This window comes from Ambystoma mexicanum, chromosome 9, assembly GCF_040938575.1.
Source record: "Ambystoma mexicanum isolate Mex_15411 chromosome 9, UKY_AmexF1_1, whole genome shotgun sequence".
Taxonomy (NCBI): domain Eukaryota; kingdom Metazoa; phylum Chordata; class Amphibia; order Caudata; family Ambystomatidae; genus Ambystoma; species Ambystoma mexicanum.
In genome coordinates this window covers 931,845,130-932,088,922 of record NC_090931.1, presented here as the reverse complement: position 1 = coordinate 932,088,922, position 243,793 = coordinate 931,845,130, and the positions used below count along the sequence as shown (strand labels likewise).

At 45.6% G+C, this 243,793-nt stretch overlaps 1 long non-coding RNA gene across 1 annotated transcript; it reads left to right on the top strand.

Moving 5' to 3' along the window:
- The first annotated feature begins 2,671 nt into the window (after positions 1 to 2,671).
- On the top strand, positions 2,672 to 143,194 carry LOC138489760 (uncharacterized). Its single transcript, XR_011274887.1, has 5 exons — positions 2,672 to 3,279; positions 90,736 to 90,831; positions 142,224 to 142,352; positions 142,474 to 142,559; positions 142,719 to 143,194. It is a non-coding gene; the product is annotated as an uncharacterized lncRNA (long non-coding RNA).
- Positions 143,195 to 243,793: the final 100,599 nt, after the last annotated feature.

Below are 243,793 nucleotides of genomic sequence, written 5' to 3'. Positions count from 1 at the left end.
CACTTTTGAAACAGTCACATAGATATCTACTGGGTCCTCTGGATGTTGGAAGCACTGACAAAATACTTGACTCGCTAGCAATGCATTTGTTTTGGCTCTCATTGTTATTTATGCAAAGCAGTGTCATGCAAATCCCACATTCCCTTATTGAGTCATTTACTTTGAGTATGTTGTTGAACTGTATGCAGCTCCCTAGGTGATTTAAATTATGCCATTTGTTACAATCTTAAATTACAGCAAAAATAACATATTGCATTACATTATTAAAAAGGTGAAAAGTGTCCTATCTGGCATATTCTAGCATATATAAAATGGGCACTTATGTTTACGACTGTACCCATAGCTTTAACATTAAGTTATGATAATATAATGTGCTCCTGTCCTTATGAGCTAAACTGGCCATGTTGGATGTGTTATTAGTAATATGAGCTTGGCCTAGCAGAAAACGGAGTCATCAAGAGAATGATGTATCAGCAAAAGGGCGAATGGAGAAAGAGACAACCGCAGAATGAGGGAAGAGCCGTTGTGATTAATGGCATAAAGCCGAGGGGAGCGCAAGCCCGCCACCCCGGGACAGGACCAAAGAAAATGGGACCGGATCCACAAAAGTAGGCACAACTCAGCCATGATCTGCTTTGAGGCAGAAAGTTAGGCGACACTGGGTCATTGTATACATGACATATACACTATTCGAAATGTCCGGGTCCTTTTCATAAATATATATTGCAACCCGAATAAATATTCTATGGCATAACTTCCGAAATACATGTTTTACCCGAAAAGCCTTAAATATATCTCACCACCATCTGCTCCGGGTACGACACACTCCACCTCCCACTTCCTTATAATGATAGAGTAAGGCACCCTCCTAAGTGGCATGCGCCACCCCTCGATCGCATCACACACTATCCATAGTCACAGCCTTCTATAACGGCACAATATTTCATAAATAGTATCCTTCACATGCCAGAAACAGCTCCATCTAAACTCTCCTGGGCCAAAGCATGGGGTATTATATATGGTCAAACAGTCACCACACATCTCACTCCCCCATATCACCAGGTACAAGAACCAGATGGCGCTAGAAGAGGAGAGGCCCACATAATCAGCACAAGGGAGCTCATAAATCTCTCATCCATCTCACAGCCTCCTCTGGGTTCTCTGTATATTTGGTACCATTTGTCAGGAACAATTTTAGAATGGCCGGTTTAACCAGGGCAGTTTTCAAATGTATCTCTTGCCAATTTCTTTGCCTCATAAAAAGCCTTCCACTATTTCACCAAATCTTTTGGGAAGTCTGGAAATATGGCAATTTGTTACTTGTTGTAATGAACTCAGCCCTTCTCTCTTGCAGCCTTCAGTAATATTTCTTTTGCACTTATTTTTGTAAAAACCATCAGAATTTGTCTGGGCTTTGTATTATTGGGTTTACCAACCCTGAAGGCATAGCCTAAGTCCCCAGGTTGCAAAGTATCCTGACCATAAACTCCAGTCAGCACTTGTAGTAAGGTGCCTTCCAATGGTTTATGTCCAGAAGCATTTTCATGAAGGCCCACCAGTCTCAGATTCTGCATCCTGGCTCTTAAATCTAATGCCAAGTTTTTACATTTCACATCAGCCAGCTTTTTTCTTAAATCATTGTATACCCTGTAACTACCAGCCATTTCTGATGTCAACCCTGCAGACTCCTTCTCTACCTGGCTGACTCTTCCTTCCAGATTAGAGACTTTTAGATTATGGTCAGCCAAAGAGGACTTCATCTCACCTACGTTCCGGGCTACCTTCAGCAATAGGGAGTAAATATCTTTAGGACTAGGTGCCTCCTCCATGTCAGCCTTTGATTGTTTGGGGGCAGGATTTTCCAGGGTTTCAACCTACTTTTAAGTGTTCATGGAAGTTGATATCTTTTCAATATCAGAAATCAGGGGAGACAGGAGCTCCAAGCTGAAACTGCTGCCTGCTCAGCCAACATTCCGGAATTTTGTCTTCTGAGGGACCATTGCTTCCAATACTAAAAAGCTGTCATGCTTTTGACGTTTTTGGCACTTCTTTTGTCTCTGTTGTTTTCTAGTTAAATGTATTGTAGATGCTTCACTAGCATCCTCACAATATTCAACCTGCACAGATCTTGCTTCCTCTTGCCTAAGGACCAAGATGGATTCATTTGCCTGGGGGGAGGTTGGGCTCTGTGCTTGCATTTCAGTCACTGCAATTAAGTCACCCAGTTCTTTGTCTGCATCCTCTAAGACAGGCTGGGGGGGGAGACATTTGTGTGACTTCATCAAGTATTTTCCCACTCAGTCGTAGTTGGACTTTCACTCCGAACCTGTTAGGAATCCGGGTAATGACATCCACACGCGCAGGTGCCTGCCTGCTGAGCATCCCATACAATCACATTCTACCATGTATGGCTCCATTAACAGGTATAAACATCTTCTTTTGGGGAGACACTCGCCATTCCTGCATAAATACAGGTTACTATGGCGACCAGTGACGCCTGTGAGGAGACACCGTGCACCTGGAAGCGCTCTGTCAGCTGTTCGTTCTGTCGCTCTGAGGCACGTTCGGAAGTTTACTTAACTCTGCCTCGAACAGCTGATGGGCGCTTCTGATTGAAGTTGCTATCTTTGGAACCGTGTTGCCTTCGTGTCTGTTTTCCTGCTCCCTGGTCCTTGCTTCACGCGTTTAGCCCCTCTGTCTGTTTTTTGTTTCTGGTCCTACGTTCTGCTTCCTTTTTGATCTACTGGTTTCCTCCTCTGACTCAGAAATCTTCACGGACTCGATTGTGTTTTTATGTTGGAATTGTCCTTGCCTTCACGCTGCCCGACTCAGAATGCCTCATAGACCTTGCCTTTGCCTTATGTTTTGTCCTTATATTGCCTACACGCTGCCTGACTCGGAAAGCCTCATAGACTTTTCTTTGGCTCTACGTTTTGTCCTTCTACTGCCTGCACATTGATGAACCCGGAACGTTTATAGGAGTGTTTTTTGCCTAATGTTTGGTGTTGGATCAGAACTTGTTTGCCTTTCGCCTGAAATCTGCAAAACTGTTTATGTACAATCCTAACATCAAGATTTTGGAACAGCTCTCAGCACCCGGACTAGAGACGCTTTGCTGTTGGTGCTTTAGGTGTCCTCATGCCGTCGGGGTAAGAGTGGAACTTTTTCTGGGATTACTGGGATTTACTAGGCGTCCTCGTGCCGTTGAGTTAGTCCTGGACTCCTTCTACTCTACGGAACACCGCCCGGACTATTGAAGCTCTCAGACTGGGATTTCCGGTAAGAACTGGTCCTTATATTATATATACTGGTTGGGCTTTATTCCTTTTTTCCATTTTAGTGCATAACACTTCTGTATATCTGTCATAGAATCCAGTACTGGGATCCTGGGGACATACCATCACGCCATCTGATTGACCGACTACCGTAAACAAGACTCATTTCAGATGGGACTTGTTCGTTTGGTGGGCCTGGGGTTTACAGTACACTGTTTTCAAGTTACTGATTATACCTATTTTACTCATTACATCCGGTGAATCCTGGGCGTGTCACCTCTTCTGACTGCTAGACCTCTCTGTCTGTTTTATTTAAACAGCAGTGAGTTAGAACAGTAGGAAGAATTCTTCTACTACTGTACACGGTTCCGGGCTCTCCTTCTGAGAAGCACACTTGGCCGGTATCAGGTAATATTATCCCCATATATATGGTCGCCGTAAATAATATCGCCGGGAAAAGGTCACAGCAATATTATATGGGTGACCATATATATGGGGACAGGGGCAAAAAAAAAAAAAAAAGTTTGGGGGTTGCAGGGGTGTCCCCCGCATGTTCTATGCAATAATGTCGCTACAAAAAACGGCAATTTTCCGGCGATATTTTTGCATGGCGAGATTTTTGTGGCGACATTATTACATGGAACCACTTGGCCTTGGGTTGTGACAGAACCGTAGTGCTGAAAGTTGAGCTTACATTTCATTTTGGTAGACTATCATATCAGATAACGAATTTGCCACACATGAGTCCTCTCCAGCTAGGCACATATTAGGGGAAGTGGACAGTGGTTATGTGCCACTGGTATTAGAGAGGAGTGCAGGCACCTCTTGTAGAACTTCTGGAGCGTGGGTGACGAGTCAATGATTTTTGCTGTATCAGTCGTAGCCGTTCCTGGGAATGTTTCAGTTCCAAGAGTGTAGCGTAATGTGTAGCATAACACGAGCAGCACATTATTATTATCAACAGCTGCAAATGAAGGATCCATAGTGTTCTCAGGGCCCTGTCTCTGCACCGTACTCATGGTGCCAATATGTCATATTTCCTTATGGTGTACGGTAGTTTCCACTGGAAAAAAAAGGACGTGATTGTGCCTGCCCCCCTCCCGCCTTTTTACTGTTGCGAGCAGTTGAGAACTAGTCACCTGTGAGTTTGTCTTGTGAGTTTTCGAGCGAGTAGCAGAGGCGGCCTGGCCTTTTTTTATAAGGGGTATTTTTCCATAGGCTATAAATATTAGCTCTACTTCTTAATGTTTCCGGCATTATCTAACCGCTCTCGGAGTTAATTATGGTGCAAGTAGTTGAAGAGTTAATTTCCAAGCTGAGTCACACTCTAAGATTGAGGTAATTAATATGTTAGGCTAAAACATTCAGTCAGCTGCTGATTTTATTGAATCAGTTAACGCGAATGTGCAGTATAATTCTCTGCTGTTTTAATTACCAGTGGCTTTAAATCCGCATCAAGTTGTTCAAGTGCTGAATAAGGAGCTTTCACCTGAGCTCACAATGCTTGTTAGCTTTGTTCCAAAAAGGGGGGTGCGGGGGAGGGCAAGAGATCAGGCTCTTTTTTGACATAGTGCTAACAGTGCTTTAGTTTTTACCGGTGTGGGTTCCGGATGTTTTCTTGGTACCCATGGGGAATGCACCTCATCAGTTGCTGGTTACGTTGCAGAAGATAAATCCACCGTCGGCCAGCACAATATTAGCTGACCTTCATCATGGGAACACTGGGAACACTCCAACAGCCCTCCGCATCACTCCGCTTGAGCAAAGCAGTTTTGACAGGGGGGCTCCTCCTTACAATATAAAGAAAAGGCAGATTGGCACTTTCTGGTGAAAAGAACACTGGGAACACTGCGACAGCACTCCGGCAATTATATACAATCCAAAACAAGGTGACATAATACCCCTATAATAAATCAGTTAGTGGAGTAATTTTTTGCTTGCAGGAATGTATAGTGATAAATGCACTCCTGTACTGACATGCTATTTTTATATATTTATGTGCGTGATCTGGGGAATTAATTGAAACAGGAAAATTCACACAAAGCCACTTAGAAATGCGTTAAAGAACATATGCTGGCACCTCTGACACAGGGTTGAGTACTCTTATGACAAAAATCACCCCGAGCGACCCACAGAATGTGTCAAATTATCACTTTCTCGCACCAGTGATAGTGTTAAGTATGCACCAAAGTGGAGTGCCATTGTAAATAATATCATAGAATTTCTCTAACACTTATGGGGCCTTTGGAATCATGACATAAGAACAGCTAAATCGGGCTGGCTTATCACACCCAAAGCAATTGAGAGCCACTAATTGAGCATCTTCACTATAGTTCTACACTGGCCTATCACACTCCAGATCAATAAATCACCTGAGATCAAAAATAGATACAATCCAGGAGACCATCAACATAGCCCAGGCAAATACAACCATGACTGCCGGACCACAGACACTGGGCGAAATGCAGATTACACTAAAACTCACCTGCCTAGAGCCAATCACAGAAGAAATCTTCGCCAAACTGATCAAGGACACAAACCTTGCAGGATCCCCAAAGGACCCTTGCTCCAATGACATCTTCAAAGGAATTGTCAACCACAGAACCCCGGTGACACACCCCCGGAACCTAATGAATCTATCGCAGGAGGATAGCTCAGGGGCAACGCACTCCCCTCGGAAGCAAGACGACACGGAGCAACACAGATTCGATCCCGGGTCCGCGCTAAGAAACCTCCGGGTATTAAGCGCGTTATAAAAAACCTATCATAATATCCCTCAAAAGAGGAATCATATCGTCCTCCTTCAAATCAGTATACATTAAACCACTGATAAAAAAGGAATAAGAAAGCGCAGAAGACCCGAGCAACTACAGACCGATATCCAACCTGCCCTACCCAGCAAAGATCCTGGAGAACCACTTGTACAAAATCCTTCTTAAACACATCGAAACAAAGGAAATACTCGACCGGTCACAAGTTGGCATCAGACCAATGAGAGGAATAGAATCAGCACTCCTCTCGATATAGGATGGCCTGAAAATAAACACAGACGACGATGCCAAATCGGCCCTCATACTATTGGACATATCAGCAGCATTTGACACAATCAGCCATGCAACACTAATAAAAAGATGGATGGAATGTGGCATGCAGGAATCCGCACTAAAGTGGCTTACCTCATTCCTTACAAACCGAACTGAAAGAACATACCTTCATCTCAAACACCAAAAATATATCCTGCGGAGTCCCACAGGGATCCAGCCTCTCCCCACTGCTCTTCAACATCTACATGTGCCCACTGATAAAAATCATTCCAACCCACGGATCTATCGCCTACAACTATGCAGACAACACACAACTGATTCTGAAAACTAGCAGAACCCGGGAACAAAATAACAGCTTCAATAACTGCCTCACAGACATCTACAAGTGGATGGCAATGAACAACCTTAAACTAAACCCGGCAACAATTGAAATAATGCTCTCTCCCGCAGGATTCGACAGGGGGAACCCACAACTGGACTGGCCGACCAGCATTGGGAACGCAACCAGAGACTACCAATGTAGTAAATAACCTAGGAATACTCATGGACAATGAAACGCAATCACCCAAAAATCCTTCTTCCTCCTACAACTGCTCAGAAGATTACTCCCCTACCTTTCCTTCCCGCAGAATCCTCACAATCATATCCTTGATACTCACAGGAATTGACTACGCAAACAGCCTTTACCTAGTAATGCTGAAAAGACTCACCAAGAACCTCCAAAGGGTGCAAAATACTGCAGCCAGGATCCTACTAAGACTAAATAGAAGAGACCACATCATTCCAGCACTGAAAAGCCTACACTTGTTACCAGTAAAAAAGTGCACCAAATTCAAAGTACTCTGCACGCCCACAAAACCGTGCACAGACAAGGAGCCAAATTCCTCCAAGACAAGATTAGCCGATATTGCCAAGGAAGGGACCTTAGATCCAGCAAGGACCTACAAATAGAGGCAAACACTATGAAAAAATAAAATTTGCAGAACAGCGTTCTCACATCTAATTGCTAACATGTGGAACACCGTGACCAAAGAAATTAGAAGCACAGAAGACCAAATCACCTTCAGGAAACTGCTCAAAACCTGGCTATTCAACTGACAATAATAACCTCGAAAAACACTGGCAACAACACCACAGACAAACAAATAGAGTGGAGTCGAGACGGGCCAAAAAAACCTCAACCAAGAACCAGGCAAGATACTGTCAAGTGAGAACCAAAGAGCGGCGCCAGAGGCTCCAACAAACCGACCGATTTACTAACCATTCTCCCATTCCTGCTGCTCCAACATAACTGACGCCATACCAGACCGTGGGCTAGCCACACTGCACATACACAAACCACAAATCAATTCTATGTTCACACCCAGCATCTGAAAATGCTGAAACACACCTGTAGTGAACCACTCACATAGTCCATAAAACCATCAACAACGCAATTACACACCGGATAATCTTACAGCTACGGCCACCCATGACTCTGGATCCCTTATGGACACTATCTAAGCAGTGAGCACAACCAAACCCACCACAACCCCACTCAACACACTAAAACCAACACAAAACACTATCACACACCCGAGGCACAGAATCCTACCCATACGGTTACAACACAGGCATTCCGCACAAACTCCCACATGCAGAACAACACTCACGGATGCCAGTTACTCCTGGTTCTGAACCTATCCTCTCACCCTATCCTCACTAACCTCCTCACACCCCTCTCTTGCAGAGCCATGCAAGCGCCTGGAGATTACCCCAGGGTGGTATGCGGTATAAATCAACATAACATAACATAACATTCCTCGGGCAGAAAGACAGGGCTCCCTTATGAGAGCTGGGCCCCCTGTCAGTACTAACACAAACACCCGATACACAACATAATATAAAGCAACGGCAGTAAAGGGCATGTATTTATACATTTAACCCACTGACCATATGAACAATATGCTTCAACACAACAGGGGTTTGCTTAAGGCACTGCGCATCTGTGGCTCAATGAACATAAAACCAACCCTTCATCTCCTACATTCTGATAATCACACTGTTTGTCAGCTAGGAAAAATCAGTAAAAATCCCTCATAATCGATGCCAAAAGCTCACCAGGGGCTAGGCGCAGTCTACTATAGGGACTTTTCACTTTTTGAAGGTCCATACTGCTTGTATCAGAGAGCCATACAAACAGGTTCAATTACATCTGCTGTTGTATGTTTTTTGGCTCCCTCCTTACATCAAGGAGTAGGGATCTCATGCAGGTTAGGAATAAAAGCACCCAGTCCAATGACAGTTTCTGGGCCCCTTACCTTTACTGTGAGAGGGGATCTTGTAGAGATGTCGAGTAATAACACAGCATATGAAAATAGTAAAGTTTCACAATTTGTTTTTGAAATTTGCAATACAAGGGCTTGGGTTGAATGATTGCCTATTACTAGGGATATTTTCTAGAAAGAAGTTAAGGATAGTCAAAAATGGTGAAGTAAACAGCATGTGAGCTGGTTATGAAGTACTCTTTAGGTTCAAATTTCAAATACCCCCTCTCCACACACACACACAAATACACACAAACAGACTTACCTGCTCCCTTCGCCCGCAACTTCTGTCTGCCGGGCCGCTCATTGGAATAGCCTAACTATACCGGTGAGCGCTCGTGTGCAGCATGGGGTTGAGATCAACTGTCTTTGGCAATCAGTCTTTTTTGCCCATCATCTATTGATCCCTATTTCTCAGCACCCATGTGAATCCCCTGTTTCCCGGCCCTTACCCAAGCCAGGGAGCATCCAATCCTGGCCAGGGTGAGGGACAGTTCCCATGAAAACCACAGCCTACCCCCCCAGTCCGCTGGGTATAGAGCGACACTGCGCCTGCTAAATAAAATTTCTAAGAACAGGAGATATGCCACACCCTGAGTTCCATGATCACTAAGCGACACAGACACCAGAGTGAATTGTATAGGGATCCCAACTGGGACCCCTCTTTATTGAATATAAACACTAATTCCTTTTCCCTTTTCCCTAGGGGTTCCCTGGCATGAGCTCCTAATGACTGGGGACCCACTATGCCAGCTCCACCTGCCTTGGAGGGATCTCAGGGACCCTTAGAGTGAAACTGGTGCAACAGACCTGTTAACTAAACAAAGGTATCCATATAGAATATGAGTCCAGAGGATGCCCTTCGTGGGGATCACATATTGCTAGGTGGCCTTAGGCAGTCCTCCACACATTATTCCACTACCTCACGCCAGAGTACCTCCCTTCTACCCCCTTCGTTAACTAATGGCCATATATACATCCTACCCCTACTTAACTTTTCCACCTACTTAACATACCCCCTAATACTTACTTCAACTCTATACTTCCCCTACTTAACATTTAATCTACTTAACCTGTACATAATTATACATATATGAATACACATACATATATACATTGACTCACAATATATGTACAACATAACATTCTACGTCACAGTGGGGTGATCTCTGCATTCAGTCACCCCTTCATTGAGGCTGTCCAGGGGACGCTGGCTCTGTGCAGGCTGATGCAGGGCTGGTCCTGTTGATCCTGGTGCTTGGCCCCTGTTCCCCACAGGTGATGTCTGGGGCCCTGGCCTCTCTTCTGTCTTCAAGGGTGCCCCGTCCACCACATGGGGGCACCCACACTCACTGCGCAACCTGTGCTGTTTTTCTAGACCCGGGCGGCCCTCTATTCGAGTGCGGGTCCACCCACGCTTCACCACCGCGCGGCCATTCTTTAACTTCAGGATGCCATTTTGAATTTGGGCAGCTTCCCCATTGTCATGGGGATGCCACTACGCTCACCAGCACTCCTGGTGCCTATTTTGGGTTGGGTGGCGTCCCCATGACAATGCGAATGCCACCATGCCCACCGCCGCGGTCCGCATGCTCGCCTGTTCTTCAGAACCACCCCCTCTGCAATGCATGGTGAGATGCAGGCGTGGGCCGCCTACCTTCACCCGGACTGCTCTGCTGGGTGGCCTAGGACTTTCTTCAACTGGGCCGCTCAACGGAGCAGCCTGGGATTTTCTCCACAACTCCTCCCTCTTCACAGGACATTTGTTCACCACTTTACTGCTCCCTCGCTTCACCTCCCGTGTTGTGCCTGGCATACGCAGCCCAAGAGGACTTCATTGAAGGTCCAGCCTCGCTGGCCATGAGACCGGCCTTTGGGGCACATCTGGGCAGCCTGGTCTGTGCTACCCCCCACATGCAGACCAGGCCGGGCTGTTCTTTGTGGGCCCAGGCAGCCCCGGACACGTTGCATGGGCCCTGAATATCACTGGATCCGTCCTGTCCGGCCCCTGGGCGGGCCGACAGGTGCCATAGCCATGAGGTGGCCAAGCTGCCTCTGTCATAACAATTCGGGCCCTTTGGTTTAGCCTCTATGGGAGGCTTTCCACATGCTGCCTGGTGCTATTTGATGGATGTAGGCCCTGGGGCAGGCGCTCGAGGCATCGACACCCCACCCCTCGTAAGTCTCTTGTTCTTCTTTTCTTTCTGTCCCATCCACTGTCATTCCCAACTGTCTTTTCTTTTTTAATCTCCTGGATTCTTCTTCTCTCCCCTGCCCAATCCATTCTTGGGCAGGGGACTTATTTTCTATAGTTTCTTTTTCTCTCCTTTAACTCTCCATCCAGCCCCATGGTGGGCTGGATAGTTTAGTCTGAACACAAACACACACAAGACACATCTAAATAAATAGGCACACTACATACACATTTAATAAAACCTTTATTGCCCTAGTGTCTGTGTCTTTATTTCTAGGTATTCCCTCAGAGGACATGTTTGTAGCCGCACTAGCTGGGCCCATGGGGCCACGGGCTACCCCTGGGTTTTTCAGATGGTCCAGTGGTCCCCAATAGATTTTGTGTTTCTTTCCATGTAAAATGGAGAAAGAGGGTGTCTTTCTCGCACATGAAAAGCGCATATAACTCAAGAGATCATGGTCTTATTTCAAAAGTAGGCCATTGAAGGGATTTTTCGCATCGATAGGAGCTTCTTGGCAGTAAGGAAGAGAGAGAAGGGCTTCAGGACAATCATAAATCTGAGGGAAAGGAACAAGTTTGTGGTATTTCGCCACTTCAAGAAGGAGACGATTGCCTTGTTGAGGGGCATGTTAAGACCAGGAGATTGGTTGGTGATATTGGACCTCAATGATGCTTTCAGTGCCCATGCATCCTCCACACAGGCACTTCCTCTGGTTTCAGTGGGAGGAGGTATTTTTTCAGTTAATTTCCCTTCCAATTAACCTAGCCCCCTGGTACTTTACAAAGTTTCTCAAGCTGATTGTTTCCTTTGTCAGACCCAGGGGTATCAGATTATTAATCTACGTGCACACTATCTTTATTGTTATAGGAGCAAACGCCTCTGGCAGATAACCCTAAGACTCCAATGTCCCTGGGGTTTGTGATGAATTGGCATAAATCAGATCTGATTCCATCCTAGAGAATGCAGCTTCTGAGGTTGATGACCAACTGTAGTTGGGTCATCTGGCACAAAAGTTGTGATTTATATAGATGGAGCTTAAATGTGAGATTTAGCAACCCTTAGTTTCGCTTGGAGCTTTGGTCAGGGTGATTAGCCTTCTTTCATCCTTCATTCACTCTATATTTCCAGCCTCTCTCCATTACAGGGTTCTCCTACACCTACATATTCAGGCCCTTCAAGGAGGTTTTAACTATATAGGTTGGGTCCTAGTTTCCACAGAGGCAAGAGAAGAATTAAACAGGTAGGTCCAGCACATGGATGCCTACAATGGATGGGTGAATTTCACTTCTTCCCCATCTCTTCAGTTAGAGTCCGGCACATGCCTAACAAAGATGCAGTGCCAGATATATGCTTGCCAGGTCTTCTGTAATAAGGTGCTTTGCCGGAAGATGCTCTCACTGTATAGTCAAGTTACTAATGTAAAACAGAATGGTGGTACGATGTGTCATCAATCTTGGAGGGACTTGCTTGCAATCCCTAAAGGACGTATCACTATAGTTCTGGAAGTTTTGCCTCTGTTATCGCATGAAGGTCAAGGTAGAATATTAGTGTACTGGCACTCCTGCTAGTGTTCAGATGCACACAATGGGAAACCTCACAGGTCTCTAATCTTGAGAATACAATACCTGTGCCGTCCCTCTCTCTTGGACGTCTGTCATGATCACTGCTTCCAAGGAGTCAGGACCAGCCCAACGTCCTTGGAAGCAGGCCCCTAACCTTAATCCTAGGCACCAGCCGGTCCCCACTGGGACCTTTTGGACCTTGTCCTGGCGCCGGTGGCGCCAGGCTCATCAATGCCATCGGTCCCGGCACTGGAAGCGCCGGGCTCATAATCTATATGAAGATGCTTGGGTGGACTTACCTGCAGCAGACCATGCTGCTTACTTACCAGCTGCATAGGAATCCTCAGTAAGCCGGAACTACTTTCTTACCTGGGTGGGGCAAGCTCCACTCCCTGGATACAACACTGGAACTCTTCTGGAACAGGAACTCTTTTCTTACCTAGGCGGGGCCGTGGAGGAAGACGCCTCAGCACTCCAAGGCTATTTAAACCACACCCGATTGATGAAACGTGCTTCGCGTTATTCTGCATCTGCAGCAGAACGCTCACCGAGTCTGTTCCAGCTTTTCTTCTATCCGGGCCCGAACCTGCAAGAACAATACTTACCATTCCTGCATCCAGTCTTCAGCAGAACCTACAAGAACAATACTTACCATCCCCGCATCCAGTCTTCAGCAGCACCTGCAAAATAAGAAACTACAGGTTAGCACGGCAACCTTCATACGAAGCGCATTACTCACCTGATCCATCGGCAGCAACCATTTCATCACGCTGCATCTCCGCCTGTGAAAACAAAGGCATAGTTATTTCTTACCGGCACTCTGGGTCTCCAACGCTCCAATCCGGACCTGAAAGACAAAAGGAGAGACATTAGACAGGTATTTACTTACGCCCATCGCGCTCGCCATAATAGGACGCCTGCAAATACTCCGGCGTTTTCCAGCATCTCTTCAGCACGAACCCGCAGCTGCAAGAGAAAAGAAACAGTTAGAGCGCTTGCATTTACTCACGCATTTCCAAGCGCGTCATTCTCATTCCAAGGCTCTGGCTCCAGCTTCGGCTCCCTTCACACCATCTTCTGTCTCCAGAGCCCTGCAAAACAAATAGGAGAAAACATTATACCAAACCCTGATCTACATAAAAGTGCCCTCGCACCTAAAGACGTTAAGGACAAAAGGTGTCCGGAAACTCACCGCTCGTGCAGTTAACGGCGGCAGCGATCCTCTGATGTTAAGAGGCCTACGTTTTACCCAGTGAAGGAACTGGCAACGGCACCCTGCACCAGACGCAGATGGAGAGCCCAGCATTCACCTATCTAAGGTGAGCACGTTGACCTGGGGGATTCTACGGGGAAGCTGGGAATAGAGAGAGAGAGAGAGAGAGAGGGAGAGACACTCAACTGCCCAGATCATTAACCCCCATATTCTCTCACCTGCAGAAATTTCACCCTTCGAGTTCGACACACAGTGCGAAGAGGCTCAGCCCCAGAAGCCAACCAAGTCCTGCACATCACCTTTCGAGTCGCAGACACCTTCCTGCCTAGACCAGCGCCTCCGTGGGAATCAGGTGAGCGTTACAGAACGCGAAGCCCACCGCAAAACTCCTACCCAGGCGCAATGGAAACCTCGGACACTGATCATTTGGCCCAATTGCTTGGGGAATTAAGAGCAGAAGTACATGCAGCTCGTCAGGAAACAAACTCACTAAGAAGAGAGCTGATAATATCCAAGGAGCGAACAGAGGATCTCGCTAGGCAATTGCTACAAACGCAGGCAGGACAGACACCTTTGCCCGCTCCAGGAGGAAGTTATCCTTCAGCATCCTCAAATCCTGTGCAAATCAATCTACCTGGTAATGTGCCCTTGGCTCCGCCCGAACGCTTTTCCGGTGACCCAAAGAAGTTTGCAGTGTTTATTAACCAGTGCCGCCTACACTTTTTATGTCGACCAGCTGCCTTCCCAACAGATCAGACCAAGGTGGCTTTCGTACTTTCTTATCTCAGTGGCAGTGCCGCAGATTGGTCGATCCCTTTAGTCACTCAGGATGATCCGGTTCTTCATGATTTCCAGGCCTTCCAGTCCAGTATGGAGAAACTGTTCGCAAGACATGCACAAGGGCAGGCCTTGGACAATGAACTCCTTTCATTACGGCAGGGTAATCAAGAACTCTTGACTTATATTGCTTCATTCAACAGACTTATAGTGGAAACCCAATGGCCTGAGGATAAAAGAATAACTCTTTTCTACAGAGGCCTGCGTGGAGAGCTCAAGGATGTGTTAGCTCAAGTTGTGAATCCTCCACAAGAATGCTCAGACTATATTGACTTAGTTGTTCAATTAGACCACAGATTACAGAACAGGAAGGCTGATCGTTCCAAATTTGACACCCGAGTGTTTTCTAAACCACAGACCTCTACTAGGGGAGCTGACACCGTGGAACCCATGCAAATAGGGGGCATGAAAGGACCTTTAACCCAAAAGGAGCGGGAAAGAAGAAGACAGCTGCAATTATGCCTCTATTGTGGAAACTCAGGGCACTTTCTTCGAGACTGTCCAGTGAAACCAGCTAAGAAGGCTGTAGGAGCCGCAGATACCAGTGCCACAAGTTCTGAACAGGGAAACGACCTAGCCCGACAAGTGTAGAGGTCCTCTTTCCGAGCGTTAAAATCTGTCCCGTGACCTCGCATTTCGTGGTGCCTATGGTCCTCATTAGCCCTGAACGTCCGGATCGTTTGCATGCAATTGAAGCTTACATCGACAGCGGCGCAATCGGTAATTATGTGGATCGTGAAATGGCATCAAGGATGAATCTACCTCTTGTCCCTAAGGCAGTAAAAGACGTCATTACTACAGTGGATGGCACGGAGATAGCCTCCGGACCTGTAACGCACGCCACCCAAGAAGTGACGTTAGTGAGCCAAGATGGACACCGGGAAAAAATCGTGTTCGATGTGATCAAGGCCCCTCAGTTCCAGATCATTCTGGGAATTCCTTGGTTAGAGAAGCACAATCCTCGGATCGATTGGCGAGCAAAGACGGTTCAGTTTCCAGAATGTTTGACCACTTGTTATTCTCGGCCTGATGTCTCATTGGCGGCAATCTCTTCTGAGGTTCCCAAATTACCTCCCGAATACCAGGAATTCCAAGACGTCTTTCGGAAGGACCAAGCTAACACCCTGCCTCCTCATAGGTCTTACGACTGTCAAATAGATCTGATACCCGGAACAACTCCTCCTTGCAGTAGGATTTATGCCCTCACCGAGCCAGAGAATCTTCACCTCAGACAATATCTGGACCAATACCTAGCTAACAGGTTTATTCGTCCTTCAAAATCTCCAGCTTCCTCGGCTTTGTTCTTCGTTCCGAAAAAGGAAGGAGACCTTAGGACTTGTATAGATTACCGCGCCCTGAATCAGATCACCATTAAAAACAGATACCCGTTACCTTTGATCGCTGAACTCCTGGACCAAGTCAAAGACGCATGTATATATACAAAGTTGGATCTCAGAGGAGCCTACCATTTGGTACGAATAAAGGAGGGCGATGAATGGAAGACGGCCTTCCGCACCAAGTATGGGCTATTTGAGTATCAAGTTATGCCCTTTGGACTTTGTAACGCTCCGGCCGCCTTCCAGTATTTTATGAACGATGTCCTTAGAGAACTCATCGATGTGTGTGTTGTTGTCTACATTGATGACATCCTCGTCTATTCATCATCTGAAGAGGAACATCAGAAACATGTTAAAGAAGTCCTCGAGAGATTACGTCAACATAACCTTTTTGCTAAGCTTGAAAAATGCGTTTTCAACGTAACTGAAGTTGAGTTCCTGGGATTCATATTGTCACCTAACGGAGTCCATATGGATTCGAAAAAAGTCGATGCGATCATCAAGTGGCCTTCACCAACCTCTGTAAAAGGAGTTCAAAGCATGTTAGGTTTCGCTAACTTTTACCGTAGATTCATTCCTGAATTCTCTCGAATTGTCCAACCCATCACCGCTCTGTTAAAGAAGAACAAACGTTTTGAGTGGTCTACCGAGGCAGAACAAGCCTTTCAGGACTTAAAAGTTAAATTCATTTCTGCACCTGTTCTAAAACATCCTCGTCCAGAACTCCCCTACATCGTGGAAACGGATGCTTCTAGTCTAGCTATGGGGGCAGTTTTATCACAAAGAGATCCGGTCACACACCAATTACATCCTGTAGCCTTTTGGTCTCGCAAATTCTCGGCTCCCGAGATCAACTATTCAATTACAGACAAGGAACTTTTAGCTATCAGATCGGCCTTTAAAGCCTGGCGGCATTATCTTTTGGGAGCCAGACACACAGTCACCGTAATGACAGATCACCGCAACTTACAATATCTAAAGACGGCCAAGGCTCAGTCTTCCAGGCAACTTCGCTGGGCTCTGTTTTTGGCTGAGTTTGACTTTATAATTACTTATCGACCAGGCAGTAAAAACGGAAAAGCAGATGCCCTCTCCCGGATGGGAATAGATGAACACTTGACCAATCCAGAACCAATACCCATAATCCCAGAACAAAGGATTTTGGGCTTGGTCAGCGCTCAATCCTTTGAAGACATCAAGACTACAGTCAAATCAATCCTAACTCCGGCCGAATTACAGGACTGGCAATTAAAGGGAAAATAATTCTCTGTGGATCAAGACCTTCCATATTTCCGAGGACGATTGTACTTGCCCAGTGAGAAAATACAAGAACAAGTGATCTCCTGTTATCACGACCCACTAATGGAGGGTCACCCTGGCATTACCAAAACCATGGAAAAGGTCAAAAGACATTTCTGGTGGCCATCATGGAAGAAGGATATTAGAGACTTCGTAATCTTCTGCGGTGTATGTGCCCAAAATAAAAGTCAGAAGGAGAAACCAGCCGGCCTCTTACATCCACTAGACATCCCTCCCTGTCCATGGCATACCATGTACATTGATTTCATCACGGACTTACCTCCATGCTCAGGGTATAATACAATTTTAGTAGTCGTGGATCTATTCTCCAAGATGGCTCACTTCATTCCCCTGAAAGGCCTACCTACAGCTTCAGTATTGGCCCGAGAATTCTTAGAAAACATCGTTCGGCTACACGGTTTTCCCTCGGTTTTGGTCTCCGATAGGGGAAGTCAATTCATCTCCCACTTTTGGCGAAGTTGCTGACGTTTAGCCCAAATTGATGTGAGACTTTCAACTAGTCACCATCCCCAAACTGATGGACAAACCGAGAGGACAAATCAAACTCTAGAGCAATATCTACGTTGCATGCTCCAACAAACTGAAAACCCTTGGAAGGACATTCTTTGGATCGCAGAGTACGCTTATAACAATTCGACTCATTCGGGAACCGGGAAGACTCCCTTCTTCCTATTATATGGACACCATCCTAGGACCTCGAACCTGGATCCTCCCCAAGAATTCGAAGCACCTGCTGTGGATCACTTGCACTCTGAGATCACTCGTGCTTTTAAGGAAGCCACTGCCCATCTGCAAAGAGCTAAAGCTCAATTCAAGAAAGGAGCAGATCAACACCGTAAAGAGGCCCCTCACTACGCAGTAGGAGATCTGGTCTGGTTATCCACTAAGCACCTGCCTCTAAAAGGACGCCCCCCCCTTCATTCCGAGATACCTTGGACCCTATCTCATCTCTGCTATAATTAATCCGGTAGCTGTCAAATTGGAATTACCTTCGCATATGAAAATACATCCAGTATTCCATGTCTCCTTACTAAAACCAGTACAACCAGAAACCCGATTGACCGAACTCCCAGAACCTGTTTTAGTAGATGGAGAACTCGAATTCGAAGTAAAGAACATCCTAGATTCCAAAATCTCCAAATCTAAATTATATTATCTGGTTGATTGGAAAGGATACGGCCCCCAGGAAAGGTCTTGGGAACCCTCAGAATATGTCCATGCACCTCGTCTGGTCAAGAAATTCCATCTGAATCACCCCGACAAACCAAAACCCCCGGAGAAGACACGCTTGGGAGGGGCCCTGAGGGGGGGTACTGTCATGATCACTGCTTCCAAGGAGTCAGGACCAGCCCAACGTCCTTGGAAGCAGGCCCCTAACCTTAATCCTAGGCACCAGCCGGTCCCCACTGGGACCTTTTGGACCTTGTCCTGGCGCCGTTGGCGCCAGGCTCATCAATGCCATCGGTCCCGGCACTGGAAGCGCCGGGCTCATAATCTATATGAAGATGCTTGGGTGGACTTACCTGCAGCAGACCATGCTGCTTACTTACCAGCTGCATAGGAATCCTCAGTAAGCCGGAACTACTTTCTTACCTGGGTGGGGCAAGCTCCACTCCCTGGATACAACACTGGAACTCTTCTGGAACAGGAACTCTTTTCTTACCTAGGCGGGGCCGTGGAGGAAGACGCCTCAGCACTCCAAGGCTATTTAAACCACACCCGATTGATGAAACGTGCTTCGCGTTATTCTGCATCTGCAGCAGAACGCTCACCGAGTCTGTTCCAGCTTTTCTTCTATCCGGGCCCGAACCTGCAAGAACAATACTTACCATTCCTGCATCCAGTCTTCAGCAGAACCTGCAAGAACAATACTTACCATCCCCGCATCCAGTCTTCAGCAGCACCTGCAAAATAAGAAACTACAGGTTAGCACGGCAACCTTCATACGAAGCGCATTACTCACTTGATCCATCGGCAGCGACCATTTCATCACGCTGCATCTCCGCCTGTGAAAACAAAGGCATAGTTATTTCTTACCGGCACTCTGGGTCTCCAACGCTGCAATCCGGACCTGAAAGACAAAAGGAGAGACATTAGACAGGTATTTACTTACGCCCATCGCGCTCGCCATAATAGGACGCCTGCAAATACTCCGGCGTTTTCCAGCATCTCTTCAGCACGAACCCGCAGCTGCAAGAGAAAAGAAACAGTTAGAGCGCTTGCATTTACTCACGCATTTCCAAGCGCGTCATTCTCATTCCAAGGCTCTGGCTCCAGCTTCGGCTCCCTTCACACCATCTTCTGTCTCCAGAGCCCTGCAAAACAAATAGGAGAAAACATTATACCAAACCCTGATCTACATAAAAGTGCCCTCGCACCTAAAGACGTTAAGGACAAAAGGTGTCCGGAAACTCACCGCTCGTGCAGTTAACGGCGGCAGCGATCCTCTGATGTTAAGAGGCCTACGTTTTACCCAGTGAAGGAACTGGCAACGGCACCCTGCACCAGACGCAGATGGAGAGCCCAGCATTCACCTATCTAAGGTGAGCACGTTGACCTGGGGGATTCTACGGGGAAGCTGGGAATAGAGAGAGAGAGGGAGAGACACTCAACTGCCCAGATCATTAACCCCCATATTCTCTCACCTGCAGAAATTTCACCCTTCGTGTTCGACACACAGTGCGAAGAGGCTCAGCCCCAGAAGCCAACCGAGTCCTGCACATCACCTTTCGAGTCGCAGACACCTTCCTGCCTAGACCAGCGTCTCTGTGGGAATCAGGTGAGCGTTACAACGTCTTTCCATGTCATATCAAATCCCAACTTCTGTTTTCGTTCACTTGGGGACCAGATCTGTTTGCCAGAGTGATGCATGCTTTTTTCCAACTTTGGGGGCAAGGGTTGGTAGCACTGCATTGGCTGGCAGAGGCCTTTTGTCCAGTGGACCTGCAACTGAGCGTAGCAGAGCCAATACTGTTCCTCATTTTCAAGAACCTCCTGGTGGTTCCTTTCCAGAAACCCAATTCATTGGTTCTAGATGTCACTCTTCACCAATGGCTGTGGGGGATATATGGTTTCAGCAGAGGCTTCTAGACTCACCCACCTTACTGGGGCTCACAGCATCATCCATGTTCATGGCTCCACGCGGAATGCCTGGAGGGATTGGTGCAGAGAAAGGAACCGCTATCCCTTTCTATCAGAGATGTGATAGGTGGTGCATTGTTTGGCATTGAAGACTGCTTTGTGTTCTCATCGCACTGTGAGCACTTATAGATGCGCTATTTCCACTAAGCACAGTGTGAAAGAGGTCTTGCCATTGTGGGTCGACATTATTTGGTGTGCAGATTATTGAACGGTATTCAGATTGCAAATCCACCTCAGATCTAGGTAAGCTGCATTGTGGGTTGTTAGTGGGTTATTGACTCTATTCATAGACTGGCCCAGTAGCAGTGGCCTTTCTGCCAGCTAAACTTGTCATGCTCATGTGACTGGTGTCCTTCCGAAGGGTACGGACATTAAGGGCTTGGACATGGACATTTCAGGCAGGTCTTTCTCACATGAGGGGAAGTCCTTTATGTTGCCCCGCAGGACTAAAAGGTGATCTCACTGTATTGTGCTTTCTTCCGTACCGAATGCCCCCACATTGTGCGTAGTACATTGCCTCCACCTATATGAGTCTTTCACGTGACCAAATTGTGCTATCCTGGGAAAATCACAGTGTCTTTAGAGGCTTGTTTTACCAAAACTTTCAAAATCCTGATCTCCTACATGGGATCTAGTTGAATATGTGCAATAGCGAAATCCCCACTCACATCCTTGCACAATTTATTACATTGTAAAATTGTTGCATGGGCAATGATGGCACTGACCAGAAAAAGGGCCAAAAACTAACTAAAAGGTGTCAAAGGTTCACTCAATGGCAACGTCACTTCTATGGCATGGTCCACCACTAACGTATTTGTGACCAATGATGCACTTGTACTACTGTACTGGTACTATTATATGCTTATAGAAAGACACATTCGCTAGTCTTCGCTAGCCCAGTTAGTTTGGTTTGTACACACCGCAATGCTTATAGAGACAGGCCTGGTTTCTGTCCACACCAGTATTGATTTCTTTTTTCTTACTTATAGCTGCATGGTCACTGCCAGATCTTTTATATGTCGCTTCATAGTGCTGTACAAATAGGTGGAAAAAGATTTCTGCACCCATCTATTACTGCGCCACAGTGTTCAAGTATCAAAACAAAAACAATTTTTCTTAGTTCATCATATATTTATTGGTGGCCCATATAGATGACACGTGTTTCAGCACCCTAAATGTGCCTTTTTCATATCTGGGCATTAAAGATTGTTTGATATACTTGAAAATCTGGTTTCTTGCTTCACGTGGCGGGTTCTGTTGAGAGGCAGAACCCGACGCGTGAAGCAAGAAACCAGATTTTAGGGTGCCGAAACACGTGTCATCTATATGGGCCACCAAAAATAAATATATGATGAACTAAGAAAATTGTTTTTGTTTTGATTCTTGAACTCCACTGTGGCGCAGTAATAGATGGGTGCGCAAATATTTTTCCACTTTTAACAAACGAATGGGGGAACTCTGTGTTTTCGTTTCCTGCACGCACCATTGCGACACTGTAATACTGTTATGTTGCACCAAGTCGCGGAGGTCCAAGAGTGACTGTACAAAACGTTCCCCGAGCTTGACTGTACAAATAGGTGTTATTATCCAACTTCATGGTACTCAGTGTATGGAACTCAGAAGGACAAAGGCCTGAGTCGATCCTGCTAGGATTCAGACCTGTGACGCAAAGGCTGAACACTGGTGTCTTGGATGAGAACTTAACTCACTGAGATATTGTACTACTGGTGTCACATACAAATGCACTAATTTGCATGTGAATAGGAAGCACACCGGTTTGTAGTGCAAACATTTAAAATAGTAATTGGGGGTCATTACGACCCTGGCGAAGCTGTGCTGGTAAATACCGGAACAGCGGCCACCGGAGTCATGAAATTACTGGCACCCGGCAATGGGGTCTTACCGGGTCATTACAGCCCCAACAGTCCCGGTAAATCCCCATTGCCGGGTGCCTGTAATTATTACTCCCCATTCCCATTTGAGTCCCATTGGAATAAATGGGGATGGGGAGGACGGATGCACCGGCACCATTCATGAATGGTGCCGGTGGATCCATCGAGTTCTGCGGGTGGATGCCATTCCTGGTGGGCTGAAGGGCACCTGCTTGCAGAACTCGTAGTTTTCCGGTCCGGAAACAATGGTACCGGCAACCTTACCAGTACCGTTGTTTCTGGACCGGCAAACACGCAATGAGGCCCATTGACATATATGAATTGGATTCAATTTCAGGGATCAGAAGGAAGCAAGGTGATTAAGGTAGGTCCAGGGTATGGATGGCACCCAGTGAGCTGGAGGGACTTTTGGCTGCCAAGTAGCTAGAAATATATATTTTGCCCTGCAACTTTAACTTCACCACGAGATTCAAACAATGCCACATTTTCCATCATGCATAGTAGCCACGTAATTGACAGGCAGCGTGTACAATGGGTCCCTATGGGGTCCGATTGCTTTATGCTATAGCATAAAGCAGGCTGACTCCATACGGATCTCCAGCATTTGTGAAGGTATGAAAATTCATGCCGGCGCAAATGCTGGAGCCTTTGTATGGCGGAGAGGAAGGAAGGCAGTGGAAATGCAAGTTGCGTTCTGCCCCTCCTCTCGGCCACAGAGATGATTGAATATGTGGCGATGCATCATTGGAAGGCGTTAAAGCCTTACTCTAGGCTCTTATGTCTTTCATTGAGGTTACACCGAATAGGAACATGCGCTCCACTGTCATTTGTTGATCATACAATTTCACATAGTTTAAAAAGACTTAGACATGTGATTAAGAGGTATATTTATGGGCCAACAGAAATGTAATATCACGTGTCACACTAGACCTTTTTAGCCCAATCTGCCTGTGATCCATGATGATTATATCATCTGCATAGGACCTAATGGGTAGATGTTATGTACTTACCACTTAGGAGGAAGGTTCCTGCAGTTTTTTAAAACATCTGGAAGGTCGGCCATATACAGATGAAAATGTGAGGTGGCCAGAATGCAACAGTGTTCGCTGTTAGTTTGTATAAGTCTGGTAAATTGGCCCATAGCCTCCAGACGAACGCAAATGGCTGTGTCCGAGTGGAGCTGGCATAGCATGTTAAGTAAGCCTTTATCATTGCCCCAGTTTTGATATGTAGACCATAGCTTGGATCTATTCACGCTGTCAAAAGCTGGACTATAATCAACATGTATTACATACAAAGACAGCCACCTTTCCCCCTTCGCTCGGCTGGCAAGAGTCTGCAAGATCAATATGTCATGTACAGTCCAGCAGTGAATGCGGAAGCCCATTTGGCTAACATGCAAAATGTCCATATCTCGTGCCCATTCTTTAAGGGGCATCAGCAGAATGGCAGCAAAAACCCTGCTGGAAATGTCTGACATGGCCAAAATCCTATAATTTGCAGTGTTTTCTTTGAGACCAGTTTTAAAAACCGGAATCCGCAAGGAATGTTTCCAGGATAGAGGAATTCAATTTGAGGCTACAATGTAGACATAGAAATCATATAAAATGTTAGCTCAGGTACTAGGATCGTCTTTGGCGATCATGTTAGTGAGACAATCCGGTCCCAGAGCACCGGATTTCTTAAGGGCCTTTATCAATAGTTCAATGTCTTCAACATCATAGCTGCCAATATCATATCTTTCCTTCAGACCCTTGAACGGGCAATCATTAATAGTGTAGTAATCTTCAATAATGTAAGTCACCCATTTGTCGCCTGGGACGCTATTTATCAAGACAGAATTAAGTCTGTCTGAGTTCCCATTCACTAGTGCCCAGAACATTTTGGAGTCCTTAGTGGCTAAGATTCCAAACATTCGTCTGACACTTTGTATTTCTATCTGACAACTTATGTTCTATACACCAGTTCTTATAATGATTTTTAAATAATCAAATTTTCATATCCTTTCCTTCCGATGTTATTAATTTATTTTTAGTTACTTTGCGTATAACCCCATCTAAGGTGACGTTTCCTTTGCTGAATTAACACGTCATATGTGTCACATCTTAACTTATATGTCCTGTATGGGGTTTGTTTCCCCCAGTTATTTACCATCCATTCAATTCCTCCAAAGACTGGGGCTCAGTCTATGTCCATTAGAACAAGCCTGTATCAGATTGCATTTTAACAAACTAATGTTTCCGATTTGACCAGTAAAGGCGAGATTGCCTTGTTTTTTGACTGTCAATGTGCCTTTCATGCAAGTCTCTGCAATCGTCACCAGGGTACAATGGGTCTGGTGTTTTATCATGATTGCTTAGGTATGTATCATTGACAATCATTTGCACCACACATGCTTATTTAGAAACACCCACAAACATATAATCAAAGGTGGCTTGCTTAGAGCCCATGTGCCATGTAGGGAGATGGGCTGTGTCCCCATTAGCGCGTCCATTTATCATAACCATACCCTAGCCTGCCATGAAGTCAATTAGCAGGGTTTTTCGACTATACAATTTCAATTTCACAAACTAGTGAAACAGTATGGCCCCTTAGTTCCTCACCCTGCCACCTTCCACCCCAGCACCGTCATGGGCCTCTGCCACCGATGGTTACAGCTCATCTAACTGTGTGCATAATTTCCCTCTCCTGCCGCTACCCACCTGCTCCATCTGTTTTTTTGTCTCATTTGGCAGGGAAGCAGATGTGCCCTTGGCACATTAAGATATAAGGCAGACTGGATCCGGTGTTTCACAAAGGTTTGTATGCAGAGATATGTCTTTTCCCAGTAACCGATCAAATTAAACAAGGGTGTGGGAGCCCCTTTACTGAGAACGAACATGGGCCGAATACCCTGTTCTTTGGGATTTCTCCCACTCAGGAGGGTCTACAACCACGTTTTAGCTCACTGCACCCTTCACAGAGGAGAAAGATCAATTTGCATATCAGTCTGGTGCCACCCACAAGGGGGGCAGTCCAGCACCGAAATGCTAGGACCACTTGCTCACTGTACCTTAGTCAGGCCTAGTGCTTTTTAAAGGAAGTGCCACCCATGCACACGCATGGAGGTTCTAAAGGGCCTTCTCCACCTTTGGTGGATAATCGCAGTGCAACTATCCAGATGTGCAAGCCATTTTCCGCTCCAGCTGAAAAATTATGAGTATCCGGCAGAGCGGACTGCAAGGACAGACACGGAGGAGACCTGGGTCTGCTCAGTTCAGCCTCAACAAAATTAGCCCCATTGGGCCTCATTACAAGTTTGGTAGCCTGGAATTAACGTTCCGGTAATTCAGTTTAGCAGCATGTTTCCGGTCCACCAAACTACCAGCTTGCCGGTGGGGATCCCTGATTTACCTCCAGCCAAGAGTTGGAGTTAAATCAGGCACCCCACCAGCAAAAAACAGCCGGTATTACCGGCACCGGTAATACCAGCAATCCCCCACATTGAGTCCTATGGGAATCCATGTAAAGGGGATTCACCGGTATTCCTGCCACCTGTAATATGCCAGTAATTCCGGCATCTCAGGTGGTGTGAATGGTAATAAAGTTTGCCGGTATTCCATCAGAATTACCTGCAGGATACCGGCAAACTCATAATTAGCCCAGTGTACTAGGGGGCTCAGTTTCCAGGTGCCAGTATAATACAGCAAAGGCTGTGATGCCACATTAATTTCAGCTCTGGTCTTGCTGTTGCCCTTCTCAATACTCTGCATGTATCTGGGTAGGACTGTTTGAGAGCAGCCTCGGCCCCTGGGCAATGCGTAACACTGTGTACCGAGACCGGCAACCACAAGTAACGTTTTTTAGAATCGCTATCAAATGTAAAAGATTGTACACTGCCGCTGTACTTGCATTATGAAAAACACTCCAAAAAGCAACTAGGAATAGTCTGCAGGGAACCTAAGATCTCGTAAAGTGTGGGGGTGGTGCCATTTTGTACTTCCATGGGAAAACTCTGCACGACAGCCCAGTCATTTGAGGGTGGACTGCATATTGTTTTGCAACATGATTGCCACAAGGTTAGCTTTCAGCAGATATGACTCAGCCATGCATGTTTCGAAGCCAAGCACCTGATTGGAGAGGGGGTAGACTCTGCACAACGCTCTTTGTAAACATAATATAATTGTATTACCACTAAGATAAAGGAGGACAGGGGCATTAACATCTGGATTGACAGGAAAAGTGCTGTCTTTTGTTAACCTATTCAAATCAAATTGTTGAGAAACTGGTTTGAGGTGGAAACTGAGTCAAGGAAATGTGAACATTAATCACGTTTTCAACAAATTGACACAATACTGACATGAAAGCATGCCTTTAATAAATAGCAAACTTCTCCTTTAATTTGTCATCAGTGTGCATACAGAGTAGGAGGAATTGTGGCACTCCCTGTCGTATAAAAGGACCATGGAATGTAAAGGTGTTGCATCTCAGGTGCAACCTCTTATATTTGTATTTTTGTAACTACACTGGGCAAAAAGAATGTCTGTTCAAATGGCCTCCCCTTTCACGTTTGCCTTGTGGCTTGTTCTCAGGGTTTCTGCATTGTATCCCACTCTTCCAAATGTAAATGTCTCTTTATGATAATCTCTTTAGTTAAGACCGGTGGGTCTGATTCCTGAGTTCTTCTAACTCTCTAAAACTGTTCATATATTTTGCCCTCCAAATTATAGGATCCTTATCATTATTTAGCCTTATACCAGCTTTCAAACCTCTTTCTAGTAGTTCCAGGGTTCACTGATTTTATGGAGTTTGAGACTTCCCCAGTCTTGGGATCTACGTATTGTATTCTTTCTGTCTTTGTTTATTCCGCGGGACACTCTTAATTCACACCATATATTAGTACTCTTCCTGGTGTGGCCTCCCCACTCATCTTCATTTACCTCACATTCGTTCTTATTCTTGAATAGTTCCTTAGATATCTCAGTATCTTGAGTTTCTCTTCCATGATCACCCCTACGCCAATTATCTTATCTGCTGTCTATTGCGAGCCCTCCTGGCGGCCTCCTGCCCCTACAGCATACCCCAGCAATTGTGTTAATCGGGGTTGATCTTGCGGGACTCAGCACTCGCTCCGGTTTCGCATTCGGCTTTCTGGTTCCTTCCACTCTGGTTACTCACTCGCCTCTCACTCGTTGTCCTTCTTGCTTGCCGCATTCAATGCACAGCGGCAGCTGGGAGGTTACACGGCTCACTGTGCTCCTAGTCTCAGTGTAGTTGTGTGGGCGCCTGGCTCACGGCACGTCTCTGGTCATGCCACCTCTCTGGACGGTGTGTTCCAGCTGGTCCTGACGACAGTTTTCTTGGTGTCCGTTTCCTCAGCCGGCCAGCATCTCCAATGGCTCTCCTCCGCTTCTCGGAGTGTTGCGGGTTCCGTGACCCTGCTTGGCTCTACCTTTGCAAGATGCTCAAATGCAAGGAGGCTTCCCCAGCGTACCCTTCTCTCTCCTACCCTCAGGCCTCCTCGTCTCACTTTCCTACCAACTTATTCTTGAGGAGGTATTTCCTTCTCCTTTCCACGGCTTGCTTGAATCAACATTGTTTACAGCCAAACAGAAGGAAGACACAGTTATGAGTTTGCTGGTGTGGTAAAAAATGGTGGTAATGCAGTGGCAACAGAGTTACCACTGCACTACTGCCGCATTACCACACCGCTGGACTGCAGGTTTGGAGGTAAGGCACAGGACATATATCCAGCAGAAAATGGGCAAATTTGCGGTATTAGCTCCAGTGGTAATACCGCTGGTGGAAATACTGTCAAAATCTCCATGGAGTCTTATGGACTCTAATTAATGAGGACTAATGTTGCCGACCACCACTTGTGATCCAATGGTAATACTGCCAGTGGTAATACCTCCAGGCCAAGTGATGGTTGCTATTTGGTATTACCACTGAGATAACAGCAAACTGGTAATGCGGCTGATTGTTTTTAACATGAAGCAGCCCCACGTCTGCATATACAGTGGGCCTCATTACAACCATGGCGGTCCAGGAACTACGGTACTGGTAAGCATGCCGGTACTGTAGTTCCCGGACTGCTATACTACATGCTCTGCTCGCGGGTGCCGTTTCCCCTGCCAGGTTCTTCCTGGCGGGTGTAACGGCACCCGTGAGCAGAGCACGTCGGATGCACCGGCACAACTCTGAATGTGCCGGTGCATCCGACGTCCCCATCCTCATACAGCCCTACGGGGTAGAATGGGGATCCGGACGCCCTGTTCTTGCCCATTCACCGGTGCCAGAAAAAATGCAACTCCGGCGGCAGTCGTGCCGTTTTTAACGGCACGGCTACCACCAGAGTTGTAATGAGGCCCTCTTTCAAAGGAAGTTCCCCTTGGGAATGGGAGTCCTTGTCCCCTAAGGGTAAGTCACCCCCAGTGCAGTCCCGCTAGCACAGCCACCTAGGGAGGGTCTTGCGGAGCAGGCCCACCTCCCTAGCCACACAAGGGGTGGCTTCCCCTTGGTGAGAAGGGACGAATCCTCCTGATTTGTCACATAGGGCATTACCACTAAGTCCCTGCTAGTGACTCATGGAGATCTGACTAGTGGATGGGTGCTTTGATTGGCTGTCAGAAGAGTATGCAAGTTCAAGGTGACTGATTATATGTGGTGATGTGCATTATGGGTCAGTGTGGTGGATTATGGAAGATGTATGCAGGAGGGTGGCCAGTCCCCCAGGAGGGATACGGCTATCTTCCATTGAGGTGGAGTGTGATACGTACCAGTGAGCAATGGTTGATATCTATTTGTGATGAAGGAAAATGCAGATCATAACTGCCGATCGACTGGAATCCAACTCTGCACGCTCGGTACTGTCTAGTTGTCTCCTCACCTGACTCATCAATGCCCCAACCTACCCATCATGGGGTGATAGTTCATCCATGGTGTGGACTAGGTCAGTCAAGATACAGAAGGGAAGAGCCAGGTCTTGAGCGCCTTCTGGGAGGCGAGGAGATCCTCTATTTCCTTTGCACCCGGGGAGCAGGTGTAAGTGGATCTAGGTCACCTGGCCTAAGCCCCGCCCACCTGGTACCTTCCTGGTTGCTGCTCTTTTTCACCACTTAGCAAACCCGCCCACCTAGTGCCTTCCTGCTTGCCGCTCTTTACCCTACTTAAGGAGCCCTCCAGCTTCTTTTCCTTTGCAGCTGGGGAGCAGGTGCAAGTGGATCTAAGTCACCTGGCCTAAGCACCACTCACCTTCTTAGCCCTGACTCTTCCTTCCTGCTCTTAACTCTTAGATCAAGGGCGTCTCTCGACCGGGCGTCCAAAACGAAGGGCAGTCAAAGAAAAGGGAAATTCCTGTTTGGACCAGGAGGACCAGGAGGATCCAGGACCCGACCCCCTGTTAAAACAGCAGGTAAGCATGCACCAACATGTGTTTACACCCTCTGTCCCCACAGGCCATCCCCACCCTCTCTGGTCCCCTCGTGTTGTTCCATTGTGCCCCCCCCCTTCCCGCACACAGGAGTCTGTCCTGCTTCATTCTGGTTTCACCATCACCGTCTTGTGGCCAATGCTGGATTTTTCTTTTATGGACTTCATTGATTCACAGTGTGTTACCCTTTCTCAACTCTCATGCTGGACTTCCTTTGCATCTTATACTCATGGTGACCCTGAATCATGCTGTTCCCATCTTCATCTTGTATCCTGGCTTGCAACATTATGTGTTACTACTGACTTCTGCAGTTGTATTCGCTCTCCCCTCTTGCTTCTCTGCTCTTTTTGACTGCTTACTCTCTGTTCTCTCCTCCCCTCTCCCTTTTCCTATCTCCTCCCCTTACTTTCTTCTACGCACTTACTCTATCAGAATTGTCCTCGACCTAGTATGATAGCAACCTCGTCTGTCGCTCCCCCGCGCCGTTTCTGTCCCCCCCCCGCAGCACTATCTGAAACGTTGTCAGGCCTAGTACGATAGTCACTTGTTTTGTTCCTCCCCTCCCTTTCTGTACCCCTCTCCCTCACCTTTTGTTTTTCTCTGGCTCTACCAGAACTGTCGTCAGGCCTAGTACGGTAGTCGCCTGTCTGTTTTCATTTCCTTCCCACTCTCCCCCTCCCTTCCTTATCTATGCCTTAGCTCTTGCACTATCTGAAATGTTGTCAGGCCGAGTACGATAGTTAATTTCACATCCTTACTGTTCATGGCATGTAAGAATGTCATTGTATTTTCCCTTGTTCCCTCCCTTGCCTTGAAGTGCTTTGAAACACATTGTGTATAGGCGCTATATAAATAAACTATCATATCATATATCATATCATATCATATCATGTGCAGCGGATGCTTAAAGGGGTAAAGCTCTATGTAGTGGGAACTTGGACAGTGAAGGAGGATCCCCATATTCTGGTTGATTTGAAGGTTGGGATGACGAGGAGAGCTGTTGGGCCTGTAGAGTGTGAGCTTGCACCTTGGATATTCTTGGCCTGTGTTGTGCAGAGCATGGTGGAGGATGCACATAGCCATGAGGTGGACCATTGCCCGATCGGTAGCCAGTGAAGGGCACAGAGGGTGGGTGTGATGTGATCTCTGGGGCCAAGCGCAAGAAGGAGCCTTGCTGCAGTGTTTTGGACCCATATGAGTTTTCTAAGATAAGATGATGGAGCACTCAGGTATTGGGTGTTAGCATAGTCCAGGCGTGAGAGGACAATGGCCGTAATTGCACCGACTCTGTGTGGGAAGGTCAGGTAGGGGAAGATGCGACAGAGAATGCATAGTTGTAGATAGCAGGATTTTGACACTGAGTTGATGTGATCTGATAGTGTCAGATCTGAGTCCATGCTGCATCCAAGTTTCTTTACTGTGTTGGCGGTAGAGGGGGGGTGGGCCTAATGAGGGCGGTCAAGGGGTGAGTTGGAGGAAGAGGTAAGTCTTCCTGCAGATTATGATTTCTGTTTTCATGGGGTTGAGAAGGAGGGGGTTAGTCATCATCCAGTGGTTGATTTCTGTGAGGCAAGAAGCGAGGTTGGGGGCAATGTTGGATGGGATCTTGAAGAGGATTTGGGTGTCATCTGCGTAGTTGTAGTAAGACAGGCCGTGTGAGTGGATGATAGTGGTGAGAGGGCTCAGGTATAGGTTAAAGAGCAGAGGTGAGACAGAGGTGTCCTGTGGCACTCCATTAGTGACAGGGCGCTGAGTCACGGAGAAGGGAGGTATCTGTATTATTTGGTATCTGTTGGAGAGGAAGTCGGAGATCCACTTCAATGCTGCATCACTGATGCTGATGGAGTGGATTCTGTCCATGAGGGTGTGGTGGTCAATGGTGTTATAGGCCATTGAGAGGTCGAGAAAGATTAGTGCGGCACAGTCTTCTGGGTCTGAGGTTCTTTTTTAGATCATCCCAGATGGAGACTAGGCATGATTCAGTTCCTTGCAGGCGTCTGAAGCTAGATTGGGCGGGGTCGATGAGGAGATTAGTTTCTGTTAAAAGGCATAGCTGGGTGTAGGCTGTTGGGTCATTTTGTTTGGCTATGAAACGGTAGTTTGAGAGATCTATAGTTGGCGGGTAGGAGGGGGTCAAGATATTTCTTTTTAGTAGGGGCTTGATGTGGGATGTCTTGAAATCTTCTAGCAAAGTGCCTGAGGTGAGAGATGTGTTAAGGATAGATCTTGCAACGCTGCCAGTGCAGGCTGAGGAAAGGAATTTGTTTAGAGGAAAAGGAGGGCTGGGATCTCTTCTCTAGGGGATCCTGAGGGATGACTTCCAGCTAGTAGCATTTTGACTTGGGTGGGAGATAGGCGAGAAGGAAGAGAAGAATAGTGGGTGGGCGGCTGCCAGGACCCTGAGCCTGGATGTGGATGGAAGGGACTGGGGCAGGAGCTACGCTATTTTAAAACCAATCATGAGGTTTCTTTCCAGGGCTATGTTGTGAAAGTGGTTAGAGAGAGAGTCACAGAGTGTTTGGGTATGGGGTGGGGATGGGGAGGTGCAAAGTGGGGCCTTGAATTCTGAGATGATCAAATGGAGTTCCCTGCATTGGCGATTCTATTCCAGTAGAAGGATTTTTTGGCCTTACACATTTCTGCCCTGAAGGGTTTGGTCTGCTGAGTCAAAGATGTTCTGTTATGTGGTGATGGGTCTGCTTGCCATCTGCGTTCCAGGATGTGGTTTTGGGTTTTGAGAAATTTGAGAGATGGGGTAAACCTTGTCTGCTGGAGAAGGGTCTGATAGGGCTAAGAGTTTCAAAGAGCCAATGGTTAAATTGGCTGATGGAGAGCTGCCCCGAATGGAGTAGGAAGGAGGATAGGAAAGCAAGCAGGGAATCAGCCAAAACTGGGGTTCGTTTTGACCTTGTTCCAAAGAGGGGAACAACAGTTGGGTCCTGGGGTAGTCAGCGAGGATGGAGGGTCTACAGTCGAGAGGGTGAAGAATATGGCTGCATGGTCCATTCAGATTAGTAGGCGAGGTGGGAGCATGGAGATCAATTCAGAAGAGCTGAGGATTCAAGGCATAAAATAAGCAGTGTCGTGCAGCAATTTGCTATGCAATTCTGTAGGTTTTCCAAATAAATTGGCACTTGTGTAGCAAAGCTGGCTTTTTAAGTTACACCGTTCAATGAAAGCACAGCTCGCCCTGCATTTCTCTTGCCTACCGGGCTCTCTCCACCCTCCTTTTCTCTGTTCACTGCAGGTCCAAAGGGGCTAATAGAGAGAGTGCAGCAGTAATCCTCTCCTCCACTCTTATGTGCCAATGGCCTGTGTGGGGGTGAAATGCTTTAAATTTCTTTGTTTTTCAAATAATTGCAAACCAAAAGTTATTGTGATAATACTTTTATGAAGCTAACTGTATACTCTCTGCCAAAGACCAGTATGTGTTAATAATGTTTTTTAACAGTCATGCAATTCCATTTCTATAATGTGTTGCATAATGCATAATTACAGAATTGCTACTGTAAAACACTGCATTTTACAGTAAAGTGTAGGTTAGGTTATCTACATTTCAGTGTCAACTGTTTTTCATTTTGTTGGGGAAGATGCATCATGTTGAAGAGTGGACACTTTGAAAATGGGTCAAAAATGTGAAAACGCCCAGATGTTTGTGATGGACAACTTAGTTCTGTAACCTGCTAGTTGCATACATCTTGCAACAGGTGCTCAACCCGCCGGATGATCCCATACTCTTTGACATTCTATCTTTTCACCCTGTTGCTTTATAACAGCTATGCTGAAAGTGAAATACCCGCAAACTCCAATATTCCATCTAGTGTACCTAGTTCTCTGTTTGCTAGGCCATACAATTTGCTTAATCTCTTACTTTCTATTCTCTAACATAATGAAAAAAGCTAACTAGATGTTTACGCAAACAGGTGATCAATAGTTCTATCCAGTCTGCACATCTATAGATCTGCTGCATTACCATGCACTGTAGTTATCCTCCAGAACTCTCTTTGCTTTATGATTGCATTATACATTGGCACCTGCGGGAGTGAGCTAGCCAAACTATTTTCAGATACCTCTTATCATATCTATTTGTGTCATTCATGCAGCTAACCTTTTATATTTTACAGACACTCATCCAGAGCTCGTAAAGCATTTTTGCCCACTCGCATAGTCGAGTAGATTTTAAGAAAGGCCGGTACCATTTGTAGGGGATGTTTGAAAGTGTTTTGTTTATTGTTTTTTACTACATGAAAAATATTAGTACATCATTTCTAATCAAATGAGTTTGTTTGCTAACAAGAACATTGTAATGAGCAAACTGCTAATCAATTTTGAAAACAAATGTATACCTTGAGATTGCATCTAAGATGTGGCCTTCACAGTCTGCGGTGGCTGATACTAATTGTGTCGGGTGAAGGGATTCCAGGTTGTCTAGGAAGGGCGGTGTCATGGGGTTATGTTTGACATCGAACCATGTATTGAAACCCCTAGCAAGGTGATGGTGGGGTGAGAAACCAGGATGGCAGCTAATGAGTCGCTGAGGTTTACAGCAAAATGTCTGTTGAAACTCTGTGTGTGTGTAGGGGTAAGGAGAAATTTCACTAGGAAGGATTCACCATCTGAGTTGCAGGCGTGTTCCTCTGAGTGTGAAATGGAGAGACGGTACTTGTAGTGGATAGCAAATCCTGCCAGCCCTGCTCTTATTTACGATAAGGGTGTAGCCTGGAGGGAAAGCCTCTTGTGCAATGGTACGGAAGTCCTGGCAGAACCAGGCTTCTCTGATGAAGAGGATGTCAGGGCCTCCAGAGGATATTAATTTGTAGATATTGTGGTGGTTTTTTGCAACAGATCTGGCGCTGATTCGGATGCGTGTTAGTCCGTTACTATGTTGGGTGCTTGATGCAAGGAGAGGAGGGTTATGGGGAAACTGGGGGGGGTGGTGGCAGTCACTAGGTAGGGGTTATAAAGGTGGTGTGGGTGAGAGGGATGGGGAGGGCTGGATTTGAGATCCATATGGGTGGGGGGCATGGGTGACTGGGTGTTGTTGTGAAGGAGTGTTTGAGGGGGCAGGGTGGAGTAGTGGCTGGTAGTTTTTGGGTGATCCTAATGTCTGTGTTCCAGGGGAGTGGCCGGGGAAGCTGTGTGTATTGATGGTGCATAAGTAAATGCACTGACCAATCCAGAAGTAAAGAAATGACATGCACTCTTTATTATCAGTTTAGCAGTGGTTTCAGGTGGAGCTATCAGTTAAAGTATAGCCAATGAAAAGCCTAACCCATGTAGTGTCCATATGTATACAATTCCTTTAACCAATCTTCGTACCTCGTAGGTTTTAATAACCAATATTGTGACGTGACGTTAATGATTTCGTACTTTCTGTTTTTAAACCATTGTCATGCTCGACAAGGAAGAGAGCTCTGAGGATTTGTTACTTTTGGCTATCCCTGTTTTATATCACTGATAATAAAACAGGCCTTTTTCATTTACTTTGACTCTTCCGTTTATTGGGTCTGGGATTTCCCGGCATACCTGGTCTGCTTAAGGGCTTGGCTTTCCCACCCTTCGATTACAGTCTTTACTAAAAACACACACAATACCAAATACACTAACCACTCATCCCTTCAAGGGAAAACACACAGTAAATACAGACTGACTATAGACCTTTTGGCAGGCTTGTAAACTGGTAATCTTACTGCAGAAAGGAATATAGTCAATTGATTTAAAAAGGGAGCACAAACTCAATTATTCTTTTTTTATATTGGTTTTCTGTGAATTACATGTAAAATATGTACATAGTATTACTCCAACACAGTCATGTCAAAAGGCAAGGGAAAATGTATAACAACAGAAACAATTCAAATAGGAATACAGCATAAACACCTATCCTCTCCTATCTATAATAGAAAATTCCTTTTTCTCTCATTTATATTATTAAATAGTAATTTATTGCGAAGAGTAGTCGATCCACAAGGGAGACAAGACAAATCAAATACAAACTAGAAAACAATAGGTAAGTAAGGAAGGGATAATGGAATGAATCCAAGACAATAAGCCGGAACCATAAACTGACTACAACGTGACCAACACATGCAGTAATTAGGCATATAAATCATTGAAGGAGTCCCAAATTAATTGATATTCATCGAACAACTATTTTTTTTACTTAACAAACTTTGGGCCTGATCACGGGTCTGGTGGTATCCGGGATGCCGCCAAGGCAAATAGCGTTACTGCTACTCGGTCTGGCGCTATTAGCGCCGGCTCATGAGTAGTGGGGTAACAGTTATTGCTGATTCGCCATTGGGTCCATTGCGGTAATAGCACAGCTCTGGAGATAAATGTGGCCATACTTGGAATTAGGCAGACCCTTAAATGCGGCAGTAATACCATTACCGCCGCATTTAAAGGATACACCCAACCTGTGATCAGGCCTTTTGTCCCTGTCTGATAATGTTAACAAATATCGAACAAGAGGTAGACCAGTGGAACGGGATGACAACAATTGTTCAAAATGTATCCACTTTAATCACTATTCAAATAGAAAAAATGATTGTTATGTAAAGTTTTCTAAAACAACAATTAGTTCATTTCATCAACATCTCTCAGGCATTCATACTCAAACCCATACTTCCTCATTCGCACATTTGTGTATATAAAACCAATTTGGCATCTACTACACTGTGTGTTCATAATATTCCACAGAGATTTCCATATATTGTTGTCGTGTGTTAATGACCCAGTTCTTAGTGTCAGGTGTCGTATCTGATCGGAATTTTATTTTCAGATCATTCCTATATTCGTCGACACGTGTTTCAGTCCACAAGCAGAGATACATGTCTCTCTTCTTTACAAAGACCTTCTTCAGGACGTAGGGCAGGAAATAGTTAGTCCGCCCTTATGGAATGGTATAGGCCAATCTTCAAATCTAAAAAAATACATAAAACATCCATCAGGATATGTTGTCATCCTTATTTCTTGTTAATAGTGACTGAAATTGTCACATGTGTAATGGCTTAATAAACACATAAAACGTACTCACCCCCATTTTCAACTCAAGGGAAAGCGAGTAGGTAAGCAGAATCAATCCTCCACTGACATCCAGGACCTAATGAGGAGCCTGTGGGTATACAGAGAAAATTGGTTCTCCGTTTGTTCATATAAAATCATAAAACATGAGTCACCCATCTAAGAGTCACCCAATATATAAAATACACTTACATTCTCCTTTTCATAGAGACATATAGTATTCTTCTTAAACAACACTCATGTATAGGTTTGACAGCCTCAGGCTCCATGATCTAAGGGAACAACAATAGTATACCAATATGTCTCACTACCATTGCTTTGCCGAATTTGTCACATCATGCGCCTGCACTATACAAAAGGGCTTACCCTCAGCACGTTGCTGTGTCTGAGTAAACAGACAATGATGTAATCCAGCCACTTGAATCAACGGATGCCTAAAAAACACATACTAGGGGATCAGCTGCCACAGAAATGAACCACTCCCAGCTGCCATAGAAATAGACCACCCCACACGTATGCTTATAAACGATCCCATTACAAGGGCAGAATGCCACAGTGCCAACAATGCTGCTTTAGTTTAATAAATGCATCCACTCGGGACTCTCTGTAAAAATGTGCCAATACTGTGACACATACTCGTGCAAAGGCTGCCACGCGTTTAAAAACATGTATCTCTCAAACCTCATTCGAGCCGCATGATTTCCTGCCTGGGCACCACCTTTATCCCATTTGTTTGTGCAATGTTTATCCCCTATCACCCCGTATCATATGCATGATACAGGCATACAAAACAACAGATGTTATGTTTTCAAACGGCCCCACTACAAGGGCAGAATGCCACAGTGCCAACAATGCTGCTTTAGTTTAATAAATGCATCCACTCGGGACTCTCTATCAACTTGTGCCAATACTGTGACACATACTCGTGCAAAGACTGCCACGCGTTTAAAAACTTGTATCGAGTGGATGCATTTATTAAACTAAAGCAGCATTGTTGGCACTGTGGCATTCTGCCTTTGTAATGGGATCGTTTATAAGTATATGTGTGGGGTGGTCCATTTCTATGGCAGCTGATCCCCTTGTATGTGTTTTTTAGGCACCCGTTGATTCAAGGGGCTGGATTACATCACTGTCTGTTTACTCGGACACAGCAACGTGCTGAGGGTAAGCCCTTTTGTATAGTGCAGGCGCATGCTGTGACAAATTCGGCAAAGCAATGGTAGTGAGACACATTGGTATACCATTGTTGTTCCCTTAGATCGTGGAGCCTGAGGCTGTAGAACCTATACATGAGTGTTGTTTAAGAAGAATACTATATGTCTCTATGAAATGGAGAATGTAAGTGTATTTTATAAATTGGTTAACTCTTAGATGGGTGACTTATTTTATGATTTTATATGAACAAACAGGGAACTAATTTTCTCTGTATACCCACAGGCGCCTCATTAGGTCCTGGATGTTAGTGGAGGATTGATTCTGCCTACCTACTCGCTTTCCCTTGAGTTAAAAATGGGGGTGAGTAGGTCTTATGTGTTTATTAAGCCATTACACATGTGACAATTTCAGTCACCGTTAACATGAAATAGGGATGACAACATATCCTGATGGATGTTTTATGTATTTTTTTAGAGTTGAAGATTGGCCTATAACATTCCATAAGGGCGGACTAACTATTTCCTGCCCTACGTCCTGAAGAAGGTCTTTGTAAAGAAGAGAGACATTTATATCTGCTTGTGGACCGAAACACGTGGCGACGAATATAGGAATGATCTGAAAATAAAATTCAGATCAGATACGACACCTGACACTAAGAACTGGGTCATTAACACACAACAACAATGTATGGAAATCTCTGTGGAATATTATGAACACACAGTGTAGTAGATGCCAAATTGGTTTTATATACACAAATGTGCGAATGAGGAAGTATGGGTTTGAGTATGAATGCCTGAGAGATGTTGATGAAATGAACTAATTGTTGTTTTAGAAAACTTTACATAACAATGGTTTTTTCTATTTGAATATTGATTAAAGTGGATACATTTTGAACACTTGTTGTCATCCCGTTCCACTGGTTTACCTCTTGTTCTATATTTGTGTACGCTACCTGAAGGACCGTGGACATAATTACAGGTACACCCCTTTATTTATAAATCTGATAATGTTAACATACATTGGATCCAATCTTCATGCTGAGGCTTCTCACTACTTTTCCATTTCTTATCTGTTGTTTCGCTACTAATAGAGCTTTATATATCCAAATGTTAATTCCAGTGGAAAATTTCTGAAAGGTCCAATATACAAAGCGACGGGGTATGCAGCAATGCAGATTGTATAATCAACTCCATTTGAGAAATGAACTTCACCCCAGTACTGGCAGATCGTAACACAATTCCAGAGCATATGTGTATTTGAACCAAGCTCTTTCTTACACAACAAGCAAATATCTGACTGTAGAAATGGACACATTTTCTTTTTCGATGGGGGCCAGTACAGGCAATGGATGATGATTCTCTGTTGGGTGCAGCGTAAATCCATGTCCAATTTAAATGTTCTCATATTTTTTACATATTTTCAACCAGTTAAACTCAGAGATTGTCTCTCATCTCAAATTCCCAAATGCTCCGCTCAGACCTATCCATAGGTGATTCAGGAGCAACAGAGATTTGTCTGCATATTACTGTTGCCGAGAGGACATTTCTGCGATAAGGAGTATAGTTTATGTGGGTCATGGATTCTAGCATTCAAAGAAGATAGAATGGATGTGATTATTCCCTGCAATTCATTGAATATTGATATTTCCCCAGCACGCAATTTGCACTGAAAGCGTAGAAAGCCAAAGTCTACAATGAGTTCCCATTAAGGATGTGTTTCGTTTCCATATTCCAGCATTTTGCCAAGAGCGCCACTGCAACATTTTATTGTTGAATGTAATTGCTGCATTTCTCCATATGCTGACTCTCTAGATAGAACGTGTTTTGCATCAGTACCTTGGTTTCCATATTTCCACTCCGTTAATACATGGCTTACTGTAGGCAGGGATTTCTCTATTTGAAGATTACTGTTCATTTTTAGGAGGCAATCTAATGGTTTGACCAAAAATTAGTCTTTTCCTATATTCCATAGAAGTGTTTTCCAAAACTACATTAATCCAGTGAGAAAGGTTACGCAGAGAGAAGGCAGCATGATATTTTCTTATGTCACGGAAGCCAAATCCTTCCTCATACGGAGATTGCAGAAGAAAAGACAATGGAATTTTTGGGCGAGATCCATTTCCCCACAAAAAACCATTGAACACTTTCCGTTTTTCTTTAAGTAGCTTCTTTGAGAGAGGTAGTGGTAGCATGTTAAACAGATATAATATTTTGGGCAACAGAGTCATCTTAATAGTACCAATCTTTCTCCATATTGTAAGATTACTTTCCGACCACCTCTTACATTCAGAAGTCCTCTCTCTGAGTTTAATGTGGACATTACATTGCAGGAAGTCCTTAGTATCTCTTGATACATAGACACCTAAGTATGTAAATCCATCTTTGGCCAAATGAAATTCACAACTAGGAATACAACTTCTGAAACACGTTTGGGTAATTGAGAAGATTTCCATCTTTGTATCATTCACTTTGAAGTTTGAGATTTTTCCAAACCTAAGAAAGATGTCCATTAAGTTGGTGAAGGAATCCTCTGGGTTCGAGAGGAATAGTAGGAAATCATCTGCATATAATAAGACTTTAGATATATACTTGCTGCACTTAATCCCCTGTATATTTTCATTTAGCCTAATTGCCATTGCCAAAAGTTCAATAAAGATGTTAAAAAGAAGAGGAGATAATGGACATCCCCCGAGTTCAGCTAGTAGACCTTGAGCTTAGCTAGCAAATTGGAAATGCCCCCAACTGAACTGAAAATTTAAGATTCAGCTACATATGGCTTCAAACATCGAGAAGGGGCCTTTTTGATTTCCAACATTCACATTGTGTTGATTGTTTAGAGAAACAGTTTCCCTTTTTTCATATGTTCTTGTCAAATGTGTATAAATAATTGTATTTTTGTTTTTCATATGCTCTTTTCAAATGCATATAAATAATTGTATTTTGTTTTATATGAAAAATTGTGTACATTAATATGGACACCCATCTGTTCCATTTGTGTACAGATTGTGCTTACTTTGGAATTTACTTTTAGTCAATTGTGCTTGGTAACTTATAGACCTCGCTTGTGAGCAATAATAACAAAAAAATAATAAAAAAGCTACTTTTGTGTAAATTCTTAAACAGAAGTAGGATATGGTTGATTTGAAAGACTTATCCCAATAAAGATTTAGGTGGACACATAAAGTTATAAAAATCATACCTAGGAACTATTTCAGATAGTTTGTGCCATACTCTTGGCATTGAGGAGACTACTATAAATAGAATTTATATGTATGTCTAGTGAACCTGTCAGGACACTGTTTTGTTTCGGGTTTCTCATTGAGGCATTCAGAAATCCTTCTGAAGGAAGCAGAAGGGAAACATTACACTGATCTGTGTGAGGGGTCAGCAATGCACGGCGGACAACTGTTTGATGATTGTTCAAAACAGGCCATTTTTATTATAGAACAAATAAAGTCAAAATGCCTCACTATCCCTACTCTGCTGAGGATTCCCCCACCTAACCAAAGCTAAAGAGAAACACTCTAACACAGGATGTCTGGCCCTCACAGTAAGCAACACAGACACAAAGAAAATATATGGAAATGTAAATAACATAAACAACATTCACAGTTTCTTGATAACCCAGGATTAAAAGTGAATTCTGCTCCAATGTTCAAGCAAAGAAAGAAATATGGAAATCCTTGTAGGTAGGACAGTCTCAAATCAGTTCCTGATGTTTCAATGTCTAAGTTGTGTGTTATTGCGTTATTGCACGCCGCAGAGTACACAGCTTCTGAAATTAACTAAGAGTCACTTTCCGACTCATTTCTATCCAGCGTTGTGTTGGCTGCAAGATCTGCAACAAATGAACTGTGCATATCCATTTATCCCGATAACTCAGTGTTGATTGTATCTTAGCAACACGTGCATAAAGTGAATCTAAGATGGCCAACTGATTTACTCCAGTGACCAGGAACCTTTTCAGTTCGAGCCCCACAACCTGATTGGTAGCCAGATCCACCATTAGTGAATCGGGAAGACCGGCAGGTGTAAGCCGGCCCCCCAATGAAGGCACCATAAAAAAGGCTCCTGTTCGAACCTGTCGGAGCCCTGAGGCAGCCCAAAACAGCCCTGCATTCCTCACGCAATACAACCTTTGCCATGCGCTAACCAACATCATCTACCCGGTAAAACCTTGTTTAAAAAATCATCTTGCAGAAGCAACTGGACTATCACCGGTTCCAGTTCACTCTGAGCCACTAAGACTATTCCTCCCTGGCGTCCACCTAAGAATCCATTGTACTCTCACCCAGAACGACCTTCTGCCTCCCCAACTTTACCCTCATCTATTCTTATCTGCAGCCCGCCCGCCATTAGAAGGATGCTGTCCACGTTCACATGTATGACGACTACTGCAAAACCCCTAGCAGGTCTAATTATGGCCACCCATTGCTAAATTGGTGTCAAGCTGTTTGTGAACTCTTTTCCCGTGTACTGATTGTGCTTTGTTCCCTCCTCTACACAGACAACGCTACTGCATGCCTTTGGCACCTTCTCTTTTTATTGTCAAATGCACTGCAGATGTTTTAGCATATTGCCTATATGACATGTACTTTTACTACTCACCCCACTTATGCAATGCATTGTCTCCCCTTTAAGCTTGACCACCTGCTTAGCCACGCCCATATTTACCACTGTGCTAAGTGCTATCAAGATGCCGCTTGTACCACATTATACCCAATGTCAATAGCACCCTACTGCAGTCCCACCCACCGCGAACATGACAGCTATTTACTTGGTTCCTAGATCACCCCCTCAAACATTTCACTATGAAGTTGTTTTAGTAGATCTCACCCCCCTACCCACCACTAGGTCCTCCCTAACCCGCTCACCCACTCCGGCTAACAGCACCTTTTTGCTTCCTAAACAAAAGACTATGGGGGTCATTCCGAGCTAGGAGGTAAGTACCGGTAAATTCCGGCATGGCGGAAAGTACGACACCGCCCTGGCGTTAGACCGCTATTTGCGGCCCATTCCGACCTTGCGGACGCACGCTTTCCGCCATGCCGGAAAAGTTCTGAGCGGCATGCCGCTAAACGACCCGCAAACCCCACTACCGGCATGCCGCGACACATAAATAACTACACCGCCGTGGAAGCAGCAGCATCTGAAAAAAACAGAACCGGAAATTTCGTCATCGCACAGGAACGGGAAGGAGCACGCCGGCCATCTTTAAAAACACAATCCATTGCAATCCTCATCAGCAGGACCCTTGGGAGCAAACTGAAGTGGGGAAAAGGATCACACAACTAGGAAGAATGCCAAAAGCCCCAAAGAAGACTGCGGACCAGCTCCGCAAGCACAAATTCAGCCCTGAAGAACCGCAGGCCATGGTGGACTACCTGGCAGAGCATGCTGATGTTGTGTTCAGCCCTGACATGAGCAGAGAATCCATCATCCGGAAAAAAACATCTGGGCTCAAATCGGCCAGAGGGTGAGCGCTGTAGGCACCACCCCCCACACCCCCAGGGACTGTCGCAAGCGGTGGAATGATCTGCGGGTGCGGGGCCTCCTCTCCGCAAACCGGAGTCAGGCTATGCAGACCGGAGGGGGCCCAAGTTCCCCTGTCAGACTTGAGCCTTGGGAGGAGACATGTGCCGCATTGATTGGTACCGAATCCATTGAGGGCGTCGGCGACATGGAGTGTGGGGCAACGTCGTCTGCCGAAGGAGGTGAGTGTCCGAAGTCTACACTGCCAATGGCCATTGCATGATTAAAACTCCCCCAACGGCCATCAAAGGCACCTTCTCATGTTGCCTTCCCCCCAATCCAACTCTACCCCCCCATTGAACTAATGCAGAGCCAACTGGCACGCAATCAAGGGCCAAGTGCAAGTACATAACCACATCAACCATAGTGCATTAACTTGCACATCACATCATGCACACTGTGCAGCCGGTTTGGCAGTGTGCCAGCCAGACTGCACATTACCAGGCCATGGTGAGTCACTCCGAAACCTGGGTACATGTCATACTCATGCACATGTACCACTGCTGTTGCTACATCCAAAAGACCACAAAGCCCAATTGACAGAAATGTGAATGCAGCCATGTATGCAATTAGGACATCATACAATCACTCATGTTGGCCCTCTTTTCTACCCCCACAGGCACTGATCATGACAGCGGTGAGCCACAGTCCATCCGCCCAACCACCTCCATGGGCAGTGGCAGGGTCCGGCGCATTCCTGCACCGAAGAGAACACCTACCCCGGCTCCGGAAAGGCCAGTGGGGGCCGCACCACCCCAATCCCTCCCAGCATCGGCGCCTGCCACAGTGCCCACCCCAACCTCGGCACAGTCCAGCATTTCGGGGGAGGTAGCAGCTACAGGCCCCGTGGAGAATGTGGACAGCCCTCCATCCATCTGTGGGGCGTCCGAGGATGAGTTCTCTCCGACAGTCCACACCCCGGAGCCCTGCAATGTCACGCTGGCCTCATGCAGTGACTCTAGAGATCCACAAACACCTGCCCGTAGTCCTCCTACCGACACGCAGGGGCACGAAGATCGTGGGCCAAGTCCACCAGTACAGTCCTCGCCAGAGCACACAGGGCCAAGTCGATTGAGCGATGGATTACCATAATTACGCTGATCAAATCAATGAGTTCATTGAGGACAACCACCAGGCCACGGTGGAATGGCACAATGAAATCAGGGAAATGCGCCAGTCACTCACTGACAGCACCAACAGGTTGTGTGAGACAGTCACTGACAGCACAAACCTTTTGTGTCACGTCCTAGGACGCATAGCCAATGCCCTTGAGGCTGCCCAATCAAATCCGCAGCATCAGCAGGAGGAAACGCCCTCATCCAGTGGAGCCACTCCAGCAAGCCCACCAAGACGCACTCTGCATTCCATGCGGCGCAGGGACATGCCTCCCCCGGGCCCCGGGAGCAAGAATCAATAGTCAATGCTGCCACATGTGGCCTTCACGTACTACATGGGACTGGGGGGGATATGGGGGGCTGAGGGTTTGTTGTGGAGTTGGGGGGGAGGGGGGTGGGGGGGTTTGCTGTGGAGTTGGGGGGAAGGGGGTGGTGGGGGTTTGTTGTGGAGTTGGGGGGGAGGGGGGTGAGGAGTGAGGGTTTGTGGTGGAGTTGGGGGGAGGGGGGTGGCTGGAGGGAATGTTCACACTCATCCTTTATTTTCAATACACTATTGGTGTTGCAAAGTTTAACCGTTGTGGACATTCCTCATTGAGCATGTGTATTATGACATCTGACAGTGCATGGTCTACAAGTATACACACACCCAGTGCCCTGTGTGCCCATGTAATGCCACCCTCTGCTGACTTGTGTTCCGGTTATTATGTCCAATCATTGTTTGGCACACGACATGTCCCTCAAGTGCACCGCATCCATGATGCCATCTTGCCACTTCCTCCTCCTCCTTCACTCCATCTTCATGTGCTGCTAGCAGTCCCATGTCAGGGGACAGAGACGCAATCCAAGGGATGCACTATTTGTTCAGCTTTACACATGACATGGGGATCTTGGACACCACATAGCAGTAGAAGGGTCCCCCACCACTCCAGCTTCGCCAACTCATATGTGCCTTACGCAAGCCAGGTGACTGATTCATCTCCACACATGCACGGGTATGGCCGGTGTTTAAGTGCTCCCTGGGCCTGTTCTGTGGGTTACTGACAGGGGTCATGTACCATGGTGTCAAGGGACAGCCACCAACACCTGCATGTCTAGCCAATTGAGGTAAGTGTTTGAACTGTCATGGTGGAGAACTGAACTTGGCTGACATAGCAGCGTGTAACTGATGGCCATACGCACATGTCCATGGATGCATTTCGCCCATTCATGGACACATTATGTGTCCAGTTCAATGAAATGCTGTAGGGGGGTGCGTCTACAAGATGGTCCATGAACAATGGCACAGACATCTCGTGGTACATGCTTCGTTGATGCATGCAGCAGTCCTGATGTTATATCCATGTAGTGCTGTCTACTGTGTGAATCCGTAGTTGGGTGTGTTGGATGTAGTCAGTGGCTCGTAATCTTCATACTGCTCTGATCCATACTATGGTGAATTCCAACACTCCTATGGGTGTGCCAAACCGATGACGTGGTGTGGTATCCCTGCTGCTCTCAGTTCAATCCACTCCCAGGGATGAGTCTCTGGTGTGGTGCCATGCTGGGGGCAGCCACATTGTGCATATGCAGTGTGTCTCCCTATATGCCCTTACGGTTGTGGTGGCCGCCAATGAGTGGTGCATGTGTTGTGGGATTTGGCCTTGTCGGATGTTGGAAATGTTGTGTTTTGTGTGTGCCTTACTCCATCGATGTGGGAATCTGTACTGATGTGCCGTTGCACTGGTTCTGTGGTGGGTGGTTGGTGGGGTGAACATTGTGCACTGGCTTCATCATTTCGACCCAGTTTGTTCATGCAGGCACCAATGCACTGGCATGACACAGTCAGACGACTCACCAGGCAGCCAGGCACGTCATCCTGCATGTTGCCCCATGCAGCACGGTAGCATGGTGATCAGCTGACCCATTGAGTCATGAGTTGTTCCTTGATGTCGGGCCCACCCATGTGTGATGTTCGTGGTAGCGTTGCATTCCATCTGCACGTAGAAGGAGTGGTATTGCTTGCAGTTGCTAACCGCCACTTGCATGCCATGCTGGTCCACCTACGACACGTGGGTGCTGTCAGGGGCACCCATGTCATTTGGCGTGCCTGCCAATGCATGGGGGCCAACTTTAGTGTTGTATATCTCCTGGGTAGTCCGTGTTAGGGATTTGTAGGCCCTTGTGTGCTTGGGGAGGTGGACCAGCACTTGTTTATGTGTCCGTGTAATGGACGGTTGTGACATGCCATGCATGGGCCCCACTGTGTGCTGGTAGGTGCCTGTGGCATGGGTGTGGGGCACAGGCAACACCTTCAGTTGTGCCAGGATGGCAGTGTGTATTTGTATGCTGCTCGCTTATCTCGTTATTTCTCGGCCCAATTATAGTGGTGATGGTGTCACAGTCAAGCTGGTAGGGGATGTGTATCTGCTCAGGGGTTTCCTTGAGGGACTGGACATGCTGCGAGGGAATGGGGGCTGCTGGGGTGGTGACGGAGGCTGCACTGGTGCTGCATGCTGGGCCTGTCTCCCCCTCCTTCTCCCCCTGTGTCTCCTCAATGGGGGAGGCCTGGTGTTGTAGGTGTAGTTATTGTGGTTGTGCCCTTGCTGGCACTATTGGTATCATCTTGGTGTGGGAGTGGGTGTGGTGTGTGGGTGTGTTCCTTTTCTGCTGTGTCAGACTCCAATGCCTCAACCTGTGCTGATTGTGTGCACCTGTGGCTCTGGGAACCACTGCTCAGGGTTCTTTACTCCTTCTCTGAGATGCCTGTATGTACTCCATGCCGGTAAGGTACTTTACGGGCTTAAGGAGGCCGTTATTTACGTGTGCTCCTTACTTGTGATCAGCTCCGGTTTACGCCATGCCGCTAATTTTGGCATGGTGGGGCGCGCGCGACCCAAGACCGAAAATTATGGCATTGTAGTTTACGGTGCCGTAATTAGCGGTCTGAGAGGTCAGAATAGCCTGTAGCGGTAAACGATGCCGGTAAATCATTACCGGCATGGTTTTTCCCTTACCTCCTAGCTCAGAATGACCCCCTATATCTATACAGACCACCACACCTCTCATGTGTCCTTTACAACAACAAGACACCGGTCAGTGTAGGACGGTGTCTACTAGCCCAGCACACTGCACGCCCAGCCCGACAGTGAGCACATTGTGTTCTATAGACTGCTATTAATAACAGTAGTCCGTGCTCTATTTGAATTAGCCAATGCAGCACCATCCTTAATCCTAATACTCAGCGCCATCAAAAAGCCCTCATTCTAACAAAGACAAGTACCATACAGAATACTCGCCTAGTAGTAGGATCCCCTATACCATTAAGCCTGAACCTCCACTTTGCACAAATGGTGCCTTTACCATGATAGGAAACGGCCTGGCCAAACTCTGGTGTTATAGACACCACCCTGTGCCCTGCCCCACCCACTTTCTACCAAAAATCTCCCCTTTCCGTGGCCTAAGCACAGAGCTTCACAAGATCAATCACAGCCAACTCATGTACAGTTCAGCTGCCAAACCTTCAATCCTACCTTACGAGAATGCCCTCTCAAAGCGCCCCACAATGCAGCCCTGCAGTATCACCCCCAGTATTGGAGCCACACGCAGAGCACGCCTCAGTTTGAGATTGCTATTAGCCCCTATTACTGCCACGCGCCCCATTCAAGGAACCGTGAGGCTATCAAGACTTGCCTCTCGAACCAGTGCCTGCCATCTCCATAGTCGCCCTCCTAGGCAGCCATACCACCCATATAGCTGGTCCGATAGCACAGCGAGTAGAGCGCTCGCTTTGACATCTGTGCAGGGCCTGCTGACGCAGGTTCGAATCCCGCTAAGGCCAAACTCAGCCTTCCATCCTTCCGTGGTAGATAAATGAGCACCACACACCGTGGATAACAATAAACAGCGCTCAGATGCATGAGGGTTTATAGTGCTATATAAATGCTAAATTATTCTTATTATTATTATGAGCAGAGGCCCATCCCCAGCAAACATGCAAAAAACAAGACCTCGGATGTGACCACACCACAACATGGCACCGCAACTACACAATACAATCATCCCAAACTGACCACTCATGCTACAGCACCCACTTTCCCCCAGCCAGAGCCCTCACCAAAACTCAAAGGTGCTCTCCTCAACAAACGATCTTTAGGAGCCCACGCAATTGAGAAACACATGACCTCATCTTAGACCAACAGCTAGACTTCCGAGCGGTGACTGAAACCTGGCTTCATGAAGCATCTGGCCGACTACTATCACTGGGCCTCCCCCCCGACTTCATTATACTTAGGGCTGACCATCTTAACTCAATGGGAGGTGGGGTAGCTATCATTGCCGAATCCAGCCTTCAGCTCAGACCATGCCCTCTAGACACCATAGATGGCTACGAATTGCTCCTTCTCAAATTAACTACAGATCCCAAAACCACAACTAACATTCTAATCATTTACAGAGCTCCCAACAATGCAAACCATCTGGAATCTGATATCCCACTCCTCATCACACCCTACCTCAAACCCAATACCAAATGCATCATCTTAGGTGACATCAACTTAGGCTTCTACGACAAACTGGACCACAAAGCCAGTGCCCTCCATTCGGCCCTCCTCAAAATGAATTTTACCCAATTAGTCAAGTCTCCCACACATGCAAACGGTAGAATTCTTGTCTGGATGCTGACATTAAATGTTGACGCATCCATTGAATCCAACACGGCACTCAATTGGACAGACCACCACCTAATTTGCTTTAATGTAATGACACAAGGGAAACATATCCCCCCTTCAACTACACCCACTCCTATTGAAATAAGAAATATCTGTAATCTCACAGCAGATATCCTCACCCCTGTCCCAATGGAGGCCCTGCAAACCCACCTCCCCTTTACTACTAACCCCAACTGCCTCAAGACTACTATCAACGCACTAGCACCACTTACAACTAAAACTCCCCGAACAGCCAAACATTCCAATTTCTGGTTCAACGAGAAACTGGTGACACATTGATGCAGAAAAAAGAGCACTGGAACACTTACACAAAAAGACCCAATCCCCCGAATCGGCCTCTTCCTTTCTGGAAGCAAACAAAATCTACAAATCGTCCATCATCAATCACAAAGCCAATGACCTCAACACACACATTAACAATGCTGCCTCCAACTCCAAAGAGCTCTTCTCCATACTTAGAGAATTGGAGCACCCCGTCCCATCTATCACCATTACTTCTAATTCCAGTAAAGTGTGGCGTACCACCATGCTGATTGCGCTACCCTCCAAAATACTCACTCTCCAAGACAAAATTCTAGCCAAAAGAAATCTACTTGCCAAAATCGCACCGCCCCCAGCCCTGGGCAGAGACTGTGAAACCACAGCCACGCATTACAAATTCGCAATGGTCACCCAAGACCAGGTCTTGAACACCATGTCTACACTAAAACCATCAAACTCTAAAGGAGACTGCTTCCCTGCACATTTTGTAAAACTCTGCGCACACACGCTAACACCCATCATCACTAAAATCATCAATGACTTCTTCTGCACCAACTCTTTCCCTGCCAGTATCAAGGAAGCAATGGTAACCCCACTCCTCAGAACCCCACCTGGATCCTAACATACCCACTAATTATCATCCCATAACCACAGTTCCCTTTCTGCTATAAATAATCGATAAAATAGCTTAATCTCAAATACAAAAAACTACCTGGAATGTAGCAATCTACTAGGAACCAGACAAACTGGTTTCTGGCCAAATCACAGCACAGAAACGGCCTTAGAGGACTTTAAAATCCAGATGGACACCATAAGAGATGCTGGCAATATGTGCATACTACGTCTACTAGACCTCTCTGCCGTTTTCGACTTGGTCGACCACGACAAACTGTGCAACACGCTATCTGAAAACTTCCAATTCTCCAATCAAGCCACCCTTTGGGTCAAATCATTTCTGGCAGAACGCACTTCAAGAGTATCCATAGGCAAGGAAGCCACTGACCCAATACAAGTACGTATAGGGGTACCACAAGGGTCATGCCTTTCTCCTACCCTCTATAATGCCTACACAAAATTACTATTTGCTGCCCTTGATGCTATGGGTGTCATCTACACAAATTTCCGGATGACACCCAGATCCTCATCCCCATTACAGGAAACCATGAGCTAGATTCAATCACCATCAACAAGATATATGCCATAATCCAAAACGGGATGGCTACAAACAGTCTTTGTCTTAACAATGAAAAGACAGAGATCCTTGTTGTAGTGTATGTCCGAGTGCTGGTGACATCACTAACTCTGGAATGCTGTGATGTCAGCGTAGTGTAAAGTGCTGTGGTGTTGTGATCTGAACTGGGTTCTAAGAGTTACAGTTGGTGAGTGTAAGCTGGTGCTGTGGGATGTGCCGGTGGCTTCCTCGCAACTATCATACCAATAAACCAACAGGAAACTTACCTGCTGGTCTGGGTGTTGGTTTATGGTACCACGTTATTTCACTGGCAACGAGGATGGGATACTGGTTTTTGTTGGTCCTGAGTTCTGGGCTGCCAGGTGGAGCCCTGCGAATTAGCAGGCACACGGCAAGGGATTGGTGTCCGTGTGGCTGGAGCGGAGTGCAACCGAGATTCCTGTTGCCATGGTTGGGTTCTGGATGGTTGTGGTTGAGCAGGGCACCAGTATGGGGGTCTCGCTGCGCCAGGGACTCCGGTATTGTTGCCGTAGGGCTTTGGCCGCGGTTATGTGAACCCCATGGAGCCGACTGTGGGAATGATGACATTGGCGGACCTTCGGGCAGCGTCCCGACGTAAGGCACTGCCATGCAAAGGGAATATGGAACATGCGTGCTCAGTGCGTGGACATTGGAGCGACGTTAATGTCTCGTCGCCGGAATGGAGTCACAATGGACTGGGCTCCATATGGATTTTGAACTATATTTTAGTCAGCGCATCGAATGTTTTGGACAGCGCATCGAAGACAGGCAGGGAGCTGTCCTCTGCAGTGACTGGATGTAGTGGCATGGAAGATGGTGGACATTTGGACCTCCGGAAGAGGAAGAACAAGAATTGGTTCAAGGTTTCGTGTCCCACTGGTGTATCTGATCTGAGTTTGGGCCAAGAGTTGTGCGGGTGTTTCCGGGTTGTGTCAGGAACCTAGGAGGCATTGGAGTCTTGCGCAAGGAGGACGTTATTGCTGCAACAGGACGTTATGCAGTAGGTGTGAGGGGCCTGTTGCATGGTGTCTCGTGTGCATGTTACATGTTGTGGCCTTATGTGTAGGTCGGCTGTTGGCGTTTGGGCCTGTGTGGTGTGTGTGGTTGTGCCGTGGCCCATGTTCCATTGTGAAATTGTATTTATGCTTTTACTGTTAACGTGATTTTTCTTGCAGGTGGAGCTGATTGGACTCGTGGGTGGGTTGGATTCATGGGTGGCCGGTCTACGTGTCATTGCTGTTGTTTTGGGTTTAAAATTCTATTTTTCCCATGACTGTACTATGTATATGTACTTCGTTTGTTGTATGATCCTTCTTTTTTTCAATAATGTAAGGAGGGAGAAGTGTTGTAGTGTATGTCTGAGTGCTGGTGACATCACTAACTCTGGAATGCTGTGATGTCAGCGTAGTGTATAGTGCTGTGGCGTTGTGATCTGAACTAGGTTCTAAGAGTTACAGTTGGTGAGTGTAAACTGGCACTGTGGGGTGTGCCGGTGGCTTCCTGGCAACTATCATACCAATAAACCTACAGTAAACGTATCCTCTGGTCCGGGTGTTGGTTCACAGTCCTCATCGTTGGCCCCCCTTCTAAACTAAAAACTCTTCACCCTGACTACGCTTCCATCACCATTGAAAGAAAACCCATACCAGTTCTTAACCAGGCCAAAACGCTCGGTGTGTATCTTGGCGCCAATCTAACAATGACCAGACACATTAATGCTCTGTCTTCCTCCACTTCATACACAACTAAACATATTGCTCTTAGTTGTCAATTTCTGACCTCCCAAAACTCTCTCACTCGCGCGTGCCCTCATATTGTCAAAACTAGAATATTGTAACATTCTTCTGCTAGGCACCTCGAATTCAAATCTGGACAAACTCCAACTTTTGCAAAATAAAGCCCTGCGAGCAGCTTTGGGTATAAAAAAGATCTGACCACATCTCCAATACTAGGAGGGAAGCTCACTAGCTTCCCATCAAAGCCAGAATAATCTTGAAAACGCTCTGTGTCAAATGCATCATCAAGAAAGCTCCCATCTATTTCAATAATGCCATCTCCTAAAGCAAAGCTGCTAGAACATTAAGATCCAACTCCAGTACCCAACTATTTGTTCCTCACTTCAAGAGTTCCAGGGCAGGGGGGGAGCAGCTTTCCAATAGCGGCACCCACAATCTGGAACTCTCTCCCCACTCTCACAGGGAAAAAAGCCATCCCATCAGCGCTTTAAGAACTCGATCAAAACATGGCTTGTCAATAAATTTGAATCACTCACCTGTCCCTGCAGCCCCACCTCACATATCGTCACTTACTCATTATATGATGTCACCCATCCTCTGTACCTGAGTCCTGAAAAATGTATACATTGTAATATTTTGTAAAGTATTGGAAATGTAACCTTCTTCCACACTGTAACCAGGAAATGTAACTTTCTTTGTACATATTGTATATCCTGTAATGTATTGGTATTGTAACATTCTTCTACCCTGTAACCAGATAATTAAGCTTTCTGTAGCCTATGCCTGGATACCTCCGGATCTGGGCATATAACAAATGTAATGAATAAATAAAAATAAGTAAAGTTTTGTTAACCAAAGTTTCAACATTAGCAAATCTTTTCTCCTTTGGGAAATGTGGTCTTTCCACTTCCTCAGAATAGCAACAATGGTAGTCCCAGCCACAATGCTTTTGTCATTACTTCCAGCAGAGACTTGCCACAGTTCACAAGAAATGCAACTTCTATCACAGTCAGTGAAACATAGTTCTCAGTTAACAGTTAGAATGTCTTTAGTTACAGAATTAGGATTCACAATAGGTATATTTGTCAGGATGATTTCACAGTGCTGCTACTTCCACTTCAACCACTTCACTTCGACTCAGGTTTACCACGAGAACAGTCTCCTTTGCCTCATCTACCTTGTTTAGGCTGCTGCAATCTTGCATCTACTAACAACCAGATATACTGCCACAGCTTCAGTAAGTTGGTCTTCAAGACAGTATTTGACATGATTCACTCTCAAGTACTTCAACACCTTCAAATAGGCAATTCACTCTTCCTCTGAATATCTCTTTTCAAAAGGGAAGCCTCTTTGCCTTTCTTGTCTGTCTGCCACAATAACAACATAGTTTGCCTTTATGACTCACTACTCTCTTCCTTTCACAGTCTTTGGCAATATAGGTTGTGTCTACTTCAAAATAATTTTTACAAGCAGCCAGTTTCCCTTCCCCAACTTTGCCTTCACCTTTCTGCCAACTGTTGGCCCAAGTAATTACCCAGAAGCCTTGGTGCCACTCTCTTGGCTTCAGGTAATGTTTGCACACTACTATCTTAGGCAGGATTGAACTGTTATTGGGTACACAATAATAGATTGCTTTTTGGCTCCGAGGAAGGTTGGTTTCACTCTTAGTATGAGGAGACTCTAGGCTTGGATAATGTTTGCTCTCCTCTTGAATGGTAGATACACTGTTTAACTGCTTAATTTCTTTTATATGAAAGGTATGCCCGTGTGAAAGGAAAGGATAGATTTCAGGCTTCCTTTGGAAAACACAATTAGGCACATGCGACCACCTCTTGGTGTAGTTTTCAAAGGTTAAAGGGTTGTATAGGAAATGTATGCTGGCGTGAAAATAAAGTATAGAGTTCAGTCTTCCTTTGGGAATCACAATTAATCACACACAGCCACTTCTTGATGTAGTTTTCAAAGGTTAAAGGTTTTAACAACGGTCTCATCAACATTAGGCATTCAGAAATGGCCTTCGCAACATTCAATCTTCTTAGTAAGAGACATGTCACCACTTCTTTATGTAGTTTACAGACTTTTAAGGGTTTAACAATGGGTTTTAGCAGCATGTGCTCTTCATGTGAGTGCTACTTTTTCATTGTTCCTTTATTAAATCTTCAACAAATAACTTCAGCTCACTTTTCACTATACGTGAGTGAAAAGGAAGCTGTATACTGTTGCCGGCAAGGCTCACACAAGATATTAGATATCACTCACCGGCATCTGTAATGTTTGCACTGCAGGTTGCTTGACTTCCACGACTTCTGCCACACCTTCTACTGCTTCTGGATTCACAGAGATGCACACCTTTCCTCGCTGAAGGTGTCTACAGTCTAGCCACACGTTTAAGGATTCCCTCTCACTCCCGAGACCCACAGCTTGATAACAGCTCCTTGCCTCAGTCTCATAGACTTTCTCTGCACGGCAAACACAGCAATCAGCCTCACATGGGGAAAGACAGCTCACCTGCATGTCTTCTGCTGCGCAACCTCTGCACTTCAGAGTTTGTGGGAACAGGACCCCCTCAAAACAAGCAGGTGAAATCTGCTGTCTCCACGTTCCAAAGTCCCCCTGGTTCTCCCACTTCTGCTTGGTTTGCCAGCTTCATCTCTTCTTCTTTCTGCTTCTACTGCTAAAGCTCACACTCATGGGCATAATTTTAGGGGGGAACAAGCGTGTTTGTCCCCACCAACTCTCGTGGCACACCATTTTGTCCCCCTCATTTGGCTGGGGCCCCTTTCCTTTAGCTGTCATGTCCCCCCCAAATTTCCAGCAAGGTTACTCCACTGCAAGCCTTTTCAGCCCACTTCCTCGGCCCAGTAAATGTGGGATTATGGGACTCGAGGTCCCCAACAACAAATGTAGTTCTTTTAACTTATGCTGTTTGGCAAACTGCCATCAAAAGTGTGGGATTAGGGGAACATTACTCAGGGGGGTTTCTATCACACTGCACCCACAGCAGGGTACCTCCCACCCAACCCCACATACCTGTCCGCAGCTTATTGCTCCCTGCTGGATCGGTGGCGCAGCTATCCACGTTGATGCGTTGCTCTGCTACCCGGTGCAGGATCCCGGCACTCACCTGGCTTGGCCATTTCGGAATCACTGTGCATGCGCTGGCTGCGGTATCCTTCATTCGCGCATGTGCAATCTTTAGGACCCTAGGCAATGACGGCTTGCGTTTCAAGCCTCGTTGTGGTGCCGGCTCCACAAGAGCATCAGGAGAGGCACCAGACGTTGTGTTTTAATGTGTGTTTCACTGTGTTTCGCTCCTGGAACTCATTTGTCATAACCTTGCTAGCCTTGAGCCCTGCCTTGCCTTTTGTTAGCTCCTGTCAGGAACGTTGTCTTGCATGGACGTAGCACGTACACCTGCCTTCCATTTGGGTCTTGGCGCCTGGGATATTCACAACGCAGGCATCCGCGACCCGCTGGGGAAAGAGGGTTAGGGTCCGCTCGTTTGGATAGATTGGGGGAGTTAGGTAAACCGGGTTGAGTGGTAGGGAGAGGTTGTGGATAGGGATAGGGGAGTGTAGGAAAATATAACGTTGAACACCCCCTGTAGTTTTCGTGAACTCTGAATGAAGTACTGCCCAGACTTATGCACTCTGGCACTTCCTCGTGCTACAAAATATCACATGACCCAGATGACTCCTCTGGGCTCTGGTGCATTAGACAATACCACACATTGCATAATAGAATTGTCCCAACTATGCTTCCTGACATATAGTGCAATCACAAACATCCAATTCCTCAGTATTTCTCTCTGGTTTTGCAAACAGACATTTCCTGCTGTTTAAATGGTATTCATACATAGGCATTCACAACAACACTGCAAGGTTTAAGCAGTTAGCTTCGTCTCATGAAGAGCTGGATTCTGCCTTGGACCGATCAATGTTCAACGTTCTTTAGTGAGGCCGTGTAGTCGGCGGAGCGCCACTACAAGAAACAAAACATTAATGAGCATTTGTGCTTAGCACCGTTATGCAACAGTAACTTTACAGACTCGACTCCTAGGGCCGGTCTGTGGCATGCAACACTGGAAGTCTAAAAGATTGTTAGAGTTAGTGGTTTCAATCTGTGTCACCCAGTTCAGAACCAACTTTGGTATGGATTAAGGGTTAATGGTGCCAGTGCCCCAGTTCAGCGGCGCAACATTGAAATCCGGCATTAGCATGTGTTAACGTTAAAGGAATGGTTCGGTCAAAAATATGTATTGCCCCTACGGGTCGGCCATGTGTTTTTAAGCCTAAGTCGCTCGATTTCAGAAACATTTCCTATGGACCTTACCCGAGTTTTCATCCATTAAACACACGCGAAAACAGGCATCATGGTGCTGCCATTTTGTGATAATCCTATAATTTCCCCCATCGCCCTGGCTGAACTGCTTTTGCGGCACTAAATCATATCTCCCGCCCCTGAGCCTGTTATCAGCAGACGCGTAAGCACGCCTCGTGTCAACATTCGCTGCGCTTCAGCTAATGATGTGTCGCCATGGAAATGGCAGGACGCCTCTTTCCTCAATAAGTATAAACAGACCGTTTCACAACACACAGCAGCAGATTTTCGATTCCATTCCTCTCTCTGTGTTACTTTGAGTATTCTGTGACTAGTTTCTGTGTTCTGGTCAGCTACCTTCGTTGCTTGTAGCCCGTGTGAACAGATACCAGTACCACCGCTATCAATTATTTTAGTTTGTTTAACACACAATGGCTACAATAATGCCCTACATGTACGAGCCCGAGTATACCGAGGAGGAACTACTGGAAAGGGAAACACGCGTAAACGATGGGTCTTCGGACGGCGGTTGGGAGGACGATTCAACAGCTGAAGAGCCTGGACCGAGTCGCATGGACAGTGTTTCCACCTGGTGCACATGCAATCGGTGCGAGCTAATGCCAACCGAGGACGAGAACTGCTGCTGCTGTGAAAACTTGAGATGCGTGGCCTACATTTCGGAAGGCGAGCCACGACCGCAATGCATCACCGAGCTGCCAGACTTCAGGGCAGCCTGCCTCACACGGTCCGTGTTGAGGATAATGATGGTGCTTATGCACGAACTTCGCGCAACTGTTCGTCCTCGTAATCCGAGTAACGAGTAAGTATACTCTGCTTGTCATGCCACTCCTATTTCATGGTCTTCTACTATATCCAAAATTGCATATACATATCATTGTAACGCACGAAAGTCGTTCAATAGTGTGCAGTGTCTAGATAGCATTTGTCCGAGCAGAATGCCATTAGTTACAAGACTTGTCATTGACAACAAACGTTTATTAAACTTATCTTAGTCATTTAAAAACAATTTGTTTCATTCCTTTTCACAGGTGGTACAGGCTGGTGGCCTATCGTTCCTTTACATGGTGGCTTCACGGGAGGCTTGAACACCGTGTTCGAAGAGTGATACCCGCCTGTGCCGTTCGTGCCATAAGAGAAACGTTCCCGAGTGACAGCGGTCAGTACACGGGATTTTCTCTCGCTCTGCTGCAACCTGAACTGTACAATGTTTAAAGTTTTGTATTTTTGTGTCATCAAAATAAGATACAAAATAAAACACCACATATATTTTAACAACGCTTGTTTCGATTTTTTAAATGAATCAAGTGTGTCTCCATTCAAGGATGGACGTCAGACATCTGTGCTCGGAATGGGTGAAGTTCAGGTCGCTGTGAAGCGGGTGGTCACTATCTAAGCTAATATAATATATTATCAATAATGCACGCACTAACACTTGTTCAAAGTCTTTCAGTCGGTTATGTCTCTATAAAAGTCAGACATATATCTATACTATCAATTAACATTGGATTATACAGGCCTTAGGTCAAGGGTCTTGACCACTATAATACACTGTTTGAAGTGTGGGTCTGTGCTCACAAGAATCTCCGGTATGTGGCATTTGTTATTGATAGGCAACGATATACTGCAGTAGGGGTCTAATGTCAGTTGGGGATCTGCTAGGTGGGCATCATGGCGTGGTCAGTGGTCTGGCACATGAAGAGAATACCTTGCAGGGACACAGGGTCAGAATGGCAGTAAGTTTCCACTGGCGAGGGTGCGTGGGCAAGGACACGTTTGTGGAGATGAACGAGCTGTGTGCTTGGTTCATGCTGGTTCACATGCAGGACCGTGATCTCAGAGGAAGAGTGATGTGTTACATTTATTAGCTGTTGCAAATACCTCTGGAGTTTTCCAGTCAGAGTGGGAACGAGGGTGTGGGCCATGTGCTCTGCGCGCTGTACTATCGCAGTGAGGCCTGGTCACCAAGATGGAGTGGAAAGGGGATACAAAAATGGATGCCCCGCGTCCTGCTCAGTGTTCCCATCTACGCGAATGTCATCCAAAGTTAACATCACATAAGGGCAAGGGGCGAACTCACTACTGGAGGCACTTGGTACGAGTTTCTACTGAGAAGTAAAGGATGAGAGGGGCCTGATGGCCCCTCGCTCCCACACACTTGCCTGCACGCCCCAGGCCCATCCATCCCACCCCTCTCTATCAAAGGCGGTTCTCACCCGGGGATGAGCGCTGGCATGGGGGGCTGTCACGGGCGCAAACGGCCAAGGTGCCAAACAGCATGTACACTTCAAAAGGTTTCAAAAAAGGTAGCAGGCGCTCCTCTCCAGAAAGAACATGGCATGATAACCTGTTCTGAGATGAGAGTTTGCAGCACACGCTTTTTGCTCACTGTACCTTTCACAGATGGGAAATATACATTTGCACATCAGTCTTTGTCCCACCAACATGGGCAGTCCAGCACTGAAATGCTATGGCAATTCCTCTCTGAACAAGAGTACCAAAAGCAACCCCATACACGTGTTTCAGGCTTGTTGGGCCTCATCAGTGAGGTGAAGCTTTGTCTCTCTGAGCACAGTGAGCAGGGAGTCCACGTCTGGTTACCCCCAGGTAACTCAGGGTGACCAACCCCAAGTTCCTTGCAAATATTTCAAAAAAGGTAGCACGCGCTCCTCTCCAGAAAGAACATGGCATGATAACCTGTTCTGAGATGAGAGTTTGCAGCGCACGCTTTTTGCTCACTGTACTTATCACAGATGCGAAATATCCATTTGCATATCAGTCTTTGTCCCACCCACATGGGCAGTCCAGCACCGAAATGCTATGGCAATTCCTCTCTGAACAAGAGTACCAAAAGCAAACCCATACACACGTTTCAGCCTTGTTGGGTCTCATCAGTGAGGTGAAGCTTTGTCTCTCTGAGTACAGTGAGCAGGGAGTCCACGTCTGGTTACCCCCAGGTAACTCAGGGTGACCAAACCCAAGTTCCTTGCAAATATTTTAAAAAAAGGTAGCAGGCGCTCCTCTCCAGAAAGAACATGGCATGATAACCTGTTCTGAGATGAGAGTTTGCAGCATACACTTTTTGCTCACTGTACCTTTCACAGATGGGAAATATCCATTTGCATATCAGTCTTTGTCCCACCCACATGGGCAGTCCAGCACCGAAATGCTTTGGCAATTCCTCTCTGAACAAGAGTACCAAAAGCAACCCCATACACGTGTTTCAGGCTTGTTGGGCCTCATCAGTGAGATGAAGCTTTGTCTCTCTGAGCACAGTGAGCAGGGAGTCCGCGTCTGGTTACCCCCAGGTAACTCAGGGTGACCAACCCCAAGTTCCTTGCAAATATTTCAAAAAAGGTAGCAGGTGCTCCTCTCCAGAAAGAACATGGCATGATAACCTGTTCTGAGATGAGAGTTTGCAGCGCATGCTTTTTGTTCACTGTACCTTTCACAGATGCGAAATATCCATTTGCATATCAGTCTTTGTCCCACCCACATGGGCAGTCCAGCACCGAAATGCTATGGCAATTCCTCTCTGAACAAGAGTACCAAAAGCAACCCCATACACGTGTTTCAGCCTTGTTGGGTCTCATCAGTGAGGTGAAGCTTTGTCTCTCTGAGTACAGTGAGCAGGGAGTCCACGTCTGGTTACCCCCAGGTAACTCAGGGTGACCAACCCCAAGTTCCTTGCAAATATTTCAAAAAAAGGTAGCAGGCGCTCCTCTCCAGAAAGAACATGGCATGATAACCTGTTCTGAGATGAGAGTTTGCAGCACACACTTTTTGCTCACTGTACCTTTCACAGATGGGAAATATCCATTTGCATATCAGTCTTTGTCCCACCCACACGGGCAGTCCAGCACCGAAATGCTATGGCAATTCCTCTCTGAACAAGAGTACCAAAAGCAACCCCATACACGTGTTTCAGGCTTGTTGGGCCTCATCAGTGAGATGAAGCTTTGTCTCTCTGAGCACAGTGAGCAGGGAGTCCACGTCTGGTTACCCCCAGGTAACTCAGGGTGACCAACCCCAAGTTCCTTGCAAATATTTCAAAAAAGGTAGCAGGCGCTCCTCTCCAGAAAGAACATGGCATGATAACCTGTTCTGAGATGAGAGTTTGCAGCACACGCTTTTTGCTCACTGTACCTTTCACAGATGGGAAATATCCATTTGCATATCAGTCTTTGTCCCACATGCCTGCTACCTTTGTTGAATTCTTTGAAGGAACTTGGGGTTGGTCACCCTAGGTTACCTGGGGGCAACCAGACGTGGAATCGCTGCTCACTGTGCTTAGAGAGGCTCAGCTTCACCTCACTGATGATGCCCAACAAGGCTGAAACATGTGTATGGGGTTGCTGGTGGTACTCTTGTTCAGGGAAGAATTGCCATAGCATTTCGGTGCTGGACTGCCCATGTGGGTGGGACAAAGACTGATATGCAAATGGGTATTTCCCATCTGTGAAAGGTACAGTGAGCAAAAAGCAGATGGCTGTGAACTCTCAATGTGGTTTACAACCACTGAACAGGTTGTCATGATTTGTTCTTCCGAGAGAGGGGCGCCTGCTTCTTTTGTTGAATTCTTTGAAGGAACTTGGGGTTGGTCACCCTAGGTTACCTGGGGGCAACCAGACGTGGACTCCCTGCTCACTGTGCTTAGATGGGCTCAGTTTCACCTCACTGATGATGCCAAACAAGGCTGGAACACGTGTATGGGGTTGCTGGTGGTACTCATGTTCAGAGAGGAATTGCCATAGCATTTCGGTGCTGGACTGCACATGTGGGCGGGACAAAGACTGATATGCAAATGGTTATATTTCCCATCTGTGATAGGTACAGTGAGCAAAAAGCAGATGGCTGCGAACTCTCAATGTGGTTTACAACCACTGAACAGGTTATCATGCCTTGTTCTTCCGAGAGAGGGGCGCCTGCTACCTTTGTTGAATTCTTTGAAGGAACTTGGGGTTGGTCACCCTAGGTTACCTGGGGGCAACCAGGTTACCTGGGGGCAACCAGACGTGGACTCCCTGCTCACTGTGCTTAGAGAGGCTCAGCTTCACTTCACTGATGATGCCCAACAAGGCTGAAACACGTGTATGGGGTTGCTGGTGGTACTCTTGTTCAGAGAGGAATTGCCTTAGCATTTCGGTGCTGGACTGCCCATGTGGGCGGGACAAAGACTGATATGCAAATGGTTATATTTACCATCTGTGATAGGTACAGTGAGCAAAAAGCAGATGGCTGCGAACTCTCAATGTGGTTTACAACCACTGAACAGGTTATCATGCCTTGTTCTTCCGAGAGAGGGGCGCCTGCTACCTTTGTTGAATTCTTTGAAGGAACTTGGGGTTGGTCACCCCAGGTTACCTGGGGGCAGCCAGACGTGGACTCCCTGCTCACTGTGCTTAGAGAGGCTCAGTTTCACCTCACTGATGATGCCCAACAAGGCTGAAACACGTGTATGGGGTTGCTGGTGGTACTCTTGTTCAGAGAGGAATTGCCATAGCATTTCGGTGCTGGACTGCCCATGTGGGCGGGACAAAGACTGTTATGCAAATGGATATTTCCCATCTGTGAAAGGTACAGTGAGCAAAAAGCAGATGGCTGCGAACTCTCAATGTGGTTTACAACCACTAAACAGGTTATCATGCCTTGTTCTTCCGAGAGAGGGGCGCCTGCTACCTTTGTTGAACACTTCAAAAGGTATCCCACGCCCAGGGGCCGTCGCTCACATGGCCTACTCAGACCCTTTGTCTCCAGGCAGGCCTCCCCCGAGGCAGGCTGCCCCCCTGCAATCCACATAAGTGTGTCTCAATTCAGCAGTCTTCCTGTGCCTTATCTGCACGCCCCAGGCCCATCCATCCCACCCCACTCTATCAAAGGCGGTTCACACCCGGGGATGAGCGCTGGCATGGGGGGCTGTCATGGGCGCAAACGGCCATGGTGCCAAACAGCATGTACACTTCAAAAGGTATCCCACGCCCAGGGGCCGTCGCTCACATGGCCTACTCAGACCCTTTGTCTCCAGGCAGGCCTCCCCCGAGGCAGGCTGCCCCCCTGCAATCCACATAAGTGTGTCTCAATTCAGCAGTCTTCCTGTGCCTTATCTGCACGCCCCAGGCCCATCCATCCCACCCCACTCTATCAAAGGCGGTTCACACCCGGGGATGAGCGCTGGCATGGGGGGCTGTCATGGGCGCAAACGGCCAAGGTGCCAAACAGCATGTACACTTCAAAAGGTATCCCACGCCCAGGGGCCATCGCTCACATGGCCTACTCAGACCCTGTGTCGCCAGCCAGGCCTCCCCCGAGGCAAGCCGCCCCCCTGCAATCCACATAAGTGTGTCTCCATTCAGCAGTCTTCCTGTGCCTTATCTGCACGCCCCAGGCCCATCCATCCCACCCCCTCTATCAAAGGCGGTTCGCACCCAGGGATGAGCGCTGGCATGGGGGGCTGTCATGGGCGCAAACGGCCAAGGTGCCACACAGCATGTACACTTCAAAAGGTATCCCACGCCCAGGGGCCATCGCTCACATGGCCTACTCAGACCCCGTGTCTCCAGGCAGGACTCCCCCGAGGCAGGCCGCCCCCCTGCAATCCACATAAGTGTGTCTCCATTCAGCAGTCTTTCTGTGCCTTATCTGGACGCCCCAGGCCCTTTCATCCCACCCCCCTCTATCAAAGGCAGTTCGCACCCGGGGATGAGCGCTGGCATGGGGGGCTGTCATGGGCGCAAACGGCCAAGGTGCCAAACAGCATGTACACTTCAAAAGGTATCCCACGCCCAGGGGCCATCGCTCACATGGCCTCCTCAGACCCTGTGTCTCCAGGCAGGCCTCCCCCGAGGCAGGCCGCCCCCCTGCAATAAACATAATACCACGACATACACACATCATTCATTCACAAACACACCCCTGTTTGTAATACTTTATAAACCACTTGATATGTCTCATGAGAACATCTTTGTGCTTTGCAAGTCAACTCCTGAACCTTCTACCTGAGAAGCACTGAGATCTATGCTAATCTGCTAGTCGCCGTGCTATCTGTGACCGCTTCGAGCAAACTCGTCAGTGTGCTACCTATGGCCATCTACCTGTTCTCCTGCAACATACTGCTCGGCCTGCTGAATCCAACTGTTTGTTGGTCAAGGTAAGGCCATGTCCCCTAGTCATATTTCGGTCATTTTTACATTTCAATCTATTTGCTATTACAGTACCCAATAGAGCTATGGTCATTGGTGTCATTGCTGTTGACTTGAGTTCCAATTGTTCTGCTATCAATAGATCTATTTATTTTCATCTGTGTCAATTGTCATCGAATTGCATCCTTTGGGGGTCCAGTCTATAATGTAAGCATGGTTCCTTTTCGTGCAAGACAGAACATCCAAGGGACGAGTCACACGTTCAGAGTTTAGTCACATAATTTAAAAAATGTCTGTAAGTTATGCAAATACTAAGCCGCACATGATGAACTGGTATAGTTCCGCCGACCAAAACAAACCTTGCATTGAGCATGGTATGTTTCATTTACTTTTTATGACATTTTTATTCATCAAGGTTTTATAATAATCTTGATATTTACTTTTCAGAATTTTCAACAATGCCTGCCTGTTCGATTAGCGGTTGTCCTTCGAAGACCCATGCTAAATCTGAAGGCACTACAATGCACGTATTCCCAAAAACTGTTGATCGAATAAGAGAATGGGTCAGACATTGCGGATATCCACTGGATGAGCTGGAAAGTAGAGTCCAACAAGTCTTTGAGGACAAGAGGGGTGATCGATACCGCATCTGCAGCCGGCACTTTCCCTCGAACATGTACACAACATCTTTGGTAACAAAGAAGAATAAATGACACGAAAATTGCTCGCAAACGCTATTCCCACTCTATTCGTCCACAATCCGCCACTGGTGAGTCAAGTGTCCGTTTTTAGCTTTAGGCCTTGCGGTAGTGTGTAGGTAGCCAAATGGATTCATTGATATTTTAGGTGTTGTTTCCAATTTGTAATACTTTCGACATTGATATGAGTGTATAGCTTTTTGAATAATGACATTTATCAATATATTATTTTTAGATTTCATAACCCACAAACGAAATCTATAAATGGGCACAGGGAACTGTGCTATATTGCGCATTACTCAAGTATTCTGTCTCCTTACATGGCAATTTTAAAAGTTGGCTTTTCATTATCAAACAATTTACCTTTACAACTTCTTGACTATCCCTTGAATCTGAAGCAAGAACATTCTACTTCCGTCACATGCTTGCAGTTATCAACCACTTCTAGCTCGTATCAGGTAATCATACTTGGCTATTCCGCTACAGACTTGTTTTATGCATGTCAAGTAAGAGTTTGTATGTATCGTGTGATTATTTTACCAATTGTTGGTTAGTGCTTTCCCATTGATATACACCTTAGTTGTCGTCCCCTGGTGTTTGTTTTCAGTTATAATTAGCGTTATCCATACTAATGCAAGTACTGTCTTTCAGGGAGATGCTGAAGCGTCCACCACATTGACAACAGCCCTAGATGTTCTTCAGCAGCACGAGGTATGGATACTGACAGCTCAATCGACCGTGATCATCAGGACTGGAACACTTGTCGTTTGATTGTTCTACACCATGTTTCATTCGTGGTTAGCCGTTGATATGTACCTGTGCGGTCGACCCCAAGCGTGTGTTGTGTTTTCAATATTGTAATCCTTACTAATGCAAATACTATGTTTCAGGCAGTTGTTGAATCGTCAATCCACGCACTTGATGCAGAGCCTGACATTCAAGTAATTCCGGTGGAAGCGGGACCATGCGGATACGAATCGGCGCAACAGCTTTCGGAAGTGCGCACCACATTGACAACAGCCTTAGATATTCTTCAGCAACACGAGGTATGGATACTGACAGCTCCATCGAGCGTGATCATATAACGTGATTCCATTTGCTATACTTTCTTCCCTATTAACGCAAGTACTGTGTTTCAGGGAGACGATGGAGCTTCCACAACATCCCATTTAGATGATGCAGATGTAAAGAAATCTGAGAAATAAGTCGATTAAATCTGATCATATTTAAATATTCCTTGATTCTTTTAGACAATGCAACATTTGTGGTTATCTCTTTATATGTACCTGTGCCGTCGACCCCAAGTGTGTGTTATGTTTACAATATTGAAAACCATACTAACGCAAGTACTGTGTTTCAGGGAGTTGCTGATGCCTCCTCTTCAATACAATCATTTGTGTCAGTCCATGCAGAGCCAGAGGTATGGATACTGACAGCTCCATTGAACTAGATCATCACAGCTCGAATACTTGTCGTTTGATTGTTCCACACAATGTTTAAATCGTGTTTGGCTATTGAGATGTACATGTGTGTTCGTCCTCACGTGTGTTTTATGCTAACAATATTTTGATACACAGTAATGAAAATACTATGTTTCAGGGAGTCGCTGGAGCCTCATTCCGTGCTGTCTATGCGGATACAGAAAATATAGTCGTTGCAGCGCAAGAGGAAGGGGAGACATGCGGATACGTATCGGAGCAACAGCGTGCAGATGTTGAAGGTCGAGTCAAAAAAGTTGCAAAGAAAAGAAACAAAAATAAGGTTAGTTACAAACAGTTCATAACTTTAGAATTTTTTTTGTGCTGGGGACTATTTTATGTTTTTTTCAAGTCAATTGTACTATACTTTATCTTGTGTTTAAACTGAACATCCCTTTTCCAATCTGTCCTCTAGTTACCCGTGGGTCTACGAACTATACATACACAGACAGTGAAGCGAATGAGAGATGTTGCTTGCCAGACCATTTACACTATGGAGGCTATGGAGGAACTATTAATTCAGACGCGGCGTGTTGAGACTCGGGATGCTCATGTCCAATGTACAGAAAATGAAATGAATGTGTCCGGAGAATCCAGTAAAGTTGTAAAGGACCATTGCTACAGTACGACCGCACCACCGCAACAACATGATACTGGATGTATTGAAGATAGCTCTGAAGTAGTCGCAGATCAATTTACACAATCTACACCCGCCAAAAAATTGCCACCAAAAAAGCTGTCGACATTGTTGTGTTCTCCCATCAATGTTGAAGTAGCAGATGTTGAAATGAGAGAGAATGAACCAGCAGCAGCATTCACTGACGCATCAGAACTTGATAGCAGCAATATTTCTTTCAAATGTGGTGAAATGTCCTCAACGTCACAGGCCAAAACAACTTTGACGCAGGATGACAGTCTAATGAAAGAGGGCAAATACATAGTATTCGACAGTTGTTTGATGGATATTATAAGTATGCTGACATGTGGGCATTCCGTTAGAGGGAAAGTATGTGGGAAGCCATTGATTCATGTGACTCGTCAAAAACAAGGCAGTAACATCACAATACATGCCGCCTGTAGATTACATCATACGTTCTCATGGTCTGCACAACCAATGCTGGGGAAACTGCCAGCAGGCAATCTACTGTGTGCAGCTGCATCACTTTTTAGTGGCTCCAGTTTTAGAAAGTTAAAGTCTTTCTTTCAGTTTGTGGGACTCCATTTAATTTCAAAAACGCAGTACTACAAATACCAACATGATTATCTGTTTCCGGCCATTAGTGATGCTTGGAAAATTGAACAATTGTCTCTAGCAAGCACATTCGAAGTCAAACGATTCAGGCTAGCCGGCGATGAACAGTGCAACAGCCCTGGAATTTTTGCCAAGTACTGCACCTACCACTTTCAGGACATGGATAGTAAGAAAATTGTGATTTCGGTGGTCGTGCAGGTAACACAATGTACATCCTCAGTGGCCATGGAGAAACTAGGATTTATAAAATCAGTGGAATATCTGCAATCAAGGGGAATGCACATCGACCTCATAGCCACGGACAGACACGTTTCAATTGCCAAGACAATGAGAGAGCAGTTCCCACATATTAAACATCAATTTGACGTATGGCATCTTGCTAAATCAATCAATAAGAAAATCTCGGCTGTAGGGAAAAAAAAGGTTTGGAAAGTATTTCAGAGTGGTCCCAGTCTATCAGCAACCATCTTTGGTGGAGCTCCAAAACTTGTGAAGGGTCAGTGGAAATATTACTTGAAAAATGGCGGTCACTGATGCACACTGTACCAACGTGCACCGCTGGTCAGAAAATCCACATTTCCACCAATGTGAACATGGCCCTTTGTCCCCAGTCGAGGCACGGAAGAAGAAGTGGTTGAATCGATCTTCACCAACACACAAAGCCATTGAGAAGATTGTTTTCGATAAAACTCTATCAAGAGATTTGAGGGGACTGACAGAATTCTGTCACATAGGAGGTTTGGAGGTGTTCTACAATATGTGCCTAAAGTACAGGCCAAAGCGCTTGCATTTCAGTATACAGGGCATGAAACATAGGACTCTACTAGCGGTCTTGGCCCATAACGAGAATCTTGGCCGTGAACAATCTAGGACTAAGGGTAATGTAAGGATGCCTCGCTACACTAAGGCCTTTTCAAAAAGAAGTAAGCAATGGGTGATCAAACCAGTCTATGAGGAAATGGAGTTCCACTTTATCAAAAGCCTTATTGTTGCTGTATTAGAGAAGCACAGATATGGAATTTTGAACGTTTCTGTGCAGAGCACTGATCCATTGCCACCCAACATTGCCACTGTGCCATGTCCACCCAAAGGAGAGCTGGTTGTGAAGTACAAATCCTGGTTTAAATAATTGTAATACGATTGTCTTTTTGTAAATAAATGTTATTGTACAGTGTGCATACAAAGTACGCTAACCCTAACCCCTACCTTCACCATCCTGGGTGCCGAACAACCTGGGTGTCATCTTTGAATTCTCTCTCTATTCACCTCATATTGCTGACCTTGTCTATATGTGTATGTATATATTTTTGTTGATGTAACTAATTTTCGCAATCTCTTCTAAATGCTGGGCACTGTTAACCGAGGGGAGGCTTGCGTATTGCAAATAATAAAACAAACAAACAATAAATCTCACTTTCAACTCAACTCCTCGGGTACTTTATACTTTCCCTAACCTTCCCCAAAAAATTAAAAGTCTCAATAGTTATGGTTCTTTAGGGCTTCAAAGCTCGCAGACAACAAGGACAAAATTGGGGGCCTTAGAACGCGCCAAGCGAGCCGTTGCAGATGGGAGAGAAGCCAGTTCACATTTACACATTGAGGTGCACTACATAAATGGATTCGAAACTTCAAGTTCTCACAGATGGCTTTACTACGGGATGTTGCAAAGAAAGAATGTATGCTCATTTCTAGTGAAGGTCAGCAGCTTTGATTTTCAGCTCGCGCCCTGAAGAGGCCCACAACTCGCACTGGCAGTATAAGGTTCTATTGTTTTTTGACCTTGAGAGACAGGGACCATGCCGAAAGAACTTCATTTGAAGGGGGAGTGGGGGGAGCAATAACGAAATAAGAGACGATAAGGCAGAAAATTCTGAAACTAGACCGAGTTTCATGTTAGTTCAGTATACAGAAAATCGTTGTCAAGAGCGCAGTAGGATTTACGGACTGCATTACGCAGAGACACAATGGAAATTGCAAATCTAATGTAAGTAACTCTTTAGACGCTTTTATACCGGAATGAAGAATTAATGAATGGATGCATGAATAACTGAATGAATGAAGAGCTTTGAAAACGTTTGTGGGATCGTCCTTGTAGCGGGCACATGGGCATGCAAGTCCACATTCCACATGCATGTAGACAAAAAGTTGTTTCTCATTGTGTACTAACCTCGATTTATTTAGTTAGTTTTCGCATTGATTTTAGAGCCGGACATACTCCATTGCACTATCCTTGAATGCAAATAGTTTCAGCTCGGCCGTAATAAATAAAATGAATAATATTAATAAAGATCGGCTGGCGAGACTAATTATAAATTTTATGTTTTCATAACAGGTATATCCTTCCCTTTTGCCAGTGCCACCAGTTACAGACACCGGCAGATGGTTTTTTTAACCGCCAGCTGCAGCTTAATGTAAACAACTGCACAATCCTGATGATCTTATGGGACGATCGCAAAGGGCCCATATGCCCTTACGCGGTACTAGCGGCTAGAAGCAACATATCAACCTTTACGCTGGCCTAGTGCCTACTTGATGGAACAGCCTTGTGGTTCAACGTGCGACAAAAGTGCTTCTTTGAACGAAAACCAACACCCTGTGTACCATAAAGGAACAGAGCGTGACTCACGATAAACTTTTAAGGATTTGCGGATAGAGATAAAAGAAAATAAATGACTTTCGGAGTTCATATGGCAATTGCTGAATATTCTATAAACATTTAATGTCAAATAAATGTACTTTACCAAATGTACCGTGTTGCTGTTTGATTTTAAAGTACAGTTTCATATTCCGAATTGTGGCGCGCTGTGTTGTGAGCTGATCTGTGTTGGTTTCCGGGTTCTGTGTGAAGTCCCGTAGAAGACGACTGGGCGCGTTTGCCTACGCAGCACACAAACGTCACGGAGAGAGGCGGGGAATATGAATGTTTTAATAATGTCAGGCTCAGGGGCGGGGGATATGATTTAGTGCCGCAAAAGCAGGTCAGCCAGAGCGATGGGGGAAATGATAGGATTATCACAAAATGGCAGAGCCCTGATGTCTGTTTTCGCATGCGTTTAATGGACGAAAACTCGGGTAAGGTCCATAGGAAATTTTTCTAAAATCGAGCGACTTAGGCTTAAAAACACATGGCCGACCCGTAGGGGCAATAACATTTTTTGACCGAACCATTCCTTTAATGGTGCCGGGGCCCAACCCCAATCCGCGACTTCCAGGACCCAGTGTCGGTGCGGGTTAGTATTCAGTAACTTCCCCACATGCAAGTTTTCCCAGCAGAACGAGTAACGCAAGAGAAATGCACTTATCTCTGATAGGCAGCGGGGCCTGCAGTGTCCGCTGGCGGAGAATGGCCCCACTGTTGGCAGCCTGCAGGAGCCCGCGGAAACACGTCTTCGATGTCGGTAAGTTCGTAGCGCAAGCAGGGAGTCCTGTGGGCTGCGCGCGCATGCACGGTTGGATGGGCATCGTCCCACAGCTTCCCAGAGGCTCGGGGTCGCACGGGGCTTCTGGGAAATGGAGTCCTTTGTCCTTTTCTGTGTTCCTGTTGGCTTTTAAGCCTGTGGAGCCGGTCCCAAGCCTTCTGCCTGCACATATGACATAGAAGGGCCCTGAAATAAAGATGTTTACATCTTTTATGCACTTTGCCACTCCAATCCCCTTCCTTTCTGACAAACTTAGTATTTACCCCAGCTACACGTACAGGATTCTTGACAGCTCCCTTCCTTGTTGGGGCCTTGCCCTTCTACCTTTGTTCTTCTGACTTCCTTTTCTTCCTGCCTTAGTTTCTCCCCTTCCTTTTGCTTCCTTACCTTCCTTCCTGCCAGTGTCTTCTGCCCTGCCTACCTCCTTGCAGTCTTTCACATGCCTATACTGCCTGCTCCTCCTTGCCTGCCTCTGGAAGTCCCAGCCTGTTATCCATCCCTGAGCACCTGGTTGGGACTCTGTCTACCTTTTGGATCAGCGTCTGCTGTCTACTACCACGTGTGAGACCTGAACCTCGGACTGCGTTATAACCTGCCTTTCCAGTCAATGCTTGCACTGTTCCTGCACCACGACTATCTGGGAAGGGCTGCTCTGTGGCATGGGGAGCTGATTCAGGACTACCTAGTCGTATACTGGTGGGTCCTGGGTTGGTGTCCCACATTTCCTAATCTTCTCAAGAAAGCTCGGCGTCAACACTGTGTTCTGCAGGAACATCGGGTACGAAACGCCAGTGAGATGCCCTGCTTAACAGTGTCCCAGTCTTCCCGGTCTGCTACCCCCGCACCCTGTTTGATCCTCCCGCAGTACACCACCCACAGGGTCGGAATCAGGAAGTGTCTGCCTTTCCCTGGCCACATGAAAAGGGTCCAAGACCAGGTTTCTGGGAGGATTCATCACTGATTCATCACAGCTGTCAGAAAGACACAGGGAAGCAGCCCTTAGCGCCAGGCAGAGATTGGATCGATGGCTAACTGAAAAAGTGGAACAAGCCCTGTTCAATGTTAGACAGTCTTATTGGGAGTTTTGGGGAAAAGGTTGCTACCTTGTTGGCCTTTAGACTTAAGAAGATAAACGAAAACAAGAGTATTACATCCACTATCAATGAAGAGGCTGCATTCATGACTAAAAATTCGAACATTGTGGATACCTTCAGGGACTTCTATGAAGTCTTATATAAATCTGAGGATTCGAGCACTGAACTCAGATTTTTTAATATGTGAGGAGTAACGTACGATTTTTCCTCTGATAGTGACCTTCAAAGAAATACAAACATAACATCAACAGATTCCCTAATGTCATGTATACAGTGTATATATTGCTCTTTCATAGTTTCCTTAAAAGCTATGTAAGAGCAAGAATGTATTGAGCCTCCATCTTTGGCGCTGCTAGTAAACACTCGGTAGCCATGCTAATTTTTGCACGGTCTGAAATGACTATGTTCCCTACCGTAGTGGCAACATTTGACAACAACCTTTAAGAAAGTAAAAAGTAATCCATATGCGATGAAGTGTTATGGGAGTTTAAGTAAAAGGTATGTTGCTTGATATTCAGATTCAAGGGTCTCCATGGGTTAATCAATGCCCACATCTGCATCATGTGCCTTGCTACCTTTAGAGCCTTCCCCTCAGTCTGACGTGGACTATCTGGTCACCAATCATGTACACTGTTAGTAACCAGGTTAATGTCCCGTCCTCGGATAATAACGCTCCTTACAATGCTTCTAAAATATTCCCTATTTCTAGGTGGAAGTTACCTTGATCTGTGTTTCTGGCATAGGTATTCACGAGAATTAGGGGTTTTCCATATAGAGTGATTTCCATTGCTACATATCTGCCCTCCCGAGCTATTATCATGTTGCCCCATACCATTCAAGGCATATATTTACCCCTCTAGACCTTTGCTGATAACAGCTAGATGCCTCTACATTATACTTTTTATTTAAAATATAATCTCTATCAGCCTTTAGTAGATGAGTCTCCTGCATGAGAACTATGTCAGCCTTCATCTTCCTTATATGTGTTAGTATATTCCTTCTTTTAACAGAAGTGTTCATCCCTTTGACATTCAAGGATAGAATCTTTAGTCTTGATACAAAGACTTGTTATACTTTAATCTGTGCTTGCACCAGTAGTTCAGTTATCTCGTACATATCACATTCTGTCACAGTTTGGCTTAAGAGGGGACATATATTGGGGTAGCACAAAATAACAATTATTAACATATATAACAGACCCAGTGCTCTATTACTCACCCTTAACAGAAATCTATCTACAAGTAGTATCACATTGAACTCACTCCCAATACGCAATTTAACCAATTCACATTTGTACTCCATACTAGTACTAGTCTGTGAGGAGAAGGCTTGCCACCTCACTATGTCATAGATAGTATATCAGCTATTATAATTATTCTACCATACGAGTTAACTTACCTACCCAATTCTTAACATGAACAATCCCCAAGGTATGAGAGGAAATATAAATATGTATTTGTATACATACATATTTACTTATACAGTCCCGTTAACCATGCCTTAAAGAGGAACAAGGAGAGAGTGGAAAAGCGAGTCTGTCCCTTCTTCTCATTAATCAATCTTATAGGTGAATAGATAAGCCGTACCATTCTAACTTAGATTGAATTACTTCATTTCATATAAATAGATTGCCATCACCACAATAATACAGAAAGCTCTACAGAGCTCTAACAATATCAATAGGTAAACAGTCACCAAACTCTCTGTATATTAATGGATGTGACATGACTCTCATATATTCCTGGGGGAATACTACTTGTTGGCTAAATCCAAAACTAAATTATGTCTGTGTATTAATAATTGACAGGGAACAATACCCGACAATTATTCCATTTACTAGTGATCAAATAGTTCATACAATTCTTTGCCAAAAGGCACCTCTTGGGGCCTGAAGTCTCAATGTTGAATGTTGGAAGGTGTAACGAGGTGGCCTCAATTGCTGCACACATGAGACTAGTAACTCAAGGTGTAGATGTCATTGTTTTAAATGTCTTTGGACAACATAGGGCGTGACATGGTATTTAGCATAGTGCTTGCCAGTAATTTACTTCCACCTCAGAGGCAGCTAGCAGGCCACCTAGGGATGTGGCAGATTTTGCAGCAGAGAATAGTGCTACACCTGACTGAGGGCTTAATGGAAATTGGATAATGTTCTCTGCACTATCGCAAGCAAACCCTCTGATTTTGGGTAACTGACATCTTTACTATTAGAATGTACCAAATCCGATGTATTTATTCATCATTACATAATAACCAATACTCTGAATGCAATATCGACTAAATCCTGGCCAATATGTGTTTCAGAAACTAGTGCTTCTTTGGGGCATTTTCTTTATTGTTATATGAGAATGTTAAGAAAAAACCGAAATGCGAAATTATTTATTTGTGCTTGATAATACATAAAATAAAATGTGTGATCTATTGAATTATTAAATAAAATGATGACCTGTTTGTGGAAAGGTTCTCTGAAATTCAATTGCAATTAATTGGAAGTGTCTTGTTTTTCAAAATCCTGACCACTTGATGTATCTCCAATTTATGTTTCAAGACCACATTCAGGTACAAGTCAGTACCAGCATATAACAAATAAATAAGCATGGATAGTGTAATTGGGTAATGGATGTCAATGTTCTGCATTAAAAATGCTTCAATAGTAATCGGATTATAAAAATAATCTAACCTTGATAATGTGCTCACCCTATCAACTGTTCTTCCGCATGTAAGTCTTCTAATAATCCATTCTTCAATTTGCCTTGTACTCAGATATCCAATTTCTGCGGTAATGTTCGTGTTGTCATTGGTGGTGTTCTGAAAAAGAATCAAGAAGCAGAAATGAGTATAATGCTCCATGTATCTTTCATTCAATATATTACTTAGGCTCTATTCTAATAACTTTGTGATGTCTCCCTTTTTTACAATATGCAGTCTCTGATTAGAGGAGTAATTTTCTTGAATATTTTCATAAGTTTGTGCTGACTACTTTAGACGCCTTCCTGTTGCTCTACGTGTATGATAGCCAAATGCGGCGGACGCCAGTCTGTTAGGCCACCCAGGGCAGTTTCTAGTAAATTTGGTGCCCAGAGCGAAACACTAGGAATGCGCCCCCCCCACACCTCATCCCGCGTGCCATTCCCACCGCAACTCGCGCGCCACTCCCACCGCACCCCACGCACCACTCCCAAACTACACCGTTCAACAACTCCTAACCAAAGTCAAACAGTCCATCACACAAAGAATGAATTGCCATTTGCAACTGTGGGCCACTTTTTCATTGGTGCCCAAGACAATTGTATGCCCCAGTCCCACTTAGGCTGCAGATAATGAGGACTGGGCACAGCAAGAGACCATGAATATGGCACAGGATGCAATATATACAACCAACAAAGAACACAAGATGCTGAAGGGGTTTTAGAGGCAACCGAAGCCAAAAGGGCAATGACAAGGAGACACCTGAACCCAATAAACAATCACTTGAAAATTCTTTGAATGGGAATCAAGTGTATGCTTTGATACAGTAAAGTCTGACTTGTTATGGACCCAGATTATTTAGTTATTCATGCAATGTTTGTCGGGTAACTGTATATTTATTTATGCAATGTTTGTCGGATGCAGGTATCCAACAAACGTTGCATAAATAAATAAATTATCCATGTCCATGTTCCCGACAAACATTGCATAAATAAATAAATAAAACGGAATAAATAAATAAAACGGGTCGGGTCGTGGCTTAAAGAATATTTACTGAGCAACACTGGTCAAAACTATTATCACCATAAGGAAGTAACTCATCACCAGTGCCATGGAAGTGGTTTAAAGTGTAATTGATATAGAGTTTGGCAAAGAAGCAGCATGAAAGAAATAGCGACGCTTTAAACTATTATTTTGTCCATTTTGTGGGCTTGCAGGGACGCACCATGGGCCGTGCGTCCCTGCAAGGCACGCCCACTCCCTACAGCCCACTGCACCTCCCCTCCTATCACGATGCCAGCAAGAAACCATACAGTGATTAATGGCCCACTATTAGCAGTTTCATGCCGGCATTGTGATGGGAGGAGCTGTCCTTACCTGCAGGGGGACCCTCAAGTGTTTTCATTGGTGTGCTTATGCCACCACCATGCCCCCCCCCTCCGCACTAAAGTGGTCAGAGTGAGCCTCTGACTCATGTAATACAGGGCAACGCCAGCACCTGACCTACGGAACTTTTCCCACGGAAATGCGCTGCCCCACAGCCGAAAAACTGGGGAATTTGCTCCCCTCCAGAGGCTCCAGGGACCGGGGCAATTGCGCCCCCCAGGGCTATTGTGCCCCGGGCAGCTGCCTGCCTCGCCCCGGGCAAAGAAACGGGCCTGAGGCCACCAGCACCATTTTGTACATCCATTGTTGTATATACATACTCACAAGCATGTTACATAAAGGCTTAATGGTTACCACCAATCATCGTCATTCTTACTATCTGTAGTATGCTCGCTTTATTTCTGTTAATACTAATATGGGCATAATTATGATTCTAATCACTCTACAACATATTCCATAGGCAGTACGCTGCTGTATATTTAGTTCCACCTAACATCGAATTCACCGGCTTCTAGCCCCTTCTAGCCACGAGGCATGATTGAACATTGGAATTGAAAATTCATTTTAACACGAGGCCTTAATGTAGTGTAATTAAACCTCAGTGCTACTCGGTAGTTTTGGACCTCAGCATGCTTTCCTGATTAATGTCATTTTTTCTCGGACCCTTATTGTTTTAGTGCGTTTCAAGTCAAAGCTGTCAACAGGCATCTTTACAATATAAGACTATCTGGAAGATAACATGAGGAAACTGCTAGACAGTTTGGTTTCGGAACATCTTGGGCTATATGTAACTTGATAGCTGGAAGGTTTCTATGTCTCCTTCCAGCTGTTGGCTGTGGACTGAGCACAGCTGATGTATACATTTATCCACTATATGGATTGCAATGATTAACCCCTCTACTGCTGAGAATTTCTGTCAGGCTATATTATTGGCACTAATTTCCCAGTACCAAGATTATGACACACACCTGCTTTATGCGTTTCCTGCAAATTGCACTCCACGCTTTGTGAAAATGCACGCAGCAGTAAAGGAGTTAAATCACTTACTCCCTGGGCTTGAAGCCAGTTAAGGTGCAACTCACTTACTCCCTGGGCTTGAAGCCAGTTAAGGTGTAACCAATGCCATCACTTTTTAACCACAGAGCATGTGGAGAAAGCGTGTCTGCTTGGCTGAACATGCTTTCTTGCATCAACCACCTTTACTTTCTTTGTACAAATCCGAGAAACGCTGTGAGGATTCTATGTACCACTGCCAACAGTCTATCTATTTATTTCATTTGTAAAGCGCACATACAACCCGTAGGCATTGAGGCGCTGTACGTAGTCCTCTTCGTATCTACTACGTAGGATCAACATATGCGCCTATATCCAGAGCACAGCTCCCCTTCCAAGTACACTACGGGCGTGGCATGTGGCATGTGGTGACTGTGCAAGGGGCATGGCCTTCCACCATGCCTATTGTGCAGCACTCAAACCCAACAGTACTCCTAGATGAGGACCTCTGCAATACCATAGGATGGGTATGTGTGATTACTGTAAATTCGAAATACCGAATCCGAAAATGTCAAATTCTTTTTTCTTTTTGTGTATTTATATGTGGTGGGAGTCTGCAGCAGTCCGTTTTTGTCCTGTGTTGGAAGCCTTTGGTAGTCTGTTACTACCTCTACATACTGTGGAGGAGGAGACTGTACAAAAACCCCTTTGCGCCGCGGAGCGGCCGCAGAGTTGGCTGCTGAGGTGATTGCAGTCTGCAGCAGTCCATTTATGTCCTGTGTTGGAAGCCCTTGGTAGTCTGTTTACTACCTCTACATACTGTGAAGGAGGAGACTGTACAAAAACCCCTTTGTGCCGTGGAGTGGCCGCAGAGTTGGCTGCTGAGGTGATTGCAGTCTGCAGCAGTCCATTTATGTCCTGTGTTGGAAGCCCTTGGTAGTCTGTTTACTACCTCTACATACTGTGAAGGAGGAGACTGTACAAAAACCCCTTTGTGCCGTGGAGTGGCCGCAGAGTTGGCTGCTGAGGAGGTTGCAGTCTGCAGCAGTCCGTTTATGTCCTGTGTTGGAAGCCCTTGGTAGTACGGGCCACAGTGCGCTGAAGGGAGAATGGAGGAAGAGGGGAGACGTCTCCGGAGCCAGCGTTCCCATCGAATAGATTTAGGTATGGTATTAAGGAGCCCTTTGAAAACTCTATCTCAACTGAAAAGGCTCGTATCAACGCCCCCGCTCTCAAGAACTATTATGGAAACAGGTATGAGCACCCCGGACAATGTTAAAGTTAATATATCACCGATTTCATTCCGTAACCTACTTTCTCTCATAACCCCTCCCTCCTCTGGTGCTCCGAACTTTGAAAATTCCCCATTCAGCTCTCTCGCTATACCCCACCCACACAGCACCACAAGTACGGACTTACCAGCTCCCGGTCGAGGTAGTGGAGTCGGTCTGGTGGAGAGTGGGGAGGCTTGGCGGGTTTCTAGCAAGGAGCCGGGAGAACCCATGTCTAAGGACACTCGGCCTGGGCTCGTCCCGGGGGGGAGGGGCGAGATGAACGCCGGAAGTGCTGGCAGATGGCCCGAATGCACCTTCTCTGTGGGGACGGCAGTGTGGCGGAGCCTGGGCCTGCGAGGACAGACATGCAGGCACGGGAAGAGGAGCCCCTCCAGGGGTCAGGTTGCTGCGTGGAAGTGGTGCATCTGTCCGTCTCACCACCTGTGAGGGAGCCCAGGGCCGTGCTCCCGCCCCCACAAGGAGACGTGACAGGCGGGAGCTCGCTTCCAGGATTCGAACTAGAGCTAGACTCAGCTAGATCCTGAGATACTGTCCCAAACAGCCGGGAGAGGGATGGGGGGACTGGGGTTTGCCGAATCCCAACGCTTGACATACGTAGTCCCGTCTATGCTCCACTGGGAGCAAAGGAAGCCGAAATTGACTGCGTAAACACTAATAATGGATCTCGGAAATTACAGGAAGAAACATCTAGTGCTACAATCTGTGCACCCAAAACATTCCAGATTGACATAGAAGTGTATCCAACGATGAACTTGCCTGATCTGATGAGCCCAATGGAGACTATTTACTGAAGCCAACTCCACACCAGTGAATCCTATCGAGAACGCTATGGAAAAATGCCCATTGACACTGAACGATCTCTCTGAAGAGTGGGATTATCGAAACGATTCTATGGATTCTATCGAGAGACCACATGACCCATGAACTCATTGGAACAGATTGATCCTTCCATATCCGAAGTAACAACAAACTGTCGCTAGGGGAACTGTAACAGATCAGAAAGCGATCTCAAAAACATGGCATGAGTAAACCAGCACCTAAAAAAAGAGGCGCATATAAAACCACACAAACATGAAACAGTAATAAAGATAGTAAACATCAAGAAAAAAAAGAGAACATTACGAAAAAAAAATCCACAAAGATCAGTGACATCAATACTTGTGGGGTCAGTGGCCTGTTTCTTTCAAAAACACACACTTCAAGAACAGCCACCCACAGACAAATTATCTGATGCTGAGATATTGGAAGGAGCCTCTGTTCCCACGAACCAAGCAAACCAAGCAATCCACAGTTGCGTTTCACCCAGTACCACAGATACAAATAAGCTGCCTAATCCCAAGGATCATGGGTCAACTGAGAAGGGGAGGGGGGTAACTCTGGGCCTGGTGAAGTAAAGGCTTTTTAACACAAGGCTAACCACTTACTTCTGAACAAAATCAACAAGGCTTCGGCCCAGGCTGAGCCGCACATCGATGCTTGAGAAAGCACAGGGTGCAGCAAGGAATCCGGCCGGGACCCTAATCTGACTGACGATCCCAGAGCCTTTGGCTCAAATTCTATAAAAGAGGTTGCCTTAATTGGCACAGATCGTCCTGTCTCTTCTCAGACTGGTGAACTCCCATGGATTGAAACAAGTAACTCCCGAGAGCCAGAGGAACCACAGAGAGACGAACCATCAAATCACTCCAAGAAGAGCTTAAAGCAACTAGTGAGCACCACCAAGATCTTCTTAGCCTGCAACACCGCAAAACCGAAGATCGACCACATTGCCATCGAAGAGTGGCAAAGAGACACCATAAAAAAACAGACCTCTTTGCCATAATGACGGCAGTAACCATAGCCTTGGAACCCTTCTGTAAACTGCACGAATCCTTAAATGACACACTCAAGACCATACAAAGCTTGCAGCAATGCTACATACAAAAATGATATACCTAGAAGGATAAGTAACAGCGTTGGGAACTAAGAGAGGTTGGATTCCACTCTACCAAATTCTCAACAAATCACAGAAGCAGTAACTTACCCAAGCCAACAATCAGTCAAGGGATCTTGTGCATTAATAAAAACTTTCGTAGCCTCTCAGACTGAAGAGTAACCTAAGAAAACCTTCAGATCTGAATCTACGAAACTACCTGCAAGGAACACTTGGTAAAAGCAAGAGATAAAACAGAGTCAAGTTTAAGCATAACAAAGTCTACCATCAATACTAATCACACAAAGACGTCAGTAAATACTTTACAAAGACCAGTCTCTCCTGCACAGTCATCCGCAGTGGGAAAAGTGGCAAATGGATGCGTGGCCTTGAGTTTGCATGACTTTGCTTCGAGCTTGGACAACATACAACGGGGGCGCTTAGAAGAGAAAATGAATGGGAAAAAAGAAACAACACACCTCCAGCTGTCTTCCTCAAAGCCGGAGACAAGTGTTCTTGATAAAAAATTGGCTACTTACCACTGTGCAAGAAAAGAAGAAAAATCGACCTGAAGGGAGAAGAGTAGCGACTACACAGGACGTGCCAGATACGGGGACATCACAACTAAAAAGAAACAACGTAAAAAATCGCAGAGGTATTTCAGCACCAGCTCCCAGATATTGAACAGTGGTACTCTCAGAAAAACGATGGTCCCTCAAGTGCAAGAACGGGAAAAGAAATCGAGCGATTCTCCCCAGATTTTGATCGAAGATTCAGAAGTTAGTATAGATCTAATGGACCTATCTGAATACTCGGTCGAAGCTTCTGAATCAGAACTTAAAATGCCACTAAACAACGTACAGGTTCCAGGAAATAAAAACACAACTGGTCCCAAGCAATCGGCAGTGGAAAAACAAGTAGGGAATTTTATGACTTTGGCTGAGAGATGCGAAAAATTATCCATGGACCAGCGACATTTTGAAACAAGAGTTAAGTCTCAACCAACAAGGGAAGAGGAATATAAAGCTACCAGCCATTAAAAGACATAAATTCCACCAAGTAAAAACAACAATAAAGTTAAGCTAAATACAACAGAGAGAGAAGCAAGTCATTAAGAAAACTGAGGTCTCACTCGCCGGAGCCACGGACTAAGACAAACAATCCACTCTATACCTCCAACAGCAGGAACAAAGCAAACTTTAAACAGAGATCTAGGCAAGAGTGGGAGAAAGATTGTTACGTGTCTTATAGTCAAAAGTTAAAAAGTGAACGTACCTTCAAACTGGAACATATAGGAAACAAATTGGATGAGCTAATCCTTAACAGGAAGAACATCATGATCTTGTTTCAGTGCATTCAAAAGCTGCAACAGATCTGTACAGATGATGTGAAGATAGTGGAATTTAGCACCTCAGGAAGACGGGATTGTGTGCATCTACATATACCCTCACTCATCATTCATACCATGCTAATTGCTAGGATACAACCTAATAGAATGTCCAAGTGGAAATGGGGCTGGTAGTGGCAGAAAAAGTCATCACTCAGAGCATAAAAATAAACCAATTAATAAACTGAAAGAGCAACGAAAGAGCACAGAGAAAAACAAAACTCAAGTGAATACAACAAGAGAACCAAGAAGGGGAAAAGAACATTTAAACTATGAAAGTGGAAATGATAAGATTAGAGAAGATTGTGCTCAGGAGATCAGGCCAAGACTTGTAAGAATTGAGGAAGATAAAGAGGGAGAAAAAACTGGTAGTGAGATGCTGATTTTCAAAGATCCCTTGGAGATTGAACGAGTCCCAAAATGCCCGCTCCCGAAGTTGACAATAACTTTTGAGCCAGAAGAAATCGAACTAGAAATAGGGGATCTGACAAATTCTCTAGGTGAAGGAGCCGCAGGAAAGGAACAACACAAATGAACCTGGATTTCACAAGCCCTGACAACTAGAATATAGCCACTCAAAAGGCTCATAAGAACATGGCAGCTTAAAATGGAGGGAGTATATACGACCGTCACGGAACAACAAATAACCATGGGCTCCTGGAGCACCAGAGGTTTTGGGCACCTCCTGGAACCGAGTGACGTTAACCTGGGTGCTTTTGACATCCTGTACCTCCAGGAGACGTGGCGAACCAAAAAACCATACTTGGATGGCTTCAAAACCTGCTTATCTCCGGCGGCACAGGGTCTAAGAAGCTGGCTGTCCTCCGAACTCTTGACACCTATACGTTCCGGGAGTTAATTTCAATACATAAAATCTCTGACTACAAATATGTTCTTTCAAGTGTCACTCTTAAACTGGATGCTAGCAAATTCCCAAAACAAGAGAGACCAAGTAGACGCATTGATCCTGATTAATACATATTGGAATTCCTCAACAATTACAAATGTTACATTTTTGGAAATGGCCGAAAATATTCTCGAAGAAGTTTATACAACTTGCCAATCATAATTCATCATAATATGCGGGGATCTGAATGCGATTTGTCCGACATCGAAAGAAACTAAGAAAAACTTGGTACGAGGCCAATTATGGTCATCTTTGATGGCCTCCGGAGATTTACACAATCTCCAAATTGTAACAGCTAAAGACACTGACACAATTCCAACTTGGGAAAGAAATGGACAAAGCCAACTTGGACCATATATTTCTATCAAGAGAATTGCTACCGAAAATGAGCGAGTTTGAAATAATCAGCTAATAACTGTGAGTTTAATCTCCTGAGGGTCAGTCCTCACTACATTCAGTGAATCCAGATCAAGAATGTTGATTGAGGTTGAGGCTTGTAACGATGGTGCACGCCTCAGACTGAGTGCGGAATCAACCATAGAGTTAACTGATACTTACAACCACATTTGCAGAACGGGTAGTGATGGAGGTTCGGTAGGCTCCATCAAATACCAACCCCTCCTAACTGCTTACCAAATAAAGAAACAAAAGTGGAGTAACTCTAAACAGACGTCGTATCAGCACAAATTCAACAAACAACTGGTTACAGAAAGAAAAAAACGTAGAAAGATTAAACAGCTAGCTAAGAAGGCAAACTCCTGCGAACACCACGAGTGGGCCATTGCAGCTACAAAGCTGTATAAGAACTGGCTGAGGTCCCAAAGTGTAACTTTATATCAAGTAGACGCTGCTGAAATGTTGAAAACAGTATGCAGCCATAAATCAAGAGAATTTTGGATGTTGATAAAAACAACATCAAAAGACAAAGATAATTCTCTGGCAAACAATGTAGGAGAAAAAGTCTGGACAGATTATTTTACTGCAATGTTCCAAAAGTTAATGGAAACTCTGATAACAACGTCGAAAATGAACACAGTAACTTGGAGTGTTCCTTCTGAAATTGAATATATCAAGCGGAAAATAGCAAAACTGAATACCTCTAGGGCCCCCGACCCAGATGGGATCACGAATGCAGATATAAAAGAACACCAGCAATAATGGGCTGCTTTCATCCATACAGTGATTAAGAATTGTTTGGAAACAAGAACTATTCCATCTTCATGGACAACATCAATTGTGGCGCCCATCTATAAAAGTGGTCCAAGAGAATTAGCAAAAAAATACCGTCCCATAGCGTTATTGGACATTATTGGTAAGGTCTTCGGGTCCCTAATGCTTGACAGCTTCCAAACCTGGGCAAGAATGTCTGGAAACAAAGACCCTTTTCAATCAGGGTTCGTGAAAGACGCGGGAACTTCATCAAACATCTTTTTGTTGGGCATGTTAAAAGGCAGGTTCCTAGAAGGCAGCCCCAGAATTTACCTGGCTTTCGTTGACCTGGTACAAGCATTTGACCAGGTTAACTGAGAAATCTTCTGGGAGAAGCTATCAGCACAGAATTGTCCTGACAACATCTTGGAGCCAATTAAAGCCTTACATCAAAACACATCAATGAGAGTTACGCTTAAATAAGAGAGGTAGGCTGTCGAAAGAAATATTAACAGCAAGAGGAGTTAAACAAGGATGTCCCCTAGCACCTACCCTTTTCAACTCATACTTATGGGACATTAAAGACTCAGAATCTAATATTAGATAGTTCACTCCAACAGTGTGAAGGGTAAAAGTCTTCCGCCTTCTCTACGCAGATGATTTAATCTTATTAGATTATACACCAATTGGATTGCAACGCCAACTAAACAATCTGGCTGATTATATTATCAAAAATAATTTAGAAGTCAACAAAACAAAAACTATGGTGATGGTTATGGAAAAACCAACAAAGAAAACAGAGCCTTTTCATTGGAAACTGGAAGGACAAGAAATCGAACAAGTCAAAGAATTTAAATACTTGGGGGTGATCCTAAGTAATAGCAAACGCGAAGTTCCTATGTAAACTAACTTAATGGAAAAAAACAAAGAGACGTGCATCACAAGTCAGAACGATCGATAGAAAATATGCCCGTTTCACTATGATTCCGGTCATACAATTCTATAAAGGAAAGGTTGTTCCATCATTGCTACACGGCTCAGACGCCCTCTCGGTGATCCCAAACGAGTGCTGGCCTCAACTGAGAGGCTTCTTCTGGCGCAGAGGGTTAAATTTACCAATATCAACAACAGTGACATCAATACGCCACAAACTATGTCTCCAATCTTAGCAATCCATTATAAATAGGAACTTGCTGATGCTGTACAGAAAAAACAATCACCAGCAAATATACAAGTGTTCTGGGTATCGTTAACATAGAAATCACAGAAAAAAGAAGTAACCTATTGATGAGCTGGGTACAAAGAAATAAGGAGATTCTGGAGGAAATAAGCAGCTCTGAAGATGAATTTATCCAAAACCCTGGTAAGACGAAACAAAAACTAGTAGAGTGGGACTGGATACAGACTATCTCCCTGACCTCCAGAAGAAAATTGATAAGTCATCTGCCACCAGGGACTAGAAAAATAAATCAACTTCCGAACTATTTGAAGAAGTTACCAAATAAAACACGGAGAAACACCTTTCTACGGATACGACTGAATCGTCTGATTACAAATGAAATAAAAGCGATAAGAGGGCTGTCAACTGGAAACGATTGTCGCTTCTGCAAGAATAAGGAATACAAAGAAACAATTAGACATCTGTTATTATCATGTGTTGGCTTAACCACCTTAAGAAACTTTCTGCGAATGTTGAACGAAGAGGAGTGGTGGTTTCTCTTAATTGACGGTGATGAAACATCTTATGTTATAGCTGTCTCACAGTTTTTTCTAAAACTGGAACTGCGAGACACAAAGCCTGGAGAAAACAATCTTTCTTCCAGCGGACACGGATAGGGATTCCTGATGATTTTTATTTTGATCTTGACTTTTCTCTTTGTTTTATTTTCTTCATTTTCTTTTTTCTTTTTGAGGGACTGGAAGGAATGTAAAAAATAAACGTGTAAAAATTGCATGTCAATTAAATCAAGAAATAAAAAAACAAATAAATAATTGTGGCTCAGCATTGCTTCATGTCCTCTTTTGCCTGTATACATTAGCAATACAGAGTTCCCACTCTGAGACCAGGATTACATTGGGTTTGAAATGAAAAGAAACAGCTCTCCAGTGGTATCCCCAACCCCACCTACCTTTGTCTGGAATTCCCCTAAACATTCACACAACCCACAACTGAAATGAATTATATGGATACACACGTGAAGCACTCTAAAGTCTGTTATTGCACCACCCGCCTCCCATCATGGCTTCCCACTGTTGTGGAGACGAGGCAGGCACCCCGGTACTTGCCATCACCAGTAATTTCTTCCCTGCCTCCCACTCCACATCAACGTGCAGCACAACATTGTTTCTAGTATTCAGGGGCCCAGCCATTATGAAGGGTCAATACTCCGAATACAGGATGCTGCAGAAAGATGACATGCAGTCAAGATTTCCAGCCACTGTCTCATTGGCTGCAGTACTCTCATCATCAATGCATGTGCAGGGCGCATATCCAAAGCATCAATAGCAGACTCCCATGGTTCCAATTTTCAGCGCAAAGATGCTTCCAATCGCAGCTCATTTGTGGAGGCAGCCTAGGAGAGCCACTCCATCTCCATCGACGCCGACCAACCAGGTATCAAAGTCCCTTCCTACCAGAGCGGCAAGAGTGGGGGAAGGTCACCATCATCCTAAGCCTGGGAAAAGTGTGATAGGTAAGTGGGAACAATGTAATAGTTCTTAACAGAGCCTCCCGCTAAAGGGCACCATTCTGTCACCAAAGGTCAAACATATCAGTCTGAACAGCCCAATATCTAAAGCCCAACACAGTGTAAAGAAAACGAATGCAACAGCGGAGCCACCAAAGGGGCCGCAGGCAGATATGCACAGTTACAGAGCGCTGATCACCCTAAACACAGGAGGGGGCAGGAGATGGGCAAGGAGGGGTAAATAGCTATATCATCACCCCCATCAGACTCCCACTTGCTCAACCTCAACCCTAAAAAATCCTACCTTTCTCGGGTGTGGGAACAACAATATCAGATCAAAGCTAAGCATGTGTCCGTGCACTTACAGGTGCCTTCCACTTTTATCTCACAGGTCCACTACTGGTGCTGCACCCACTTTCTCAGGATCAGAGGATCCCTGAATGCCCCTGCAGCTATTGGTACCGTCCTCATATTCAGCAGCAGATCTGTGAATAATGTGCCTTATTGTTGTGGATCATCTTCAGCTTGGCGGGCTGCAACATGGCATATTTCTCCTGCCTGTCCCTGAGCACCTACTTCTCATCCCAAACATTGCCTGTGTGCTTACTGCACGTGCAATGTGAGGTCCTGTAAAAGCTAAAGTGGTGGATGCCCATTTGCACTGTGCCCTTCTCCCTAGTAACAGACAGGATGGCACTCCTGTCATGATTATTAAGTGTGTGTGCAACTATGGGTCTGCGGGGCACCGCTGATTGGGCACCAGGGGCCAAATGCACGCTTGGCTCTTTCAACCATGAAAACTGGCGACAACCGCCCCTCAGGGAGCACCTCTTTAATCAACCACACCACAAATTCCTCATTGGGGTCTCATGTGTCCTGCTAAGGGACCCCAATGATAGGGACCTTCCTGACCTCACACATTGACCCCTGATTGTTTTTGGGTGCAGGTGAGGAAAAACCAAATCACACACATTGATACTTCATGTATTTTGCACAGGAGAGGCCAAAACAAATCACACAAATTGAGGCATGCTTTTTTGTGCTACATATGAGAAATCACACATAGTTATATTTGATTTCTTTGCACAGAAGAGGAGAAAATAAATCCCACACATGACTTGTGATTGTCTTTGGACACGTCTTTGGAGATGGGAGAAATCTCATCACACAATTGTACACATTATTTTATTTTGTGAATCAGAGGAGAAAACGAATCACACATATTGATCCATGATTGTTTTAGAGGTCAGATGAGGAGAAAGCAAATCACATGAATTGACACATGACTTTATTTTGTGCAGAAGAAGAGAAAGCAAGTAACATATTATCATCTGATTGCTTTTGGTGCAGGAGTGGCACACCAAATCACATGTAAGCAGGAGAGTCCCATGATTGTTTTTAGGCTCTGGAAGAGAAACCAAAGAACACACGCATTTACATGTAATCAATCCATCCTTGACCAAGCCCTCCTCCGATATCCCCACCTTATTTTCTGAGCCCAGCCCCAGTCCCTCTGACTCCTCCACCACCTACAGTGGCTGTAGATGCCATGGCCACACACTGCCCCCCCCCAACAGGCTCACCACCTTCCTCCACACCTACCTGTATCACATTATCCTCGTCAAATAAGAAGGGCATCTCCTCCTCTTTCTATCTCATTATGTGTTCTGGCCAAAAAAGAAAAATCATTTCTACCTGCCCCATGGAGTCCTATAAAATAAAATCTTATAGACTTCTTATATGGATCTTATTAGAATCTTATAAGATCTTCCATAAATCCTACTTCAAATTTATATAATTGTATGAGAATTTACTGAGTTTTTCAGTGTCATACAAGTTCTTATAAAGTTCTTATTAGTGTTATGAAAATCCCAATAATAGTTTCTCACAAATTCTTATAAACTGCTTGTAAGACTCTTATAAGGCATTTTTGTATGAGGTGACATTTTCCCCACTAATGAAATGGAAACAACAAAAAAACAACACAAAAACAACAAGCATGATAACGCTGAGAATTGACAGATAATAGCGTCCCACAAAATGAAAAGGCACATTTTTTTGTTGTCTGCATTTCCTGGATGAAGTGTAAACGAAACGTGAACAGGGGCTGTGTTTTGTATTTTATGTTTATTTTTAAGAGTAACTAAGGGCAGACTACAGACATAGGACATATAACATTATTTTTGCTTTTTTTCTGGTAAAAAAACAAAATGTAAAAAAAAAGGTACCAGGATAAAAGGGTACAAAAAGCATAAACTTACAGACATTTTTTTTTTTTATTGATTTAGTTGAAATTATCAACTTTTCAATAAACAATGAACTTTCCAATAGACATTTAAGAAAATAATAATTTCTGATATGTACAACATTATATACATCTTCAGTCATTTTATACAACACGGAGAAACACTAATGACATACAAGACAACAAAAGCACAATGTTTACATAAAAGTGTTCCATTCCACAAAGCATAAACCAAATGAAAGAACAAAATAAAACAAACAAAAAAAACGTTCACAACACAAACACCCTTGTTAGAACCTTCTTAAAGCAACACATAATGAATTTGTGATTATTCGACCAAATCCAATTGCAAGGAAAGCAGAAAATGAACAGTTGCAATCTGAAGTCCCAATGCGGAAGATCCAAAAATGATAGCCCAACATTCACTTGGATCACACAAGGAAAATGTAGTGCAATACTTGTTGAAATGCAGTTGTCTTCAAGTACATAACAAAGGACATTGCGAAATAAGATGTTCCAAGGTTTCATAAATTCCAGAAATTTGACAAAAACGACAAATATTTCAAAAGAAGTTGTCGTGTACACAAAAGATCTTTTGTTTTCCTTATATGAAAACGAAATCGTAAAATTGATTGTCTATACTGTGAAGATGGCGCTTTAGACAAATATTTTTGCATGATTCCTCTTGATTTTGGCGGAAATCGTTGACTAATTGCATGCCTATATGTGAGGCATTTCTGTTGATTATCAATCCAAGACATTTGAAAAAAAAATATTTTGCTTTGTCAGGATTTTCTGTTAGAAGATCGATTTTAACATCTGCATGTGCCAAGATCTTCTAAGCTGAAAGCAGATATTTTCGGAGAAATAAATGTTCCGTACTGAACATATAATTTGAAAGCATCTTGAGCAAAGTGTCTGTATGGGTTCATATAAGGCACTTTCTCAAGATAGCACATTGTTTCCAATTATAAATGGCAGACAACGAAGTAATGCCCAGTTCGTATCGTAACCACAAGATTGGTATACATTGAGGGAGATGTAAGACATTCTGCCAAAATTTGGCTTCCCACTTGTCAAAAGGGACGGAGGGAATTAGGGACCCTGTTTCCAATCCATCTAGTATGACTGGAATGACTTTCATTTTCCAGAATGTTACTGCCAGAGTTAGTGAAAATTTGCCATACTTAGCAAGAAGGATACGAGCCTGAGAGATGGCTGTTAAGAGTTTGAAATTGATCTGATTTATGTGTTTTGTAGCGTTTGTTACAGCTTCAAAAATAACCCCCAATTATGTATACGCAGGAACAATGGACAACTTTACGTTGTCAATTGACCAATGCTTCAGAGTGTGGTGACCACGATTGGGATTATACATCTCCACTTGGGTCTTAGTTGTGTTAACTTTCAGTTCATTCTCAGCTATATAAATGTCTAGGGTGGATAATAATTTTTGTAAACCTCCTGGTGTCTTAGAGACTAATACAATATCATCTGCATAAAGAAGGGCTTTTACAGGAATTCCATTGATTCTTGGCAAATCAGACATTGGGCCTCATTACGACCTCGGGGTATCCATGCCGCTATTGGCGGCATGGCTGCTGCCTAAATCGCGTCCGGGTCATCAGAATGAGAATTTACTGGGCCATTCCGAGTTCGGAAGGCCCGGTAATTCCTCCCTCCATGGACCCCGACCCGGTCCTTCCCCATTCCCATTTCAGCCCCCATAGGGCTGAATGGGAATGGGAGAGGGAGCAAACAACGGGCCATTACGAGTTGGCCCGTTGTTTGCTCCCTCTTCCCCTCGCGGGACCCGGTAAGCACGCCTGGTTTGACCAGGCGTTACTTCCTGGGTCCCACGAGGGGAACTCGTAATGAGGCAGTACGGGGTAAACGCGCCGGCACCTTTTACGGCGCCGTTTACCCCGTACCGCCAGGGTCGTAATGAGGCCCATTATGTTTTCAAACTTGAATTTAATATCATGGATGTAATAATTAAAAATGGCTGATGCTAATAAGCAGTCCTGTTTAAGGCCGCGCAATGTAGGAATAGGTCTAGATAATAGACCACTAAGAGTAAGTCTGATTTGTACAGATGTGCACGAATGAAAATGATATATTATGTCACAAAGGGTGGGCGGACATTTGTCTCTAACAAGTTTTGTTATGAGTTTGACTCTAGAAATTGAGTCGAATGCTGAATGCAAATCTACAAAAGCAAAGTAGATTTGCTGTTTTTGTGAGAGACATTGTAATTTTAATGCATTAAGAAAGAACAAGTTAATAGCCGTGCCCATTCTGGCCACAAAACCTGATTGGCATGGATCTCGATGTTGATGATGTGAAGTCCATGCTGAAAACTCTCGAAGTAAAAATTTGGCAACATTTTTTCCAGGAGTGCCAAGTAGCGCAATGGGTCCGCAATTCTTTGGAGATGACCAGTCACCCTTTTTAAAAATAGGCACAATGATGAACATGTGCCATGAAGATGGTAAGCTTTTTGTGTTTAATATATGTTGAAATCAATGATACAAAATTTGCGCCCATTGCTTCGGATTGTGCTTTAACATGATGTTACTTACGCCATCCGGGCCAGCAGCTCTTGAATTTTTGGCCAATTTAATGTAATATATGATGGTATCAATATCACAGTCTAGAACCCACGTGGACTGCATATCATATGAATATTTATCGAATGCGGGATCAGTATACAGATTGGAGAAATATGATTCCCATTGATCTTCTTCTACTCCATTTGCCTGAGATTCCAGTTGGTGCGAGCAATTTTTGTGATTGAGAAGTTGCCAAATGTCTGCAGAACTTTTAGAGGCCAGAGTGTTGAGCATAACCTCACTATCATGCTGAAAGAGAATGGATCTGTGTGCACAAATCCAGTTCAGATATCTAGTTTTGGCCTTTCTAACCTCATCAAAACGGGAGCTAGAAGAAGAGGAAAGTAGTAATGTACGTCCCTTTCTATAGCTTGCTCTCTTATTGTGCAGCTCGGTATCAAAAGAGTGCAAGTGGGAAACAGGCTTGGACTTCATGATTATGATGCTATTTTGAAATGTTTGAAGAAGATGAGTATATACCATCTTCGCCTTGTTGTACGGCAGGCAAGCGAAAGAATGCTTGAGATCACAGAGTTTGTAAGGAGTCCAAGAGAAACAAATTTTAGTCTGATTAATCTTTAAAGGTAGACAAAACCATTGTCTGTGTGTAGAAGTGGACAAAACCAGTCTTGAAAAACCTAAAGACAAAAACTTGTGATCACTATGTATTTGAGGGGTTATGATTAAGGAGTCGATGTCTCGAAACAAATTAGGATCAGCATAAATGTAGTCAATTGTACTGGCACTTCTGTCCCTGTGCCAAGTAGTAGCTGCTGGTAAATCTCCAGTTACAGACAATACAGATGAAGGGGTACACAACAAACAGTTCTACTCCTCGAAGAACTCCTGCAAACCCTTCCAAACTATTTTTTCATCACTTTTTCAAACTTCAGCTGTGAGGTTACACTGCTAAACCGATCTCCATTTGACTGTGAAAACCAAGAAAGGAAAACAAAGCAAACTTGACTCTTTCAAACACTGAAACTTTTTTTCCACGATTTGAACTTTCTGATTGGCTTTTCAAACTCTATTCCAGTGATTCGAGGCACCTGAGTGGGGTCTCGCATCACTGCAAGATTTAAGAGTGAGCCTTTGTTGTTCCCGATGGGAGCCTCGATTCAATGCGAAAGCAGCGAGACTCAAACTCCAGCTCAGAATTTGAGTATGAGTTAGAATGCTCAGAAAACAGGCAGGAGTCCTGCATGACTGCGCAAGCTCCCTAGGAAACAAAACAGGCGTGCAAGCCAGTTTTTAGGTCATTTGAGTATGCTTGTGCATAGGGGACATGTGGCCAATTGTCTAAGCACAATCTTTAACCAGAGTAGCTACAGGAAAGTGTAATCTGATGATACTCCCCAAGCATGTTACCGTGGTAGGGCATGGCATCAGGGCCTGTGGCCATGTCTGGTTGGTTCCATGTCATTCCATTGCGGGATGTTTTTTCACAGGTTTTTTCATCGCGATTTTTTTTACAAAAACCCCCATCACATTTTTTTCACATTATTTTTGGGGGTTCCCCCCAAACCCTCCTTTTGTTTAATGTCTATTTATTCCCAAACACCCACACCGCATATATATAATTTACTAACCCCCCCTAAAAAATTCGATGGGTTAAAAAAGAAAAAATTGCGGCAAAAAAACCTGCGAAAAAACAACCTGCGATGAAAGGACGTCGTACCGTCTGGTTGGGTCTCAGGCCACAGCCTAATCACTTTATACTTGTCTATGGTTGTGAAACCAGCGTAGTCTGGCAATATAATCTCTTCAGATATCAAATGGGCCCCCTTGGAAGCAAAACAACAAAGCGCAACACATGTTTCGAAACCCAATCCTGCACTTAGAAAACACTCACTGGTATTAAGCACGTTACAAACGAACAATAATAATTATAATTATAGTACCCAAAAGGCTTAGGCTGCACCATACCGATAGGTACTGCATGAAAGCGGGCCCGACTGCAGCTAATCACTGCTGTGAGCAATCAACTGAGCTGCAATTTCTCCAAAAACTAGTCCAGTCTCTCATGAAACTATACTGATTTTTGGTGTGTCATTTGGAAGTAGAAGTACATACGCTCGCACACATAAAACACACTTACACTCACTCAATCAATCACGCATTCACTTGCCAACTTACCTACACAAACACTCACACATAGACACATACACACACTTACTTGTGACTGATGTGGGCAGATTAATAAATCGGAAATATGTGTGCTAGCAGTCACTGCAGAGACGCTGTTTGTCTGAGCATGTCGTTGCTGCAGATTGTTTGGAGGTGGACCCAAACTCAAAACCTCTGAATCCGCTAAGCGGAGAGTAGCTGGAGTAGCATTCCTTGCAGAGACGCTGAATGTCTGAGTGTGTCGTTTCTGCAGACTGTTTAGGGGTGACCCGAACTCAAAACCTCTCAATCCACTCTGCGGAGCAAAGCGGAGAGTAGCTGGAGTAGCAGTCCCTGTAGTCCGTGCTATGCTGCAGGGGCTGAGGGTCTACTGCTATACTTTACTTTATCACCACCGTATAGTAGTCTGCTAAGGAAAATAACTTATCCTTTTTGACTCCGCTTGAAGTGTGTTGCCTACACAGAACGCAAGAGGTGAAAAGTGCTGAACGAGTGAACTCGGAGGACTAACGGCCAAGGACAGTGTAAACCGGAGGGTCCTCGATGGCAAGCGGGTCCCACTGCCAGGGGTGAATGAGTTCTGCAGTGGGGACCCGCCTGCTTTAAAAGGGGTTAACTCCTCCCCTTTTCATTGTCCCGCTTCGCGGGCTTTTCCGTTCCTTTGCCGCGCTCCTTTTTCGCGGGCTTCTTTTGTTTTTTGCCGCGCTCGCCTCCCCCCCTTCTGTGGAGAGGGGAAGGGCGCTTTTGGAGGAGGACACCGCTCGGGTTATCGGGGTGCCTCCTCCATTTTGGGTTTCCTCGTCGACATCTGCATAACCCGTGCATCTGTCCATTCTGGACCCATTATTCGGCAATACTCACACACCCCCCTTTTTCCCCCCAAAAAGGTGTTGCATGAGCCTTGCTTGGTTTTTTGGCATAAAAGGCCGCAGATTTTATTCTCCACAGGTCATAAAACACACTGCACACATTAGTGGAGATACTTTGTAAGATGCGGCGACTGCTCTGTGTCCGAAAACCTGCTTCCCCCTTGCTTTCCAAAAGTCCTCATAGGCCCAACTCTCCCAGCCCTTTTGCCTGAGCCTCGCCTGCCCCTGCAGGTCATCTTGGGCGGGGAGAGCGCCGTTTTTTTGGGGGAAGCTGAGCCCTTGTTGTTCCCCCCCAGACGCCCCCGCCGTGTTAGGCTCCCAAGGGGCGCTGGGACTGGAAAGGGCGAAGACCCTTCCCGCTTGCACCTGGCTCTTCCGGAGTCTGTCTCTTGTGTTTGGTTGCCCAAACACCGCCACACCGCCTGTCGTCCTGCGACGTCGACGATCAGGCCTCTTGTTCGTTCTTGTTTGTCGGGTGGGTGGGTGGAAAAACAATGTCCTCGATGGCAAGCGGGTCCCAATGCCAGGGGTGAATGAGTTCTGCAGTGGGGACCCGCCTGCTTTAAAAGGGGTTAACTCCTCCCCTTTTCATTGTCCCGCTTCGCGGGCTTTTCCGTTCCTTTGCCGCGCTCCTTTTTCGCGGGCTTCTTTTGTTTTTTGCCGCGCTCGCCTCCCCCCCTTCTGTGGAGAGGGGAAGGGCGCTTTTGGAGGAGGACACCGCTCGGGTTATCGGGGTGCCTCCTCCATTTTGGGTTTCCTCGTCGACACCTGCATAACCCGTGCATCTGTCCATTCTGGACCCATTATTCGGCAATACTCACACACCCCCCTTTTTCCCCCCAAAAAGGTGTTGCATGAGCCTTGCTTGGTTTTTTGGCATAAAAGGCCGCAGATTTTATTCTCCACAGGTCATAAAACACACTGCACACATTAGTGGAGATACTTTGTAAGATGCGGCGACTGCTCCGTGTCCGAAAACCTGCTTCCCCCTTGCTTTCCAAAAGTCCTCATAGGCCCAACTCTCCCAGCCCTTTTGCCTGAGCCTCGCCTGCCCCTGCAGGTCATCTTGGGCGGGGAGAGCGCCGTTTCTTTGGGGGAAGCTGAGCCTTTGTTGTTCCCCCCCAGACGCCCCCGCCGTGTTAGGCTCCCAAGGGGCGCTGGGACTGGAAAGGGCGAAGACCCTTCCCGCTTGCACCTGGCTCTTCCGGAGTCTGTCTCTTGTGTTTGGTTGCCCAAACACCGCCACGCCACCCGCGGGTTATCGCCCGCTGTGGCTCCCCCCTGGCTCCCCCTTGCCTCCTTGCCTACCAGTCTGACAAATGTGAGCAAATGTTCCAGAAAAACAACTCCAACCCCTGTGGGGACAAATGCACCCCGTCCCTCAGGAAATACTCGGGTGACTTTAAATTGATTAAGCCGTGCCTGATCTGGCCAAAGCCCCTCCCCTTGCAAAATCTGGCCATCGCGCCGTTCAGTTTTCTTCTGGACCTCTCAACGGCTGCATGGTTGTCTGCCCCCCGCCATACCTGCCTCGGGATTAACTCGGACCAGATGATTTCCGTGTCCCCCAGTTGACCTGCCAGCTCCTGTAAGGAGGCCATCATCGCCCGCATCAGAGCCCCTCTCCCTAAGCTCGTTAGATCGTTCCCCCCAAGGTGTATGATCAACCGATCTGGCCTCTGCCGCTTTGCCAGCAGCTTGTGCACCTGCCCCTGTAGCTGAGCCCATTTCATGCCTGGACTCCCGTGCCACTCCATTCGAAACCTGCCCTCCGTCATCTCCTCATGTTCCGTCGACCAGCAGGCCCCTGCCCTTGACACGAATGAGTGCCCTATCACCCATACCGTCTGTTTTCCTCTCGGGGCTGCCGCTTTGAGAGAGAGAAGGTGGCATGTTAAGTTAAATTTTTTCAGGCCTGATATATCTCCTAAAACACCCTGACTTCCATCTGCCCATCTGTTTGATCCCCGCCTCACTCATCCCCATTACCGCGGCAGACGTGGCCGCTCCAATCCTGAATGAATGTGTTCCAAAGACACCTTTGGTCTCCCCAATCCCCTCCAGCGCCATTTCCATAACCCGTCTAAATTGAAAGCGGCTTAAAGCCAACCCCTCCTGGTGGATTATACAGGCCTCTTCACCTGAGGGCGGCCTCACTTTTAGGAACTCGGCCATTGCCCTGACTGGGCAAATAGGGTCGCCCCCGATGGCTTTGAGGGTAACTGTGCACCCCCTGCCTCCTTGATCTGTTTTAGACCGTCTGACCCATACTGCCAGCTGGGCCCCTGTGACCTGGACGTCCTTTACCCTCACAAACCCTGCCCCTTTTGCCTCTTTGTTTTCCGGTACCAGTTCACTAATCCTGAGGGCCCCAAAAAACGCCAGTGTAAAAGCTGCTTTAAACAGGGCCAACTCGAACCCTCCCCGGCACACCTCTTGCAAGTGTGCCACGATCCTCTGTAGTTTGGCCACGTCTATGGGCCTCCTAACGTCACCCTGATGCACTCCTTGCTTCGCCCAACCTTTCATGGCCGTGACAATGTAGTGATCTTTGGTGGGATCCCTCTCCCCCATAAGTTTGCAGTGATGGGCGATGGCCGCCAGGTGGTAAGCCATCCATGACCTGGACTTTCCTTCGCGCCAACCCCATCCCACGAAGGCCCTTACTGGTTGCTCCCCTTCTACGCCAGCCAACACCTCCTGCTTGAATTGCAAATAGCGCCCCCAGCATGCCTTGTATCTGCTCGTGGTGCCCGGGGCGAGCGCCGTTTGGATCAGTGTGCTCAGATCGCCCCAATCATGCCCCACCATTGCGCCTTGAATGTGGCCATCGTCCTGTCCGCTCCCGGGCAATTCCTTCGGAATTTCTCCAACTGCAAACGAGAGAGAGCATCAGCTGCTGTGTTCTGTACCCCTGGAATGTGCCTAGCTCGCACTTCAATGTTGAGTTGCAGCATGCATTTGTAGAGCCCCCTTAACAACCGTAGAACCCTGGAGTTGCTAGCGGTCCCCTGATTAATGACCTGGACTACTGCCAAGTTGTCAGACCATAGCACGACTCTGCTGTCTTTCAGTTGTGCCCCCCACAATCTGAATGCGACTACAATGGGAAAGAGTTCTAACAGCGTGATGTCTTTGGTGACCCCTGCCCGGTGCCATTCCTCCGGCCAGGCCATGCCGCACCATTTGGTGCCCAAGATTGCCCCGAATCCCAGAGCCCCGGATGCATCTGTGACTAGCCTGAACCTTTCATCCTTTCCCTCTCCTGTCTCCATAATCGAACCCCGTTGAAATGATCCAGAAACTTATCCCACATGTCGAGGTCTTCCTGTACCTCCGGACCCAACCGTACGTGTTGGTTAGCATGTTGCAACCCCACTGTTTTCAGTTCAATCTTCCTGGCAAACACTCTACCCACTGGGATCACCTTTCCTGCAAAGTTAAGGTTTCCCGCCAAAACCTGGAGTTCCTTCAACGTGGCCTTCTTCTTCCCTTTTAGACCCTGGATGATTGCCTTCAGTTTGTGTACTTTCTCCGGCGGGAGCCTGCACTCCCCCTTTAAAGTATTTATTTCGATTCCCAAAAATGCTAGACACGTCACTGGTCCCACTGTCTTGTCCCCTGCTAATGGGATCCCCATCTCCTTTGTCAATCTCTGGAATGTGCGCATGAGAGCCTTACACTCGTCTGACCCCTTCTTCCCCACAAACAGGAAATCATCTAGGTAATGTACCACTGCCCCCTCCTTGCACTCGTGCTTGACCGTGAATTCTAGAAAGCTGCTAAATGTCTCAAAATACGCACAAGAAATGGCACAACCCATCGGCAGACATTTATCAAAATAGTACTTGTCTTGAACTTTGAAACCAAACAACCGTTGGCTGTCTTTGTGGATTGGTAGTAGCCGGAATGCCGAATCAATATCTGCTTTCCCCAAGACTGCTCCTTCCCCCGCCTTCCTTATCACCTCCACTGCATCTTCAAAGGAGGAATACTGTACTTTGCACAGTTCCCCTTTGATCCCATCATTGACTGAGTCTCCCTCGGGAAAGGAGAGGTGGTGAATCAGCCGGTATTGTCCCTCCTCCTTCTTAGGCACCAGCCCTAACGGGGATACTACCAGGTCCTTCAGCGGGGGTTTAAGGAAAGGGCCCGCCACCCTCCCCAACCTGATTTCTTTGGCTACCTTGGCTGCTACTACCTCCGGCATTGCCAATGCTGACCTGAGGTTAGCCGCCTCCCCTCCTTTTCTTACTCCTGCACATGGTATCCTAAAGCCCCATCTGAAACCTTCCCATAAAAGTCTGGCGTCTCTGTCGTTATGATACATATTCAACCACGGAGTCATTGCTTGCAGTTTGACCGGGGTTGGCAGCCTCTCTTTAATGGTATTGTTACACAAATGCAGTGTTGGCTTGTCCAATGTCCTCGATGGCAAGCGGGTCCCACTGCCAGGGGTGAATGAGTTCTGCAGTGGGGACCCGCCTGCTTTAAAAGGGGTTAACTCCTCCCCTTTTCATTGTCCCGCTTTGCGGGCTTTTCCGTTCCTTTGCCGCGCTCCTTTTTCGCGGGCTTCTTTTGTTTTTTGCCGCGCTCGCCTCCCCCCCTTCTGTGGAGAGGGGAAGGGCGCTTTTGGAGGAGGACACCGCTCGGGTTATCGGGGTGCCTCCTCCATTTTGGGTTTCCCCGTCGACACCTGCAAAACAACGCTTGTCTCCCATTACTATCAGCTGGAACTTGGCTGAGGCTCTGCCGTGTCTCGGCTTGCCAGGTCGTTAATCAAGGTAGGACCAAGGTAGGACCTGTCACCTCCTTGGTTTTTTCGTTTGAATCTTCGCACTTATGTTTCCCCCATTCACCAAAATTCTCTAAAGACATACTCAACATGTCTTACCCACGATGGACTGGCCCAAAGTGGTGGTAGTGCAGATGAAAGCAGGAGTAAATTAACCTCTGGGCCAGAATGAACCCTTGGAAGCTGAGGCTGAAGGGGAAGGAATGGATGCAGAACCGATGGGCACATTGTCTGTGAGCATTCCATTGGAATGCGAAGTATGCTGTTCCACTGCTCCACTGCTCACCAACTTACTGGAAATGGATAAGGGGTCAAAGCTTAGTGGGACTGTTCTTTGTGTGGGGGGGGTTCAGGCGATTGCGGACCCGCGCCTTTGGAATTATTTGCTAAGCCCCAGATAATGGAACAGGAGCAGGACTCTGTGAGCGGAGTAGCTAAGGAATGTAAGGAGAAGTGGGGCCCTATTTCAATGATGGACTCACATTGGGTGGAGAATTATTTGCACCTGGAAGACGTCTTTAACAGGCCTGAGTCTCCTGAATACGCTCTCTTGGCCGATATGGAGGTAACCTCAATGCCAAATCCACTACATGTTGCTAATAGACACATTGTCTCGGGAGGATAGCTCAGCAGCAACATGCTCGCCTTGGAAACAGACGACACGGAGCAACACAGGTTCGATCCCTGGGTCTGTGCTTAGAAACCTCTCGGTATTAAGCACGTTATAAATAACCTATCATATCATATCATATCTACCCTTGTCACTGGGGTCGAATCTAGAGCAACAGCATACTGTGCTGGTGTCGGGATTAGCCCGGGACTCAGAAGTACTTAATACAGCGCGCTCCCATCAGAGAAGGCTTAGTGCGTTTACTGGCATTGCCACTTCATCTCCTGCTCGATTTGGGGAAACAACTGGGGTCCCCTGCCTTCACGGGTATTGCCCCAAGCCTGATGTGGAGGGTGCAACTTTACCTTCCACGAACCAGACAAAAAATTGGGAGAAATGTCCAAACATTTGGACCTGCCCCATTCTGAATATCCCTGGGATGGCATTCGGGAGATACCCCTGGATTTTCAAGGTTCCCCCACCTATTCCCTGCGGGGCACGATTTCAAAATCATCAGTCTCAAGTGACTCTCAGGCCAACCGCCCACCGTCAAGACGAAGAACCTCAAAGATGAATCCTCTGCTCATCAATGGACCCGGCTCAACTTCAGAACATGATTATGACATCTCTGATGGTGGCTGTGAACCCCTTCGTGAAATTATATGCGACCCTGCAGGAGACAATCAAAGATCAAGCCACTCTATTGGCAATGTCTCACATCAAATTCATTTTTCTGGAATTATTTGTTGCAACAGTCCAGACAAGACTCAACAAAGAGGCGGAGCTAACAGCTCAGTGGCAAGCAAGGCTGTTTGACCTAGCGATAAGTGAGGTGGCTGAAAAATCCACAATATTGACCTCGATCCTGGAGCAAATGAAATGGTTGAGGCACCAGAACATCACACAGAATCGGACGTCATGGCCTGAGACCCAGCTAAGGGAACAAACTTATACGAAAGCTCGCCCAGACCCCCCAAAGGCACCGGGGGGGGGGTGGAGAGAACAGCGAATACAGCAGCCACGGGACAAACTACGACAAACTAAAAAAAGCCACTCAAACAGATAAGAAGACCAGGCCCGTTCTCTTGACCGTTAGGAGTAATGAGAAAGTACCATCAAACGAAGGGCCAATTCAGAGTGTAGACATAGACTCTTGTGCGGAAGCCTCTTCCATTGACAATCCAGATTATCTGGACCCTCCTCTCTAGACCGACACTATGACCACCAAGAGCACAAATTATTCGCTGTGTTTGAAAAACCATCACAGGGCCCCCCAGGAGAAACAAAAAACATCATATAATCAACAAAAAAGCCCAAAAACCAGCATTCATTAAAAAATGCCATCCGTGTGGTTCTAGAGCTTTTCGGAGAAATCTTTCGCTCCCAAATATGCAAAGAGTTGTGAACGACTCAATGGGACCTCGTCAGGCTCTGGTTACAAGAAGAGGAATGGTATCAGTGCTCACGACAGCCCAAGATGTCCCTCGAAGAAGACATACTTCTGTTATTGAACTTGTCGACCTATTCTGAGGAGAATCCTTTGGATGGGGGTGATCTTCCCAATGCAATGTTTGATGTGAATGAGCAGGAACAAAGCTCGATTATTTCACAGCCTAGGAAAGGGGAGAAGAAAATATGCTCTCCCACTCGACTCGACGCACGCATGAGCACATGCCAAAGGACCCCCCCATTTTGTACTATGGAGCAAAAAAAACTTCTCCTGCAAAATGGAAATAAGATCTCTGATATTGGCCCTTACCAAAAACCCTCACATTGTAACCAACTCCCAGGGAAGGAACAAGCTAAACAGTCACTGGGATGCCAAGAACCTGTTTGTTACCGTTGAACGATTGATACTGGAAAAAGATGGCCTGATAATGAACAGGAAAAACGTGCTAAAACATCTCCACTGTTCGCCCAGACTTAGATTTATTGGCCCGGAAGACATTAGGATTGTAGAGTTTGTGGAAGTGGGCCGCCTAGACTGGATGACCCTTCACCTGTATTCAGTATTGGTGAAGGATTGTCTACTGGAAGCTGCTGTGGATTTTCTTCCCTTGTGTTTTGAGCTAATAGAGGGAAGATGTTATCATTCCCAAGGTAGCAGCAATGAACCTCCAATATGGAAATCACCCACTCTAGCCCATGCAAAGGGCCGACCTATCTCATTATTAGAGAAGGTCGCCTCTACTAAAGAGTTAAGACCACTTGTGGGAAGGGGGTGGCACAGTTGAAAGTTACATTTGGAAGTCAGATGGGTGAGGAGAGGAAGGCGAATCTCCTCCTTATGAATATGAAACCAGTAGAGTCCAATGTTGATTGGGGTTGGTAGGCCGCCTCATTAGCTCAGAGGTCAGATTCATAACTACAGATCCCCATAGGAGCACCCCTGCGTATGGCCTCATGGAATACCAGGGGCTTTATGCATCTGTTTAGTGATGAGGGCTTTGATTTAACGTGTTTTGATATATTTTGAATGCAGGAAACATGGATCGTGTCCAAACCTGTCTGTGAGGGATTTGATATCCGTTTTACCCCGGCACTGGTTAGAAAGCGGAGGAGACCCTCTGCAGGTCTCATGACACTAGTGAAGAGTAGAGGTCCTTGTAAGATCTTAGAGTTTAAATGCTGGAACCCTTTTATACAATTAGTGACGCTGTCCTGGATAAGAGAGAAGGGCCGGGCTCCTCTGATACTATCCCTCTTTCATCTGTATTGGAATCTGGCTAGAATTGGGGAAGAAGAGTTTGTGGAGACAGTTATAAGATCAGCTGATGAAGTAAATCTGAGAAAGCACGATCCCCACATATTGATATTCGAAGACCTTAATATCAAGTGCCTTGATGAAAAGGGATTAAAATGATCAAAGTCCAAGTTATTAAAGAAAGCTGCTCTATGGGTATCGAAGCTAAAAGAACGGAATATTACTATGCTAAATGGTAATATAAGAGGCAACATCCCTGGTAAAGCAACCTGGTCAAGGGGTTTACAAACTGCATACTTAGATTATATTGTTGCTCATATGCTTCTAAGGATTTGTATGAATGGCTAAGTACTTTGGAACTTATTCTTATGGATAATAGTGATCATTGCATTCTGACACTTACCCTTTGGGGACAAATGCAGGGTACTATGGAGGTACCAGGAGATCCATTACAGGTTAATCGGGGGAGCCGCCTAAGAATTCTTCACAGGGATTTGAGGGATGTGACCTCTAAACTTCAGAGAATCTTGGAGGCTAATGCCGGGGTGGTGGACTACTCCAGCATATTGCTGGCTTTCCTGCACAAAATCAAATCTGGGGGTACAGCAAGAATTCCAGAGGCAGCACTTTTCAAACCGGGTAACGAGAGAGATGAAAAGAATATTAAGATCAGACCCACGTTCTATAGATCAGCAGCAAATGGGGACACAATTAAGCTTAAAAACATAAGAAAACAACGCTATAGAAACTGGCTCTTAGCCTCCAAAGCTCAGTGGTTTTAAGATGACGCTGAAACCATTATGAAGGCTCTGGCTAATAAAAACACTCGAGACCTTTGGAAACTTGTTAATAATAATGCAACATTCCAACTGGCATCTTTGACATCATCGGTCCCTGAGAAGGTTTGGCTCCGATACTTCACCGATCTCTTTGCCTGTTCGGATCAGGTGTCCTGTATAAATCCAGAAAAGCATGCTACCCTGTGGTCAATTGAATTTGACAGAGAGGACATAATGGAATTAATAATGAAACTAAACCCTTCTAGAGCGGCAGGGACAGATGGCCTAAATAATAAAGTCCTTAAACAAAACCCAGAAGGATGGGCGGATTTCTGTATGATTTTATTCAGGCAAGTGTTTTCAGTCAGACAAATCCCGCCCTTGTGGAGGACAGCCTTGATTGTCCCTATATATAAAAAAGGTGAAAGGGCCAATCCGAAGAATTATACACCTATTGCCCTGTTAGACACCCTGGGGAAAATGTTTGCTTCAATATTATTGAAGCACCTGAATATATGGGTGCGTGACTCAGGACATAGTGACATAAAACAAGCAGTATTTGTCCCAGGTGTGGGAACATGTTTGAATCTTTTCCTGCTAAATGTTCTTACAGTCAGAGCACTTAAGACCAAGCAGAAGGTTTACTTGGCCTTCATTTATCTGGTGCAAGCCTTCGATAGCATCAATAGGGAGATGCTATGGGGAAAGCTATCAACATGTGCCTGTCCGCCAGATCTTTTGGAAGCCGTTTAGAGCCTCTATTCGGATACTTCCATACAAGTCAGAATGACTGCTGAAGGGCTACTCTCAGGCACAATTCCAACACATAGGTGACTGAAGCAGCGATGCCCTCTGGCACCCATAATTATATGGCGTCCAGCCCAGAAGGGGTTATAGCCTTCCCTTGTCAACTTTACAAACAAAACATTCCATGGGTCATGTGTTCGGACGATTTGGTCATAATTGATCAAACGCCAATAGGCCTACAAAGGAGGCTCACAAATTTGAACAGCTATTTTGAGACCAATGAGTTGAGAATAAATGTACCTAAAATCAAGATCTTGGTGCTTACTACTGCAAGAGGGAAAACTAAGCCGAAATGTATCTGGTTTATAGGCACACAGAAGATCAAATGCTTAGAGTCAATAACTTATCTGGGAGTATAAATTAATAACAATGTAAATTAAAATTTATGGACTGATGAACTTAGGCAGAAATGCATTAGATTGGCGGCCCAGACCAAGATAATAATGACAAAATGTGGGAAATTCACACTTGTGCCTATTGTAATCTTTTATAAGCATAAGGTTACTCCAATTTTATTTTATGCATTGGAAACAGCTTTTAATATTCCGGTAAATTTCTGGGACATGCTGTAGGGCATTTTGTGGAGGCTTGTGTTAGATACCGCGAATTCATTACCTGCTGCGTTAATGAGATATGAATTGGGACTTCCATTCCTTCATTCCATGGTTTTCTGGAAGTCCTTGAGTTTGTACAGGAAATGTACACGGGTGGACAATCCACCTCCCTTGGACATACTAAGGAGTAATATAATCGGACCCAATGAGCCACAAGATGGGACGGTCGGTCCCTGGAAAAGCAAATGCAGAGAGGATCTTGAAGCACTCAATCTAAAAGAAGAGGTTCTTTTAAGTAATCCAGATAAAATGAAGGCCCAGCTGCGGAGACATGATTGGATCAATACCATTGAGAAAAGGGAAACATATAAATAAAATTTCAATCTGAGTTTTGACCAGAGGGCGATTAATCAATTGCCAAAGTACCTGGTGAAATGTTCTAGTAATAGACACAGGAATGTTTTCTTAAGATTGAGACTAAACATTCTTCCCAGGAAAGAGGTTCTTTGGACAAGAAAGAAGAGGGAGGCCTTAACCCCTTCCTGTAGATTCTGTAAGGCACAAGACTGCTTAGAAACAACAAAACATCTCTTGCTGGATTGTGTGGATCTAGCTGAGATCAGAAAGAAGTATATTAGTGAGACAGCGTCGCAATGTAGGTCACTTACTATGGAGGAATGGTCAGGAATTGTCTATTTTAGGGGAAAGGGATCCCTGGTCTAAGCGATAACAAAACTTTTTATGGACATTTTAGCATTATAGTGGGACACTAGGAGTCCCGGGTAGATCTGTTATGATAAACGTAATGACAGACTGAATGGGGTGGAAGATGTGACAATGTGGAAAGGTCTCATGGGTCTAGTGAAGAGCTCTGTGGGGAACGATACTCTTGTGAAATGTATTGTTCTTCTCTTATTTTACTTTTTAAATTTTTCTTTTAATGGGGCGGACTGCTTTTCTTCCTTTTTTCTCTTTCTCTATATTTTTTTGGAGGGGGAGGGATGTTTGTAAAAGTGAGAGTTATCATGAAAGGTTTGTAATCAACCATAACATGATTAATAAAAAAATAAAAAAGTGGTGTGAGGGTGTGTGTATATAAGGTTGTGTGTGTGTGTTTGTGTAGACTATGCGTTGTGTAGAGTATGTGTATGTTACAGTCACGGATGAAAGGCACTATTTAAGCATGCAATTGATGCACAGAAACAAATACTGAGGAATGCAGTACTTCATCAAGTGGGTCCTGACACTGCCCTTCTATTTAGTACTGAAAGTAGTTGGCCACTGTTGACTTATGTCACCAGTCGGCCAAACCTAAACACAGTCCTATTGAAAATGACTTCCTCTGTTGATTTCAGTGAACGCATGTTGTGCCCTCCACTATTGTTTACACGATAACACAAATCATGTTATACTGACGGCTATCTCATCAACACATCCCACTACTATTTTGGCACCAATTAATCTTCGATACATGTCCAATACATCCATGAGAGACGCTATCATTTCGCCATTAGGTTTGTCCTTGTCATTCGTAAGGGGTCGAAGTGTCTGCACCTAAATCCATTATTCACAACACATACAAGCACACAGTTCTTAAGCACATAATCATTCAGTTGTGCATCATTTGTACTGCACTGGTGGACCAGAGGTTACAACGCTTGCCTCGGAACCAAGAGCTGTTCTCTACCCCCCCCCCACAATTACAGACATTTTTATTTATGCTGCCCTTTCTATTTTGGTCAGGTAACTGGTTTACATGAATTAAAGTCTTCACTGTGGCTAGATTCGTTTTCTTAATTCTAAATGATGTACGCACAACTCCTGCAACTTGAATATAAAAACAGGGCTGCATTCCATTGACTGCACATACTATGGGTATTTATTTAATTATTGAGCATTTGTTGGGCGCCTATACAACATAATAGTGTTTCCAGGTGCCACAAGCAAAGGGGGGGGGGAACTACTGGAGTAAATAATAATGGCAAAAGACAGTGAATATACAATCGTGATCAACTAGGCCGTGTGACATTCGGACGTGCAAGTGCAGTGAAGAGAAGTGTAGGAGATTTTGGAGTGGGAGGAGGGAGCAAGGTATGGTCAAGTGCTAGTAAGAGTCTGGAAGGGAAGTGATGAGGTGTGTCAGGGGAGGGGTTGTAGGTCAACTGGTCGAATCTAAATGGTCGACCGGACAAATGGTCGACACCAAAAGGTTGACAAGTCAAATGATCGAATTGTTTTTTTTAGTTTTTTCACATTATTATTTTTTTTGGGGGGGGTTCCCCTCCCAACCCCCTTTTTTTCGATCATTTGTCCTGTCGACCAAATTGTGTCGACCATTTGTCTGTCGACCATTTGACTAGACACCCAGAGGAGGACATCCCAAAGGTGGGGTGAACACAGCCACCAGGTGGGGGCCTCCAAGGGCAGTGCTGGGGGGTGATGGTGTTGACTGCCAGGGGCCTGGTAACTTGTGAGATGCATGATGGTCCAGGACGCCAGTCCCAGTGGCAGTACGGTGAGTAGCAGGGAAAGGAGAGAGGAAACAAGGTTGAGAAAAGCAGAGTTTTGAGAAGTTTCTGGAACTTAATGAGGTCCTGCTCAAGTCTGAGGCGGGCAAGGAGGATGTTGCAAAGAGAAGCACCAGCCGAAGAGAGACCTGCCCACCACTCTCTGCTTGGAGAATCGTTTGACAAGCAGAGAGTTGGAGATGGAGGAGTAGAGGGCTCTAGAAGGGAAGTATTTAGGGATAGAAAGTTGGAGATAGCGTGGTCCCAGGCCCCAGAAAGCCTTGTGGATGATGCAGAGGGTCTCGAATTTGATCCTTGAGGCCATCAGGTGCCAGTGGAGAGATCTTAGGGCTGGAGAGATATGGTCCCTAGGCTTGAGGCCAAGGATAAGTCTTGCAACCCTCTTCTGGATTAGCTGAAGGGAGCGGAGGGAGGAAAGGGGGAGATTGAGGAAGGGTTGTTGCAGTAGTGCAGCCTATGGAGGACCAGAGCTCTGGAAACATTGAGCTTCTGCGGAAAGGTGAGGACACCTGGTGAGGAAACCTGTTTCAAACCTGAACCACTGGGGAAACCTGTTTCAAACCTGTACCAATGGACCTGAGTGGGGGTTGTTAGGCAAGGGAAGCTGGTTGGTCAAACTTGTGTACATTTAGCTAAAAGGTGATCCCTCCCAGGCAACACATTCTGGTTGTGGAACCAGCATTGTCTGGCAATATAATCCCTCCAAATATAAAATGGGCTCCCTCTTATCTGTGCATCGCTGCCCTCCATAATAAATGATAATTATTTGTTATAGGGCCATGTCATTTTCACTGGGTCCTGTAAAGGAATGCCTGCCATCTCAGGCTGCCCTATCCCCACGGCTGTTGTTGGATGGGTGAGAGTAGCAGCTTCTAAGATTTGATTCTCACCTTGAGCTCCCTCCCCACCTCCTTTACATCATGCTGATTGCTCAGAGCAACAGTATTCATTCTATCAAGTGTATTTGCACTTCATTGCACCCCAAGTAGGGAGCAATAACTTCCCTGCTATGTGTGAATCGATGCCCTCCCATAGGGTGACAGCATTTCAAACTCAAACAGAAACAAGTACAGAATATGCATGATAGAAGTTCAGCTGCTGTGACAATGGTTCGGGTACTACTTGAAGCGAAGAGAGTGGTTACAAGTGCCATCATTAATAGTATTTGCCAGGCACTAATCTGTTCATGGCACCCATATCTTATATGGGACTAAGAAGTTCTACACTAAGCAGATCGTGCCAAACAAATTGCTCAATCAGTGCTGGCCGTTGAGGTGCCTGCCATGAAAAAATAGAAAGACCTCAGAAGGAGAACATCCTTGTAAAGGCCAAGAACATTGTGTTGCATTGAAGAAGAACAAAGTCCTCTTTATCGCAGAAGGTAAGATACTATGCTGTACAGTGTGTCCCTTTCCTTTCACTTCCCTTTCATAAATAGTACATTTATGGTTGGCCTTAAAGAATTTCATATGGGGGCTCAGCCTGTTTGTTATATTGTGTTCTACTCATTTGTGGGGGTGCATGACATTAACCTGCTGTATGTTCTTTTTGCACTTATAGCTCTGCTTCATGGACTTTTAGGTGCTAGCAAAAGAATCTGCCACCATCAGGGTTGCCTCATCCCCCACACTTTTGGATGGAATGGATGTTCAAATGAATTGTAAAGCCAGAAATGGCATATGCACCCATTAAGTAAAATATGTGCCTATGATTGCACATGTCAAATGGCAAGGAGAAGCACAAGGGGTACTAATCAATGAAGAACAGGAGGAGGGAGAACCCATGATTTCTACACCAGTCTCCCAAGACTTACAGGGCTTCCACCACATCACCTTCAAATATTAATGCTAGTGTTCCTCACACTGTCTTCAACTCCAGCCATTACCCCATTGTGCCCCCTTCCTCACAACACACTGCCAACCCAAATTAACTGTTGAAACCCGTGGCAGGTGAGAAGAAGGACACAGACCCAGATTTTCCATTTCACTTCTGACGTTTATTAACTTATATGTGAAAACTCCTGACTTTCCCTATACTAGGGCTGTTCCCTACCTAACATAACTAAGGCGCTCGTCAGTCGTCAGTGAAAGTCCAAAACAATCTTTGTCCACTGTCCAAACTACCCTGTCCTAACCCTACCACTATTAGAACAAAAGAAATACAAGAGAATGACTCCCTTGTATTGTGAATAGGTTCTTGCACCAAGTTAGAGTCAATAAAGTATCTCCTTTGATTAAGTCATTCAGTTCTGATATAGGGTTCTTCACAGTCTTGACCGTCATTTCTCCTTGTTTAATCTTCCTTGCTTCCTTGTACTCCTCTTGGCTTGTTCTTGTTCCTTTCCTTTGTTCTTCTTTCGCTTTTAGCCTTATATCTTGTATGAAACTAACCTCACTGTTCCAGAGGTTATTCTTACTCTTTTCATTCACTTTTGTTACTTTATTATATATTGGGACAAGTATGAGCACTCCAGTGCTTATCCTCACTTTCTTCATTCACTTCGGATACTCTGTTACATCTGAGACGAGTATGAGGACCCGAGTCCTTATCTTTGGTCCCCCTCCCAGGGCTCTCATTTCCCTGTTACCTGCTTTGATTAGTGGTAACATCACCGGGATTCGTGGCAGGTCGGGACTCTCTTTTCCAATTGTTAGATTGGCTTCCTGGTTCCTCTGGAATCTCCTTGCTCTTCCTCTGATTGGTTCACTATGTGGAACTGTGCTGTAGGTGGTATTGGCGTAGTTAATGGACTCCCAGGTCCACCACAATGGACTTGTGGTACCACCACCACTTGCCTCTATTTCACGATGCTCCACGTCCACTTCCATTTCTCGCTTCTCCTTCTCTCTCCAACGCAACGTGTCAGAGTCTGCTACTGTGCTCACTGGTAAAGTTGGATGCTGCGCATCCAGCTGTTTTTGTATCGTGACAAGTTGGATTGAAGCTTGCGGGTTCTCTCGCTCTGAAGGTCTCTGCTTCCCATTCTTACTACGTGGCTGTGGGGCGTCCCCGGCGCAGTGTCCAAGTCCTTCCTCTTTGTTTGATTACGGCTCTGTATTCTTCCAATGGGTTTCCTGATATCAGTGTTTATGTTTTTTTTCTCCAGGTATACTTAAAGTATTTGGGTGCCACCAGCAGATTCGGGATGTTTTTTCACACAGTTCCTTGTTGGTTCTGGTCACAGATTTGTTGGTGTGACTTTAATTAGGGAGTTACCCATAGTAACAGGAGCCTTGCCCCCAGGTGGGGAGTCTCTCTGGTGAGGTTGCACTTGCCTCTACCCTTAGGGAGGATATTGCGTAGCAGGCTCACCTCCCTAGCCTCACAGGGAAATGCTCCCCACTGAGAAGAATTGACAGAATCCCACGATTCGTCACAACCCCCATGACACCTCTCCTATTGACAGCATTGCCCAAGACACCTTCCCCCACACCAGTACTCACCTCTGTAAATCCTTAGTCAGACAATACCCTGATCAATGTGTACTCATTTATTTATTGATGTATATATGTATTTATGATGAAAAGATCACCATCTCAGGAGGTCACTGCCACACCACATGCAAAGATATAGCCAGAATGGAATCCAAGAAGTGCATGAAGTAGAAGACCAGAAAACAAGCATTCTCTTGCGATCCTCCCATGCTCTGGAACAGGCCTCCTGCTAACATTGGGCTGGCGCCCTCCCTCCTGCAATTCAGGAAAGATCCGAAGACTCTGCTTTTGAAGGAACCTTTCACTGGAAAATGAGGCCTATGCATCAATAAGATGATCCACCCCACTATGTGCCACTCCCTTTATAATACAATCTCGCTTTGCTTTCTAGCTAGGTTTGCGTTGTATAAATCACCTACATACATGCGTAATGAAATTCATGTTGGGTCAATGTATGTACATATAACAATCAGTACAACTCTGTGTGTGTGTGTGTCTGTGTCTATGTCTGTGTCTGTGCGCACACATATGGGTGTGTGTGTGTGCGTATTCTTTCTCTGTCTGTGCTGGGGGCTCAGGCCGATGGTAAATCAGAGTTTCCTATTAAAGATCAGGGGTAGCAACCAGTGGCTCCCCAACCAAATGCGGTGGCCATCTCTATTAGCACCGCATTTGGTTCAGTAAAATATTGCATGGTTAAAAGCCCCACTCTCTGCCAAATCCTTTGGCCTGTTGTACATGGGTGAAGGCACATGGGTGAAGTGAGGACCCCGTCACACCAGTTCCCCCTTGTTTACAGTGTCTGAATGACTACACTCGTAAAGATACAGTATAGTGCTGCCATTGCCCCACCCTCTTCACCCCGCCTTCCAAAAGAGCTGTTTGAGCAGCCAAAGTGAACAGGACGGGCAAGAGCGGCTGGGTGTGGGAACAGTTGTATTGTTTCATGAACAAGCAACAGAATACAGTCTGTGAATAGCTTGCCACGTCTCATGCATAACCATTCCCCTTTGATTGTCCATCCCTCCCAGTGCATGTCAGCAGCTTTTGGGTGCCCTGCCTACAGCACTGTGTGTTGTAAGGTGTGGGGAGATTTTACTAAATCCAGTTGCCGTTTTGGTCTCTTGTTCTGTGCAGGGACCAGGGGGTGTTTATTGACTGCGTGAGGACTCAGCATAATGTTTTATTTCCCATTATTTGGATAAGAATTACATTTTTGCAATTCAAATATATTCATGAGATACAGATCACATTTGTGCTTCTGCCTCATTCCATTGAGCAGCCACTGGTAGAACCTTTTTTAACATGCCCAATTGTCATGCTGCAAATGCCTTTTGCATGTACCTCCAACCAGAACGTAGTGATGCCATTCCAACGAGTTTGGCTTTGTTATGGGTTTATGAACATGCTTCAAATATCCCTCGAGGTGAGCCTAGACCATTTAAATGGTGTTAAGTTCTGGAGAGTCAAGCCATTAGTCTTCAGTTTTGCTAATGTTACACAAGTGGGATGGCGATGCTCAAATGTGGGCCTCAAGCCTGCTGTTGCTAGAGACCTCAGCTACACCTAACTTACAATGCCCAATGCAGCTGAAACATGTATGGGGTTACTTGTAGTCTTGTTCAGAAGGGATGTTACCTTGCAGTTTAGGGTTTGGGGTTACATTAATGGGATTGCCTCCCTTGTGGGATGGAGCCAAGCCTGATTTGCATATGGCCTTTCCCCTTCTTTAATGGCATTGCAGACTGGAAGCAATGCTCTGAAGGGTTGGCCAGAGCAATTGCAGAGGTTATGACTAATTTAAAACCTTGCAGCCACCAATCTTCAGTTTTTCTAATATCACTCCAGGTGGGACAGATATGACCAGATGTGGATCACAAGCCTTGTGTGCTAGTGATCCAAGCTACACCTCACTGATGTGTTGTCGGTACACCCTTCGGGTGGGATCTGGGTGAATGGAGTGTGTGACCAATATGCATTCCATATTATGGGTGTCTGGTTTCTGTGTGTGTGACACATTTAATGAGGCAGCCCTTCCCGAAACTGACATGAATGCTGTATGGTGTGCTGAAAGGCTGGGTTCTTTCCCCAATCCACATTCCTTGTTATGGGTGTCTGGGTGGAAGTGAATAGCTTGAATGCCTTTAAGCCTGATTGGCTGCCTACCTGCATGAATGCCCTTCTGTCTGATTGGCTGACTGAGCGTAGCTCAGCAGTGTGAATGAGGGACAGATGTGTATATCTGGGGACCTCTCACGCCTCAATTTGTTCAGAAGCTGAAGTCGAAACTTGAAGCTGCTTATTCTTGAAGCCCAGCTGGAAGAAGAAGAATTGCTGCTGCTTTCCTTCGACCCAATCTAAAAGCTGTCGAGGACTGATCTGAGAGAGGACCTGGCTAGGAGACCTCTTCCTAAGCTACAAGGGAACATCATGCAGAAGCTGATCTCCATCGAGGTACCCTGGAAGCCAGTCCCAAAGGCTGTCAACCGGAGAAAGGGTTTACAGAGAATCTCAAAGTAAAGCACACAGACAATGATGCAATCGAAGTCCATCGCCATCGACTGGGGTTCGGAGGATTTCCATAACCACTGGAAGCCCGTCGAGTCATGTTGCCCAGAAGCAGGGACAGCTTGATGCCATGCTGCTCGACGACCGGAGCTGCACCGCTCCACCTTACCTAAGAACATTAAACAAAGGGCTACCTTCTTGGCATCACTGTCGACCTCTTTGTCCCGCCGGAGAAAGTCGAGGTCGTCAACGACCGAGGAGAATCCGCCAGTGGGTTTCCCGCCACCCGAAGTCCACAAAGACGCTGCCAAGTGAAAATCTGAAATCCAGCTGTGGTCGAATCCCGATCAGCAATGCCGACACCCGACGCCTGCTTCCAGGCCTACGTTCTTCACCAAGTCTTCCTTGCGGCACCAAACTCTTTACATCGAGGTGCACCGTATACCTCGTCTTCGCAGGATGTCCACGTTCGATCGTCGACAAGCACCTCAAAGGTCGAAGTTGCTGCCTCAACGACAGTGTTCACATTTCTTCGAGGAATCTCAACGTCCTGTGGCTCCTGCTTTAAAGGGAGTCCATTCATGAGGGATCTGTCAGGAACCGTCAAAGAAGCTCTTCTAACTCAGCTACATTGGGATAGTTGAACATTTTGACCAGGAAACAAGACTATTTTAACATTAATGATATGATATGATATGGCATTTGTAACGTGCCTATACACAAGTGTTTCAAGGCGCGACGAGGCAGGGAGGGGGGAACAAAGAGAAGACAGACAACGATCCTACTAGTCCAGGTGTCATTCAGATCACGCAAGTACATTGGTAGAGGGGAAGGGAAAAATGCAAGGGGAAAGGAAGGGGGGGAAAGTGCAGTACAGGGTTAGTGGAATAACAAGAATAAATAATAAGGGCCAGCTGGTGGCAAGTGAAAGGTAAGTGCAGACAAGTGCTGGGAAGGGGGACTGTAGGGATACAGAGACAGTCCCACGGTGCAGGGGTTCCCAGGGAGGCAGTGCAGGGGGAGAGTGGCTGGGCCAAGGACCGAGATCGGTGAGAGTGGCCCAGTTGCAGATTCAGTGCAGTTTCAGTCAGGAATTTAGCAGGGGAGAGGGGGAGAGAAAGCAGAAGCAAAGAGGATGGTTTTGATGTGCTTCTGGAACCGGAGATGGTTCTCCTCAAGTAATGGACTGGGCTTGTTAATACTCTGTATTACAGGTTGCCCAGGTGGGGGGATCCTCACTCAGAATTGTGCCTTGGTAGAAATGGAAAACATTCTGCCTTTGTTTAGCTTAACTTGCCTTCATATATATATATATGCTGATACCCATTGCTGTATGATGTGTATGCCATTATAACTGTCAGCAGTTGATGCATTTTAAAGGAGTCAATAGCTAAGTGTGGTACCAAATAGACCTTGTATATATTTGCCATATTACAATTTCCAGAGTACAAAGTGTGCTATTAGTTGATGTATATATCTTGAACCTTATTTTTATATGAAGAACTGTGTTAGCACATAACATAGTGTGTGGACATTCCTTTGTGGGGGGCTTGGGCACTACACTGTACTTAAGAACCAGACTGCATCACCTACTGAGAGCTTAAGCCTTGGTTGCTCGTCCATAGCTACCCTATTGAGAACCTTGGCTGGGGTGCTCTGTGCTTCTACTCTGCCATATAGAGAGCAGGAGTACAGATACCCCTCCAGTCTTTACACTGGAGGCAGCAGTGGGATGCTAATGGTTTTAAGAATCAGTGTGTAACCTTGCCGCCTACAAAATATCCACACTTTGTTGATTTGAGGTTTTAGTTGTGTACTAGGATAACTTCACTACAAGCAATGGAATCTATTATGAATGGCGAATTGACTAGGATGAGCTAAGATGCTCTCCAGAGTGCTTGTGAAGCCAGGGAGTTAGACTTTGAAGATAAGTCTAGGGCTGAGATGATAGCTGCACTGGTGGACTACCAGACTGATTGTGATGCTCTTGATGAAGGGAGGATGAAACCACTGATGCCCAGTCTCCACGTCCAGGTGACGAGGGCATGTGTCCCCACCCATCCCCAGAACCAGAGAATCTGCTCCTTTCTTGACCTGCAGCCACGAGAAACGAACTGCTGATCCTCATCCACGTGCCACGATCATCCTGGAAACTGCAGCACCTTCCTGCCGATGTCCCTCTGAGGCCAGATCAGCTCCTCCTGTGTGAGTTCACCTAATCAGTGCCTACACAGCAGTTTTTTCACCCTTTGCAGCCCGTGGTATTGTGCCTGCACACGCGCAAACCTGATTTCTAAAATAAAATGTCGGGCGCGATGCGGCGCCACACTGAGGCTTGAAACACACGCGTTGCCAGGCAACTGTTTTTATTTATACCTTTACTTCCGCCGGCAGGCCGAAGAGCCGGCCATATCAAAGGCCAATTTAAGGCCCTGTTTGCCCCTCATCTTGCAGTCTCCACATCCAGGTGGTGAGGGCAGGAACCCCCACCCATCCCCAGCACCAGAGAATCTGCTCCTGTCTTGACCTACAGTCACAAGGAACGAACCACTGATCCTCATCCAAGTGCCACGATCAACCTGGAAATTGCAGCACCTTCCTGCCGATGCACCACTGAGGCCAGATCAGCTCCTCCTGTGTGAGTTCACCTAATCAGCACCTACACAGCAGTTTCTTCACCCTTTGCAGCCCATGGTATCGTGCCTGCACACGTGCAGACCTGATTTCTAAAACAAAATGTCGGGCGCAATGCGGCGCCATGCGGCGCCTCAGTGGAATGCACTACCACCACCCCTACGAGGAGAAACCTCCCACCTAGCATTCCGTAAAGCCATAAAAACTGTGCTCTTCACCTAAATCCACCCCAGACGCAACGCTCTGATAAACTGCACTAACCTTTTGTACTGTTCCGCTGCTATGTACTGTGTTCCACTTGAGTATGCTATGCCAAATGCATTGCCAACTGTATTGTACCCCGTGTTAGTTTTGTAACTAAGCATGCCACAAATAACAGCGCCGTGATGCCCCTGGGCTGTATTGTGCGCTATAAAAATGTAAAAATAAATAAACAAGGCTTGAAACACACGCGTTGTCAGGTAACTATGTTTCTTTATACCTTTACTTCCGCCTGCAGGCGGAAGAGCTTGCCATATCAAAGGCCAATTTAAGGCCCTGTTTGCCCCTGTTCGCCACAGGATTTTATGCAGCAATGTTTTCAACTCCCCCAATGAACAATCAATCTGGATTGCCGCTGTCCGGAGGACCATTGACAATTATCTGGACACGTAGCCTGTGTCTCACGGAGACTATTGCGGCTGATACCACTCTCACGAACCTGTAATCCAGCTCACCTGCGCTCCATGTTACTACGGTATGTTAACCACCATACTTCCACGCTCCCGCCTCGCCGCTATAACCCTCTTGCAACGTTATACCAGTAATGTACTGCACTACCCACTTGTATCAACCACCGCTAGAGCAGACCGCACTCATGCACCGTACGGTCTAGTAGCCCACCACTCTCCTTTGTGCAACAGCACGTTCGCTCAGTCCTAATTGCCCAATCTGCATCACGCGCTCCACTTGTACGCTCCCACACTGCTCTGCCAAACCCCACTATTTACTCGGCGAGGGTGCAGGCACTATGATCCACAATGTTTTATTACCATTAGTACACTGTCAATGATACTGTTATTGTTACTGCTAATGTCATTGCCAGATAATTTGGTACCAGCTAACCATTGTCAATGCTACTACTTTTGATAGACAACTCAATACTAGCCCGGTACAGTTAGATAACCGTCACTGCTTTTGATGGACAACTTGGCACTAGCCTATTACTGTTATTGCTACTGTTTGAGAGCTTGGTACTAGCCAGGCACAATTAGACAACCTGGTACTAGACCACCACTGTTACTGTTGGCACCAGCCTACTATTGTTATTGTTATTGTTAGATAAATTGGTACTAGCCTGGTATACCTAGATAATCTGGCACCTGACTCCCACTGCTACGGTCACTACCACTGCTAGATAACCCAGTACTAGCCCACCACTGTTATTGTTACTATTAGACAATCTGGTACTAGCCGGGTACACCTATATAACCTGATACCAAACCTGATATAAACAACTGTTACTACATTTACGTACCTGCCTGCCTCACACTCATCCGTTCTCAGCCAACTTTAAACCACCTCCTCGTTGACTCCTACTACTAGCCCACCCATCTATTATGTATCTGCCAACTATCTATACATTCCTTCTGAGGACTATCCTCAACCTTATCGGCATAGTGTCCCGGGAGGATAGCTCAGTGGCAATGTGTTCGCCTTGGAAGCAAGACGACACGAAGCAACGCAGGTTCGATCCCTGGGTCCGTGCTTAGAAACCTCTGGGTATTTAAGCGCGTTATAAATACGCAACTAAGAAAAAAAAAAAGCAACAATTATGCAACTGAAAAAAAAACAATTCCTGTAACAGCGCTTCGATGCCCACGGGCTGTGTGAGCGCTTTAAAAATGCAAATATATAAATAAATATCCAGCACTACAAATCCACACACCCCACTAGTCTCAGTGGCCACACTTAAGATCATGGGCCTCATTACGACCTCGGCGGTAGCCATGCCGCTATTGGCGCCATCGCTGCCGCCGAAATCGCATCCGGGTCCTCAGAATGAGGAATTACCGGGCCATTCTGAGTTTGGAAGGCCCAGTAATTCCTCCCTCCAAGGACCCGGACCCAGTCCTTCCCCATTCCCATTTCAGCCCCCATAGGGCTGAATGGGAATGGGAGAGGGAACAAACAACGGGCCAATACGAGTTGGCCCGTTGTTCGCTCCCTCTTCCCCTCGCGGGACCCGGTAAGCACGCCTGGTTTGACCAGGCGTTGCTTCCTGGGTCCCGCGAGGGGACCTCGTAATGAGGGGGTACGCGGTAAACGGCGCCGGCACCTTTTACGGCGCCGTTTACCCCGTACCGGCAGGGTCGTAATGAGGCCCCATGACTCTTATTCACAGTCCTCCCCCGAACCTCTTCAGCCAGCACCAGCCCAACTTCAGACCATGTAGCCCCACCCAGAGAAACCTCAGACTTCGCGCAAGGCTACCTCAACTGTTTGAATCCCTCGCCAGAGCCTCTCATCTTACTAAAACAATTATTAGCAGAAATTCTTGTACACAATACAAGACCACCAACTGACCCCTCAGCTCTACCACCTCCACCCACATCACATCACCTAAAAGCTCCCAACCCAATCTGCCCGCCATCACTGCCCCCCCCAAAACTCAATCACAATTTACAGGTACCACTAACAACTCCGACAGAAAGCAACAAGCCAAATATTAGAGGTGCCTTAATAAATGCCTGCTCCGTTGTAGCACATGCCCTATAAATAGCCAATCTTCTACAACAAGAAAAGGTGGACATCCTTGCCATCACTGAATCTTGGCTCCACTCAGCAGCAAGTCCTGCACTGGTTTTAGCAATCGCAGAGGACTATAAGCTCCTTAGAGTAGACAGAAGCAAATCTCGAGGCGGAGGCCTCACAATAATTGCTAAAACTAGCCTAGCACTGAGACTCACCCCGCCACACAACTTCAACTCTTGCGAATCCCTTACAGCTAAATTACCCATCACTGACACCCAAACCTTGACCATCCACCTCCTATACAGACCCCCAAGCCCCTCAGGGTCTTTCAAGGAGGACCTCACTACCATCCTCTCCAACAACCTAAAAAACTCCTCCCAATGCCTCCTTCTTGGTGATCTTAACATAGGGTTTAGTGACCCTTTAGATCAGCACGCAGCATAACTCAACTCGCTGATTCCCTAGCTGAACTAGGGTTCTCTCAAAAAGTAACCTTACCCACTCATAAAAAAAGGCAGGACCATCTACAGGTTTGCAGACCACAACTGCAAGGCCTCTATCCCCGCCATATCTCCTCAACCATGGTCCGATCACCACTTGATAACATTCTCCCTAATGGCCACCTCACCCATTCCCCTAACTAACACCCAAGCCACCACCATTCCCACTAGGAACAAAAGAAATATTACAGCTGAAAAACTCACCCCCCTTATACTATCGACTTTGAACTCACTACCAGAGTCCACTGATCCCTTCACATATGTTGATGAGTACAACAAAATGATGGCATCTTCCCTAGACTCCATAGCTCCACTAAAACTCAGAAAGAGCAAACCTATAAAACACCTAAACTCCTGCTTCCCTCCGCACCTGAAACCACTAAGACTTGAAAAGCGCAAACATTAACAAATCTGGAGACAAGCTCCCACTGACCCACTGAAATCAATAAAAACAACCTTAGTAAACTAACCTCTATCTATAAGAAAGAAATTGTACTTGCTAAAAAATAAAAAATAAATCCTTTGACCAAAGAATCTCCCAAGCAAACTCAAGTATAAAAGAATTATTCACCATACTTAAAGAATTGTAAACCCCCATCCTGGACCCCGATACCTGCGTGAAAGATAAAACATGGTGCACTAGCATTCAAAATGCCTTATCCAACAAAGTAGAAACCCTCCAAAGAAATATTGCGAACAAAAAAGAAACCCTCCACCTCCGCTGCCACCAAACCCACTCCTACTCCATCCAAACAACCTCCCCCTCACTTAAACTTCTCCAAAGTAACCATCCTAGAGGTTGAAAAAGTCATACTCACCCTCAAACCCTCAAACTGCCAAGGGGACCCTTGTCCTTCCCAAATCATAAAGGATGCAGCTAGGGACCTTCACCTTTTATCTCTAAACTCATCAATGCCTCCTTCTCCACCGGTATCATTCCTAGTAACCTCAAAGAGTCATGGGTTCTCCCTCTTCTTAAAAAGCAGACGCTGGACCTCTCTATACCCACCAACTACAGACCTATCACCACAGTCCCCTTCCTTCTTAAAATTCTCGACAAGGTAGCATACCTTCAAATATAACAATACTTAGAATACTTAGAATTAAACCATCTTCTAGGAGTCCGGCAGTCCAGTTTCAGACCCCAACATGGGACTGAAACAGCGCTAATAGACTTAAAGGCACAAATTGACTTGCTTAGAGATAAGAGCAAAGCAGCCCTACTACTCCTACTCGACCTATCAGCGGCATTCGATTTAGTAGACCGCAAAATCCTCTGCAATCACCTGGACACAGCTGCCCACTTTTCACAAGAAGCAATAGGCTGGATACAATCATTCCTAAACAACAGGACCATTCCCGTTTTCTCCTCCTCAGCATCCACTGACCATATTCCCATCACCTGCGGAGTACCCCAGGGATCCTGCGTATCCCCTACCCTGTACAACATATTCACAAAGCTCCTTTTTGATGATCTCGATGGTCTGGGTATCACCTACACCAACTATGCCGATGACACCCAGATCCTCATACCGTTGATGGGAGACTACAGCAAGGATTGGCCTTGGTGAATAGAGTGTACCTCATCATCCAGGCATGGATGGCCTCTCCTGGACTATGCCTGAATGATGACAAGACGGAACTCTTAATCTTTGCCACCCCCGCTAACATTAACAGACTTGGCCACAGTTACACCAACTTCATAATAGATGGCAACAATATCAAAGTAGCCAACAAAGTCAAGACTCTAGGCTTCTACCTAGACGCCACCCTCACATTTAATAAACAGGTCAACTCCATGGCCTCATCCACTGCCTATACATGTAAGCTAATAAGAGCAGCCAAGACTTTCTCTTCCACCAGTAGCTGCACTTCACTAGCAAGAGCCCTTATTGTGTCAAAATTGGATTGTTGTAATGCCCTATATTTAGGGACTAGCAAATACATCATTAACAAAATCCAGATTTTACAAAATAATGCACTCAGAGCAGCTCTGAGCGTCCCAAAAAAAGCTCACATTTCCGACATAAGAAGAACTAACAATTGGATTACCACAAAAGACAAAATCTCCCTCAAAGCAGCCTCACTTACACACAAATGCCTCCATAACGCTGCCCCGCATTACCTCATTATCAGATTCCACAGACAGACCTCCAACCACGCCACCAGAACCGCCAACGCCAATCTTCTCACAGTGCCCAGATTCAATGGCGTCAGAACCGGAGGAAGCAGCTTTCCGGTCAAAGCTGCCAACTATGGAACTCCTTCCCCCCAGCCCTGAGGGAAGACCGATCTTACTTACACTTCAGGTCCAACCTCATCCACTGGATCAAGGAAAACAACCACTAAACTCTACACCACCCCTCCTCACTTCCCCGCCCATCCCTCCTACTATACTTCCTTATTCAGTATGTATATTTTGTATATGACTACACCGTACTTGTATATCCAACGACTTGTACAACCCTGTTTATACTGTATGTCTCTTACTGCACAGCAATGTAACCAAAGCTGAAACTGTATGCATTTACCACTTCACAGCAATGTAACCAACCCTGAAAACATTCTTGATGCTCTTTGCGCCCTGATACCCTCGGGTCTGGTGCGCATTATAAATATTAAAACAAACAAACAAAACAAACCCTACCCCTGGGGTTATAATTAAATCTGTTTCTGTGAGTGCCATCACTCCTGCTGCCTCTATTCCGAAACCCACCATTGTCTCTTCAGGGAATGCCTTGGAACTTGAATTATTAAGGATGAAATTGGCCTTTGAATATAAAAAGTTGGAAACTGAAGCTGAACTAAAGGAGGAGTTGGCACAGCAAGTGATACTCAAAGATAGGGATCTTGAACTCAAAAACAAGGACACTGAATGTCAGAGAATCAAGCTAAAGAAAGCTAGAGTGGAGTCTTCAGCCAAACCAGTAAAGAGCACCAGGTCCCCTGCCAGCAAGTTTATGAAAGATTTGGTTGATGTGTATGTGGAGGGTTGTGATATCCTCCAATGGATTGAAGCGTTTGAAATGGCTTGTGTAATCCGTGACGTTCATAAAAGAGATTGGGCTAAGTGTTAAGTAGAGTGCCGCAGACTGGTTATGACTATATTCTGAAACTGAGTGTGGAAGAAGGGGTCAGTATGAGTGCATGAAAGCTGCTTTGATTGCCAAATTTGGCAAGACACACACCCAATACTTTAAAAGGTTCAGGGAATATAATAAAAGAGAGAATGTGTCTTGGGTTGACTAGGTGAGTGCTGCGCATATGAACATGATGGGCTGGATTGATGGATACAAGGTGAAAACCTTTGTTGAATTGTCCCACCTTTTGTTTTTCAAGCATTTTTCTGAAGCCTGCTCACCAGAGCTGCGTCAGTATGTTGCTGATCAGAACATTTTGGATCCCTTTAAGCTAGATAGGCTGGCTGACAAGTGGGTCTCCTACTGGGTGTCCCCTAAGGAACCCAGTGGGTACGACAAGGACAAAGAAAAAGGGACCTCTTAGAAGTCTGAGGAATCCCAGAAGCAATCACAGTCGAGTAAGCCTAGAACTCCCTCTCCTAAGAACCAAACATCTAGTGGGGATAAGTCTTACGGGGGTGGGAGAAAGAGTAGCAGTTCTCCTGTTGCAAAGCAGGCTCCCAATGGATCCAGTCCCGTACCTCACATTCCTGGCACTTGTTGGGACTGTGGGGCTCTGGACCACAAGAAGGGTGACCCCAAGTGTAAAGGTAAGGCACTTGGAGTCCAGGCTGTCGGTTTGACCTACCCTTGCTTCATGCCTGAGGTGGAGGCCACTGTCCTCCCCTCCTCTACAGGAATCACATTCGGTGCTCCTGCAGAGATTTCCCTAGTGTCCCTTGGGGGCTGGGACCAGTATGCAGAAGTACTGGCTACTATCCCATAGAACACCTGCAGATGTTTGAGAAGTGTCCTCCTGAATGGCCAGCCTTCCACTGGTTTGAGAGACACTGGGACAAGTATGACAGTGGTGGACATGACCCTGCTCTTGCCAGAGGACTATGTAGGTGCTCCTCTGAGAACAACCAGGTTAGCTGGTGGGCCTCCCAAATTAGCTCCTGTAGCCTTAGTCACCATCACGATTGCAGACAAGACAGCAAAGCTTCCCGTCCTGGTTCAGGACAATGTGCCTGCCAACATATTGTTGGAGAATGATCTAGTGGAGTTGGTATTGATCTCGGATGGACTACCCCTGACTGCTACTGCAGTCACTAGGTCTCAGGTCACACTGGGTCTGATTGCTAGTCAGTTAACCAAGCCAAGGAGAAACCAAGGGCAACAAGGAAGAGCAAGAGGGCTACCTCAGTGAAGGGGGCTCCTTCTCTTCCTGCTGTTTCAGCAGCACCCACTGGGATTCAGGCTCTGGATGGGCTGGGTCCAGTGGCACCCCAAGACTCAACTCCTGAGGGAGAAGTGCCAGAGGACCCTCCTGCGGGAGAGGTGCTCAACCCAGAGGATCACCCTGACCTTCAATGCCTGCTAGCTGAAGGAGGGCCCTCTAGGGGCTACTTCTATAAGGGTCAGAGAGAGTGCCACTCTCTCAAGGGTCTAAGGAAATAGGCCCAGATCCAGGCACAAGGTGAAGTGCCTAGGTCATTCAAGATTTATTGGGAGGGTGAGCTCCTTTGTAGTGAGCCCACTAAGCCGGAACCTGGTGCCCTTAAGAGGTTGGTGGTACCCACGTTTTACAGGCCCTTCCTGTTGCAGTTGGCGCATGAGGTGCCCTTAGCTGGTCATCTTGGGGTCAAGAAGACTAAGCAAAGTCTCTCTGCACATTTCTACTGGCCCCGGATGGGAGTAGAAGTGGAGTCCCACTGCCGGACCTGTCCCACTTGTCAGTTGTCTGGCAAGACTGGATGCCGTGGGGTAGATCAGTAGAAGCACTCCCTGGTTTTCTAATATTAGAGATTGATTTATTCAATAATGTGGAGAAGTATACATATTTTTTTGAGGTGCGGGGGAGGAAACGTGAACCTGGCACAGGATCACAATAACAATATGAGTAGAAACAAAAGACGAGGATCCAAAATTAGGAACCCTCCCGTCCCCTGCACTCTATCATAAGTCCATCAATTGATGGTTCAGCAATTTTAAATGCATTTGTTGTAGTTAATTAATAATATTCTGATCAAGTTAGTAGTAAGACTGAACACTCAGTGATTTTGTAAAAAAAAAACAAAAACAGGGGGAGGTTTTTAATTAATGTCACAGTAAATTCACCATACAGATTTGAAGTGAAAAAGCCAAAATGACTGTCTACAAAAAAACATGAAGACAGTAAACAATGATAGTCCATTTATACAATTCGTGGCTGACGCGTTTCGGGATATTCATCCCTTCTTCTTGAGCCTATTGGGTTTGGACTGCAAAACCTAAACAGACATGAAAAACAACATTTAAACAAACATAATATACGCATGTAAAGTGCTAAACATAGTGGTCCTTATTGAACCCACATCGAATTCACATATATAGGTATATCCTAACTGGAGTAGTTCAAATATAACTATCTGAGGTATTCATAAACCTTACTCCCCAATAAGGCGTACCCACTGTGGCCAGTGCACCAGGAACAAATCCATGTTCTATATCAGAAAATAATCAAAGGAATAGAGGTGATTACCCATCTGTGAGAAACATCTCCAAGGAGTGTGTGCCAAAAAAGTAGAGTTGCGGCATACCTTAAGTATAGTGGAGGTGAGGCGTAAGAAAACCCTCAAAGTTTGGTGAACTCGTGTTTCTCAGTTCTACCCGCCAGTTGGTGGAGAAAACCCTCGTCTCAGGCGTGCAAGATGCCTATACAAGAGACATAAATAAAGCGGTTCTAAGAGTTTGGATATTCATTACACATGTAATTGGTCAAAAACAATTATTATATTTAAAGTTTGTTCACAGAAAACGCTAACAACAAAGAAATAAAGGGACAACAGTCCCTTATGAATAGAGATGAGTAGAGATGAATTAGGTCCATAAGTGCATAACGGGCGTGAAAAAACAATGGAAGCATATGTAGAGCTCTCGCTTACCTTACAATCTGCAAGTTAAAACGGGAGTTACACGTGCGGATGCACTGCTTGCCCGGAAATATTCATATGTCCCAAAATATCCTCGGGAACCAGAATCTAAAGTGCTCGGCTGTAAACATGAAAGAAGCAAACAATTCAGAATGCTCCCCAGTGGAATAGGTAAGGCGCCATTAATATCCTGTTGTATTTACCTCTGCCAAGTAGTTTCAGTGAAGCTATACGATTGCGTGTGAAAGCAGAAGCAGCTTCTGTTGCTCAATGTAACTAAAATACGAGCGCCTCCCGATCGGGGGGATGAGATGCTCGTGTGGACTGTGGAGGGTCTCAGCGTCTCCCTGGCAACGATCTACACAGACACCAGCCCATCCAGAACCGAGTGTGTGTGTGGGGAAGATAAAAAAAGGACTAAGTAAAATCTTCATGTGCACTATAGCTGAAATGCTGGTGTTAAAATGAGCGCCATTGTGGAAAGTGTATTGCACAACGGAAAAGAGCATGCTGTTGGATTACAACAAGCAATAATCCACATTGTAAGATTGGACAGTATTTTCGGGATGAGTCTCATAGAGAATTCTAATTATGTTAGTTGTCGAAGGACCCCAGATAAATTATTTTGCGGATAATCTAGGTTAAATGAATATACGTGCTGAGTACTATGACCACAGTGGGAAACCTCCCAAGTGGGAGCTCTAGTGTATGTTAAATAAACCTAAATACAGGACATTTTATATGTTATGAAAACTAAAAAGTGCACTGGTGTAACCGTGGAAACGCCCCCAATGGAGCAATGAATACCAACTCCCTATCAATGCGTTAAAAGGCAGAAGCAACGCATTCTAGGACATAAGTAATTGAACAGTGGGCCGGTCGACATGTCCCGGACTCATGTGGTTTTAACAGTTGTTCCACTGTGGAAGACAGAAATCACACTCAATAAGTACATTAGAGTGGATTCCATTATAGTTAAATTCAGTCAAAACCATTAAAGAAACAGAAAGGAATTTCGAAAGAGTGTGAACAAGGTAAACTGTCTTTGCTCACACACAGTATAGACCAGAGAGGACAGTGAAAGAAGATATCTTAAAACGCTACAGTGTGTTAGCACCATTGTTCTATAGGAGAACATGGAGCAAGGTCAAGTTCAGATAAAACACCTCAGGGAAAATTCCTCATTGAGCCCTTGTGGGTTAAGTGTGTCTAGCTGGTGTATCCAAAACTTCTCCCTGCGGGAGAGGATGGATTGGTAGTCCCCACCCCTATGTGGCTTCTTGACGACCTCCAGAACATGAAACTTGATCTGGGCAACCGTGTGATGATGTTCCAAAAAATGTCTTGCCAATGGGGATTTTGTGTTTTTGCACCTAATGTTGGATTTATGTTCGGTTATCCTCTCCTTAACCGCTCTTGTGGTCTGGCCCACATACAGTTTGCCACAAGGGCATTTGATTGTATAGATAACTCCTGTCGACATACAGGTCGCGAAGTCTCTAAATTTGAATTTCTTATCCGTAAGGGGATGTGATATGCTTTCACCCTTAATCACGTTGTTACAATGGGAACACCCCAATCATGGGAATGTGCCTTTTTTCCTTGTTTGTAGAAGCATTTGTCTATCTTTGGGAGGTTTTTCCTCTCTCACAAGTTTATCCCTCGGTTTCTGGCCTCTTTAAAAAGGCCATCATTGGGTATTTGGGGAATAGCTTTTCCAGTAGTGGATCATTATGTAGAATGCTCCAATGTTTCTTAATGGCTCTACCGACTTGAAAGCTTTGACGGGAGTATTTGGAGATGTAAAGTAGTGGAGTATCCTTGTTTTTAATTTTAGGCGTGAGAAGTTGTTCCTTACTTATGTTAGAGGATCTCTCTTTTGCTTCTTCCAAAATGGGTTGTGGGTATCCCCTCTTTTCAAATTTGTCCAATAGCTTAGTGCATTCCACATCCAGCCCCGCTGGGTCAGAGACAATTCTCTTCAGTCTAAGAATTTGGCTGTATGGTAAACTGCTTAGCATTGACTTCGGATGAAAACTCGAAAAGTGCAATAAGTTATTGACGTCCGTCGGTTTATGGTAGACGTTCGTGGCAATTACATTATTCTTGATCTCCAGGCTAACATCTAGGAAATGTAGGGATGGAGTACCTACCTCCATCGTGAATTTGATTCTCCGATGAACTGAGTTTAAGAAGTTGAAGAAAGTAGTCAGTTCATCATGGGTGCCACACCAAATTCCAAAAATATTGTCAATGTAGCGCTTCCATACTAATATCCTGCTTGACCAATCGTCATTTTCCAAGACATACCTGTGCTCAAATCTATACATGAAAGTATTCGCATACACCGGGGCCATTGCTGACCCCATTGATGTTCCCGTGACTTGAAGATAGAAGTTCCCTCGGAATCTGAAATAATTGTTGTTCAGTATTAAGCTTAGAAGTTTTACAATCAACTGTGGGTCACCCCTTGGCGCCTGTGAGTTTAATAGCAGCCATTCTACTGCTTGAATGCCCTCCTCGTGTGGGATGGAGGTGTACAGACTAGACACATCCATGCTGAATAGTATGCAATCCGAACTAAGTGCTCTGACTTCTTGAATACAGTTTAGGAAATCCGTCGTATCCTTCAGATATGTAGGGATGTTCTGTATGAGTGGTTGAAGTAATCGATCTATATAGATGGATAGTGGGTCAAAGATACTGTCTGTACCAGCCACAATAGGTCTTAATGGGGGGTCGTCTTGATTTTTATGGATTTTAGGCAAGCCATAAAATACCGGTGTAATGGGATGATGGTTAATTAAAAATTCACTTGTTTTACAACTAATCCATTCATTCTCCAAGGCTTCCTCAATAATGTCTTCAATCAACGCTTTTATTCTCATGATTGGGTCACCACTGAGTTTGGTGTAGGTACCAGCTTCATTGAGTAATAACAGACACTTTTTTGTGTAGTCCTCAGTATCCATGACCACAATAGCTCCGCCTTTATCAGCTGGTTTTATTGTTAAGGATTCATCCTTTGCCAATGCTTCCACATGATCTAATTGGCACTTCTTCACATTGATGGGGTGGATATTTGATAGTTAATCCGTTTCAAATCTGTGATAACTTTTTTCTCAAAGGGGTTGAGGATAGAATTCTGAATCTGAGGATCGAAGTTACTTTTCGGACGCATTTCCAATGTTTCCCCCTCTGGTTGGCGGTTATTCAAATTTTCATCGGACTCAAAGAAAATCTTTAGTCTGAGCTTTCTTAGTAGCCTATGAAGGCATATTTTCTCCTCAAATAGGGTGGTATTGTTAGTAGGGATGAATGATAGTCCGCGGTTTAGCATCTCAAGTTGATCACTAGTGAGAACTTTCTTGGAGATGTTAACTACTAAATTCTCACTCATCTGTTTTGCTTTTTTTGTTTTGCTTTGCCCTCTCCTCGTTTTTCTCTTGATTTGTCGCGGAGGCCTAAAAAAACCCCAGTGTCCTCTGATCTTGGTGAGTCAATGCCCGGCGTTATAATGGCTGATTCAGTGGGTAGAGACCCTTCGATAGATGGTGGTGTTGGTCTACTCGCTTTCTCAACTGTTGAGCTCTTAGTGAGTGGATGTGTTGGTTCACCTATGCTGCCAGAGCTGCTATCATTCCCAGAGTTTGATGAATCTGGATTCCTAGGTCTTGTTTTGTTGAGGTTCCTATGGTGATAGTACTCCTGCCAGTTGTATACAATATCGTTCATATAGTCAAAGGTATCCCTTTTGAATTTCCTTAGTTTTCTTTGTTCAATGTCTGATTTATAGGAAGCTAGTTTGTCATTAATATCTACCAGCAATTGTGCTAGTTCTTCAGAGGATTTAAATTCACTGAGTTGGGTTTTTAGATTGATAATGTCCGTGTCAATAGTAGTTAAGACTGGATGCCGTGTCATTGCCCCACTGCAGCCTTTGCCAGTGGTTGGCACTCCATTTGAGAGGGTAGGCATTTACATTGTTGGTCGCTTGGACCCTCCCACATCAGGTGGACACCGGTTCATCCTAGTCCTGGTTGATCATGCCATCAGGTACCCTGAGGCTATACCCCTTTGGACCATTACTGCCAAGGTAGTTGCCAGGGCTCTCCTGGGCATTTTGACCAGAGTTGGATTCCCTGAAGAGGTGGTATCTGACAGAGAATCCAACTTCATGTCTAATTACATGCAAGCGATGTGGAAGGAATGTGGAGTAACATATAAGATCTCCACCTCCTACCATCCCCAGACCAATGGTCTGGTTGCAAAGTTCTATAAGACTCTCAGGGGCATGCTGGGTGCTTTGGAAGAGCCCCTAAGGAGGAAATGGGATCTTCTCCTACCATGCCTGCTGTTTGCCTATAGAGAAGTGCCTCAAGACGGTGTTGGTTTCAGCCCCTTTGAGCTTCTCTTTGGTCATCCCGTGAGGGGGTCCCTTGCATTAGTAAGAGAAGGTTTGGAAGCCACCCCTCCCAGTCCTGCCAGGCAAGTGGGGGACTATGTGTTAACCCTCAGAAGTAGGATAGCACAGATGATGGGCCAGGCATCAGCGAATCTAGGGCAAGCAAGAATTAACCAAGTACTGGCATGACCTTAAGGCTCACAAGTGAATTGGACTCCAGGACAGGAGATCCTTGTGATGAAGCCTACCAAGCCTCAAGCTTTGGCAGATAAGTTGACTGGACCCTTCTGGATAATCTCCAAGATGGGCGAAGTCAACTATCTGGTTGACATGGGAGTCCCTGGGGTTGCCACTCAGGTATTCCATGTTACCAGGCTCAAGCCTTTCCACAGAAGAGAGGAAGTCTCATGTCTTTTGCTAGCTTCAGAGCAAGAGGAGGATGAGAGTGAGCCCCTTCCTGATTTGCTGCATAGCAACCCTCAGGATGACTCAGTGGAGGGAGTACATCGCTCTCCAGATCTGACACCAGAGCAGCAAAGGGCCTGCACAACTTTGCTCCGGCAGTATGCCCCTCTTTTCTCACTGATACCAGGCCTCACCCCGTGGTGCAGGCACGAAATTGACACTGGTGACAGTGTACCTGTCAAAAGCAGATGCTATTGGATGTCAGATACCGTGAAGAACCACATCCAGGCTGAGGTTGCCAAAATGTTGGATCTGGGTGTAATTGAACCCTCAACCAGTCCTTGGTCCTGTCCACTGGTCCTTGTCCCAATGCAAGTTCCTTTTTCCGGTACCAAGGATTGGAGTTTCTGTGTGGACTACAGAGGAGTCAATGCCGTCACCAAAATGATGAGCTCCTAGACACCATAGGTGCTGCCAAATTTGTAAATGCCTTTGACCTCACCTTAGGCTATTGGCAAATACCTCTGATGGACCAGGTCAAGGAACAAACTGCATTCTCAACACCGGAGGGGCTCTACCAGTTTAGAGTCATGCCTTTTGGGTTGTAGAATGCACCTGCCACCTCCAAAAGGTTGGTCAATCATGCGCTCAGTGGGCTGGAGGTCTTTAGTGTGGCCTATTTAGATGACATTGCGTCTATAGTTCCACCTGGGAAGAGCATTTGACTCACTTGGATAGGGTGTTACTGGCCTTGCGAAGGGCTAAACTCACTATCAAGGCCACAAAGTGCCAGATAGCTCAGGAGAAAGTCGCTTACCTTGGTCATGAGGTAGGAGGGGGTCGAATCCAACCTCTCCCCAAACCCAGGTGAGACGTTTTTTTGGCCTGCTCTGACTTCGCCCAAACAACTGAGGAAGGTTTATTGGATGGAAGACTGTCAGAGGGCCTTTGTTGGCTTGAAGGAAAGTCTGTGTAGGGCACCTTTGTTGTGTGTGTCTGATTACAGCAAACCCTTTATTGTTCAAACTGATGCATGTGACACCGGAATTGGAGCTGTCTTGTCCCAGTTAGATGAAAAAGGGAGGGAACATTCTATCATATTCATCAGTAGGCAACTCAAAGGTAGAGAACTTAGGTGGGCTACTGTTGAAAAGGAATGTTTCAGTACAGTTTGGAGCATTTGGCATTTTAGGCTTTACCTTACGGGGTCCACCTTCAAGGTCCAAACTGACCATAAGCCCTTAAAGTGGCTTATGCAGATGAAGGGTGAAAACCCTAAACTGCTCAGGTGGTCCATTGGCCTGCACGGGCTAGACTTCACTATTGAGCATAGACCAGGGAAGAGTCATGATAATGCAGATGGCCTTTCCAGAAGGTAGTTGACCGTATGGATGTGGATGTCAATCTCGTGGGAGATTTGACCACCCTAACCACAGTCTGGGGGGGTGGGGGCACTGTGATGCTGGAAATGCATTGGAGGGACAGGGCCTCCATGTCCTTGTCCATTACTCCCTTATCATGTGTGTTCTGTGTTGTTTTCTGCACAGGAGTCCTTTGGGACTCCTGGCAGTGTAGCTCTTCTTCTTTTTGGTTGTGGTGAACAGAGACCCTTGGCATACCCTTATGGCACACATGGGTGGGGGTACAACCCTGTACTCCTAGTGTATGTTTTCTGGCAACTCTGTGTGGCCCACAGAGTAGGGGGTGGGTTGGTGGCAGCTCCATACTGAATTTGACAGGTGCTCTGAGTATTCTCCATTTTGGGATACCCAAGCCCTGCCATAGGAATCAGTGGATTCCTGATAGAAGGCAAGATGGTCCCTGTGGCCTCTTGGTTTCTATGACCTGTTACTGTGTTTTCCCAAAGGCCTGGGAAGCCCTGACTCTGTCCCTTCCCCTGACTGGCTGTTGGGTGGAAGAACCATATATGGTATTGTGGGGAAGTCCAGGCCAGACTGACTGGAACCTTCCCAGTGACTGTATGTTTTGGGGGTGTGCAGTCATAATGTCGAAAAAATAATGTCGACTTACAAAAAAGTCGAAAACTTAATGTCGAAATTTTTTTTTAAAAATGCTTTCTTTTTTTATTTATGTTTTTTTTGGGTTCCGTGTGTAAAAAAAGGGTAAAAAAAAGGGGGTTTGGAGGGAGAACCTCCCCATTTCAAATAAAAACATAGTAAAAAAGACATTCGAATTTGTTTTTTTCGACATTATTTTTTCGACTTTATGACATTCGACATTATTTAAATTGACTTTATGACTATAAACCTGTGGGTACACCCTTGGGGTGGGGCCTGGGTGAATGGAGAGTGTGACCAATATGCATTCCATGGTATGGGTGTCTGATTTCTGTGTGTGTGACACAATGAATAAGACAGCCCTGCCCAAACATGACATGAATGCATTGTGGTGTGCTGAAAGGCTGGGTGCTTGCCCTAATCTACATTCCTTGTTATGGGTGTCTGGGTGGAAGTGAATAGCCTGAATGCCTGTAAGCCTGATTGGATGCCTGCCTGCATGAATGCCCTTCTGTCTGATTGTCTGACTGGGCTTGGCCCAGCAGTGTGAAAGAGGGACAAATGTGTATACCTGGGGACCTCTCACTTCCCAATTTGTTCAGAAGCTGAAGTCGAAACTTGAAGCTGCTTATCTTTGAAGCCCAGCTGGAAGAAGAAGAATGTTATTATTTTTGTATTTATTTATTTGTTTAGTTCCAAAAAGAACTTTACAAACGTACACGTTATATGATAACCAACCCATTATAAACACAATATAAAACACATAATAAAACACTTTATAAAACACGTTATAAAAGGTTATGAAACATAGATAACAATGAAAATACACAGATCCCTTTTATGGCCTATAGGTCAATCTAATTTCAAGGTGAAAATTACAACCTCAGTTTTCCTATTACAAAGTCTCAAGGGACTCCTCAGGGTAAAACTCTTAACACCAACTGACGATGACAACCCATTACCTGACACATACCCACACTATCCCTATATGGCCTTGGGTACAAAAAACCAGCAAAGTAGTCAATTGTGTGTTATGATATTTTACAACTAGTGTTCGAGTAAAAGTTAAGGTCTCTGGCTAGAACACAGTTTACCAGATACAAGGTAGATACAATTTATACACTTTAAAACCTATTATAAATAATTATAATAAAACCCAGCCATTTACTAGTAGTGTAAGTAGTGACACTTCAGACATGCCACTATCCCTTGTGGGATCCACTAAGATTACATATAGCTCAGCTTCCCTTAGGTAAATGCTTTTTAATGATAATACTGCGGTTGGTACAGAGCAATGTGAACACTCTGAGTCTCTGTACTGAGACAATAGTTCCACAATGCCTCATCCCTAATTGACTCATAGGAGTGAACCATTCTACCTAAGATTGTCAAGATTTTCACCCAACGATGCACATTCCGTAAAAAGATGTTTATCGGTCTCTACTTTTCCCGGGTTCTTACAGATGCAACAGCAGCTGTCTTCTAAGGGGATCCCCATATGGGCTCCAGTGAAGCCATAATTAGGCAGTTGATTGATACGCAACCTCAAGCAAAAATACAGTACTGACGGGTTCGGGCACAGCCTCACATATCTCTGTAGTTGAAAATAACTCTGCGTTACTCCTGAGACGTAGGAATAACTATGTAGGGTTGCCAAGTGGGTGTAGTTGTTGATCCAATCCCACTGTTTGAAAGTCCTACTTCCCAAAGTCCTGGGAAGCCCTGACTCTGTCCCTTCCCCTGACTGGCTGTTGGGTGGAAGAACCATATATGGTATTGTGGGGGAAGTCCAGGCCAGACTGGTTGGAGCCTTCCCAGTGACTGTATGTTGTGGGTGCACCCTTGGGGAGGGACCTGGGTGAATGGAGTGTGTGACCAATATGCATTCCATGTTAAGGGGGTCTGGTTTCTGTGTGTGTGAGACACAATGAATGAGACAGCCATGCCCGAAACTGACATGAATGCAGTGTGGTGTGCTGAAAGGCTGGGTGCTTGCCCCAATCCACATTGCTTGTTATGGGTTTCTGGTTGGAAGTGAATAGCTTGAATGCCTTTAAGCCTGATTGGCTGCCTGCCTGCCTGCATGAATGTCCCTCTGTCTGATTGGCTGACTGAGCTTGGCTCAGCAGTTTGAATGAGGGACAGATGTGTATATCTGGGGACCTCTCACTTCCCAATCTGTTCAGAAGCTGAAGTCAAAACTTGAAGCTGCTTATCCTTGAAGCCCAGCTGGAAGAAGAAGAATTCCTGCTGCTTTCCTTCCACCCAATTTAAAAGCTGTCGAGTCTATCGAGGACTGATCCGAGAGAGGACCTGGCAAGGAGACATCTTCCCGAGCTATGAGGGAATATGGTCCAGAAGCTGATCTTCATCAAGGTACCCTGGAAGCCAGCCCCGAAGGCTGTCGACCGGAGAAAGGGTTTACAGAGAATCTCAAAGTAAAACACCCAAACATCGAGGCCATAGAAGTCTATCGCCGTCGACCAGGGTTCACAGAATTTCCATAACCGCTCCGTCCAGAAGCCTGTCCAGTCGTGTTGCACAGAAGCGAAGTGGGGACAGTTTGACGCTGTGCTGCTCGACGACCGGAGCTGCACCGCTCCACCTTGCCTAAGAACATTAAGCAAAGGGCTCCCTTGCCATCAACGTCGACCACTTTGGCCCACCAGAGAAAGCCGAGGTCATCGACGACAGAGGAGAATCCGCCGGTGGGTTTCCCGCTACTGAAGTCCACAAAGGCGCCAACAAGTGACGATCCGAAATCCAGCGGTGGTCGAGTCCTGATCGTCGACGCTGACAACCGACGCCTGCTGCCGGGCCTGCGCTCTTCACTGAGTCTTCCTTGCGGCACCAAACTCTTTACATCGAGGTACATCTTTGAAGGCCGTCCACGATCAATCATCGACGAGCACCACGAAGGTCGGAGCTGCTGTATCGATGACAGTGTTCACATTTCTTCAAGGAATCTCGACGACCTGTGGCTCATGCTTTAAAGGGAGTTCACAAACGCGGGATCCGTCGACCAACCGTCAACGAAGTTTAAATGTACTGCGTGCTGGCTTGTAGTTGCAACAACTATACTGCGCAGTCTCCCTGGCAGCCCTATTGATCATCATTAACTCTTTGCTCCTCTTCCTTGTCCCAGTACCATAAGCATTATGGGTCTTGAAGTCCATAGTGGTTTTAGAGTTTTCAAGGCTTTTTTGTTTCAACTGTTTGTTGAACTGAAGGTTATTAGAAACAGAAGATGTTATGTGAATAGCAGGTACATTACTCTGCTCAACTTTACAATATGCCATCAATGTTACAGGGGGAATGGAAGAATCATGAGTTTGTGTAGTTACCACTTTCTCACGATATTGGTCTCCTCCCATTTGATCCTCCTTTATAATACCGCCCCCATGGTCAGAATCAGGTAGCATCTGCTTTCCCCTGGCCACATGAGAGGAAGCCAATACTGGTGTTTTAGAGATGATTCACAGGATTCCTCACATATACCACCTGGTTTTTCACTGATGCCCGATATCCAGGGTCTGCTTTTAGCTCCTGCTTATCATATATTTATAACAATCATCCCTGAATCGTATGTATACATAGATATACAATATATACAGTGTGTTTCTATATTTTTCTTAATCTTGTATATGTTTGGTTTCTCAGCCAGACACAACTCAAGTATCCACTCCAGCCAGGCTTTAGTCAGCGACCAACAGCCAGCCAGACAACCCAGCATTGAGGTGGATAAGTAACCGCTGGCACTAGTAGTTGTTTACCTGTAATGCAGTGTAATGTAAAATGGTCTTGTATGCCAAACATCTGCTATTTTGGCGGCCTCTCTGCCCACCTGCTGTCCCCTCAAGGGAGTGTATTTTCATCAGTAACCAGACATAATTACTATACTGATCTTCCAGACCTAGATTACAAATGGGGAATCAATAACCCACCTTTCCAATCTAGTGAAGGTGTGTTCTTGGGAAGGATGCACAATCCATCCAGGCATAATTTGTGCCAGCCCTGCACAATGCATTTATGAAAAACTTGGATTACTCTAGCAAGGCACACATGCGTGGACACAAGCAGGGGTAGAATGGTTGCACAAATGCCACCTTTGTGTGCAAGCAGCATGAATCCACTTGGTATTAAAGAATACAATGTTGCATGCCCATTCTTTGCGTTTTCATTAATTTGAGAATGTGTACACAACATAATGCAGCTTTTCCTTTTTGGGTAACATTTTTACTCAGACTTTAGACCATCATACAATGTACATGTCAGAGGAGAAATAGCATTCATGCACCCACCTCTCTTGAGTCATCATTGTGCTTGAGTTAATTACTGTAACAGTTTGTGGGGGTCATTACGACCCGGGGCAAAGGGATACCGGGCACCGGTAATGACACCGGTGCCGGTAATCCCTTTGCGCCCTATTCCGCGGTCCCTTTGCGGGTCCTTCTTTAATGCCTGGTTTTAGCAGGCGTTAAGGACGGGACCCGCAAAGGGATACCGGGGTCAATAACGGTACCGCAATTTGTGGTACCGTTATTGCCGCCTTCCCATTGAGTCCTATGGGGGCTCAAATGGGAATGGGGAATGACATTTCAAATGGGGACTTACCGGTCCCGCAAAGGGCAGAATGGACCGGTAAGTCCCCATACCACCACGTCGGTGGTGGTACCGGTATTGGTGCTAGTCATGGCGCTAATAGATCCATGACTAGCACCAACCTCAGAATGAGGGCCAGTATGTTATAGATCCAACCAGACATAGGGGGTCATTATGAGTTTGGAGGCAGCCATGGTGCTAATAGCACCATGGCTGCCTCCAAACCCGTGTCCGGGTCTGCGGTGTCGGAATGGGGATTTACCGGGACATTCTGACCTTTGCGGACCCGGTAAGTCCCCATTCCCCATTCCCATTCGAGCCCCCATAGGTCTCAATGGGAATGGGGAAGGAGCTAATAACGGGCCTGCAAATTGCAGGCCCGTTATTAGCTCCCTGGTTCCTTAATGGGTCCCGCTAAGGGTGGCTGGTAAAACCAGCCAGCCCTAGTGGGACCCGCTAAGGGACCTGGGAATGCGGCGTTAGGGGGTTAACGGCACCGGCATCCTTACCGGTGCTGTTAACCCCTTACCGCCACACTCGAAATGAGGCCCATAGTTCCCTTTTTGGAGGGGTGCGGTTACTTACTGAATAGCCCCCTGCCTCTTTTGTTTTGTTGGGACATCAGCACATTATTTGTATTTGAGTGTTGTCTGCTGTTTACTCTGTGACCTGGCTCTGTTACAGAGTCAGAGAGAAAGGTATTTGCTTTTTAAGGAAAGTTTGTTTTAATGGCAATGTCAGATGCATACAGTGAAACTCAGCTAGACTGACAAATTGTGACCTATGGCAGAAATCTGTCAAATGGCTACATTTATGTAATCTAACACTTGTTTTTTCTTATTGTAATACTAGTTGCGATGGCAGGTAGGTGGCATATTTTTATATTCTATCTCTGGGACATACCGTCCGCTAGGCTAGGTTTTCTCTCTGGCCAGGTTGCTTGGACTGACTGTGACATAGGCGAGAGCCCCATTTAAGCTAATTTATCTTTTAGCAGAGAAATGGATCCAAAAAAAAGAAGAGCTGAAAAGCTACAAGATAAAACGAAAAAACAGATCGAAGGAAGAGTCAGACAAAACAAAAAAATGAATAGAGGTTTACAGTTCAGACCATCAAAAAGTCACATGGCATCACTGGGACAACAATGGAAGGTGATTTTGCATCTTATTCAAACACAAGTGTTAAACCGGGTACTTCACTGGAATTTTCAACAAGGGTTCAAGATGTGGGAAGAGAGGAAGTGAGTGAATCCCAAGTCTCTGAAATTATTGAGGCTATCCCCACAGAGGTAGTTGTAAAAGCAACCAAATTGTTAGAAATAATTGAAGATCACCCCCACCCCCAGAGGGAGCAGTAGTAGGAACCAGACTGTTCAAAAAACCTGGGAACATCCCATAAGAGTAAGTGGCAGGTAGTAGTGCCAGTCTGTGGGACATATTGGATGATGCCCCCTCCACAAAGGAAGTGGCAGAAACTAGTCTGTCAGAAAGAAATTAGTACACACCCCAGAAAAAGAGGGAGCCAGTGAGACCAGTCTTTCACAAATAATTGTTGATGCCCTGACAGTGGTCTGTCTGAAAGAATTAAGGACATCCCCTCCAAAGAAAGTGGGAGCCTATATAACCAGTCTGTCACAAATAAAGGAAGATGACCCTACAAGCACAAAGGCAGAAACCAGTCTGTTCAAAAAAACGGAGGACATCCCTCAAGAGGAAATGCCAGCCATTGGTGGTACCATTCTGTCACAAACAACTGAAGATGCCGACACAGAGGAAGTGGAGGACATCAATCTGTGAGAAATAATTAAGGACATCCCCTAAGAGGAACTGGCAGGTCTGTCTCAAACAACTCAAGATGCCCCCAAGAAGGAAGTGCCAGAAACCACTTTGTCTGAAAGAATGGGTGGCATAATCCCCCCCACAGGAGGTGGCAGGTACTAGTCACTCAGAAGAATCTTTATTTCTTTTACTTAATGTAGAAGACTCAAGGAGCTGGGCTGTGAAGTACAGGCCACAAAAAGATAATCCACAGATAACAGACATTTTTTGAACATCTAAAATCAGATCAACTCTAATTTCTTTCAGCATCATCCAATTCAACCTTCCAAACATAAACGGATTAACGAAGTAAGCATTTTGGAGGAAAGATGGGAATAAACGTCACTGAGTAACTTACACTGATACACAAAAAGCACTTTTTTCACAGTTTTTATACAATTTATTAAACTTGGAGAAAGTGGTCTTTTGTGTATTAAAAACTGGAGACATATTTACCAGAGCATTAAAGAACATGAGGCAAGTCAAGGTAATCAAAGGTTCAGGCTATATGATAACATTTTTAGGAGTTGACATAAGTGATCTGCTCTTTCATGACAGAAATGAGCTTGAAGTGAGCAAATTAGAAACAGGAGAGACATATTGGAGCATGTAATTGACATTGTAAAAGTAATTAGGAAAAGGGAGCTCAGCTTTTGTGGGAAATCAGAGTCCATGTTTGAGCTGGATAAAGAAGAGCTGGATCATGGCAACTTTCTTGTAATCCTTCTGTGCCTAAGTGAATCTGACCGACCTCCAAAGGAACACATTGATGCCCTTAAATCCAAATCCATAAAGAAAGTTGGGCAAGGACGGGATGCATCTGTGACGTTCATGGCAAAGACCACTGTTGGGAATGTGATTGAGCTGCTGCGCGTTGACTTAAATCAGATACGCCTGTATGCGCAGTACAGGCTACCGGACCTATGTTTCTTGCTAGCGGGCGGTTTATGTCGAATAGTAGTCGCCATTTGTTGACGAGACGTGTGATACCCATGTGGCTCTGAGATCGCTTCGAGATTACCAAGTTGGGCTACAAGACTCCTGGAGGACTAATAACGTCCTTTCTCATCTTGTTACTATCTGGACACTATTGGATTGGACATCCACTCCAGTCTGGCTGTCATCTGTACAGTTTGAAACATTTGGACGCCGAAAACCTGTGTGGCAGTCGTTACTGTAACTGACAATAGGGGCTTCTGGCTGCTTTCTTTTAAGAGTGTATATTTATCTCCTGATGAAGATGTTACCCAGATAACGTTAATACGTCGAAACCGGTTGAGAAACTTGAGATGAGGTCGCCTGTTGGACATTTATGTGATCCATCTCAACCTTTGACCACTTTTACAATTTATTGTGGCCATGTACATTGATTGCACATTTCTTTTTTATAACAATTGAAATGATTAATTGTTTGTTATGACTTTTCATAGGTTTTATCTTATACACATTGGTGCTTGGTATGAGTGTATAGATGCATGATGGACGCATGTGGACGAATGAATAAATGATTGAATGATATGAATTGTATTTAACTTGTATGCTCTTAATTTTCCTGCTATGTAAATTGTAATTCTAGTGCTGATTAAATCATGATTCAATTCATATATTAAAATAATGTATCAGGTATAATAAAATCCTTTGATACCTTGTCTTTGAAAATTGTATCCTCTGGACTTCTTTTCCGAGACTATTGGTAATACTAATACCCCAGCCCAGATTGTGGGTTTTCCTGTGGCTTTTAGAAATATATATGGGAATGTGATTGAAGCCATTTGCAATCTGATAAAAAATGTAATTCAAAAAAGAAATACAGGAAGCCAGCCTATTTTCAATTCAGATAGACTCAACCCAAGATGTCAGTGTTAGTGATCAATGCTTTATAATAATTATATTTGTTACAGACACTGTAATTGAATGCCTGCTAGCAGTAACCAACTGCACTTTGTCGACTGGAAAGTTGGTGCAGGGTGTTATTAAAGATAATGTTCTTGACCTAAGTAAGTGCATTGGGAATTCAACAGATGGTGCATCCAATATGCAGGACTAGTATAATGGTCTCACGTCCTGGCTCAGCGACGATTCCCCTGGTCAAATGTATGTTTGGTGCTATGCTCATGTATTAAATCTTGTACTTCTAGAAGGGACACAAGCATCAAATGAATCCACAGCTTTATTTGGTCTGTTAAACCCCAGTGCAGTTTTGTTTTTGTGAGTCCCACAAAAGGATGGATGTGTGGTGTGAGCTGTCTAGAGAAGGCGCACAGTCCAAATATTAGGAAAAACAAGGTGGTGGGCAAAGGATGCAGCACCCTGGAAAGTTTTTGGCTCCTTTAATAACCTGGACAAAGCAATGTTCATATATCTGGTCGTAGCACTTAACAATATTGGCTCAAACATGGATAAATTCACTCCAAACATCCGTTACTAAGCTTTAAACTTTGATGAGGACTTGTGCAAATTCCAAACAATGCTCACAGCCCAGTTCTATCTTTGAATATTTCATTCTTCAATGCTGTTATCTAATTCTCCTCAGACAAGTGGAATGGACATCCTTCAGGCATAACAAATGGTCTCAGACACTACAAAAGCCCTTGCTGCAGAGTCAAGAAATTTTGATTCCATGTACTGTGCAGTGGAAAGTTTGCAGAATGGGCCAATTTGGTTTGGAATAAAGAGGCTGTGATAAAGAAGGGAAAACATCGTTCCTGGGGGGAGAGTGTCCCACAAAAAGAGGAAGATTGGAATGAGTTCAAGGGATGAGCTGATCCTCTTGGCTAAATAGCACTGTAGAGTTAGTGCACATAATGCTGTAATTAATTAATCTCTGGACCCAGATATAGTGTGCCTCGATCCCAAAAATGTCAATGTCTACCAAACAAAGCGCTTGTAAATATTTGTTCCTTGCCTGAAAGGATTGATGACTCTATAACGGTACATGGATGAACAGAAGAACCTTTGGAGCCAAGTGGTCTAAACTGAAGAAGACACTACCTGAAGAGTATGCCTTTGAAGACCTACCTAGTTAATATCCAGCACTACAAGAGGAATTTGGAAACAAACCTAAAAATGTAGAGCCAAAATGGAATACATGCCGTAACTGCACAGTATGTTGCTACTCAATTCTTAAAAAGTACAAACATTTCAGTAGTGCTTACCGGTAATTGCATTTGGAATACAAGTTCATCTTAACATTATCTTGTACACAAGTAGCAAGTAACATGTCAAAGAGGTTTTTTCAAAATTGAAGAATATTAAAATCAACTAAGAAACCACCTAAAGCAGGACAGCGTTGAATCCTTTAGGCTCATATCTGTAGAACGAAATGTGCTACTCCAATTGCAAAATGTAGACATAATGAACCTGGTTGAACAAAAAAGGGATTGTTGCAGGAAACTTTGATTGAGTCATTTTCTAGGTTTTCAGGTAGAGCTTTTTGCCAGCTCGTCTATGCATGCAACAATGCTCTTACATTGAACCCGGGAGGGCTGAGAGAATAGCTGCTGGGCAATACACTTGTTTTGGAAGCAAGACGACACAGAGCAACACAGGTTTGAATCCTGGTGATGTGCTTAGAAAGTGCACTCCGAATAAAGCATGTTAAAAAATATTAATTATTTTTCCCTCAGCTCCTTTCGTCATGATTTCCGCTTCTGTTGCAGGTGTCGATGGTCCCGTTGACCCCCACACACTAAGTAGTGTAGATATTCGAACCTACGGAGTGGATATGTGTTGTTGGCAGGAATCTGCATCTGGGACATGCAGTTGATATGTCAGTGATGCATTCCTACTGCGTATTACGACCACAAAGGGGCAAGTTAAGGTTACGGTCTAGTTTGTGGCATGCGGATGCCTTCGGCAGAATTCATCTATTTAAACTTAGAGGTTCAGAACCCTACTCCTGCGTATGCATATGCCATTGATAGCATTCCTTGTACTACACTCAGAGGTTTAGAACCTAATTCCTGCACTGAAAAAAGTTCTACTATCAGGTGTCTTTTACCAGTCACCTTGCTGATATATGCAACTTGATACTATCATGGCAAACGGGTACAACAACCATTCTTTGGCAATGCAACGGATCACCTTTATAAGATTGGGGTGGGAGGTTATTATCCTGGGCATTAACAAGGTCTGTTCTTTTGACCCCGAACTCGCATTTGATTTTGTAAAACACAACTTTGGGGCACATGCTTTTACCTAGGAGATGGCTATGTATTAACATTGACGCTCCTATTCCGTGGCCATTTCTCAATACGCCTATTAACTTTTCTGCACAATCGATGCAGGCTTCAGGGCATTATTAATCCTGCTTGACTCGATTTAGCCTAATCATGGCGCTGTATTCAATGTTCCATGCTGTGGGCATTTACATTCACTTGATTTATATCTTTTTGTCTCCCTGTATTAGGCCTCCTAAATAAAGGATCACCCTCTCCATTTACCTCCATTGAAAGGTTTCCATAACTTGGACGTTATCCAGCTTTACTTTATTTTGGTCCACTATTTTGGCAATTTTGCAAACACTTAAAAACAAGAGGTTAGTACCAGTGTGGAAGCTTAGTGATGTATATTCCTTGGGTTAGATTTTGCTGTGCTATAGTGTAGAAGTTTGAGATAATTTAGCTATATCTTATACTCCACTCTTTTTGTCTCCTCAGATGTAAATTGGTTTTGATCCTTTTTCTTGTTGGGCTGCGTCTACAAAATAATAATGATTTTCTGCGCAATACGCGGGCTAATCTAGGTGAACATGCTATTTCTCTATATTGATCGTCCGTGTTTCAATGTCTAGATGTTTTGATTTGTAAGAGGTTCAGTCAGTGTTTTTATTCTAATTTTGTTCTTTTTTCTTATTTCATTTGTTGTTTTCAATGTTTTTCTTATGGGTTGATGCTTCTACTAGATTTGAGACCTACAATCAAGTTTGGAACAATTGAACGTTTCATCTATGAGACCTACTGGGCTATTGATAAATCATGTATACATTTTGGCATCAGTATGTTTCAAATGTGACTTGTACTCTATAGTGTGCCCTGACGAAGGCGACTACCAGTTCATTTGAGTGAACTAGATAGAATCTTGTCGTCGAAACTGTAATGTGTATGACACCATAACATCCTATATTTACAGTTGGCATTTAGCACTTTGGCACTAAACACTTTATTTTGCCTGTAATACTTTTTGCGATAGCATCTCCATCACTCAATGAAATGTACTAATATCGAGATGGACATGCATGAGTCTTATTAGCATTTGGTCAAGAAATTTGTGAACTTAAAAACTCTTTTATAAATGTTTTTGATACAAGTATTTTGCACTATTATTGATCTAAATTATTTTTAACGTTGATATTTTGCGAATGTATTATGCATTTTTCTAATGTGCTTGATTAATATTAAAATATGATGTTGTAACTGGTTACCTGACTGAACTTCTTCCTTTTCCACCCCTACTCTATGACATGAGTGCTTAAATAATTCCAGTACTTATCCATGTGACTTCCTCCTTTGGTTCTTACGGTCTAGTTCTCACCATGGTTCAGAGGAAGCAAGCACTGTAGCACAGACTATCCATGGGAGCACAGAGTCTGGTCTCATGATATTGTCCCAATATATTGTATAGCTGGGCGATGAAGGATAGCCCAATTATGTGCCTGTTTCCAGGGGGCAGATCAGGACTATGTTACTGTGTATGGTGTGGCTTTAGGATTAATGCAGTTCAGATTTACAGGCAGACCAGCTAGTGCACATTCATACAGCACCTAGGTGCCAGTATGTTGGGGAGGTGCATCTGGTTATCCACTTGCATTAGGATGCAATCAGATTTCCCTCCCAGGGCAGCTTATAAAGTCGTGAGATGTCAGCTTGTGATTCCCAGAGTGATGATCCCTGAGGGTTCCCAGACAATAGGCCAATGCAGTAGTGTTAATCCACATTTATAAGCTGTGGCCGGGTTAAATTTTACATTTAATAATGAGCCTCGGCACCGGATCGTCCTTCATGCGAGTCCGCTAGCCTCCAGTCGGTGTGATATGGGTGTTGGCAGCGACCGCGACGTCGAAGCTCCAATCAAGCAAATATGGGTGCCTAGCAAGTTCCGCGGGCTCTTTGGGTATTCCGCGCCATGTGGAGCCGGCCGTGCACAGCCTGCAGTTCGTTTTAGTGGAGCAGGCAATTGCGTGCATGTGAGGGCTCCATAGCTGTATCAGAACGTGTACGGATGTTAGCAAGTTGCTGCAATGTGGATTTCAGCCCAGTGCATAGTTTACCGTTAGCGCAGCCAAGTGCTTCCGGTCAGGCCTCTCACTTAGTCAGCTTGCGTAGTGCAACACTCCGGCATGCCTGGCTGTGTCAGCCGGCAGTAGCTCCTCCCCGCTCTGTCTCACCCTTCTTCGGTCCATTGCTAAGCCCGCAGACAGCGAATAGAAGTGATTATCGGATCGCGGGTTCTCTGTTTCACCAGACGCACATTGAAAACAGGATTTATGTTGAATCAGGATTTCCATGGACCCAGAGCAATATCTCAGGTGGCCCTCTTCCTGGCTGCTCAGCAGCGCCCCCCTCTAATTTTCTCTTTTGAAGTAAAACAGTAGATTTGGGTTAGGAAACATCTTAAAATCTTACTGTATGGTACCTCCAAGATTCACATTTGACCATAATCATTTAAAAAACTACGACCTCAAAGACGTAGTTCAGGTGAAATGCGAAATAGATGTAGTCTGAAGCCAAGATGTGTCTCATCAAAGACCAAAGAGGGAAGGGTGATACAGAACATAGAAGCATAATGTTTATTTTTCTGAGAAAATGGTACCCTTTGTCAAGACTGTCTGTACTGTCATCAATGAGGACAATATATGAACCTTTCGGCTTTTCATTTTTGTGTATCACATCATTTTTCAGTCCAGCTACATGACTTTCCACAGAAAAAAAGACTTTCCACAAAACTCTAAAGGCCTAATTCATAGAGTGTTTTCCAACAGGGCTCTGTAATAATAAAACGCTCTGTGAATTCGGCCCTGAGTATGCAAAGGATTTTTTTTTTTGAGTTGTGTTGTAATATTTGAACATAAATACAGCCTGCAAGTTACTTTGCAATGTCATCATTTGGTTAAGTATTGCTTATTAAATGCAAATCTATAATTATTATCAGTGGCAACTAGTAGACATGCTTTGAGTCTGGTGCTACAAAATAAGTACAGGGTTATGTGATGATGTGTTTTTTTTTAAAAGAGCTAAATGAATGTTATCACTGGTTTTTTCAAGTGTTTACACAAAACATTACATGCAACAAACACTGCTAACCCCCCATAACATACATAAATAGCATTTTCTGTAAAGTCGTGAAGTGTCAGGATTCACGGATGAGGGACACTTTCCTTTGGGTGCCCAGACTATATCCTGTCCCAGTCCAACGCTGACCATAAGCCCAAGAACGAGAGATAAGGAGTAAAGGAGAGATGGGGAGCACACACACTGAAGAAGAGGGTTTAAGAACAAAAAAAATGGAGGTTGCAATAGTGGCAGTGGCGTGAAACTCTGCACACAATAGGGGAACATATGGGACAATTGATGCCAAAATACAGGTCAGAACACAGGGAGTTGGGAGTGCCTACAATGAAGAAGGCAGGCCTTAAAATGAGAGGAGAGCAAATTGGTCGGAGCTTGGGGTTTGCGAACAAGATGAAGTAGAAGGGGAAGCTATAAGTAAGAAATGGCACATGGAACACGTAATTAAATATATTTTGCAAAATCAACATTTTGTTGCAGTTGGAGGTGTCACTTGCTCAGGAATATAGAGTGCAAGTAAAGAGCAAGACACCCGTGGTCTTTTTCTCTTGAGTGGGGATATCTGACATGCTTTTGTGCAAAACAATGGTGGAACACACAAAGGTTAAAAATATTTTTATAAAACATGTAAGTGATTTCAACCCGGCACTCCACCTAAGTCAATGCCTAGCGTGTGATGCACAGTTGGAACCCTTAATTATATATATTTTTGTCTATCAGTTCTTTGAGTTCTTTTATTTCTGAATGATGTACCCTTATATCACGCCCCTCTCTTTGAATCCCCCCCGGTCTCACTGAACCAAGAAGCAGGTTGTTTTGCAAAGTTAAAAGATTTATTTTATGGATTTGAACAATATATGTGACACACCTTTATGAATTTGAACAATATATATATATATCACACTATTAATATTTATACAATGATCACCATTGGGGGATATCACAACAATCAACAATCTCTTTAATCAAAACGAGTATGGATAAGAAAATTAATGCAGCCTAGAATAATACTTGATATGGATAGGAAAACAATGCAGCGCAGAATAATACTTGATATGGATAGGAAAACAATGCAGCGCAGAATAATACTTGATATGGATTCAATCAAATGCAATGTCACTCTTTCCCCCTGATACTACTCAATCCCCCATAATATGCAATATAGAGATGGAAGGAGAGAAAACAGGTTTCAAGAAAATACGATCTCAACCAATACAGTTTCAATCCCAGTCCCCCCTAGCAAGCAGAGAGAAACAGGAATGATTTCAAAACAGTTCAAATGCTTTTGAATGTGGCTTGGAATGAATGGGAAAAATGCTAAAAATGGATTTAAATCACTAAATTGGATTCAAAACTAGTGGGAGCCGCGTTGGATAGTTCCAGGTAAACACTAGCAATGATGAGTGGATAACTAGCAAATTGAAAATTGAATTCTGAGTTCAGATGCAAAGAATAGCTGTTTTACACGTGTTGAAATTGAGGCAAATGCAAATGTGCGGCAAACTTTTCAGCGTGCGAGAAACGTGATTACAGAAAATCTACAAGGAGTTGGAATGCGGTTTTAGGTTCGTTTGACAGCTGAGGACGTTTCTAGCATGTACGGTATGGAAGTTACAGAGGTTTTAGTAGAGGTCGATTTTTCTCAGAAAGAGTCAAGATTTTCAAATGAAAGATGCCCTTTTGAATTACAAACAAGAATTTTCTTTACACAAAGGGAGGCTATGAAGATGCAAGATACCCAACGGACAGCCACCAGAACAGCGGCGCCTCTGCTCTGACTTTTGCCCGCCAAGACACTTGTCTTTCTTCAGCAAATATACTAGCACAAAGATGAATTTATCACTACAATTAACAAAGGACTATTTGGATGAGGGAAAGATTCAGAAAAACAAGAAAGAGATTCTACAATGCAGTTCTGGATATGATAGAATGGGTTGGATAGGATTACTTAAGGATAAGATATTGGCTGTGGACAATTCTATTCTAGATACTCACAACTATGGTTTGGGCTAGGCCCGTCAAAGATCTGGTCAAAGGATTTGGACTGGAATCTGCTAGCTCACCGGACAGGATTCAGGCACCCGGTTCTGCACTCAGCACGGCACTCTGGTCTCTGCACGGCCTCTGAACTGGATCTGACGGGTTGGTTCTGGGTTATAGCTATCAGGTTACAGCTCTGCTCTACTGGTTTGGATCTCTGTTCTGGCAAGAGTTCTTGGCAAGAAGCAGAAACAGCACAGCCAGGCTGTTCAATTTTTGGTGTGCCCCTTGGAGGTCTGGGGTTAAAATCAGGTTTCAAGATTTAAAGGCCAGCTGAGAAGGGTTCAGCTTTGGCATTGTGCCTTCAGCTTTCAGAGTTCTGGAGTCTTGGATCTGGGTTCTCCTGCAGAGTGCTTCGCCAACAGTCAGTTGATGGGTGAATGTGTGTCTCTCTAGGTCCTAGGCAGTTCCTATTTATGTATTTCCCAAAGGGGTGGGTAGGCTGAATTACTAAGCCCACCCTCTAGGATTCCTATTAGTTAAAGTATTTCCCCTCTCCTGATTTGAGAAGGAAATCTAGTGTCATAGTGATGCTGCATTTTATGATCCAGGGAGTACCTCCCCTTTGTTTAAGTAAAGTAAATCTATTTTTCACATAAATCATATTTACAATATCACCAACTTGCTAATAATACATATTCACATCACAGATTTAGTACAGCACGTACCCGCCCGAGTTCCATCTCGGTGAAAGCTTTAGTTCCAATTTTAGTTTTTCGCTCTTTTGGTTGGGTACCCAGTGTCAGATCTGTCCACATTTTTCTCCATACATGCACATGCCACCTGGGCATAATCCTGTGAAGTTTCATATTTCTAGCATTATCGCAATTGCTACAACATCAACATTTTGATAGTCCTGTCTCTGAACATCGCACAGATTTCAGAGTAGTTTCAAACTGTCAGCAGAAATTTCATTTTAACAACACTATATTTACAGATTATTACCAATTTTGTTCAGTTCTTTGTGAGTCTTTTTCAAAAAGATATTTTCTTGAGGGTCAAGATACACATATCTGTCTGGTGCCGCCCCCAAGGTTTGTCTGGGCCAGAGCACTCCCAGGCTCCCTTCCTGCTGGCAGTTGTTTTCTTTGACATTTGAATCTGCATATCTTTTCAATCAAGGGAGTCTTTTGTCTCTCCTCAGAGCAACAGGCCAAAATCTCCTCCCACCACCTCCATTAACAACTCAATGACAGTTCCTGAGCAGAGAGCAGGGGGGAGATACCTTTGAAATACTGTGGCTAACATTAGTTCACCTTTAAAACACTGTTTTAAAATTGTCTTTTCTAAAATGAACTTTACATTTTTAACAAATATACCCACAGATCTCTTCATTCCAGTCTTTTTAAAACATAGAAACTGAATTGTAGCAACTTATATTGCTTTTGATGGCAAGTCTCTTCTTTTCCACAATTTGATCTTAATGTACAAGTTTAACTAACAGCATAAGTAAATGACAGCTCTGACACAGGCGAACAGCGGTACTGCGCCCATATCTGACAGATTTTTCCAGGCAAGCACCTTTTTGAATGTGGCTTTTCTTGTGATGATATGTGCTTCTCCTGACATTGTGCTTAGGTGGATTCTTTAAATAAAGTGATGTTTAACACCCAACAAGGATGTTGGATCTTTTCTGATGTTTGGGAAACCATGATTTTGCACTTTCAACAGCCAAGGAAAAACGGATTTTAAAGCACTTCTGGGTTTTCCTTGGCAATGCAGTCCTGCCTTTTCAGGTAATTCCATTTCACTCGGTGGGCAGCCCAATGACAGGTTTTGGTAGTGTGGTCTCCGGTTCTACCACTGACACAGGCAAAATGGATTGGCGGCCTATTTTTCAGGTTTCCCTGCGCACTTCTCAGAGATTTCTAGCGCACATAAGGCTTTTCGGTGGCCATTCTGTTATTTTTGATGAAAGCAGCACACAGTGATGTTGCAGGGCAGAGCCTAGTGGGTCAGACCATCCCACAAGCCCCCCCTTGCGATTTGGCATTGATCGTCCATCAATGGGAAGTCGCAAGACTGGGATGATCAGTCTCTTTTCTTTTGGTTCCAAAAATGGCAAAGTTCATCATCTTTCTTCCATCAGGGGTTGATCGACCAGTTCCTCGCCCAGTCCTGATGTGAGTATGGATCTTTGCTTCCTGTCCCTGGGTGGTCCTCCTTGGTTTTAGTCTCCATGGTTTCCAATTCTAGGATGACAAAGCAAAAACATATTTGTAGACATTTCTCCACCACTATTGATGTAGTGGGGCGGACACATACATTTTGACAAATCAGGACACATTTTTCTATTGTAATTTATGGACTATATATGGAATATTTTATAGTTGGAATTCTAGAGAGCTGGAGTGACCCCCTCTGGGGTTCCAGGAGATTCCTCCAGTTGCTGCAGAGTGTGCCTAGGATGGCAACACTTCAGTTGGTTAATATGGACCCACTTATCTTCCTCCTCTGCCAAACTGCCTTTGGGGATGCAGATTTTGTAGGCGACTGGTGAGATTTTGTCTACAATTTCAAAAGGACCCCTCCAGGTAGGCAAAAATGTGCACTGTTTGGCCTGGTTCCTTTGGAAATTGTATAAGTAGACCCGGTCTCCTACATGGTATTCTTTTCTAGTAGTCTTTAAGTCATAGTGGGTCTTCATGCTGTCTGCAGATCTTTTTAGATTTCGCTGAGCATAGGCAAAAGCATGTTGAAGGTGTTTTCTTAGATTTTCAACATACTCATGAGTGATGGAGGCATTGATGAATGTCTGCTCTTGGGTTCTGTAGAGCAGATGCTGGGGAAGCACCATCCTGCGTCCAGTCATCAGCTCAAACGGTGACATTTTAGTTGCAGATGAAGGGGTAGATCTGATGGCCATTAGGACAAGAGGTAATTGAATATCCCAACTTGGCCCAGAATCTGCCACAAACTTTTTTAATATGCTCACAATTGTTTTGTTGTATCTCTCTACTGAACCACTAGAGGCTGGCCGGTAGGCAATGTGTAATTTCCTTTTGACCCCAAGTATCTCCCACATCTTTGTCATTACTTTGCTAGTGAAGTGGCTACCTCAGTCTGACTCGATCGTTTGGGGTAGTCCAAAACGCGAGAAGATGTGGCTGATCATCAGGGCAGCTGCTGTTTCTGCCTTGCAATTTGGGGCCGGGAGACGTTCCACCCACTTAGTAAACAAGCATGTCACGGTCAACATGTACTTGTTTCCCATAGAGGAGCAAATCACGGGCCCGATAAAATCGACTTGTAAATTTTACCATGGCAGTGTCATCCCCCTCTTTTGGAGAGGTGCACAGAGTGTGAGGGATGTTGGCTGAAATTGTGCACACACAAGACACCCATTCAAGTATTGGTCGAGGTCCTGCCCCATGTGTGGCCAGTATGCAACCTTTCTTAAGATTTCAAGTGTTGTATGAAACCCCCTATGACCCGCTGTGGCCTCATCATGGGCGTGACTTAACATCAGGCTTCGGAATGGGGTAGGGACCACCCACTGATCATGGCCAGCTAGGGATTGCCTTACCAACAAACCGTCTTGGATTCGGAACATTTTTGGACATTTCATCAACACTCTGAGGTCCTCTTTCCCTATGTAATCGGTATCCATCAGGGGAAAGTTCTCAGGGTCCTCAATGTGTTGATAAAACTTACCAAATATTGGATCCCCTTTTTGAGCCATAATCAAATCAGCATCTGGAGTCTCCTTACTCCATTGTGCAGTTGAGAGTTCATTGTGAGCATTTGTCTGGGACCTAGTGATGGCAGTGATCTGGATTTCCCCCAAAAGGGACTCGATATCAAGTAGATCCCCTTGGATGGCTCTGGTTTTGGCTAGCTGATCAGCTAAATCATTTCCAGTTTTGTCTGGTCCCTCTACTTTAGAATGACCCTTGATCTTTTTCCAGTAGATGGTCATCCCATTCGATGTGACCAGATCATCAATATTAAGAATTAATTTCCCATGTTTCAATGGTTTGTTGTTAGCACATAGCATGCCTCTGGTTTTACAGTTAACCAGGTGCTCCACAAACCCGTTCTGTACATAATCTGAATCAGTGATTATGGGCAGTTCGTGGAGTTGATGTTGGACAGCAGCAAGGATGGCTTGGTGCACAGCCATCAACTCTGCCACTTGACTACTTCGGGAACCAATCTTGTACCCAGCGGAGGGTTCTGGGGCATCGTTCACCCATGCATTCCCTACGCCGGCCACAAGTTCTTTTTCCTCGTTGTTGTCAACATGGTAGGAGCATCCATCCACATAGGCAGTGGGCATTCCCTCACACTTGTCTTCTTCAAAGACTTTGTGTGGGGAATTGAGGTATGCCTCCATGTTGTCCTTGATTTTTAGACTTTCGTCCTCGAGACAGTTTTCTCAGGTACAATCATGCAAGTCAGCCAGACTTTGCGCAAGGGGACTCTTCTGGTTTTGGCCATATCTGACCTCCACAGGAAAGCCTTGCATTGACAGAATCCAGGAAGTAATTTGGGAATTACTCACATTTCTGGCCCGGATTCTGTCACTTTGGAGATATTGCAGAGGGTGGTGTGGAGTCTCCACTATGATGTGTTCCCCCCGGATAAACGGGCGGTAATTCTTCAGTGCCCACACCGTTGCCAGGAGTGCCTTCTCACAATCATTGAATTTCTCCTCCGCAGAGGATAAAGTTTTACTCGCATAGGAGATTACTTTATTGACCTTGTCATGCTTTTGATTGTTATAATACTGCAGTGAAGCATGTATTTGAGAACCCTGTCTCCAAGAAGAACTCCTTGTTTTTGACAGGGTAAGCTAGGCAAGGCACTTGTGAGAGGCTTCTTTTGGGTTGTCTTACTGCCTCGGTTTGTTCTGGACCCCACTCCCACTTGACCCCCCCTTCAAAAGATGAATCAGGGGTCTTGTGATCTCTGCATAGTCCTCAATGAACTTTCTACTGTAACTAGTCAGTCCAAGGAGGCTCCTTAGTTCCCGCAGAGTTGTGGGGTCTTTCAATTTCTGGAGTGCTTCCACTTTCTTTTCCTGGGGACAGAGACCCTGAGGAGTAATCTCATGCCCCAAGAAATTGACACGGGTTCTACACCACTGTGCCTTTTGAAAGGAGAGTTTTGCTCCAGCAGCCCTCAACTGTGCAGAACATAACGGATCTCCACTATGTATCCTCCACAGTTGAGCTTTTAATGAGAACATCATCTACATAAGCCAGGTTATTCCTCTCACCCAGGTCGGGCATGGCCTTATGTAGAAAAATGTTGAATTCATTGCTGGAGTTGATGTATCCAAAGGGAGTCCGGGTCCATGTGTACTGCTGCCCCCCAAAGGTGGAGGCCAGCTTGTTCTGGTCCTCCATACTGACAGGTACAGTCCAGTATCCATTGGTCAGGTCTATTGCAGTGAATACCTGTAACCCCTGGATGTGGGCCAGCCCTTGGTCAATTTAGGGAAGAGACCATCGGGAAGTATGGACCCGTTTTTTGAGCTCCCTAAGGTCGGCGCAGAGTCTCCACTGGCCGTTTGGCTTCAAAATCCCCAGCACCAGATTATTGAAGGTGCTGTGGACTGGACGGATTATCCCACGGGACTCAAGGTTCTTAATTATTTCAGTAAGGGACTCCATTGATGCAAGAGGCAAGCGATATTGCTTCACAAACACTGGAGTCATGCCAGGGTCCGTGGGAATTGTTGTAGTGTGGATGTCGGTGCGACCACAGTCATATGAGTCCACCGCAAAGAGATCTTGAAAATCCAAGAAAACTTGTTTCAATTTTTGCTTTTGCCCCCGAGTCTCACAGGCATCAGCTAGGTTGACTCTCTCTTCAACTATCTGCCTGAAGCCTGGAAAGACTTCTGGTTTTGCTATCTCAGCGGCCTACTCCAGCTGAGTGGAGAAGTCCCTGGTCAGAGTGCTGATTTGGACTGGTGGCTTCAGGTGGGGAAGGCAGTCCTCGCGGACTTGGAAAATCACCTCATCCCTCCTGAAGTCACAGGTCACATCTTCCTTACCATAAGGGCAGGAAGTGTACACCAGGAAGTTCCCCCCATGCCGGGTAAAGATCCTGTCTGGTGTTGTGTTGTCATCACTATCACTGTCAAAACAGTCCTTGGGGATTGGTCCTAACAGTTCATTGCCTAAATCTATGGAAAAATGTCGGTCATCAACCGCCATTCCAATAATGGTGCCTGCGGCTAGAGTGATACTCTTTAAGTCGCTGTTATCCACCTCTATTGGATTGGTGTCATGTTCTATATTGACTAGTGGTGTTGGGTTTACCCCCAACCCTTGCTGTTGGAGAGAAGCATTCAGATGAACATAGGCGTCAGGGTTTTTCAATTTCTGTCCTCTTTTAACTTTCACTTCCAGGGAGAATTGTCGGGTCATTTCTGGGATGGCAACTTCCTCTCCAATCTGAATTTCAACTGCATATGGCAGCAATTAAGCTGACCTAAATGCTTTCTCTGGATCATCAAAGCCCATGGGATTATCCGCTAATCGGGACCAAGCTTTGAAGTTTATTAGGTCCAAACTAATGGCAAATCGATTGAGAATGTCACTGCCTAAGTAAAAGGCGGCAGTGACGTCTCGCACGACCCAACAATTATGGACTATGCTCTTTTGCCTATGGAGACTTTGAGCATACACCTGCTTGGCAGGAGATGTTTGGAATTGGGTGTTTCCAGATCCATTTCCCATTTGTCTATCAGTTTAAATGTGGGAATGGCTGGATCTTTTGGGAGTTGGCGGAACATGGCTTCGCTGATGAAGCTCTTACCGTTGTTCACACACACTCGGGCGAGAACAGAGTCCTTCCCTTCATTTAACTGAACAGGGATGAACAACTGCTCTCCAATTTGCTGAATATCAGCAAGACACTGAGCTGATTTCTCATCTTTCTGGACTATAGGAGTGGAAATGCCTGATTGTGAATTGGTAAAGAATTTCAGAGTGTTTCCTTCCAGTGTGAAATGCCACCTTAGACTGGAAGGAAGGTTGATTTTCAGAAATAGAGAGGCCCCCCCATCACCAGTGTGTTGTCCTACTGCTATTACTGTCACTTCTAGGAGTTGGTTGTTCTGGAAGTGAAATTCTACTTGGTCAGATTTTTGTTCAACCATGTGGCAGGTGCCGTTTAAGCTAACATGGTTGACACTCTGTTTTAATTTTATCGGTCGGCTAGTCTGGGTCCAGAGGACCTTGTTTACACAATCTATTAGGGGTGACAACCTTCGCAGGAGATCATTCCCTAGTAAACAAGGGGTGCCCTCTGGAGTTACAACTATGACCGGGTGCTTCACCTTGTGTCGCCCAATTTTAATGTCCAAATCCGCAGTCCCCTTGACAGGAATTTCCTTCCCGTCAAGGTTCTGAAGTTGCCCAGGAAGAAGGGTGAGAGGAATTTTGTAATTCTCCCCCCTTCCCGAATTCAGTTTATCAAAGGCCTTTTTGGACCGAAGGGTAGCTTGGGATCCAGTGTCCACCAGTGCCAAAATTGTACCATGCCCCGGTATTTGGACCGGGGCATAGAATCTTCCCTCCTTCTCCGCAATGGGGGCACACATAATGTACATTTTTGGACAACTGGTGGGTTAGTTTTCTAGTTTTGGATACTGTAACGCTCACCTGATTCCCGCAGAGGCGCCGGTCTTGACTGGGTGAATGCCGTATCTTCAAAGGTGATGTGTAACACACGGTTGGCTCTTTGGGCTGGACCTCTGTGCACTGTATGTCTGACTCGAAGAGTAAGATGTCTGCAGATAGAAAATATGGGATTAATGAACTGGGGTTATTGGGTGCCTCTCTCCTCTTCCCTTTCTCTTCTCCTGTAGAACCCCAAAGGTTAACGCCCTCACCTTAGGTAAGTGAACGCCGAGCTCTCCATCTGCCTCGGGGCAGGGTGCCGTAACCAGTTTCTTCACTGGATAAGGGTGCAGGCCTCTTGACCTCAGAGGACTGCTGTCCGTCGTTAACTGCACGAACGGTAAGTTCTGGGCACTTCAAATGTCTTAAAAGTCTTTTGTAATGATATCTCTTGTTTTGCAGGGTTCCGGCGATGGCGGATGGCGGGCTGATGAGAGTTGAGGATCGAACCCGCGTGAGGAATAGAAGCGCCTGGAAGCACGTAAGTAAGCGCTTGTAGCCTGCTTCACGATGCGCACTAACTGTCCCTTTTATCTTGCAGGTACAAGTTCCTAAATGCTTTCTCTGGATCATCAAAGCCCATGGGATTATCCGCTAATCGGGACCAAGCTTTGAAGTTTATTAGGTCCAAACTAATGGCAAATCGATTGAGAATGTCACTGCCTAAGTAAAAGGCGGCAGTGACGTCTCGCACGACCCAACAATTATGGACTATGCTCTTTTGCCTATGGAGACTTTGAGCATACACCTGCTTGGCAGGAGATGTTTGGAATTGGGTGTTTCCAGATCCATTTCCCATTTGTCTATCAGTTTAAATGTGGGAATGGCTGGATCTTTTGGGAGTTGGCGGAACATAGCTTCGCTGATGAAGCTCTTACCGTTGTTCACACACACTCGGGCGAGAACAGAGTCCTTCCCTTCATTTAACTGAACAGGGATGAACAACTGCTCTCCAGTTTGCTGAATATCAGCAAGACACTGAGCTGATTTCTCATCTTTCTGGACTATAGGAGTGGAAATGCCTGATTGTGAATTGGTAAAGAATTTCAGAGTGTTTCCTTCCAGTGTGAAATGCCACCTTAGACTGGAAGGAAGGTTGATTTTCAGAAATAGAGAGGCCCCCCCATCACCAGTGTGTTGTCCTACTGCTATTACTGTCACTTCTAGGAGTTGGTTGTTCTGGAAGTGAAATTCTACTTGGTCAGATTTTTGTTCAACCATGTGGCAGGTGCCGTTTAAGCTAACATGGTTGACACTCTGTTTTAATTTTATCGGTCGGCTAGTCTGGGTCCAGAGGACCTTGTTTACACAATCTATTAGGGGTGACAACCTTCGCAGGAGATCATTCCCTAGTAAACAAGGGGTGCCCTCTGGAGTTACAACTATGACCGGGTGCTTCACCTTGTGTCGCCCAATTTTAATGTCCAAATCCGCAGTCCTCTTGACGGGAATTTCCTTCCCGTCAAGGTTCTGAAGTTGCCCAGGAAGAAGGGTGAGAGGAATTTGGTAATTCTTCCCCCTTCCCGAATTCAGTTTATCAAAGGCCTTTTTGGACCGAAGGGTAGCTTGGGATCCAGTGTCCACCAGTGCCAAAATTGTACCATGCCCCGGTATTTGGACCGGGGCATAGAATCTTCCCTCCTTCTCCGCAATGGGGGCACACATAATGTACATTTTTGGACAACTGGTGGGTTAGTTTTCTAGTTTTGGATACTGTAACGCTCACCTGATTCCCGCAGAGGCGCCGGTCTTGACTGGGTGAATGCCGTATCTTCAAAGGTGATGTGTAACACACGGTTGGCTCTTTGGGCTGGACCTCTGTGCACTGTATGTCTGACTCGAAGAGTAAGATGTCTGCAGATAGAAAATATGGGATTAATGAACTGGGGTTATTGGGTGCCTCTCTCCTCTTCCCTTTCTCTTCTCCTGTAGAACCCCAAAGGTTAACGCCCTCACCTTAGGTAAGTGAACGCCGAGCTCTCCATCTGCCTCGGGGCAGGGTGCCGTAACCAGTTTCTTCACTGGATAAGGGTGCAGGCCTCTTGACCTCAGAGGACTGCTGTCCGTCGTTAACTGCACGAACGGTAAGTTCTGGGCACTTCAAATGTCTTAAAAGTCTTTTGTAATGATATCTCTTGTTTTGCAGGGTTCCGGCGATGGCGGATGGCGGGCTGATGAGAGTTGAGGATCGAACCCGCGTGAGGAATAGAAGCGCCTGGAAGCACGTAAGTAAGCGCTTGTAGCCTGCTTCACGATGCGCACTAACTGTCCCTTTTATCTTGCAGGTACAAGTTCCTAAATGCTTTCTCTGGATCATCAAAGCCCATGGGATTATCCGCTAATCGGGACCAAGCTTTGAAGTTTATTAGGTCCAAACTAATGGCAAATCGATTGAGAATGTCACTGCCTAAGTAAAAGGCGGCAGTGACGTCTCGCACGACCCAACAATTATGGACTATGCTCTTTTGCCTATGGAGACTTTGAGCATACACCTGCTTGGCAGGAGATGTTTGGAATTGGGTGTTTCCAGATCCATTTCCCATTTGTCTATCAGTTTAAATGTGGGAATGGCTGGATCTTTTGGGAGTTGGCGGAACATGGCTTCGCTGATGAAGCTCTTACCGTTGTTCACACACACTCGGGCGAGAACAGAGTCCTTCCCTTCATTTAACTGAACAGGGATGAACAACTGCTCTCCAATTTGCTGAATATCAGCAAGACACTGAGCTGATTTCTCATCTTTCTGGACTATAGGAGTGGAAATGCCTGATTGTGAATTGGTAAAGAATTTCAGAGTGTTTCCTTCCAGTGTGAAATGCCACCTTAGACTGGAAGGAAGGTTGATTTTCAGAAATAGAGAGGCCCCCCCATCACCAGTGTGTTGTCCTACTGCTATTACTGTCACTTCTAGGAGTTGGTTGTTCTGGAAGTGAAATTCTACTTGGTCAGATTTTTGTTCAACCATGTGGCAGGTGCCGTTTAAGCTAACATGGTTGACACTCTGTTTTAATTTTATCGGTCGGCTAGTCTGGGTCCAGAGGACCTTGTTTACACAATCTATTAGGGGTGACAACCTTCGCAGGAGATCATTCCCTAGTAAACAAGGGGTGCCCTCTGGAGTTACAACTATGACCGGGTGCTTCACCTTGTGTCTCCCAATTTTAATGTCCAAATCCGCAGTCCTCTTGACGGGAATTTCCTTCCCGTCAAGGTTCTGAAGTTGCCCAGGAAGAAGGGTGAGAGGAATTTGGTAATTCTTCCCCCTTCCCGAATTCAGTTTATCAAAGGCCTTTTTGGACCGAAGGGTAGCTTGGGATCCAGTGTCCACCAGTGCCAAAATTGTACCATGCCCCGGTATTTGGACCGGGGCATAGAATCTTCCCTCCTTCTCCGCAATGGGGGCACACATAATGTACATTTTTGGACAACTGGTGGGTTAGTTTTCTAGTTTTGGATACTGTAACGCTCACCTGATTCCCGCAGAGGCGCCGGTCTTGACTGGGTGAATGCCGTATCTTCAAAGGTGATGTGTAACACACGGTTGGCTCTTTGGGCTGGACCTCTGTGCACTGTATGTCTGACTCGAAGAGTAAGATGTCTGCAGATAGAAAATATGGGATTAATAAACTGGGGTTATTGGGTGCCTCTCTCCTCTTCCCTTTCTCTTCTCCTGTAGAACCTCAAAGGTTAACGCCCTCACCTTAGGTAAGTGAACGCCGAGCTCTCCATCTGCCTCGGGGCAGGGTGCCGTAACCAGTTTCTTCACTGGATAAGGGTGCAGGCCTCTTGACCTCAGAGGACTGCTGTCCGTCGTTAACTGCACGAACGGTAAGTTCTGGGCACTTCAAATGTCTTAAAAGTCTTTTGTAATGATATCTCTTGTTTTGCAGGGTTCCGGCGATGGCGGATGGCGGGCTGATGAGAGTTGAGGATCGAACCCGTGTGAGGAATAGAAGCGCCTGGAAGCACGTAAGTAAGCGCTTGTAGCCTGCTTCACGATGCGCACTAACTGTCCCTTTTATCTTGCAGGTACAAGTTCGGAGCTTTAGAGAAGCTGAAGGGTGCTGGAATACCCACTGGATTCGGCGTGGGAAGGAGTAATGGCACGTGAGTAATAAAGTTGCCCAATGTCTTTAAACGCACCTTCTTTTGTCTTTCAGATGCGGGATGCAGCGCCGAAGGCCTCCGGAGCGTGCGAAGATCTGGTAAGCTTTTGTCTTTCAGATGCCGGAATGCAGTGCGAAGACCTCCGGAGCATGCGAAGAGTAGGTAAGCCTTTGTCTTTCAGATGCCGAAATGCAGCGCGAGGCGTTGGTGACAGCCGATGGACCAGGTAAGAGATGCGCTGCCACTGAAGACCGTAGTGCTAACCTGTTCTTTCTTTGTCTTTACAGGTGCTGCTGAAGACTGGATTCCAGGATGGTAAGCCTTTGTTCCCTTAGGCCCAGGATCAGAAGCAGAAGACACGATGAGCGTTCTGCTGCAGAGAATGCAGAATAACGCAAAGCAAGATTCATCCATCGGGTGTGGTTTAAATAGCCTCCTGTAGTGCTTAGGTGTCTCCTTCCACAGCCACGCCTAGGTAAGAAAAGAGTTCCTGCTTTCCAGAAGAGTTCCAGTGTTCTGAACCTAGGAAGTGGCTCCTGCCCCACCCAACAGGAAAAGTAGTCCCAAACAGAAGAGGATCGGGGGTTCAACTGGCAGGTAAGTAAGCAGCATGGTCTGCTGCAGGTAAGTCCACCCAAGCATTATGAGCCCGGCGCTTCCAGCGCTGGGACTGGGCATCTTTATGAGCCTGGTGCCACTGGCGCCAGGACAGGGTCCAAAAGGTCCCAATTGGGACTGGCTGGCACTCGGAACCGGGGTTATGGGTCTGCTTCCAAGGGAGTCGGGCAAGTCCTGATCTTTTGGAAGCAGAGATCATGACAGCACCCCCCGTCAAGGCCCCTCCCAAACCGGGCTTCTCCGGGGGTTTGGGCTTGTTAGGAAATGTTCGATGAAATCTTTTGATTAGACGAGGCGCGTGGACATATTCTGCAGGTTCCCAGGATCTTTCTTGGGGACCGTAGCCTTTCCAGTCAATCAGGTAAAATAGTTTAGATTTGGAGATCTTGGAATCCAGGATGCTTTTGACTTCAAACTCGAGTTCTCCATCAACTAGAATAGGTTTTGGAGATGTAGTTAGTCGGGTTTGAGGTTGCACGGGTTTTAATAGAGAGACGTGGAAGACCGGATGTATCTTCATGTGAGGGGGCAAGTCCAACTTGACCGCTACTGGATTTACTATGGTAGTGATGGAATAGGGACCAAGGTATCTTGGGTTGAATGTGCGTGGTCCTTTTAGAGGTAGATATTTGGTGGATAACCAGACTTGATCTCCTACTTGATATTGGGGGGCTTCCTTCCGATGTTGGTCTGCTCCTTTCTTGTATTGTTCTTTAGCCCTTTGAAGGTGAGAAACGGCTTCCTTAAAGGCTTGGGTGATTGTAGAATGCAGGTGGTCTACTGCTGGTGTTCCAAGATCTTGGAGTGGATCCAACTCCGAGGTTCGAGGGTGACTACCGTATAAAAGAAAAAACGGGGTCTTCCCAGTTCCCGAGTGGACAGAGTTATTGTAGGCATATTCGGCTATCCAAAGGATATCTTTCCAAGTTTTTTCAGTTTGTTGTAGCATGCAGCGCAAATACTGTTCCAGAGTTTGATTGGTCCTCTCGGTTTGTCCGTCGGTTTGAGGGTGGTGGCTGGTCGAAAGTCTCACATCAATTTGAGCCGACCGACAGCAACTTCGCCAAAAATGAGAAATAAATTGACTACCTCGATCCGAAATTAGAACTGAAGGAAAACCGTGCAGTCGGACGATGTTTTTGAGAAATTCTCGGGCCAGAGTTGCTGCTGTTGGTAAGCCTTTGAGTGGAATGAAATGCGCCATCTTGGAGAACAGATCCACGATTACTAGGATCGTATTGTATCCGGAGCATGGAGGTAGATCGGTGATGAAGTCCATAGAAAGTGTATGCCAAGGGCGAGGCGGGATGTCAATAGGGCGTAAGAGGCCGGCTGGTTTTTCCTTTTGACTCTTGTTTTGGGCGCATACTCCACAGGACATTATAAAGTCTCTGATATCTTTTTTCCAAGACGGCCACCAGAAGTAGCGCTTGATCTTTTCCGAGGTCTTGGTTATACCGGGATGTCCTTCCATTAAAGAATGGTGATAACAAGAGATTACCTTTTTCTGTAAATCTGTGCTGGGCAGGTATAACCGTTCTTGGAAATATAATAGGTTGTCCTTCACCGTAAAGTCCTTTCCCTGCAGATGCCAATTCTGTATGTCTGCTGGAGTTACCAGTAGTCTGGCTTTATCCTTAACTTCCTCTATGGATTGTGTGGCGATTACACCTAGAATTCTTTGTTCGGGAATGATAGGTACAGGTTTAGGATTGATCAAATGTTCTTCCACTCCCATCCGAGAAAGGGCATCAGCTTTACCGTTTTTTGTACCAGGTCGATAGGTAATTATGAAGTCAAACTCGGCAAAGAATAGTGCCCAACGGAGTTGCCTAGAGGATTGAGCTTTTGCGGTTTTCAAATATTGCAGGTTTCGGTGATCTGTAATCACAGTAACGGTGTGTCGGGCCCCCAGAAGATAATGCCGCCAAGCCTTAAAGGCGGACTTGATAGCTAGAAGTTCCTTATCAGTATTAGTGTAATTGATTTCAGGAGGCGAGAATTTGCGGGACCAAAATGCCACGGGATGCAACTGATTGGTTACTGGGTCCTTTTGTGATAGAACTGCCCCCATGGCAAGGCTCGAAGCATCAGTTTCAACGATGTAGGGGAGTTCTGGGCGAGGATGTTTTAAGATCGGTGTAGAGATAAATCTAGTCTTCAAATCCTGGAAAGCTTGTTCCGCCTCGGTAGACCATTCAAAACGTTTGTTTTTCTTTAACAAGGCGGTGATGGGCTGGACTATTCGAGAGAATTCGGGGATAAACCTGCGGTAAAAGTTAGCGAAGCCTAACATGCTTTGAACACCTTTTACGGAGGATGACGATGGCCATTTGGGAATTGCATCGACCTTCTTTGAATCCATACGCACTCCGCTAGGTGATAATATGAATCCCAAGAATTCAACTTCAGTCACGTTGAAAACACATTTTTCCAACTTAGCGAAAAGTTTGTGTTGCCGCAATCTCTCGAGGACCATTTTCACGTGTTTCCGATGTTCAGTTTCCGATGAAGAATAAACGAGGATGTCGTCAATGTAAACAACAACACACACATCTATGAGCTCTCTGAGGACATCGTTCATAAAATATTGAAAGGCAGCCGGGGCATTGCAAAGTCCGAAGGGCATGACCTGATATTCAAATAGCCCATACTTGGTGCGGAAGGCCGTCTTCCATTCATCGCCCTCTTTTACTCGTACCAAGTGGTAGGCTCCTCTAAGATCCAGCTTTGTATATATGCATGCTTTTCTGACTTGGTCCAGGAGTTCAGGGATCAAAGGTAACGGATATCTATTCTTAACGGTGATCTGGTTCAGGGCGCGATAATCTATACAAGTTCTAAGGTCCCCTTCTTTTTTTGGAACGAAGAACAAAGCTGAGGAAGCAGGGGACTTGGAAGGACGAATAAACCCATTCGCTAGGTATTGATCCAGGTATTGTCGGAGGTGAAGATTCTCAGGCTCGGTGAGGGCATAAATTCTACTACAAGGAGGAGTAGATCCAGGTATCAGGTCTATCTGGCAGTCATAAGACCTATGAGGAGGTAGAGAGTTAGCCTGATCCTTCCGGAAAACATCTTGGAATTCTAGGTATTCAGGAGGTAACTGGGGAGCCTCTGAGGAAATTGCTGCCAGTGCAACACCAGGCCGAGGGTGACAAGTAGAGACACATTCTGGAAACTGAACCGTTCTTGCTCGCCAATCGATCTGAGGATTGTGCTTCTCTAACCAAGGAATTCCTAGAATAATCTGGAACTGAGGGGCCTTGATCACATCGAACACGATCTTCTCATGGTGTCCATCTTGACTTACTAGCGTCACTTCTTGGGTGGTATGCGTTACTGGTCCGGAGGCTATCTCCGTACCATCCACCGTAGTAATGACGTCCTTTACAGCCTTTGGACAAAGAGTCAGATTCATCCTCAAAACCATTTCATGATCCACATAATTGCCGATGGCACCGCTGTCGACGTAAGCTTCAATCGCATGTAATCGATCCGGATGTTCAGGGCTAATGAGGACCATAGGTATCACGAAATGCGAGGTCACGGAACTGGTTTTAACGCTCGGCAAGAGGACCTCTATTCTTGTCGGGCGAGGTCGTTTCCCTGCTCAGAGTTTGTGACCCTGGTAACTGCAGCTCCTACTGCCTTCTTGGCTGGTTTCACCGGACAGTCTCGAAGAAAGTGCCCCGAGTTTCCGCAATAGAGGCATAATTGCAGCTGTTTTCTCCTTTCCCGCTCCTTTTGTGTTAGTGGTTCTTTCAGGCCCCCTATTTGCATGGGTTCCCCGGAGTCTACTCCTTTGGTAGGAGTTGGTGGTTTGGAAAATACTCGAGCATCAAACTTGGAACGATCGGCCTTCCTGTTCTGCAGTCTGTGGTCAATTTGAACGACTAAGCCAATATAGTCCGAACAGTCTTGCGGGGGATTCACTACTTGGGCTAACACATCTTTGAGCTCTCCACGTAGACCTCTATAAAACAGCGTAATCCTTTTGTCCTCAGGCCATCGAGTTTCCACTATCAGTCTGTTGAAAGACGCAATATAAGCCAAAAGGTCTTGATTACCCTGTCGCAATGAAAGGAGCTCATTGTCCAAGGCCTGCCCCTGTGAATGTCTTGTAAACAGTTTTTCCATACTGAGCTGAAAAGCTTGAAAATCATGGAGAACCGGATCATCTTGATTAACTAGAGGGATCGACCAGTCTGCCGCATTGCCACTAAGGTACGAAAGCACGAAAGCTACCTTAGCTTGATCAGTTGGAAAGTCTGCTGGCCGGCATAAGAAGTGCAACCGGCACTGATTAATAAATACTGCAAACCTCTTTGGGTCACCAGAAAATCGTTCGGGCGGAGCCAGAGGTACATTCCCAGGTAGGTTGATCTGCACTGGGTTCGTAGAGGATGTTGAAGGAAGATTTGCCCCTGATGCGGGTAACGGAGTTTGTCCGGCTTGTGACTGTAGCAATTGTCTAGCGAGATCGTCTGTTCGCTCCTTGGAAATAATCAGTTCCCTTCTTAGAGCATTCGTTTCCTGACGGGCTGCATGCACTTCTGCTCTTAGTTCCCCAAGTAACTGGGCTAGCTGGTCGGTATCCGAGGTTTCCATAGCGCCTGGGTGGGAGTTTTGCGGTAGGCTTTGCGTTCTGTAACGCTCACCTGATTCCCGCAGAGGCGCCGGTCTTGACTGGGTGAATGCCGTATCTTTAAAGGTGATGTGATGTGTAACACACGGTTGGCTCTTTGGGCTGGACCTCTGTGCACTGTATGTCTGACTCGAAGAGTAAGATGTCTGCAGATAGAAAATATGGGATTAATGAACTGGGGTTATTGGGTGCCTCTCTCCTCTTCCCTTTCTCTTCTCCTGTAGAACCCCAAAGGTTAACGCCCTCACCTTAGGTAAGTGAACGCCGAGCTCTCCATCTGCCTCGGGGCAGGGTGCCGTAACCAGTTTCTTCACTGGATAAGGGTGCAGGCCTCTTGACCTCAGAGGACTGCTGTCCGTCGTTAACTGCACGAACGGTAAGTTCTGGGCACTTCAAATGTATTAAAAGTCTTTTGTAATGATATCTCTTATTTTGCAGGGTTCCGGCGATGGCGGATGGCGGGCTGATGAGAGTTGAGGATCGAACCCGCGTGAGGAATAGAAGCGCCTGGAAGCACGTAAGTAAGCGCTTGTAGCCTGCTTCACGATGCGCATTAACTGTCCCTTTTATCTTGCAGGTACAAGTTTGGAGCTTTAGAGAAGCTGAAGGGTGCTGGAATACCCACTGGATTCGGCGTGGGAAGGAGTAATGGCACGTGAGTAATAAAGTTGCCCAATGTCTTTAAACGCACCTTCTTTTGTCTTTCAGATGCGGGATGCAGCGCCGAAGGCCTCCGGAGCGTGCGAAGAGCTGGTAAGCTTTTGTCTTTCAGATGCCGGAATGCAGTGCGAAGACCTCCGGAGCATGCGAAGAGTAGGTAAGCCTTTGTCTTTCAGATGCCGAAATGCAGCGCGAGGCGTTGGTGACAGCCGATGGACCAGGTAAGAGATGCGCTGCCACTGAAGACCGTAGTGCTAACCTGTTCTTTCTTTGTCTTTACAGGTGCTGCTGAAGACTGGATTCCAGGATGGTAAGCCTTTGTTCCTTTAGGCCCAGGATCAGAAGCAGAAGACACGATGAGCGTTCTGCTGCAGAGAATGCAGAATAACGCAAAGCAAGATTCATCCATCGGGTGTGGTTTAAATAGCCTCCTGTAGTGCTTAGGTGTCTCCTTCCACAGCCACGCCTAGGTAAGAAAAGAGTTCCTGCTTTCCAGAAGAGTTCCAGTGTTCTGAACCTAGGGAGTGGCTCCTGCCCCACCCAACAGGAAAAGTAGTCCCAAACAGAAGAGGATCAGGGGTTCAACTGGCAGGTAAGTAAGCAGCATGGTCTGCTGCAGGTAAGTCCACCCAAGCATTATGAGCCCGGCGCTTCCAGCACTGGGACTGGGCATCTTTATGAGCCTGGTGCCACTGGCCCCAGGACAGGGTCCAAAAGGTCCCAATTGGGACTGGCTGGCACTCGGAACCGGGGTTATGGGTCTGCTTCCAAGGGAGTCGGGCAAGTCCTGATCTTTTGGAAGCAGAGATCATGACAGATACTGATAGAAAAGAGATTTGGGCAGCACTCTGTTTGTAGTCTAGGGAATCTGAAAAGAAAAGGTGGCAACTAGATACGGGAGAAGTTTTGGGTTCCCGTGGTTCCGGTTCTGAGCCCCCCCCCCTGTCACCCCACCTTTTTGGAGGCAGTCACCAGGATGGGTTTGAACCAGGGGATTTTCATGCTGTTGGTTCTGGAGTTGGATGATGGGTGGCGCTAGCTCAGTCCCCACATCTACCCAGTCTGAATTTGGATCCTTTGGGACCCATTTTTCTTTGGGAGGAGATCCCCCATCTCTGAAGGAGAAGATACTTTTTCCCAGGATCCTCTGAGGATCTCTCTCCTTCAAATTGGAAGATTTGTACCTCCTCCTCAAAATGGGTCTGTTTGGGTTCTTTGTTTCTCCTACCCCCTCCCCCCCTCTGCTCCTTGGGTGGCAGACTTTCAGGGGCAGGAGATTTTGGTTCTGTTCCTGGGTTTCCAGGGGCTTTTTACAAGTGGGGAAGGAAGCTTCCTCCAAAGCTTTACACCCCCCTTCCCCTTGTGACTCCTCCCTGGGAACCAGTGGGTTGTCGGGGTTCTGCCACCGTCATTGCTCTGGAGCACCAGTCCGGAGTTTGAGGCATTCTGCACCGGCATGCTCATCTGAGGGTTCTGCTGAGCCCACAGCATGCGACACAGATCCTGTGCCATGTTTTGGACCTGGCGCTCTAGCTGTGACACCCGCTCAGGCTGGTACAGGGTTCTGTTGTCTCCCCGGGGCTGATCCCGGGAAGGGTAGCTATCCCTTCTCTGAAAATACCCCGGGTTTGCAAAATGTGGGTACCCCTCCACCCTTGGCCTCGCCTCTCCCGGATTGGGTTGTCTGGGCTCAGGAAAGTGGGGAAAGAAGGATGGATGATTTTGGGGTTGAGAGTTTTGCTGGTACCTGGGGAAGAAGTTCTGTCCTGGGTTTGGGGAATTTCTGCCCTCCTGGGGGAAGTGAGGAGGGAAGTTTCCCGGGTTAGCTGCTGTTTGGTTGGATCTCCTGCCCCCTTGGGCTGGAGGAGTCCACACATAACCCAGGATGGGTCTGTTCCCCTTGTAGCAGGGACTTATGTAGTCAGGGGAGTGAGGGATCCCATATGTGGGACTACCTCCTTGACTCCCTGTTTGTGACTGGCCCGAGGGCCTTCTGGGCTTGGGATTATTCTGCTGTTCAGGCAGGTTTTTAGGCCCCCCCATTTCCAAATCTAAAATGGGGGCAACCTTCACCTCTGCCACCTTAGCAGCAGCAGGGGTGTTGGTTGGTTTGGGGCTTTTTGAATTTTTTTTGTTTTCTATGGGCTTTTGTACCCCATACATTTTTGTGGCCTGATCAATGACCCAGTCTAGTGATCTTTTCTCATGAAAATCTCTCACTAGCTGGGTTATGATGTATTTTGGTAGGGCGTGTAAAAAAGTATTCACAAATTCTTTCCTGTCTGTGCGTACCCTTCTGGTGGTCTGTGCAAAGGCATGCTTTAATTCCTGCACAAATTCTTGTGGGGCCTGATCCTCCCCACATTGCAAGTTGTAGGCTGCCTTGCGAGCTTCCTGAGGATTTCTGTGCACAGAAAAATACTTCAAGATGGCCGCCCTATAGGTGGAACATCTAGAATGATTTTGGTCCGCCAGCCCTGCAAAGAAGCTGGAGTATTCTGGTGAGAAGGTCCATTTCACATTTTGAATACAGCTTTGTCTGCCCTTCATATGGAAAGTTTCCATCATCTGCTCAAAGAGCTCTAAGTGCTCCCAAAGAGAATATTTAGCGTTCTTGTGATAGGGTGCAATGACGCTCCTTATTGCTTTAATTTGCTTTAAGGGGTCCTTAAACCAGGCCCTTTTTACCTTATTGGCCTTCTTGGTTCGGCTAACCCTGGTCCACTCCTCCTCTGACTCAGAGGCACTGCTCCCAGAGGTGCCCGTCTGGTCTTCTAGGCTCTCCCGGATTCTGCGAGCCTGGGAATGGCTGGCAGAATGTGGGGACCTAGTCTCCTGTGTCCTGGGGTGCTCAGAGGAGTCTTCTGATTCCTCCTTGCTCCCAGGATTTGATGAGTAACCCCCTCACTGTCCTAGCGGGGAAAAGGTTTTCAGGATGCCCTTAGTGGGCCTACTCTCATGGAGTTCCCCACTAAATTTCACAGTACTTGGGAACTCATACCCAGATGCCCGCCCATCCATTCCTGGGAGGTGCTGGTCTATGAGCCCCATATTTCTGATTGGATTGAAATCTTCCATCCCCGTCGCCCTTGGCTCATGTGCGCCAGTGGACATGGGGGTGGCAGAGTCCAGGGATTGGAAGAGGTGAAGGCCTCTGGTACTAGGGTTCCTGAGGTTATGCTCAGGTGTTTCCCTTTCCCAGTGAACCTCATCTCTGTCAGCCCCTGCTCCCTGTTGCCTTGCAAGAACCTTTGCTTTCTGTTCCTCTATCAAGGCCTTGCTGGTGTCTATCAATTGCTCTTGCATAGCTACCTGTCTGTGGAGCTTGTCATTGTTGTCACAGAGAGCCTCACTTTCTCTCTGTGCTTCGTGTGTTGTTTTAGAGTGATGGGCAGTATATGCTGCAGGAGGGTTACCTCCTGAGTCCGGTCCATACTGGCCTGGTCCTTCCTTGTTAGAGCCTCCTCCACCCTATTGGTGTGCTCTAACAATTTTTGATGGTCTTTTTGGAGGTCACCCAGTCCCTGAAGGGCCAGGTGATTTTCTTCAAGCTTCTCTTTTAAATAGCAGACTTCCTGGCCTAAGGTGTCCCTTTCCTGAGCAAGAGCCTGCCTCTGTGCCACCAGGTCGTCCCTCTGTCTTTGAAGCGTACCAGCTTTCTGGCGCTCTTCATCAAATTCTGCCTGGGTGTCCAGTTCTTTCAAGATTAATTTATTACTCTCTTCTTTCTCTCTGTCTAAGTGGCTTTACAGGGTGACTACCTGCTCCGCGCATGCCCTGTTGAAGTTTATTTGTTGCTCCAGATTTTTCTGGCTCTGTAGTAGAGAGTCCAAACTTTCTTGGTACTCCTTCTGCAGGGCCAGCATTCTGGTATCCTTGTCTGCCTTTTCCTACTGCAGGATACCCTTGTCCTCTTTTATTTTGATTATGTACTGCCTACATCCATTTTCTGGCTCCTGGCCCCTCTGTAGCCTCTGCTCAGAAGAGTCCAGATCAGTTTGGGCCTTTTCTAATGCCTGCAGTTGCCTGTTTGCCAGATCTTGGCCCTCGGCATATTTATCCGGTATGGCTCCAATATATAGGTATAGATGTGCCGCTATTTTGGCAATCTTGTTGTTTTGCTCTTCCTTTGCCTTAGGGGCCATATATAGTTCACTCAGGGCCATATGTAATGGACCCTGGTCTTGCAATATGTTTAACCCTGTTGCAGTGATCTATTCTGTGATTGCCTGCAACCACACATTCTGATCCTGCTCTGTCCATTCACCCCTTACAAATAGTTTATGCAATAGGTGCTCTTTAGCCATATTAATCTCTATCAAAGTCTCCATTCTGGAAATATTAATTTCCTTCCTGACTTACAGAAGCTTTCTTTTATTTTTGCAAAACAGACCGATTCCTTAGAGTGTTCCTATTGAGGGGTGCTTTTCACAGTATAACACAGCATGGTAGCCCAACAGGATTTAGGTACCCTGTCAGTTAGCACACTTTATTAGACTGTCACAAGTGGTATATCTAATTCAGAAATCCTGCGACGAGCCCCCGATCTTGGAAGTGATTTCAACCCGGCACTCCACCTAAGTCAATGCCTAGCGTGTGATGCACAGTTGGAACCCTTAATTATATATATTTGTGTCTATGAGTTATTTTATTTCTGAATGAAGTACCCTTATATCACGCCCCTCTCTTTGAATTCCCCCTCCCCCCGGTCTCACTGAACCAAGAAGCAGGTTGTTTTGCAAAGTTAAAAGATTTATTTTATGGATTTGAACAATATATATGTCACACTTTTATGACTTTGAACAATATATATATATCACACTACTAATATTTATACAATGATCACCATTGGGGGATATCACAACAATCAACAATCTCTTTAATCAAAAGGAGTGTGGATAAGAAAAGTAATGCAGCCTAGAATAATACTTGATATGGATAGGAAAACAATGCAGCACAGAATAATACTTGACATGGATAGGAAAACAATGCAGCACAGAATAATACTTGATATTGATTCAATCAAATGCAATGTCATTCTTTCCCCCTGATACTACTCAATCCCCCCTAATATGCAATATAGAGATGGAAGGAGAGAAAACAGGTTTCAGGAGTATACGATCTCAAACAATACAGTTTCAATCCCAGTCCCCCCTAGCAAGCAGAGAGAAACAGGAATGATTTCAAAACAGTTCAAATGCTTTTGGATGTGGCTTGGAATGAATGGGAAAAATGCTAAAAATGGATTTAAGTCACTAAATTGGATTCAAAACTAGTGGGAGCCACTTTGGATAGTTCCAGGTAAACACTAGCAATGATGATTGGATAACTAGCAGATTGAAAATTTAATTCTGAGTTCAGATGCAAAGAATAGCTGTTTTACACGTGTTGAAATTGAGCCAAATGCAAATCCGCGGCAAACTTTTCAGCGCGCGAGAAACGACATTACAGAAAAACTACAAGGAGTTGGAATGCGGTTTGAGATTCGTTTGAAAGCTGAGGATGTTTCTAGCATGTAAGCTATGGAAGTTACAGAGGTTTTAGTAGAGGTTGATTTTTCTCAGTAAGAGTCAAGATTTTCAAATGAAAGATGCGCTTTTGAATTACAAACAAGAATTTTCTTTACACTAAGGGAGGCTATGAAGATGCAAGATACCCAACGGACAGCCACCAGAACAGCGGCGCCTCTGCTCTGACTTTTGCCCGCCAAGACACTTGTCTTTCTTCAGCAAATATATTAGCGCAAAGATGAATTTATCACTACAATTAACAAAGGACTATATGGATGAGGGAAAGATTCAGAAAAACAAGAAAGAGATTCTACAATGCAGTTCTGGATATGATAGAATGGGTTGGATAGGATGACTTAAGGATAAGATATTGGCTATGGACAATTCTATGCTAGATACTCACAACTATGGTTTGGACTAGGCCCGTCAAAGATCTGGTCAAAGGATTTGGACTGGAATCTGCTAGCTCACCGGACAGGATTCAGGCACCCGGTTCTGCACTCAGCACGGCACTCTGGTCTATGCACAGCCTCTGAACTGGATCTGACGGGTTGGTTCTGGGTTATAGCCATCATGTTACAGCTCTGCTCTACTGGTTTGGATCTCTGGGTTCTGGCAAGAGTTCTTGGCAAGAAGCAGAAACAGCACAGCCAGGCTGTTCAATTTTTGGTGTGCCCCTTGGAGGTCTAGGGTTAAAATCAGGTTTCAAGATTTAAATGCCAGCTGAGAAGGGTTCAGCTTTGGAATTGGGCCTTCTGCTTTCAGAGTTCTGGAGTCTTGGATCTGGGTTCTCCTGCAGAGTGCTTTGCCGACAATCAGTTGATGGGTGAATGTGTGTCTCTCTAGGTCCTAAGCAGTCCCTATTTATGTATTTCCCAAAGGGGTGTGTAGGCTGAATTATACTAAGCACACCATCTAGGATTCCTATTGGTTAAAGTATTTCCCCTCTCCTGATTTGAGAAGGAAATCTAGTGTTATAGTGATGCTGCATTTTACGATTCAGGGAGTACCTCCCCTTTGTTTCAGTAAAGTAAATCTATTTTTCACATAAATCATATGTACAATATCACCAACTTGCTAATAATACATATTCACATCACAGATTTAGCACCGCACGTATCCGTCCGAGTTCCATCTCGGTGAGAGCTTTAGTTCCAATTTTACAGTTTTGCGCGCTTTTGGTTGCGTACCCAGTGTCAGATCTGTCCACATTTTTCTCCATACATGTGCATGACATCTGGGCATAATCCTGTGAAGTTTCATATTTCTAGCATTATCGCAATTGCTACAACATCAAATTTTGGTAGTCCTGTCTCTGAACATCGCACAGATTTCAGAGTAGTTTCAAACTGTGAGCAGAAATTTCATTTTAACAACACTATATTTACAGATTTTTACCAATTTTGTTCAGTTCTCTGTGAGTCTTTTTCAAAAAGATATTTTCTTGTGGGTCAAGATACACATATCTGTCTGGTCCCGCCCCCAAGGTTTGGCTGGGCCAGAGCACTCCCAGGCTCCCTTCCTGCTGGCAGTTGTTTTCTTTTGACAGTTGAATCTGCAGATCTTTTCAATCAAGGGAGTCTTTTGTCTCTCCTCAGAGCAACATGCCAAAATCTCCCCCCACCTCCATTAACAACTCAATGACAGTTCCTGAGCAGAGAGCAGGGGGACGATGCCTTTGAAGTACTGTGGCTAACATTAGTTCACTTTTAAAACACTGTTTTAAAATTGTCTTTTCTAAAATAAACTTTACATTTTCAACAAATATACCCACAGATCTCTTCATTCCAGTCTTTTTAAAACATAGACATTGAATTGTAGTAACCTATCTTGCTTTTGATGGCAAGTCTCTTCTTTTCCACAATTTGATCTTAATGTACAAGTTTAACTAACAGTATAAGTAAATGACAGCTCTGACACAGGCGAGTGTCGGTACTGCGCCCATATCTGACAGATTTTTCCAGGCAAGCACCTTTTTGAATGTGGATTTTCTTGTGATGAAATGTGCTTCTCCTGACAATGTGCTTAGGTGGATTCTTTAAATAAAGTGATGTTTAACACCCAACAAGGATGTTGGATCTTTTCTGATGTTTGGGAAACCATGATTTTGCACTTTCAACAGCCAAGGAAAAATGGATTTTAAAGCACTTCTTGGTTTTCCTTGGCAATGCAGCCCTGCCTTTTCAGGTAATTCCATTTCACTCTGTGGGCAGCCCAATGACAGGTTTTGGTAGTGTGGTCTCCGGTTCTACCACTGACACAGGCAAAATGGATTGGCGGCCTATTTTTCAGGTTTCCCTGCGCACTTCTCAGAGATATTTAGCGCACATAAGGCTTTTCGCCGGCCATTCTGTTGTTTTTGATGAAAGCAGCACACAGTGATGTTGCAGGGCAGAGCTTAGTGGGTCAGAACATCCCACAAACATACTCAATAGACCCCTCTAAGTAAACATTGTGGCAGTTTCAAACAACAAGCATATGTATCATTGGACTCATTTCACAAATACTAATGTCTTCAAACATCTATTGCTTTAACTGTAGCTGCTGGCTGCTGTATGAATCAACATGTGCGAATACCATAATATCTCATAAAAAAGTATACATTTTATTCAAAAATGTACTAAACAACACATTATTATTTCAATTAGTCAAAGCGACATGTGCACCCCAATAAAGTGACTTGTGCAAAATCAGCCTACTTGAACAGCTTTAAATCAACATATTAAAAAACACTTAAGTTAACAGATTTTCAATGAACCTAAACGTAATTCAATGTTAGACCTATACACTATTACAGTTTGTATTATGGTGTAGCTTCGGTAGGGCCATAGTCCATTTTTGTATTGTGTGAAGTCATCATGAAGTAAGACACAGACAACAGATTCAATTTTCTAAATAAAATGGTTTCTTTCCTTAAATGTCAGGATGGAGTAAGGCCTAACTTGCCTTATGCTAAGGTGAGATGTTCCTACCTAAAAAAACTAAGGATAGTCTGTGTCAATAAGTTCAACTTAAAAGTCTGTTTGTGTCCAAAACCTATACTTGCCGTCACAACTAAAGCTAAACAATGTGTAGGGATGGCAGCAACAAAAGAAACAGTGTTCCAAGTACAGTTCCAAGCTTCTTCCAGCTCCTGGCTTACTTTCCAGCTTCCCCTTTCTTAAGTTAAAAACCAGTTCAAAAAGACCTTGGGGTTTCTTTCCCCAAGAGGACAACACAGTTCAGAAAGTCTTGGGGTTCCCTTCCCCTCAAGGTCAGCTCTTTCAGCTTCAAAACTTACAAGCAGTTCAAATCTCTTGGCTTTCAAAAACAGTTCCAATTCAACTTTGTAATTATCCAGGCTTTTAAACAGTTCACACAGATTGCTCTCTTTCTCATTCACTTCAGCAAGCCTGTTATAAATGCAGCTTCTTTATCTTTGCTTTCCTTGGCTCTTTCCAAGCTTGGGTCTCTCAGTCTAGGCGCAGTTGTCCGATCATGAGGTCCACCCTTTACAGGTCACGCAAATGATAACCCATGGCTCCTTGTTATACTTCTATATTAATCAGGCTTTCTTGTCAACACAGGTTTTCTCTCTCTCTCCCTCTGAACTTGCATAATTGGTTAACATTCACTTTGATTCTCCTTGGCAGTGTCTTGGCTTCGCCACAACATGTTTTCAATGTACCTCACTCCGTGGTGTTCACCCCTTTTCCACCACCTTGCATTCACACTATTCATTAGTGCTCATCACTTGCTTTTCACTTTGCTCATAAGTATTCATATGCTTTTCACTTTGTTCATAAGTATTCATATGCTTATCACATCTTTCCTTCAGTTCATATTCAATAGTACTTGCAGCACTCTAAAAAGTGTTCCTAACACGTTGCAGCTTGTTCGTTATTCAAGAACCCTCACTTTGGGCTTTAAAACCTTCTGTCATAGGTTTCTTTTTGTTCCGCATTAGCATATGCCTGCTCGCAGCCTCCGGAGAGCCCCGGTCTGAGTGTTCCCTGTTTTCCACTCACCGGTATGCAGCCGCTCGTCCAGGCATCTTCTATTTTATTTCTGGCTTCCTTTTCGCTCAGCTTCTGCTTTTGGAAACCCACTCAGCAGAGCTAGCCCTCTTCGAACCTGGCTGCTTCTTTTGTGTAGCTCTGCTCTTCCCTACAGGCAGCCTGTGGTGCTCGGGAGTCTTCATTGTCCCACAGCTCCGTTTGTGGACACAAGGTCAGCGGTACTGCAGGTGACTCGACCCTCTCACGGCCTGCTTGGGCCCCGGTGTCTCCTTCACCCTCCTACTGCACACGGCGTCTTCCCTGATGGCTGTTACGCTCACGTGGTCTCTGCGGGGTTGTTGGGGCAAGGTTGGAGCCCTGCCTGGACTGGACTCCTCAGGTTCGAGCTCTTCCCTCGACTGCGATAGTGTAGACTGCTCGAGTTGCTGGTTATACTCCTGGGAGAAGGTAAGAGGCAATGAGAATGCTGCGGTGGAAGTGCGATCCCTCTCAGGCCCTTCGTGCCAGAATGATATGAGCATGCGTTTTCCCATATGACCTCACCTGTTGTTTTGTAATGATGCGGTCTCCGTCCTGCTTTCTCTCAGCAGTGGCACCGTGGACAGACCAAGTTGCATCACTGGTCTTTATGCATGGTGGCCCAGACCGGCTGCGACCAATCCCGCCTTGGAGGTAAGTTTTCGTAACAATGCCTATTGTCCGTAACCTTTGTGTTGATTTTTCCCCAATGATTATTGTCCGTAAAGTTGTAATGTCCTTTGTTTCCCCTTAGGAATGAAGATGGCCCGCGGAGTTGTGGTGATGGAAGAGGGTTATAAACGATGCTAAAGAAGATGCAGAAGAGCCCACTAGTAGGTAAATTGGGTTTCTGGGTCAATCGCAAGTTTGTGAGTTGTGTGGCCAAGGAGTTAAAAGTTTATGCAGTTGCTAACCTTATGCTTTCTTTCTCCCTTGCAGGTTCAACCAGACGGTGCTTGATGGCGAGCGATGTTCCGAACACCTGTCGGCTACCAGATGGAAGGATCCGCGAGGATGTTGAGCCGGAAGATGTCTCCCGTGTTGTCCAGTGTTCGGAACAGGTAAGGATGCAAGGAGCTGCAAGCGTTGGATCAGCGGAGATAGGTAAGATGCGCGCTGTAACTGCAGAGTTGGAATCGGGTAGCAGTGCTTTGAGCGATGGCGTGGCTGTTCTCAGGTAAAATGCGCGCTGTAACTGCAGGATGGAGTTCCGGAGACTGAAGATAAACGTGATGAACTGGAAACAGGTAAGGAACTGTAGACGGTGGTAAGCGTTATGCTGCTCCAGCAGACTAACGCGAAGCATCAGCATGCGGGTGGGGCTGGCTTATATAGCCTGGCCCCAGCCACTCCCTTTAGGCCCCGCCTTGCGGCCCCACCTTACCACTCCCTCTGACATCTGCACGTGCCTCCAATGCCTTTGGAGGGCCACGCCCGGCCTGGATACATGTGCCTTAGGCACACTGTATGCAGAGCACACTTTTAAATGAGCTTGGCACCAAAGGCGCCAGGACTGGGTCCATTGGGACCCTGCAGGGCATGAAGGTAATGGCCATTGACCACTGGCCATGACAGCACTCCCCCTCAAGGCCCCTCTCACGGTTGTCCTTCCTCCTGGTCCCAGTTTGGTGGGATTGTCCCAGTGAAATTGTTTGATGAGTCGTGGAGCATGGACAAATTCAGCTGGTTCCCAAGTGCGATCCTGAAGCCCGTAGCCCTCCCAATCGATCAAATAGTATAATTTTGAACGCACTTTCTTGGAGTCCAGAATACTCTTAACCTCATATTCAGGTTCACCTGTGAGGATCTCTGGTTCCGGTGTTGTTGAAATCTGAGTGTCCGGTTTCACTGGCTTTAGAAGAGAAACATGAAAAACTGTGTGGATTTGCATGTTGGGTGGTAAATCCAATTTCATGGCTGTAGGGTTAATAATGGATTTAATGGAATATGGTCCGAGGTATCTTGGCCTGAATGCCCAGGGTCCCTTTAAGGGAATGTTTTTGGATGCCAACCATACTTTATCCCCGACATGATATTGCGGGGCTTCTCTTCTATGTCTGTCTGCAAATTTTCTTTAGTTGTTCATTGGCCCGGTTTACATTTTTGCTAGCTTCTTTAAGGGACTGAGTAATAACTTTATACAATGAGGTAATTGCTGGCATTTCCAATTTGTCAAGCGGATCAAAAGAGGATGTTCTTGGGTGCAGACCACTTATTGTAAAAAATTGAGTCTTTGCAATTCCAGGGTGTCCTTCCACCAATGACTCGTGATAGTTTGCTATTATCTTGGTGTGCAGATCTTTGTCTTGGATATATAGTCTTCTTTGAAAGTATGGTAGGTTATATTTAATGGAGTACTGGTCCCCTTTACCCAACCATTCATTTTGGGCTGTCTGATCCAGCTGCACTTGGAGATCGGTCTTCAAGTCTTCCCAGCAGGAAGTTGCAGCAATCTGATTTTGAATCCGTTCTTCGGGAATAATGGCTACTGGTTCGGATGGATTAAAGGTGTCTTTGTCTTCTCCCATTCGTGATAGGGCGTTTGCCTTTGCGTTACGCACTCCAGGTCTGTAAGTTATTACAAAGTCGTATTCGGCAAAGAATAAAGCCCAACGCAGTTGACGGGAAGACTGAGCCTTAGCTGTTTTTAAATATTGCAGGTTACAGTGGTCTGTGATAAAGGTGACTGTGTGTCTTGCCCCTAAGAGGTAGTGTCCCCATGTTTTGAAGGCTCCTTTGATTGCTAGGAGCTCCTTGTCGGTGATTGCATAATTCTTTTCTGGTGCAGAAAACTTACGGGACCAGAATGCTATGGGGTTAAGCTGCCCTGTATCAGGGTCCTTTTGCGATAACACGGCTCCCATGGCAACACTGGAGGCGTCTGTTTCGACCATGTAAGGCAGGTCAGGTCGAGGATGTCGAAGTATAGGTGCTGAGGTGAAAGCTTGTTTTAATTCCAGAAAGGCGTTCTCTGCCTTGGTGGACCAAAAGAATTTCTTATTCTTTTTTAGAATAGATGTGATTGGATGGACGATCTGTGAAAATCTTAGAACAAATCATCTGTAAAAATTAACAAACCCGAGTACACTCTGTACCCCTTTGATAGATGTCGGAGATGGCCACTGAAGGATAGTTTCCACTTTGCGCGCGTCCATATGAACTCCTTGTGGAGTAGGCATGAAGCCCAAAAATTCAACCTCTGTGATGTGGAAGGAGCATTTTTCTAATTTAGCAAACAGTCGGTGCTGACGAAGCTTTTCCAAAACCGCCCTTACGTGGCCAACATGATCTTCCTTGGACTGTGAATAGATCAGGATATCGTCGATGTAAACGAGGAGGCAGACATCGAACAGCTCGTGGAGTACATCGTTCATAAAGAACTGGAATGACGCCGGTGCATTGCATAACCCAAAGGGCATCACATGATACTCGAAAAGTCTGTATTTGGTTTGGAATGCTGTTTTCCATTCGTCGCCTTTTTAACACGTACGAGGTAATAGGCCCCCCGAAGGTCTAGTTTCGTGTAGATTGAAGCACTCTTCACTTGATCGAGTAATTCGGGGATGAGTGGCAGAGGGTATCTGTTTTAAAAAGTGATTTGATTCAATGTCCTGTAATCCATGCACGTTCTAAGGATGCCTTCCTTCTTGGGTACGATGAAAAGAGCTGAGGAAGCAGGAGACTGAGATGGGTGGATGAATCATCTTGGCTAGATACTGGTCTAGGTAGGTTTTCAGATGTTGATTCTCCTGCTCCATTAAAGCATATATTCGACTGAACGGGATTTGAGCTCCTGGAACTAGGTCGATCTGGCAGTCGTAGGGCCTATGTGGAGGCAGGGCATTTGCTTGTTCCTTTTGGAACACGTCTTGATAGTCCTGATACTCTGGGGGTAAGGCACCAGCAAGTCTCAGAATCGTTTTTGCCTTGATTTTTTGGTTCTGCAGGTTCTTATGGTAACAGGTTTTGGCGCATTTCTACAGAAAGGTCAGCACTCGCGTTTGCAAGTCAATCCTGGGGTTATGAGTTTATAACCAAGGCATTCCTAGGATCATCTGGAACTGGGGTGCCCCAATAAGATCAAAGGAGATTTCTTCGCGATGACCATCCTGACACATCAGCATAACTTTGTTGGTGTGTTGTGTTACTGGTCCCGATGACAATTGAGAGCCATCCACTGCGGTAACATTTTCCGCTTGTAGTTTCTGCTGAAGAGGGAGGCCTATTTGCGCGGCTAAATTCTGATAAATATAGTTACCCACTGCTCCACTGTCAATATACGCTTCCAAAGCATGTACCTTTGATGGTTGCTGGTGGTGGACTACGTGAACCGGAATGACTAGGTGTGAGGTCTGAACTACTTTCTTCATTTCGCTCGACAAGTGGACCCCTACACTTGTCGGGCGTTGGAGTTTTCCTGGATTTGGTCTTTTTCATCATTATTGTTATCCGTTGCACCTACTATTTTCTTGTGAGGTTTTGTTGGGCAATCCCGAAGAAAATGTCCTGCCTTGCCACAATATAAACAAAGTTGTTGTTTCCTCCTTTTTTCTCTCTCAGCTTTGGATATAGGGGCCCGTAATCCCCCAATCTGCATGGGTTCGGATGGTTCATGGCTCTTGACTTGATTGTCCCAGGGTCGCATATAAACTGACCTTCCTTCGGTCCTTGTACGATCCATCTTTCGGTCTTGTAACCTATGATCCAGTTGTACCATCAGAATAATATATTCTGCACAACACTCGGGAGGGTTAGCCACTTGGGCTAGTACGTCCTTTATTTCCCCACGCAATCCTTGATAGAACAATGTGGTTCTCTTTTCTTCGGGCCAGTTGGCTTGTGCAATAAGACGATTAAAGGTGGCTATGTACGTCAGAAGATCATGGCTTCCCTGTTTTAGGGACAACAGTTCGTTATCTAGGGCTTGTTCTTGGGTGTGCCTAGCAAACAACTTTTCCAATTCCTGTTGAAATTCCCCAAAATTGTGATATACAGGATCATCCTGGTTTACTAATGGTATGGACCAATCTGCTGCGCTGCCTCCCAATATGAAAGTATAAAGGCGTCTCTGGCACTATCGTTAGGGAAGGCCCCAGAATGGCACAAAAAGTGAAGACGACACTGATTCATAAATATGGTGTATTTGTTGGGGTCACTGGTGAACCGTTCGGGTGGGGCCAAAGGTACAGCCCCCGGGAGTACCACTTGAACTGGTGGTGATGGCTGTGGCAAAGAGGTTGGTGCAATTCCAGGTAAAGGAACTTGTCCTGCCTGAGTTTGAAGGATCTGCCTTGCCGATCCTCAGTTCGTTCTCGAGCGACAATTAGATCTCTTCTTAGGGCATTTATCTCTTTTCTGGAGGCATGCACTTCAGCCCGAAGTTCCCCCAGTAATTGGGCTAATTGGTCAGTCTCTGAGGTGTTCATAACGCCTACGCAGAGATTCGGAGAGGCTTTGCGTTCTGTTACGCTCACCTGGTATCTGCAGGGGCGTTGAGGCACAGTTGGAGCCCTCCCTGGATTGGACTCCTCAGGTTCCAGCTCTTTCCTCGACTGCGATAGTGTAGATTACTCGAGTTGCTGATTATACCCCTGAGAGAAGGTAAGCAGCAATGAGAATGCAGCGGTGGAAGTGCGATCCCCCTGACTCTTCGTGCCAGAATGATATGAGCATGCGTTTTCCCATATTACCTCACTTGTTGTTTTGTAATGATGAGCTCTCCGTCCTGCTTTCTCTCAGTAGGAGTGCCGTGGACAGACCAAGTTGCGTCACTTGTCCTTACGCGTGGTGGCCCAGACCGGCTGTGACCAATCCCGCCTTGGAGGTAAGTTTTTGTAACAATGATTATTGTCCGTAACCTTTGTGTTGATTTTTCCCCAATGATTATTGTCCGTAACGTTGTAATGTCCTTTCTTTCCCTTTAGGAATGAAGATGGCCCACAGAGTCGCGGTGAAGGAAGAGGGTTCTAAACGATGCCAAAGAGGATCCAGAATAGCCCACTAGTAGGTAAGTTAGGTTTCCGGGTGAAGCGCAAGTTTGTGAGTTGCGCGGCAAAGGAGTTAAAAGTTTATGCAGTTGCTACCCTTATGCTTTCTGTCTCCCTTGCAGGTTCAACCAGACGGTGCTTGATGGTGAGCGATGTTCGGAACACCTGCCGGATTCCAGATGGAAGGATCTGCGAGGATGTTGAGCCAGAAGATGACTCCCGTGTTGTCGGGCGTTTGGAACAGGTAAGGATGCAAGGAGCTGCAAGAGTTGGATCAGCGGAGACAGGTAAGATGCGCACGATAACTGCAGGTGTTGGAATCAGGTAGCAGTGCTTTGAGCAATGGCGTGGCGGGTCCCAGGTAAGATGCGTGCGGTAGCTGTAGAGTTGGATCGGGTAGCGGTGCTTTGAGTGATGGCGTGGCTGGGCTCAGGTAAGATGCACACAGTAACTGCAGAGTTGGATCAGGTAGCAGTGCTTCGAGTGATGGCGTGGCTGGTCTCAGGTAAGTTGCACGTGTTAGCTGTAGGATGGAGTTCCGGAGACTGAAGATAAACGTGATGAACTGGAAATAGGTAAGTAACTGTAGACGGCGGTAAGAGTTACGCTGCTCCAGCAGACTAATGCGAAGTGCCAGCATGCGGGTGGGGCTGGTTTATATAGCCTGGCCCCAGCCACTCGCTTTAGGCCCCGCCTTGTGGCCCCACCTTGCCACTCCCTCTGACTTCTGCACGTGCCTCCAATGTCTTTGGAGGGCCACGCCCGGCGTGGATGCACATGCCTTAGGCACACTGTGTGCAGAGCACACTTTTAAATGAGCTTGGCGCCAAAGGCGCCAGGACTGGGTCCATTGGGACCCTGCAGGGCATGAATGTAAGGCCCTTGCCCAGTGGTCATGACACTGGCCCCTCTCCAGCCTGCTCCACGTCTCTCTACCACATCCTATCCTCCAGGCAGGTTTCTCACCCGGATCTGCTGGCGGTCCCTTCTTTTATGCACATATGGCCTACTAAATGGTTGAAGGTGCAAATCCTTGCCTTCAATTGCCTGACCACAATTAAGACTATTAACTGGACATGTCTGACTGTTACACTGGTACTGCTCGACAGTCCTCTTCCTCGTCTCAGTACCAAAGTGGTGTGAATGAATGGGAGTATGAATAACTCCCAGTCTCCTCCTCCTCCTCCTCCCAGCCTAAAAAAGAAAACATTTCTGGGATATTTTGTGAGTTAAGGAAATGACTGACAATAACCTACAAAGGCAGGGGGAGGATATGGTTTATTCTGACAAGGGAAAGGTGCCATGTCTCACTCTAAGACATTCTCTTCCCATTCCCCAAAGTCCCTCCACCCAGGTGACCTCCCTCGCATTTCCACCCCCAGGGTTGGGATCCAAGAGCGATGATCTTTCACTGGCCACCTGAGAGGAGGATCCAGGGGGAGTAGAAGTGAGGATACCTTCAGGTTCCTCACAATGGCTATTTTGGTGTAGCTCGAAACACACTTCTCAACATGTTTCGTTTCCTCTACAGATATTTTGTGAGAACTTCTTCAGTTGATCTCTACCATCGAAATAACATTAGCAGCTTAGAAATCCTCAATAATGTATACACACTGAACACATTATTCTCAATGTACTTGCTACTCGCTGAGCGACTACCTTTCGTTCTTATTACGCATTCACAAGTTGTTTTTGTATTCCCCTGCAACACAATGTAAATACAGTCTAAATTAGTACTTTTACAGTCATCTTTGGGAATTAACAACAAGAATCATGCTTACCACCAAGGGGCAAACTAAAACAAACACCCTTGCTCAAGTGACAACTATATGTCTCAATATCACTAGGCATTTACAATGCACTTTCTGATCCTATGTGGTCTAATGACAGAGTACCAGTACTTACTGGTCCTTTTGATATTATGTGCGTAGTGATTCTATCAGAGAAAACCGTGAGTCGTCTTCCCATTTGGTTCTACCACCTGTGTGTCTCTCAAGAGGAGAACTGGGGAAAGAAGGGAAGAAAAAGAGAAAAGAGTCTCTCTTTAATTCTAGCCCTTGAACCTACTTTTTGAATCTGAGACACGCTTTCCAATAGTGAATCACTAAATTTCACCTCCATTTCTTCTCAAGCACATTCAATGTTTAATCTGTGGTGCTAAATATCTCCACATTGTAACCGGATTAGTTCTGTTGTTAACGAAAGGTTTTTCATTTTGAAACAATCTATAATGGAAGCAAAACGTAATTTATATTGAAAACTGGATAGAATGCAGTGATTTCAACAAAATGGATTGGTGAACCTTTCACGACAATGTGACTCAAAGGTATCCCCAATCCTGGGCACATCTGCACAATTTATCATCATACTCTTCGCATCCAAGCAATATATGGAGCTTATAAAAAAGATACTCTGTTTACCTTGATTGATATACACACCTTAATATACATGACCTGAGGTATTGCTTTTTATCGCTACTATCCTGTGATGACATCTTGGCAGGATAACTTGAGAGGATAGCTCAGGGGCAACATGCTCACTTCGACGCTGAGCAACACAGGTTCGATCCCAGGGTCTGTGCTTAGAAACATCTGGGTATTAAGCGCATTATAAATAACCAATTTCAAATTACATTTCATACGTTTTAACTGGTTAGAAAATGGAGACGCTGTTTAGTTCTCAATCTCTCTTCCTTATGCGTATACTGTTGTCTGCCCGTGTGAAGGACCTCTATAACCTATACCACGCTTTGCTTTCATTAAGACCAGTCTCATGACTTTCGATCAAAAAGATTAAGCTTTGCTCTTGTTCAAAGGGTCTCTTTTGGTCTTGTGCTGCCTTGCCACTCAAGTGGATTCTCATCAGTACAGTCCAGTGTAGCTCCTCACAGTTATATCCCAGACTTATAAAATGCCCAACCATGGGTGCATTTAATACCGGATTTCGTGTATAGCTTGTTAAGGGACAGATGTATTGCCCCAGCTTCTTAACAAGCTCTTATGTTCGTCTATTCTGATCTTCACCTTGGGATAATGTCTTTTTCAACCATGGTCTACTCATGGTCAGGCTTCTTCTGGTCTGTGCACAGCAACTGCAGTGTCCACAAAGGGGGTGCCCTAAGGGTTTGGCGTGACCTAGCTTTCTGTAACACTTATTTGTCTCCCCGCCGGTAAACGGATGTCATGATGTCATTCTTAGTTAGAATTCTTCCCTCTTTTAAAGGCACACCGGGGTAGGCACAGGGGCATGTTGCCTCCCTGTAAAATCGGCCAATTCTTAATGACGCCTTTGATTTTATTTGACAAAAGGTTGTACTGCTGACAAACTCAATATTCTCTTGCTCATCTGGCTTTTGTCTGTATTCTGACAAAGAGTCTCTGTTATTGTTACAAGCCCTTTTGAATGCTCTTCACTATTCTCTTATGGTATCCTCTCCAAAGGTGTCTGTTTTCATCCATGTCCTTGTTTACTCTGGCCAATTAATTTCTAGTCATGAGCTCAGAAACCGTTTGCCTTTTAGTGTATGGGTGGTAGCTGCAGATACCAGCCTTGGAGCCTATGGGTTTATTAGGAAAGTAAACATGATATCTGCCAGTTTCTAAGAACTAGGCAGAGTGTTTGGGCCATTTAGAACCTACATGTTCTAGCATGTTCCAGCAGGCACCAGGGCCTACACGCAGATCTAAAACACACTGCATAAATATGCCTGTGCATGTACCTCTATGTTTGAATTTCACTTTATGCTGGGTGCGGGAGGTGGACTGGGGGTTGAATGGCTCCTGTCCGCCGACCATGTACCAATCTACCAATGTATAATTCAAGTTTCCTCAGGCACCGTATCGGCGGATTGCAAATGCTGTCTGCCTTGCAGGCTTTCGTGTACTGATAATCTGTAATCTTTTCCTAAAAGCTGAGAGGAAACGCCCTGGCATCGGCCTTCATAACGAATATTTTCTGTTTCATTTGGTGCCAAATAAACATAACTGGTTTGGTAGCTCATTTATTCAGGCAGCTAAAACCTTGTATGTCAAAGAGTGCTTTATTATTGTAGACAAATTAATACTCACATGTTATCACCCATTCTGAGGTGGTGCCAAGGTAATTTCGGAGTTCGACGCCCAAGATCATGCCACTTGAAAAGGAAGGCCTGTGGCTCAGTTTGCAGAGTGTTACCTTCAGCTGAGAAAGCATTGTGGGCATGTCTCTTTGTCAAAAAAATGTTTTACGACTGAGAAGACAAATATAAAACATGAGCACAAGTATCATGCTAATTTCCAAAATGACTGATTTGTTCTAAAATGATTAATGATTCCAGAAGGAGCAGGTTAGCTTTGTTATTCCTGTACACAGAAAGCAAACATTGACAGATTTAACATTAAAAGCCCGACTAACATGTTTGCCGAGAGCATTGACACCAACATTTTGACAATAGCGCCTCGCTACCCACCGATTCTAAATAGCACATTGGCATTACCTCCACGCCCTCTCTTTCTCGTCCCAATTGAAACAAATGAAGGAAGCATGGCTCTCCCCAGCCCCCCAGATATTCTTCCAAATAATTGGCTTCAATTCTTTAAATGACCTCCTAGGGAAATAAAAGTGAATTTACCCACAAACCTCCTGTGTTTTTTTCCTCCACTTCCACACAATTCTCTGTGGGGAGTCTGTGCGGCTGGCCTTACCACTTATCTCTATTGGAATCTCCTAGGACTCCTGCTCGGCTTGGGTTCTAGTAGAGGAGGAGGGGCAGACACCATGGCGAGTATTTGGTGGGCTCCTGTGACTTCAAGCAGGGCCGAAGGCCCCACAGGTTCACCCTGCACATAACGCCGCTGGTGCCTGCAGAGAGGCCTTCCACATCCGGTCCCTGCTGCTTGGGGCCAGGACAAGGGGCAGTCCGCTTGTGTTTGACAAGGTAGACAAGGTAGATCTTGTTGCCATCTCCCTCTCCTCTCCTGCCACACCTTTAGTGTAGGGGGACTTCAATCAGTTTGGCATGCCTGCTCCATTCGAGTAGAAGAGCGAGCGATCCCAGGGTGCACAGAGCAAGGCTCTGCATATTTCATTCACGCACAGTGCTCTAGCTCTCAATCATTTGTCTCGCAAAGGCGGGTGAGACGCCCATTGGAATGAATGGGCGTGCAGGAGGCTTGGCGGGCGAGTCAGCCCTTTGCGAGGCGGGTGACACCCGCCAAAAGCGGGTGAGTTGAGAGCTATGTGTTTCACACGCAATGTACCTCTAGGTTAGTGGGTACCCTGTACAGCCGACCAGATATGCACGTTGCACATGGTGACATGGGAACCGCATCACCACTAGAATAAAGGAGACTGGTCCTGCGCATGAGCCAGAAGTCGCCGGGTGAGGATCCACTGGCTCTCACTGTGTTATTAGTAGAGAACTGGGTGAAGGCCATCGTCCGGCAGCAAGAGATACAGACGGAGACCCCTGGGGCTCATTGTGTGTAGCACTGTCTCTCTCTGAGGTTGGAGTCATTGAGTGTAGCACTGTCTCTCTCTGAGGTTGGAGGTGGTGCAGGGCGTGCCTGAGGCCCTGGACATTTCTTTCAAAGTGGCCCCATTTTGCACATTTTGAGTAAGCCCAACCCTTTTCCTATGAGAGCATTTGAAAATAAACTACAAAAGAGGCCCAAGGTGCAGAGGGCAACCTGGTAATCTCCAGAGTTCCCTATAGGCCAGTCCAGCTCTGCCACAGAGGCCCAGGGACATAACAGAATGCATGGTTGAGCAGGAGTGACTGAGAGCCTGTGCCGCCTAGGTAGGTGTGGGGCAGGAAACCTATGCAAGAGTAGATGGAAGCTAGAAACAGGACCAAGAGGTACCTTATTCGGGTTTGTTTGTATTTGGAAGCCCAGGGACTTTATATCTGTTACCACTTTTTATTAGTTTTCATTGATATACCAATTGCATTTTTTTTATTGAGCCGCACAAAATATGACATCCTTTTTTAAAAATGATTTATGGTTAAGGTGTCTTTTTGGTATATTTGACCAATCCCTTTAGGTGTCTGATCAAATATTATATCATCACCAAAGGCTAACCATGGAATCTTCGTCTTTCATAGGCACGGTGGAAAGGATCTGTACCCAGTGAGGGCCTCCCCCAAATCTGATAAATATAAATTAAATGGGCATGGTGCCAACACACTTCTTTGGCATATGCCCTTATCAGTTGGAATGTCCCCTGTTAGGTGCCCCTTAGCATCTCATCTCATTTGAATCTGTGTTTAGAATGTAAAATTATAAGTAGATTTGATAGGGCTCTATGGATGTTCCACCTGTTCAATTTTTCCCACAGGGTATGGCGATTTAGGGTGTCATATGCCACTGATTTTAGGATCTTAGCCTGGAGTAACATCAAAATAAGGCCATTTAGGGAAGTTGCCTGTTGTCAGATTTGCAGGGTCGCTCCTGCCTTACCATAGTCTACCGCCGACTGCATGAAGAGGAAGGATCTGCCTTTAGAGGAGGTCCGACTGGCACTGCAGTTGGTTATTCAAGGTGAACAGCAAGGCTACCTCAGAGCACAGATCCAAAGTACAGAGGGCAAATACTCGGGGAGAAAAAAACTCTTAAGTGCTGCTGCCTATTTCCAAAAGGCAGGCTTCCCGATTCCAAGGAGGAACAATCCCTTCCAGCTGTATACGGCAAGGATGTGAGTTTCACAGGAAGATCCAAGGTCGAAAAGACAAGAAAGGGGGCAGGGTGAGAGAGAGGAACAGAAGACAGAACAAGGAATCAGGAGGACACAGGAACTAAAAGAGAACACTAGCTCCAAGGCAACATTCAGAAACAGTTGCAATGTCGCAATCTACTGCCAGCATCAGAGTATATCCAAAAGAAGAACGACACTCCGTGCGCATACGACAGGGTGTGGAGCGCATAACAACTAGACCGTCACATGCGCTTCCCAAACACAAAAGGGACCACAGCGTGTGATAAAACCGCACTGCGTGGGCTCTCATGCCAATTGTACCTGAAATCCAGTCTAGAATTTTGACAGCCGATTAGTCTAAATTGACCATTTATGGAGCTCTTTTAGGAGCAAAGAAGAGTAAATCTTGCATCCTGCAGCGATGAGTGCAATTGGTCAATAATTGCTTGGGTCGTCTCTTGTTCACTTTTTATATGTCGGAACAATAATTGCCTTATGCCAAGATTCTGGCATTCTAGAAAACAATGGGCCTCATTATGACTCCAGCGGTAGCTGTACCGGTAAAAATGGCATGGCTGCCGCCGGAGTCATTTTTTTCCCGGCGCCCGGCAATGGGGACTAACCGGGGCATTACAGCCCCGGCGGTCCTGGTAATTCCCCATTGCCGGGCTCCGGAAAAAAATTACTCCCCAGTAATTAATAGAATTAATACTCCCTGTGCAGTTAGCAGGGGTAATCTTCATTCCATGACAATACTGGAGGCGAGCATTATTCTTGTTCAAAGCTTCCAAACACAGCGACCGCTAAACTCTCGGTCGGCTTTAAAAATGCGATCGTTTGCCCAGTCTGCAACTAGCATAATCTCTCTCAAAGACACTACTGCTGTAAAGGCTTTAGATGCCATGGCTCCACGCACAGAATGCTCTCTGTACTTCCCTAAATCGATGTTTGCAGCTTGCATGATCTCCTTAACCCATCTAGCAATGGTAGCTGTGGATACGCCCTGAAAGGGTTTCCTACGAGCTATGAGCAATTGCGTGGTACTGGCAGCTCTGTGCTCTGCTGTCCTGCTTTCATACTCTTTGATACAGCTTGCTACACACTATTTAGATTTGGTCGGAAAATATGGATAGTGTACTGACGCGGTCCCTGTCTTAGTCCTTTTTACTATGGAGAAAGTTACTCCCTCCGGACCAAAGGGCTTTCCATTAATCTCTAGAGCCTTCACATCTGATACTCGCTTGCACGAAACTAGACACAAAAGCATCGCTAGTTTACCTGATAATTGCTTAAGAGATAGATATCTGTCTAAAGGCCAACTCTCTAAGAGCTGAAGGATTATAGCTACGTCCCAAACTGTATTATAGCGAGGCTCTGGGGGAGCCTTAAATCTGGCACCTTGAATGAGTCTGACCACTGCTGGGTGTTCTCCAGCTGGTACGCCTTCGATCGGTTGATGCCCTGCATCACTGATCTATACACACCTATCATGAGGAATGCTCTTCCGTCTTGCAATAATTGTGCGAGAAAGTTTAGAATCATCACTACAGGCACAGAAATTGGATGAACACCTCTCTCTTTGCACCAGCTAATCCATTTGGCCCAAGCCGAGTCGTAGCTCCTTCTAGTGAACGGGGACCAGGATTCGGCGATAAGCTCTGCAGCTTGCGCAAAATGCCTGGCAACGCCCAACATCTCCTGATATCCTGCACGCGATGAGCGGGAGTGTCCCTCTCACTCTCAGAGGATGATACGACCCAGCTGGGTCCGTGAGCAATTGTTCTCCTTCTGGTAGCACTGTTGGCAGGTCTACTGCCAGTTCCATAAGAGTTGGAAACCACACTTGTGACTTCCACAGTGGTGCTACTAGTAGCAGCTCTGCTCTCTCCCTCCAACATTTTGCTAGAGCTCTGCTCAGCATCATGAACGGGGGAAAAGCATAATGCGGGCCGTCGCTCCATTCCTGCAAGAAAGCGTCCGTCCCTCGAGCACCCGGTTCCAGCCTCCAGCTGAAATACTCATCTATCTGTGCATTTACCCGGGATGCGAAGAGATCTATGCGTAGCGGCCCCCATCTCTGATTCATCCTCTGAAATACTGCTGGATCCAGCTTCCAATTTCTGGAGTTTGTGAGGTAGCGCGAATTCCAGTCCGCTACCACGTTCAGCGCTCCGGGCAGATACTCTGCTGTCACTGACGTCTCCGACTGCAGGCAAAAATGCCAAAAATCTTTCGCTAGTTCCGCTAGCATGTTGGACATGGTGCCGCCTAGGTGGTTTATATAACGGACTGCCGAGATGTTGTCCATCTTCAACAAGACGCACAATTTTAACTCCCTCTTCCTGAAGGCCTCGATCGCGAAGGACCCTGCCAACAGTTCCAGGCAGTTTATGAGAAGGCGAAGCTCCTCTTTGCTCCACTTCCCTCCTGTCTGTAGATCCCCACATCGAGCTCCCCAGCCCAACCGGCTGGCATCGGACTCTATGATCAGGTCTGGCCGGGCTCCGAAAATGGCCCACCCATTCCAGGTGTCCATATTCTTCAACCACCATTCCAGCTCGGTCACGGATTCTTGATCCAAAGGTACTAACTGATGATACCTCAAGCCCTGCTGCAGGTGTCTTATCTTTAGTCTCTGCAGCGCTCGATAGTGTAAGGGCCTGGGAAATATGGTTTGAATGGACGCTGCAAGCAGCCCCACTATTCTCGCTAAAGTCCTGATCAACACCAACTGTTTCTGTAGAGATATTCTTATTTACCTCTTGATGTCGTGTATTTTCCACGCTTGGAGTTCCAGCGTGGCTTTCCTTGTGTCTAATATAAAGCCCAGAAAGTCTAGTCTCTGTGCTGGGATGGTCTCTGACTTCTCCACATTGACTAGGAATCCTAGGGACACTAGCAGGTCCTGCACCCATTTTGTCTGATACAGTAGCGCTTCTCGGTCGTCAGCCAGCAGCCGGAGGTCGTCCAAATAAATGATCAACCTTATACCCTTCTCTCTTATTGCTGCTGCCACTGGCTTCATCAGCTTGGTGAAGGCCCAATGAGCTGATGCAAGTCCGAAAGGCATGGTCTTGAATTGCCAAAACTGCTGCTCTTTCCAGCAAAAAGCTAGGAAGGTTCTGAATTCCTCCAATACTTGAGCCGTCAGGTATGCGTCCTTCAGGTCTAGTCTCATAAGCCAATCTCCTTCTCTGAGAGTGTCTCGGAGCTGGTGTATGCCCTCCATCTTGAAGTGATGGTAGACTACCCAACCGTTCAGTTCCTTCAAGTTTATGACTGGTTGCACCTTCTCCTTCCTATGCACCAGGAACATGTTGCTTATGAAGCAGGGATCCCTCAAACAACTCTCTATGGCGTTCTTCTGTGCGAGTTGGAGCAGCTTGTTATCTAGCAGGCTCTGCTCTGCGTGTGCTATTTGCTGCTGGTGTAGTCTGCACACTTGTATGGGTGGTTCTACGAATTCTAGATGCAGACGTAGCACAGTTTGCAATACCCAAGCATCGCTGGAAAGCGAGTGCCAGTTTCTCCAGAACATACCAGTTCTCCCCCCTACCAGAGGGTAATGCGCTACTCTCACCTGTTGGGAATCCTTGACCTCGGCCGGATCCTCTCCCTCTGCATCCCCTCAGGAAACGTCCTCTGGCCGGGAAGAAGGAATCCTGCTGCCTGTTTTCCCAGTATTGAGTTCTGGTATTCGGGGGTCTTCTATTTCCTTGATTTCGACCAGCCGCGCGACCTCTGTGGCGACCGGTCCTGGAAAAAAGTTGGTTAGGGAAGATTTTTCTAATGGAGGCCTGAGCCTTCTCCAGAGAGGTATAGGTTCCAACAAAACAGCCTATTTCTTTCCCAAATGTTTCTCCGAACAGGAGAACCTGTGCTGCTTCTCCCGCTTCGTATGATGCGAGGTCACTGATTTTGGGATCAATCTTCAGTATTAGGCCTCTTCTTCGTTTCGAGGCAATGGCGCAGTTGGCATTGCCTAATAAGCAGACTGCTCTCTGTGCCCAGCCTGCTAAGGCGCCGGGGTCTACTTCTTCCCCCGTGTCTCTAGCCCTCTCCGCTAGGTCCATTATCTTCACTAGAGGACCGACTAGGTCTAGCACCCTTTCTTGGCAGCTCTTCCAAGATCTGTCAATGCCTTTCCGAGGGTCCTTGCTGTTTTTGGATACGAAGGTAAGCATCTTGGGATCTAGCTCTGGGGTCTCGGCTACTTTACCCGGAAGGTCTGGTTTCGGGGTACTCTGCACGAAGGCGCTGTCGCACCTCCCTGTCAAGTGCTTTCCTTAATCATATGGTCATGTACTGTGCAACTCTTGGTGATGGTTGCCAGTCAGAAGACCTCGGGTTCCGGATGCATTCCGAATCGGACATATCTTCTTCTCCCTCCATGAGGTGTTTTACTTTATGGACTCTTTTGCCTCCGCTGGGCTTGACCTCCTCTTCCTCTCCTGTTTCTTCCTCGTCCTGGGAGGGTGGGTCAACTTCCACTGGCTCCTCTTCTGAGCCTGGGTCTTCCTCTCCATCGCCTTCCTCCCCTGGAGTGGGGGTCGTGAGGTTTGGCACTGTCAGACGCTACAAATATGCTTCTCTGAGCTTTGCAAAGGCGTCGACGACCTCTGGGGCCTTTGGTTTCGCCCCGTCTGAAGGGCCCTGGGGGGTCACAAGAGGATTTCCTCTTACGGGCCTGAGTACTCCCCTTTGACCCTGCTCCCAAGGGTTCGGTGGGGGGCGTGCGGTCTACCATACCAGTGCTATCCTTAGGCTGGTGTAGGATCGCCTCCAGGGTCTCCAGCCTTTGTTGTAGGGATAATGATAATTCTACTGGTATAGGCTGCTGGTATACTATGATATTATTCCTTATATCCTGCGTGACCTATTCATTCTAAATTCCATACAACCCCTAAGCATGCAATATAGGGAGATGAGGGGAAAGTGTACTTATCTGCATGAAGAGCAGTAAAAGAAGAGGAGGAGCTCAGAGACAGGAAATGGTCATAGCTGACCATGGAGTGAGATGGACTACAGAGACTATGGGGATTGTAGTTCTAAAAGAAGAAAAGTCTATTGGGACATTTTCAGTGTTTTGTTATTGGTTTTGTTGAACCTGCTGAGGAGTAGTAATAAAAGAAGTTGAAGCATAATGCTCGCCTCCAGTCTTGTCACAGAATCTGTAATTAAGTGATAAACTTCTATATGATGTACCTGTATATATGATGTACATAACATATACACTGCTTGTCTGTATGTAACTCATTGTGTAACCTTTACGAAAGGCCCCCAGATAACTGAGGGTTAGGTGCGCTATATAAACAAAGAAATAAATAAATACATATTTTGTTCAATTCTTGACTGGACCTTCGGCTCTGTCACATTTTCACTTTCTAAAGCTAGAGTGATAGCTTGTGTCAAATTGCTTCTCGGATTTTTAACAAAAGCGACCAAATAATTTTGGATCTGCATATTTGGCCATTTACCCTCATTTGTGTGCTGGCCGTGAATGAGTCTGTTTTCCATTCTTTTTAGTTTGGCTTTTCTTTTATTTTGGAGCTTGATTATTTTCCACTTTCTCAGTATCAGTCAACCGGGCCGCTGAATAGGGTCTCAAGAATTTCTTGGGACTTTGTATTTTTATAGCCTTTTGATTCCCAGGCCTTTTCTGCTGCTGATTACTAGATTCACCCTTTACCCCCTTTGTCTTTTTCTTCTTTTTAGGAATTTTGACGTACAATATCTCCTAATTTACCCTTAAAAATGGGTTGGGACCCCAATAACTGTTTCTTCAGACGCCCCTAAAAGATCAGCCACATAAGCCACTGATTGCTTCAGACTCTTTTCTTAGCTTTCCTGTATGACTCCATTTATTCCTAGAGATGTGACAGTGGATTCCTCTGTGGGAGTTTCTTAGTTCAACCCAAATGGTCACGATTTTGCTCATTTAAGTTGTTTCATATTAATTCAAGCTTTGCAGTTTTTCCGAACTTCATGACTGATTTTGTCATAGAATGTCACCAGAGATTCAAGGACCAAATTCAAACACGTATTGATGTAGCTCTTAAGGTACCTGTGTTGAGCCCCTTCTGGGTTCTAAACAGTGTTTGAATATTGGGCGATGTCAGGCACTCAAATAGCAAGTCACTTCCGTTCTCAGAGCGCCCATTTCTCTCATCATCACTCCTTCCTGGAGATTCTTATTTTATTGACTTTGGGGAGGTAGGCTCAAATCTATGTTCTTGTTCTAGACTTAAAGAAGCCTTTAAAAAGGATTTGTTCCCCACAACCTGCTTCTTGCTAAGGGGAATTTTTGTCAGAATGGGTTCTTTGCAGTAATTTCTCCTTTTTATCCTCTTGCTGCACTCCCTGCCACTGTTGATCCAGCGTGTTTTGAGACCGCTCAGCCATAGGGGTATACGGTCCACAGGGCATTGATGTTATGTCACATGATAAAGGTTGTGATTGGGCCCATCACTCTACCTTGTCATTTTTTGTGTTTAATTAACCATCTCTACATGGAAAAATTCAATGATTTTTTTCAATGCGTTGGGGTTCATTTTATTTTTCTCACTAGGTTGCCATGGTTTAGGCATGGCTGCGTCTCGTTCAAGCCGTACCACAACTGCACACTTCACTAACTCCCCCAATGTGTTTACTTCTCAAAGTGTACATAAGTGGATTTCAACAGAGTACTCACTGTTTTGTGTTATTCTTGATTTAGCAAGGTCCGCCGCCCCTCAAAGCACTTAAGGCAAACAGTTTCCAACACGCAAAGCCTCTTTCTGGCACCAACCGGCCCCTTGAGGCTGCCCCAACTCTTAGTGGACACTTTCAGTCAGAGCTCCCCGCCGCTCCCCTGCTCCAACTGCAACAACAGCACTTGGCTCACATGAAGCCCAGTGCATTGTTTTTATTTCCAGCTCCTCCTCCTTCACAACACTACAGGATCCAGGGTTCAAAAGCAGACCCCTCCTCTCACTGCAACAACTGTGGTTGACTCGCACATCTGTGTTTGTTATGTTTGCCATTTGTTTAGTAGATCAGAATGCTGCATAGTACCGATATTTTAATCTGGGCGATGATGCATGATGACAAGTTTAGTGGGATGCTATGTTTTTTTAAGTTTTTGGCACCTGGGTCCCACGAAGAATGGTCCTGGCTATTGCTGCAGCTACCTATCAGAAGCACATCTGTTCTCACTCCATTCAAACAGAATAACATTATGTCCACCCAGAAATCAATATAATCCAGGCATTCCGCTATATTGGTTGGAATGCATAGTTGCTATCATAATACTCTTAGAAATGGAGGTGGAGACGCTGTGTGACCTGAGCTACGGGATGCATTGGAGTGTTGTAGTATGTTTTAATCAGGTACCATCTAGTTTGAGGGATTTTCCACCCAAATCAGGCACGCACAATCTTTATTTATTACACTAAGTTATTTGTATGAACCTCTGGTACACCCGTTTAACAGTGTTGATTCCGTTTGGCCTCCGTCCCCTTTCTGGACCCAAAGGGTTGCACAGAAGGTCTATTTATTAATTAATAGAAATAAACAAAACGATTTAAAATGTAAACAAATTATACATTTCCATCCTTCTCCATGAAATCACAATGTCAATGGTTACTCCAATGATGAATGATCAAATACTGGTAAATTCACTTGTCACTGCTGGATTTGACTTGAATGTAGACTTTTTAAAACACACATAGCCACATGTATATTTGGTTTATCCTAAGCGCACATTCCCCATGAGAATTCAGGGCAAACCTTCATTTTATTGAAAACAAAATTAAATCCGAACATCCCTACCTATCTGAAACTCTCTACTTTTCATTTATTAAAAGTCAAATCTCTCCCTTTAATCAATAGACATATCAGTATGTCAAGCAGCAGCCTAGAAAACTCAATTTAAAGACAAGCTACTTGACATGTCTGCATGTAAATTCCTTGCAAATAGAAAAATGTATATTTAAGTTGTATGTTTGCTAATTTCCCTTCAGTGGTGTTTTCATTGGATTCATGTGTAGAAATGCACATTTGTCATTTTCAATTGCCAATTTTAAGTGGGGGAAAACAGGTTGCAGTTTAAAACCCTCTCCCTATTTCCTTGAGTGGGTCAGAGCTAGTAACAGCCCCCTGCTCAGTGATATAACCAGGGAATGACTTCAAATACATTATTTTCTGAGCATGTGCAAAGTGAGCTTTATGACTCCCATTCTGTATTTGGCCATTAAACAGAAAAGGAGTTGGAGATCTCTCAATATACACACAATATGGGTATATGTTTATCAAACCCAAAGTTTCTCAAAGCATTTATTTTTTATTTTTATTTATCATTTGTTAAGCGCGCTAAACCCGTAGGCATCACGACTCTGAAATATTGACTAATTTCTCAGGATGTAAAGTCAATTGATATACCCCCTCAGTAATTTCAAATAAGAGGGTCTGGAATTGAATCTATTGTCCTTTAGAATATACCTCTGCATAGGATTACATTTCCCCCTGGCATTATACTTACATAAGAATTTCTGTGTTACAGGTGGGTACCCTCTCAAGGACTGATTTAATTCTCCCCTTTTGATAATAGGTGGGCATCCGTCAGCAAGGTGGTCAGCCTCCCTCCACAGCTTGGTTTCTCTCCTTCTGCGTTGGGCCTATCTGCTTACCCTTTTCCCCGTAGGAAGGCATGGGATTACATTCCATCTAAATCTCTCTTACAATGGTCTTCCAGTAATCCAAAACGGGTCGAATAGAAGACAGCCAATTCTATTCCCCTTCCTGTTGTTATCAATTCTCATGTTTATATCCTTCTTCCAGTCAGTCTGTCAGTCAGTCCATCCCAGTCTGTGAGTGTGTAACAGATTTTCCTTCTCGGACAATTTCACTCAACGATCCTATTCCCATCTCAGAATAACAGTCTAGCCGGCATGGACGCCACGGTATAGGAATCACTGACGTGCAATGTTTCTGCACACAAATCTCTACATTTGTGTAATTTCCATAATTAAACAAACATAAAAAATATTGTTTTACATTCAGCTGATAGTTTTTCACCCTGAACAATTTTAAAACAGTATATTTCTACAACTTTCCTATCAGAAAAGATTCCAGAAAATATAATCCCGTATGTAAAATGTAAAGATGCATTTCATTTCTTATTTAACAAAATATTAAATAGTTATAGCTATTAGTTACAGCAGCTTGCTGATGTCAGCCTCCAGGTCTCGGCAAGTGTGAATGGTATCCCCACTAAAAGATAAGTTTGCTGATTACTGGAGGGAAGTCTACTGCAAGTCTACTTCTCAAAATATATTGCTTGTATTTTTCAGGAATTATTGGTAGGCCCAACGACAAATGGGATTTGTTAATGAGTAGCATTTGTTTTACTCCCAAGGCCTGTTCCCAGAATAAAGACATTGTTTGGCCCTTTGGTGATTCCTGGCACTGTCATAAAGTTTATAGCCCAGCCTCACAGGCCTGAGTTTACACTTCCTTTGAGAGAACAGGCCAGAGAAATTACAGTGTTGCTGCCCTGCCCAAGGTTGTGGTTTCATTCACAAATATAGTTTTATTAAATAACTTTTATTTTGAACTTTGCAATATTATAACTGTTTCTTTAAAGAGGGTCAACTTTAGAAAATGTTTGCCATCAGGCTTCTGCTGGCAACGGTTTACACTTGAAATATCTCTGTTTCTTTATAGAAAGCTGATTTTCCATCCTGTAAAGATGAAAACAGACACAATGCAGGCCGCAATCAGTTTTTTTACTTTTCTGTAACGTGCTGTGTTGTGTTTTTTCATCCCAGATATGACTATTCTCCCTTTAACAAAGGTTGTTTTTCGATACTTTCATATAAATAGAAGGACTTATTTTCTTGGCATTGTTATTAACTGTGAACAAATAAACTCTTGTTGTAGAGGGCTGCTGACATCACCACATTTACTCCCATGTATTTCTTTCAAATGCTGAGCGCAGAAGGCAATAAATATATTTATTTTTTAATGTGAAGTTATCATTTATATCCTTTCCTTTGGTATAGATTTCCTTACAGTTTTGAACAATAAGGCACACTGTGATAATCCCTCTGCAAACACACATTTTAACCTTTTTGGATTGATATTTGCATATTCAGAGCTGCTGACAGTGATTGGTGAGGAATGCATGTACCTATTTTATAGTAATGCCAGATGTTCCTTTTCATTTTTGCAGGCATTTGAGAAGGCTACAGTTTTCTCCTGTGTTGCAGTTGTAAACCAATTGATAAATGAGAAAGGTGTGGGCTGCAACCTTGTAATTATCAAGAAAGGTTCTCGTATGGCTATCTCTCTGTGTCATTTCTCCTTATTTAGCCTCCACTTTGCTTCCTCTGACCATTGAATCAGTTTTGACATATTTTACTGCGGGGTCATATTGGGAGATAAAAATATACCAGAACACCATCATCGAAAGGGATCCACATTCACGATTCACAATTTTTCTATTTTTGGGGCACATGCCTCATTATGACTTGCCAAATGTATCTGTATTACCATGTCCCCTCTCTTCGGTGCTGCATGTTTGTGAAACCAGTAGCTTCAAATACGCAGTAGGAATATGTCCTTTCCAGGTCACCTTCTCAGTCATCCTGAGCCAGATGCCCACACAGAGATAGGCACATATCCTCCCTTCCACCCAGGCAAATGTCAATATGGCTGAAGTCATAGCTGGTTTCCATAACATTGAGCCGACCCATGGAAAGTTCAATTAACAGCAAGGAGTGAGGACTGTGATGACCTGATTTGTGAAATCATGACATTAGACAGGGATCCTCAGTTGCGAGATCAACGTGTCAAAGGGGTCAGCTGGCAGAGCCAGGTATCCAGTTTTTATTACCTGTATCACCCTGGCTGCCCAGGGCATTGGACGCCACAACCAAAGAAAGCCAACAAGTCCCCCAGTACCATCTTCAAAGGCCCCTGTCTGCCCTGGCCTGGAGATCACTTCCTCTCCCTTCCCACTTGGGGCACTCATCTGGCTCTCTCCCTTTCTCTCCCTCCCACGAGAGGACCCAACCAGGTGGACCTATCATCAATCATCAAGGTAAGACCACTTGTGCTTCGCTCGACTTGCCACGCACCCTTGATGCCACAATTGTATCTTTGTTTCTATGTGTTGTGGCTGCAAACTTTCATCATGCAGCACCTGCAGTGGCGCTGCCTCGTGGGCCCTGATGGTTTCATGCCGGTCGGCCTGCCCCACTCCATCATGGCCGCCGGCACCTTTGTTCTTCAGGCAGCGGAGTGCAATTGCTTGCTTCGCACTTCAGAGGTGCTGATTAGCCCTCTTCCACTACATCTGGCCAATCAGCAGCCGGCAGGCGGGACAGCCGTCCCTTCCAACTAAGGCCCTCTTCAAAGACCAGTGTCTGCCCTGGCCCGCACATCGCTTCCGCTTCCTTCCCACTTGGGGTACTCATCTGGCTCTCTCCCCTCCCCGCCTCCCATGAGACGACCCGACTAGGCGGACCTATCATCAATCATCAAGGTAATCCCACTGGGGCTCCGCTCGACTTTCCGCGCACCCTAGATGCCACAATTGTATGTTTGTTTTTGTGTGTTGTGGCTGCAAACTTTCATCATGCAGCACCTGTGGGCCCTGATGGTTTCATGTAGGTTGGCTTGCCCCACTCCATCATGGTCACCGGCACCTTTGTTCTTCAGTCACTGGAGGGGCATTATATAGTATATGTATATGTAGGTATAGGTGCTATATATATATATATATATATATATATATATATACACATATATATATGTAAATATATATATATATGTGTGTGTGTGTATAGGCACTATAGATATACGTATAGGCGCTATATAAATGACCAATACATATTTTGTGGTGGGCCTGGATTGTAAACACATTTCTTTGTTACCCCAGGCAAGGGAGTACATTCTCAGGAACCAGAAAGAGCAGCATACCAACAAAGTGCAGATGACCTGTGATGCACTTCTCTGCATCATCTACAGCAGTGCCCATTTGCCAGGATCAACCCATTACATAACTGGTCTGTGTAATATGCCTCAGGCTCAATGCATGCAGGCACACATGGCAGCATAGACCTGGCTGTCAGATATGTTACAAATGTACCTCAGTTCAAACTACAAAATGTTCCCACTTGTGTCTTCCTCTCTATACTTCCACTCTCCCCTTCCCCATCTCCATCCACCCCCTGTGGTGTCCACTGGTGATAGGTGTTTCATGCATGTGCACAGGCCTTAAGGTGGACATCAGTGTGTACATGACAGTAATTAGATATGCAATGCACATGTATTACAAGACATGTCTGTTTATGCATGATATTCTTTCTGAACTGACATTTTGTGGGTCCCTCAGCACAGCCCCACATGCAATGGCTCCACAAGAACCTCAAGAAGTTTAATTGGGTGGCAACAATCTGGCCTACATCAGGACAAGTGGCACTGTGAACCAGGCCTGTGGGCCCCTGAAAGGCAGGTTCCTGTGCTGCGCCAGAAAGGAGCCACCCAGAAATTCAGCCGCAAAACCTTCAACTAGATCTTCACCCTGTGCTGTGCTTTAAATAACATGGCCATCAGGGTTTGGGTGCCTTTGTTTGACCTGCATATTTGGGCTTTGGACAGTGAGTGTGAGGAGAAGCAGCCAGACCTTATAATTTGATGAGCAGGTCACACACAAAGGCTTGCTTGGCGATTATTGTTGAGGGCATGAGTGTCATTACTATTCTGCGTATTACTTTTTCACCTCTACATTTTTTATGATAAATTACATCACTTTTAATTTTCAAATTAAAAAAACAAAGCACAGCATGGTTTTGTTTTTAAGGAAAACGTATTATCTATATACCCCACATGAAATCAACTACCAACACAAACCCAACAAACCCAAAACTCCCCATCCTTCCCTAACTCAACATCCATCACACCTCACACACACACACACACACACCAGCAGGGGTGTTGTTAGGTCTGGAAAAGATCTGGAGCTACACTAATGTTGGGACTGACGGGACTCGGGGCTAGCTAGCCTTTTGGCTGCAGACCCTGATATTCTATCCAGGGCTACAACCAAAAGACCCGGGGCTGTAGCCCACTAACCCCCCCTAGCAACGCCTCTGCACACAAGGCCCCCTTTCCAACACATCACCCATTCACAGTCACTTTGCAGCGAACCCGGAAGCCTGGCGTGCAGACGTTGTACTTAGAAGTACAACCTGTTGTGCGTTGGGTTCCTGGGTTCGCATCATACCAGCTTGCGAACGAAGGCAGCTAGAATGTACTGCAAGCAAATGGAGAGGGTCAGTAGCAAAAGGAATGTGAGGAAGGTTTCTGCATAGCAGGGATGGATGGAGTCCAATGGGGGAAAACCTCACATAAAATAGAGAGGACACTTGTGCAAAAGGCCAACCTTTTGTGAGCGGCCTTCATGGGCTTAATTACACAAAGTCGTGTTTTTGTTCATTGTGTTTAGTCAACACCATCCCAAAAGCCCAGATATCCTTCCCCCTAACTAATGCAATGCCCATAACACCTCGCACAGCCATAATTGTCTCCCTCTCTAACCCAGAACCCGCTTCAGCCTCAAGGTCACTTCCTACTTGAATACGTTTCACTGCCACTAAGAGTGGAGTGTCCAGAAGCTCTAGTCTATTGTTCTTAACAGATAATTTGACAAGGGAGATAGGGGAAACCCTTGCAGTTTTAAGAGTTGAAGTTCCACATTTCCTTCCAAAACCCAGAACAATCTTGGTACTTGCATTCTCTTTAGTCAAACCAAATCTAGACTATGATAGTAAATGCTTGTCTGTTCTCTTCTTGCCCATCGTGTCTCTGTAGTACATTAGTTGTACCCAGTTTGTTGACCAGCCTTCTAGCTCCCACTCATCCTCTCCAGAATCTGGATAAAGTCTCCATTCCCTGAAGGCAGAGCATGATGGCTTGATGGACCCCTTCAGGGGTGGACCATGTTGCTGCAGTAGGTCAAATCTGGCCAAAATCACCGGCTCGCCACATTACCATGCCAGAGCCACCTAAGGTATGTTGGAAAAGGACCACATTAAGGACATCATCATCTTTATCATATTTTCAAAACGATGCTGTGAATATCATTAAAAACATTCCGAAGAGGAATCACAACTCTTCTGCGAGAAAAGAGCTTCACTGGCTGCCAGTTGAATCCCGATTCTGTTTCAAGATCACCACCCTGACACATAAATACCTGCATGGATTGGCCCGCTGGGTATCTCAAAGAGAGTCTCACCTTGCAACCACAGGGAAGAATGACCAGGTCTAACGACACCCTACAGGTGATATGCCCTAAGGTTAAGAGAACAAAAGAAAAAGGACGTTTGTTCCCTGTCCAGGCTACATATGCCTGGGCTGCTAGTTGATCTTCGCAGAACAAAAGAGTGTTGTTGTCTTTCAAAAACATCTTAAGACTATCTTGTTTAACTGATCTCTGCCTTTAATAAAGACTTCTGGCTAAATGTGTTTGTCCTGTCGTTAGTTGTTTGGTGTGCACCCTGATTCCTGCAGGTTGTGGTGTGTTAAAAGCAATACATAATAAATAAATAAATAAATCATCATCCTGCACATTGAGATAACCATATGTTCATATCCCCGCCATCATCATGCCCCAGTGGGTGGTGGGTCATGGCAAAGGATCACCACTGATATGTCCATTTCTTGTCACAGTAAAGCAACAACCTTAGCTCAATGATTCATCTATTCCTGGCTGGTCGTGGAGCCTTATGAAACTTGGCTTGTGGGCAGGGACCGCTCTGCTCCATAGGTGTGCCACAACAGTGGCCAGCAGTACCATGTTTACAGGCAGATAAGGCTGTTGCTGCAGAGTTGAAATTGATAGCGGCTTTGGTATCAGAGGTAGTGCTACTGGCAGTTGAGGCACCTAGAAGCAATTGTTACGGCACCTGTACCAGTTCTGCTATCCTTGGAGTCTCCCTCCTCCTCCATGCTGCACTCTGCAAATGGCCAAACACCTGTGCAAGATAGAGTGAGCATACAGTCAGTGGCTGAACCGAGATGCCAAGGTGTACAATGCATTGCATACTAATTAGAAAGTCCTGATTATTGCTAATTGTGGTACACTTATACATGGAACAAAAGCTGAGTAAAGTAACCTAACATCAAATAAATAGGACTATGGGCCTCATTCCGAGTAGGGCGGTAAGGGTTAACGGTCAACTGTAACGAGACTGGTGCCGTTAAACCCTTACCGCCCTACTACAGGTTCCCTTTGCAGGTTCTTCCTTAACGCCTGCTTTTAGCAGGCGTTAAGGACGGGACCCGCAAAGGGACTCTGGGGTCAATAACGGTACTGTAATTTACGGTACCATTATTGCCGCCTTCCCCCTTCCCATTGAGCCCTATGGGGGCTCAAATGGGAATGGGGAATGGCCCTGGTGAATGGGGAATTACCGGTCCCTCCGACCTCGGAATGGACCGGTAATTACTCCATTCACCAGGCCGGAGTTTGGACGAGTTCGGAGGCAGCCATGCCGCAAATAGCGGCGTGGTTACCTCCGAACTCGGAATGAGGCCCTATGACCTCTTTAAGAAGAAATGTCACAGATAAAAAATATAGTAATTCACTGTCAGTTAAGTATACCAATGAGAACAGACACTTTAAAAGTGTAATTTGTAACGTCCAAATTCTGCATAAATAATGAGGGGGTAGAGTTATAAATATATCAACTTCCTTCAAACGTATCGACAAACTATATTTTTATGTGAATTTGATGCTGAATCAGAAAAACGAAATCATATTCACCTCACATGTCTGGGGCAGTTCACATCTCAACGTGCGACACATTTTTGCACTATGTGACGAATAAAAGGTCATTCGTCTCTTCCCCCCAAAGGGGAGCTTCACCTTTTGAGGCTAGGTAGGTGAGCCCCCTACGCAAGACCCTCTCTAGTGGTCTGGGCAAGTGGCATCTCACTCAGAGAGAGTCCTCCATAGAGGACAAGGACTGCCGTTCCAGTGAGGAACTCCCTAACCCATAGAGCATAGAAGCATTCCGGAACCTGAGACGAGGCATGGAACCCACAACTTTCGAAGAGCTGCAGAACACCAGACAAAGACACTGGAGGCCTGGCGTACTCAACAACGGAGGAGATGTTGTGAAACAGGAAAGCAGAGTCCTGTGTCAGTGGCGAAACAACACTCATATTTTGGTGAACAGGACACCCGACAAGCCACTGTGAAACAGTAAAGCAGAGTCCTGTGTGGGGTGTGGCAAGACCACATCCATATTGTGGTGGGCAGGATACCCGACGCAACACGCTGAGAGCTTCCTAACAATAATCCCTTTATACGGCAGAAGGGAAGCTGATGACCGACCAAACTGCAGAACGAGAAGGCAAGGGGGAGTGCGTACAGCTTCCTAACATTAACCCCCTATTCGGTAGAAGGCAAGCCGAGCACGGGAGACCATTGAAAACGAGTATGAGAAGGCAACTGGCAACACAAACAGCTTCTCAATGTTAATCTCTGTATACGGCCGAAGGGAAGCCGAGAAGGGGAACGTGACGAAACCAAAGACCCAGAAAGGCAGTATTGAAGACAAACATCTGTGTTTGTATACGGGTCTAACATGAGAGTGGGTGGTTAAAGAACACACCAATTGTAACACAGACAATTTTGTATACGTAATCACCTGCCTATTCCCATGTAAATACATTGGGAAAAACAATAGAAAGTGCAAAACAAGAATGATCAAGCATAGGAGTTGCATTAAAAATCAAATCGAACTAGCACCTTTAATAAAGTATATTATTGAAAAAGCCCATACTCATATGGACTTTGAATGGACTATTCTCAAAAAAGATTAAGTCAAGAGGAAGTCAATAAAAAGTGTCTCAATCTGGAGCAACAATGTATTTTTATGTTAAAAAGCCATATTAGAGGCTTCAATGAAAACATCCAGTGTCATAATGTAACCTAAATTGGCCCGTCTATGGTGATCTTTCTTGTAAAGCAATTTTCTGGAACTATGGGCATGTACTCATTTGTGTAAAGAGCTCTGTGAAAAATCCACAATGTTAATTGCTGTCACTGAATTATGTCCCACAGTTATAATTACTTTTATTTAGTTAATAAACAGAGTGTGCCATCATCTAGTGCACTGATCGAGCTTAATAATTTAACAAAAAGTCATATTAGTCCAAAGCCTCCCTTTTGATCACCTCTCTTAACTACAAGGAGGCCATATTACAAGCCAAAAAGGAGACTTACAACTCACGCATAGCCCAGGCAGAATCGAACACTAGAGAATTATTTAAAATCCTCAAAGAGCTAGAATCTCCCTCACCTGCCCCGGATACGTGCGCTAAGGACAGCACCTGGTGCAACAATATACAAAATGCCCTTCTTAATAAAATATCCACCTTGCAATCCAAAATCAACGCCAAACAAAATACCCTCCACACCCCTATCTTTAGTAATACCAGGCCACCTAAAATAATTACCCCTGACTCCCTGTGCCGTTCAGCTTCACACCACTCACTGTTCTGGAGGTTGAAAAAATCATCTGTATCCTAAAACCTTCAAACTGCCAATGGGACGCCTGTCCAGCCCCGATCATCAAGGATTCGGCTCATGACCTCGCCCCTTTTATCACCACTTTTATCAACGCCTCCTTTCAATCGGGAGTGGTCCCCAATAACCTGAAGGATGCTTGGGTCATCCCTCTCCTAAAAAAACCCACTTTAGACCCAGAGGTTCCAACCAACTACAGGCCCATCACAACGGTCCCATTTCTGCTAAAAATCTTGGATAGAGCAGCCTATCTACAGATACAGAACTATCTGGAATCAAACAACCTACTAGGCATGAGACAATCTGGCTTCAGACCTAAGCACGGTACGGAGACAGCCCTCCTCGATCTCAAAACCCAAATTGAGGATCTCAAAGACAAAGGTAAACTAGCCATGTTACTACTATTAGACTTATCTGCGGCCTTTGATTTGGTTAATCACCAAATCCTCTGTCACCATCTAAAAACTGCAGCTCATTTCTCCGATACGGCCAAAAACTGGATTTAATCCTTCCTGGATAACAGACAGATGAGGGTATTCTCGACCACCTCCGCTGCTGACCCTGCACCAGTCCCCTGCGGCGTCCCCCAAGGATCGTGTGTATCCCCTACCCTCTACAATGTATTTACTAAACCCTTATTTGATGTGCTTGACTATCTGGGTGTCACCTACACGAATTATGCTGATGTCACCCAGATACGCATCCCCATCATGGGTGATCACACAGTAGATTCCAAAGCCTTAAATGACGTTTACCACGTCATTCAAACATGGATGGCCCAACATGAGCTTTGTCTCAATGATGACAAGAAAGAGCTCCTCATCCTAGGTACTCAGCAAAGACTAAACAAGTTGAACCCTATGTTCAGTTCCTTCAACATTGATGGAAACCTAATAAAAGTCTCCAAAGATACCAAAACGCTTGGAATCTACCTCGATTCCACCCTCTCCCTTCACAGACAAACCAATGCAGTTGCGGCCGCCGCCGCTTATACCTGCAAGTTGATCACAGCATGTCGCCCTTTTCTTTCCACGCACAACTGTATTACCCTAGCTAGGACCCTGGTCATGTCCAAACTGGACTACTGTAATGCACTGTACCAGGGCACCAATCAGTGTAACCTAAACAAGCTCCAAATCATACAAAATAACGCCATCAGGGCAGCCCTCAACATCCCCAGATCCGCACACATTTCAGATACCAGGAAGAGCCTTCATTGGTTGTCAGTCACCCAAAGGATCTCACTAAAATCGCTCGCCCTAACATACAAATGTATAAATAACTTGGCCCCCACTTATCTCTCCTCTTGATTCTCGCTGTACACCCCAGCGCGCTCACTTAGATCTACTCTGAACCAGAGCTTACTGATACCGAGATACAAGCTCCAAACAGCTGGTGGATCAAGCTTCCCAGTCCTGGCAGCTAAAGTGTGGAACACTGTCCCCTTGACTATCAGAAACCTCCCCTCCCTCAACCTATTCAAACACAGAGCCAAATGTTGGCTAGTCTCTTCCATTGCCCGAGCTACACTCTGAAACGTGACGCGATAACCTGTGTCTGGTTGTAATCGACAAATCATGTATCGTTGTACTACCTACCTATGCCTTCTTTGCTATATTTATTGACTGTCATGTAATCACTGTATGCAAATTATGTAACCATTGCTTTCAAGATATGCGCCCGGTAGCCTCCAGGCCAGGTTCGCACTATACAAATAAAACAAATACAAATAGGATTCTTCATTTTTATTTTTTTAATTGTAAGTTTTAGAACATAAAGTGCCCTTGCCGACACTTGTTTTGACCAGTATGGTCCTTATCAAGGCAAAACTTGGGTTAACAACTCTTCATGACAATCTATCTTGATATATTGACCATCAAACAGTACAAAGATAAGCAAAAATAAATTAAGATTACATCCACAACATCAAACAAAGATATAAAACAAAACAAAACAAAGGAAGAGATGAGGCAGAAAAGAAAAAACAAGGGAGTATTTTTATTTTGTGACCCAGTATTCACAGTTGTGTGTCTCTTGATGTTGGCCGGTTGTCTAGAATCTCTGTATAGGAATTATGGCTCCAATAGAAGAATTCCAAGAAATAAGGAGAAATGTGGGCGATGTGTTGCCAGTAGGGGGCAGGTCAGTTCGATCCATGATTCAGGATGGTGCTAAAAAAAATGAAAATGTCAATCGTCTTGTGATAAAACTGTGATATAGGGACTTGGTTCCCTAATTGTATGTATAAGCAAAAGGATTTTATCTGGTGTGTGCATCAATATTTTATGAGGACATGTAATTCTGTTATGGTAACATTGGGTTATTATGTGAACACTGTTTTTCTTCTGCCATGTTGCTTGTGAACTATGGAACATGAACCAGCTTTCATGTAGATATTGCATATGTGCAATTAGTAATCCAATAGTCTCATTTGGATTGACACTATGGGCCTCATTACACGGAAGGCGGTAATGGTTAACGGCCACCGTTAATGGTAACGGTGACCGTTAACCATTACCGCCTTACTACGAGGTCCCTTAGCGGGTTGGTGCTTTAACGCCTGCTTTTTGCAGGCGTTAAAAACCAACCCGCTAAGGGACCTCGGAGCTAATTACGGCACCGCAAAATTGCGGTGCCGTAATTAGCACCTTCCCCATTCCCATAGAGCCCTATGGGGCAGAAATGGGAATGGGGAAGAGCAATGGCGGAAGGGGGATTTACCGCCCCTCCAACCTTGGAATGGGGCGGTAAATCCCCTTTCCGCCAAGGCGATGCTGGTATTTTACCGGCATGAGCCATGGCGCTAATAGCGCCATGGCTCACCGCCTTCCGTGTAATGAGGCCCTATGAGTAACTGGCAGGGACTTGTACCTGAGCTCTTTTCTCAGTTGGTTCATATAAGTAAGCGATATGGAACAAGTTACTTATCTGTAACTATTGTTCTCCAACACGGGTCTGACATGGATTCACATGCTCATGAATATTCCCTGTCTTCAGGCTGGGAATCCTAGGTAAAAGAAAAACAGTTTCAATTTCACTTACAAACTGTATTTCTCCTTTAAACCAATCACTCTCCTCTCGGTCATACTGCTCCTATCCAATGACAGTCCTCTGCCTAAACCCCTCCTCTGGCACCCATCTTCAGATTTGGTAAGCACGTAAAGTAGTATTATGAACAAGAAGAGCTGCAGAGGGGATGGAGGAGGGTTTGCATGTGAATCCATGCCAGACCCATGCTGAAGAACAATAGTCACAGGAAGTAACTTGTTCCTTCTCCAGCATGTGGTCTGGCATGGATTCACATGCTCATGAATAACAAATACATACCAGTACAACATTACACAATTACGGGAGGTGGCAATGCTCAACAGAAGCAATCAACTCTTACCTCTGGAACAGATTCACCTCAAGCAAACAGGTCGAATAGCACCGCTTGACCAACTCTGGACTCCTCCTTGGAATCCCTGTTGATGCAGTAGAATTTCATGAAGGTGTGCGTGGACCTCCACGTAGCCGCCCTACAGATGTCCAGCAGGGGTACACCAGATAGGAACGCCGTCGTCACAGTGATCGCTCTGGTGGAGTGGGCTCACAGATGGCTGGGCAGCTGTCTGTTCGCCAACCGAGGACAGTGCCTGATGTAGCCGGAGAGCCACCTTGAGATGGAATCCTTGGACAAGGCCTTCCCATTGTTCAACGGACCAAAGTTCATGAACATTTGGGAAGTATTTTGAAAACATTTTGCGAGTGTCATGCAGAACTTCTGGGCACGAGCAACGTCCAGCGAGTGCAAGGCTCTTTCAGCCAGTGACGAAGGCTTCAGGAAAAGAACAGGTAACACCAAAGGCTGATTGAGGTGGAATTCCGATGGAACCTTTGGCATAAAAGAGGGGGGGTCCGCTGCACCACCCTCGATTCGTGGAAAGTCAGGTATGACTGTTTGCTGGATAGAGCCTGGATCTCACCTACCCTCCTGGCAGAGGTGATGGCCTCAAGGAAAGCTGTTATCGACAAGAGGAACTTGTGAGAGGCATAATGCATAGGCTCGAAGGGGGCCCCCATGAGCCCCGTCAGCACCACATTGAGTTCCCATGCCGGAGCAGTAGCCTTCACCGACGGGAAAGATCAAAACAGTCCTTGATGAGTCGGTGAGACCAAAGTAAAGACCTTCCTGAAGACCTGGTGTAACGGGAGATAGCCCCCAGATGTACCGTGATAGAGGTGTACGCCAGTCCGACCTTGGCCAAGGATAGCAGGTATGGAACAATCTGCGGGGCTGTGACCCTCAGAGGGGTAATCTTCTGACACTGGCACCAAGTAGAGAAACGCTTCCACTTTTGATCGTAGCACTTCAAAGTTGACGACACCCTGGCCTTGACGAGGACCTCCCTACAGTCCTCAGGCAACTCATATCCTCCAAACTCTAGGGCTGCAGGAGCCAAGCCCTCAGGTTTAGCGATCCTGGGCTGTGGTTAAAGACTGTGCCTCCTTCTCTGGTGAGAAGATCCGGAACCATTGGCAGCTTGACTGGAGGTGATGCTGACAGGCTGAGGAGGTCTGGGTACCTAATCTGCCTTGGTCACGATGGGGCGATGAGTATCATCCTGCATTGACACTGTCTGAGTGTGTTGATGACTCATAGCAGGAGAGGCAATGGAGAAAACATGTACAGAAACAGGCCTTCGCATGGGAAAGAGAACACATCCCCCTGACTCCTTGGTTGGTCGAATCTGCTAGCAAACTTTTGGCATGTGGAGTTTGCAGCAGTCGTCGCAAAGGGATTTATCTGGGGCCTGCTCCACTTGACGAAGATGCGGTCCACCTGGTCCTGCTGAAGTTCCCACTCATGGCAGGAGAGCAATTCCCTGCTGAGGGAGACTGTAATGGTGTTCTAGGTGAAGACGAGGGCTCCTCTACATCAGTCTTAAACTGGTATCTTCCAACCAGGAGTTTTTGGAATGATTTATTCATGTTTATAATGATGTATTAATGTCCACAATAAGCTGCAATTGGTTTTTCTTGCTTTAATATGCACATGATGATGGCTTAACTTCACTGATTAGCCAGGGACAGTCAGCCAATTCAGCTGTATTTTCTGTTTTGCAAACACATAGATCCCTCTTGGGACTAATATTGTTTCAAATTACATTGGATGTGCTTTTCCATTTCATGTTGAAACTGTTTTCGTACTTACTGTTTGTGTTTCCTCGCAACAAGATTTTCTCTGTTGCTAGCTATTCCCCATATGATTATGTTCAAATGTACATTTAGATTTTTTCACAATCACTGTTTAATTGTTGAAATATTAGCAAGTTGCTCTATTTTATTTAGCTTTTGTATTACTTTTTGATTCATCAGCGCTATATTAAGCCAGAATGTCTATTTCATGAATCTCAGACAATTTTCTTTTGCACTAAAAAAATAAAAAACTATTTGTTGTACACTGTATTTTGGCATCATTGAGACCCTGAATACTCACAGGGCTTATGTTACAATATATATATACAGGTACCATAGATCTGTAAAAATATGTGATTAAATCACCACTTAAGGCAACATCTAAATAGCATAAATTGTACTTACAAAGTTTTTTGGAGTTCCTCTTTGTCTTACTAGGTGAAGAGGAACCAGGAACATCGCTTGTCCAACAGCCCAGAGCCACAAGTCCTGCGCTTCCTTGCAGATCGCTGGGGTTCAGTGCCCCCCCCCGTTTCCTGATGTAGAACATTGTGTTTGTGTTATCTGTGAATATCCTCACCACCTTGCCCTTCAGAGACGGAAGGAATGACTTCAAGGCCCAGAACACTGCCCGTAGCTCCAGGATGTTGATATGGAGATCCTTCTCCTCCGCCAGCCAAAGGCCTCTAGTGTGCAGACGCCCGGCGTGGGCTCCCCAGCTTTCCAGGGAAGCATCCATGGTGACTGTCTCCTGGTATGGAGGGTTTTGAAATCCTGTGCCCCGGGCGATGTTGGAGCGGACGCCCCACAACATTATCGTCAGACAGAACTCCTAGTCGAGCATGATCTTGTCTTGTCTTCAAAACTTCTGGACATCTCTATCCAGCGAGCGTCCAGGAACTCCTGAAGAGGTTGCATCTGTAACCTGCAGAGCCGGATACAGTAGATGCAGGACAACATCATGCCGAGCAACGACTTGATGGTTCACACCATGGTGGTTTTCATCGTCAACAGCCTCTGTACTTTCCCTTGAATGGCCACTACCCTCTCCTCCGAGGGTGATGCCAGGCATGACAGTGTATTGAGTCTGGCTCCTAGGAATAGAGTGTTCTGCAATGGTGTCAAGCAGGACTTTGGATAGGTGATGGACAAGCCCCGATCTGTCAGCAGCTAGACGGTGCCCTCCGTTTGTCTGATGGCCAACTCTCGCGAGCTGGCCTCGATGAGCCAGTCGTCAAGGTCCGGCTATATGCGTATACCACATAGACGTAGATGGGCCATCTCTGGTGCCTGGCACTTCGTGACCACTCTGGGAGCCAAATTCAATCTGAAAGGTAGGGCCATAAACTTGTAGTGCTGTCCTTGCACTACAAAGCGTAGAAACCTTATGTGTTTCCTGTGAATGGGGACGTGGAAGTAGGCATTGTTCAGGTCCTCCAACATCAAGAAGTCTCCTTTTTCCAGTTGGCCGAGCACGTGTTGCAACGTGACCTTCCTGAATTTTTGAGACTTGAGATATTTGACATCACAGGTCTAGAATGCGCCTCTAGCCCCCGGTCTTCTTTCTGACCAAAAAGTATCTCGAATAGACTCTGGAGCCCCGGAGTCACTGGAGAACTAGCTCTATCGCCCATTTTTGCAGCGTGGTCTGTACTTCCACCAAGAGCTGAGGGAAGTGCTGCTCTTGACGGGCCAGCAGAGGTATCCGCAGACACCTGTGCTGAAACTCCAGGGTATGTCCTTGGGGAAGAGAATCCAAAACACATCTGTTGGTGGTGCTCTTTTCCCACTCGCTCACAAACCTCATCAGCCGGCCTCCCACCGGGGTGCACGGGTGGGGGCCAGATGTCCTGGCCAGTTCAGGCTTGATTTGGCAATGGCGTCCTGCCATGCGTGACAGCAACGCTGTCCTCCCCCACTGTAGGCCTGGAACAGACTTTGTAGGCTTCCTGAGTCGTGGATCTGGGAGGCTGATGGTACGATGAGGAGAAACCTTTTGAATACCTGCTCGACTTTTCTCTGGAGGAGCGAAAAGAAGAGCAGTGCTGCTGGAGGGTGCCCATGGGACGGGCAGTCTCTGTATCTGCCTTGATGGCCTGTAGGCACTCGTCGATGACCTTCCTGAAAAGGTTATCTCCATCGAAAGTCATGTCCAGTACCTATTCTTGGACCTCCTGGCAGAAATGTGTGACCTTCATCCAACCTTGGTGACAAAGGCAGACACCATTCCCCATCTCCTGGAACCCTGTGTCGGCAATGTCCAGCGCCACTGTGATGGTGTGATGCTACCTTCCCTTCCTGTAAGAGAGCGATTGCCTCTGGACCTGGCTTGTACCACAGCTCTCTATCGTACCTGGCTAGGCTCGCCAGTGCACTGGCAGCTTTGATGGTGGATGCCGCGCTGCAAATCACCTTCCTTCCCATGGCATCCATCTTCTAGGGACTGAAGATAACGAGGAAGGGCTAGCAGACCATTTCCACGCAGCCACTGAAACCACTGAATCCGGCGATGATTACAACCTCATGCACTTGGGTGCGGATTCCGGTACCCAGTACTTCTTCTCCAGCCTATCCCGTTTGGCCAGAGCCATGCAAGGGTTCTTCAAGAGGGCCAGACCCTCCTCCCACACATCGTCTGGAAGGGGCACCACCATGATTGTCTTCCTCTTGGCCTCGCCCCTCTTGTACAAGAAACCCTCCCTCCTGGTTTCTTCGGGCACAAGCTGGAATAGCTTGGAGGTTCTGCGATCATGGAATGGAATTACCCTACCTTATCTGGTGGGGACGCCCTAGGCTGCAGAGACCCACCGCCCGCTACCATGATATCAACGTCGTCCATCGTTGTTGTGGCCGTTACCGTCCCTGTACCCGTGTCTGGCTCTGGTGGGGAAAAGGGGCCCCGACGAGGATGTGGAGGCTGAAATAGCGGCGTCGGATGAGGCTTCATCTTCTTTGCTGGTGGCTGATCATGGGCTGGGGGACCGTTGGAACCGAGCCCTGTGGCATCCTCTTCTGGATCTCCGACACCATGATATGAATGTCCAGAGACACATCCCGCGGCTGAGCTGTCGTTACAAGAACACTAGGCCCCGCACCGTCAGCGCCGTCCTCCTCTTCCACGTCCTTGTGGACCACGGGTAAGGACTCCAGGTCCTCTTCATCCGTGGACAAAACTTCCATGGTTTGGACCACCACCTGGGACTGATCTGGGGCTTCCTTCCCCCGCCCCCTTTCTCCACACTGATGGGCCGGAACCGGGTGGACGGTGTTTCCTTCCCCGGCGTGCCAGCAGACTTTGCCAAAGTTACTACGGCGGCTTTGTGCCTTGGGAGCAGGGATACCTTCTGCGCTGCGGGGGCTACCTTCACAGGGTCAGCCCCCTTAGCCTTTGTGAGGGCAGCTGCTGCCAACTCTATCGCTGTCGAAAAAGTCTTATCCTGTGCTGATTAGGCCTTCTTGGGCAGTTTGCCCTTCTTCTCCTCTGCCTGTGGCGTCTCGAGCTTCTCCTACAGTTTTGCTGGGTTGGACAAGTTCCTCTTTGAGCAGGAGCTTGATTGCCGACTGCCAATGAAGGCAAAGGGTGATGTTGTGGACTTGTGGTTCTTGGTCTTGTCTTGGGCCCCCACGGATGGGGTGCTCTCAAAGGACTTAGAAGACCGCTCCTAGTACCAGGGCACGTCGCCAGTCTACTGTGCTTATCCTTCATCGTCTTCTTGGAGAAACCGAGGCATATCTCGCATTCTCCTTCCTTGTGGTCTGGATACAGGGAGTAGAGGCATTGCAGGTGCTCGTCTTCAACAAACACATTCTGTAGCCTGCACTTGGCACAGGACTTGAAGAGTGATATTCCTTCCTTCTTTTCCTCCGTCATGGTCGGAGGGCGCAAAGTAGGTCCGTTGGCCTTCTGGTAACTATGAAGATCTTCACCGTGAGGAGCACTGAAATTCACCTACAAAAGATCCCCGCTGTCAGCAGATGGAGAAGAGAGCACACAGGTTCTTTCGAAACAAAAATAGAACCGTTTTCCGTCGAAAACATGCAAAAACGTAGATGTAACTCGCTGAGCAAACTCGTGGACTCCCAATACTGACCCGTGCGGTAAAAATCTGAAGATGGCTGCCAGAGGAGGGGCTTAGGGAGATGACTGTCATTGGATGGGGGCAGTATGTCCCAGGGGACAGTGATTCGTTTAAAGGAGAATTACAGTTTGTAAGTGAAAGTTAAACTGTTTTTCTTTTACTGAGGATTCCCAGCCTGACGACAGGGAATATTCATGAGCATGTGAATCCATGCCAGACCCCATGCTGCTGAAATTAGACATTGTCCCCGGAAGCGTGGACTATATGCACCTGGCCCCTCCCCTCTGGCAGCCATGCTTGTTGCGGCCCGGGATCGGGTGGGACTAGTTGAGGGATTTCAGCTAGCCCCTCAGATAGGAAGAGTTATTTGCACTTGAACTGTAGGAATCTTGTGAGGTACAGTACATCTCTCATTCACGTTATGGGGAGATGTGAGATATCTGTTATGATGGCAATCCGGTTTTCTTTCATTTTTAAGAGATTTTTCCCCAAGATGAGATCCTGGGAAGCAATGTTTACATGGGCCGTGTTGACACGTTGATGACATCAACGCGCAACGCGACAATGTCATCACGTGTATTTCCACGAGACGACCATTTTGTCTTTACCACGCTTCCCCGATTTGGACCCAGAAAGCTACTCCATTACCCCAAGCCTTGGCACGCAAGTAGGTTACACTGCCATTTCTCTCCCCCAACTAAATTGAAGTAATGTGAAAGATGCAGTTATTTTCTTTAGAATGGGTTTGGGATTTTTTCAGGTTTTTCACTGCTCTACTTGGCTTAATTGAGGCTTTTGAAGCAAGCCCAAACAGAACAGAAAATCATTGCATGCAGATTCGGATAGTAGACTTGAGATGAGAGGATGACAGTACTGTGATCCACTACATTTGCCAAAGTAAGTTTGAATCTCTATAATGTTACAGCTATTAGAGCATTGGCACAATTACATGTGGTTCAGTGTTATCCTCTTTGTTTCCATTTTTGTATAGAATGTTCCATTCAGTTATTGAGAGATAGAGTGCACTAAGAAAGACAGAGAGTTCTTGCTACCCTCAGAGGTAGGATTGGAGCATTGACATGAGAGACAGTGATAATAAGTCTTATATGAATCCACAACTGTTAAGGTTGTTTCTTCTTCCAGGATAGGGAGAGGGAGATAGGCTGACATAGTGCAAGTCAGGAAGTCAGCAACAACAACACAAGTGGTTGCAGGTGGTCCTTAGAAGTCAATTCAGTCAAACCACTCAGGTATATTATTAAAATGTATATCTGACAACCTGGTAAAATGTGAGGTTAAGTAATAAGACCCTTTCAGTATAATACATCTGTGCCTTTATCCCATTAGGGATCTTCAGGAAGACCAGGATGCTAGAGGGTTGAAATTAATCGACAGCCAGTACACGATACACACAAACAGAATATTTGTGCCTCTGATGAATGTCCGGCAGATTTAAGCCTTGAAAAAACAGGCATTTGTATAAGTTGGGCTCTTAGTACAGTGTGAAAAGGTGTATTTATAAAAACCACGCTAGTTAAAACCAGTTCATTGCGATACTGTGAATGCATTTTGTGTAACTTTGTTTACAATTCTAATTTATGTTTGTACCAGATTGTGGTATAATGCATTATTTTTAGTGTTTTATGTTTTTTTATTGTGTGTAGAAATGTTGTTTGATTTTGTAATAAAATTGAGAAGAATCTTTTATATGTCAAAAATCTGTGTTGATTTGTAGGTCTAATATATGTTTGAGATCAACTCCAGGTCTTGCTGAATCAAGACTAATTGAAACTCACTTTAGCACCGTCCTTTTGTTTCTTTAGTACATATTTTCCCATGTAGTAAGAAGATTGCATACCCCCAACGTGGGACCAGCCGATGTGAGATAGGTGTGGCAAGACCACATCCATATCGTTGTGGGCAGAACACTTGACGAAACACACAGAGAGCTTCCCAACGTTAATCCCTGTATACGGCAGCAAGGAAGCCGAGACCGCAAGACCAACGAAAACGCAAACCGAGAAGGCAAAGGAGAGCACAAACAGCTTCCTAACTTTAACCCCTGTATACAGCAGAAGGGAAGCCGAGAACGAGAGACCAATGAAAACGCAGTACAAGAAGGTAACTAGGAACGCGAACAGCTTCTCAATGCCAACCTCTTCATAAGGCAGAAGGGAAATCGAGAATGGGAGCGCGACGAAACCCAAGACCCAGAAAGGTAGTATCGAAGACAAACACCCGAGCGAATGCCGTAGCCTGTAACGTTCCCCAAAGTACAGAGAGGCAATGGAGAGAATGGGAGAAGTGGAAGGCCGCTGGGACAGCAGAATACGAGAGGAGAAACTAGTCTCAGTATTCATGACAAGTTACTTAATACAAACCTTTGCAATTGGACTGTGTAATGTTGATAAAGTGGAGATTGGATAACCCTGTATGGGAGATCTGTGCAGGCTCCGAAACAAAAACCAGATAAACGAGCGAGGGAGGAAGAGAAACTCATCCCAGTACTCACGACAAGTTACTTAATATAAACCTGTGTACATGGAACTGTGTAAAGCTGATAATGAGGAGATTGAATAACCCTGTGTGGGAAGTCTATGAAGACTGAGAACAAATAGCTGATAAAGGAAGCAAATTACTATATGAGTAGTAAGATGAAAAGGGGAGAAACTGCTTAGATCTGGTGAAGAGGTGCATTGCGATGAAGTGGGGTAGAGAGCAGTGTCCCCCTTGGGAATGTGGGAAGGCTGGATGCATAAGTCCATGGAATTGGAAAGACTACTATACAAGAATAGGGTAAAAAAAGAAATGCTCCACACTTCAAAAAACTGCACCACAAATAATATCAAGGCGAAAGAGAATATAAGAGGGCAATGCAATAAATACGCTTATACTCTCTTTCGCCTTGATATTATTTGTGGTGCAGTTTTTTGAAGTGTGGAGCATTTCTTTTTTACTGCTTCACTCAAGGGGTTGGTTCTGTGAGTCCCCTTCTTTGCACCACACTCAACTGTGACGCATTTGGATTACAACAAACACCTTAGCGCATGGACATATAAGTCGGTTCTAAAAAGCCCCAACCTTTCTTGTAACTATACAAGAATAGGGGGTGTCTGCAAAAACACACCATTTTCTGGTGTAAATGGATGCAAAGAGAGCATGAAGGTTGAAATGGGGGCCTCGGTGGCACAAGAACGATGGGGTATTAGTGGGGATGTTGACGGATGCTCAGGATGCTCAAAAGGGGGGGCGCCAAGTGGGGAAGGAAGGGGTGAGGTCGAGGGAAGGGATTTAGGGGGGACAGTTGGGGAGCGTTTTTGAATTTGATATAGGGGAAGTGGAAGGGTCTTGGCTGGGAAAGGAGAGGGTGGGATACATTTGGGGAAAATGTTGTTTAAATTGTGCCACGTGGTTTTGCTCTGTCAATAATTGTTCAAAAAATTCAATAAAGACTATGGTATAAAAAAAGAATACGAGAGCAACTGTGGCATATAGTCTTGTAATAAAGAAGAGACAAGACTAACACAGATAGTTACAAAGAGAGAACCCAGGAGAAGGGAAATATCAAGTGAGAAGGAACCAGAGCCAAGCTGAGGAAGCCTGGATCAATAGAGTATGAGAGGTCTAACACCTTAAACAAGAAGGTGAGAAAATATCATGAGAAATGTTTTCACAGATACATCACTAAAGAGAGTATAGAAACCAAAGGCTGTTGTAGAAGAACTACAAACGTTAATCCAAGGATTAAAGAGAGAATATTATAGAAGATGATGCTAGACAAGCAGCCCAATGAATAGAGACATTGATACAAAGAGACTGTCAGAAGATATTGGCACACCAGGAGAATCAAGCTAATCTCCTGGACTTGTTTAAGTTAGTTATCTAAGAGGTAGGGCCAAGTAGAATTAGATTCAGACTGAGGACTTTTCTTTCTTTGGGATTTACTGAGACCAGACAAGCACCTTTTGTTCCTTTAGATAGGTAGGGAACGTCCTCTAGAAATAAGGAAATATAGGCCTTTTTCTTATAATTTGAATAAATGTGAATTAGAATATCCGACTCCTTCTTCCAACCCACCACAGCATGCCAATTCAAGTGGAGCACAATGAGACATAGTGCAAGTTTCTACACTCTTCCTAAAAATAATCACAATTTAATCACAGTCTAAGCCATTTTCGTATTATTTACACATTAGCAAGCAAATGAGCACATGTAGCCGAATCATATGTCAACAGCTTTTGGAACTAGTTTCTAAACTATGTAAATACATTGTCGACATTCCTGCTAGAAATCATACCAAATTGTGTAAAGGTTTAGGACACTATCATTTCCAGAAAGGCAGTCTTTTCCTTCAGTTAACACCTTGTTAACACTTTGTGGAGAGGGGAATGCCTGACAGCCACTCATTACCTCTAGAAGGACAGCCCCCTGAAATCTGATAAATACTACTGTTCTGCTAGAGAATCCATGTTTCTTTTCAGATCTGTGGAACCCTATTCCACAGGGCAATGTACACTGATCCGCGAGACACACTGAAGACCCACCTGCCACAGGTCCAACTATAATCTGACACCTGATTTGGACAGCCTTCACATCCCTTACCTCTGGGTTGACAAATTGTGTTCTTTTTTACCATGGCATCCTCTGAAGGAGTGCCGTTTGCCATTACCCATTCTTTAGCTTGTGCAGAGAGCTTTTCAAAGAGATCTCCAGATATCAGTACACAATCAGGGGCCACAGATGCTTCCAAAACAAGATTGCAGAGTTCTGGGATTGCCATCCTAGCCCCGCCCCCGACCACACAACATACATGATTTCACTGTCAGCATGCTTCCCTTCCCCTTCCTGCAGCATATTTACCCATATGGGTGTAAGGGTGGTGCTGCCAGCATTGTGGAGCACTTTGCGGAATCCACACGGCAGCATTTAACTTACGAATTCCTCAGCTAATCAGGCTCTCCCTGAACAACTCCCTGCAGAATTTCAGCCTAATTCTGAAACTGAAATTATGGACCTGCCTCCAAATCTGGCTTTGTGTGCTCTGGTAGATGGAATTGAGGTCATCAGGAGACACTGAGTTAGACTTCTCGAGAAATAACCAGGGATTCGGGCCCCTGCACCAGAGGTCCCAGCAGGCCCCGCTGGCCGTACCACTTGAGCTAGTTAGATTCATGTTTGAGATGGCACTCAGCCTGCAAACCAAAATACTAAGGAAGGTGAAGTGAGTGCTTGGGGTTTGCATATCCGGCAGTCCATTGCCTGAGCCTTAAGCTTCTTCCTCCTGTAACTCTTAACATTTTGATTATGGTAATGAGTGGATTCACCACACTGCCCCCTCCCCTTATGTGCCAATTTCCAGATGGTTGCTGTGTGCACAGTACACAGTGGATACATCTGACAGACTAAGAGAGAGAGTGAAAAAAGAAAGAGAGAGAGCTTGGCAATGGAAATGTTATGAAGTGAAAATGCAGCTATCTTCAGAGGCCAGTGGTGGACGCGTGGGGGAGAAGACCAGACTGCTTTGCCATGTTCCGCCTTTGCATGCTATACCTTCTAATGCTTTACTGTGCATTGTCATGCCCTTATCATGTCATGGCCAGGTTATGCCTTGCCATGTGGGACTTGGTTGTTTACGCGCCTCGAATTCCTGCTCCACATTCTATTTCCTACCTTATACTATGCTTGTCCCAGCTGTCCCACTCTGGGTCTACCTCCTGGGATATTCACCCATGTGTCCCACTGTAATTTTGCTACTCTATGTCCCATGGCAATTTCCCCTTCTGAGCTTTTGGTCCCTGGTGTCCCACTGTGATTTAGCATCCTGGTGCCAAATTCAGTTAGTGCACTACTACGTGTTTCCTCTCCGGTGTGCAATGTAACTCACGTGGATGGTTCATCTATATCTCACCTTAACCTTCTAGCATGCTTAGCTGTTCCGAGGGGCCCCACCAGGACTCTCCAGAATACCCACTGCTAGTCTCAAACTCTGTCTACGTAGTACCCAATGCTGCATGCTCCCTACGGCTGTCATTCCTACCCGGCGTCCCACAATCTCAACCAGGACAAGCTGATGCCCACTGTACACTGCGAAAGGCACTGGCTCAATGAAGGGTGACTCAAGAGTTATCCTCACAAGTAATTTGCCCAAAATGCACCACTGCCAGGTTATCCCCCAAGGGGCTCTCCTACTGAGACATTGCAATAGCCACCCTGGATGGATGCTCCATGTTGACCACTGGGCCACCCACTAAGCTCCCTGCACTAACATTCTCAACCTTCTAGCTCAAACACATGATATATAATCCAACAGACCCACTCACACATGGCTATTGAATAATATGTTTTTGTTTATAGGTGATTTATAAGGTGCAACCTGTGAATCACAGTCACTTTGAGGCGGTAAGGTAACCCTCCCAACAGGCATACAACAACAAAATGCTACACCTCTTCATTTAGAAGCAGCCAGCATGCCATGTACATGTGAGTTCTGTGATGACCCTAGGCGGGGTATGCTATATGGGGTCTCCATTGCATATGATCTTGACACTATGTTCAGAAGTTACTTATTTTGGACCTTCTGGAATGACTGTGGTGCTCAAACAGGTAAGGTCTTTTCCACATGGAATATGGACATTGGTATTCTAGTAGCTACACGTATGTGTGACACATGTATGATGTTGATTGTTAGCCTCAACAGTGTGGTTCCCTAAGCCCTTCAGGCATCTAAAGTCAGCACAGAGACCATCTTCTCCTCGGGTTGACGTGCACTAGAACCGATGCTCCACTAGGATACCCCACTGGGATGTTGCCAAGCAACCTTGGCATTTCATTGATCACTTCATCAGCCAGTGCCTGCAGCTCTTGTTCGGTTAGCCTGACCTACCTTAGATAATCACTGTTGGTGCATTTCCGATGGATATATGTCTATAGTGGTGGATTCCAATAGGGTGGAGGTGTGTGGCTGCGTAATATTAATGACCCCACGCTGGCATTTTTACTGCATCTAGTCTTTCAGATTTACTATACGTGGTCCATTGTTTGCTTTTGCATCTGTGCTCTTGTTATCAGGGGCTGCTCCTCGGAGTACTGCGTGCAGTGACAGTAATTGCGCCATACCATAATTTGTTATGAAATACTACAGTAGAATAATCCATTTGAGCCAAGTCACACATGCCACAGCACCACCTAGTAATCATCAGTGGGAGTGCATCTCCAGTCCAGACGCACATCAGCACAGCATTGTGGGTAATTTGTCACTTATAAATCAGATTTGCAGATCTTCAGTTTGGCTGAGGTAAAATGTATGAGAAAAAGCATGTGTGGAGAGACTGTGCATGATTGCAGGCAGCATGTACCTTTAGCCTGCGCGGCTGCGCCCATTCTCGTTTTAGTCGCGTAGCGTGACGTGGCCTTGGCACCACACCATCCACTGATTTTCAGCGCTATTCTTGTCGATGCGCTGTATTGTAAAATACCATTTGCTTTTCATGAGATCCCTAAATAAATGTCTGAGAAACGTTTACATAGAATGAATTGCCTTTGATCATCGTTTGCATATTATTTGGGTCGCTCTGAAATTCTGACTGGAATTAAATATTCTGAGTGTCGACCCCTTTGCGATCTTGGAATAAGTCTACTGCCACAAATTCAGACACAGTTAAAAAAAATATATCCCCAGCCATGAAAGTATAATCATTCATATGCCAAAATTTAAAAAGGGATTAACTAGCCTGGAAAACACTCACACCTGCGCCGTTCTGTATATCACAGCCCTGAGTCGCAAGGTACCCTTATAATTGTGCAGCCATGTAATTCTCATCTATTAATTCCTTCCGGGCAAGACCTAGGCTTAAAGAATTACAAAGCTGTATAGCTAAGGAGATTTCCCCTTTAATTAGACAACGTCACTCGTGGATTTATTCTAATTAGTTGGCTATGTCCAAACCTATTTCATGAATGAAAGGAAAAAGGGTTATTGCAAATGATTATTTATGACCTGTTGATGTATAACTCTATTCTCTGCTTTGCCTCAGCGCTGAGTGACAATGTACAGATTCCTGGCATGTATTCTCCAGTCTTCGCACTCTGGGATCTCTTTTAGCCACTCTCCACCTTTATTCTCGCTACTGCACCCACACACGTGTGTCTAGTATATTCATTCCTGTTTTGTTCAGCGTGATCAATGTCACCTATTTTAACTAAGCGTCACCTTCTTTCATGTCAAATAAAGATCCAGTTTTTTATAGAAGCTTCTTGTTTTAGGTTTTAAAGCCGCACTGTCCATTTTACACCTGTTCCTTCCCTAATTGGTGAACAGAAGCCCATTTTGGGGTGCCCTTTGTGTTCTTGTTGCCATGGTGTTCAGTGTGCACTTAGCATTATGAAGGAAACGCAGAGTCTAGAGGGCACCGAGAGTAAATCAGAAAGATATTTTTCCTTCTTTCAAAATTTGAAAAAATAATGTTTTGTAGCCAGCGTGAGCAGGCGATGAATGAGGAATTATGGGGACCTTTTAATGAACTCTATGGGTGATAATAAATTGGGGTGTTGAGTTTGAAATGTAGAAATATTGTATGGGGAGGGCGTTCTAGGGTGGGTGTGTGTATCTGTTCTGTCTTTCGTATTGTTATATTTGTGTCTTATCTGTGGTGTGGTGTCATGCTTATGGTTATACTCTGGACTTGGGTTTTAGTTGCTGGGTGATTTGTTAAATTCGGTTGGATATATTATTTCACTATATTTTAGATACTGGAATTGATGATAATCTAAAACCTGTGTATCGGTTTTTGTAATGTTTTGATGATTTGTTGAAAAATGAGAAATAAAGAGTAAAAACAAAAAGAACGTTCTTTTTCCATTTTCCATTTGCAAATGGATTCAGAATAGCGTAGCTAACAAGTAGGCCCTTGACGCGTGGCCCCTTCTGCCATAGGTTGCTGTGTCCTGCAAACAATAACATGCAGGACACAGCAACCTATTTCTGCATGGAGCGTGCACTCAGGGAGCAGCTCCATGTGCCGAGCAGCTCCTGTTTGCTTAAATATACAGTCAACCAAAGCTCTGCATTTGCCCGTGCTTTGGCTGACAATACATTTAAGTAAAATACAAATATCTCGGAGACCAGGTGCCTGCGCCCTGCTGGCCGTGGCCAACAGGGGGTGTCAAAATGGGACCTCTGCCCAAAGCACTGCTCCGAAACGATTGGCATCCAAACTCACTTGCCCGAGTCCAGTTTGCCAACCCTGACCTCGCCTCCCACACGTCCCTGTCCTCTCGCATTCGGCACAAAGGCCGTTTGCTCGTTGCTTGTGCGTTGCTTGTGCATGTGAAAACTCTGGCTTCAGAACAGGATTCTCCCTGGAGCCGAGTTATCACATGCACAAGCAATCCATGCTTGAACAAACAGACACTTTCAGTAGTCTTGGCATGGGAAATTGAATACAGAAACAGCCAATACTTCACATTGCAGGTTTCCATAATCGTATATATGCCCTGCAAAGTACACACTTTTTTTTCTTAGGGTGAGTAGTTTGGCCAATCAAAGCTGCCGAGCTCAACTTCCATTATTCGCTCAAAAGGGTTTCTGAATCACTATAAGACATGTTTCAAATTTAAAATTGTGGACATTCTTATGTTCCCATAATCAGGGCAGTTTCTAGCCAACTTGGTGCACGGACAAAACACTAGAATGCGCCACCCCAGCACCCGACTGGCACACGTCACTCCCCAACTACACCTCTGTCGTGCGACAAAACCCCTCCTCAATATCAATAAATCATTGCTGTATAAATGAAGCTAGTTTCATTACATTGTAATTCAAGTACTTTACAGAAGAAATCTAAGGTGAAAACACAGCTGTTGCAGCCCAAGTAAATATTGTGATATATATATATATATATATATATATATATATATATATATATATATATATATATATATATATATATATATATATAAAATAACTCACCCTGCCCACCCTATGTATACTACCTAACCACGTATATTTGTAAATATGTATATTTTGTAAAAGGTTTTTCGCTGCATTTGTCGTAACTGCTCTAATCGGTATCAGGTAATATTATCCCCATATATATGGTCGCCGTAAATAATATCGCCGGGAAAAGGTTGCGGCGATACTATATGGGTGACCATATATATGGGGGCAGGGGCAAAAATGTGCCCTGCATGTTCCATGCAATAATGTCGCCACAAAAAACGGCCATTTTTCGGCGATATTTTTGCATGGCGACATTATTACATGGAATCCTCTAATCTATGTACACACTTTAATTACTGTACAGCACTGTAACCTAGCTGAGAATATCCTTGCCGTTCCTGCGCCCTTATACCTTCGGGTCTGGCGCGCAATATAAATAAATAAACAAACAAACAAACAAACAAACAAACAGTGTTTCTGTCACCTGCTCTCAGGGAAGGCCTTGCCTGAATGCAGTTTCAAACTGTTGGTACTGGCACACTGCGGTGTGACCAACCTGCTGGGGTCTGAGGGCCAACTGATCACTGGTCCTGTGTTGCACGCCTTCTCTTCGTACCACCTCACATGTATTTCGTGAGGGGCAATACTAGAGTAACAATATGAATTAATTTCTGATAGAAGGTCATCATTCCAAGATGGACAGTCTGGTACAGTCCTATTGTGCTCTTTCAAAATACCTCTATGATAGTGGGAAAGGGGGGAAAAAAGCATCAATGAGGATTTCTGTATGCTTTGCATTAAATCACAGAGCATTTCAGAAATAGTGATCAGAGATCTATTTGATAAACAAGTCTGTGATAAAAGGATTGTATGTGTGAATCTCTAATTACATAACAGACACATGTCTTGGTGCTCAAAACACGGTTCATAACACTTACCCTAAAATTAAAATGTTTGTAACCATGAACCATATATACTCATTCGGACAGCCTACGCTTTTAGATGCAAGCATAAAATGGCTGCAACATCAGCCACTCAAATGGGGTACACCAGCTCTTTTGCTCCTTATTTCTAGAGAATTTTAGATGAGGAGGGGCTGGGTCTCAGTGTGATCATGCCCATCCCCCAATACAGAACAGAAACATCTTTGGGGTATAATATCTACAGACAAGAAAGGACACCCTACAAGAGACATGCAATAAACAATGCACAGAAAGGCTACACAGAAAAGATCCTACCTCTTACAAACTTTAGCCTGACCAGTAATACGCTGATGAAGCGTTTTAAACAATATCGGCTTTGAATGCATGATAAAGAGTCCACAGTTCCTCAGCCACTACCTCCTTAACATTACGCATGCCTCATGGGTTATTTCTGCAAAAAAGAGCAGTTCCATGCTTTATCTAACAGAGCTGGAATTCACATCTCTTATTGCTGGCCTGCAGCTAGTCATAATCATGGAGTGGCAGTGTAGAAAGGGCGTTTGGCCTAGTGAATGTACAATTTGAGGCACCTTCTTTGATTGCTTTATGTGTTTAGGTGTGGGCCCAGTATGGCATACTCGTCCGAGCCACATACACAAAACGTTCCAGCGTGCTGTTATATGGACATTGGACACATCAGACAAAAACAGTCATATGTGCTGTTATATACAGGAGCAGCACATAGACGCCATTAACCAACAGGGTGGTGACTTATGCAGCGCACAAATAATTACAGCACACATATCACTGCATTGATTTGTCATGAACTACGGTCTGCACAGTGACACTCAATGAACTCTGTTTTCCTAATCAAGGTGCCAAGTCACACTGAGGTGCAATCTAGTGGGCAAGCTAGGTGGTGGTTGGGACAGTTAACTTTCCCAGGGATGTGCCATAAATAACAAAAAAGTAATATAGCCCCCCCCCCCCAAAAAAAAGGTTTTGGTGTGTCAAATAAAAAGACATGAAAATAAAGGAAATAGTTTTAATCTTTATCTGTGTGGCAAGTTAATTCTCTTTTAAGAATGCGTAGATTCGGTCAGCTAACTGATGCTTTATGTTGGGCTTCGGAATAAAAATGCCCCATGTTCAGTTCTTAACACTGAAATGTTAAGCACCTACTTTGTAAAATAAATGACTTGTTACCATCACTTGAGCCATCAATTATAAATTGCCCCCACTTGAAAGGCTGTCAACACAAAGAGTGAGGGGCACAGGGTGTGTGACTCGAGCGCATCTCACAGGCTGCGTTTGGAAAATGCATTCCTTTGTTTGCATATTCCGAACGCACCACAGTCATCACAAGTCAGCAGAGAACAGCCAGCTGAACATCGCAGAAGAGCACACACCGGCACAGCAGGCTGCCTCACCTTTTCTCTGGCAAGCTCAGAGGCAGCTTTCTGTCTGGGCCCCTTCCTGCACACCCCACTGAGCTATTTAGCTCTGCGCCCCGGTGTGTCGCCCGCTCTGCCCGGGCCAAGAAACAGGTCTGCCCATAATGCTTTCTGCTTTTATAAATCGCCAGGATTTGGTTCTATGAAGAGATACTATATTGCTGATCTAGCCTGGGGCCACGCCCTCAGCCCCGCCCCCTCCTACTCGGCGGCCCCACCCATCTAAGTATGAGGAGGTCTTCCAGTACATTTTTTCCATTTACAGCACTGCTGAAGCACAATGTACTGTTCATAGGCTGGTGTGCCACAACTGGCGAAATGAGGGTCCCCGTGGTGCAGAGGTCCCCAACACCACATGCCCTGAGAGGAGGCATTCCTTGGAGATAAAAAAAAATCAAAACTTTTTTTTCAATTTAAAAAAACAATATGTGTCTTTTTGAATTCACTCTGCATTCATAAAGAAATTATTTCTGTAACAGAAATTATTTCTTTATGAAGGCAGAGTGACTACAAAAATAACTTTTCTTTTTGAAGTTCGAGGGCCACCCGCACCCCATGACATGAAAGCCTCTAGGCTGGAGGCCTCCATGTCATGGGATGGGAGAGCCCTATGACTTCAAAAAGAAATAGTTTAATTTTGAAATCACTCTGCCTTCATAAAGAAATGATTTCAGTTATGGTTCGATCTTAACGGCAATATTTTCTTTATGAAGTCAGGGTGACTTCAAAAAGAAAAAAAAATTCTTTAAGAAAAAGTGCTCCCCTCAACCCCATAATGTGTGCGTGTGTGAGTGTATGGTGAAAGGGTGCACAATTAAATGTATATGTGGCTGCCTGTCTGAGCGTATGTTAATGTTAAAGGTATTTGTACCGCGCACTGTCACCACCGGAGTGGTCCCTACGTGCTCTGGCGGATCTGAAAAGGGCGGGAGTGGGGTGGTTAGTAGGATGTAGTGGGAATAGGAAAGTGTGAGTGTTGCAATGAGGTGAAGTATGTGCGGATCGCTGTGCAGAGAAGTGGTTGTGTGAGTTTTCTGTATGAGTAGTGTATGCAGAAAGTTGAGGTTTCATTCAGAGTTAGGTTAGCAGGTTTTTTCTTAACTTTTTAACTTTGCGTTACTGCGCTCAACATCTATGAATATCCTGTGTGTTTGATGTTGTATTTTGTCTGCCTAGTTGGCACGCATGTTGAGGAGTGGCAGTTTCCTCTGTGTTACTCTAATGGCATGTGTATCTGGCTGATGCAGGCGTGTTCCCCCACCCTGGGTTGGCAATGTTTGTGTTAGAGGGTTCTGGTCACTCCCTGCCTGTCCCGTGGGGGGTCCTTATCTACCTAGGTTTCCTCTGTGAACTATCTATATGTGGACATAGGTTGTTGGGGTGTCCTCTCCCTGTCTTCCGGTTAGGGGAGATTATTTTAGGGGTCATGGGTTACTCCTTGGGATTCTTGTTTCCCGCTAGGTGAGTCTTTTCCTTCTCGTTTCTGAGCAAAGAGCCACGTTTTGAGTAGTATTCTGAATTGCAGATGATCCCTTGTGTTGCGTATGTTTTTTGGTAGGTCATGCCAGGTTATTGCTGCAAGGTGAGAGAAAGATGATCCTCCACATTTTCTTTTATTGTATGGTTTTGGTTCTGCACGAATGTCATTGCTTGATCTGAGTTGTCCTGTTGGATGGTAGACGGTTATTTTCTCATTTAGAAACTCTGCTCCTTGTCCGTGGATTGTTCTGTGTGTCATGCACATCGTTTTTACCTTTATTTGCTGTTTTATTGGTATCCAGTGTAGCATTTTCAGCGCTGAGGTAATGTGTTCTCTTCGTCTGACCGTGGTGTTTTGGATGCACTGAAATCTCTTTAGTAGATGTTCTGGCATTCCTAGGTATAGGCTGTTGGCGTAGTCCACTCTGGACATGATGAGTGTGATGATGGTGAGTGTTTTGTGGGTGAAAACGAAGAATGGTAGGATTATTTTTACCGCATGTAGGAGGAAGAAAAATTTCTTGATTATAGCGTGTACTTGTGGCTCAAGTGTTAGTTTGTTGTCCATCAAGACTCCCAGGTTCTTTACTATTGTTGATTGAGTCAGTGCTGTTCCTAGTTCTGTCGGCCCTGGGATGCAGTGATTGTTTTCCCTGCTTTTGGATATGATCATTATTTCTTTTTTCCCCGGGTTGAGTTTGAGGCTGTTAGTGTTCATCCAGCCATAGAGTTCTTGTAGTCAGTCTTCCAGTGTTGTGTTTCCTTCCTGTGTATCCTGTTTTGTAGATGATCTGTGGGTCAGCATCATATTTGTAGTATGTGAGGCTCTGTTTTTTAATGTGCTTGATTAGTGGCGTCAGGTATATGTTGAAAAACAATGGGGCTAAGGAGGATCCTTGTGGTACTCCTCAGGTTTATTCCCTTAGAGTGGATTTGAAAGGGTTGATGCACATGGTTTCTGTTCTGTTTGTTAGGAAGGATTTCATCCATAGTAGGGCTAAGCCGGTGATTCCTATTTCTTCCAATCTACCGATGAGGATATCATGGTTGACTGTGTCAAATGCTGCTGAGAGATCCAGAAGTATTATAGCTGTGCTTTTGTCTGAGTCTGCATTAGCCTTTAGATCGTCCCAGATTGAGAGCAGTTCCTCTCATCGGTCTGAAGCCTATTTGTGCTTGATCCAGCAGTAGGTGTTCTTCTATGAATTATTGTGTTATTCTATTGTAGCGTTCACCTGGTATCCACGGGGATGGCACTCAGCCTGTTCTGACCTTTTACGACCTCAAACCCTTCCCTGGAGGCTATTCGACTGGAGACTGGGCCTGAAACACAGGATTGGTAGAATTTAACTCCCTATTGTCTCTGTGTGCTTGAACCCCTTCTTCCCCAGGGTCCAACCCTTCCCTTTGATCCACAGTTCACCTTGTTTTCTTGGATAGTGTGCTCTCTGTCCTGCCTTCAGCGCAGGGGCACTTTCCTTGATGCAGCCTCGTTGCTGCCTAGTTACTTCACTGGCAAGAGTCCGACAGGTAAGTATAATGAGTCTTTTGAACAGTTCTCTAACTTCGTTCCTTTTCGTCCTTAGATGATGGCCGGCGTCCGGGGATGGCGGCGTGCTGCTGAGAAGAGTAGCGCTGAGATGAGTGAGAGCGCGATGCGCGATGCACCCCTTTCGTATTTGCATTGAACTGTGTTCTTTTTCTGTGTCTTTTAGGTGCCGCGATGTTTTCAGCGTGGATGCCTGTTATGAAGAACAAATGGGTGGGTAAGCGTAGTATGCGGCGCCTCTAGATGTTTCCACGCTGACCTGGAGTGTCTTTTCCCTCTTGCAGATGGATGAGAAGTTCCGGAGACAGAGTTCCCCCAGAGTGGTTGGGATTCAGGTAAGTGTTTGAAGCTCGTACAGTATTTAAAAATACGCGAAGATTTGCAGAATGCTTACTAATGCCTTTTTTCTGTTCTTTTCCCTTTTCCTTAGGAAGCGGCGTGCTGGGATGGGAATGACACCGCCAAAGATGCCCGCAGAAAAGAAGGAGCGATGACTGATGGGCAGAAGCGCCGCAAGGTAAGGCTGTTCCTAACGGTGTTCTTGTTCTTGCAGGAGCGGAGCGCAGAAGAAAGATGCAGGCCTACTGGAGACCGATCCGGACACGGTGAGTGTCACGCTGCAGGTGCAGAAAACGCAAAGCATGTTTCTCTGCCTGGGTGTGGCTTAAATAGTCTCTGGATATCCCAGGTGCCTCTGGGCTGAACCACAACCAAAAGACTAGACCGCACATGCAGTTCTGGGAACCGAAATATGCGGGGACATCCATCTTGTCCCCATCAATGCACTACAAGTCCAATCCCAATGTTATCCTATGGGAGTGAGTGAGCCTGGTGCCACAAGCGCCAAGTCTGACTCCAAGTGGGTCTTTGGAGGGATGGAGAGACCCTTGAGGGCCATGTAGGTGATCGTGGCCTGCTCCAGCCTGACATCTTGGAGGGCTGGGGACATGAGGGGCAGGAATCATGACATTTATAGACGTCTGTTTTGAGTAGTTTTGCTGGGTATTGGATGTTTGAGATGGGTCGTTAGTTGAGAGGTCCACGTTTCCTGCTGTGTCCTTGAGGAGCGGCTTGGTGTATGCCAATTAGAATTATCTCAGTACTTTCCCTGTTGAAAGTGACTGGTTGAAAAGGTTTCTGTAGTATTCCATTGGTGTTCCTTGTGTGAGGATTGATTTGTGTAGGTCTGTGGGGCACGGATCAATGGGAAAGCCACCTTTGTTGCTATTGCTTACCAGCTTGCCGAATGCTGACATTTGGGGGAAGCTTCTGAGTTTGTTCTGCCAATCCTCGGACAGTTCGGTGTATTGCATGCTGTAGTTGCTTGGTCTCCTATGTAGGATCTGTTGGATGGTGCTAAATTTGTTTTTAAAGAAGTTGTATGCAAGGTTGTTGCATAATTTCAGTGAAGGTATCGGTGTGTTTTTGCAGCCAGGGGGGTTTCTCATTTTGTTTATGATTTTAAAAAGTTCTTTTTGGGTGTTTGCAGCTTTGGTGATTCTGTTGTCATAGTATTTCTTTTTGGCCTTATGGATTTCCTTTTTGTATGAGTGGTTTTGTCTTTGGAAATGGAATTTCTTCACCAGGTCATTATTTTTCCTCCATTCTAGTTTAAGCTTCCTGTATTTTCTTTTTATGGCGCTGAGTAGCACGGTAAACCATATTGCTGTTGCTCTCTTGCGTGATGGGTTGAAATGTTTTTCCTTGGAAATCTCGTCTATTGTTCTGGCGATCCATTTGTGCAGTAGTTCTGTTTTTCTGTCAAGGTCAACTTCATCCAGAGTTGTTGCTGGTGGTTTGTTGATTTCAAGTAGTTCTACTAAGTTGCTATTTTGGTTGGCCCTCCCGTTTATTTTCATGATAGTGGCCAGTTTGTCGGGTTGTTTGGCTGTTAATGTGGCTAGCGTGATCACAAAGGGTATGATAAGGTGTTTGCTCCAGAGGATATGTAGTGGTGACATCGTGGTGATGAGGATTTTGTTGCTGAAGATTGCATCCAGTGTATGCCCCACCGCGTGAGGTGCTCCTTTGACTAGTTGTTGTAGTTTCATTGTCTTCAGTTGTTTGGCTAGTGGTTTTTGTGTGTTAGCAGTTTCTTTGTCAAAGCAGATGTTGAAGTCTCCTAGCATTATCAGGTGTTCCTGCTCTATGACTAGGTTGATGATGGCTTCTGTGAAGGCATCCACAAAGATTGCATCTTATGTCGGTGGTCTGTATACCAGGATGAATTGTAGGTTTGTTTTTGGGTTTGCTGTTAGATGAAGGATTAGGGATTCAGAGTTTTCGATACTTAGTGGTTCTTCAGTTCCAATTTTCAGGTGTTCCATGCATGCTATTGTCAGACCTCCTCCTCTTTTGTTTCTCTTGTTTACTTGTGAGCTCTTGAGGTTGTGCAGGCAGTTATGGAGTGTAATTTTGTAATTGTCGTCTAGCCATGTTTCGGTTATGAACGAGATGTTGATATTTCCGTTGCACAGACATGGTAAATCCTTGTTTTGTCTTGCGGTTGTTTAGTTTCACTAGTTTTGTGTTGTTGTCGTAGATTGGTTGGTGATCAGTGAAGTCTGCTTGGTCGTTGAGGTGGTCTGTTAGATTGATGGTTGGGTTGATGAATTATTCTGCTTCGTCGTCTTTTATGTTTTGATGGGGTTGCTGGCAGAGCCCTTGTCTTTTGTGATGTACAGAGTATACGGCTTTGGTTTCGTACCTTTCTCTTCTGGGGTCCTCTCTGTTTTTTTGTGGGGTTTCAGCATGTCTGCACCTGTCAGTGGCATTGGACTTTCAAGGTGCTGCAGTTGGGGCGAGTTACGGTGTAAGATATATAGATTTATTTTCTCTTCCCATGATGTTTTTTCTGTTGGCTGTAGTGTTTGTTGGGGTGAGTTCTATATTCGTGACGGTTTCTATAGGATATTGAGGTTACAGGGGCGGTAGCCCACCTGTTGGGCCTTGTGTGGTTTGGTTGGTGTCAACTCTTGTCCTCTTGCGATGTGATAGCTGTATGGGCTCTATGCGTGGTTGTCCAATTAGTGGGTTAGGTTCTGGTGCTTCTCTAGCTATGGATGGATGGCCTAAACCGGGCGCTGGTGGGATACTACGCATTTGAAGAGGGATGCACAGTTGTATATGGGAAGTGGGGGACAGATTACTAGTTAATTTGGGCAGTTACCTGGCTATCGTCACTTGCATTCAGTGGTTGCTGGGTGTTCTTGGGTGGAGGGCTGGCCTAGGATTCACAGATGGCAGGCAATAGGAAAACACACCTAGATTTGAGATTCCTAGGTAGTGGGAGATAAAGTCTAGGTTTCACAGGTAGACAAAGGGAGAGCACACCTAGATTTGAGATGTCTTGATAGTGGGAGAAAATGCGTAGGTTTCACAAATTGGTAGACAAAGGGAGAACACACATAGATTTGAGATTCCCGAAACCCAGGTGCTGTTTAACATCTCTGTCCTGTTCTGTCCAGCAACTGCTCTGTAGGTCAGCCAGGTCGAGTCAACATAGCCCAGAATTTAAGTGGGTGCCTGGGGGGTGCTGAAGACCAGTCAGCTCAATGGTGGGGCACCACTCCTTGTGTTTAATGCCTTGATTACTTATTGGTAATCTTCATTACTCCTAGCTCTATTCTTCCTCGTCCAGTATTTGTGTATGAGACAGTCTGCCTCATACACAAGTACTGGGATGGGTTAGAGGTACATGGAGTTAATGCCCGACTTAGCTAACTGTAATATTCATTACTCCTAGTGCCACTTGTCCTCATCCCAGTAAGTACTGGGACAAAGAAGAGGGATGTGGAGGTAATTCTGGGCCAAGGAGCTGATTTTGGAGGATGGGGTAGGGGGTGGAAAGTAGAGGGGATGTGTGAGGGGGGACAGGATTGTGCGATAAATCATAATGGTCGTTCATGTCCAGGTTAAGCAGCCATGATATGTGGTATTAGGGGCTAGAGAGACATTTTGGTGCAGCCAGTCTAGTAATTTCTTAGTTTGGCTTGACTTGTTTTAACTGAGCATTTCTGGTAAAGCAGTCCTGCTAAGTGTAATCACCTGGCTGGACTGGCATTTGGGTGCTGCCAGTCTAGCCGTTTCTTACTGCGGCCTTATATATTCTTCTGGGAATCTGTGATAAAATAAACATGATAAGTGTTATTGTATCGGCATTTTGCTGCAACCAGTCTAGGTATGTCCAAATGTGGCCTGGCATGCTTTTCTGTAATATGTTATTACATGTCTGCACTGCTCTAGATTGTGCAGCCAGTTGGACATGTTTTCATTGTGGCATGTCATTTTTAATAGCAAAGCAGTAATATTCATGTGCACTGTTGGTGACTTGCATGTATTGGATTTTTGGATTGGTGTTACAAAACAATTGCAAACGCTCTAGCTTTTTAGCCAATTTTTCTCTGAAAGTGTGCTTTATCTTGCATTAAAACACATATTTATATCTTTCTCCTGGTGCAGTGTGTGGCAAACCGCTGCAGCAGCATGTTTGTACGTATTGCGCAAGCGTGGTAATCTAGGCCGGCCCCGAGTGTGGTGCGACCCGTGATTTGTTGCAGAATTGGGGGGTCCCTAAGCATCGCTCACAGAGGGGGTCGCCAAATTTTGTGTTACACCACTGTGTTTCACGGTCTTCTGTGTGACACACTTCGGGCCAGCAATCGATGTTTGTATTGTCCGAAGGATAGAAAAGTGTTTGCACTTAAAACGTAAAAAAATATTTAGGGAGTGCTTTGTCAGTATCTATGTAAGGCCGCAGCATCTTTTAGGTTATTGCTGCTCCTCCTTCAGAGTAGTAGTCGGGATATTTTATGGTGCAGCCTGTCACCCAGATGTACAGGAAACATTGGCATTGCGTGAGGTTTTTGTGTGCTTGCTATAACTAACCCGCATTCCCTTACAGCATAATTGAACTCCATGTCGTACTTATTGTTTGATACTCGCTTGCATGTCTAGTAGCCTCAGGTATCTGTTTTTAAATATGTGGAATATTATAATTTTGATCAATTGTAAAAAAAAATAAAAGTCTTTGTTGCTCACTTTCAAATTTTCAAAAGATGACGAATTGGAATCTGTTTTCATATCTGTTTTGTATAATGGTGGAAGCCTTCATAAAGTATTGAAATCGGTAGCCTGAGGAAGTGGATGAATCGGTCAGGGTCAGCCCTGCTCTGTGGGATTCTTCTGATCTTTTTTACTTTGGGCTATAAGCCTACACTATTGCATTAGAGTACAGATAGGGAGAAATGGCATTTGAGGAGAGACACCCAGCTTGTAGGTGTTGTTTGGTTATTTGCCCACCAGTTTACTGCCCATGGCCATGCTAATATTTATGGCCATTCCCACCCACTTCCTGCCGCACCGCGCCCAAAAACCTGCTCTTGGGAACTCTTTCAACTCCCTTTATTCGAGCTTTGCCATAAAACTTTATACTCTAAGTGCCTGCCGGTGTCTTTTCACAGCAATCTTCTGAGAGTTAATGACTTAATTGGAGTTGTAAAAACAAGCATTGGCAAAGCCAACAGTTTTGGCTTGTGTATAAGTATTAGGCATTTGCCAGGCACTGCTATTAGATGCCCAGTTACACACATCATTTTGCGCCTGCTACCATCAATGGCCAGTTAATACCACTATGGCTGGGCATCTAATAGCAGTGCCTGGCAACTGCCTCTACCATGTCTATGCAAAGGCCAAACTGTTGTCATTAACCATGCTTGTTTTACGTATGTAATGTCTTTCCATAGCCTGAATGGCAGCTTTTCACTCCCTATGAGTTTATCCTTTGCCTACGCATGGACTGTAATGACTGTGGGATTCTTGAGAACATAAGAGGCTAGTGTGTCCCCTGAACTCCATGATTGATTTTGGCAGAAGAGCGGATGAAGTTGCCCCACAGTCGGGGAGACTGGTATGCATGGAGTGTGGTGTTGCATATCAGAGGATGCAGACTGTGGGATACTTGCCATCGACAAAGAGAAATACTTGCTTACTATTTCTCAAGCACTTATCATGCATTTGGATTGTTTACATAACACTTCCCAAGCATTGCTACACATATAAGAAGATCACTTATTTTCTTAGCATTGTGTATACTACTTAGAAAAGGTTCACTGTTTACTTAGCTAATTTACCTTATTTTGGGTCTCATCACAAGTCGGGTGGAAAACCTTAAAGGTGTCAGTAACGGAATTAGCGGCAACAATACCGCTCCCCAGATCATGAGCCGGCACAAATACAGTGACTGTGAAATCAACCGGCGCAATTACAGCCGGCGTTATTACAGCCGGCGCTATTACAGTCGTCGGCCACACGCACACAAACACAGCCGCATCACAAGTCCATGTTCGGCGGTATTAGGGCCGAAACCCATCAGGAATACCGCCGAAAACACGGCGCAGTTACCTCCAGCTTCCAGCTGAAGGTATATGACCACAGGTTCCTTAAATGAAGACACAGATGATCCCAATCCACCTCAGAGTGCTACATAAGGCACACCCCTACCCCAAACACTGTTTCCAACACCATGCTGCCACTAGCCACTGTGAGCTAGGACAGGCAGCTGCTTATGCTGCTGCTGGAAGTAGAGAGGCAGGACAACCAGGCCAGGGCACAGGGAGCACAGGGGGGTTTTGTGAGGGAGTCTGGGGGGGTGGAGGAGGAGAGCCCAGGAAAGGCGTGCACTGATCCCTAGGGTTAGGCCCACACCCTGGACCCTCACCAACAGCCAGTGGGTCACCCTGTACCGCCTCAACAAGGAGACCATATGAGAACTGCCCACCTCAATACAGGACGACATAGGGAGCAGGATCAACATCCGGACAGCTGTGCCCCCACTTATAAAGCTAGTGTCTGTACTACAATTCCTTGGTACTGGTACCTTCCAGCACTCAGTGGCCATGATGCACGGCATGGCACAGCTCACATTCTGCGCAGTGTTGGGCCAGGTGCTCGAAGCCCTCCTGCACCAAGTGCAACACCACATCTCACTGCCTACCACCCCAACCCAGGTCAATGCCATGAAGGCACAGTGCTGTGCCGTTGCCCAAATGCCAAATGTGATTGCTGCTGTGGACTGTACCCATGTTGCACTGGTGGCCCTCCAGGGCCACGAAGCAGTGTACCAAAACCGCACTCCCTGAATGTACAGGTGACATGCAACCCCAACCTTTATATCACCCACTGCTGTGCCCGCTACCCTGGTTCCACCCACAATGCCATGGTCCTACGGAAAAGCACACTGCCAGGATACATGGAGGGGCACAGAGGACAACAGACATGGATAGTGGGTAAGTAGAAAAGCCACACACACATGCGCCGTGAAGCACATGCCCAAATGGAGGTGGGGGGGTGCAAAAGACTACACAAAGGATGGCATGAAAGGTGAATGGCAAATCTGTACTTCACCTCCTTCATCACAGTACATGCCAGGAGCATGCACATGTCAGACTTACCTACATGAGAAGCAGCAGTACACATACAGTAGCAACCATATACACCAACATGACTACAGGTACCACAATGCAACATACCCTTACCAAAGCAATGCAGACAAATGGCCACATTGACTCACACAACAACAACCCGGCAAGTACCACAGCCATTCACCCATGTGAGGCTAGCCCACAATACCCACCCATTGGCACCAGGTGCTCATGGAGGGCTCATGGGGAGCCCAGCATGCCACATGCACAGTGAAAATACACTGCCAAATCACAGCCACCATGTCCGCTGCACATGTCACCAATAGACACCTCACGCAACATATGCTGCAAGGGAACAGGGTTCATGTGAAGCACCAACAATGAATGACACGAGTGACACTGCATGCACAGACATAGAATAGTCACATGCCGTGAAAAGAAGGTCCATGTGCATGCACAAGTAGTACATTGAGCTGATAGTGTGGAAGTCCACCCCCAAACCCTACACTTTGTCTAATGCCTGTACCTGTACAACCCCCCCCATGCAGGTCACTCTGGATACCTACAGCTGCCCTGGCTAATGACCCCTGTGCATCATCCACAAACACCGTCGGATATTGCCTACACCCACACTCACAGCAGGACCCTCTGTGTGCATCGAGCGTGCCTTTGGCCTCCTCAAGGCATGTTTCCGCTGCCTCGACTATACTGGTGCCCTGATGTACGCACCACAGAAAGTGGGTTAAATCGTGCTTGTGTGTGTGCCATGCTGCACAATATATTTGCCTGTGGAGAACTGTCCCACTACCCCATTACGTGGACATGCCACCGCCAGGGGATGAGGAAGCAGTGCCTGTCGCTGACGCAAATGCACGCATTGCCAGAGATGATGTGACGGATAGAAGATTGGCACGCCAGGGACTGACAGACAATTTCTTTTGACACTTTCACATGGCACAAGCCATGCACGACTGTGTGACACCACCCAAACAATAAACACGACAATGACAAAATCAGGAAGGTCCTTACATTGATGAGATTTAATGTTTTTTATGTAATGAAGTGCCCCAACTATCCACCCACACCCCGACCAACTCCCCATCACACAATCCCCCCTCCCCCTCCGTCCACCAACTCCCCATCACACAATCCCCGTCCCCTCATCAACTCTCCATCACACAAGCCCCCTCCCACCACCAACTCCCCATCACACAACCCTCTTCTCCTCTCCCCCATCAACTCCCCATCACACAATCCCCCTCCACTCTCCCCCACCAACTCCCCATCACACAATCCCACCTCCCCCACCAGCTCCCCATCACACAATCCCCCCTCACCCCACCAACTCCCCAGCACACAATCCCCCTCCCACCACTTACTCCCCATCACACAATCACCCTCCCCCTACCAATTCCCCATCACACAATCCCCTCTCCCCCCTCCAACCACCAACTCCCCAGCATGGCCACTCATGGCAATCAGTGTCCCAGAGTCCTTCACAACTGTGGTCTCTTCCCCCCTTCCCCTGCCAGCGCCGGGTGGATTTAGGCACAGAAGGCACAGTGACTTTCGCTACAGTGTGCCCTACTGTGACCCCTCTGGGGGTGCGGTGGAGGTGGATGGGACAGAGTCTGTCCCCAGGTTTGGCTGTCGTTGCACCTCTGTGCTCTGTCGAATGGGTTCTGCTAGTGCAGAGATGCCTTCGGTCATTTCCCTGACCCATTGTGCGCACAGTGTCAGGGTGGACCTATTGGCTGTCATATTCGCACTGTTCCGTGCCATGGCACGTACAACCTTGTCGGGAGCCCCCTTGATACTGTCCTGAATGGCCTGCAGGTGTGCGGAATGAGTGTGGCCAAAATGCCCAATCTCCCGCTGTCGAAGATCCATGTCCTTGAGCCTCTGCAACAGCATGCTGTGTGTTGGTCTACGCTGTGTGGGCGAGGGGCTTGTCACTGGCCCAGGGCTGAATGCAGTGGAGCCATATGATGGAGTGTCAGCATCCGGCTCTGGAGTTCATGTGCGTTGACAGCGTGGAGGTCTCTCTGGGCAGTCTGGCCCACAAGCAGGTGGTGAGACCGGGCTGGTGTCTCCATGTGGCGCGGTCACCCTGCCAGAAGGTGTGACCTCAGTGTCTGTGCATATGGCTGTGGCTGTGGGTGCAGTGTGACCGGCACTGCTCCTGGTGGCCTGTGGCATGGGTGTTGCCTTGGCCCTGCTCTGCTGGAGCGTTACGCGCCGGGACTTCCGCCTTGGTGTGACCTGTGTTGGCCTTTGCTGGGTAGTGTTGGCGGTGGTGGCAGACCTTGAGGGCCTGGATGTGCCGCTACCTGATGGGTCTACATAATCCTCCTCTGAAGCCTCTGGCGATACGTGAGTGCCTGTAGAGGACATAGGAAATGTGATCAGGTATGGTTCCCCCATGTGTCTTGGCATGCAAGACACAATTGCTATGGTACAGACTATGACCCCACACATATGGGCAAATGGGCATGGTTGGTCATGGGAGGATGCATGTGGGCCCAGCGTCATGGGGTTGCTTGTAGGGATGGGTGTGTGCCCCATGGCATGTTGGTCACTGGCCCGTGTTTGGGTAGGGCAGGGTGTCCATGCTGGGGCAGCTTATGTCTGACATGCATGCTTGTGGTCCTTCATGGCCCCACATCCCCCCCAGGTGTCACTCACATGGCGGGAGGGGCAAGGGTGGCTTGTTCCATGGCCCTGTCATGGCTCTATGGGGCACTGCTGTGCAGCCAGCAGGGCTGTACTGTGGTGCACACTGATTGGCAGGTTGGGCACATGTCAGTGTGTCGGACGTGTACTTTCCTGTCGCTTGTCTGCCATGCCATCATGTGGCAGGTCTACTGGGCCCGCAGCATGCTAGTGTGACTGCTGCACGGTCTTGTGATCGCTCAGACACCTCAATCCCGCTGGCATAGGGTGCACCAATAGGGGTGTATTGCGCATGGCATTTGTTTGGTTCACTTGACAGCCCATGTCATTGCTGTGATGCTCAGGTGTGCCCTTGGTGACCTGCCCCATGGCTGCTGTGGAGGGTGGCTGATGTGCCGCCCCATCACTCTGCCCTGTTGGCACGCCTAGCTTCTGGTCTGCTGACTTGTGTCCCTGTCCACTGGGGCATGTTATGCTGGTCTATCATTTGTGCAAGCATTTGTTGGGGGAAGGGGTTCACTCAAGTCCAGCACTGTGCTGCATTTCTCCTCCCAGGCGATGAAGACCAGTGGCTCAATGGGGCCTCCTCCTGTCGCCAGGGACTCCCAGTGGTGTTGGGACAGCAGTCACAGCACCATGACTCTCAGGTTGTTGCACCACTTGCGGCATTCCTCTCCATCACGGGGTACACATGAGACTGCTGTCACCTTCTGGGAGGTGGAGTTCCAGATGGCAGTCCAGCTCTGCCCACTGGTCTTCTGTTGGCAGCTTCCATAGAGTTCCTCACAGTGGGCCATTACCTCACTAAATTTTGGTTTTCACAGGCGATGTTCAGCCCCCTTGCCTCCTGTCCACTCCTGGGACATTTTTACTGCTTTCCAGGACCGGGTGGCTGCAGGACGTGGATATATTTAATGGATTGTGTTTTTCAAAATGTCTGCTGTGATGCTTCCCGTTCCTGTGGTGATGCAATTTACACCAGTTCACCGATGGCAGCGTTATTAGTGCTGCTTTCTCAGTGGTAGCACCTATTCTGGCGCAATTACCACCTGGCCCTAAGAGCATTTTCGCCGGAGTCGGGGGTGCGTTCACGCCAGGTTGTGATGCAACACTGATTCCGCCGCACGACCCGGCAGTAACGCTATTAGCGCCCAGCAGTAATTGCACCGGTTTACTGTCAGATTTGTGAGGAGGCCCTTTGTACCCGCTTCATGCTGACTATGACTTAGTCAATACTTGAATAAGGCTTTTTGGGAGCAGTTTCCTTCTTATTCACTGCTTTAGAAATGCCTTTCATGTGGTACAGGTGTTTGTAAAACCATGGAGTTACTACGAGCACTGAAAAACCTTCCGATATATGTGGGGCTGTGTATGGACTGTCTCTAGGCTGGCATCTTGCTGCCCAATCTGTCGTGACCTGAGTGCTTTGTCTCTGTTCCCTCTGTACTCTAAGCTGAGTGACCGTTTGTCAGTGGAAGCCACGGCAGTCAGTGGGAAGACAAGGTGGATGGCAGACCAGAAGTGATCTAGCTGTAGAAGTCCTCTATGGGCAGCCCCTTCAATTGACAGTCTATCAAGGAGCCATCCAGGAGGCAAAGTGCATGCCCAGGTAAGCCCAGTAGAAGAGAGATAGATGTTCTGGTCCCCAACGCCTAGGTCCCTTTTGGTAACCAGGCCTACTCAGGTAGGCCCAGGAGAGGGGAGGTGACTTTCCTGCACCTCCTCCTCATGTGCCATATGGCACCTTAGTCACGAGTCCTGGACACCTGGAGACTCTCCTGGGTGAGGTGCGATGCAGTTAGGAATGGGAGCTGTTCTGGCAACATCTTTCCCAGCTGGGTGATACTTCTCTCTCTGGGCACTCAGATTCAGTACCTGAGGACAGGGATGTTTTTATGGGAGGGAAAAAGGAGCACTTGCCCAGGGCCCCCACCTTGGAGGGGCCCCACAATGCTGTCTGATCTAAAGTAGTAAGTTTCCTTTGTTCACCAGACTTAAATAGCACACACAAGGATATTGTATTGCATGGTGCTGAGGCTCTAAAACTATTGCCTGTCTGTTTTGGAAAGTACATTTTACCTCAATCCATTCATCATGTAATGCTTTCTGTGTTCACTGTGGTGTTCACTGTGGTGTATATAGTTTGTGCCAAAACTCCTGTAGCATTCTTTCCTTCCTGTGGGAATTATGTTGATCATGTGCAATAGCAATAGCCACATTTGAAATGCATACTGGTAAATTGAGTGCCACAATGGTTCAGAAGTTAGCTTGGTGTGTGAAGCACCCATTGCAGAGATATGTGTTCCTATGCAACATTAGAATAGCACATTCCTGTAAGGCTGGCTGAGCCTTTCCTATGTCTGAAGTTTATAAACCTGCCTGCATATGTACTTGGTCTTGCAGCACAACAGGTGCTATTATCAGCAATATACCTGCACCAGATAGGGGTTGCTATAAAAACGAACATGTCATCCTTATGGTGAAGGTCTAGAAATTGGTGTGCTCAGATGGGGTGTTGTAAAACCTAGCCAATCACCTCCAACAATGAGCATAAACTGTTAGTCCAAGAGATGAATAAGTATCAGAATTTGGAACCAAAGCATTCATGCTTGTATCCTGGCTTTGCCAGCAGACAATACAGTGATCCTATCAATCATCTTATATCTCTTACATTATTGTACTGTCTTCTGTGAAGTGTGCCTCCTCGCATGCTGGTGGAATAGTTTAGCCCATTACTTGAGCTTTCTTCTTATGTAGGCCATTTGAGCGGAAGGGGTGGTAGACAGAGGGGAGCAGACCAGATGGTGAAGGGCTCAGGCAACCATATTTTAAAGCCTGCTAGTTTGACACACAAAAACGCTTTGCCTTTTTGTAAAAGTCAAAGGTTTTTCTGCACGTTTATAAATGGCGATTTGACAAGCCAGTGTTTTGGAAGTATGTAAAGCTTTAAAATACGAAAGACCAACCAAGATTAAATCTGTTAAATCACACTGTTTGGAATGCTGGTACTTATATACGTCTCTTGATGATGTAGAGAATGAAGATAGAATCATTTTGTGTTACACCCTCCTATAACAATTTATTTTTAAAAATGGTCATGTTTGGTTATGTGCTGTGTGTACTTTCCAAGTCAGTTTCATGAAATTAGATCATTTTAGTTCATAAGAACTGGTAACAAAGGTGTTCAAATGCAGACATTGCAGAGTTGGCACAAATCCCAGCTCACCCCTTAACCAATGTGTGATCCTGGGCATCTCATTTAATCTTGTATTGCCTAACATCTCAAAATTGTCAGTCCCTAAACCTCTAGATCTCTAATGGCAACACTATTTGAAAACTATGTCCCACTTATAATCTCAGTCTGTCTGGATACAGACACCTTCCTGGTAGCTTCTAATCTGCATCCACTATCCATGCTATGGTACGTGTAGCTTTCTCCCTCCTACCAATTGGTCTGCTCTATCCATGCTTGAGCACGTTTGCATTCTGTGAGGCAGCAAATGTGAGATCTCTGTCTATTCTGGGTTAAATGTACCTTTTACATACAGTCCTGCATTAATACTACAGTCGGCTTACATTCCTGGATTTTATTGATATAAAGTCTCCTGATTCGATACTAGAACAGAAGTAACCTCTTCCTAGACTGATAAACAAGTAGCATTTGAAGGCCAACATTATCAGTTTGATTAGAGCAAGAATGAAGAGGGTAAGGGGACTTAAAGGGAGTAAACATCCTTATTTTTAATGCTGTGAGGCAGCATATCAACCTACGGGTTGTGATTGTGGCGCGGGGGGGGGGGCGTGCCAGATATTCTTAATCACTTAATTCCTTTGGTTTGGTGGAGGGGGGCCCCAAAGAAGTCCGTGCCCAGGGCCCCAAAAGTGCTTAAAATGGCCGTGCCTGAGGAAGAGTGTGTCTCAGTTGAGCTCTGATAGCAAGGAGATCCTTTCAGAAAGACTTTTCTCATCACTTCTCTCAAGCATTCAGAGGTTTGAAGGATTCTCTTACTGCCTTATTCACTGTATCCCTTCAGAAATCTTATAATCCAATTGCTTAGACCAGAGGTCTGCACCATTTGGCTCACCAGATGTTTTGAACTACAACTGACATTAGCCCTAGCCAGCAAAGTCAATGGTGAGAGATAATGGAAGTTGTAGTCCAAACCACCTGGAGAGCTGTAGGTTACAGACCACCGGCTTAGACAGACTGCCATTGTTTTTGTCCTGTATTTCGTGCAGTTCACGTACCTTATTGAGTGCTATTAATGTCAGAGTATATATGGAATCCATGCCTCCTTGTTTGTTCTATTTTGAATCACATATGTTCCTCGACCCTGGTTTTATGGAACTTCTGCTGGACGCTCCACGTGCTATTGGCAGAGTTGTTATCTGTCATGGAACCACATATAGTATCTAATCACTACCTTACAGCAATGCCACACTCACGATCCTAAATGCACAATGGTGTGGTCCATTGATAACAGGAGCATACCATATTTTGCCTTAGCTGTGGTGTAAGCAATGTC